Source organism: Chiloscyllium plagiosum, unplaced genomic scaffold (genome assembly GCF_037043375.1).
Source record: "Chiloscyllium plagiosum isolate Xiang-an unplaced genomic scaffold, Cpla_swu_hap1 HiC_scaffold_45, whole genome shotgun sequence".
Taxonomy (NCBI): domain Eukaryota; kingdom Metazoa; phylum Chordata; class Chondrichthyes; order Orectolobiformes; family Hemiscylliidae; genus Chiloscyllium; species Chiloscyllium plagiosum.
Genome location: NW_028270183.1, coordinates 84,932,778 through 85,221,135, shown reverse-complemented (window position 1 = coordinate 85,221,135; position 288,358 = coordinate 84,932,778). Strand labels below are relative to the sequence as shown.

At 43.9% G+C, this 288,358-nt stretch overlaps 1 non-coding gene across 1 annotated transcript; it reads left to right on the top strand.

The window, feature by feature from the left end:
- Positions 1 to 205,774: 205,774 nt before the first annotated feature.
- Positions 205,775 to 205,847, top strand: trnar-acg (transfer RNA arginine (anticodon ACG)). Its single transcript has one exon. It is a non-coding gene; the product is annotated as a tRNA-Arg (tRNA).
- The last annotated feature ends 82,511 nt before the right edge of the window (positions 205,848 to 288,358 follow it).

Here is a 288,358-nt window from a genome sequence, read left to right as displayed (position 1 = left end):
GATCGTGAATTTCACTCCCTTGACAATCCCCCCACACTCCCATCACAGTCTCCCTCTGTCAGTCTTATGCCCACACATACTCCCCTGCTGTCACGCTCACTCCCCCACACATTCCATACCGTCACACTTAATCCATTGAACACTACTCCAAATTCACACTCACTCTTGCGCTAACCCCTCCACTGTCATGTCATCACACATACCCGCGCCATCATGCACACTCCTCTGCATGCTCAGTCCCTCGCACACTCGGCTTACGTCTTCCTCACGCCCCCACAAAGGCCACCACTGTCAATGTCACTCCTTCGCATACTCCACCACTGTCACACACACTCCCACACACACTCTGCCACCATCATGGGCACTGAATGCAGCACACGCCCACGATCACTCTCACTCACCTGCACACTCCCACACCCTTTTGCTCAATGTCCCAGACACTCCCCTACCAAATTTCACTCCCCTTCCCACTCCGCAATGCCATGCTCACGCTCCCACAGCCTCCCCCACTGACATGCTTGAAACTCCATACACAGTCTCCCAGTTGCACACTCACTACCGAGCAAACTCCTCCACCGTCACTCCCACACTCCCACGTCAACCCCCACCGTCACTATCAGTCACCGACACTGTCTCCACCGTCATGCTCACTCAGCCACACACTCCTCCTGCCACACAATCACACGCCCTGTACACTCAACCACCGTCACTCTCGCTCTCCGAATACACCCCCGACTATTGCACTTACTCCCTCACACACACCACACATCACATCAATTTCCCGATTATTCCCCCACTAACATTCACTCCCCACGCATTCCCCAGTGTCACACTCACTCCCTCCCAAAGTCGCCCACCTTCACACTATCTCTCCCACGCACACTTACACACCATCCCGCTCACTCTCCCACATGCTCACCCACTGTCACGCTCACTCTCGTACACACTTTTCCACCGTCACGCCCACTCCCCAAACACTCCCACGCGCCACAACCACTTGCCCTTCACACTCAACCACCATCACTCTCACACGCCGTGCACACTAACCCAACATCACAATAACTCAGCCGCACACTGCCCCATCACCACGCTCCCTTCACTGCAACACCCCACCACCATTCTCACTCCCCCACGCACTGACCAGCGCCACCCTCACTCTTCAACATACTCCTGCACTGTCCAGATCACTCCCCCGCACACTCCCACACCATCAGCCTCAGTCACCCAATCTGCCCCCCACCGACACGCTCACTCGGACAGACGTTTCCCCGTGACACAGTCACTTGCCCTGTTCACTCAACCACTGTCACTCCAATTCACAGCACACTCTCCCACCAACACACTCACTCCCCCACGCAGCAACACTATCATTACTTTTACTCCTGCATACACTCCCCAAACATCATATTCACTCCCCTCCTCACCAACCACACCGTCATGCTCATTCTTTGCACACTCCCCATCACCACACTCACTCCCTCGCACACACCACACCATCAAGGTAACTTCCCTGAGCACACCAGCAACAACTCTCACTTTCCCACACATTCCTCCACTCTCACGCTAACCCCCTCACAAACTTCTCCAATGTCACTCTCACTCCCCCATACACTCACCCACCGTCGTGGTCACTCATCCACACACTCCCCCACCATCATGCTCACTCCCCCGCACACTCCTCCACCAACGTTCCCTCCTGGCCCACTCACCCACCATAACAGTCAGTCCCCCTCACACTCCCCCATGGCATGCTCACACCTCCACACACTACTCCAGAATCACACTCACTTCCCCACAAACTCCCCACCATCTCTCTTCCTCTCCACATAATCCACCACGATCGCACTCACTCACCCACACTGCCCCCTGCAACACACTCACTTTTCCCGCACATTCCCACACCATCACTCTCAATCGCAGCACATTCCTCCAACATCACCTTCACTCCCGCACACAACAACACCTTCATCACTCAAACCCACACACTCTCCTCCACTGTCATCCTCACTCGCCCAACATGCTAACCCCAACCTCAGTCTCACGCCGCTGCACAATGTCCCACCGTCATTCTCAAATTCACGCACACTCCCCACCATCATATTAACAGCCCCACAAACACCGGCACAGTCACACTCACTGCTGCGCAAACTTTCCCACCATCATGCTCACTCCCCCACAGTCAAGGTCACTCCTCTGCACATTACCCCACCGTGAACCTGCCCTACTCATTTCGCCACTGTTTCACTTACTTTCCAAAGGTTTCCCTGCCAATATACTCACTCCCCTGTACAATTGTCCACCAACAAATTCACACACGCACACAGTCTCCCACCTTCATGCTCACCCCCCGCACACTACTACACTGTCACGCTCCCCCCAAACCATTCCCCACCGTCACCCTTACACCCACGCTCACTCCCCCACCATCACGATCACTGCCACAAACACTTTGGCACCATCACGCTCAGTCCACCAACCCCACTCCACCTTCACGCTCACTCCACCATCACCCTCACTCCCCGCACTCTCACCCACCATTACGCTCGCTCCCCGGTACACACGCCCACTGACCTGCTTTCTCCCTCGTAGTCACCCCCACTGTCACACTCACTTCCTTGCCCACTCCTCCACCATTACGCTGGCTCCCCCGTGCACACCTCATCATCAAGCTTTCTCCTTGTCCACTCCCACCGTCATGGTCACTCCTCCGCTCAACCTGCAATGTCATGCTCACTCCCCCACAATGTCTTCCACCTAACTTCCCCTCCTCTGTACATTCCCCCACCGTTATACTCACTCCCCACACGCTCATCCATGTCACGCTCGCACCACGACACATTCCAATACAGTCACTCTCAATTGCTCTGATAGTCCCCCGCATTACTCACACACCTTGCACACTCGCCCACCCAAAGCTAACTCGCTCACACCCTTGCTGATCATCAAACTCCCACGCCACCAACAATTCTACCATAATGAACTCTGCCGCACACACAGAGAACATAGAATATAGAAAAGTACAGCGCAGTACTGGCCCTTTGGCCCTCGATGTTGGACCGATCCAATCCCACCTAACCTACACTTGCCCACTATTCTCCATATGCCTATCCAATGCCCGTTTAAACGCCCATAAAGAGGGAGAGTCCACCACTGATACTGGCAGGGCATTCCATGAACTCACGATTCACTGAGTAAAGAATCTAACCCTAACATCTGTCCTACACATACCACCCCTTACTTTAAAGCTATGCCCCCTCCTAATAGCTGACTCCATACGTGGGAAAAGGTTCTCATGGTCAACCCTATCTAAACGCCTAAACATCTTGTCCTCCTCGATCAAGTCACCGCTAAACCTTCTTTTCTCCAATGAAAACATCCCAAGTGCCCCAGCCTTTCCTCATACCATCTTCCTCCCATACCAGGTAACATCCTGGTAAACCTCCTCTGCACCTATTCCAGTGCCTCCACATCCTTCCTATAGTATGGCGACCAAAACTACACACAATACTCCAGATGCGGCCGCACCAGAGTCTTATACAACGGCAACATGACCTCAGGACTCCGGAACTCGATTTCTCAACCAATAAAAGCCAGTACACCATATGCTTTCTTCAACGCACTATTTACCTGGGTGGCAACTTTCAGAGATCTGTGTACATGGCCACCAAGATCCCTCTGCTCATCCACACTACCAAGTATCCGACCATTAGCCAGGTACCCCATTTTTTGGTACTCATACCAAAGTGAATCACCTCACACTTACCCACATTGAACTCCATTTGCCACCTTTCTGCCCAGCCCTGCATCTTACCTATATCCTGCTGTAACCTGCCACATCCTTCCTCACTGTCAACAACTCCACCGACTTTCGTATCATCCGCAAACTTGCTCACCCAAACTTCTAACCCCTCCTCCAGGTCATCTATACAAATGACAAACAGCAATGGTCCCAAAACAGGTCCTTGCGGAACACCGCTAGTAACTGCACTCCAAGATGAACCTTTACCATCAACTACTACTCTCTGTCATCTTCCAGCCAGGCAATTACTAATCCAAACCTCCAACTCACCCTCAATCCCATCCCTCCGTATTTTTTGCAGTAGCTTACCATGGGGAACCTTATCAAACGCCTTTCTAAAATCCATTTCCACCACATATACCGCTTTCCCCTCGTCCACCTCCTTAGTCACCTTCTCGAAGAATTCAATAAGGTTTGTGAGGCACGACCTGCCCTTCACAAAACCATGCTGACTATCCTTGATCACATTATTCCTATCCAGATGTTCATATATCCTATCCCTTACAATTCTCTCTAAGACTTTGCCCACAACTGAATTGAGACTCACCGGCCTATAGTTACTAGGGTTATCCCTACTCCCCTTCTTGAACAAGAGAACCACATTTGCTATCCTCCAGTCTTCTGGCAGTATTCCTGTAGACAACGAGGACATAAAAATCCAGGCCAATTGCTCTGCAATCTCCTACCTTGCTTCCCAGAGAATCCTAGGATAAGTGCCATCAGGCCCAGGGGACTTATCTATTTTCACCCTTTCCAGAATTTCCAACACCTCTTCCCTACATACCTCAAAGCCGTCCATTCTAATTAATTGTGACTCAGTATTCACATCGGCAACAATGTCCTGTTCCTGAATGAATAGTGACGAAAAGTATTCATTCAGTTTCTCCCCAATCTCTTCAGCCTCCACACGCAACTTCCCACTACTATCCTTGACCACCCTAGTCATTCTTTTATTCCTGACATACCTATAGAAAGCCTTTGGGTTTTCCCTAATCCTACAAACTAAGGACTTTTCATGTCCCCTCCTTGCTGCTCTTAGCTCTCTCTTCAGATTCTTCCTGGCTACCTTATAACTCTCAATCGCCCCAATTCACTCCTCATCTTTACAGAGGCCGCCCTCTTCCCTTTAACAAGGGATTCCAATTCCTCATTAAACCACGACTCCCTCACACAACCCTTTCCTCCCTGCCTGACAGGTACGTACTTATAGAACATAGAACATAGAACATCGAAGAATACAGCGCAGTATAGGCCCTTCGGCCCTCGATGTTGCGCCAATCCAAACCCACCTCACATACACTAGCCCACTATCCTCCATATGCCTATCCAATGCCCGCTTAAATGCCCATAATGAGGGAGAGTCCACCACTGCTACTGGCAGAGCATTCCATGAACTCACGACTCGCTGAGTAAAGAACCTACCCCTAACATCTGTCCTGTTCCTACCCCCCCCCCCCTTAATTTAAAGCTATGCCCCATTGTAATAGCCGAATCTATACGTGGAAAAAGATTCTCACTGTCGACCCTGTCTAAACCCCTAATCATCTTGTACACCTCTATCAAGTCACCCCTAAACCTTCTTTTCTCCAATGAAAACAACCCCAAGTGCCTCAGCCTTTCCTCATACGATCTTCCCACCATACCAGGCAACATCCTAGTAAACCTCCTCTGCACCCGTTCCAGTGCCTCCACATCCCTCCTATAGTATGGCGACCAAAACCGCACACAATACTCCAGATGTGGCCACACCCGAGTCTTCGACAACTGCAACATGACCTCAGGACTCCGGAACTCAATTCTCCTACCAATAAAAGCCAGTACCCCATATGCCTTCTTCACCGCACTATTTACCTGGGTGGCAACTTTCAAAGATCTGTGTACATGGACACCAAGATCCCTCTGCTCATCCACACTACCACGTATTCGACCATTAGCCCAGTAACCCCATCTTTTTGTTACTCTTACCAAAGTGAATCACCTTACACTCAGCTGCATTGAACTCCATTTGCCACCTTTCTGCCCAGTTCTGCAGCTTATCTATATCCCGCTGTCGCCTGCCACATCCTTCCTCACTGTCTACAACTCCTCCGACTTTCGTATCATCCGCAAACTTGCTCACCCAACCTTCTAACCCCTCCTCCAGGTCATTTATAAAAATGACAAACAGCAATGGTCCCAAAACAGATCCTTGCGGAACACCGCTAGTGACGGGACTCCAAGATGAACCTTTGCCATCAACTAATACCCTCTGTCTTCTTCCAGCCAGCCAACTCCTAATCCAAACCTCCAACTCACTCGTTGCTCCTTGAACAACCTCCACATATCAATTGCGTCCTTGCCTTGAGGCCTACTTTACCAAGCCACGCATCCTAAGTCGTGCCTCATCGCATCATACTTTCCCTGCCCCCAGCTATATCTCTTGCCCTGCAGTGCACACTTATCCCTCTCCATCACTCGAGTAAAAGTCACCGAATTGTGATCACTGTCCCCAAAGTGGTCACCTACCTCTAATTTTAACACCTGGCCTGGTTCGTTACCCAGAACCAAATCCAGTATGGCCTCACCTCTTGTTGGCCTGACTACATATTGTGTCATGAAACCCTCCTGCACACGCTGGACAAACACAGACCCATCTAACGAACTCGAGCTATAGCTTTCCCAGTCAATATCAGGAAAGTTAAAGTCCCCCATAACAGTCCCCACCCTATGACTTTCACTCTTTTCCCGAATCATCCTCGCAATCCTTTCTTCTACGTCTCTAAGACTATTAGGAGGCATGTAGGAAACTCCTAACAGGGTGATCTCATCTTTCCTATTCCTAACCTCAGCCCAAACTACCTCGGATGGCGAGTCTCCATCCATCGTCCTTTCCACCGCTGTAATACTATCTTTGACAAGCAATGCCACACCTCCCCCTCTTTTACCCCCACCTCTGACCCTATTAAAACATTTAAATTCTGGAACCTGCAACAGCCAATCCTGTCCCTGTTTTACCCATGTCTCCGTAACAGCCACAAAATCGAAATCCCAGGTACCAACCCACGCTGCAAGTTCACTCCTGCACCATCACACTCACTCCGCCGCAACTCGCCCACTTTCATGCTTATTTAATCACCGTAAGATTCACTCAACCGCACACACCTTGATCATAAAGCTCAATCTTCCCTTACTGTCATTTTCAATTCCTCACACACACTCGCCATCAAACTCACAACACTGCACATTGCCCACAAATCCTCCACCAAACTCTGACTCCTTCATCCACTACCACACCATCTTGCTCACTATCTCACTCAGTCCCCTCCCATCACACTCACTCCCACGGTCATATCCACACAATCACGCTCGCTCCTTCAGACACTACACCACTTTCACACTCAGTCCCCTAATCACTCCTCCACCATGATGCTCAATCTCCTGCACACTAACACACCCTCAGGCTCACTCAACCAGATTCTCCCATCATCACGCTAACTTCACCACCCACACTCCAATCATCACGCTCACTCACCTGCAGACGCCTACACCGTCACTTGCACTCACCTGCACACTACCACAGTGTCACAGTTACTCACAGACGCGCCCACCATCATGTCCACTATCCCACGCACTCCTGACCATAACGCTCACATCCCCACACACTTCCTGTCACCCAATCTCACACTCACTACTACAAACACTCCCCCACCGTCACATTCACTCCCCCACACAATTCCCTACTTTCACACTCATTCCCCGCACACGACCCACTTTCATACTCACTCCCATACACTCTGCCCCCCATCGTGCTCACTCCCCTGCACATCACACCGATGTCATACTCACTTTTCTGCACAGACTCCAAATTCATGCTCACTTCACCGAATAACCACCACCGTCATGCTCATTTCCCTGCACACTCCCCCACCCTCACGATCACTTTACCACAAACACCTCCACCATCACTCTCACTTCCCCACACAATCCCGCACAGTCACTCTCACTCTTCCACCACTACCAAACCGTCATTCTCACTCTCCCGCACACTCCCACATAATCACTCTCACTCTCCCCACACTCACACACCATCACTCTCACCCCGCCACACACTCCTGCACCACCTTGCTCACTCCGCTGCACGCTCCCATACCTTTATGCGCATGCTGCCACTCACTCCCCCGCTGTCATGCCCATTCTGCTGCACACTCCCCCACAGTGACAATCCCTCCCAATACACAGTAACTTCTCTGACATCATCATGCTCAGTTCTCTGCACACTCCCCCACCACTATGCTAACTCTGCTGCACACTCCCCCACTGTCGCACACACGCCCACACACAAGACTGCGATTACACACATGCTCCTGCACACTCCTCCGCTGTCATGATCACACCCCCGCTCACTGCCCTACTGTCAGGATCACTCCCCAGACACTCGTCCACCATCGTGCTCAATTTCCTGCACACTAACGTTCCCTCACGCTCACTCATCGCACATTCCCCCATGACCACGCTCACTTTCCCGCACACTCCCCCATTATCACGCGCACTCCCCTGCTCAACTATCCAAAGATACACTCACAGCCCCACACACTGCCCTACAATCACGCTCACTCCGCCAGACACTCGCCCACTATCACTCTCACTCTCATGAATACACGCCCCATCATCACACTCACTCCTATGCACAATCCCTCACTACCACGATCACTCTCTCTTACATTCCCTATTCTCATCCTCACTGCCCAGCACACTAGGCCACTGACATGTTCACTACCCCGTATGCTTCCCCTCTCTCACTCTCACTTTTGAAACTCACCAAAGTCACTGTATTGATGTGCCCACTCCCCCATCGTGATGATTCCTCTCCAGCAACACTGATTAATTGTCACGCTCACTCGCCAACATACAACCCTACTGTCACACGGACTCGCCCGCACGCACCTCCGTCGTCACGCTCACTGCCCTAAACACTGCATCATCATCATGCTCACTCCCCCAAACCCCACCCTAACTTACTCCCCACACACTCCGCGACCCACTGCCCCACCATCGTGGTCCCTGCACAACATACGCCTCAATAGTTGCACGTACTACCGCACAATCACACTCCACCAGCGTGACACTCCCTGCCGTCACGCCACCGTCACAGTCACAGGCCGACAAAACTACCGCACCATCACAGTCACTCTCCCACACCCACCCCACCATCACAATCACTTCGCTACACCTATTACACTGTTTCACCCACTGCCGTACACATTTCCACACCATCATGCTCACTCCCACACACGCTTACCAGCGTTTCACTCACTACACCGCACACTCCTCCACTGTCATGACCACTCCTCCACCCACCACCCCACTATCACATTCATTCCCTCGCACACATCACCCCATCACACTCACTCCTCCGGACACACCTTCCTCCGTCGCACTGACTACCTGTTCACTCCCTCACCATCACGGTTACCTCTCTGCATACTCTTCCACGGTCATGCTAACTCCATCCCTCACGCTCTGATATTAGTCTCACTCCACCACGCACTCCCTCACCATCCAGCTCACTCTCCACAAAAACTCCCACTGTCACATTCATTCCCCAACACTCTCACCCACCATCATGCACAGTGCCATGCACACACCCACCGTCGTGCTCACTCTCCTGCACTCACGCCAGCGTCATTGTCCCTCCCCACACATTTCCCCACCAGCACACGTGCTCCCCTGCAAAACTCTCCCACTCTCATGCTCACGCGGCCACAGACATCGCCAGTGTCGTGCCCACTCTTCCACACACACAACACCGACATGCTCACTCCCCCTCACACACACCCACCATTGAAGTCATCCCCCGCACAATCGCTCAATGTCACACTCACTCCCCCGCACACTGCCCCACTCTAACACTGACTTGCACAGATTCTCTCGCACCATCGTTTTCATTGCACCACACACTCCACTACCATCATGCTCAATCCCACACACACATCCCCACTGTCACACTGACCCCCCTCACACTCCACAATATCATAATCACTCCACACCCTCGCCCACGGTCACTCTCACTCCACCAGACACATCTCCATCATCGCACTGACTCCCCCGCAATCTCCCCTACCGTCACTCTCACAACCGTGCACAATCTCCCACTATTCAGCTCACTGCTCGCACAATTCCCCACTTTGACACCTACTCTCTGCAGACTCAAAACCTACTACGTTTCCCAAACTGCACCCACCTACCGTCGTGTTCACTCACCTGCACATCCTGGACCTTCAATCTCACTCACCCACGTGTTTCCCCACCGGCACAGTCACTCCCCTGCAAAAGTCCGTCTCGTAGTCACGCTCGCACAGACTCTGTAACCATCACGCAGTCTCCCCCACACCCCATCGAACGCATTCCCCTGCACACTCACCCACTCTCACACTCTTTTTCTCACACACTCGCACAATGTCACTTTCACTCCCCCACACTCTCCTCCACTCTGATGCGCACTTATGTGCATAATCCCCCACTGTTCAGCTCAGTCCCCGCAAACCAACACACCGTCATGAACTCTCCCCCACATACTTACCCACTGTCACACTCAGTCACCTACACAAAATTCAACTCACTCCATCAGACCCCTGCACACTTCCCCACCTGCACAATAAAACCACCATCATGTTCACTCCCCTGAACTGCACCCCACTGTCACACGCACTTTGCCCCCACAATCTTCCAGAGTCATGCTCACTCCACTGCACATGAACTGCACAATCACACACACTGCCTCACCTACTCCCCCACCATCACACTCATTCGCCTGCACACTCCACCACAGTCACTCTTCCTCCCCATAGACTCCCCCACGTCACGGTCATTCCTCCACACAATCCAATACAGTCAATCTTAATTCCCCCGACTTGTCCCCACCATCACTCTCACTGCCCGCATACTCACCCTACCTATTACTCACTCCCTCTCACACACGACCACTATCACACTCACTTCCCCACACGCACTTCCACCGTAACACTCACTGTGCTGCACGATTTCCGATTATCATGCGCACTCTGCCACATACTCTCCGAGCATCATGCTACTCCGCTACACGACCCCACTGTCACACTCAGTCACCCACGCACTCCTCACCTGTCGCACTCACTCTCCCACATACTCCCGCACTGTCACACCAACTTACCCACACACACCTAACTCCCACACTCACTCCCTGCACTCTCGCTCACTGTCACAAAAACACTCTTGTACAACTCCCACCATCACGCTCACTCCACGCACAAAAACCCAGTGTTGCACTCACTGTCCTGCACACACACCAACTGTCATGCTCACACCACCACACACCATTCCACCATCATGCTCATTCCACCACACATTTCCCATTGTCACTTTCACACCACAATGCTTACTTCCCGCACGCACCATACCATTGCCACACTCGCAGCCCTGCACACTCTCCCACTGTCACACTCAATGCGCTGCAGAAAGCCCCACCATCTTGCTGACACCACTGCACACTCCTCTACCATCATGCTTGCTCTCCCACACACTTCACCGCCATAACACAACTCCCTGTACACTCACAGAACGTCATCCGCCCTCCTATACTCACACCCCCACTGTCGTGTTCACTCTCCCACAGAGCGTCACAACCGTCACTCTCACTCCGCTGCACAGACGCCCACGTCACTCTCGCTCCAACGCAAAATCCATTGCAGTCACTCCCAATGCTCCAGACTTTTCCCCAGCATTACACTCATTCCCCCACACTCTTCCCCTCCTAAAGTTCACTCTATTGCACACCCACCCACTGTAACACGAACTCTCCTGCATACTCTCCACCCCATCACTCTCGTTCACCCATATCCTCCACCATAGCATGGTCACCCCTCTACACAATCCACTGCTGTCACTCTCAATACATCGACTTGTCCCTATAATCACTCTCACTCCCCCGCACATTTGCCCACTCTAACGCTCACTCCCTCACACACTTGACAACCATCACACTCATACCCCACACTCCCCACCCTCATGCTCACGGTGCCACATATTTTCCCACAGTCATGCTCGCACCTCTGCACACTCCGTTCCGTTACGCTCATTACCCATCACACTTGGCCACTGTCATGCTAACTCCCCCGCACTCTCCCCCATGGTCATTCTCTCTGCCCTGCACAATGCTCCACTGTTACACTCCTCTCATTGAGCACTCCTCCACCATCATGCTCAGTGCCCCACACATGCGTCCAGTGTTACACTCATTCTCCCACACACCTGACCACCATCTCGCTCACTTCCCCACACGCTCCACGATTGTCATACTCACCTCCCTACACACACCCCCACAGTCACATATGCTCCTCTGCATTCTCCCTTACCCTTCATGCTCAGTGCCCCGCACTCTGACCCACCTTCACACTCACTACCCCAGCATCACCCACCGTCACACTCACAGCCCTCACAATCTGCCACCGTCACACTGACTCTAAAGCACACTCCCCCACCAGCACACTCACTACCCCACGCACTCCTCAACCGTCACACTTACTCCCCTGCACAATGCCCCACCGTAATGCACACTACCCCGTGCACTTTCCCATCATCACACAGTCTCACGCACGGTCCCACACTGCCAAGCTAATCGCCCACACAGTCCCCCAGTCACCCTCACCCTCCCGCACAGTCCTCCACCAACACACTTACTTCCGGGCACACTCCACTACCATCAAACATATTCCCATCACATTCCCCCACCGTCACACTTACTCCCCGACACACCACCCCAGCATCACATATATTCCCATCACATTCCACAACCGTTACACTTACTCGGGGTGCACTCACCAACCGTCATGCACACTCCGCCGCACCCACCCCCACCGTCATGCTCATTCTGCTGCACACTCCCCCCCCCCCATCATACTCGAGGACAGAGGCACGTAAACCCAACTCTGAGTTCAGGACCCAGAGTCATCCCCTTCCCTGAGGATCAGGACTTGGGGCTGAGTATGTCTGTCTCCAGCTCAACGCCTTCAACAAAAAACAGACAACAATACCGTTCACTCTGCTGCGCTACACATTTTAATGAACACTTTGTTGTTTACAAATTGAAGTGACGGATACCGTCAGTGAGAACCTGCTTTTTCTCACTGGACCCTAAGTTGAGAGAAATATTGATATGTTGTCCTGTAACCAGCTGCGGATTGAGGGACAAACCACCGGTACGCTTGGTTCTGTTACCATATCGACAGCTGGCTCCATCGCTGAAACATTGATCTCAAACAAGTCAATACTGGATGGATTGATCGATTCATTGATGAATTTGGCAAAGGGCTATTTCAGCACATTCTTTTTGCTGTCTGAATCTAGTCTGAGTCACGGCATAAATTGGAGTGTTTGTGCAACAACTGAGGAGCTGCAGCATGAAGCCCAATTCCTGCACAAAGTTATGGAGAAGCATAGGGGTATCCAAAGTCCACCACATCCGGTACGATATGGAATACACCATTAATGTTGAACATAACAGGATGTAATTGGCTGAGATCACAAACAGTAAAACGATGGCTTGTTTTGGTTTTTTTTTTCATTTCTGTGTAAGACTGAGACATTGCTGTGAGCCCGGAGCCTCCTGCGGGCTCTGCTGGTCAACTAAAATGTATCTGACGGTGGAAACATTGAGCAGCAGAATCAGGAGAAATGGGAGAGCCGGTGTTAGAATGTTGTGGTGGATCTCGATTATGACCCAGACACCGAAGAAATCAAGACCTCCTGTTCCATAACAAAACCAGGGTGCGTTTCCCAGCCGATACCAAGCTGTGAGCACAAAAATACCAAAAAATGTTATTTAAACAGCTCAGCACAGTCACTGCTCCCAGAACCACACCCGCCGTTTTCACACTGCAATATATGCTTTTCAGCTTCTGACAACAAACGGCCACAAATCGATCAAAGGTGAAAGCGACGGTGAGCCAGACAGAATAGTCAGTGGCTGCATAAAGCAGGATGGCATGGATATTACACACGGGGATGTCCATCGGGAAATAAAACTCTTCCAAATAAATAATGGGAATTTCTCTGAGTGTCAGATCGAGGATAATTACCAATAGATCTGCTACAGCCATGACCCACAGGTAACGTCTGGCACACAAAGACAATCCACAATCATTATAAATCAGGACGTAGATCGTCACTACGTTAACTGTGAGGAAGTAAACCAAACATATTATACATCAGCCTGGAGGGAAAATAACCAGTTTGATTGAGGACAGGGTGAGATTTTCAAATGTGTCACTGCATTTAGAGATTTATTAAAATAATTGGAAATGGAATAGCAAATGGGAAGGTCTGAATTACTGTCAAAAATGTGTCATAAAACTCTTCCTCCCCAAACACACAGATACACACCCATAAGAACAGATGGATTCTACAGCATTCCCACACATTTCGTCGCTCAAAAGCAGACACTGGTCACTTCTTCCCAGTTCTAATACGGAGGGTGAAAATGTTGCTGTCCTTAAGGATTCTCTCCCAGTTCCTTGAAGACAACCCCGAGGTTTGAAATTTCTGTCTTTTAGACTAAATTGTGGCTCATCCTGTGTCATGAAGAATTGGAAACGCAGGGAAAACGTTTAACTGCCTGATGGAACTTTGGAACAGTATCTCCTTGCCCCTGCAACGAGATCACTTCCCTCGGGTTCTTATCTTTTGTTCAATTCACTGACGTCCCGCCCTTCACAAATAATTTCAGGGATAGGCTGTTCCAGGGAATGTCAGTTATTGAATCTCTGGTACAGAAAGCACCGAGGCATGTCAGTTGCAGAATGCTGAGTGCAGAATGTTCCAGTGAATGTCAGCTATGGAATGTCATATGCAGAATGTTCCAGGGAATATCTGTTATAAAATGTTGTAACATAATGTTCCAGGGAATGTCAGTTATAGAGTATCAGGCCCAAAATCTTCCAGAAAATATCGCTTACAGAATGTTGGGAAAAGAATATTCCGAGAAATCTTCTACAGTTCAAATGGCACCCCTCATCACCTTTTCGTCCATCACATCGACGTCTGTATTGGCGCCAGGCTGTGCTCACTTGAGGCGGTTGAACAGATCATCAACGTCACCAACACATTCCACTCCGACCTCAGGCTCGCTTGGACCATCTCGGACATTTCCCTCCCCTTTCTGGACCATCTCATATACTTCCCTTCCCTTGCTTGACCATCTCAGATACCACCCTCCCCTTCCAGGCCAATATAGGACACCTCCCTCCCTTTCCGGGACTGATGCTGACACCTCCTCCCCTTGTCAGACCATGGCAGATACCCCCCTCCCCTTCCCAGATGATCTCAGATGCTTACTTTCCCGGCCTGCACTATCTTGGAAAGCTCCTCCCATACGGGAACATCTTGGACACATCCCTTTCCTTCCTGGACCACCTCAGATACCTCCTCACCTTCTCAGACCATCTAAACCAACTACCTTTCCTACCCAGAACATCTCAGCCATTTACCTTCCCATCCTGGACCATCTTGGGCACCTCGCTCCCCTTCCTGGGCAATCTTGGACATTTCCCCTACTTTCAGGACCATTGCTGACATCTCCCACCCCTTCCCGGATAATCGTAGACTCATCCCTCACCTTTCTGGATCATCTCAGCAGCTCCCCCCTCTTCTTGGACCATTGTGGACACCTCCCTCACCTTCTCGTACCATCTTGGACACTTGCCTCCCCTTCCCAGACTATCTCGGACACCTCCCTCCCCTTCCTGGACCATCTCCAACAGCTCGCACCGTCCCCTGCACCATCTCGGTCACATCTCTCCCCTTACTGGACCATGTTGGATACTTCATTCCCCTTCCCAGGCCATCTCAGGAACCTCCCCCCTTTCTGAACAATTGCAGTTGCCTCCCTCCCATTCACAAACTATCTCAGGCATCTCCTTCACTTCCTGGATCATTGCAGACACCTTCTTCCCTAACCATAAATCTCAGACTCCTCCCTCCCTTTCTCAGACCATCCCTGTCAGCTCCGTTCTCTTCCTGGTGCATCTCGGACAGCTTCATCCATTTCCAGGACAAACTCAGACACCTCCGTACCATTCCTGGGGCATCTCTGACAACTCCTTCACTTGCAGGACCACGTTAGGCACATCTCTCCACTTCCGAGGCTACCTCAGAAACATCTACCCCTTCCTGGAACATTTTAGATACCTCCATCCCCTTCCTGGTCCATCTGGGACACCTTGTCCACCTCTAGTATTATCGCGGACACCTATCCTCCCCTTCCTGAACAATGTTAGACTCCTCCATACCCTTCGCCGACCAACCCAGACACCACCTTCACCTTCCTAGAGCACCTCCAATACACCCCTCCCCTTTCAGGACCATATTAGTTATATTACCACCCACCCCCGCTTCCCAGACCATCTCGCACACCTTCTGCACTTTCACGGACAATCTCAGACACCGCCCTTCCCTTTCTAGAACATTTTGTACTCCTCCATTCTCTTCCTGGACAATCTCAGATACCACCCTCGCCTTCCTGGACCATCTGTGACGCCTCCCTCCCCTTCCAGGAACATGTCTGACATCTCCCTTCTCTTCCTGGAGCCTCCCTGACACCTTCCTCTCCTTTAACCATTTCGGAAACGTCCTTCCCGTTCCTGGTCTTCTCCGTCTCCATTTCCGGAGACCACTGAACACGGAAACCACTTTCAAACCCACCGACCCCCACAGCTACTTCTTCCTACCTTGCCTCCTACAGAAGCGCCCTCCTTTATACCCAATTCCCATACCTCTGCTGCATCTGTTCCCAGGATGACCAATTCCACCGCAGAAAGACCCAGATGGCCTCCTTTTTCTAACACTGTAATGTTTATTCCCACTTGGCCCGCGATGGTCTCGAGCACATCTCCTCCACTTCCCGTACCTTTGCCCTCGATCCCCACCCTTCCAGCAACAACAAGACCAAAGTCCCCTGGTCCACACCTTGCTCCCCACGAACCTCCATATATGTTGCACCTTCGACTGCCACTTCCATTACCAACAAATAGAATCCACGAAAAGGGATTTCACTCCCCTCCCCTATCAGCGTTCCAGAGAGACCATTCCCTCCATGACTTCCGCCATGCCACCCCATCAGCACTCCCTACACTACCTGTACCTTCCCTTGCACTTTCGGCTCACCTCCGTCCAAGGACCCAAAGGGACCTTCCACACCCGATAGAAATTTACTGGTACCTCCACACACATCACCCAGTCTATCTGTTGCACTCGATGTGATCTCCTCTTCTTCAGGGACACCGGAAACCAGTTTGCGGATCGTTTTAGTGAAGATGTCTGAGACACCCGCACGAAACAATCCCACAGCCCATTGTTTGTACACTTTACCGCTCCCCCACACGCCGCTAACGACATGCAGGTCCTGGGACTACACCATCGCCAAACCCGAATCATCCGCCGCCTGGAGGAACACCGCATCATCTTCCGCCATGGAACGCTGCAACTACAAGGGGTCAATGTGGATTTCACCAGTTTTCTCAATTCCCTTCCCCCCACATTATACCAAGTGCTCCAGCTCCAGCCCCCTCTCATTTATCTATCACCCTCCCAGCTCACAAGGCCTGTTTAGAATCTCCCACCAATTGTGGCTGGAGGTACTCACAATCGCCTGCATGCCTGTGTATATTCTCAGATCCCTGGCAGTGGTGCCATCTTTAAATGGCCGATGGCACATGGTTGAGCTTTCTCAGTTCAGAGCTGCGCTGCAAAGTTTAACCCGACCATGGCACATAATGGGCAATTACAGCACGGATTTGTGGTCAGAGGCACGGAGATTCTGGTGCGTGGGCTCGTACAGAGGGGAACCATTCTTTTCGCGGAAGGGTCCACAACACCAGACTCGCCAAGCGTGTTCTGAATTCACCAATAAGCTCAGTGTAGTATCTGTGGTTTGAAGAAATGTCCCGCAATACAGGACAAGCATTAATAACTTTCCCAGCTCTGCCAGCATAAGGGTCAACATATGCTTTCTGCTTCCTCACACTCACTGTATATCTTTTACAGCACTGATCCCCGAACAAGGCTCATGCTCCTCAACTCTCACTGCTGCACACAACAACTTCCCTCTCTCCCTCTCTCTCTCCCCCTCCCCTCTACTATACCCCACACTTATAACACTGCACGGATACAACATTATGGACTTACACCCTCCTGGCTCCTCACCATGTCTACCCCACCAGCACGAACAGCATGGCCACCCACTCCCACCCTCACTCCCTCCCTCTCTTTCTCCCATTTCAGGAGAAAATTCCTGGAATAGGACAGGCAGGGTGAAGCCAGATGGTGGACTGCTCGTTCTCCGCATCAGGGCCTCCCGCTATAATATCGGGAGGACCCTGGTATGAGCCAAAGAGGATCGGTATGCCTCGTGTGGAGATTCTGAAACATTCACTTCCAACCAACCGAATAAGGAACAATGTTCAGTGAAGCGCAATTCTCACTTTAAACTCTCTGTCAATGCAGTTTCTCCACAGTAAAGCTTAGAAACCGTTGTCCTGATATAATTTCTCTTCTGCATAGAGCTGATAGAAAGTGAATCCCACGAGGGTGGGCAGGAGGGTGGGCTCACAATACACTGTCTCTTACACCTCTGAGGAAGGGAGCACGGACACTCCATTCTACACCTCCTCTTGTTAACAGCTCAGATACTGAAACTAATCTGTGATATTCACTGTTCTCTGCACTTGCCCTGACAACTTCAATAATCTGTGCTCATATTTTACTAGATTATGAAGCGACTTGAGCTTTTCTCTGCATTTAGTTTCCATTGGTAGAAGGGCTGAACGCCGTGTCCTAACAGTTCCTTTGTATGAAAATGTGTGTCTCTGTGTGGAGCAGGTCTGACAATCTCTGCAGTGTTTTAACTAATGCAATGACACTCACTGCTGGACTTCCCACGCCACTGGGCAGGCATTCGCAGAGGTTGAAAACAAACACGAATTCATTTACAGAGGGAGATGTGGAGACCAGGTGCTCACAGCACCATCCAGACTGATTTCCTATCCATGCACTGATCTAAACTACTTTTAATCGTTGGAACTGTACCTACTTCCTACACTCCCTTTGGAAGTTCATTCCACAAGCAATCTTCAGTTGAAAATAATTGCCTCTCACGAACTTTCTAAACCTTTCCCCTCTCAACTTAACGTATACCCCGGCTTTAATCCACCACTCAAGAGAAAAGACTACTGCTCTTCAACTCTCCTGTATCCTCATGAATTTACAAGCCTCTGTAATTTCACCCCTGAATCTCATCCTCTCCAGTGAAAAAATGTTTTAGCCTATCCAGCCTTTCCTGACAGCTCAATACCTCCATTCCCAGTAACATCAAGGTTAATATCTTCTGAATTCTCTTCAATATAATAATACCAAAATCATTAATGTAGACTTGAATGGTCAAGGTCTTTTCTAAGAGTAGGGAAGTCCAAAACTAGAGGGCATAAGTTTAAGGTGAGAAGACAAAAATTTCGATGTGACATAACGGGGAAAGTTTGCACCAGAGGGTGGTTGGTATGTGGGATGTGCTGGCAGGGCGACCGGAACTTGACAGTATTCCAGAAGAGAACCTCACCAATGTCCTGTACAACCTAAACATGACATCCCAATTCCGATACGAAAATGCTGACCAATGAAGAGAAGTGTAACGCCTTCTTAACTACGCTATCTAGATGTGGTGCAATGTTTAAAGCCTTATACCTGACGGCCGAGGTCTCTGCTGTACAACACTACCAAATGCACTAATTTCAATTGTACAAGTCATGCTCTTGTTTGATTTGATATATCCAATACCTTGCATTAATGCAAAAGAAATTCCATCTGCCCCTCCTCAGCCCCGTGTGTGATAATACCGCCTCCTCACTCTCCCCTTCAATATTAAAAATACCCACCCTCTTCAGGAGGCCTGCTCACTCCAGCCTTGATTTTCACAAAGACCCTCAGTCTGGTTTGCCTTGCGCGGTTGGGTGAGGAGGGACAGATTGCAGGCACAGTCAGTCAGGATGAGAAGCGGGATATGCAGAGTTCATGGTTTTGGGAAGAGTGAAGTCATATGCCAGCTGCTGGAAATAGTGAATCCGTGATTTGGGGCCAGAGGTTATTGTCTTTCTTCGTGTCTGGTGATCAGTAAAAATATCTAGTCAAGACCCTTGATTGTGCAGAGAGTGTCTGCAGGATTTTCCTTTAATATTTAAATTACAGATAATAGCTATTTACGATGGAAATCATAGCCAAGAAATTAAAGATGATCGTGGTTTATCTCGGTGGCACAGCACATGCAGTCAACATCCGGTCGTTGAGGGAAATACCTTACATTTCTTTAACAATTAAAAAAAAATAGGTTAGTTTAGTAATGTTAAACAGAGTTTAATAAATCCACACCGAGCTGAAAGTTGGCACGTAAATGGTGATCAATTTCTCTGCATGGTTAAAATCTTGATAAGTGGGTAGTGTCCTTGCCTCTGAGCCAGAACTCTGGATTTGGTATGAATTACTGAAAATATGTGGTATTCTGACTAGCTCCAATCCAGACGGTCTGGTGCTGCCTGTTGTAGAGGTGTGTCACAGCATGTCAGAACAGGCTGATGAACAAACACACAAGAGAATAATATTGCATCTTTAGGGGCTATTGCCGAGTAGTGGCAGTGTTCCTATCTCCGGGCACAAAGTACTGATTTCACATTCCACAGATGTTGTTTACTATGTCATAAACAAACTGATGGAGAAGTAAATGTTGTCAGTATTGAATTTCAGATTTTAGCCCCAGCGTGACTGAAAGCAAAGTCATTCGTATTGATTGGAGTCACATTTCGCAGCAGTAGAAGTTCATAAATTTAGAAAGTTCATGGATAGGGTAAGTCATAGTTTATCTTTCCCAGGATAGGGACGTCCAAAGCAAGAGGGCATTGGTTGAAAGTAAGACCAAAAAGATATGGCAGAGGCTTCACGGGGCAACTTTTTCATTCAGAGGGTGGTGTGTGAATGGAATGAGCTATCAGCGGAAATGATGGAGGCTGGTAAAATTACGGCATTTAAAAGACATCTGGATGCTGTCAGAGTTGTTGACCTTTTCCAGCATTTTCCGTTTTTGCTAAAAGAAATGCATCATTTTAATTCCGGTATTCTGAATATACTAAACATCTTATTTTTAATTCACGCAGGCACAAATAAACACATCTTCAAATCGAGTGGGGCCATTTTAAGCTAAGGAAATGGCGCTGTGTATATTAGCAGTAACGATGCACCTATATAGAGCAGGGAATGTGACGGAGTCATATTTCGGACAGTGTACATGGAGATGTCACATGGTCCACTTTGGGAGCCGATGACATTATTGTGTGTTTGCACTCAGAGAGGAAGAAAATGTAATCTGTCCGAGAAGGAATGACCTATTTTACTCTCTCTGCTTCCTTGTTCCTCTTCACAGCAAAGTGGGAGTGCTAGAAAAAAAAAACTCCTCAGTCATATTTACATTTTTTTTAATAGAGTCCCTACAATGTGGAAACAAGCCCTTCGGTTCAACAAATCTACACTAACCTTCCGAAGAGTAAAAATCCGAGACCAATTCCTCTGTTCTATATTTACCCTTAAAGCACCTAATCCAGAAATTCCTGAACGCTCTGGACAATTGGACATGACAAATCCACCTAACCTACGCTTCTTTCGACTGCAGGAGTTAACCGGAGCACCCATTAGAAACTCTCGCAGATAAGGGGAGAATGTACAAATTGCACACCGACAGTCGCCCGATGCATGAATTAGAACCAAGTCCCTAGCGCTGTGAAGCAGCAGTGCTCACGGCTGAGTCAACGCGCCGCCCTCGTCGAGGATTCCTGACCAGAATTCACTGGAATCTCTTCGCTGACTAAAGCAAATGGAATTCAGTCATATCCCGCTGTTTCAGGATTAAATCCCATTTGCTAGCACCTTGTGTGAGCAGAATATCTTCAGAAGTAGAATAGCATTTTGGACAATCTCTCAATTTTTCCTTTTGTCATGAGCTAATATTTGAACAATGTTCTTTGAAGTTAAATTTGCAGAGATTTTTTAATCGGTTTGTCTGTGAGCATGTGTGTGGTTTTGAGAAAGAGAAATATGATTATATATTTGCATAATCCAAACAATCTGCCATTCATGTGTTGTTTTCGGAGATTAAAGACACCAAACGAATTTGTTCCTAGATCTGAACCTGGCCCATTCTGAGACCTCTACCATTGGCCATATCACCAACCTGTTTACTTTTAACGTTTGTTGTGAGCTGTGTACTAGAAAAGGAAGCAGTAACCCAAAAAGCCGGGGGACAATAGACCGGTGAGCCTGATGACAGTGATGGGAACGTTGTTGGAGTTTCCCTGAGGGTGTGGTTTTACGTGCCTTTGAAGAGGCAAGGGCCGATCAGGGGTAGTCAACATGGCTTTCTGCATGTGAATACATGTCTCATTACTTTGAATGAGCTTTGTGAAGAGGTGACAAAGAAGATTGTTGAAGGCAGTTTGGCAGACTTTGACGATATGGACTTCAGCAAGGTTTTCATAACATTTCGGTTGGTCGACAGATTAGTATGGTTAGGTCACATGGCATACATAGGAAGCCAGTTAATTGGATTCACAATTGGCTTGAAGGAAGAGGGCTTTATTTTCAGATTGGAGGCTTGTGACCAACAGTGTGCTGCAAGAATCAGTCCTGAGTTCATGGGACTTCATCATTTAGAGAAAGAAGTTGGGTGTGAACATCGGAAGCATAGTTAGTAAGTTTACAGAAGACATTGGTATAGTGAATTATCTCAGAGCAGCACGAGACCACAATTATATGGGTTAAAGGGGCAAGGAGTGGCAGATAAATTTTAATTTCGTTAAACATGAGGTTATGCATTTTTAAAGTCAAATCAGTGAAGGAATAATACACTTAATGGTAAGGTCCTGGGGAGTGTTATGGAATCAAGAGACGGAAGGCAGCAGGCGCATAGTTACATGAAAATGGATCTTTGATAGAGAGTGTTTTGGATGGCCATTTAGCTCTCCTCCTCTCCAGCAATTGTTGTTGGGTGGCAGTTGGTCTCCGTCTAATGTTCAAAGTACTGGGTTTATATACTCCCCATGACACATTAAATTATTAAATCTGATTAGTTTCTAGATGTAAAAACAATTACATTCAAATTCCATTGGCTTCTGTTATCCTGATCATTGTTTAAATTATTGGGTTGTATTCAATTGTTGTCAAAACAGCAACCAACACTCAGGTATCCATTTTCAATCCACTTCTAAATTTGGTACAGACTGACCACTATCTGGATACTGCGGTTGTACTTTATCTTGAGCAAAGCACTTGCAGTTTTAACGCGGCCAGACATGCTTTCAGCTTTATGACATCTCCCCCGCTTCAGATAGAAAATAAATATCAGTGTGAAAACTAAGCTTTTCCCTCTCTAATTCTTAATCCCATTACAATGAATTAGACATGTCATTATTCTTCATTATAAATTTCCCATTAACTCTGCACAAGTACATAACATTGGGATAAGCCAAATCTCTCCAATACAGTTTCCTTTAATTCCATGGTAACTCATCTGCTTTCACATTATATGAACGCAACATGTACATTTCGCAATTTGAAAGTACGTAGCAGAAGATTCCAATGAAATATTGTTATATTTCAGTCTTCATTTCGTTCCAAAATTGCGAACGGATTGTTGTTATTGGACGCAACCAGCTCTGACACTGTGCTTGTTTCATGAACATTAAAATGTTGTCATGCAAGTCCCAAACTCAATCATTCTTTATCAATAGTGGATTTTTTTTTCTGGAGGATTTGAGTTTTTTATCAAGTCGCCAATGTGCCATTCCATTACATCATCATCTTCCTGTATCAATATATCTCCAACCTTTACATCACTAGCACCAAACGCAATATTGAAGGGTTTCAAAATATTTAGTGTAACTAAAACTGTTGCGGTGGTTTGTATTGATTTTAAGTTCTCAACTGCCTCTGGGCAGTGTTCTGTACATCAACACTTTGTGTTCTTCTTTAGTTAATACATCAGTGACGCCACAGCACTGTTGAAGTTTGGAACAATCTTCCGATAGAACGTCAATTCTGTCTTCGCAAATTCTGTTGTCTTGCTCTGCCAACCGTTCCATGTTATCTTTCAATCACTTGCTAAAAATCACTACATCATACAGATAAGCCGCACAATGTGTTCATCCGGGCATAACACTGTTCATGAGACTTTGAATGTGGCTGGTGTATTGTTCATTCAAAGGAGCGTCACTTTGGATTAATGCAGCCCATTTGGAGTTACAACAAGAACAACTTCTTTCACTTTCTCTGATAAAAATGTCTGCCAATAACCATGCCGTAAATTGACATTCGTAATGCGTGTAACTTGTCAAAATTTGTGTTTGCCGTCCTCCAATCTTGGTGTTGCATAGGAGTCCGCTTTTGTTATAGTGTTGACATTCCGATAGTCCACATAAAATTGTTGAGTTCTGTCAGGTTTGGGAACTTACACGATCAGCCAACTCTACTAGCTCTGACTTGGCGATGATATCTTTGTTGAGCACCACATTTCTGGACCTGTGTGGCTTTGAAAGGATTAAGCTTGTAGGATTGTTGCTTTATCAGAGCAGCACCCCTACTTCCACCTCATGCACAATAGTGACATTTTCTCCCATCTTTCTTGCTGGATATATCCTCATCTTATTGCAACAAACAAGAAATTGCCTTCTTTGCTCCTGCAACATATCGCTCACTATCTTCTCCCACTGCTCAAGATCTACCTTGTTATTTAAAGTATTTTGACGTACATCACACACATCTGATATTTATTCCTTACTCTGCGGGGCACTTCGCAAACACCTGTTTCTCCATTCCTCTCTCTCTATTAGAGTAAGGCTTCAACGTATCCTCATGACATATCAGACAATCTTTTGGTATTTACGAGATAATTTAACTGACTCAACTTGTTTTCAATTCGGAAGCGACCACTAAACCTTCCTTTGAAGGGATTTCCTTCCTGTGGTGGCAATGCTAATATGTCATCACCGCGAGAAAACGTCAAAATGACAGACTTTTTATCTGTCACATGCTTCATTCTATGCTGCACCCTCTTCATGCACTGTTCAGTTAACTAAACTACTCGATCTTATCTCTCTCTCAATTTCAAAGGACCTCTCACTACTGGTCCGATTATTAACTTGAAGGAAGGAAACAGAGTAGTTCCCTTTGGGCATCTCTAATGTCAAACAATTTTATGGGATACCTTTATCCCAATACTTCGGGCAATCTTGACAGTACGCTTTTAACATAGTCTTCAGAGTCTGATGCCAACTTTCCAATGCTCCCTGGGATTCAGGATGGTGCACACTTGGTTTGAAGTGCTGTATGACTAAGCTATCCATGATTGCGTTAAACAGCCGAGAGGTAAAATGAGACCCTTCGTCTAATTGAATCGCTCTGGGTAGTCCATACTGAGTAAAGAAAGCTACCACCCCTCCACCACCCTTTATGCCATAACACTCTGTAATGAAATTGTCTCTAGAAATCTGGTCGAAACATCCATTATGGTCAGCAAATAATGTTTTCCACTTTTATTTTAGAAAGAGGACCGACCGAAAGAGGACTTGTTTATAACCCGCGTGAACGGCTCTTCATATGAGGAATTTGCAAGGAAGGTGCTGGTTTTATTATTGCCTGTGGTTTACCTAACATTTGGCATGTGTGGCATGTTCGAAAGAAAGAAACACGTCTTTGTGCACTGCAGGTTGACAGAAATGCTTTTTTACCTTAGCCTGAGCCTTCCTCACACCGAGGTGACCTCGTGCAGATAGTTCATGTGCAAGCCGGACCACTTCCTGTCTGTATGCTACCGGCAAAACAATCTGGTGCACGTCTGCCAATTTCCTTTCTGCACTAAACTGACATGGTCTCGATTTTCATTTAGAATTCTATCTTCTGAGTAATAACGTTCGACAATATATTGTAATTCCTGACATACATTTCTGCTGTAAGGAATTTCACCTTTCAGGGCTAAACACATTTGCCTGACCCTCTGCCTGCTCAGTTTTTTTCCTCCACCGTTATATCAAACAGGATGTCAGCTAATTCCTTTTTCTTTTGTTTTAGTTTTTCCTTCTTGCTGTAAATTATTATAGTCGGTTTTGTCACTAGACAGTCTGGAAAAATTCCTGGGTATTCTTCTTTTATCACCTCAGTTATCTGGACTTCCTTTGAATTCATCACCACAAGGGACGTCAATGCAACTTGGGTCCTGCTAAATTGTTCTGAAGAAAAATCTTCATTCCTGGAACTGGCACTCTGTCACTAACTCTCGTTGTTACTTCCCCAGACTTGACTTAGATCTCCAATCTGATGTTACACAAGGAATGAAAAACTTCTTCCCCATTCCACAAATTATCACCCGCTCGGGTAACACGTCAGAAAGTGTTCAAATACTTTTGTTTCTTACTATTAGAGGCTGAGAGAAAGCGAGGACTGCAGATGTTGGAGATCAGAGTTGAAAAGTATGGTGCTGGAAAAGCACAGTCGGCCAGGCAGCATCGGAGGAGCAGCAGACTTGACATTTCGAACACAAGCGATTTATCAGGGTTGTAGGTGTGGAGGGGAAGGAGAAAGGGGCTGAGGGCTGAATAGATGGGTGAGGGTGGAGAAGGGTGAAAGGTAGCTTGGAAGACGATAGGTTGATGTAGGTGGGGGCGATAATGATGTGTCGGAGGGGAGGGTGAAGTGGATATATGCTAGGACAGCTGCGGGCCTCAAACCATACGGTGCCAATGTTGACTTCACCAGTTTCGAAATCTCCCATCCTGCTTCGAATACCGCAGTTAGTCTGAAGTAGCATTATTCATAATTGCCCAGCAAATTTTTCAAATTATTTAAAGAAGTCTTCGACAAATTTCTCATCAAACTTTGGAATAGTTTTAACATATTTCTGTACATCACTATCTTCTCTCTTCATCTCCGTCCTGTTCTCTTAACTTTCCTGACCAATTTGCATCTTCTGAAGTTCAAACTGTTTCTCCTTATCTCTTTCTACTCTTTTCCTCTCCCTTTCTGCTTTGTCTTTGCTCAGTTAAGAATCTCCCATCTCTTTTTCCTCTCTCTTTATCATCTAACTCCATTTATTTCAATTGCGATAAATTTTTCGATGTCTACTGCCCTTGTCTAATTCTGTGATACACCTACGTGCTTGTCAAAATCGATTAAAATTTCAAATTCCCTTTTGTTCCAGGTTAAACCCAACCTATCTGCTCATTCTACAAGTGTGCCCTTCCTCCGTCTTTCTAACATTTCTTGGCAAATCTTCAAACCCCAGAACTTCTTTCACAATCCACTTCTCTCAATTTTCAATTAATCATCCACAAGAGTCCAAAATTAAACATTTTCTTACCTAACCTTTATTCAAAGATCTAGGACAATAATTGCCAAGTGTTGGAATCTGCTGGGATCTTTTGCACCACAAGTCTGTTCACATCTGTCTAAATCACGATAAGCCTCTAAACTGTTATGACGTCAATGCCGAACCTCTCTGAGAGTTAGAACCAAACACCAAAAAAGCTCAGCTCGCCTTGTAAGCTAGTAAACAATGAGTGACAAAGAACTCCCAATTTCCACCATTAAAGAAAAATGGTGGATCAATTTACTTTCTGAACTCGAATAGTAACAATAAACGGCAACTATTCACAACTACAAGCCCCCTTTTCTGAACTGATTACTATCTGACTCCAACTGTATAAAATATGCTGTTCCAATAACCCATTTATAAAATATTACATTAAATTAATCTCAACACCACACAGACTCTGTCTTTCTCCCTGTCTTCAATATTCCAGCTGCTGGTATCCCTGGTAATCTTCTTACTCTTATTTTACTGCAAGTATGTTTGACATGAGAAAGTATCTTTGATAGACTTTTTAAAATTTTAGTTGAGACCAAGATGTTAGATGGCCAATTAACGTTTTGCTCTACAGCAGTTGCTCTTCCTCTAATTGTTCAAAAGATCGGGTTTACATTCTTCCCATGACACATTGAATTCTGATAATTCGACTGTTTTCCACGTGTTAAATCAATAAAGTTCAGCTTCCATTTGCCTTCTGATATCCTGGGCATGATAAAAACTAATTGGTTTAATTCGATTTTTTTTTTTGGCAAAGCAGCAACCAAAATTCAGGTATTCATATATCAGCCATTTTTTACATTCGGAACGGCATGATCTGTAGCTGCGGCTTCCCATGAAATTCAGCAAAACCCATTCTGTCTTCACGTGACCAGATACGCTTCAGCTTCATAAGAGTTGGGTATGCAGCAGTTTGCGTGCTCCAAGACTCGATGTCTCGAAGACCCCTGGATGTATTCTGTTTCGTGACTCATGACCAAGATCCCTTAATAACCTTGCACCATTTAATCAGTACAAAATGAGATTTATGCTATTTGTTGCCCACATCGAAATCATGTGTCTACTTTGCAAATTGCTGTGGTACGAGCAATGAACCGTGTGATAACCCGTGAGTAACGGCCTTCAGTCAAGAAACGAGAGCGCTCTCTTTAATATCTCTGCTAACAACTTCGCAATTCATGTAGTATATCCACATTTACTCATGGATTTTCGCTCATCTGTCAACAAGCACGTCGAAAGTATTCTGCTAATACAAATGCACCCCTTCACCGAGTTCTCATTTGTGGACGCCTGAATTGCACCGGTTTCCCAAAGATGATTTCCCTTTCCTGAAACTAAGCAGATTTTACCATGTCATATCTTGATTCCGCAAGTCTCTAATTACCACATTCCTTATTAAAGTTTACAATAATTTCGTCAGCACTGGCATCAAGTTGTCCAATATTTAGATTTGATTTGTTTACTCTGTCCCTACTGTTTTTAACATTTCGGGTTATTAAAGCTAGTTTGCAGTCGGCAAGAAGTAGAATTTTCAATATAAACAGTCTTGAAGGAGATTCAATAATGATTTCTTGTGGTTACAACATTTTAAAAAAACATGAAAATGAAAGGGTTGGACGTATATGGGCCAAGCGTCGGCAGGTGGGACAAGGTTCGTTTGGGATTATGGTAATCTAAGGAGAAAGTGAGAACTGCAGGTGCTGGAGATCAGAGCTGAAACATGTGTTGCTGGAAAAGCGCAGCAGGTCAGGCAGCATCCAAGAAACAGGAGAATCGACGTTTCGGGCATAAGCCCTTCCTCAGGAATGAGGGGGGTGTGCCAAGCAGGCTAAGATAAAAGGTAGGAAGGAGGGACTTTGGGGAGGAGCATTGAAAATGCGATAGGTGGAAGGAGGTTAAGGTGAGGGTGATAGGCTGAAGAGGCGGTGGGGTCAGAGAGGTCGGGAAGAAGATTGCAGGTCAAGAAGGCGGTGCTGAGTCCGAGGGTAGGGACTGAGATAAGGTGGGGAGGGGAAATGAGAAAGCTGGAGAAATCTGCATTCATCCCTTATGGTTGGAGGGTTCTGAAGCGGAAGATGAGGTGCTCTTCATCCAGGCGTCGTGTTGCCAAGGTCTGGCGATGGAGGAGGCCAAGGACCTGCATGTCCTTGGCGGAGTGGGTGGGGGAGTTAAAGTGTACAGCCGCGGGGTGGTTGTGTTAGGTGTTGCGGGTGTCCCAGAGGTGTTCGCTGATACATTCTGCAAGTAGGTGGCCTGTCTCCCCAATGTAGAGGAGGCCACATCGGATGCAGTGGATGCAGTATATGATGTGGTTGGAGGTGCAGGTGAATTGGTGACAGATATGGAATGATCCCTTGGGGTCTTGGAAGGAAGTGAGGGGGAGGTGTGGGCCCAAGTTTTGCATTTCTTGAGGTTGAGGGGAAAGTTCTGGGAATGGAGGTTGGGTTGGTGGGGTGTGTGGAACTGACGAGGGAGTCGCGGAGGTAATGGTCTTTTCGCAACGCACCCAGACCCACAACCCCATACCGCCCATTTCTACCTCCAGCCCAAAATCCACAAACCGGACTGCCCCGGCTGACCCATCGTCTCAGCCTGCTCCTGCCACACCAAACTCATCTGTACATACCTCGACACGGTCCTGTCCCCCTTAGTCCAAGAACTCCCCACCTACATTGGGGACATCACCCACGCCCTCCACCTCCTCCATGATTTTCGCTTCCCCGGCCCCCAACGCATTATATTCTCCATGGACATCCAGTCCCTATACAACTCCATCCCCCATCACGAAGGACTCAAAGCCCTCCGCTTCTTCCTTTCCCGCCGAACCAACCAGTACCCTTCCATGACACTCTCCTTCGACTGACTGAACTGGTCCATACTCTGAACAACTTCTCTTTCCAATCCGCCCACTTGCTCCAAACCAATGGAGTCGCCATGGGTTCTCGAATGGGCCTATGCCTGCCTCTTCATCGGATGTGTGAAACAGTCCATCTTCTGCAGCTACACTGGCACCATGCCCCACCTTTTCCTCCGCTATATCGATGACTGTATCAGAGCTTCCTTGTGCTCCCACGAGGAGGTTGAACAGAACATTCACTTTATAAACATCTTCCACACCGACCTCAAATTTACCTGGATGTCTCAGACTCCTCCCTCCCCTTCAAGGACCTCTCCATTTCTATCTCGGGTGACCGACTCAACACAGACATTTACTATAAACCGACCGACTCCCACAGCTTCCTAGATTACACCTCCTCCATCCCTGCCCCTTGGAAAAACGCTACCCCATATTCCCAATTCCTTCATCTCCGCCGCATCTGCTCCCAGGAGGACCAATTCCAATACCGAACAACCCAGATGGCCTCCTTCTTCAAAGACCGCAGTTTCCCCTCAGACGTGGTTGACGATGCTCTTCGCCGCATCTCCTCCACTTCCCGCTCCTCCGCAATAGAACCCCACCCCTCCAATCGCCACCAGGACAGAACCCCACTGGTCCAAAACCTACCACCCCACAAACCTCCAGAAACATCGTATCATCCTTCCTCATTTCCGCCACCTCCAAACAGACCCCACTACCAGGGATATCTTTCCCTCCCCTCCCCAATCAGCATTCCGGAAAGAGCACTCCCTTCGCGACTCCCTCGTCAGGTCCACACCCCCCACCAACCCAACCTCCACTCCCGGCACCTTCCCCTGCAACCGCAAGAAATGCAAAACTTGCGCACACACCTCCCCCTCACTTCCCTCCAAGTCCCCAAGGGATCCTTCCATATCCGTCACAAATTCACCTGCACCTCCACACAGATCATTTACTGCATCCGCTGCACCCGATGTGGCCCCTCTACATTGGGGAGAAAGGCCACCTACTTGCGGAACGTGTCAGTGAACACCTCTGGGGCATCCGCACCAACTACCCCAACTGCCCCTTGGCTGAACACTTTAACTTCCCCTCCCACTCCGCCAAGAACATGCAGGTCTTTGGCCTCCTCCATCGCCAGACCATGACAACACGACACTTGGAGGAAGAACACCTCATCTTCCGCCTCGGAACTCTCGAACCACAAGGGATGAATGCAGATTTCCCCAGCTTTCTCATTTCCCCTCCCCCCACCTTATCGCAGTCCCTACCCTCGGACTCAGGACCGCCTTCTTGGCCTGCAATCTTCTTCAAGACCTCTCCACCCCCACCCCCTCTCCGGCCTATCACCCTCACCTTAACCTCCTTCCACCTATCGCATTCCCAACGCCCCTCCCCCAAGTTCCACCTCCCTACCTTTTATCTTAGCCTGCTTGACATCGCCTCCTCATTCCTGAAGGAGGGCTTACGCCCGAAACGTCGGTTCTCCTGCTCCTTGGATGCTGCCTGACCTGCTGCGTTTTTCCAGTAACACATTTTTCAGCTTATAGTATCTAAGACTGGTTACACCGAAGGAGCTATTTCTCTGCTGAACGACTCTGTAACTCCATCACTAGCTCTATTGCCACATGCCTGAAGACTCTGGGATGGGGTTCATTCGATGCAACAACTTACCAACAGTCAGCTCAGTTAGTTTGATGAGTAACTTCCCTTTATTAATTCTTCTTCCCGCAGTTTCCCCAGTCACTCTGTTCCGTACTATTTCTTCATGATTTTCTGTATCTTCCTCTGTGGACTCCAGCTCGAAAAGTTCTCGAATCAAAATAGTTCGATGAAACTGTCGCTTCACGGTCACTGAGACCATTGTAGTTATCTGAGTGTGAGGTTACAGGTTATGCTGAAAGGATACATAAAGCTGTGACCTCCGAATTTTAGAATCAAACTGTGTGTACACTTCACACCTGGCATATATCCAGGGAGAGACAGGAATAAGATTGTGATCAAAATATGTTGTAACTGGAAGACAGGCCAGAAGAGAACTGCAACCAGAAAGACGTGAGTGATGGTTTATTCAGAAATTAAACTGAGGCAGAAGTGAAGACTGTGATTATTGTGGATTTGGTAGTAGCAAGGTTTGGTGATGGAGGGATTACTGACATATACCTCAGTTCAGATAAAATGTGGCAGTCTTGATTATGAACTCTTTTGGTCCTCCTCAGATATTTCTAAGCGAAGGTTATGAAATTGATGGAATAGGAATGGGGTCTGTGATTCTAAGTGAATACAATAGTTTATACATTTGCGAAATAGAGACAAAATGGCGTTCATAAAGGTTTACAGAATTAATAAAGTCGTGTTTATTGTTGGAACATTCTAATCTGATGGTCTCAGATTCTGATTCTTTGTTTGAACTTTCCAGTCTATTGTTCTCAGATCCTGACCCATTGCAGGAACAGACACGTCTATTGTTCTCAGATTCCCATCCATTTTTGGAACGTTCCAGTCTTATGCCCACAGATTCTGATCCGTTGTTCGACTATTCCATTCTAATGCTGTCAGATTCTTATCCATTGTTGGGCCATTTAAGTCTAATGTACTCAGGATCTGATCCATTTTTGGAACATTTCAGTGTGTTGTTCTCAGTTCTGATCCATTGTTGGCACATTTTCGTCCAATATTCTCAGATTGTGATCTCTCCGTCTCTCTGGTGCTGCTGATCTGAATCGTGTCCAGGATAATGCTGGTATTAATACAGTAGGATGCACACTGAAAGAAGACTCTCATTAAAAGAAGACGAACACCTTCCAGTGATACAGGTAGGGTCCAAGGAGACTGACATCAATCATGGTCACTGAACAAACAGCTCCAGTTAACCAGTTTCGTTACAACACTTTTAACATAACAACATTTCCTGGTCTGGGTGGAATGTTGACATCGCCTTCTATTGCTGTTATGGCTCATCTATGCTTGCTCTAACAATGTTAAAGTTAAAGGAGAAGGTGATGATTTCTCTTCACAGCTTAGATGATTCTGTTGTGTAATCCACGTAAACATTCTCTAGGTAACCACTCTCTAAGGAGAAAATAGCGAGGTTGTTACAGCACTGAAGTCTCCTCCACATCACCAAGTGTCCATCTAAAAACTGTCTCTGTACACAACTGCCCTGGGCATTGCTGTCACTCCTCAATAACTTGTTTCGAAAGATGGAAACAGCTTAGGGCGCAGTTTAAACGCCTTTTCTTGTTTCAGATTTTTTTTTGACTGAGCAGAAAAGTAAATGTTACGTATACAATTGCCTTATTTATTGGGATTAAGATGTAAAACACAATATATATGTGTCCTGAGATAAGAAACAGAATGGAATAGGAAACAGTGGCTGCAGAGACTGGAGAGGAATAAAGCGATATCCTCCCAGTCACCAATATCATTTTGATCAACATAACAAAATAAAATGCTGAGAAAGAAAGATAATAAATTTAGAAGAAGGATTGGCAAGTGATACTGTAAACGAAACATGACAATTTCAAATGGAGGAAAAATGATTTTATATACACTATCTAATCAGTGTGTGTAGATAGTGAAAATGGTTCGTATTTGGACAACAGATTTACATTGAAAATCGTGTCACAGTTAACAAAATATAATACATATGATATAGAAAATTTAAAGAACATTGAAATGATATTTTGTCCTAATCTGAGGTGTCACCTTCTCCTCCTCTCAACGTTCCCTTCATTTCTGGGATTCTCTGCTTTAGTCTCTCACATTTATCACGATGTATTGTATACATTCCTGCTTCTGGTGTCCCACCTTATTTCAGTACATCTACTTTCTATCAGCAAATAAATACATTATCCCGATGTGTTCTATAAACAGCTATTGTCTGTCATATTACTGTAGATAAAAAAAAGCTCGCACCAGACTCGGCATTTGAACATATGTCTCTGCTGTACATACGACGTACAAAGGACCACTGCACACAGGAATTGTGAACACAAATAGGGAAGTGCATCTACGTCTATCGATGACCTAGTTTTGTTTATTCTTATATCTCCTCATCTATATATGTTTTCTCTCTCTCCGTCTCCCTTTGTATCCAATTAATACATTCTCCAATTATTCACCGTGCCCCATTTCTCAATTTTCCTTCTTTCAGTTTATATTTGGGCAGCGCAGTAGTTAGCACTGCTGCCTCACAGCGCCACAGACCCGGGTTCAATTTCTGCCTTGGGACACAGTCTGTGTGGAGTTTGCACATTCCCCCTGTGTCTGCGTGGTCTTCCTCCGTGTGCGCCGGTTTCATCCCATAGTCCAAAGATGTGCAGGTCAGTTGAATTGGCAATGCTAAATTGCCCGTAGTGTTTGGTGTAGGGTTGGTTGCTCTTCGGTGGGTCGGTGTGGACTTGTTGGGCCGAAGGGACTGTTTCCATACTGTACATAATCTAATATCTATTGCTCTCTTCCTGAGTATTATTGAGTAGTGTAACTACAAAGACACGGGGGAGGAGCTGGCCTGAGTTAATCGAAATGGGAACCGGGCAGGGAAGTCCGTGGAGCATCAATGGCAGGGGTTTCTAGTGATAATTAAGAGGCACTTCAAAAATTCATCAGAAGGAAGAGAAAAATGTTCAGGGGAGGGCGAGGCATCCATAAGTGATAAGGGAAGTCAGGGACAGTATAAAATCAAAAGAGAAAGCATACAATGTAGTGAAGATTATTGGTAATCCACAGGATTAAGAAGTCTTTAAATATCATTGGAAAATAACTAATAGAAGCAATAGGTAGGAGAAGATTAAACACTATGATAAGCTTTTTCATAGTATGACAGAAGATTGCAAGCGATTTACAGATATATAAGAGGGAAGAGTGGGAGGCAAGAGAAATCATTTTACTGCGAAAAAATGAGGCTGAAGTAGTTATGGCAAACAATAAAATGTCACAGAAATTGATAAGATACTTTGCATCACTCTTCATGGTGGAAGGCACCACAACCTCATCAAAAGCAGGAAGCAGAGGGAAGTGTAGTGACCATCACTCAGGAGAAAGTACAGTGGAAGCTGAAAGCTCCAATGGAGATTAAATTACCCGGACCTGATGAACTCATCCCCATTGTTCTCAGGATATATCTGAAAAGATTGTGGAAGTATCGTTGGTGATCTTTCAGGAATCACTGGAATCAGGGAAGGTCCTACAGGACTGGCAAATGGAACCGCCCCCCATCCCAGCCCCGCTCCCAGTTTAAGGAGAGAGGGACAAAGAAGACAGGAACTCACGGTGTGCCAGGAAAGTTGAAATTGTTAGTAAGAATGCTTAATGAACCTTGCTCTGTTGAATAGACGTATAGAGTATAAAAACAAGGAAGTTATAGAGTCGTCTGAAAATCTCCAGCCTAGCAACAGTTAAAATACAGACGCAGACTTGAATATGCGGTAGAAACAAAGGAAATCAGTTCGAAGCAAGCAGCAACATACGTTACGACCATATTGTTGCTTAGACCCTGTGGTTACGATGGGGGGAACAATGTGTGACTGAATAGATTTTAAAAATACTATCAGGAAAGCAGGACGAAAGCTGTTGCTGCCGAGGTTCCAGTGTGCAATTATGTATTTATTTCGAAGAAGAAATAATGCTAGATATTGTCAATTCAGTCTCCTTTACATTGGAGAGACCAAACAGAAAGTCCTTTGAGGAACACTTCTATTATGACTCTAGGAATATACCTAATCTTCTCATTGTTTCTATTTCACTAACCTACCATGCTTTCCTGCTATACGTCAGTCCTGGGCTGTTGCAAGGTTACAGTGAAGCACGAGCCAAGCTCGAGTGAAACCTCACATTATACGTTAGCACGTTACAGCCTGTAGGATTTAATATGCAATTCCATAAATTCACAGCTTGACTCGATTATGGCTGTTCTCTATCTCTCACACATTTTCCCTCCTGTGGTCACTATGACCGTGTATTGTTAAGATTGTACTTAATGGATAGACTCAAGTGCCCCATTCCCCCCCCCCTCCATTCACACCTCAATTTACACGTATTTTGCATCTATTTCTCTTTCACCCAACTTGAAAAAGCCCGTTTGTCTTTTTGTACTGTACCTACACACCCCGTTTCCTGTCACCCCTCCTCCGATGCTATGCAGGAGATAGAAAGCACATTTCCCAATCCTTTCCAGTTCTGAAGAAGAGTAACATTGGACTTTAAACGTTTACTCTTTTACTCTGTCTCCGAAGACGATGTCAGATCTGTTGATCTGTTGAGTATCTCCAGAAATTAATAGGATAAATTTTCAATAAAACAAACAACTGTGGATACTGGAATTCTGAAGCAAAACAAAAAATTAGAAGCTTTGAAGAAGAGTCAATGTACCCGAAAGATTAACTCTGTCTTCACGCAATAGATGCTGTGTGACCTGCTTCGGTGCTCGACCGATTGCTGGTTTTGAACAAGTTTCAAAGAAATTGTCAAACCTGCTCAGACGCCCTGTCCAACACGGATCGTCATTGACTGGAAAGGGAACAATAACGGAAGGTTCTCAAATTCATTGGTACCGAAACTATACATCGCTGGCATCACTATTCCACAGAGCTCTTAATCATGGTCAGGGAGAAAAACAGAGGGAAACACATTCACATTAAACACAGAGGATGACACTACTCAAGGCAAAAGATTCAGATGGATTAATCCGTTGAATTATAATCAGTTAAATGGTTTTGAGGAATGTGTCAGACAGGAAGTGTGAAACCAGAGAGAGATTCTCAGCAGAATGAAAATATGAAGATGGAAGTGTCACCACATCAGAAACTACAGTGGGTCACTGTGTACAGGGCTGATTGGGGAATCGGTCTCGATGTGAACTGGGGGACCGGCAGTTGAATTGCATGACAGATATCGCAGCTCAGAACTGCGCATTCATATAAAGCTGTAGAACACATTCAACCACAACCTGTGACTCTTTGCCTTGGAAAATTACTCTGTGTTCCATTACCATCAACTCAATCTATTGGTTAGTGACGAGCTGAGTTAATATGCTAGAGTCAGAACTATCTGATGCCAATCTTGATGACAGGTTGACAAGCAGAGCAGATCAAAGCTCTGCAATCTTGCCACATTCAGTCATAAATTATGACAGACAAATCACTGGAAGAGAAGGCTCCACAAAGATCCTCATCATTAATAATGGAACAGCCCTGTACATCAGTGTGAAAAACAAGAATAGTAACTGCATCACCCTCAGGCCGAAGATTTAGACAGTGATTGACATTACCCTCATCATGATGCCAGCAGAATCACAGATGTCGGTTCAACCAAGTCGATTCGCTGCAGGTGACATGAAGAAGCAGCTGAACAGCGTAGATACAACAACGGCAATGGGCTCTAACACAATTCTTGCATAGGACTGAAGATTTGTACTGCATAAGAATCCGTGTCCCTGGAGAAGCTGTTTCATTCCACGTCCAACTCTGACATCTACCTGACAATATGGAAAATTACACAAATATGTCCAGTCACCTCAGAGGAGAATAATTACAATTTGACCAAATGCCACACCCTCAGTCCAGTCACAATAGTCAAACTGGTGGGAGATCTCTTTGACAGAGCTGTGAGGCAGCACAGAAATAAACTGCTCAGTGTGGTTTCCGAAAGTTCCCCATGTGAAGATGATACTACTTGTGGAAATGCCACTCAATTACTAATTCAGACAAGACTAATGCTCTGGCAGCTGGTGCAAGTTTGAAAAAAAGAGTAAAATATTGAGATCTAAAATCTGATGTCTGTAATAGTGACCCGGAAGCTAATGTCGTTTTTAACCACTGTTTGCCCGTTCGCCTGTTTTTCATGCATTATTGATATTGTATGATTTTAATAAGTTAATGCATGAACAATGTCGAATTGATTCAAGAATGCACTTTCAGGAAGTGAATCTCCTGTCATTTCCTGGTCTGGTCGAAAAGTGACTCCAAACACATAGACACGTGTAAACACTTCAATGGTGTCTGAAACGGCCAAGCAAGACATTCAATGAAATCAAATTGCTCCTGCATCAGCAAGGATAAAAGCAGACAGAACACCTGGAACCAGCCTTGGTGTGAGAAATTGAAACAGAAAACACAGTCCTGTTGACACTGCAGAGTACTCCTTCTGAACGTCTGAGAGCTTGTAACAACATTTACGGAGTGTTCCCACAGACTGCACAGAAAAATCAGAAAAGGTGTAGTTGACTCAAATCATTCAGCCACCCCAATTCAGGTTAATGGCTGAACATCTCCTCAACGCACCTCTCACACAAATCGTGTACAAACCTTAATGGGATAAATATCAACAAATATAAACTGCATTAGCCACTTCGCTCCTTTGACTTTGCTAGGCATAACCATTTTCTTGTAATGCGTGTTTATTAACCGTGATGTGGTTGTAATGCAATGAGTGAATTGTCGAACTTGCTTTTATAAAGCGAGCTCCTATTCACTATTACGCGATTCCATCACCGGCTCCAGCTGAAGAGCAAAACCCAGCCTCAGGATCCTTTGTCTGCAAAATGCACCCTCAGTGTGTTTAGCTAAAATAGAAATTAAACAATTGTGTAAGCAATGAAACTGAGCTTGAAACTGGGAATTGTAGTCTATATTTGGAAGGAAATTTATTTCAAACCGGATGGAGAATCTTGGGGAGAACTGGAAATCTGTTTCCGCATCACGTGTTCAGTCAGCTCGCTTGCTTTCTGGCGAAGCGCTTGGTGAAATGTACAAGGCTGGAGTCAGTGAAAGTACTGGAGAAGTGCTTCACTTACTGCATTATTTATTACAATATATATGAATTAAACATTTACTTAGACTGAGGTATCATTTTTGTTCAGCTAACTACAATTTTTGTTTTGATTTTTAGTTATATTTTTCACGGTTTGTCCATTCGCCTGTTGTTCACACATTATTCATATTGCATGATTTTTAGGAGCATAGTGTTCCTCAGAATTACAGCTCCAAATTAAGGGAGAACTTCCTGTCATGATGGCTGATCGTCTGTCCTTCACTGATCCTCTACCCTATGTATCTAATACTGTGGCAATTATTTAGTCATCTCAGCCAGGGGTGTATCATCCCTGCTTCCAGTCTGTCTCACCCGATAGAGTTTTATGTATTTTTCTGAGATTTCCATTCATTTTCCTAAACCCAATGGAATACAGGCTCAGTCGACACAAACTCTGCTCCCACCACAAGCCTAATCTGTTGTGGTTCTGTTCGCCGAGCTGGAAGTTTTTGTTGCAGGCTAGGCGACATCATCAATGCTTGGGAGCCTCCTGCGAAGCGCTTCTTTGATGTTTCCTCCGGTGTTTATAGTGGTCTGTCCCTGCCGCTTCCGGTTGTCAGTTTCAGCTGTCCGCTGTAATGGTTGGTATTTTGGGTCCATGTCGATGTGTTTGTTGATGGAGTTTGTGGATGAATGCCATGCCTGTAGGAATTCCCTGGCTGTTCTCTGTCTGGCTTGCCCTACGATAGTAGTGTTGTCCCAGTCGAATTCATGTTGCTTGTTGTCTGCGTGTGTGGCTACTAAGAATAGCTGGTCGTGTCGTTTCGTGGCTAGTTGATGTTCATGTATGCGGATTGTTAGCTGTCTTCCTGTTTGTCCTATATAATGTTTAGTGCAGTCCTTGCATGGTATTTTGTACACTACATTCGTCTTGCTCATGTTGGGTATCGGGTCCTTCGTTCTGGTGAGTTGTTGTCTGAGCGTGGCTGTTGGTTTGTGTGCCATTATGATTCCTAGGGGTCTCAGTAGTCTGGCAGTCAGTTCCGAGATGCTCCTGATGTATGGGAGTGTGGCTAGTCCTTTTGGTTGTGGTATGTCCTCGTTCCGTGGTCTTTCTCTTAGGCATCTGCTGATGAAGTTGCGTGGGTATCCGTTTTTGGCGAATACCTTGTGTAGGTGTTCCTCTCCACGGAAATAGAAAAAACACACCGGATCATCAACGCCACACTCACAGGAATCCGATTCACGAGAGAAGAAGAAAAGGATAGCCAACTCCCATTCCTAGACGTGATGGTACAGAGAACACCAGACGGAGAATTCACTACAAGAGTACACAGGAAAGCCACACACACAGACCAAGTCCGAAACTATGAATGTAACCACCCCAACACACACAAAGAAAGCTGCATCAGGACACTATTCAAAAGGGCCACAACACACTGCAGTACACCAGGACTGCAAAAAGAAGAAGAGGAACACCTATACAAGGTATTCGCCAAAAACTGATACCCGCGCAACTTCATCAGCAGATGCCTAAGAGAAAGACCACGGAACGAGAACATACCGCAACCTAAAGGACTAGCCACACTACCATACATCAGGAGCATCTCGGAACTGACTGCCAGACGACTGAATCCCCTAGGACTCATAATGGCACACAAACCAACAGCCACGCTCAGACAACAACTCACCAGAACGAAGGACCCGATACCCAACATGAGCAAGACGAATGTAGTGTACAAAATACCATGCAAGGACTGCACTAAACACTATATAGGACAAACAGGAAGACAGCTAAAAATCCGCATACATGAACATCAACTAGCCAAGAAACGACACGACCAGCTATCCTTAGTAGCCACACACGCAGACAACAAGCAACATGAATTCGACTGGGACAACACTACTATCGTAGGGCAAGCCAGACAGAGAACAGCCAGGGAATTCCTAGAGGCATGGCATTCATCCACAAACTCCATCAACAAACACATCGACCTGGACCCAATATACCAACCACTACAGCGGACAGCTGAAACTGACAACCGGAAGCGGCAGGGACAGACCACTATAAACACCGGAGGAAACATCAAAGAAGCGTTTCGCAGGAGGCTCCCAAGCATTGATGATGTCGCCTAGCCAGGGGACGAAACGTTTGCAACAAAAACTTCCAGCTCGGCGAACAGAACCACAACAACGAGCACCCGAGCTACAAATCTTCGCACAAACTTTGAACAAGCCTAATCTCCAAGAGAAGACTCTGGTCATCCTTCGCTCCTCTCCCCCATGTCCGGTTGGTCTTCTATGAGGCAAGGACATCAAAACTGCACATAACATTACACAATGTTCGAGATTTGGTCTCACCAAGGCCCTGTACAGGTGCAATAACTCACACTTCCTGCTGTACTGAAATCGCCTTGAAATGATGGTCAACACACCATTTATCTTTCTAACTGATTTATTTAACTGCAATTTTGCTTTCTGTTCCTGGTGTGCAGGAAGATCCAGATCGTCTTCAAAGTTGCAGTTCAAGCCAGCGTCTACAGGAAAACAATATATACGTACCAAATAATTAACTACAGAAGCAATCACCCAGACATCCACAAGCGAATCTGCATCAGAACAGTATTCCAACGAGTCACCACACAGTGCAGCACAGAGGAACAACGCAGAGTAGAGGAAAATCACCTATGCAGTGTATTAAAAAAGAATGTGTATCCATTGAGCACAGTCAGCCGATTCCTCAGCAACAACCCAAACAAGCAGACAAAACGCGTCCAGAAACCCTAGATCAAAGACAAATCTGAAATGACTACCATACTACTCTTGGCACCCACGAACACACTAAAACTGCAGTTAATGAACTTGAAAGGCCCTATACATACAAAAAGCAAAAATAATGTCATTTACAAAATACCGTGCAAGGACTGTAACAAAGATCATGTGTGACAAACAGGCAGAAAACCAGCCACCAGAATACATGAACATCAACTGGTCACGAAACGACATGGCGCTCTCTCACAAGTATTCTTACATACAGATGAGAAAGGGCACCACTTCGACTGGGACAACACATCCATCCATGACACGCCAAACAGACACATGAACGATAATTCCTAGAAGCATGGCATTCCATCCGGAAGTCTATCAACAAACCGACTGACTTGGACCCGATTTACCTCCCATGAGAACAGAAAAAAAACACTGGAAATGACATAACCAAAGGAAATGACATCAGCACAGGAAATGACATCATCAACACAAACATATACATAGAAAGTAGGAATCATCAGCAGTGCTTCGTCCGGAGGCGCACTGAAGGTGTTATCTAGTATGGTGATGAAACATCTCAAAATGTACCTTCCAGCTCAGTGAGCAAACCTACATCTAGAACATCAACCTGAGCTACAAATCTTCTCAAAACTCGCTAACTGTTTCAACATGTCTTAACATCTATAATCCGATTCCCTTAAATGAAGGCTAACCTAACTGCAACTTTCCACTTACATGTATTCTTCCAAATGGCCTTCACATTAATTGTATTTACGAACACACTGCCTGAGTGAGTTCTTACACAAAGCCTTTTGAAAATCCAAATATGCCATTTCTACTGGTTCTCCGTTGTCTGCGCTGCAAGAAATAAGTTCAAACAATTCCGAAGTTTATCAAGTATGATTCCTGTGTCAGAAATGCAAACTGATTATATCCAATATTGTTGGTAATTTCGTAATACCCAATAGCACATCCTATAAAGTAGATTCCAACAGCTTCCCTGAAGTTGTCAAGTTAATTGGACTGCAGTTCTCCACACTATCTCTTTTTCCCTTTGTAAATGTTTCAATCCTTTCTGTTCATGCATCATGCTTGAATCACGTTTACAACCTTCCATTTACCTATAATGGTTTCTGGCCTCTGCGGGATGTACAAGAAAAGGAGACACATTAATTGCCAATGCAATTAAGACTTCTATTGCTGCTTCATTTCTGACATTTTGAAACGAAATGCATGTGGTCCGTCAGACTTAGCAATGCTCAATCCAGCTATATTTTCAAATATGGCCTTGCGACCGATATGAATTGACTTTATGTGTTTAAATCCAGGAGTCTTACATGATCACTTGGTATTTCACAGGGATTTCCTGGATCTTCCTCCATGAAGACAGTTGCAAAGTAACTGATTATTTTCTGCGCCATTTTCTTGTTATCCAGGATAAATTCTGAGAAATCTCAGGTTTCCACAATGTCAGGAATTCTTCTAAAGTCTGTTCCTAGGAGAAATATGATCTTTAATTTGCTATGTTAACCATCATTAAGTCACATTCCCTTTCTCTGTTTTTTTGTGCCTGAAAGGAACATATGTCTTTTTCAGACATCACAGCATTTCAATATATCTCCTGATCCTGAACCTGCATATCAATGCACTTCTGCAAAAGGAGAGAGAAAAAAAATTGTGGGGACCCGAGGTGTTATTTTTGCATCATCGTTGGCCACTTGTGAGGTCCTGGATCGCTGGAGGGTATCGAATGCTGTGTCCTTATTTAAAAAGGTGCACAAAGTAAAACCTGGGAACTATAGATCAGTCAGCCCATCATCTGTATTAGGTAAGTTACTTGAGAAGATTCTGAGAGATAACATGTGGATGCATTTGGAAAGACAAGGTTTGATTAGCAGCAGTCAGCATGTCTTCGTGCAAGGGAGATCATGGTTCACAAATTTGTTAGAGATCTTTGATGAAGTTACCAGGACAGTTGACGAGAGCAGAGTGGCATAAACGGTTGATACTGATTTTAGTGAGGTCTTTGTTGAGGCTCCAAATAGTAGGCTGCTCTGGAAGGTGAGATCACATGGAATGCAAGAGAAGCCGACACGTTGGATAGGGATGTACAAGGCAAGATCTGTAAATTTGAAGATGACACTAAAATAGGCGGTATTGTGGACAGTGAGGATCGTTATCAGAAATTGCAGCGGTGCCTCGATCAGCTGGAGAAATTGGGCGAGATGCGGGAAATGGGGTTTAGCATGCATTTTCGAAAGTCAAATCAGGTTCGGAGTTTAATGGTGAACGGATTGGCCTTATGCAGTGTACTGGAAAAGAGGGAATTTAGAGTTCAGGTGCATGGTTCTCTTAAAGTGGAGTCACAAGTAGACAGCACACTGAAGAAGGCGTTTGGCCCACTAACCTTCATCAGTCAGGGAATTCAATATTGAAGTCGATCAGTTATGTTGCAGCTGTACAGTAAGCTGGTTAGGAATTTTGCTCGAAATGTCGATTTTCCTGCTTCTCAGATGGTGCCTGACTTGCCGTGTTTTTTCCAGCGCACACTCGTGACTCTAATGTCCAGCATGGGCAATCGTCACTTTCGCCTCGTACGCTGGTGAGGCCTCACCTGCAGCGTTACATTAAGTTTTGTTCACTTTGATGAAGGAAGGATGCTTGTAAACTGGAAAGGGTGCAAACGATATTGACAAAAAATTTGCCAAGGACTCAACAGGCTGAGTTATAGGGAGAAGTTGGACAAACTAGGACTTTTTAACTTGGGTTGTCGGAGACTGAGGTGGGGTGTGTGGTATCTTATACAAGAATATAATATCATGACAGGCAAGGATAGAGTGAATGCACCCAGTCTATTTTTCCCAGGTGTGTGGAACCACCGACCAGAGGGCATCAGTTTAAGGTTAGAAGGAAAAGGAAAAAGGGAACCTGAGGAGCAACGTTTTAACAGAGAGGGTGTTATGCATATGGAATGAGCTGCCAACGGTTGAGGCGGGTACACTCACAACATTTAAAGGGCATTTGGACAAATACATGGAAAGAAAAGGATTGGAAGGATGTAGGATTTTGGCAGGGAAAAGGGGATGAGCGTCGGTGGACATTATGGTAGGCATGGACCACTTTATGCTGAAGGGCCTGTCTCCGTGCATGAGGATTCTAGGACGAAAATAACCATTGGTTGTCTGTCACTAAATGCTATATTGTACTTTCCCAATTCACTGGAGCTAACTTGGTTCTTTAGCGTCCAGCTCCCATGACGATTGACCATAATTTTCAAAATTTCTTTGTTGTATGCAAACACAGTTTAAGATGGAACATATTATTGTCATTATTTCTCAAAAGCTGCTTCAGTGTAACGTTATTAATTAGCTTGCTGAGCACGCAACATCCAATCAGAAATAAATTGGTCTTTAGTTTCGTTTACAGCATCCTCTTCAACCCACCTCATGGAATTTATGACATTTATTTTTCACAGCATTAGGAATAGCTTCGTTAACGTAGTTTAGATGCAACTTGGGACCATCCAATATCACTGGAACACACACGAAATCTAATTACATAAAATTTCCAGAACATATGATGCACAAATTTTGTGTTACAATTTTGCTTTGGATAAATAACACACCACGGATTGTTTCTCCTTGCTCTTTGTAAGCTTTCCCTTAACTAATTCTGTGGAAGCTGAGGGCCATTGTCTTTACCGTTAGTAGTGATGGAATTGAACAATACATTCGGACAGAGTCACCTTGACGCTGGGGTGATTTGAAGAAATGTCCAGCAATACAGGACAAGTATCAATATCCTCCCCGCCCTGTCAGGATAAGTGTCACTGTATTATCTCTACTCGATCCCAGGTGCAAGGGTACGTGATGTCTCTGATCGTATTTTCCGGGTCCTGAAGGGGGAAGGGGAGCAGCCCAAAGTCGTGGTCCACATTGGCACCAATGACATAGGTAGGAGGAGGGCTGAGGATGTTAGGCAGGTTTTCAGGGAGCTAGGTTGGAAGCTCAGAGTGAGAACGAACAGAGTTGTTGTCTCTGGTTTGTTACCCGTGCCACATGATAGAGAGTCAAGGAATAGGGAGAGAGAACAGTTAAATGCGTGGCTAGAGGGATGGTGCAGGAGGGAGGGATTCCGGTATTTGGATAACTGGGGTTCTTTCTGGGGAAGGTGGGACCTCGATAAACAGGATGGTCTGCACCTGAACCTGAGGGGCACCAGTATCGTTGGTGGGAGGTTTGCTAGTGCTCTTGGTGGGGGGGAGGGGTTAATCTAACTCTGCAGGGGCATGGGAACCCAGACTGTAGCTTTAGGGTGCAGGACCTGGAGTGTAGGGAGGTTAGGAACATGGCATCAATTTCAAAGGAGGGTGCCTGTAAACAGGAAAGTGGCTTGAAGTGTGAATACTTCAATGCAAGAAGTATACGAAATAAGGTAGGTGAACTTGCAGCGTGGGTTGTTACCTGGGACTTCGATGTTGTGGCAATTACGGAGACATGGGTAGAACAGCGACAGGATTGGCTGTTGCAGGCCCCAGGGTTTAAATGTTTTAGTAGGGTCATAGGTGGGGGTAAAAGAGGGGGAGGTGTGGCATTACTTGTGAAATATAGTATTGGAGTGGTGGAACGGACGATGGATGAAGACACGCCACCTGAGGTAATTTGGGCTAAGGTTAGGAATAGGAAAGGTGAGCTCACCCTGTTACGAGTCTTTTACAGGCCTCCTAATAGTCCTAGAATCGTAGAAGAAAGTATTGCGAGGATGATTCAAGAGAAGAGTGAAAGTAATAAGGTGGTTGTTAGGGGGGACTTTAACTTTCCTGATATTGATTGGGAAAGCTATAGCTCAAGTTCTTTAGATGGGTCAGTGTTTGTCTAATGTGTGCAGGAGGGTTTCCTGACACAATATGCAGATAGGCCAACAAGAGGTGAGGCCATACTGGATTTGGTTCTGGGTAACGAATCAGGCCAGGTGTTAGAATTAGAGGTAGGTGAGCACTTTGGGGACAGTGACCACAATTCGGTGACTTTTACTCTCGTGATGGAGAGGGATAAGTGTGCACTACAGGGCAAGAGTTATAGCTGGGGGCAGGGAAATTATGATGCGGTGAGGCATGACTTAGGATGTGTGGCTTGGAAAAGTAAGAGGAGAAAGTGAGGACTGCAGATGCTGGAGATCAAAGTTGAAACTTCATTGCTGGAACAGCACAGCAGGTCAGGCAGCATCCAGGGAACAGGAGATTCGACGTTTCGGGCACAGGCCCTTCTTCAGGAAGGCCTGTGCCCGAAACGTCGAATCTCCTGTTCCCTGGATGCTGCCTGACCTGCTGTGCTGTTCCAGCAATAAAGTTTCAACTTGGAAAAGTAAGCTTCAAGGCAAGGGCGTAATTGATATGTGGAGCTTGTTCAAGGAGCAACTATTGAGTGTCCTTGATAAGCATGTGCCTGTCAGGCAGGGAGGAAAGGGTTTTGTGAGGGAGCCGTGGTTTAATAAGGAATTGGAATCCCTTGTTAAATGGAAGAGGGAGGCCTATGTAAAGATGAGGCGTGAAGGTTCAATTGGGGCGATTGAGAGTTATAAGGTAGCCAGGAAGGATCTGAAGAGAAAGCTAAGAGGAGCAAGGAGGGGACATGAAAAGTCCTTAGTTGGTAAGATTAGGGAAAACCCTAAGGCTTTCTATAGGTATGTCAGGAATAAAAGAATGACTAGGGTAGGAATAGGTCCAGTCAAAGATAGTCGTGGGAAGTTGCGTGTGGAGGCTGAAGAGATTGGGGAGACACTGAATGAATACTTTTCGTCAGTATTCACTCAGGAACAGGAAATTGTTGTCGATGTGAATACTGAGTCACAATTAAGTCGAATGGATGGCTTTGAGGTATGTAGAGAAGAAGTGTTGGAAATTCTGGAAAGGGTGAAAATAGATAAGTCCACTGGGCCTGATGGCCTTTATCCTAGGATTCTCTGGGAAGCAAGGGAGGAGATTGCAGAGCCATTGGCCTTGATTTTTATGTCCTCGTTGTCTACAGGAGTAGTGCCAGAAGATTGGAGGCAAGCAAATGTGGTTCCCTTGTTCAAGAAGGGGAGTAGGGATAACCCTAGTAACTATAGGCCGGTGAGTCTCACTTCTGTTGTAGGCAAATTCTTAGAGAGAATTTTAAGGGATAGGATTTATGAACATCTGGATTGGAATAATGTGATCAAGGATAGTCAGCATGGTTTTGTGAAGGGCAGATCCTGCCTCACAAACCTTATTGAATTCTTTGAGAAGGTGACTAAGGAGGTGGACGAGGGGAAAGCGGTAGATGTAGTGTATATGGATTTTAGTAAGGCGTTTGATAAGGTTCCCCATGGTAGACTACTGCAAAATATACGGAGGTATGGCATTGAGGTTGAGTTGGAGGTTTGGATTAGGAGTTGGCTGGCTGGAAGAAGACAGAGGGTAGTAGTTGATGGCAAAGGTTCTCCTTGGAGTGCCGTCACTAGCGGTGTTCCGCAAGGATCTGTTTTGGGACAATTCCTGTTTGTCATTTTTATAAATGACCTGGAGGAGGGGTTAGAAGTTTGGGTGAGCAAGTTTGCGGATGATACGAAAGTCGGAGGAGTTGTCGACAGTGAGGAAGGATGTGTCAGGTTACAGCGGGGTATAGATAAGCTGCAGAACTGGGCAGAAAGGTGGCAAATGGAGTTCATGGAGCTAAGTGTGAGGTGATTCACTTTGGTAAGAGTAACAAAAAGATGGGGTACTGGGCTAATGGTCGGATACTTGGTAGTATGGCTGAGCAGAGGGATCTTGGTGCCCTTGTACATAGATCTCTGAAAGTTGCCACCCAGGTAAATAGTGCGGTGAAGAAGGCATATGGTGTACTGGCTTTTATTGGTAGAGGAATTGAGTTCCGGAGTCCTGAGGTCATGTTGCAGTTGTATAAGACTCTGGTGCGGCCACATCTGTAGTAGTGTGTGCAGTTTTGGTCGCCATACTATAGGAAGGATGTGGAGGCGCTGGAACGGTTGCAGAGGAGGTTTACCAGGATGTTGCCTGGTATGATAGGTAGATCGTATGAGGAAAGGCTGAGGTACTTGGGTTGTTTTCATTGGAGTAAAGAAGGTTTAGGGGCATTACTCCCCTATCCAAAGCAGATTGCATGGTCCTCCACAAGTGATCTACGATCTCCAACATTTCTTCCCTCAGCCATCCTCACATATCCAATCCAAAACGTAGACATTTTAAACAATATTTTGCATTTTTTAAAGATAGTATTGAACGGAAATGGGTTCATTGGAACTATTTGTTCAGCGACTGTGATTGATGTCCGTCTCCGTGGATCCTAAACGTGTCACTAGAGGATTTGCTTCTTGCATTAATTAGAGTCTCGGTTCAATACGTTATTTCGTAGTTTGAGTTGGAACATTACTGACTGCACTAATAAGCATCAGCAGCTCCAGAGAGGAGAGGAGAGATCAGAATCTCGGAACGTTAGACTGGAATTTGTCAATATTGGATCAGAACTGAAGAACAATGGACAGGATTTTATCTGAGGGGCTTTACATGCTTTCTCAGCCTTGGATAGCATTAACACCGCGGATCTATTATGTACTTATCATTATTCAAGCTGGTTATTTTCCGATCCTCGCTATAATTGGTGTTCCTGGTAAGTAATTACCTCTGTCGACTAAACCAGGTGAAACTGAATTGCTGTTCATCTTAATTAACATTTTTAAACTTGGAAGTCAACTTTTCCAATTCGAAAGTAAGATTCCACTCTCTACGAATTATAAGGAGCAAAGTATTGATGACAAATTACTCATCAATGTGCGAAACGGAACTAGAATGTAGTAAAACTTTATAATCCCTTTTTGTCCTGAACAGATGTGCATTTCCATATCACCCCGACTCACTAATCATACCAGGTACCGCCATCAGTGCAACTTCTAAATCAACTGTAGTTTCTGCCTTTGTTAAATACGCATACAACTTTTCCAAGTCCCTTCTAACCAAGTGTCCATTATAGAATAATTGCATTTGAGGATTTCTAACTTGTTCTCTCTAATGATCTTTCCTACACGGTGCTTAAGTCATTGACACATGATCCAGAGCAAGAGAATAATAATCTGTTGATATCTGCTTGCCTCATGTCTTTTAGAGAAGTCAATGAATCATCTTTCCCTGATCAGGTCCCTGATTTACTGCAAACCCACAGCAATGTGTTTTATTCTTTACTGTCGTGAGGAACAACTGATCCAGTCACTCAGTTCAATATTGGCACAAGATTCCGGCCTGATCAGGGCTGCACATATCAAATGAGGGAGAACAAAAGGAACGATCGCTCCCTTGCTTTGCCTGTTTCCAAAATTCCTGAAGGTCATTTCCATTCAGGTAGGTGACCACTCCCTGTTTCAAGCGCACTCTTTCTGATTGAGTCTTTCCCGAAGTGTGATGTTTATCTCCACGGTACCTCTGGTACTAGCCTAACTGATGCTCAAATACAGATGTCAGGAACTTTCAAATCCATGTCGGTGGCAATGCACAGAGAAACAATTGGCTTTTATGTCTCAAGAAAGACACAGCGATGGGCAAGTGAGGGCATGTAATTATTGTGACCATTCGAGAGAGGGTTTTGAGGCAGTATTTGGGGTATCATGGACAGAGTTTCACTCCTTCAAAAAGAATGATCTCGTTGTGACAGAGGCATTGTAAACCAGACTAAGCCCTGCGATCATGGAGCCAGAAGGAATGAAGATTAATGTGAAGCGTTGTGAGAAATTCAAAAGGCAATTGCATTGATGGGTGGCATGGTGGCACAGTGGTTAGCACTGCTGCCTCACAGCACCAGACACCCGGGTTTAATTCTCACCTCGGGCAACTGTCTGCGTGGAGTTTGCACATTATTCCCGTGTCTACGTAGGTTTGCTCCGGGTGTTCCGGTTTCCTCTCACAGTCCAAAGATGTGCCGGTTAGTTGAATTGGCCATGCTAAATTTCCCGTAGTGTTAGGTGGAGGGGTAAACGTAGGAGAGAGGGTCTGGGTGGGCTGCTCATCAGTGTGTTCGTGTGGCATTGTTGGGCCGAAGGTGCCGTTTTCCACACTGTGAGTAATCCATTGAATCTTGACGGTGATGGACAATCATAGAACATAGAACATAGAAGAATACAGCGCAGTACAGGCCCTTCGGCCCTCGATCTTGCGCCGATCCAAGCCCACCTAACCTACACTAGCCCACTATCCTCCATATGCCTATCCAATGCCCGCTTAAATACCCATAATGAGGGAGAGTCCAACACTGCAACTGGCAGGGCATTCCATGAACTCACGACTCGCTAAGTAAAGAACCTACCCCTAACATCTGTCCTATACCTACCCCCCTTAATTTAAAGCTATGCCCCCTTGTAATAGCTGACTCCATACGTGCAAAAAGATTCTCACTGTCAACCCTATCTAAACCCCTAAGCATCTTGTACACCTCTATCAAGTCACCCTAAACCTTTTTTTCTCCAGTGAAATCAACCCCAATGAAAACTCATTGTTTTCGAAATATAAACTGTGAATGTGATAAATTCCATCGATTGTACTTTTTTTAAAGTACGGGATACTTTATTCTGGATTTTAAGTGCCTTTGAGGTTACAACCGTCATTTAAGTACTGGCTTAATATCAGGGTCATTCACTCTTATCAATGCAGTTGGGCTGACGTTCTACGTTAATATTAATAGGTTCGAGGAAACGCTTTCTTCTCACAGAGGGTAGAGAATGTTAGCAATTCTCTGGTTTAGCGAGTTAGGGGAAGGAGAACACTGAAAGCATTTAAAGAGGAGGTCGGTGGATATTTGATCTGTGCGGGTGTAAAGAACTGGACATTAAAGAGAGGTTGATGCCAACAATATGTCACCCATGATCTTATACAATGGTGTGAGTGTCCGAAGTACCCACCCCTGTTTCTTCTGTCCTCATAGTTTGTAATTGGAAAGTTGTTTGGTATGATTTTCCTCAAAGTGCCGGTATTAAATGTAGAGTTCAGTGAGAGAAAAGTATTTTGTGAGCCGCCTCTATGCGTGGTATGTGGCCGATGTTCATAGGAAATCTGGATCTACAACAGGACCCAACAATGAAACGCCAGTTGCAGAGATGAAAAACACTGTAAAGAGTTAGGAGGCCTCTTTCGTGCCCAGCCTGGATGAGCCAATCACATTTTCCAACGCATACCGAACCATGTGTAACAGTCTTGAGTGACGGAATGATATCCTGTGTTACTGTGGACTAGGTATTTGGAGGAAATCATCTCCATCTGCTTCTGTGCAGGTGGATCCATGGGACTGAATGGAACATGGGAACTGAGGAGCAGGAGTGGCTCATTAGACACGTTTTTAATGCTCCACGAAGAAGGAAGAGTGAATAAATAATTCGGTTGTAAGATTACAGAATGAATAAACAGAAGTTGTTCCTTTTAGTCAACATGTCAGCTTCCTTACGGTCACAAACCTGGGAATGTAGACTGGAGAGCAAGGCAATAAAAGAACTATGATACAGCAACTTGAGTCCTGTCTTCACAGAAAAAATACCTCAATATTAAAGCTTTCCCAGCAACAGGAGAAAACCTGATGAGAAAAGGAAATAGAATGAAATTAGTAAGTATGCCTATTTGGAAAATATTTTAGAAAAGAAAGGAATGGACATAGGAAACGTACATTTATGAAATGGGAAAAATATTTAAGAAACCGACTATTAGATATACTGGGGAGAAGCAATAGAGGTAAAAAAAATGATTTTCAGAAATAGTTTTGAGAGACTTCTAAGTCCAATGTGCAAAGTAAAGTTATATGGTTTTGCGGATGATATATGGACATAGTGTTAAAATGGGAGAGCTGACAGGAAACAGTGAGTAGGAAAAAATGGATGCTTGTTTGGAGTGCAAGGCATCACAATGCTCGATGCTTGGGCCCCAGATATTGTCAATACATATCAATCATTTGGTTGAGGGTATCAAATGCAATATTTCGAAAGCTGTTGATGGCTATTACCAATGTCGGATTGTCAGTGGGTAAGAATCCTGCGAAAAAGCTCAAGGTGACAGAGACAAGTGAAGTGAATGGGAAAATACATGGCAGATGAAGAGCATTGTGGATAGATGTGACATTGTGTATTTTGCTGGGAACAATAGGACAGCATCATCCAATTGAAAAGGGATTGATTGAGAAATGTTGACCTCTGAAGGACAGTATGTTCTGAAGGGCAGAAGTCAATACCGGGAATGGCATCGAATTACTGAACCGTGTACATAGTCTCAGCAAGTGGATATCTGTAACACTGAAAAGAACCTGGATTTGTTTGTACGCTAGTCACTGAAAGCAATGTTGCAGGAGCACAAAACACTTAGGAATATAAGTGTTGTATTGACCAGCATTTCATGGAGATTAGAGCACAGGAGTAAAGGTGTCTTACTGCAACTATACAAGGCCTTGGTGAAATCCCATAGCTGTAACACTGAAAAGAATCTGCATTGACCTTTACGCTAGTCACTGAAAGCAATGTTGCAGGAGCACAAAGCACTTAGGAATATAAGTGTTGTATTGACCAGCAGTTGATGGAGATTAGAGCACAGGAGTAAAGGTGTCTTACTGCAACTATACAAGGCCTTGTTGAAATCCCATTTCGAACATTGTGCAATATTGTGTGCAGTTTTGTTCTCCTTAATTAATAATGGACAAATTTGACATTGAGGGAGTGCACTGAAAGATGGCCACACTGGTCTCAGGGAGAAAAGGCTTGCTGTGGGAGCAAAATTTGGTTCGAATGCGTTTTTATTCTGTGGAGTTTATGAAAATGAGTGGACATACCTGTGAAATATGTAGAGCTATGAACGGGTGAAACAGATTGGAAGCAGGGATGACAATTCTGCTGGTTGGGACATTTAAAACAATGGTCCATAGTATTATGTGCAGGCAGGTCATTCTGCATTCAGATTAGTATAAATACCTGCACTTAGAGACTCGTGAATCTGGTGAATTCTCTACCACAGAAGTCTGTGGAAGTAAAGGCAATAAATATAAATAGACACGAAGCTAAGGGAGAGAGAGGAGGAGAATGCTTTGGGGACAGACGATCCACGATCACAGCAAGTAGTTCCCCACTGATGTGGTAACTGTGATCATGTGGACCACTGTGTTATTGAAAATCGTACAATATCAATAAATGGACTTCTGGGAAAAATAAGTTAAAGAGTTAGCCTCCCAAAAAATAACTAAAATCAAACCAAAATTAATAGTCAGTCGAATGTAATAATTAGCTCAGTCTACGTAAGTTTTTATATCGTATATATGGTGATGAAATACGACAACAAATGTAGCACTTTACCACTACAACCACTGACTGCAACACTATACTTTTATGATGCTCTTCACCAGAAATAGCGTAAGTTGATAGATCACGTGATGCCGACGCGAAATTCGACCTCTCCATCCAGTGGTTTGAAGTAAAGTTACTTCAAAATGAAGGCTTAAATTCCAATTTCAATCTCGGTTCCAAGGCTTTTATAACGGATTACATTGTTGTTTTAGCTGAACGCACTGAAGTTGAATTTTGCTAGTGGACGATCCTGAGCCTGGATTTTTCTGTTAACCTGGTGCCCGGTATGTATTTGGTAAAAACAATGACTGCAGATGCTGGAAACCAGTTTCTGGATCAGTGGTGCTGGAAGAGCACAGCAATTCAGGCAGCATCCGAGGACAGGCAAAATCGACGTTTCGGGCAAAAACCCTTCATCAGGATGAAGGGCTTTTGCCCGAAACGTCGATTTTGCCTGTCCTCGGATGCTGCCTGAATTGCTGTGCGCTTCCAGCACCACTGATCCAGAGCCCGGTATGTATTTGCCTACCACTGAACAGGGGCTCGCTTTAACAAAACAAATCTGCAATTCAGTAATCGCTTTTCAGCCACATCACGTTGAAGAAACACACGTTATAGGAGAATGGAATTCGAACAGTAAAGTCGAAGGAACGAATGGAGTAATGTAGTTTATGTTTCCTGATGATTATTGCAATAAGGGACATATTTTGTGGGAAAAGTATATGGAGGAGTTGTTCCGCCATAAAGTACAATGGAGAAGGGTCAATGTGTTTCTTTCTCAATGTTTCTGCGCAGTCTGTGAGAAAGCTCTATGAGTGTTCCCAGAAATGTTCAGATGTGAGCAAGGAGGTCTCTTCGGGGTCAACAGGACGATGTTTCCTGTTCCTTTTTCCAATACCGAGGCTGGTACCGGGTGTTCTTTCCAGATTTATCCTTTTAGACCTCGGAGCAGTTTGATACAATTGGTTGGGCGTTAGAGAGATCATTTCAGAGACGGCTTGTTGTGCAAGTCTTCAGTCCTAGTGCAGGAATGTTGACTGGCCGCATTGTCTTCCTAGTACCTATTGTGTTCCGTTGTTTCTTCAATTTGCGTGTGGAGTCATCTCCCCCAGTCAGCTGTTTATTCGTCCATGACATTTCATGTGGTGGGATGTGGTGGGACTGCAGACATGAGATCTGGTCTGTTAAGCTTGAAATCAGTTGACCCTCTCTATTAGATGTTAGTTCTGCTGTCTAGAACGTTATCTGTCAAGTCTGTTAGCTTGAACGGATTGTCATCAGGTTTCGGTTCACTTTGGCATGTTTACCTCCACTCGTCAATGATGGTAAAGGTAAACTGAGGGATTATCCCGTGCAAAAAAGTTACAGATGGCGTTTAAATGCAATTTGGCTTTGACTGCTACTTTAGTCTACAGCACCACATAAATGTTACGAATTCTATTCTCAAAGTAGCAGAAGCTCAATCTTTGAAGAATAATTTTGACGTAGAAATGAAATGAAGGCAACAAAGATTTTGTGATGAAAGAGGTCTTATACAGTTTTCGGCTCCTAAAATTATACAATGTGCAACCAGACCCGTCAGCCCAACCTGTCCATGCTCACCAGGCTCCCTAAACTGAACTAATTCTATTTGCCTGTATTTGACTCATCTCCCTCTAAAACATTCCTATTCATATAACCATCCACTTTTCTTTTAAATGCTGACATTGCATTTCGCTCTACAGCTTTCTCTGACAGCTCATTGCATATAATGAGCAGAGTCTGTGCAAAATATTTACCTCTTAGATGTCTTTCAAATCTCTTGTGTTCACCTTAAATCTGTGCCCTTAGGTTTTGGAAACCTCTTTCCGAAGGATACGACCTTGGTTATTCACTTTGTCCCTGTCCTTCATTATTTCATAACACTCTATAAGGCATTCTCAGCCTCTTACGCTAAAGTATAGATTCCCAGCCCATACAGGCTATCCTTATATCTCAAAGCCTCTCGTATCTGTCATGTCATGTTAAGTATTTTCTACCCTTTTCAGTTTATAACATCCTTCCTAAGGCAGGGCAACAAGATTTGTACTCAGTACTTCAAATGTGGAATTACCATTCTCTTAAAAAACTGCAGCAAAATGTCCCAATTCCTATACTTAACGCTCTGACTGATGGAGATAAGTGTGCCTCATGCTGTCTTCAATGCCTTGACTACCTGTGACTCCATTTTCAAGGAGCTATGTACCTGCATCTCCGGGTCTCTGTGTATGATACCACTCCCCAATGCCTTACGTTAAAGACGTAAACCTGCACTGATTTGCCTGACACAACGGAACACCTCACAGTTGTTTGAATTATGTACAACGCGCCAATCATCGGTACACTGGCCGAATTGATCATGACCTCGTTTTCCTTTTAAATGGTATTCCTCAGTGTCCATTACACCTGCGATGTTGGCATAGTCGACAAATTTACGATCAATGATGCAGAAATTCTTATCGAAATCATTTATAAAAATAACAAACAACAGTACATTGCTGGTTACAACAAATCTCACCAACCATCCTCTCTACCCTACTATCAAGCCAATTCTGCATCTTATAGGCTAGCTCTCCGTGATGTGTTGTGAAATTTCTTTATTACCATGTGTAACATGTCGAACCTTGTTGGGCCTCACTATGGTTCACATATAGAGCGTAATCGTCTTAATCTAGCTTCTTGATCATCTATTGGAAATTTATAATCTTTTTTTTCGGACGCAATTTCCCATTGAAAACGCCATACTGACTATCCAAGGTCAGTCCTTGCCTTTCCAAACAGATGAATATCCTGTCTCTCAGAATCTACTCCAAACACTGAACCACCCTTAATATCAGACTCACCGGTCTGTAGTTCACTGGCTTTGCTTTGCAGCCTTTATACAAATAATGTCACAACATTAAGAGTCTTCCAGTCCTCCAGAAACTCACCCGTGGCTGCCAATGACACAAATAAATTCTGAAACAAATCTGGATGATATAAATCATTAACAAGAAACAGAACGCACTGGAAAAGTTCAGCAGGTTTGGCAGCATTTGTGCAGAAAAATCAGAGTTGGCATTTCGGATCCCGTGACCCTTCCTCAGAACTTTGAGCAGAAGCACAAATAAATCAGCAAGGGGCCTCGCAATTTCTACCCTAGCTTCAGTAAGGATCTTGGGTGCACTTGAACAGATCCTGCGCTTTTGTTTACGTTTATATATTTTAAGGACTGCAGCACATCCTCTTCTATCATGTAGCCTCGTTTCAAAAAACGAGGATGTATTTCCACGAGGTCCCTTACTTCCAAGTCTTTCTCCAAAATAAATGATGACATGATATGCTTCTGTAGAGCATCACCCATCGAGAAAGAACAGGTGTAAAGCAGCGACATGTAGGAGGTCGAGTCTTTGTAAGGAGTGTGACACCAAGATGGTCAGGCACGTACGGGCTGTGTTGTTGAACTGTTAATTGTATTTCTGTGTTTTTGCATTTTTTCTACGAAGGGCTATAATGGTTTATAGTTTAACTTCGAAACCATTATTTTTCTGCTTTGTACCAAGATACCGTGCCTTGATGGGGGTGGAGGGGGAGGGTGGAGATGATTATTGTCAATGTACCTAAGCTATCGTAACATGTGGCGACTTGTAAAACTGAGGGCATGTGACAATATACCTAATAACCATATTTGATCTCCTATGGAACCACATATAGATGGCTCTTCAATTTTTAAGAGCCCTTTTTTCTCGTTAGTTATGTTTTTGCACTTCATACACTTGTAAGTTCGGTTACAATTGTCCTGACCTTATCAGTCAAAGTTATCTCATGCCCCCTTTATTCCCTCCTTATTTCCCACAGAAGTGGATTCTGCAACCCTTTATGGTCAAGGGATTCAACGAACCCCAGCTGTCTATTCCTGACACATTCCTCTATCTAGTTACTTGACCCGAGCCGTAATATCCCTTGTCATATATTTTTCCCTATTGCTACTCGCACAGCCCTTCACACAAACGGGATCATGCTGACGCTGAACTCTTATCATCTCGCTTTTGAAAGATTCACACTTGCCAGACGTTCCTTTACGTGTGTAAAGCTTTTCCCAATCATCTTTTGAAAGGTCCTGCCTAAGAACCTCACAAATAGCCTTGCCCCTATTTGGAACATTAAGTTGTGAACCATACCTGTGCTTTTCCTGTACGAATTTCAAATTCAAAAAATTAAGATCACTGGTCCCAAAGTGCTTTCACTCTAACAGTTCAGCCACATGCCCTGCTTTACTTCCCAAGAGGAAATTCGAGGCCGAGACCAGATCAGCCGTGGTCTTAATGAATGGCAGGACAAAGGCGTCGAATGTCTTTATGCTTTTGTGTGTTTCTGGTTGTGTGCACGTGTGTGTGTTTCTTTCTTTGCCTGTGTATGTTTGCGTGCGTTTTGATGTATTAATTTGTATTCTTCTGCACCTGCGTCTCAAAGCAGTGGAGTTTCTCTTGTTTCAGCAGTGAACACATTGAAATTCGGAAAGTCCCTCCTCAGTCTCTCACTCTCTCTCCGTCTGCCTCTACCTCTTGTTTATAAAAGGATCCAATACCACTTTCTGCTGGCAGCCCCTTGCAAGTCCAGAGGGAGCAGCTTTGCTTGAAAACGTAATCAAAGACAGTGACTCCCTCCCGTTTGAATTGAATTGGCTTCATTGTCACGTTCCCTTTAATGAAAGTTGTGCAAAGATTGCAATGTCTTTGCTTATGCCGCCATCTTAGGTACAACAAATCTCGGTACTGATTCTGACGTATTTGGAACAAATTTGAAGGATAATAAATTAATGTCCAGCAGAACAATAAAATGGAAAAAAAGAAAGGACACAAATTACAGTAAATTCACACCAGTCTCTGCAAGTACCACTCCTCCAATCCGCGCTGGGAACAGACTCCATGTCATCCCTGGCCCATTCTACAGATCACTCTGGGCCCAGTCTCCAGACCACGCTGGGCCCAGTCTCCAGATCTCTCCGGGCCGATTGTCCAGACTGCACCCGACCTTTTCTCCACAACTCATGGGGCCCAGTCACCAGACCGCACCATTCTCCAGGCAGCATTGTGTCCAGACTCCAGGTCGCAGCGGGACCAGTCTTCAGATCGTAAAGGGCCCAGTGTCCAGACCATGCTGGACTCAGTCTCTAGGCAGCACCAGAAGAAAATCTCACGCCGCATCTGAACGAGGTCCAGTCTCCAGACCACACCAGGCCCAGTTTCGAGGCCACACCTGGACCAGTCTCCAGATTGCACCAGGACCATTCTCAAATCCACACTGGGCGCAGTCCCCAAGCTGCACCCGTCCCAGTCTCCAGACCACACCTGATCCAGTCTCCAATCTGCACCAGGCCCAATCCCCAGACAGCATCAGGCGCAGTCTTCAGAACACACTCAATCCTGTCTCCAGACCACACTGGACACTTTTTTCACAATGCACTATGCATTAAATCTCGAGACATTGCCACCCCACGCCAGCCTCCTGTCTGGTACCCATCTCCTCCATTCGTATCGGAGTGTCTTTAAAAAGCTAAGCATCTGAGAAGAAAAATGCCTCCAGAAAACTTTATAGAAAAGAGAGACGAATAGAATGGGTGGTGCAGAAAGGGTTCCACCTGGAATTTTTCGACCCTTCTGCCATCTTTGGGATATTTCACATTTGTTTCCTTCTTCAAAGAATGGTTTTGGAGACTCAGAGTAGTTTTGTCAGATTCCATGTAATACTGTCCCTGAAGAATTAACAGAATGAGAAGAACATGCACATTGATGGCCCATATGCTGCCTTTGGGTTTATTTCAGCACGTTCTAATCCATTCTCAATTTAATTTGGAAGACTATATCGAAAAAAATAATTGAAGATTAGAGAAAGTGCCAGAAAAGTCATCTCAACCTCTTGCAAAGTGCTTCACTCATTGCAGCCTGGGTGCAATTGTACTACTGTGGTCATCATCGCTCCCGGTGCAGGACAGGACTGACATGGTCTACGCAATTTTCTGCATTCGGCAGATTTGCGTGTTGGACCAAGCAGAGCCTGAACCACGCAGTACTCTGTGCTCAACAGATATCTCCTCTGGGTTAATGGTTCTCTGTAATGGATTGAGAATTTGATATAACTAACCATTTCATCTGATCTGGCAATGCCTTTATTTCTCATTCTTCTGATTGGACCCTCTTTCACTCACTCCAATAATGTTGCAGTGTGAGCACACATCGTTCACCATGTTGGTGACAACACACTGTCCTGGTAGCAGTCATAGCCTCCTCATTCAGAGGCAGTCAGCCATTCCCATCGCGCTCGGGACTCCACATAGAAAGAAAGGATGCCCTCTCTGATAAAGGCCGTCCCCTTAGTAGTCATCTCACAACTTCCTCCCCCTTACTACTCTCCATGGCCAAACGACCACATCAAGTATCCCTTATGTACTGAGAACAATTGGGCCATTGGGAATTTCAGATAACAGATTGTCAGGGAGATGGAACCGCAATTCCCGGTCAGAGTGAACCTTCCACGACACACTGTATGACTAAGTCCTCGATTGCCTCGCCATATATGTAACGTACAACCTTCTATTCTTCCTGAAAAGTTCTCAGTTTCACGGTTACCTACGTTATATTCCAACTGCCAAATTGTCGCCAATGCTTACCCAACTGGATATTCTCTACCTCCTCTTGATAACTTAGTGAGAATATTTTTGTTCCATCTATCTAAAACGTTGGTATAGTCTGCAAATAATTGAGGGCCCAGCATTGCTTACCGTGTCAGTGCAGTCATTACTTTGTGTTGAACTGATGAAGACTGAATTATCGCTAATTTATACTTGCTCGCCGTTCGGTAACCAGTCCTCCCTATATTTCTTGCGCAGTATCTTTGAAAGGCGGAATATTCAAGCATGAGAGATTAAAAGTTCGACTCCAACGGCTCAGTAAATGTCTCAAATGGCTGAATTACCTCATGCTGTTCCTGTTGAAAAATCTTGTTGGGCTCCATGGCCTGCTTCAGTGCAGGTGTAGTCTTTGATGGTACTGAACATTTTGGAAGCATCAGTGAACAGCCCACTTCTGACTTTATTTTTCAGAGCAAGTCATTAATGCTGCAGATGCTGATAGCCCACAGTGCGTCATGAATGCCCAGTTTCCATTTGCTCGGTCTTTTGGAAGTATGTCCTACTTCACAGAAGTTAGTACCATATAACACAATGGGCACTGTCTTCGATCTGAGGCTGAGATCTTCCCTCCGCCAGGACTGTGCACTAGTACAGATACTGGTAGGGAGAAATCCATCTGTGACAAGTACTTTGAAAAGAATGTTTCCCTCCTGTTGGATCCCCAACCACCTCCCACAGTCTGTCTGCTGTTTTAGAGGCATTTTACTGCTCTGTCAGTGATGAGCCTGTGGAGACATTCTTGGTGAGGGGAATTAAATTCTCACGTCCAGAGTACATTCTGAATCTTTGTCACACACGGTCGTTTCTCAGATTTGTTTTCACACAGGGATGATGTGGAGGGCAGTAGATGTCTATCATCAGGAAATTATTTTGACCTTTTTTGACATGTTATCATGGGATTTCCCGGTTTCCAAGATCAATATTGGAAAATTCCAGTACAACATATTTTCTCAATGTATCCTATTGTGCCACCGCCACTGATGGGTCTGTCCTGCTGGTGGGATAGGGTATACCCAAGCGTGGTGATGGGGCTTCATATATCATTACCCATCAGGCGTGATTCTGTGAGTATAACGATGCCAGACTGTTTCCTGTCCGGGTCAATATGTGGAATAAGCATGACAATGGAACAGGCAATAATTTGTTATAAAGCTGCATGATATTTGACTGTGCTGTATAAACGAAACATAGTGAGGAAATCAATGCGTACGTTGAGCGAAATCGATGGGGTTTAATGACATTAGACAGACAGAGCGACAGGGTGATAAATAGGGAAATGAATATTCAGCACATTTTATATTTGGGATGCGAGACCGAAACGAAAAGGATGTGGGGGAGGTCTAGAAATAAAGGGTGGTCTCTGTATGATTATAAAACAGGGAAGTACATCAAATGATTGAGACATTGTCTAAACTGTATTGTTGTTGATGCAAAGTTCCAGTTGAGTTGAGTTTGGGTAGAGTTTACCACCGTGGGGCTGACTGAGTCTCAACAAACTCAATGAGCAGAAAAGCGTGTAGTGTGGGTCTTTATGACCCAATCGCAGTCTGTATCTGACATTCTCCAGAACATTTTATACCCGACGTTCTTTGGAACATTCTATATGCAACGTTCACTGGAACATTCTATACTCGCCATTTCCTGAAAAAGTTTGCATCCAACATTCTGTAACTGATCTTCACAGGAATACTTTATAACTGACATTTCCCGCAAAATTCTGAACCCACACTGTATAAAGGAGATTGCGCGGAACATTCTATCATTGACCTTATTTGTGAGGGGCCGGACATCAGTGAATTGAACAAAAGATAAGATCCCAATGGAAGTGGTCCTGTTCCAAGGAGAAGGAGTCATTGAACAGAAGTCCCACTCATTCAGTTAAAGGTATGAATACAATTTTTCTGCATTTACGTTCTTCACATCACACGATCGACCACAATTTAGACTGAAAAACAGAAATTTCGAAACACCACTTGTCGTCAAAAAAATGGGAGAGTATCCATCAGGACAGCAATGTTTTCGCGCTCAGCATTTGATTCGGAAAGAAGCGACCCGCGTCTGCTTTCTCGTGCTCAAGTATATGGTAATGTTCCAGTAATAATCTGTTTTGATGGATGTCACTCTGTATGTTTGAGGATGGAAGGATTCTTGTGTGTTATGACACATTTTTGTCAATAATTCAGACCTTCACATTTATTATTTCGACGCCAATTATTTTAATAAATTTCTGAATAACATAATATATTTGAAAATCTTACTAGGTTCTCAATTAAACTTCAACCCCAGGGCATCAATGTGAACTTCACCAGTTTCTTCATTTCCCTTCCCCCACCTCACCCCACTTCCAAATTTAAGCTCACCACTGTCCCCATGACTTGTCCTACCTGCCTAACTTCCTTTCCACCTATCCACTCCACCCGCCTCTGAACTATCACGTTCATCCCCACCCCATTTACACATTGTACTCTTTGCTACCTTCCCCACCCTCCTCTATGACCAATCACCACCCCATTCACCGATTGAAATCTATGCTGATTCTCCCTACCCCCAGCCTCCTCTCATTCATCTCTCCACCCTGCAGGCACTCTGCCTCTATTCCAGATGAAGGGTCTTTGCCCGAAACGTCAATATCCCTGCTCCTCGGAAGCTGCCTGAACTGCTGTACTTTTCCAGCACCAGTCTAATATAGAATCTGGTTTCCAGCATCTGCAATCCTTGTTTTTATCTTTAAATTGAACTGGCCACTTTACCTCTAGGCTGATTTATAATGTATTTTCCTTCTTGAAAGTCAACGGAGTGACGATATATATCCTGCTTTATAAAGATTGTGGATTATCTTCATGTGTTAGACGTTACCTGGCAGCCATGGCAGCGGCGGATCTACTGGTCATTATCCTCGACCTGATACTGAGACACATTCCCATTGTTTACCGGGAACAGTTTTATTTCCTGTACTCAATCCCAGTGTGTAACATCCACGCCGTCCTGGTTTATGCAGCCACTGACTGTTCCGTTTGGTTCACCGTCACGTTCACCTTCGATCGTTTTGTGGCCATTTGTTGAAAAAGCTGAAAAGTAAATATTGCAGCGAGAAAACTGCGGCTGTGGTTCTGGGAGCAGTGACGGTGCTTAGCTGTTTAAAGAACATTTTCTGGTATTTTATGCACACACCTTGGTATTGGCTATGGAACGGCCCCTGGTTTTGTTGGGTAACAAACGATGTTCAATCCTCCCATGTCTGGGTCATAATCGAGTTTATCCACCACATTCTAACACCAGCTCTCCCATTTCTCCTGATTGTGTTGCTCAATATTTTCACCGTCAGACATATTTTAGTGACCAGCAGAGCCCGGAGCAGACTCCGGACTCACACAAATGGAGATGCTCAGTTTGACACAGAAATGAGAAACCGACAAAAATCCATAATTTTACTGTTTGTAATCTCGGCTAATTTCATCCTGTTGTGGTCAATGTTAATGTTGTATACATTATGGTACCGCATGTGGTTAATTGGGTATGAGTCGTCGAATCCGTACCGGTTTGTGCGGGAATTGGGCTTCATGCTACAGCTCCTAAGTTCCTGCACAAACACCGCAATATATGCTGTGATCCAAACTAAGTTCAGACAACACCTGAAGAATATGCTGAAATTCCCCTTTAGCCCAATTCCTCAATCATGCCAATCCACTCAATAATCGGGATTTTGTCATTTGAGTTCAGTGTTTCAGCGATTAAGCCGCCTGTCACTATGGTTACAGACTACCGTTCGTGCAACTTCGTCTAACTTTCTCACACAAGGTGGTTGCAAGGGTACATTTCAATGTTTCTCTCAGCTCATAGGACAGTGAGGAAAGGCAACACACCAATGAATGTACCAATTACATCAATTTGTAATCAATAAAAATGTCAATTAAACTGTGCTGAGCAGCAGAGTGAAAGATATTGTTGTTTGTATTGACTTTGAAGAAGCTGAGACGAAGAGGCAGACTCATCGCCATGTTCTGGTCCTCTGGGAGGGGGTTGGTACAGGCCTTGAGCTCAGGAGTTGGATTTAAGTCACTCTGACCTTGCTTTAAGCTCTGGGTCCCCGAATCCAATCTGGCCTTTGGCAGAGTTTACCTCTCTTCCACGAGGCCACCATCTACATTCAAACGCACCCATCTCTCTCTGTCTCTCTTCCTCTATCTCTCTCTTCATTCTTCGCTCTCCCTCCTCCCATGAACCACCTCCCTTACATTCTCACACAATTTCGTCATTTCTCTCCCTCCCTTACATAGTCTATTTGTCTCCCAGTCTCCCTTTCACTGTCTGTCTTCCCCCAGCTGTCTCTGTCTAAACCCTTGTCGGACCACCTGCTTCCACTCGTATTCCTCATGCGACATTTCTCACTCACTCTTCTGTACTCTCCATCTATTTCCCACTTTAAAAACTCTCTCCTATTTTCTCACTTCCTCGAAACACCCTTCCACAACACTCTATCCTCTCTGCACCCCAGTGTCTCTAGCCACCTCCCGTCCCGGTGTCAGTAAGAGGAGAGGGTGAGACTAGGTAAGATGGAGAGTGAGTGAGGGAGGATAAGTGATTCAGTCAGACAGAAAGGGTGAGGTAAGAGAGCGGAGAGATATCGAGGATAACAGAGTGATAGAAGGATATATTAAGAGAGAGTGGGTGAGAGAGAGGGAGGAGGGTAGAGATAGAGAGTGGCAAGGAACAGAGAGAGAATATGGGTGGGCTGAGAGACAGAGAGAGTGGGAACGTTGCCGAGAGAGAGCAAGTTGAGAGAGGAAGGGGATAAAGAGAGAGTAAGCGGATGTCAAAAGAGGCAAGAGAGGGAAAGGGAAGAGAGCGTGTGGACAGTGGGGAGAGACAGCATAGAGTCATAATCACAGAAATGTACAGTATTGAAACATGCACTTTGGTTAAACACGTCCATGCAGACCAGATATCCCAACCCAAGGTATCCCTGCTCCTCGGAAGCTGCCTGAACTGCTGTACTTTTCCAGCACAAGTCTAATCTAGAATCTGGTTTCCAGCATCTGCAGTCCTTATTTTTATCTTTCAGTTGAACTGGCCACTTTACCTTTCAGCTGATTTATAATGTATTTCCCTTCTTGAACGTCAACTGAACGACGATATACATCCTGCTTTATAAAGATTGTGGATTGTCTTCATGTGTTAGACGTTACCTGGCAGCCATGGCAGCGGCCGATCTACTGGTCATTATCCTCGACCTGATACTGAGACACATTCCCATTGTTTACCGGGAACAGTTTTATTTCCTGTACTCAATCCCAGTGTGTAATATCCACGCCGTCCTGGTTTATGTAGCCACTGACTGTTCAGTCTGGTTCACCGTCACGTTCACCTTCGATCGTTTTGTGGCCATTTGTTGCAAAAAGCTGAAAAGTAAATATTGCAGCGAGAAAACTGCGGCTGTGGTTCTGGGAGCAGTGACGGTGCTTAGCTGTTTAAAGAACATTTTCTGGTATTTTATGCACACACTTTGGTATTGGCTGTGGAACGGCCCCTGGTTTTGATGGGTAACAAACAATGTTCAATCCTCCCATGTCTGGGTCATAATCGAGTTTATCCACCACATTCTAACTCCAGCTGTCCCATTTCTCCTGATTGTGTTGCTCAATGTTTTCACCGTCAGATATATTTCAGTGACCAGCAGAGCCCGGAGCAGACTCCCGACTCACACAAATGGAGATGCTCAGTTTGACACAGAAATGAGAAACCGACAAAAATCCATCATTTTACTGTTTGTGATCTCGGCTAATTTCATCCTGTTGTGGTCAATGTTCATGTTGTATGCAATATGGTACCGCATGTCGTTAATTGGGTATGCGTGTGCGTATCTGTACCGGTTTGTGCGGGAATTGGGCTTCATGTTACAGCTCCTCAGTTGCTGCACAAACAACGCAATATATGCCGTGACCCAAACTAAGTTCAGACAACAGCTGAAGAATATGCTGAAATTACCCTTCAACCGAATTCCTTAATCATGCAAATCCATTCAATAATCGGGATTTTGTCATTTGAATTCAGTGTTTCAGCGATTAAGCCGCCTGTCACTATGGTTACAGACTACCTTTCGTGCACCTTCGTCCAACTTTATCACACAAGGTGGTTGCAAGGGTACATTTCAATGTTTCTTGCAGCTCACAGGACAGTGAGAAAAGGCACCACACCAATGAATGTATCGATTAAATCAATTTGTAATCAATAAAAATGTTCACTAAACTGTGCTTAGCAGAAGAGTGAACGATATTGTTGTTTGTATTGACTTTGAAGAAGCTGAGACGAAGAGACAGACTCATCCCCATGTCCTGGTCCTCTGGGAGGGGTTTGGTACTGGCCTTGAGCTCAGGAGTTGGATTTAAGTCACTCTGTCCTTGCTTTAAGCTCTGGGTCCCCGAATCCAATCTGGCCTTTGGCAGAGTTTACCTCTCTTCCACGATGCCACCATCTCCACTCAAACGCACGCATCTCTCTCTGTCTCTCTTCCTCTATCTCTCTCTTCATTCTTCGCTCTCCCTCCTCCCATGAACCACCTCCCTTAAACTCTCACCCAATTTCCTCATTTCTCTCCCTCCCTTACATAATCTATTTCTCTCCCAGTCTCCTTTTCACTGTCTGTCTTTCCCCCAGCTGTCTCTGTCTAAACCCTTGTCGGTCCACCTGCTTCCACTCGTATTCGTCATGCGACTTTTCCAACTCACTCTCTGTACTCTCCATCTATCTCCCACTTTTAAATCTCTCCCCCATTTTCTCACTTCCTCTAAACACCTTTCCACAGCACTCTGTCCACTCCGCACCCCAGTCTCTCTAGCCACCTCCCGTCTCGGTGTCAGTACGAGGAAAAGGTGAGACGAGGTAAGTTGGAGAGTGAGTGAGGGAGGGTAAGCGATTCAGTCAGACAGAAAGGATGAGGTAAGAGAGCGGAGAGAAATCGAGGAGAACAGAGAGATAGGAGGCTATATTGAGAGAGAGTGGGCGAGAAAGAGAGTTGGAAGAGGGTAGGGAGACATGGAAATGGAGGTGGTTGAGAGAGAGGGAGGAGGGTAGAGAATGAGAGTGGCAAGGAACAGAGAGAGAGTGTGGGTGGGCTTAGAGACAGAGAGAGTGGGAACGTTGCCGAGAGAGTGCAAGTTGAGAGAGGAAGGGCGTAAGGAGAGAGTAGGTGGATGTCAAAAGAGGCAAGAGAGGGAAAGGGAAGAGAGTGTGTGGACAGTGGGGAGAGACAGCATAGAGTCATAGTCACAGAAATGTGTAGTATCGAAACAGACACTTCGGTTGAACACGTCCATGCAGACCAGATATCCCAACCCAAGGTTGCTCCACCTACGAGCACAGAGTGGTTGAGGAGGACAGAGAGAGTGGCAGGGGAAATGCCCAGAGACAGTGGCAAATGCCAGTGAGACAGAGAGAGACAGGGAGAGAGAGAGCAATTTAGATACAAAGTAAGAGAGGGAGTGGGGTAGAGAGAGAGGGGTAAAAGAGATTGTGAGTGTGAATAGTTACGGAGAGAGAGAGTGGGAGTCAGTAAAGAGAGACATTGGGAGAGTGCAGAGAGAGGTTGAGTGGGAGGCTGTAGAGAGAGAGAAACTCGGAGGAGGGTAGACGTGAAGCGAGGGAGGGAGGAAGGCATTTACAGAGAGAGTGGGAGGGGCGTAGAGAGAGAGTGCGAGGGAGTAGTGAGAGACAGACAGTGGGAAGGGGTTAGAGAAAGAGGGAGGAGTCTACAAGTGAGAGACGGAAGGTGTGTATAGAGAGGGAGTGGGAGTGGTGTGGAGCAAGAGTTGGACAGGGCAGAGAGAGACACACACAAAATGTGAGTGGGTAGAGAGAGAGTGATAGAAGGATACAGAGAGAAGGAGAGAGAGATGGACAGACAAAATGAGGAAGTGGGATGTAATTAGAGAGAGATTTGAAGGAGGAAACGGAGGTAGAGCGAAAATGACTGGCGGTTGGGGAGAGTGTGGGAAAGAGAAGAAAGAGACTATGAGGGTTTAGAGAGGGAGAGTGGGAGTGGGGAATGAGAGTTGGGCAGAGAGGGAGAGAGAGTTTAGGGGCAGGATAGATTCGCAGGGGTGTAGAGAGAGATAGTAGAAGTCGGTAGAGAGAATGGGAGGGTGTGCAGAGGGAGAGGGTGGGAGCGGGTAGAGAGAGAGGGGAGTTGCTAGAGAGACTGTGTTAGCGGGCAAGAAAGTGAGAGAGTAGGAGGGTGTAGTGAGAGTGTGATTTGGACTTCAAGGGAGAGAGTGGGAGGGGCACAGAACGATGATGGGAGGTGATAAAGAGAGAAAGAGGCAGGGGTGTAGAAACAAATACAGTGAGACGTGGGTGAAGAGAGTGTGGGCGACGGAGAGACAGTGGTGTGGAGAGAATGATGGAGGGGCATAGTCAGGGAGAGGGGAATGGGAGAGAGTATAGGGGAGGGAGAGAGTGGAGGGGTTCGAGAGTAAGTGGGAGGGGTCGAGAGAGAGAGGAACAGTGTAGAGAGAGAGTTGGATGTGAGGAGACAGAGAGAAGGGGAGGCGGGAGAGAGGCTCCGAGCGGATATAGAGAGAGTGGGAGGCATACAAAGAGAGACGTGGTGAGAGAGTAGCAGGGGTTCGAAAGAGAGTATGCAAGACGTGACAGAGAGACTAGGAGAGCGTAGAGAGAGAGTGAGATTGGGAGGACACAGCGAGAGCGAGAATGGGTGAAAGGTAGAAAGAGAGAGATAGAGAAATAGGAGAGATAGTTTGGGAGAACAGAGGGAGAGGGTGTATCGGCGTTAGAGCGAGAGAGTGGGAGGGTGTAGACAAAGTAAGAGGGAGGAGAGCTGGAGAGACGGAGAGCGGGAGTAGAATGGAGAGAGAGAAATTGGGATGGGTTAGAGAGAGTAAGGGGTGTGCAGCCAGACAGAGTCGGCTGAGAGTATTCAGAGAGCGTGAGGCGGCTAGAGAGAGTGAGTGGAGACAGAGTGGGAGAGCGAGACTGGTATTGTGTAGAGAGAGTGAGTGGGATGGGTGCAGAAAGAGAACCCCGGGGCAGAGAGAGTGTGAGAGTGGGAGGACGGATGAGAGAGATACAGGATGGTTGGTCGAGAGAGAGGGACACAGTGAGATGGATACAGAGAGAGAGAGAGAAAGAGGGGGGAAGGTGTTCCGAAAGTGAGTGAAGTATAGGTAAAGATAGAGTTGGAGGGAATTAGACCGAGTGAGAGATTGCTTGGAGGTGGAAAGAGAGAAGGAGTGCAAGCGAGTGGAGAGAGAGATAGAGACCAAGATTGTGGGCGGGGTGTAGAGAGAGAGAGTGGGATGGGGAAGAGAGGTAGTGAGAGAAAGCGTGAGGTTTGGAGAGAGTCAGGGAGTGAGAGGAGGACTGACTGACAGAAAGCAGTATAGTGGGGAAAGACAGAGGTAGAGAGGGAGTGACTTGGAGAGAGAGGAGAGTAGAATGAGACAGCAGGAGAGTGGTATAGAGAAATGCACATTGACAAGGAGTGAGGTAGAGAGAGGGGGAGGCATGTATAGTGAGAGAGAGTGGAAGAGGGGTAGAGAGAGAGGCAAGTAGGTATGTGGGTAGAACAAGAAAGAGTGGAATGGGGTTAGAGTGAGAGAATTTGAGGCTGAGAGAGAGTGCAAGGATGCAGAGAAATAGTGAGGGTAGAGGGAGTGTGGTAGGAGTGTTGAGATTGGGGAGGTTGACAGAAATAGACGTGGTGGAGAGAGAGTGTGGAGGGCAGTAAAGAAAGATCGAGTTCGAGGTAGGTAGGGAGAGGTTTGAGGTATTAGAGAATGCGAGAGAGGGTAAGTGGAAAGTGCTCAGAGAGAGAGAAATGGAGGTGGGAGACAGTGTGGGACGTGTTTGAAAGAGATAGTACTGCAGATCGAGAGAGAGAGAGTGGGAGTGGGTAGAGAGAGTGGGGGGACAAAGAGAGAATGTTGGGTCAGAGAAAGAGAGCAAAAGAGTAAGGGAAGGGTGAAAAATGTAAAGGGATGGAGAAGAGAAAAAGTGAGAGAACGAATGGCGTTTGGCTAGAGATGGAGAAAGCAGGATGAGAGTTTGGATAGAAAGTGGAAGATTGGTAGAGAGAGACCGAGAGACAGAGAGATGGAGAGAGAGAGTAGTTGGGTAGAGACACAGCATGAGACAGTGAAGCGTGTATAGGGGGACAGAGTGTGGAGTAGGGGTAGCGAGAGGAGGATTACCAGACATAGAGAATGGGATAGCCATAGACAGAAAGAGAGATGGGAAGTAATTACGAGAGAGAGTTGATGGTGGTAGAGACAGAGCACGAGGGTGGAGAAACAATGTGAGATGAGGCATAGAGAGAGTGGGAAGGGCAGTAGATGTAGTGAGTGAGGGGAGAGAGAAAGACAAGCAGGGGGAAGAGAGAGCGCGGGAGGGAAGCAGAGAAAGAGAGAGATAGACTGATTGGAAGGGGTAGAGAGAAAAAGACTGAGGGGTTAGAGAGAGAGTGTGAGCGGAGTAGATAGACATACACTTGAAGTTGGGTTGAGAGACAGAGAGAGAGAGTGGGAGGAGAACAATGAGTGAATGGAAGTCTCAAAGGAAGAGTGAAAGTGGGAGGAGTTGGAAAAGGAGGATGGTGGGAATAAAACGAGTGCAACGGGATTGTCAGCGAGAATGGGAGGGGGAGTGAGCAGCGGGACAGTGTGGAGGGGTGGCGCATAGAGGGGGAGCATGAGCGTGGGAGGGTTTTACAGTTAGAGCAAATGACAGTGGGGAGCGGAATTGAGCGACAGTTGGAGGAGTAAAGAGAGCAAGAGTGGCAGTGGGTTGAGAGAGCGAGAGTGAGATGGAAGTAGGGAGAGACAGAAAATTGGGTATGGTAGAGAGAGACAGACATAGAGAGATAGTGGGGTATAAGTAAAGGGACAGAGTGGGATAGGAGTAGACAGAGACAGTGCGAGGTGGTAGAGACAGAGAGTGAAAGGGGTAGAGAGAGAGTGTTGGAGGTGTTAGACAAAGCTAGAAAGGGAATTTCGGAGGGGGTAAGCGAGAGACAAGGAGTAGGAAACAGAGAGTACAGGAGGGGATTGAGAGATTGGTTTGGGGATGCAGAGATTGTGGGAGGGAGCAAAGAGAGAGAATGGGAGGATGGGGGAGAGAGAGACAAAGCGAGAGAGTCAATGGGCATAAAGTAGAGACACAGTGGGAGAGGTGGAGAGATAGAGAGTGGGAGAACGGTAGAAAGGGAGAGTGGAATGTGTTAGAGAACGCTAGAGAACGAAAGTGGAAGAGATTTTGTAACACAGATAAAGAGGCAGGAGACAGAGATTCGCAGGGCGAGAGAGAGGGATGGGGAAGAAAGATTGAAAGGAACTGAGGGAGTAGACAGAGTGAGAGTGGGAGTAGGGTAGACAGAGAGTGGGAGGGTGTTAGGGAGAGAGACAGATAAATAGAGAGGAAATGAGAGAGCCAGTGAGAGAGAGAGAGAGAGGTTTTGACAGAGGGGAGGTCAGAGAGAAAAAGAGGAACAAGGAATGGGGTGGGGAGAAGATGTTGGAGGGGTGTAATGAGAGAATGTAGGGGCAGAAAGAGCAGGAGCGTGCTATTGAAAAAGTGAGTGGAAGTGGGCAGAGAGTGAGCAAGAGAGGCAGGCGGAAGTGAATAGAGAGAGAACGATTGGGCTGGGATTACAGAGAGAGGAGAGGCAATGGGGACAGAGTGTGTGGCAGGATTGTAGAGAGAGTGTGATGGAGAGAGAGTAGGAGGGAGAAGAGAAAGCGGGAGGGTGTAAAGCGATAGTGGCAGGGGGAATAGATAGACAAAGTGGGCGAGGCATAGAGACAGAAATTGGGAGGGGTAAGAGAAAGAGTGAGAGTGTGTGGTGTAGAGAGGGAGAGTGAGTGACAGTGGAACTGGCGTAGAGAGAATGTGTAATGAGAAGAGAAAGAATTTGGGAGGCTGTAATGAGAGAGAATGCAAATGGGGTGGGTAGATGAACAGTGGGGGAGGATGGCAGAGAGAGAGAGAGATGAAGTAGAGAAGGAGAAATAGAGTGTGAGATGTTCACAGAGACATAGACTGGAAGCGGGGTAGCGAGAGAGTGTTGGAAGAGACGTTGTGACCAACGTGTAGTCAGAGAGAGTGGTAGGGAAGTAGAGAGAGAGAATGAAAGGGTGGCAGAGAGAGAGAGCGAGAGAGCTAGTAGTGTTTCGGTGGAGAGACAAAGAGAGAGTGTGGTTTCAGGTAGAGAGAGAGACAAAAAGAGAAGTGGAAGAGGGTAGAGGGAGAACTTGGAAGGGATGTAGAGAGAGACATTTTCGGATGGGGTAGTCAGAATGGGTGGAGGTATCAGAGAGAGTCGGAGGGATGTAGCGTTTGAGAGACAGTGGTAGGGTAGGGTGAGCGAGAGAGAGAATGGGCGGGTTGTAGAGAGAGAATTGGGGTAAGAATGAGAGTGAGAGTGGAAGGTGGTTCGACAGAGTGAGTGGGAGGGCGGTAGAGAGGGAGACAGGGAGCTGCATGCGTTAGAGAGAAGAGGTAGGGAGAGGGCGAGCGAGTGGGAGGTCTGCAGAGAGAGCGTTCGTCTGTGGGTACAGACAGCCGAGTAGGAAGCTGTAGAGAGAGAGAAAGAAAACGGGAAGGATTTGCAGAGAGAGTGGGAGGGGTCAGAGACAGAGTGGGATGGGTTAGAGAAAGGAGAGAGATTGGCATGGTAGAGAGAGAGTGAGAGGGAGAGTTGGAATGGGGTAGACACAGATAGAGTTGGGAGGAAGAGATACAGAGAATGGGGTAGCAAGGTAGATTAGGAGGGGGAACGTGTAGAGGGAGAGAGTTGGAGGAGTGTAGAGTTGCAGAGAGAGTGCAGGGAGTGGAGCGATAAAGAGAATGGGAGGGTGGCAGAAAGACACAGAGAGAGACAGATCAAGAGGTAGATCAAAAGAGAACAGCAGGGGCGAGAGAGAAAGACTGAGATGTTTAGTAGAGAGACAGAGAGAGGGCACAGATAGAGTGGGAGAGTATATAGAGAGAGAGTGGGGTGGGACAGAGAGAGAGGAAGTGGGATGGGGAAGAGAGAGGTTGAGAATACGTGGGGGTAGAGAAAGAGATTGAGAATGGGAGGAAGGATGAGAGAGAGAGTCGGAGTGGGGTGGAGAGGGAGCGAGAGAGAGAGGGTACAGAGAGAGAGAGTCGGAGGGTGGTAGAGAAGGAAAAGGCGGAGAGAGAGGGTATGAAATGAGAGAGGGAGAGGGTTGTAAAGAATGAGTGGAAGGACGGGAGAGAGACAAAGAGAAAGGAATTGTGTTAAAGAGGCATGGGGGGGTGGATAGAGAAAGGGAGAGGAAAAGCGGGAAGTGGGAGTTTCAAAGCGAGTGGGAATGGGACGGCGAGTGGATAAAGTGAAATTGGTGTATGTGGGTACGGAGAGAGTGGGGCGTAACAGAGAGAGGGGAGGGTAGAGTGAGAGACAGTGGGTAGGAGGGAAGTACAGACAGAGGAAATGGGTGTGGGGTAGAGAGAGAAAGTTGGAGGAGTGGGGGGAGTAAAGGGATAGAATGAGAGGGAGATATAGAGAGAAAGTGGGAGGGGATAGATAGACAGAGTGAGAGAGACATAAGGAGAGAATGAGTGCGACAGGAGAGGGGGACAGTGGGAGGGGGTGAGATGGAGAGAGAGGGAGGCGGCAGGGACAGTGGGTGAGGATAGGGAAAGGGGAAAGGGACAAGAGACAGTGGAATAGAGAGCGAGGGTGAAGAGAGAGTGAGATTGTGAGGGATAGGGAATGAGAAAGGGAAGATGAGGCGGTAGTGGGAAAGACTGTGGGAGGGGGTAGGAAGAGAGTGAGAGAGGACGAGCGAGCGAGAGTGCATGTGGAATGGAAAGAGAGTGGGAAGAGAGAGTGAGATTGTGAGGGATAGTGAATGAGAGTGGGAGGAGGAGTTAAAGGGAGGGAGGTGTACGTGGGTAGAGAAAGAGAGAGTGGGAGGGTGGAAGTAAGATACAGAGATGAAGAGAAATGACTGAGTGAAAGATGGTTGGCGGGAAGTATAGAGAGTTGGGGGTAGAGAGCGTGTGAGAGTAGGGAGAGTGGGAGGAGTTAGAGAAAGGGAGACAGTGGGTGGGAGGTAGAGAGAAAGAGTGAGCGATAGTGGTGGTGGGTTACAGAGAGGGTGCAAGAGAGCGAAAGAGTGTGAGCAGTAGCAAGAGAGCGCGGGAGGGCGAGCGCTTAGAGGGCAGCGTTGAAGGGGCGTAGAGAGAGGGTGGGAGCGTGGCAGAGAGATATATAGAGAGAGATGTTAGCAGGTCAATGTCGAGAGCGAGAGAGTCGGAGGTCGGTCGAGAGAGAGAGAGTGGGTCAAGTCTCGAGCGGATGAGTGTGGGAATGGTGCGGGTAAGAGAGAGAGGGAGGCGGGGGAGGCGTGGGGTGTTTGAGATAGTGCTGCAGGTTTAGAGAGAGACATTGGGACAGTGTAAAGAGAGAGATTTGGAAGGGTCTGTAGACAGTGCCTTACATTAAAAAAGACATGAAATTGTTGTGTCATGATGATATCGAATTACGTGGCGGGGCAGGATCGGTGTTAGGAATGACCTTCTTCTGCTCCTCTGTGTCTGTGCCATTTCTGGCCCAGGTTTTTAAACAATAACAATGAGAACAATGTGAATTAAACGCCAAGTAATATTTTGGTCTCACCTCCAACTCGCTTCCCTCCCAGGTGGAATAAACAGCTCTTGCTTCAGCTTGAGATCAGACAGTGGAGGATTCTCCCAAGTTCTCCTTCAGGCTGAACGTTCCGTCACATAGGTTTCCAAGTGGACACGTGGAGCAAGTAATTACATGGATGCTGGGGATTCAGGGGCAGATTTCCCCTTTGCTGGGCTGGAATTCTGGCCAAGGTAGTGAACGTGAATTTCTGACGTTTTTAATCTTACTCTGGATTCTTGCGGCTTTACTAATTAAACTAAATTTCAATTTGCCCTTGCATAACATTATTCAATCTTCACTGTGTATAACAACCATGCCACGTGCTCGTGCACGTAGTATGCTGAACATTGTTGATGTTGTGTGCAGTGTGGGTCGATGTGTCATATGAACATGCCAAAGGAAGTTGGTGAAATATCAGTGAATCGAATTCTCTGCCGAATTGAAGCCGATAGAAGGAAAATCCCAGTACAATGGCCATATAACTTTGCCTGTGATCAACGCAGAAAGCCACGGTAAACGTACGCAGCATTCAATAAAACCGATTTTCACCACACTTTTCTCTGTCATTTTCCTGAAGCTGATGCTTCATAATCGATTACCATTATCAGTATAACCACCTCTGCACTGCGTTTCATTTCAGATGCACAGAAAAAAATGAGTAATTGGGTTGAGCGGCCCAGTGGTAAGATCAGGAGCCGTTCGTCACCATTCGACGGCAGATCCAGTGGTGCAATTGGTTAGCTTGCTGTACTTGCATGACAGAATGGCAGTACATGAGCTGCCAAAGTTGCGCATTGGGTTCTCGCCAGGTGTTTGTTTTACTGATAGTGATCAGAGATGATTGCAACTTCAAGTTGAAGAACAGTTCAAACACGGAATATTACACGGCAAAAACGTGCCGTTGGCCCTAATGTTGCACCGACCTGTGATACCAATCTGAAGTCCATCTCACAGTATTTTGGCATTATAAGCCGTAAGTTTATGCAATTATCATTTAATTGCCCTGAAGGTTGGTGAGTCTACGACTGTTGAAGGCAAGGCGTTCTTTACCCCTACTACTCTCTGAGAAAGGAATCTACCTCAGCATCTATCACCCACAAATTACATCGATGTGCCCTTGTGCCAACCATTACCATTTGAAGAAAAAGGCCTTTACTGTCCACCTTACAGCAACCTCTGATCATCTTTTAAGTCTCTATTAATTCACTTCTCAAACTTCTTATCTCTACCAAAAACAGCCTCAAGTCCCTCAGCCTTTCCTCGTAAGACCTTCCCTTCACAGAAGACATCATCCTAGGAAATCTCGTCTGCAACCTTTCCATTGCTTTCACATCCATGCTATAATGTGGCAACCAGAACCGCACGGAACTCAACAAATTTGGCCACACCAGAGACATTTCTGGAGCTGCAAAGGGATGGTTTGGCCCTGAAACTCAATCCCTCTCCCAATAAAAACTAACACACTGTGCTCATTGCAAACAAATCTATCAACGTGTGTGTTAACTTTCAGAGTTTTATATACATGGACGCCGAGATCGCTCTTCCAAGAATATTACAATTAGCCCAGAACTTTTTATTCTTGTTGCTCATTCCAAAGTAAATCATCTCACACTTTTCCACATTAACCTCCATATGCAACCTCTGAGCCACGATCTGCAGATTATTCATGTCCCTCTGTAAGTGCAGCAGACTTCGGCACTGTTGACAACTCCATCAAACTTAGTGTGTTCTGTGAATTTACTCATCCATCATCCCACGCCCGAAACCAGGTCATTTATAAAGATGACAAACAGCAGTGGACCCAAAAACGAACTTTGTTGTACACCATGAGTAACTGAACTCCAGGAGGAATATTTTCCATTAACTACCACACTTTGTGTTCTTTCAGCGAGCCGATTACTGATCTAAACCGCTAAATCACCCTCAATCCCACGTCTCTGTATTTTATGCAACAGCCGACCGTGCCTTCATGAAGCTCATATCCACCACGTTAACCACTTCACTCTCATCCACCTGTTTGTTGACCTTTTCAAAGAGCTCAATAAAGTTTGTGAGGCACAACCTGCTATTCACAAAATCGTGTTAACTGTAGCGAATCAACTTCTTCCTTCTTAGATGATCATAAATCATATCTCTCATAATCTTTCCCAAAACTTTACCGACAAGGAAATACGGCTCACTGTTCTATAATTGCCAGCGTTCCCCCTACTCCTCTTCGTGAAGAAGTGGACAATATTTACTGAACTCGAGTCTTCTCGCACTAATCACATAGACACTGACGAAATAAAGTTGGAAGTCCAAAGTTCTGCAATCTCTTCCCACGATTCCCAGAGAATCCTAGTATACATCCCATCAAGCCCAGCCGACAATTCTATTTTCAGGCTTTCAAGAATTGCTAACAACTCGTCTTTACTAATATCAATTTCGTTTATTCTAACAGATTGCATCTCAAAATTCTCTTCGACAACATTGTCTTTTTCATTTGAGATATGCTGAAAAATATACATTCAGCGCGTCTCCTATCCTCGGACTCCGTTGACGACTTCCTACTGCTGTTGCTGACAGGCTCGAATCATATCCTAGACATTCTTTTATTCTTGAAATGACAAGAGAAAGCTTCAGGATTTTAAGTGACCCTGCCAGCTAAAGACTTCTCATGCCCCCTCTTCGCTCTCAGTAGCTCTCTCTTTTTGTCCTTCCTTGCTAGCGTTTAATTTTCAAGTGCCCTAACTCAGCCTTCATATCACGTGTTTACATGCACCTCCTTCTCCCTCTTGCCAAGGAATTCAACTTTTTGTGTAAAAATGGCTCCCTGTCTCGACCTCATATTCCCTGCATGACGCACACATACTTATCAAGGACATGCAGGAGCGCTTCCCTGAACACGCTCCATATTTCAGGTGTGCAAAACCCCTGCTGTTACTTTCCCATCTGGTGCATCTTAACTCTTGCCTGATCGCATCATACTGGCCTTTCTCCTAGTGGTATCTCATGCTCTGCGATATGTATGTATATATATATATATATATATATATATATATATATATATATCCATCACGAAATAAACATACCAAATTGTGGTCATTATCACCAAAGTGCTCACTTACCTCCAAATCGAATAGTTGACTTGCTTGATTACGCAGTACCAAATCCAATATCTTTTTAATTCTTGTTGGCCTGTCTACATGCTGCGTCACGAAACCCTCCTGCATACATTGGACAACGACTGGCCAACCAGAGCTCCTCAAACAATAAAATTTCCAATCAATATGTGGAAAGTTAAAATTCCCCTCTACAACTACCCTGTTACTTCCGTTCCTATCCAGAATCATCTTTGCAATCCTTTCCTCCCTAACTCTAGAACATTTTGGTGGTGACCTCTACTTGCCTGATTTTAATCTCAGCCCATTCTAGTTCAGCAGATTGAGTCGGGTCCTCACCAAATATCCTTTCTCCTACCATAGTACTGTCTTTGACTAAAAATGCCACATCTCCCCATCTGTAACGACTTTCCTGTTCTTACCGAAAAATCGAAACTGAACAACCATTCCTTTCAGTTCTCTATTCATGTCTTTGAAATGGCCACAATATTGAAGTCCCAGTAATCAACCCATGGCACCTGCTTTATCCCAGATGCTCCAGGCGGTGAAGTAGACACACTTCAAACCACCTTCATCCTTGCCAGCATACACTCGCAAACCCGAAAACCTATTTATGTCCTAACCACTCAAAACTTCCTGCAAACTGCAGCTAAAATTCAGGTTCGCACTCCGCTGCTGAATTCGTTTAAACCCTCCTGAAGAGCGTTGGAAGATTATCCACTCAGAATATTGGTACCCTTCCAGTGCAGGTGAAGACAATCCTGTTTGTAGAGGTCCAACCGACTCCAGAATGAGCCCCAACTATCCAGATATCCAAATACCAATCCCCTGCACCATCCTTAGAACCACGTGTTCATCTGCTCTCTCCCTATTCTTTCCCTCACTATAACGTGGCATGTGTAACCAATCAGAGAGAACAACTCTGTTTAATCTAGATCTAAGATGTCACCCTGGATCCCTGAATTTCTACCATACATCCACATCACTTTTATTACATATGTTGTTAGTGCATATGAGAACCATGACCTCGGGATGCTCCCCCTCCCCCTCCCCCTTAAAGATCCTGAAAACACGCTGCGACACAAACTTGGAGTTACAGGGAGTTGACACCTCCAACTGGTAACTTGGAGGTATCACATCAATCATGAGCCTGCCTTGTTCCCACAGAAACTGCAATCTGTACCCCTCACTATGTAGTCCCCAATAAATATTGCTCTCCTCCCCTCTCCCCTACCCTTCTGATCACAGGGACAAACACTGTGCCAGGGACCTGTACCCCATGGCTTACCACTCGTAGGTCATCCCCCCAAAAAGTAACAAATACGGTAAGCTTGTTACAGATGGGCACAGCCAAAGTGGATGCCTGCACTGGCTGCCTGTTCCCTTTTCGTCTCCCGACTGTATCCCATCGACCTTTTTCTTGTACCTGAAGTGTAACTGCCTCCGTATAACCCCTCTCAATTCACCTCAGACTCCCGAATGATCCAATGTTCAGCTCCAGTTCCCTAAAGCTCTTGCCATAGAGATGGTGTTGCGTGCACTTTCCGCAGATTCAAATGTCAGGGACATTACTGAAAACTCTTAGCTCTTACATTCTACAGGAAGGTCATTCAAATGGCCGACCATCCATTTCTAATATTCTAAATTCACACACACACACATATATGTGTGTGTTTGAATTCAGAATATTTGGAATAGATGGTCGGCCATTTGAATGTTCTTCCTGTCGAATGTTCGAGCTATATGTATGTACGTATGTGTAAATGCATAATGTGTGTGCACATGCATGTATGTGTGTGTGTGTGCAAAAATATTTAGAAGTTGCAAAAGAACATTGAGTAAAACAGCATTTATTCAAAAAAATATGTTTTTTTTGGAGTGTTCTGTCCTTGAGAAATACCTCAGTTAATGAAGGCCAGCCATAAAGACTCCCTGAGTGAATATCCATCACTCAATAGAGATACAGAGGTGATTTTTGAAGTCGATGACGTTCTCATGTCGCTGATCCTGCGCTGTGTTAAATTCTGGAAAGGATATTTAGCTCGTTCCATATTACTGATTTTGCTGCAAACTCGCACAGTCCATTAAAACAATCCAAAAATTATTAGATTTGTCTCATTGGACATTCTGCCTGTTATCAGAAAAACTGGATTAGAAATGACGAAGATGTTTTTATGTACTGCTATGAAGATTACAGAATTCAAACAGGAATTTTTTCGTGTCTTGTCACTAGATATGTTTGGGGGAGATGAGTGAGCAGCAAATAAACTCACTCCCTTCTCTGTGATTGCAGCCAAATTTTCCAATGCAACAGATGAAAGAAAAAAGGCGCATTACATCGGCAAGTCAGTTCCAACACACGATAGTATAGTTTCACTTTGATTGTCGCCATCTTTTGAAGTATTAGCTGAGTGGGGAGATCAGGATCCTGACGGTATACTGAGACATTGCGAGAATTATTCCCACACTGTTGGCATCAATTTATAGCATAAACCAGTTATGCAGCGGACTGAGCTAGCTGGCTTCCCTTTAATGTTTAGCTAACACAAAGAGCTTTTACAATTTATAGAAGTTCACGTAGAATAAGCTGCTAAACCTTTCCTCACAATCAGCTCATTCTATACTTAGTCGTGCTCAGTTGCAGGTGTTATGAAGTTTCTTTCCAATTAACGTTAACCAACTAGAGAGTGTGCACCTAACGCGTACCCATCCTGGCCGCCCAGACTCCCTGTCCTGGTGAAATTCACTCCTTGTGTGTCTGCACGTGTCTTTACAAATATTTTAGAATCAGCTTCTGAATATTTTTTTCTGAGAAAAAGTAATCATTTTCGAGTTCAATAACTGCAGAAAGAAAAAGAATACGAGCTCCAAACTTCTCTTTATCATTCATCGCTAGTTTTCAAGTTCTATATTCTAGATACAGATCCATGCGAATGAGGGAATTTCCCTCCTGTTTACTCTCACCAAATTCACATCGCCTAGAAACCTTCTATACGGACACAACTCAGTTTTGCCTGGTGTCACGTCTCATGATCTATTCAACTTTTCCACCATCCCATGAAACCCCTCCTTGTCTTTTCAAATGGCATTATCCCTCACTACATCGTTGGCTTCCTTTCCATTTTTCTGTTTACAAGTAAACACAGTCCATTCTTCCTGACATCTTTTCATTCCAGTCATCGCCATCCATGTCTTTTATCATATCTTTATGTCCCACTATAGTCCATGTTGAGAAAGGATGCTGGCGCCAAAACAACACATGAAAACCTGCTCCAATGCTGTATCCTGCCATTACCAATGTAGGGAAAATGGGAACTCGTTCAGTCAAACGTATATCTGTTGGTTGTCGCACAATTGGTCAATCACTGATTGGGTCGTGACTGTTTTTCCTCACTTTTCTCCCCTGCCTGATCATGTGCCAAAGCAACACAATAAGGTAACATGGAATGCCTACAGTTCAGAAACTGGCTATTCGATGCAACAAATGCACACCAATCCTCCAGGCATTAACACTACAGAACAATTCCTTACCCTTTTTCTCTTCATTTGCTCCTGAATAAGGCACCTTACTGACAGTCGACCCAGTTGTAGGCAAATCATATCTCTGGCGCTGTGAGGCAGCAGTGATAACTAGTGAGCCACCTTGCGGCCCTGTACAATTATGCAAGGCACATGCGGACGCGTTTGAAATGCGATTCCTGTCAAAGATTGTCTACTTTTGTTGTTGCCCTTATTAGGAACAATAAATCCAGATTCCCTGACCAAGAAATGAACTCAAACCACGGCGGTGAAAGCGCTACATCGTAACCACTAGTCGACCAGGAAGGACAGCTTGTGCAATTGTGTCTTCACTAGACAGCATAGCTTTCTTTTCCTGCGATGAGAAATACCTTCCAAAAAAGAGTGATCGTGACACCGTGCTTTTACAGCACAGAATAATACATTATGTCAGTGCCAGTCATCAAACATCCAAATATTCTCGTTTCTAGTTCCCACTAATTGGCCCACAGCCTGAAGTCTGAAGTGTTCATCTGAACGAGACTTACGCTGCAAAGTTTTAATCTCAAATGAGCCGGTGAATGAGACTGATGTCAGATACCGTCAAATTTGTTCATGTACTGCGGGAGATCTGAACCACATTTTGACCCATATAGGGAACTATACAGACACATCTTTTGAAAGTGACAAAGGCCTCAGGAGAGCCCAACGTCCATAAAATGAGGAATTGTCCCTTTTGGCCTCTGCTTTCTTCACTACTAGCTTTAAAATCCGATTGTGTTTACATTATCAGAGGGGTAAACAGGCAGGAGTCTGTCCTTCGAGGACTGCCCCAATCGTGAATAATTGGTACCCACTAAACGTTGACTTCTCCACCTCTGAGGCAGCCTGGGTAGCTGTGCTCTTCAAGCCTTCTACTTGTTTATTTTGAATTCCAGCAGATTCCCGTCTCTACATAAGGAACAGAAGCATTCAGCCGTATCCCTGTACGTATTCGTCCCGCACTGTTTCACTGTAACTTTACTGTTTCTCCTGAGTCACGTTGTTCTTCCTGCCAAACGAAGGCATTCTTCGCATCAGAAGCTTGTCATCCTCATGTTCTGCGAAGGAAAAACACGGATGTGGACTTCCAAACTGAAACAGATGCGGCCTGGTCTGCGTAAAAAATAACTTCCAGCTGTTCCTTCAAAAATAATTCCGAACAACATAGAGAATGCACCTTCGGATGCCCGCTGCAATAGTTGCAAGAAAATTCAGTAAGGCCGCAGTGAAATTCGAGGTTACAACCCCCGGTTTACATAACCAGTGCTTGAATCACTGAGCTATGGAAGCACTAACCCAGGCGCCATTTTGAGACTGACAAAAGACGATGACCTCGAGCAGAAAAACTTCGGTCATCTCAATTTTGTGATACAAGCTTCATTTTGTGTGACAAAATACGACTTGAAATCCACTTCTTTGATCACTTGTTTGTCAGCTTCCCAATATCTCATATTGTGATCAACATTTGTTTAAACTCCCTCAGAGTAAAAGCTTTGAATTTTCTATTATATAAAAGACACGATGTCGTAATGATACCAATAAATTGCCCTGATTTTAGCAGATATTAGAGCTTTTTATTAATTAGATTAGATTACTTACAGTGTGGAAACAGGCCCTTCAGCCCAACAAGTCCACACTGACCCGCCGAAGCGCAACCCACACAGACCCATTCCCCGACATTTACCTCTTCACCTAACACTACGGGCAATTTAGCATAACCAATTCACCTAACCTGCACATTTTTGGATTGTGGGAGGAAACCAGAGCACCCAGAGGAGAATGTGCAAACTCCACACAGAGAGTCGCCAGAGGCGGGAATTGAACCCGGGTCTCTGGCGCTGTGTGGCAGCAGTGCAAAGCACTGTGCCACCATGCCGCCCACTAATTACTTGATGAATAATTCCTTTCCTATAGCCTGGTGCGATTTACATATCTACGAGATTTCATAATTTCTTGCCTTGGCAGATGACGTTTCGACACCAAACATGAGACAGTCCAAATCGAACATGCTCCGGAGTTTGGAATTCGCGGGAATGCAGATATCTGAGAGAGCACTTTAAACATAATCTTGGGTGCCGTGTCCGCTGGCTGGGTTGGCATACTATTGACAAGCTGTATTTGCTCTTGAGTGGCCTGGAATACATGACAGTGATAGACAGAGGGAAGACAGTCAAGAGATTTGTAGACGATGATGAAAACTTTGAAATTTAGCTGCCCTGTGATGGGTGAGCAACACTTATTGTGAGTACTCCCACATGCAGGAGAGGTATTGGAAGAACCCAGGATTACATCATTGGGTGGATAACCTGCAACTCCTTCCCTTCCACCATGTGGGAGCCCTTGTGGAAAGATAAAGCTGCGATGGCCGCAGTGCACGTTTGGGAAAATGGGCGTTCGTAAAAATGTCATTCAGGTAATGCACAATGAAACAGTGAACAGAACTGAATAGAAGCAAAGGGAGTTAGACCATAAAACATAGAACATAGAACATTACAGCGCTGTACAGGCCCTTCGGCACTCGATTTTGCGCCGACCTGTCATACCAATCTGAATCCCATCTAACCAACACTATTCCATGTTCGTCCATATGCTTGTCCAATGACGACTTAAATGTACTTAAAGTTGGCGAATCTACTATCATTGCAGGCAAAGCATTTCGCACCGTTACTACTCTCTGAGTAAAGAAACTACCTCTGACATCTGTCCTATATCTATCACCCTTCAATTTAAAGCTATGCCCCCTCGTGCTCGCTGTCACCATTCTTGGAAGAAGGCTCTCCCTGTCCACCCTATCTAACGCTCTGATTATATTATATGTCCTATTAAGTCACTTCTCATCCTTCTTCTCTCCAACGAAAACAACCACAAGTCCCTCAGCCTTTCCTCGTAAGACCTTCCCTCCATACCAGGCAACATCCGAGTAAATCTCCTCTGCACCTTTTCCAAAGCTTCAACATGCTTCTTTTAATGCGGTGACTAGAACTGTACACAATACTCCAAATGCGGCCGCACTAGAGTTTTGTACAGCTGCAGCATAACCTCATGGTTCCGAAACTCGATTCCTCTATTACTAAAAGTTAAAACACTGTATGCCTTCTTAACAACCCTGTCCACATGGGTGGCAAATTTCAAGGATCTCTGTACCTGAACACCGAGATCTCTCTGCTCATCTACACTACCATTAGCCCAATACTTTGTAGTCCGGTTACTCCGACCAAAATGAATCACCTCACACTTGTCCACATTAAACTCTGTTTGCCACCTCGCAGCCCAGCTCTGTAGCTTACCAGTCTCTCTGTAAACTACAACATCCTGCATCACTATCCACAAATCCACTGACCTTAGTGTCCTCTGCAAATTTACTAACCCACCCTTCTACGCCCTCATATATAAAAATGACGAAAAGCAGTGGACCCAAAACCGACCCTTGCGGTACACCACTGGTAACTGGACCGCAGCATGAACATTTCCCATCAACCACCACCCTCTGTCTTCTTTCACCAAGCCAATAACTGATACAAACTGCTATATCTCCCACAATCCCACTCCTCCGCATTTTGTACAATAGCCTACTGTGGGGAACCTTATCGAATGCCTTTCTGAAATCCATATACACAACATCAACCGGTTTACTCTCATCTACCTGCTTAGTCACCTTCTCAAAGAACTCAGTAAGCTTTGTGAGGCACGACCTACCCTTCATAAAACCATGCTTACTATCCCTAATCAAATTATTCCTTTCTAGATGGTTATAAATCCTATCTCTTATAATCTTTTCCAACACTTTATCAACAACTGAAGTGAGGCTCACTGATCTAAAATTAACAGGGTTGTCCCTACTCCCTTTCTTGAACATGGGAACCATATTTGCTATCCTCCAGTCTTATGGCACTATTCCTGTAAACAATGAAGATTTAAAGTTCAATGCCAAAGGCTGGGCCATCTCCCCCCGGCTTTGCAGAGGATCGTAGGATAAGCTCATCCGGCCCAGGGGGTTTATCTATTTTCACACACTGCAGGATTTCTAATACCACCTCCTTGTGAACCTCAATCCTACCAAGTCTAGTAGCCTGTATCTCAGTATTCTCCTCGACAGCATTGTCGTTTTCTAGACTGAATACTGTTGAAAAGTGTTCATTTAGTGCTTCCCCTGTGTCCTCTGACTCCACACAAAACTTCCCACTACTATCCTTGGTTGGCCCAAAACTTACTCTCGTCATTCTTTTATTCCTTAAATACCTATCGAAAGCCTTAGGGTTTACCCTGATCCTATCCGCCAACAACTTCTCATGTCTCCTCCTGGCTCTTCTGAGCTCTCTCTTTAGGTCTTTCCTGTCTACCTTGTAACGCTCAAGCGCCCTAACTGAGCCTTCGCATCTCATCGCAACATAAGACTTCTTCTTCCTCTTGACCAGAGAATCTACTTCCTTCGTAAACCACGGCTCCCGCGCTCTACAGCTTTGTCCCTGTCTGACAGGTACATAGTTATCTAAGACGCACAGTAGCTTTTCTTTGAATAAGCTCGACAGTTCTAATGTGCCTATCCACTGCAGTTTCCTATCCATCCGATGCTTCCTAAATCTTGCCTAATCGCATCATAATTCCCTTTCCCCCAGCTGTAACTCTTGCCCAGTGGTATGCACCTATCCATTTCTATGACAAACGTAAACATTACAGAATTGTGATCTCTATCACCAAAGTGCTCACCTACTTCCAAGTCTAACAACTGGCCTGGTCATTGCCCAGTACCAAATATAATCTGGCCACCCCCCTTGTTGGCCTGTCTACATAGTGCGTCAGGAAGCCTTCCTTCACACATGGACAAAAACTGACCCATCCATAGTACTCGCACTATAGTGTTCCCAGTCAATATTTGGAAAGTTGAAGTCCCCATGACAACTACCCTGTCTCTCTCACTGCTATCGAAAATTATCTTTGCTAACCTTTCATCTACATCACTGGAACTATTCAGAGGCCTATAGAAAACTCCCAACCGATTAACATCTCATTTCCGGTTTCTAACTTCAGCCCATATTACCTCAGTTGACGAGTTCCCAAAAATCGTTTCTGCAACTGTCATACTGTCCTTGACCAACAATGCCACACCTCCACCCCCCCCCCCCCTCTTTTACATTCTTCTCTGTTCTTACTGAAACATCTAAATCCTGGAACCTGCAACTCCCATTCCTGTCCCTGCTCGATTCATGTCTACGAAATGGCCATAAAAACGAATTCCCAGGTACCAACCCATGCTGCAAGTGCAACCACCTTATTCCGGATGCTCCTGACGTTGAAGTAGACACACTCCAAACCAACTTCTTGCTTGCCAGTGCCTTCTTTTGTTCCTGAAACTTGATTTTGTACCTCCCTACTCTCAACCTTTTCTATACTTTAACTACTATTTTGGTTCCCATCACCCCTGCTGGACTAGTTTAAACACACCTGAATAGCCTTAGCGAATATCCCACCAGGATATTGGTAACCCTCTGGTTCAGATGAAGACCATCCTGTTTTTAGAGGTCCCACCTACCCCTGAAAGAGCCCCAATTATCCAAGAATCCAAAACCCTCCCTCCTGCACCATCCCTGTGGCCACGTATTCAACTGCTCTCTCTCCCGATTCCTTGCCTCACTAGCACCACAGCAGAGTGGGAATTTGAAAGGACGGATGGATGTGTATTACGACTGTGTCGCCCAAATGAATGGATTTGAGACTGAGCTGCAGAAGAGTAGACACGTGGAAGAGTTAGTGATGTTAATGAAGTGTAAGTAGGCTGACATGGTGATTATAGGGATATGTGGTTAATAACACATCACGAGGTGAATAATGTCACCATAGTTATGACGTGTCTTTTCAGACTTTGGCAATTGCCAGGGAGGAGATTGAATCAGTGGCGAGGCATTTTCTCCCAGCACTTGGTCGATGATGCCTTCCAGCTCATCTCATCTATTTTCCTCAACTCCGCTCCAAAAACCCATCCCTCAAACTATGACGACGACGGAACTCCCTTCCAAATCACTTTAAAATCCAGCAACCTCGGTAGACATTATGTCATCCTCCCATATTTCCGTCAGCTGCAAATGAACCCCACCAACTAAGATGTGTTTCCCTCCCCACCCCTATACACTTTCTCTAAAGATCATTCCTTCTTTGACTCCTTGCCAAGTGCACGCCCCCACCAAACCACGATCCCCTCCCAGCAACCTTCTCATTCCAACACGGGATTTGAAAAACATCCACCCACACCTCCGCCCTCAACTCTTTCCAAGACCCCAAAGGACCCTTCCATGTCCATCAGTGTTTCACCTGCATTTCCACGCATGGCATTTACTGTATCTATTGCTCCCTTTGCAGTCTCCTCGACATTGAGGAAATTGGATGCATAAGTATAGACCGCTTCAGAAAAAAACCCCGTAGCACCCGCACCAAACAACACCTTGTCGAACACGTCAACTCTCCCTCCCACACAGCCAAATTCATTCAGGTCCAGGCCTTCCGCCGCCCTCATGAACTGTCCTATTTGTCCATCTTCCTTCCGACTTATCTGCTCCAACCTGCGCTCCGAAATATCATCATCACCCCCACCTCCATCCACCTAACAGACTCTCAGCTACGTTGTCCCAGCCACAATCGCTCCCATTTGTCTCTCTACTCCTCGTTTCACAAGCCTTTTTCCTGATGAAGGCTCGTGACCGAAACGTCGATTGTCCTGCTCATTGGACGCTGCCAGTCCTGCTGTGCGTTTCTCGTATCACACTTTCGACTCAGTGGCGAGGCAGTGGATTTTGAGGTTGGGACTGAAGTCAGAGGCTTCAGTTTTGCAATGATTCAATTGTAAGGAATGTCTGCTCCATCAGGACTGGATGTCATGAGCAAGTGAGACGAACTCAAGCCTGCGGAGGTGACCAGCTTGAAATTCCACAGACATATAACAAGGTGCAGTATGGCAAACTGCTGAATAAGTGGCCATGGATTGAGGCTTGGCTGACTGGCAGAGGCAGACAGTTGGGTAAAGAGGTCTCTTCCAGAATGGCAGCCCGTGACTAGTGGAGTACAAATGAGTCAGGGTTTGCACCACAGCTATTCACATTATGTATGAATGATCCATTCAAAGGAACTGAGGGTGTTGTTGCTCCATTTGAAGTAGGTGGAAAGGCAGATCTTATTGATGATGCGGGCATGCTGCAGAATGACTTGAACGGACTGAGTGCTTCGAAACAAAAGTTGCAATTGGCATACTTTGTGGAAAATATGAGGTCATATGTTTGGTGGAAAGAGTAGAGGCATAGACAATTTCCTGAAAGCAGAAAGATTTCAAAGTTCAATTTTCTCTTATGTTCAGCGTGCAGTTTCAGTTGATGTTTAGGAAGGCAAATACAATGTAGGCTTCAGTTCAAGCTAATGAGAAAGTACGGGCAGAGGTTTACACCTCAGTCAATAGGAGGCTCTGGACAGATGCAGTTGTAGCATTGGGAGTAGGTTTTGGCCCCATATCTAAGTGATGATATATTTTGAGTGGTGGATAGGAGGTTTATAATGGCTGACTCAGTGGTGAGTACTAATGCCTTGCAGCCTCAGCGATGTTGGTTCAATATCTACATTGGACGACTGTGAATTTGGAGTTGGAACATCCTCTCCGTTTCAGCTTGGATTTCCTCCACAGACTAAAGATGTGTCGCTGACGTTCTTTGTTCATGGGAAATGCAGAGTTACAGGAATTGGGTAAAGGTGTGAGTTGGGTGCGATTCTCTTCGCAGGATTAATGGGGGTTTCTTGTTCCGAATGGCCTGTTTCCACATTGTAGGTATTCCGTTAGAACAACGTTGATCGCAGGGAGTTAGGCCTTGTCAAAAGAAATTTTTAAAGGCTGTGACAGCTTCCATATAAGCACAGCGTTTCAAGTGAATCTTTTGAACGCTATATGGAGTGGAAGGGCATTCTTAAGGAGGACATCATAAAGGTTAGCCGAGAATGAGATAGCCTCAGGCCATAAAGTTAAGTAAAATCTAAAGAGATTCTACAAGTACATTAAGAACTTGAGACCAAATATGACCATTTTAAGATGAAAAAAGCTCACCTTTGTCTTTCATTCTCAGCAGATGGAGAGACATATAATGTTCACTTCGCGTCAGTTTACACCTTGGAGAATGAAATGGCGGGAACAACGAAATATTGATGGTTTGAAAGAAGTTCACATTGAAAAGGGAATGTGGTGGAGGGCCTGGAAAATATAAAGTTGGATAATTCTCTGGGATCTGATCTCCTGTATCTCGGAAACGTTTGGGAAGTTAGGGAAAGAAGCTGTTGGGCAATTCGTAGAAATATTTTTATCATCTATTATTACGAGTGAGGCGCTGAATTACTGGGGGATGGCTAATGTTATGCCTTTATTTAGAAAGGAATTCATGAAGAAACCTGGGGTCGATAGACCTGTGTGTCTGGTTATGGTCGTGGGTAAGTTGTTGGATGCAATTCTGAACGATAGGTTTTATTTGAATTTTTAGATATAAGGAATGAATTGCGATAATCAGCATGGTTTTGCACAAAATTGATTGAGTTTTTTGAGGGCGTAACCAAGAAGAGCAATGAGGACATAGTGGTCGACTTTCTCTCACCTGGACTTTAATAAAAGCTTTTACACGGTTCAACACGGTTCACTAATTCATAAAGTTAGATCACATAGGGCTCAACGTAAGATTTCTAATTAGATATAAAATTAGTTTAATAGCAGGATGCTAAGAATGGTGGTGGATGGTAGTTTTCAGATTGGAAGTCTGTTACCAGTGGTGTACCATTGGCTGAGCGCACATTCATTTGTTTCGTTTAAATAAATGATGTAGGTCGGAAGATAGAAAGCATGGTAAGTAAGTTTGCAAAATTGCTAGTAGAATGGACAGTAAAAAGGTTATGTAAGGTTGTGAAGCGATTTTCTCGTCAGGTCAGTTGCTCTCTGGCCTCGAGTTTAAAAAGCGTGAGGGGGAGGAGTAGTGAAGGGCCATTCGTCCATCGTGAAGCGTACGTTATCAGACATCCATCTATTCTCGTCCCAGTTTGCAACAATAAGATTCTCTCTTTGATCTTAAATGACAGAACAATGGTACTGAAGGTTGACCTGGTCACACTGTTGTAACTCCTTTGAGGAATGTATTCTCATGTTCAAATACAGAGGCAGTCACACAGGCACATCCCCGACAGTGACAGAGTCCTCAGGATTATTCCCACTCCATTTGCTTTATGACTGCAAGTTTCCCTGGAGAAAGGTGGCTTTAAGTGGATTACAAGGCACTTCGCCAGAAAATGTGCACCGTTGCGCTGAGCCGCGATATGAAATGGATACTGAGCTAAAATAGTCCCACACACTTCTCATGTGTAACTTTCAATAACACAAATCCCACCAGAACAATTCCTCCGCCTCCTGGGACCTGACAGGATAGCTCCCGGCAGACATTCCTCACTAAAAACAACGACCGTCGGCAAAATCTAAACACTTGCACTTCTCGTCTTGTTCTGTTTCTATTCCTGTCACACCTCCAGATTCCTCTGAACGTCATATAGACTGATTCCACAAATATGCACCGTAACAGTTATTACCAATTGAGATGTCCTAATTAATACCATGACTGACAGAAAGATCAGGGGAGAGTGGCTTCGACCCCTTCCTCGCCGAGGGACATACTGCAAAGAATGTCCTGTAACTTCACAAACTGAGATCCTCGAAGCTGGCCATGGAAGTGTCTTGCACAACAATACCCTCTGGCCCACTAGGTCTGCACCAGTCCAACACAATCCCCTGAACTGTTCTTATCCCATCTGGCGTACTTGGTTCAGAGGGGCTAACGTATTCAGTAATGGAAGTGTACAACTAAGTGGGTCTTACCTGCTCTGGAGTTTTCTGCCTTTTCCATCCTGACAGGCGGTTCGTTGCAGATTCCTAATGTTCCTTATCTGAGTTGTATGCATTTCACCTAATCCTGCGATTTGAATTTCAAACGAATGCAGAGAACAAACACTCTTCAAGTTCCCTCTTGGCTTTCAATCATAGTAAGCAAAATGCTGAACTGCGTGAGGAATCCACAGTAGATTTAATACCAATCGTTCAACCAATTGGCCACAACTGCCGAAGCGTGCTACTAAACTGGTTTCATGTTCTCCCTGCCTGTGGAGCTGAGGGATAGGCAATCATTGTTCGGTTTGTTTGAATTAAATCACCACAGTTTCGACAGTGTTAAATGACAGGACATGTTTGGTCTGTACAAACAATCTCGATGGTTGAAATGGTCATTCAGTTAAAAAGAAATGGAGAGATTTCAGGAGAAACTAAACACTTCTGGCAGCATCTGGGGAGAGACAAATAGAGACAACGATTCAGAGCTTCTTCAGGAGTTTCTCAGAACGCTATCCTCTCTCACAGGGACTGCCAAACCTGCCGAGTTCCTTGAGCAGTTTCTGTTTTTGTTTGAGATTCCGAGTGTCCACATCCCTTCACTTGCCATTCAACAATACAAAAACGCATTTGTGGTTCCTCACTGGATTTGGTTTCCGTTTGGATACATATCCCTGACCCGATTAAAAGCCCGAAAGTGCACAGCAAAGGAGTCGGATGGATACGAACAGCGACCGCTCCATGCGTGGGTACACCCTCTAAGTTAACAGCCAAACGAGAGGACTAATTGCTCCACAGAGATTGGGGAGCCCCTTGTTGTAGGCCCCTTGTAGGATCTCCAAAAGCAGACTGTCAATGAACTAAAGCTTTCGCCTGCCCTTCGCAGAATGAAAATTGCTATAAATTGATTTGAGGTTTCCTAAATGAATCCTGGGGCATTCATGTTGGACCATGGGAACAGACTGATCTCACGCTTTGCAGACACATACATGTCACCAAGATACAACTCTCTGAAAACTGGGAGCTTCTCCCTTCGCGCCTTATGAGGAACATTTTCCTGACCTCGGTAAAAACTCGGAACTGTTCGGCCAAAGAAAAAACAGATGGTGTGCGAGCAACTGTCGCTCTGTTCGTGAGTCATGGGATAACAGCAACCTCTCAGTGATGAGCTGAATGCACTGACGAACGTCGCCGCAGAGACTGATAAGCCAACGGCGTTAATGATCCCCGAATGCAAGCTGCAGCCTGCTCCTCCCATATTGACAATCATCCTTAATTAGCATTACTTTTCCGAAATAAATCCCGTGAATTTCACGGTGAAGACATGGGAATAGTCTGATCCCACACTCTATAGACACACCCATCACACCGGAAACCAATTATCCTCCTACAGGAATCGTCTCACTTCCAGCCTTTCAGTGTCCTATCTGTTCCCGCGTTTACTAATTGCCCCGGAGCTGCGATGAGATTTGACATCCTGACGTGCAGGAACGTGAATCCTTCACTATCACAGATCATTTCATGTCCGGAGACAATCAGAGTCAAAGTACCGGCCTCCGAAAGAACGGAAAGATTTCTAAACTGTCTCTGCCTGTCGGCCAGTTCACTCTTCATTTTCCTCTGAATCCGCGTCCCAAGGAATAGCTAAAGATTCACAAAGCTCGAGTCTGCGATTTCTGTTTTGCTTGTTGACAGTTTTCCCACTTGACAAGTGGCAACATTTTCCCAGAATCTTTTCACAATCCTCTGCTTTGCACCATGTACAGAGATATATAAACCTCCTTTTTGGAGAGATTCCAGACTCTGGGAATGTTTTGTTTGGAGCTCATTGGATGCTGCCTGACCTGCTGCGCTTTTCCAGCAACATATTTTCAAACTACTCAGGACACCTGGCAGTGGTCATTCGTGTCAAGTTGATCTTCATGAATGGGTATCGTGAGTTGTCTGTCCTTCATAATATTTCCTGCAGTCACTACGTGCAACATTGTTTGCCCAAATTTGTCCTGCATACGTTCGGTATTGGGTCGATTTTGTTTTTGGTGAGTTGTTGTCAAACGTGGCTTTCGGTTTATGTTATCTCAGAACTCCGAGTGGTCAGAGGAGTCTGGCTGTACATGCCGAGTCATTTTTTTTTTTACCTATAATGTACTTGGTGTGTTGGATAATGACATGTCCTCCTTGCGTTGTTTTTGGTAATGAATCTGCGGGAATATCTATTGTTTTAAAATATTTCTGGAAGATCCAGTAAACAACACAACCAGCTGTCCCGAGTAGCAATGCACAGCGATGACGAGTTAAACAAATTCGACTGTGACAACACAAAAACAATTGGACCAGCTAAACAGAGTGCAGCCAGAGAATTTCTAGAATGACGAGACTCATCCAATGACTCCATCCAAAAACATGTTGATCTGGACCCAACATACTGGGACATGCAAAGAACGACAAGAACCAGCAACTGAAAGCTGTGGGAAGGAAATCAAACCAATTCAAAACGCCGCAGGACAACAGCGAGTTTCATCTGCCTTGAGGATATCACCAAGAAAGGGGAGGAAACGGCTGCAAAACCAACTTCCCAAAACCACTGAAATTCCCCACACTATCTGCACCCTTCACCGGAACTACAGATCTTTACACAAACCTTGAAACCCTGAAACAGTCAGAACCGCCCCAGCGGGAATATGAACCCTGACCTCCCACGTGACAACTAAGGTTACTAAATGCCACACGATGGATGTCAGAGCTAACTGAGCCTGCAAGCTACTTGAGCATGCTCTTGTCAATAACACCTGCTTGATTATCCTTATCCCATTTTCCATCATTTAACGTTGTATGCCTAAAGCATTACAAATTCACAGTTAAATATCTCTGAAGGTTATTAGAATTTCTGCCGCTCTGACACATAGAGACAGTGATGTCCAGATTCCAACCACTTGCTGGCTGATAATTTTTTTTTTATTTACAGCTACTCGAACTTTTATGACTCTTATTTTAAATCTATGGCTACCTTTTGATTGATCCCTCCATCATAGAGAAATCTTTCGTTAAATTTACCCAATCCATGCCGCTCATTATTTCCTACATCTCAATACAGTCTCCTCTCTATGTCTCCTGCTCTCACAAAAACAAGGCCAGTCTGTCTGAACTCTATCGTAGCTGAAATTCTTCAATCCAGACAATATATTGGCAAATCACTTCTGCACCGTTTCCACAGCTGTCATATCGCTTTTTTAGGTGAATTGCAGAATTGTACATAATACTCTAGCGAGAGACGAATAAAGACTTGAAATAAATGTTGGGAATTCACAAACATTGGTCTATTCCAAGAACGTCTCGCTCCCTCGAAACCGTTCTGTGTCCTTTTCATGATCCCAGTGCTCCAATGAACTCTGCTCCATGCAAATCAAACACTATCCATGAGGATTGAAAACTCAACCACATTATCTGATTGCATTAAGTGGCTTAAAGGTCCTCATGATGGTATTGGGGCACGTTCACCTAACAAGAGTTACAGCTGCAACACTAACTTCATGGTGTCAATGTGAAAGCGAATGTTAATTTGAGCAATGTCCCAGTGACATGGGAGGGGGGATGAAAAGGAAGAATAGTGATTGTGAAAGGGAGAAAATCTCCGAGAGTGGGTGCAAATAAAGTTTGAAGCAATAAAATCATCACCTTAGAGAGTATTTACACCTTAAAAATTTATTACTTCCTTTCTGCGTTTGTTTTGCACAGATTATATGGAGTAACATGGAACAAATGCGCTTTGCCAATACTCGGATTTGAATGGAGCTTGCTTCGGCCACAATGCAAAGGACAAACCACTATACAATCAATGGAAAAACCCAACAGTAAAAGCAAGAAATGCAATGGCTGAGATTGGCGATGAACAGCTCCACATGTACAAGAGCATAACCCACTGAGATTGGGTTGAATCGTCATCTTCGATGTCCTCAGTGGCTGTGGATATTTCATTATTGACAAAGTTGAAGAATGAGATCGATAGATTTCTCGAAAAGATTCAATGTGCAGGCAATAGTTCACAAATTGGTGAAATGTAGGTTTCAATAACAACGAAGTTTCACATCGTTACTTTACCAGTGCCGCGAGACAAGGTCGTATCTACTGTTGCACACTCACATCACACTGGTTCCCAGGTCTGGAATCAGAGAAATTTAGTGACGCAGTGGCAAAGATCTGATCGGAAATTGGGAGTGGAATGAACGCGTGGATCTCTACTCTATCTGCCAGTGACAAAGTCCGTGAGCATGCAGTCCTTCTATGAAGGCAGAGAGGCGCTTGAAACGCCCAGGCTAGGAGCTCCAAACTCGGCTCTAACAATTTCTGTTGACATGGAATAGGGAGCATTGGGAGAAGAGGCTGGGAGTTCTAACCACATCTAGAGACACTTCAATTGACATGGCGCAGGAAACATTGGGTTGAGGGAAAGTATCCTGAGCCATTTTAATCTGAACTGAAATAGTTTTCAAAAGCATACATTTTTGTGGGTTGAGGGAATGTCTGCCCCAGGGAATTATCACAGTTATAAATAAACATTTTGCTAAGACTAAGCTCGTCTAGGAGTATCTGTGCATTGTGAAATGGATTAAATATCAGTGCACTCTGACATTTCTCATATTCTGACTCTGCAGTCAGTTAACTTGCTTGAAGGGTATTTCAAAAATCTGTTTTTTTGTGTGTGTTGTCCAATTTCCTGCAAGCTTGTTCTGGTCTGGTCATTGATGTAACATAAACAACCGAAAATTAATATGATGTTGGGATTCGGTTCGAGGTTCCCTCGCATGACAGAGGAACAACAGGAGAGTAGAGGTGAAATTTATCAGAACAGCAGTGACCAAATTGAATGGATGGACAGACAGAGGGTAAAAGGAAGCTTCATGGTGATAAATGTGTTTTCTTTGACAATGAAACTTACCGCGCCACAAAGTGGTGACTATTGAAGTCAAGCAATGTGGGTGATAATATTTGCTGGTTTTGTGAATGTCTCACCTGGACTGACAGGAATGGAGTTTATAAGTCCTTCTACATAGAGTGAGGCGGGGAGAATGTAAACACAGCAAGCTCCAAAAAGAAACAGAAATATTTGTTCTTTTCTGAACCTCAGTCCCGGACTGACTAAGAAGACTTTGGAAAACTATTTTGCACCATGTCAGAAGAGGAGTTACAGATTCGAACACAGAAACCAAATTACATATCAAGATAAAATCATGCCACTTTATTCACTAAGACAAAAGCAACATAGAAGTTCTACCTTCTGACTCCCAATAATTCTTGCACAATATCATAAATTTGCTTCCCATGAAAATGGAACACCTGCTCTTCCTCTAACTTTCTAAACGTATTTTAAAAATCGGTACCTTGAACAAATCACACCACAATCTTTTTTGATCTGTGTAGAACAACTTCAACTTCTCCACCTTGAACTTAGATGTAACATTCGCATTTCTTTGACTGTTCTGATAAATCTCCTTTTCGATTTCTCCACAGACACTCACATTCTTTGTCGCGATCAGCTGTTTGCGCAAACCCCAATGCTGTGTATTCATGTGGGTGATGTCATCACACACAGGCAATTGCTCAGTGACATCACCCTGATTCCTGGGTATTTCCTCAACTGTGAGCGTTTGCTCTGACCACAGTGCTTCTGATTTCGTTCGAGCTGCCGGGTCCAGCATTTGGTTACCAAGGTGAAATTAAATAAATCAAATAACTTACCTCAGTAGTTTTTACTGATAATCTACCCACTTCTAGTGCTATTCTTTCCTATCTGCAAAATGTTTTACATTTATTTTGGCGGATGTGACCATTTAGTACCAACTGAAGCAAAGTTTATCCATTGATCTGTTTGATACTTCTCTCCTGAATGAAGTTTCTGTCATTGTTTAACTACCTCTTTCTCCAATGTCAGTATTGTTTTGATTGTTTCTTTTTTAATTCTTACTTCTGTTGACTCTCTGAATTAGGTTTTTAGAGCTGAACGTTTCCTAACTATGTGCTGCTGGAAATTTTCTTCGCTTAGTAACTCCCAACAGGCCATTAGTTTAGGAGATATTGGTAAGTGAGAGTGAAGTGCTTGTGATGCGTGTCAAAAACAATGACAATTAATTTACATAAATCTATTGTTATGATCCAACAAATGGGTGGAAACTGTTGCAAGCCAACTTCCCAGACCGGCCGAAGACACCCACAATAACTGCACCCGGTACCGGGGGCCAACTCTTTCCAGAAACCTTGAAGCTCCGAGGGGGACATCAACGGGAGAGAATTGAAACACTAACTCTCGCGGAACAGGCGAGGATAGTCACCAGGAAAGACACGAGAACATCAGGTAGGGCGTCTGTCTCAAGTTCATTGTGCGAGATGTTGTCAAATACAACTGCTTGGCTATCCTCATTCCATTTTCCATCATTTGGCCCTGTGTGCCTTATTTTCAAATACTCACACCTGAAGGTTATGAGGGTTACTGCCTCTCCCGCCCCTGCAGATATTGACTTCCAGATTCAACCACTCGCTGGCTGTTTAAATTTATCCCCACATTGCCTCAAACCATTTTGACTCTAATCTGAAATCTATGGCTCCCTGTTAATTGAAACCCTCCACCAATGGAAAACGTTTCTTTCCGTCTACAGTATCCATGCCCCTCATTATTTTGTATTTCTTAATAGTGTCTCCTCATAATCTCCCTCTCTCTGAGAGAAGAAAAAACAAGGCGTCTTATCTCTCCTCATAACTGAAGCGCTTCAGCACACAAACTATCCCCGTAGATCACTTCTGTGCTCTCCGTGAATTTCGTGAATTTCGGAACTCCAAATAACAATCTGCAGCTGAAGGAAAAAAATTACATAAATGTCACAGAAAGCCACAGAATTTGCTCTTTTCCAAAATAAAAAGGCCCCTTTTCGTCGCTACTGCTCTGAGTTCCTTTCTTGCGACAATTGATCCAACACTGCCTGGTCAATGTCATTTAAAACTGCTACATGAGGATGATCTCTCAACCATGGTGTCTGAATGATCCAAATGGTTTGAAGGTTCAACTGTTTCGGAGAGACTGGGGCAAGTCCACTCAGCAACAGTGACAGAAACACAGATTGAACGGTGTCCATGCAGAAGTCAGTATTACAGTGAGCAGTACATTTTTGAAATAAGACGAGGGAACATATTCACAACAGGAGTCGGAGAGATGTCAGACAGCGGCAGTTAGAAGGAACAGAATCATCACTTCAGAGAAAATTTTCACGTAAAAATAAATAATGTTCAAAATGCCAAATCAGTGACAATTTATTATATAAATATAGTGTTACAACCCAACGTTTTGACCCCATTCATAGAACGTTTTATAATGAAGGTAACAATGCGTATAATGTTCAAATACGTCGTTTTAAAGAGGTATTTTAAAGTGAAAATCTGAGTTCAAGAGAATGAGTTTAGTGAAGAGGCTACACAGATTATGGCCTTGGCAGCATTAGTATGTGGGCCGCCTTTGTGAACATGTGGAAAAGTTAAAAGCGTGAATGCTTAGATGCATGCTTTTGAGGTAATGCAGATATCATGAAGGGTGTTTTTTTTTTAAAAAAAATAATTCTTCGGATATAGGCATCGTTGGCTGTGTTGGCATTTATTGACCAGCCCTAATGTCCCCGGAGAGGGCTGGAGGATATTAAAGACCGAGGCAGAGAGGAGGCTACCAAGAGTTATGAATAGAATTGCATCAGTTTTAAAATTTATGTCGGGTTTCTGGGTGCGTCGGATGTGGTGAGAATATTAGTTTGCCTTTGGAACTTGATCGTGGAGGTGGCAATGCCCGTGACTGTGGGACTTTCACAGTCAGCCACAAGACGGGTGACCAATGTCGACAAAATCACGGCTTCATTAATATCTATAGCAACGAGACAGCTGACGTGGTAGCGGAGTATGGCAGCAGAATCGGCCGAGCATGTGCTACTGACAGCGAAGGATGATTGTACTGCTGAGGTGTAGTGTAACCATTGAGGTTCGGTAGCAGAAGTCAGCAGTGAGGTCAGCTGGTAAAAAACAGGTACGTCTTTGCCCAACGTGGGAACGCATGATTACGGAGGGGAAGTTCGAATAATTTTGCTCAAAGTCCAACTTGTAGAATCTGTAGGCTGATGGACTGCATAAAAATAGACTGTAATGTCTGTTTCTTCTTCAAATCTATTTCTTTCTTCAACTTTTTTTTGTGGTGAAAGCATTTGTTTCTTCTCCAACTTCTACAACAAAGATTTGGTAATGGACACATTGTTCAAAAGATGCTGCTGTGTGTGGGGACATTGCCCACTTCTCTCTCATAGCCTATACCAAAGAATATGTGAAAATTCCATCTTAAAGAATCCCAGCAGTATGCAAACAGGCCCTTTGCTCCCAAGCATAAACCAGACAGAGCAATCCTCATATCCTAATATTCTCTATTTACTTCAGACTATTGCACCTAACCCACAACAACCTGAACACTCAGGACAATTTCTCTTCGCCAATTCACCTACCCTGCACATCTTTGGACTGTCTGAGGACCCTGGAGCACCCTGGAAAAAAAAATCCATGCAGCATGGTGCGAATGTGCAAACTCCATACAGACAGTTGCCAGAGGCTAAAATTGAATCTGGGTCCTCAGCGCAGTGACAAAGCAGTAATGATCAATGACTCAGCAAGCCTGACATCACCCCCACGCCCTCACACACTCACGGAGAGTAAGGCTCGTCCTGCCTTTATTTCCTGTTTAGTCAGCGACACTTCTCCGTCCCTGTACCACTAGCCCTGCCCTTTGGTTACTGATGACAGTGCCAAATCATCATGCCGGTGGGCAGCATGCAGGAGCAGGAAAACAATGTAGATTATGAGCATGCGCACCACAAGTTATCTCCAGATACAAATGTTGGTCTCTCCCGTCACAGGTGGTGAGTGAAGGTTGAAGGGGAGGGTTGCGTATGGAGCTCTATAGGTTTCATGACTGGTCTGAGCAGGACTCTAACCCCAAACACATGGTTTTACGGGCCTTGATTGAAGACGCAGAGAGCATCAGGCTTCTTTGCACTGACACGCCCCGTTCAACGGCCGTTATCCTTGGATCAGTTTGTTTGTTTTCGTTTAAGCTATCGCTTCACTATTTGTTAATCTGTCTTTGGTGTGCATGGGGCTGAAATCAAAGGTTATTGAGTTAAATCACTATTGTCGAGTTTGGTGCTGCAAAAGTACATCTGGTCAGGCAGAATCCGATGAGCAGGAGAATTGACGTTTTGAGCAAAACGCCTTCACCAGGAATGAGTGCAGTGAGCCAAGACAGTGGTAAGATATTTGAAAGGGGCTGGTTCGGGGGCATGGGAGCTGACACTGCAATAGCGAAATGAAGGTGGGGGTGATGGGACAGGTCAGAGAGGATGGTGGAGTGGATAGGTGAGAAGGAAGTTCGACGTTGTAGGACGGGTCATGAGGGAGTTGCTGAGTTCGAAGCTTGGATTTGGGATAAGGTGGGGGGGCGAAGGGGTAATGAGGAAATTTTTGCAATTCACATTAATCCCGTGAGGTTGGATGGCCCTGAGGTGGAAGATGAGGCGTTCTCCAGACAGGCATTCGGTAGTTAGGACTTGGCAGTGGGGGAGGCCCAGAACCTTCATGTCCTTGGTCGAGTGGGAGCGGGTTGTTTAAGTGTTCGGCCACAAGGTGGTGAGGTTGATTTGTGCGGGCGTCGCACACATGTTCTCTGAAGCGTTCTTCGCAGGTGGTCTGTCTCCACAGTGTAGAGGAGATCGTATTGGGAGAAACGAATACAGTAATTCATATGTGTGGAAATGCAGGTAAATCTCTGCCGAATGTAGAAGGCTTCATTTGGGCCTTGGACATAGGAGATCGGGAAGTATGGGCGCAGGATTTCCAATTCCTGTTGTTTCTGGGGAAAGTGCTGTTAGAGGTGGGTAGGTTGGTGGTGGGCAGTGATTGAGTTTTTGAGTGGGGAAGCTTGCGCCGGTCTCGACTTTGCCATGTGATGCCACATTCGACTTCGATATCCAGCATCAGCAGTTCTCACTTTCTCCTCCTTAAATAGTTTGTGTATTCAGTTACCAATTAACAGGTAATGTGATTTTTTTCACTGTAAATGCCACCAATTTCCCAGAGATCACTTTTCTGCCATTACGGGTTTCCTTCAGTTCCTCCCTCTTGTATATTCCCGAACATGTTAGTGATATCATTTTGTCTTCATTTGTGCGGACATTACCAGATATAAAATTAATTCTTGTGCCATCTCCTCATTCCACATTATAACTTCGCCTATTTGACTGTCAGGAATTTGTTTTAATTACATTTTTTTCTCTTCAAATACTTTTTGAAGCTTTGAAAATTAGTTTGCGTGTTCAGTTCAAGCTTCCTTTCAAGGTTTATTTTTCCATCTTCAGTAATCCTTCAGTCTTCTTTTGTTGCAGTCTGAACCGCTTTCAGTTAACTTGTATGCTGCTCTTTTTAGCCGGTGGGTACGCCTCTTACTTGGATTCACTTCTATCCATCATATTCTTTGTGAACCATGGCAGGGCCACCTTTCCAGTTTTATGTTGTGCCTGACAGGAATGAACAACAGTCACAGTTCCTCCAAGAGCTTTTCCATTTTTTTTTCATCGTATTATGTGATCTTGCCAAATTATTGTGTCTCATGCCATCATAATTTTCTCCATTTAGTTTGTAACCCACAGTCTCAGAATCATCTTTGTCACTGTACACCATTCAGAGTGCTTCACTCTCACACAAGGTGCTTCACACAGTTAGATTCCCTGCAATTCCTTTCTCATTACAAAACAGAAATTTTAATACGAAACTTGTCGTTGTCCCAGAAGATCATAGGACTACAAACTCACGAGCAAGAGAGAGAGAGAGAGATGACTGATGGTGCTTTAAACTGAGCGTCCCCATGCTCAGGCCAGGGGTAATGTTGAGAAACTGGAACTTTCATGGCAGCCTCAACAGGTGCAGGGATCGAGCATGTGATTTTGCTGTCACTTTGCATCACGAACCAGCCATCTGTTCAACAATTTTTCCATTCTGGACTGTGCGAGAAAACCGCAGCACCCGTAGTAAACCCAAACAGATAGGGGAAGAACGTGCAAACGCCACACAGACAGTGTTGAACCTGGGATCCTGAAGATATTGAGCAGCCGTGCTATCCAACGAGACACCGTGCCACACGTTTGCTCACTGACTTGGCGCCCACAGCCCTCTATGGCAACTATCTCCACAGAATCACGACTCTCTGGCTGAAAGATTTTCCTCCTTGTCTCATTTTCAATTTGTTATCGCTTCAATTTGACTCTGTGCCCTCCGTTTCTGGTGTGTCATATTGGCGGAAACGTCTTCTCCACATTGGCTCGATGCAGGCCTCCCAGCATTCTGAAAATTTCAATCGCATCGAGTCATTGACTCAAGCATCACTGAAACAGACCTCTGTTCCAACCAATCCATGCTACTCTATACGGAACCTAACGGAGTACTAACTGCGTGTACTGGGCCCATAACTCTCTTAACATTTCCTATTCATGCACCTATCCAAATGTCTTTTTTAAAAGTTTCAATGTTATCCACATTCACTAATTCCTCTGGAACATTGCACAGATAACATACCATGTAAAGTAAAACAGATTGCACCTCATATCTTTTTATACCCTTGCCCCGTCACCTTAAAAATATGTCCACTAGTCCTGAAATCCACCAACGAAGGAAAGCACGTTCGCAGTTGTGCTAGTCTCTATCCCTCCGGATTTTCAAAGCTTTTATAGGATAAACGTCAACGTCCTAAGCTCCTTTGAAAGAAATCCCAGTCTATCCGGCCTTCCCTTTCACCTCAATCCCTTCATTCTGAGCAAATTTCTGTTGAATCTCTCTCTAGCTTACTAGTCTTCTTTGTCTAACAGAGCAACCAGAACTTGACGCAGTACTTCAGAAAAGGCCTCACCTACGTCCTGTACAACCTCAGCATGATGTCCCAACTCCAACACAAAAAAAACTGAGGAACGAATGAAAACATTCTCACAGCATTTTTAACGGAACTGTCGATACGTGAACGGAACACGACTTTCAAATTCCATTCCGTGACCTATTCACGTGTCGATTATGCAGCACTATTCAAGGCAGTACTTGTAATTGTACAAGTGCTACATCAGCACCTTACATTTATCCAAGTTACACTCTCTCTGTCATTCCTTTGATCATATACCTGAATGATCACAGTCTCTTTTAATCTTAGATAACCTGAGATAACTTTCTTTTCTGTTTACTGTACCACCATGGAGAGTTATAGAGTCCTTCATCACAGAAACAGGCCGTTTGGCACAAACTGGTTCATACGGATCATAATGCCGGTTCACATTAACCGCATGTCTCTGCACTTGGCCCATATCATTCTAATCATTTGCTGTACATGTATTTGTCTAAACGCCTTTTTAATGTTCTCAATGTACACACAAAAACTTCTGCTCTCATCTCATTATATGCATACCGCTAATTTTGGTGCCAACCACAAACTGACGATGCCTTCGTTTAATTTTGTCATCTAAAACATTTGAATAAGCCACATTTAAAGGAACCAGCACGGATCCCTGTGGAACACTGCTGATCACGAGCCTCGAGTCTGACAATCAACCCTCCAAAATCTCATCCTTTCTCTTATTGTTAACTGAATTTTCTATCCAAATGGCAAGCTCACTGTTAAACCGTGTGATCTAAATTTACTCATTAGTCTTCCATGCGGAATCTTGTGAAACGCTTTCTTAAAGCCTAAGATAAACAATGTCTATTGTTCTTGCCTCATCAATCCTTTTGTGTACTTGATCAAAAACTCAATCAAATTTGTGAGACACAGTTTCCACCTCACGAATCCATGCTGATGATCCCCTATATTTCCTGATCTCTGCAAATTATCTCTTCCAAAACCACCTCTAAAAACCTGCGAAACACCAATTTCAAACTCACAAGTCTGTAGTTCCAAGTCTTTTCCCTATATCGTTCTTCAACAATGTTCGTCACTGTCGAATCATTTGGAATCTCACCCATATTTAGATATGACACAATTATTTCAGCAAGGAGTCCTGCAATTTCCACGCTTACTTCACACAATGCCTTTGGATTTATTTTCGACAAAGGGTAAGCCTCTATGCTAATTTAAACCAGCAACACAGAAAAACAATATTTACCCCGTGCTGTAATCTGTGAAATTACGAGAGGCCAGGCGCATCTCAAAGGTCACGATTTAAAGGGAAAATTAAGAACTTTATTCTTTACGTCAAACAGAGAATATTAAAACTGAAAACTATTTACAGCTACCTTCTCTGAAACCCATCTTTTACCTACCACTCCACAATAGTATTGCAATTTGACAATTCCTCAATGATATTTCTTTTTAAAAAATCACGGTTCAAAACCAATCAGCATTGCCATGTATTCTTTTGTGGATTATTCTGTGTAGTTTCTCTCCAGATCGTCATCGATGTTCTGCCATGCAAACACATTCCCAGGCTGGTACATTTGTGAGATATCTTGAAGTTTCACACACAGTCCTCTCACTAGCTGTTCAAAATGTCCTGTTTTATACACCAAAACATCAGATTATTTCATTGGCTTTAATATTATCAAAATGCTAAATTTCCACCTGATTTTTGTTTGGGATTGTGATGAATGATTTAACCTGATGGCAATACAGCTCTGCTGGTTATTTCGATGAAATGTCACATTGTTCCCTTGTTCAGCATTGGTTGTGTTGTGTCCTTGCAATTTTTCAAATCTTTTCTTCACAACATCTTCATAACAATACAATAGTCCAAGGTCTGGAGATTTATCCGCCTTTTTACATTTTCTGAGGCATTCAGCAATTAATTTCCTGAAATATGAAGTATTTATTTCCATGATTTCTGCAGTCTCCTTAAGTGCAACATATCTCAAACTTACATTTGGTCTGTATCCCTCTAATAATTCCTTCTTCATCTAAATGTCCAAATGTCTTTCAAATAATGTAACAGTATCTCGACGTACCAATTACTCCAGCAATTGATTCCATATAGAAACCATCCTCTGTATGAAAAGATTATCTTGTCATTCCGTGTAAGTCTTATGGGTTCTGGACTCCCGTATCCAAGCGAAAGAGACCTTTGCTGTTCACCTTATCGAAAGCACTCATGATTTTATGAATCTCTATAAAGTCATCCTTCGACATCCGATGCTGCACTCCGACAAGTCAAAGCCTACACAGTCTCTCCTCGTTATATTACAATCGAGTCCTGGGAACATGTAAACGCTTTGTTGCATGAAGCAGCACAGAGTCGAATGCAATCCAGCCGCTAGAAATATCACCTAATGTCAAATTCTTTGATGCTTGGACAAATAGTTTAAGAAAATGAATCGTCCTCTTCATACATGGAGAGTGAACATTCGGTCTTGATTTCTCCACAGTTAAAACTGACGTGAAAAATTCGTTTAATGTCTGTTCTATCTGCTGAGTTCAAACGCAAACTTAACCTCTTTAATATTTATGGTCCTATTTCTCGAGTTGTTCGCTTGCCAGATATGTACTTGTAGACCCTCTTCGGATTATCTTCAGCCCTGGCCGATTCGATAATTTCATATCACCACATTGCCTTCCTGGTCTGCATCTTATTGAAGTCCCTACAAGAAAGTCATTTGAACCCTGTGACAAACAGATTTTAATCAGCAAGGGATTCGAATGATAGCTGATATTGCATGAAACTGTATCCGTAGATTACCAGATCAGCCGTAATCTCACTGGAGAGTGAGAGCAGACTCTATAGGTTGAATTGCTGACTTCTGCTCTTGCATCTTATTCTTTTTTTTCTGGACTTCAAAATGCTTCTGGTTTTCCTTTGTCAATAAATTTCCCGGGCATTAGAAGAAGAAGATTTACAGTGCAAAGGCTTAAAACCAAATATAATTGCAGCAACGGGTGATGTTGTCCAATTGATTCTTGCTTGAATATGATTCGCTTTTAAACATGGAAGGGAAAAGCATCATTCACAGTGTGGAGAAACTGTGTATTTTATGTGTGGACAGGGATTCAACAGAAACTCTGCCTTGTCAGAACATAAACACAGTCAGACGAGGTCGAGGCCATTCGTCTGTTTCGAGTGTGGGATAGAATTCACTTGATCCACCACATTGTTTGAACAACAGCAAGTCCACACATAGGAAAAGATTATTTAAATGCCCTGAACGTGAGAATCGCCTTAAAATCTCTGAGGATCTGTTGACACGAATGAGAAACAGTCAGTTGCTCTCAAAATGGGCCTGGATGTAAGTGGTTAATTAGACTCACTGTGTACCCGCCATCTCACTGTGGGAGAGGCTGTTCATCTGCACTAGTGTGGGAAGATATTTGATTTGAAATCCAAACGACTGAAACAACAGCAAGTTCATAAGTGAAGGAAGTGCCTGGTTTTCACTGTGCTTCATCGTGTGCCTAAGTCTCAACTAGAAGTTTTGGTTTCAATTCCAGCTTATTGTGGAGCTGTACCAAGGAGTTTAACTGTTTCTTAATTGGTGATTGAATGATGCCCATTGTGTCTTCTTTCCGATGAATCCTGAAGAAACGAAATGTGTTCCAGTTTTCTCCTGTTCTACAGCAGCTAATTAATTCAAAATAAATTGTTCAAACATCAGAGATGTGCCTTATTTTCTCCACATTTTCCGGACAGGAATTGCTTGTGTGACTGAGAAGTCTCAAATTGTGCTAAACAATATGCAGTCAGGTGTGGCATGTTGGCGCAATAGTCACCACTGTTTTCTTACAGGGCCAGGGCCCTTGCTTCATTTGCAGCCTTGGGTGATATTCTGTGTGGAGTTTGCACAATCTCCCCATGTTTGTATTGTTTCTATTACACGGCCCAAAGGTGTGCAGGTTAGATAGATTTACAATTGCTAAATTAACCAAGGAAGTCTGGGTTAGATACTTAGCGATGGGAAATGCAGGGTTACTGAAGGAGGGAGGGGGATTATTCTGGGTGGGATGGTGTTTGGAAGGCAGGTATGAACTTGTTGGGTAAATTAGCCCTTTTCGGGGATTCCATGTTTCTGTGAGTCAAATAACCAACTCTTATTTTTTGGTTGAACAATAGTCTTTGAAACAGCTCAGAACGATTGGGACTGAGACAATAACCTGCGAGACCCCTGCAGTGATGTGCTGGGCTGGGATCATTGACATTCAGAAATTGCAACCATTTGGGATGGATGATTACACCAAGTGGAGAGAGTTACCTTGTTGAAAGCACACATGTTCACTTTAAAATAGTGTATTTTCTGAATGTTGAAGGAAATTAAGACTGCATGCTTTGCTCCCTGAATGAAAAGGCTGGGGCACGGGCTGTTCCAAAATAGATACAGGTAATACTTCTCGGTGAAAGCCTCATTTTTTTATGCTGTTTCGACAACAACTCCCCTTGAACCAATTACATTAAATTATGTCCAGGGTCCCAGAAGCTAATAAATTTTCAATTTCTGTTTTGCTTTGGCATCTGCAATCGAATCAATTTATACAAATTAATGTGTCATTGGAGTGTATATAAAACCAATATTTTGAAAACTAGAGTGAGAGCTATTGCTGGAGAGTTACCTGCCCATCTTACACTTCCCTCTCTTAGAAATTAGAAAGCGCTCTCTATCAAAAGATACCTTTTTCTGCAAAACGTACTCTGTAAAAATGAAAGAAATTGAAACAATTAAGATGAGCAGATAGAAGTTGGAAACAGCGGAGCACATACAAACTGTGTCGACTTGAGATGAAGTTAATGTAATGTTTAACAACTGTGTTATTGAAACAGCATGTTAATAGATTGCGTTCAGTTAAAGGAAAGAATATTTAGTTTCTTGATTGTTTGGCATAGTATTCGCAACAGACTGAAATAAAAAGTCGTTTTTTCTTTAAGTATTGGAAATTAGAATTTCTGTGTTACTCACTCACGTTGGAATACATTACGAGGTGAGGAGAGGTTTCCCGAATGTTTGCTATTAATTTACGAGGGATTCCACGTCCTCATTGTAACAATGGTTTCCTTTGATTCCAATTGACTCCAGTTTTGCAAAATGTCTTCAATGTCTTAGTCATTCGGACGCACCCTTAATTTCAAAGGCAGTCAGTCTCAGCTTGCCTTGTGAGTGCAGTATTCTATCTATTTTGGACTAAATATGTAATGAGGACAAAAGCTAAGTGCCTCTGATGGAACACGCAGTATCAGAGAGCTGCTTATTCTTGACTGAGTACAACCTGAAAGCACAGTTCTTACTCACTGCCATCACTTTGCTGATGGTTGAGCATTGATTGACCGGAGTAAGGGTTGGATTTGTCCTGCTTTTGTGGACTCGTCACAACTGGGCATTTTTAATAAACCTTTATCGATATGAATGTCGTGGTTACAATGCGCTGTTGTGAAAGCTGGAGCAGGGCATTGCGTATGATGACCATCAATCATTATATCGAAGGGAAAGACAGACTTGATGGCCCAAATGTCCTCCGGCTGTACCGATATATCAATGCTGGGGACATTTGGGGTGGGGGAACTGATATAGAATCGTCAAGGATCTCCATGATTTCACACTTCTGCCTCGAGATTACTAAAATGTTTCAGCCTTACCTTGTGCACGGATTGTGCTGGACGCGCCCGTCTGCCCCATGAATGAGACAACATTTGAGATACGTAGCACATTTCCAGGCTGGCTTATTAATAGTGAGGACAGAGTGAATTTCTCCCTAACCTGTCTGCGCCGGCACTAGCCTCATCCTCGTTCAGTCTACTTTTGGTGGATTAATCTTTCCGCCCCCTATTCATATTGGACAGGCACCGCTGTTGATCACCTGTTAAGCATACATGTGCAATATTATGTGAAGTGTTGGTGCAGACACAAACCACGGGATGGAGCCATACTGGCTGGAACCGGAGGTTTGCTAACACTGGGAGTGACAGAAATACCCAATGTTCGCCTAAAAGTCCAAATAAGAGTGTTTATTGCTTTGAGTTAGCGTCAGCTGCATAGTTTCTTACGGTAACAGGCACAGCGTGAACATTCCGAGCTGAATCTCGTAGAGTTACAAGGGAGAGGGACTGTGGACAGTATTGAAGATTAGAAACACTGCCTTAAATCATCCCAGTATTTATTAGAGTTAACTAATCAGCATGAAGTGGAGCAGAAAGCAAGATGGCTCACGAGATGGATTCCAGATGCAATTGAGTATAAGCAGGAGAACAGGAACGAAGGGAAAACTGGTAGGTTTAGAGAAATCACATTGAAACAACAGTCTCCGGTAGTTACACATTTCAGCCATGACGTTAAATTGGAGAAACCACAATGAAACGACAGTCTTCTGCAGTTGAACATTTCAGCCATGACGTTAAATTGGAAAGGCCGACAGGAAATTCAAAACAATTTTTCAATATCATGAGGGTACAGTACAGAATTGATGGTGAGAACGTGTTCCCACTCGGAAAAGCTTTGAGAGTAAGAGTGGAGAATTCCAAAAAATTACAACAGAAGAAAATGTGACGCAAGAAATAAACTTCACACAGCGAGTAGTTGGATCTGGATTTTTTTTTATTGATCTGTGGTTTGGCTTTTTTTCAGTCAAGGGTATTAAAATACTACTTTAAAAGGAAAAAAATACAGGATTACCATGGGAGAAGTCAGGGAAATGACACAAAACCAGAAAGCATATTTGTAGAATCGTGTTAACACAAAGGGTTGAATGACCTCCTCTGTACCTTGGTAAAAACAATGATTGCAGATGCTGGAAACCAGATTCAGGATCAATGGTGCTGGAAGAGCACAGCAGTTCAGGCAGCATCGAGGAGCTTCAGCAAAATCGACGTTTCGGGCAAAAGCCCTTCATCAGGAATAAAGGCAGTGAGCCTGAAGCGTGGAGAAATAAGCTAAGGAGGGTGGGGGTGGGGAGAGAGTAGCATAAAGTACAATGGGTGAGTGGGGGAGGAGATGAAGGTGATAGGTCAGGGAGGAGAGGGTGGAGTGGATAGGTGGAAAAGGAGCTACGCAGGTCAGACAAGTCCGGACAAGTCAAGAGGACTGGAAGTTTGAAACGAGGATGAGGTGGGGGAAGGGGAAATGAGGAAACTGTTGAAGTCCACGTTGATGCCCTGGGGTTGAAGTGTTCCGAGGCGGAAGATGAGGCGTTCTTCCTCCAGGCGTCTGGCGGTGAGGGAGCGGCGGTATAGAGGCCCTGGACCTCCATGTCCTCGGCACAGTGGGAGGGGGAGTTGAAATGTTGGGCCACGGGGCGGTGTGTTTCATTGGTGCGGGTGTCCCGGATATGTTCCCTAAAGCGCTCTGCTAGGAGGCGCCCAGTCTCCCCAATGGAGAGGAGACCACATCGGGAGCAACGGATACAATAAATGATGTTAGTGGATGTGCAGGTAAAATTTTGATGGATATGGAAGGCTCCTTTAGGGCCTTGGGTAGAGGTGAGGGAGGAGGTGTGGGCACAGGTTTTACAGTTCCTGCGGTGGCAGGGGAAAGTGCCAGGCTGTGAGGGTGAGTCGTAGGGGGGCGTGGACCTGACCAGGTAGTCACGGAGGGAACGTTCTTTGCGGAAGGCAGAAAGGGGTGGGGAGGGAAATATATCCCTGGCGGTGTGGTCTTTTTGGAGGTGGCTGAAATGTCGGCGGATGATTTGGTTTACGCGGAGATTTGTAGGGTGGAAGGTGAGCACCAGGGGCGTTCTGTCCTTGTTGCGGTTGGAGGGGTGGGGTCTGAGAGTGGAGGTGCGGGATGTGGACGAGATGCGTTGGAGGGCATCTTTAACCACGTGGGAAGGGAAATTGCGGTCTCCAAAGAAGCAGGCCATCTGGTGTGTTCTGTGTGTTCCGCTACATTGATGACTGCATTGGCGCCACCTCATGCTCCCGCGAGGAGGTTGAGCAATTCATCAACTTCACCAACACATTCCACCCTGACCTTAAATTTACCTGGACCATCTCTGACACCTCCCTCCCCTTCTTGGACCTCTCCATCTTCATTAGTGACGACTGACGTGACACTGACATTTTTTACAAACCCACCGACTCCCACAGCTACCTGGATTACACCTCTTCCTACCCTATCTCTTGCAAAAATGCCATTCCCTATTCCCAATTCCTCCGCCCCCGCCGTATCTGCTCCCAGGAGGACCAGTTCCACCACAGAACACACCAGATGGCCTCCTTCTTTCGAGACCGCAATTTCCCTTCTCACGTGGTAAAAGATGCCCTCCAACGCATCTCGTCCACATCCCGCACCTCAGCCCTCAGACCCCACCCCTCGAACTGTAACCAGGACAGAACGCCCCTGGTGCTCACCTTCCACCCTAAAACTCTCCGCATAAACCAAATCATCCGCCGACATTTCAGCCACCTCCAAAAAGACCCCACCACCAGGTATATATTTCCCTCCCCACCCCTTTCTGCCTTCCGCAAAGACCGTTCCCTCCGTGACTACCTGGTCAGGTCCACGCCCCCCTACGACTCACCCTCACATCCTGGCACTTGCCCGTGCCACCGCAGGAACTGTAAAACCTGTGCCCACACCTCCTCCCTCACCTCTATCCAAGGCCCTCAAGGAGCCTTCCATATCCATCAAAATTTTACCTGCACATCCACTAATATCATTTATTGTATCCGTAGCTCCCGATGCGGTCTCCTCTACATTGGGGAGACTGGGCGCCCCCCAGCAGAGCGCTTTAGGGAACATCTCCAAGACGCCCGCACCAAACAACCAAACCGCCACGTGGCCCAATATTTCAACTCCCCCTCCCACTCTGCCGAAGATATTGAGGTCCTGGGCCTCTATACCGCCGCTCCCTCACCGCCAGATGCCTGGAGGAAGAACGCCTCATCTTCCGCCTCGGAACACTTCAACCCCAGGGCATCAATGTGGACTTCAACAGTTTCCTCATTTCCCCTTCCCCCACCTCATCCTAGTTTCAAACTGCCAGTCCTCTTGACTTGTCCGGACTTGTTCGACCTGCGTAGCTCCTTTCCCACCTATCCACTCCACCCTCTCCTCCCTGACCTATCACCTTCATCTCCTCCCCCACTCACCCATTGTACTTTATGCTACTCTCTCCCCACCCCCACCCTCCTTAGCTTATTTCTCCACGCTTCAGGCTCACTGCCTTTATTCCTGATGAAGGGCTTTTGCCCGAAACGTCGATTTTGCTAAAGCTCCTCGATGCTGCCTGAACTGCTGTGCTCTTCCAGCACCATTGATCCAGAATCCTCCTCTGTACCTTAACAATTCTATGATTCAAAATTACTCATTGCATCTTCACACAGTCAGTCAAGAACATGGCCCTGATATCTCAAAATCAATCTGGTTGTTCAACTATACTGTGATTAAATATTTGAGAGAATCATTGAATAAATTGAATTATCAAGGACATCACGGTTTCCAGATGCAATTTTGTTTTTTAAATAAAGCTTCATAAATAAATTATCCACACCAGAATTTCGATTTTGTCGAAGTACGAGGAAGAATTTGGGAAACAGGTTTATAACTTTGATGTTAACAGAAAGGAAACATTTTTAACACGAACTGGTTTCCCTGGCAAAATTCCTGTTCTATATTTGGCAGAGCTGAATTTTGTGCATTTTTTTTTCTAATTGATGAGAAAGAGAGTATTTGCTGATTGGAAAATTAAACAAGACACTATACTGAGATCTGAAAGAGCCACGCGACTCATCAGCAACTGAACGCTACCTCTCAATGTGTTCATCTGCCAAGCTTACAAACATTAGCATTATAGATTCCCGGTGTGGGAAAATAGGCCATTTGGCTTAACATGTCCACAGCAAATTACTGCACGGCATCCATTTGAGATGCACTTCCTGAATGAAGGTTTAAGAAATCAGGAACTGCCAAAATGTCTCCAATATAAACCGTCGATAAAAAACACCTCAATCCAGAAGTTTACCAGAACAAAACGACCGCAGAATGCTCCGAGAACTAATCAATGACACCCACCATAGACTCCGAAAATACAACCGGGAAATTGCGCGCCAAAAACCGTTATTCAAACAAGCAACAAATCAAGAATGGACAGACGCGGGAGAACGAGCCATAAACACCAAACAACGACAAACACAGATAAAGAAAAATCGGGACCTGAAGTAAAAACTTGACAAACTCACAAAAAAAGACAAAACCGATAACTCAGGGGCATGGGTAAAGAACTTATCAGACTGGACCCTGTCAGACATAAAAAAGGCGGTACTAGTTAAAGGATTAAATTTCAGTTACCAAGTCGCTGACAAGAAGGATTTCCTAGCGGCATTAGAAACCACATTGAAGGACAATAATCTCATGGAAAAAACACAACGAATGATCAGACAGACATTTGCACCTACTCTGAGCCGAAAGACTGAAGGAAACAAATTGAACACACACGAAAAGAAAGCCCTAGAAATTCACAAAAAAGACAAAAAGCATCGTTATATTACCTGCAGACAAAAGTCGGCTTCCAGTCATCCTGAACAGAAGGGATGACAGAGAGAAAGCCAATGCACTACTCGCAGACACACCACACCAACCAACAGGTGGCGCTAGACCCGACCACACAACTTGGAAACAAAATTACATATCTCCGAAGAAATTACACAATTCCGGACAATTAAACAAGACGGAATTCCAGAAAATGAAACCCGACGGGACCAACATCCCACGATTCTCTGGACTACCAAAAATCCATGAACCAGGAGTTCCCCTCAGACCTACAGTCTCACCACCCGGAACACCAACTGACAGACTGGCAAAAGAACTACACGAAAGACTGAAATACCTCGTGGAAGAGTCACAGCACTCCATCCACTCCACCCAGGAATTCCTAAAATCATCAAAAACACCAAAATAGAGGAAGGCGAAGCAATGATCTTATTCGACGTAACAACACTGTTCACCTCCATCAACATCGACCTGGCAATGGAAACACTTCCCACACTTTTAGAAGAGACCACCACACACACACTAACCACCATCACTCACATTACCAACGAAAACATCATGAAGCTAGTGGACCTGTGCCTCACCATCCACTTCACTTTCAACAATATAGTCTACAAACAAACCAACGGCACACCCATGGGATTTCCACTATCAGGATTCATAGCAGAAGCAGCAATGCAAAGACTTGAACAAACAGCCCTACCTACGATCAAACCAAAAATCTGGGTCCGCTTTGTCATCACAAACGAAACAAGATAGAAGAAACTTTTAACATCATCAACAACACCCTCACAGGCAAAAGTTAACAAGGAGGAAGAAACCGACAACAAACTCGCATTCCTGGACGTCACAGTCGAAAGAAAGGACAACGGAGAACGACAAACCTGCATATACAGAAAACCGACAAACACTGACCAAATACTAAACTACACCAGCAACCATCCCAACACACAAACAAAGCTGTATCAGAACACTACTCCAAAGAGCCACCACACACTGCAGCACAGGCGAACTTCGGAAAACAGAGGAGAACCACCTATACAATGTATTCAAGAAGGACGGATACTCAAAAAATACAGTGCGCAGATTCCTCAAGAACAAACCACGACAAGCAGACCAAACACAGCCAGAAACCTTAACCACCTTAACATTCATCAAAGAAGTTTCAGAAATTACAGCCAGACTACGAAGGCCGCTCGGAATCCTAGTAGCACACAAACCCACCAACGCTCTCAAACAAAAACTAACAAAGTTAAAAGACCCAGTACAACCCATGGATAAAACCAACTTCATCTACAAAATTCCATGCAAGGACAGACACTACGTAGGACAAACAGGAAGAAAGTTAGCCGCCAGGATACACCAACACCAGCTAGCCACAAAAAGACATGACCCTCTCTCCATCGTAGCACTACACACGGATGAAAAGAAAAAAAACATTTCGAGTGGAACAACACATCTATCCTGGGACAGGGTAAGCAAAGTCATGCCAGAGAATTCCTAGAGACCTGGCGCTCCAACCTCAACGCCATAAACAAACACACAGATCTATATGCCATCTATCAACTCGTCAGAAAACGAACAGGAAATGGCACCACCACAAACCCCAGGAACCCCATCCAGGAGAAAGATATAAATAGAAAGCAGGAGACAACAGCTTCGCTTCACTTGGACGTCGCCATTGATGATGTTACCTAGCCAGATAATGAAACGTCTGGATATCAAACCATCAACTCAGCGAGAAAACCTACACCCTAAATCCACACGAGAGACACCCCTCTACCCTCCAACAGTGCACTTCCCATGACCAGCCAATATAAATTTGTATGCTTTCCCTGAAAACAATTTTGTGATTATTTGATGTTTCCATAGACCAGCCTGCCAGAGCAGCTAATTGATTCAAATATTACGAAATTTCTCACCATTGACCAGGGCCTCCTTCTTTCAGTTCGGGTAAGGATCGTGGATGTTACTGATGGAGAGGTCGGAGTAAACTCATATTATTTTCGGGTGAGCTCCATCACTATCATTCTCACTTTCCTCCTCTTAGGTCTCACAGTAAAATCTATGACCGTTGTCTGTTCAGACATTTACGTTTTTCATGGGAGCACTTTGATTTTTCACATAGTCCTAATTCTCATTAATGTTCTCTGCCTCCAGCGATTCAATGTTAGTTGGACAGGAACATGGGAGAGGTAGTGAGCTCCTCTCTGACAATGATGGAAAGATATCCACCATTCCTTGAAATCCCGAATTGTGTCTGTTCTCTGCCCTGATCACCAGTGATCGCACCCATGGGCACTCTATTCTCACATTCGGGAGGCAGATTAGATACGAATCCAATCCGTCTCAATTGAGTAGTCGTTGATATGGATCAGTTTCTTTTGATTCATGCAGCATTTGGCCATTCCAATTCTGTGATTGAGTCACTTATTGGTGTCAGGACATGAGCAGAAGCGGTAAAAGTTAAAGTGCCCCCGCTCAGTCAACTTTAAGCCACATCTACAAACGTGTCTCTCATTCACTTCTAAATGTCACTTTGTACCAGCAACTAAGGCATTAATATTCGGAACAGCAGATAAACTCGCTTCGAATGTGTTTACACTGACAGTGGAATGAAAAGTCAATGTTCAGCTCAAAAAACAGATATTGAATGGAACATTATGCAATGAGGGTGTCAAACCTATGACCTGATATTTAAATTCGCTTATTCTCCTAACATTGGCAAGTGGACAACACTAACAAGCTACAATCACATCTCTTATCAAGGCCAGGTAACTGTTTAAAAGCCATTCACTGAATTAAATTAACCATCAGAGGCCAACGACATTAATGCTTCCTCATTAAAAAGTCAGTGGAATCTTTAAGATATATAATAAGGAAACAGTAAAGATTGGAGGAACTTTGTAACAGGAGTAGACCATTGAGCCCTTCGATGCCGTTCCAACATTTAAAGAAACCATGTCAGGAGGAATCATCCCTGTGTGCGGATACATGCAAAGTAATTCTGCAGTTTGTCTGCCATTGTCTTCCTTTCAATTACGGCGTCACCTGTGTCACTCTTTAGAAACATGAACAGACCAAACCGAATGCAATCTTTCTCTATGTAAAGACACCGTGGTAAACCTTTCTGCTAACGAAACCAAACACACAGATAATCTCACCTCGTCTCATAACCTGTTCATGTAAAAGTTACAAAGAGCGACTCACATTCCACTATTTAACAAAGGTATATTAATTAATCCTGTAACACTAAAATTGAACATTAAACAACAAATATTGAAAATTCTAAGTTTCTTTCGATTGGGTTATAATTATCGGGACATAATTATATCTAATTGGTTAAATTGGAACTGATGTGAAATAGTCATTCTGGATTGTTATTAGACAGAGGGAGAACTGGTGGTGATCGACACAGAGGGAAATCACACAACAGATGAACAGAGGTTTCGTAAAGGAGAGCCTTTCCTCATAAGCTGACGGATTTAAACCCACACTTTTGGCGGCAGGGAGAAAAAAGGCAATCGTCTCTGAGGAAGTGTTTGGTTTTCAGAAACTTCTTCAAAGAGGAAAACTGAGAGTTCATGTCCCAACAAACAATATCGCTCAATGTTATTGGTTAAAGGAGCTGTTTTTTGTTCCTCTGCAGCCTTCAAGACATGGAATTACTTTTTGGATGAACATTTAAAACGCGTTTGAACACACAAGGTCAAGTTTTGTAATCTTGTTAGAGAAGTACCATGTGTGACGACTGTCATTGATGTAATAGGACGAAGGGACTGTGCCATTGCTTTGAAAATTCAGTGATTGTCTCTCATTTTGCAACTGATTGCAACATCACAAGCAATGTTAAGAAGTAAAATTTCAAGTATAGAGTGCGCCTTCTCTGGTGCTCTTATTGTTGGGTATCAGCACTCGCACTGTTATATCCTGAGTTAAATTCTCAGAGAGGAATGCGGACTGAGCATTCTTGTAAAAAGTGTGAAAAATGAACATGAATTCCTGACATTAAAAACAGCAAATGGCGCAGCTCTGAAAGACTCAATGAGCCTTTTACTGCAGAGATAAAATTAAATGGGAGGAAGCGGTGACACCCATTGACTAGGCCTGCTCAGACTCAGTACTTCAACAAAAAAAAAAGTACTCCTTACTTCAACATACATGTTCGGAAATATTTGACTTCTTGCATGCAGAAAGTTTGGTTTCCTTCTTGGACAACCTAGGATCAGAGTGCCTCATATCAGAATGGAGTTTGCAGGTTTACCACAGACATGAGAAAGAATTTCGGAGCAAATGACTGCACATGCTGGAATCTGTACTGATAACAAAAAAAAAAACACCTGGAAATTACCGCGGATCAGGAAGCATTCATGCTGAGAATGGACGTCAGGTTTTCCAGATTGGAGTCATCGTTATCAGAGCTGATGTGAAGTGTGGAGGTGGCAGTGGTTATGCAATAGTCGGGAGAGGGGGTGGCCTGCTGTTTGAGTAACGATGTTAATCGTTCGGTTAAGTGATTGGAATTTGAGAATGGCAGAACAATGGAGTATTGGTGAAACCACACCCACTCCTTCGCTTTCCTTTAGTTTTAACTGTTACATTCTCTCTCACCATGACTTCGCCATTCTCCCACTTCAATGGGACTGACTGTTATTTCCTATTTGGCAAGTTTACTCACTATTGTTCTGTATTTCGTGGAATTCTGTACAGCATAGGCTGTCGGGTCTGGCTCATTAAGTATATTCAAGTCTGAGAGAGACAAAGTTGGAATCAATAAAGTTATGAAGAGTTATGAAGAAAGGCTAGTTATGCAATTCGGATTATCAAATCAGACATGAGCTCAGTTCATGGTGGAACAGACTTGTGTTGAACCGTCTCTTTCTGCTTCTAAAAATAGCTGTGTTAATATGAATCTGCAAAGATGATCTGAGTAAAGTTCGCCATGTTAAAAATGCGTGGACCCACTTGGGGCACTGAACCGATGTGAGACCTGCAAATGTCAACACACGAAGTAGAGTCAATTAAACTAACCTTCAGGGCACATATTGATCCTGGCTCCAGTTAGCCTATAGTCGGTTCTAACAAACCACCATCAGTCTTCCTTATCCGGTGGCCTCCTCTGTTCTTGTTTTGAGCCAAATGCACGTCTGGCAATAGTAGCTGACATTACGGATGTGGATCTGTGACATGGAGGGAAGTGATTCTGACAGTTTCACGCATAATTCTGCTTCTAAAAATCAGTTAGCATTTCCTAGTGATTAGTATAATTGGTAACAATTAACAGAACATGACAAATAGAATTCGTGAATCCTAATCACCGACGACAATGGAAGAACTCTGTTTATATCACCCTGAACACTGTACGTTTTAGCATTACATCCTGCTATCTTTTCGTACATGCACCCTTCGGCTCTGTCTGGGTTGTGTTACACTGGCCTGCTATATGTTACACAGTATATCAGTGCATCTATTAGTTTGCAGTTTCGAATACATGGGACCTTCTCTCTCACATGGCAATACTTTGGTCCTGTAACTCAGTAGTTAGACAGTTGGCCTTGTAAAGTAAAATGCTCATAAAATACCCCATTCCTCTTTGTCTTTTCAGGAACATGAGGTAGACCACTCGGAATGACAGTAAGCTGCTGACGAAGGCAATATTCCAGTGAGGCAGGAAGAGCCAGGTGAGGCTGCATAAACTGCAGAGTTAAAGGGAATTAATGTGGGATGTGCACGGACAGGGAGTGACCATTTGCTTCCTTTCACTACGGAAAACAGAGTCTGGTGTTGACGTCTGACATGGGACAATATAAGCCAAGTGGGTGAAATCCAAATTTGTTGGGGTTCGTCTCTCACCTTACATCTGTCACTCTCGGTTGAATAGGTTTTCATGTTTCGCTCTGTGGGTCAAAATGAGGTTCAATTCCTCAAGGAGAAAGTGAGGTCTGCAGATGCTGGAGATCAAAGTTGAAACTTTATTGCTGGAACAGCACAGCAGGTCAGACAACATCCAGGGAACAGGAGATTCGACGTTTCGGGCACAGGCCCTTCTTCAGGAATGAGCAGAGAGTGTTGAGCAGGAGAAGATAAAAGGTAGGGAGGAGGGACTTGAAGGAGGGGCGTTGGAAATGTGATAGGTGGAAAGAGGTCAAGGTGAGTATGATAGGTCGGAGTAGGATGGAGGCGGAGAGATCAAGAAGAAGACTGCAGGTCAGGAAGGCGGTGCCGGGCTGGAGGGATTCGGCTGAGACAAGGTGGGGAGAGGGGGGATGAAGAAACTGGTGAAGTCCAAGTTCATCCCCTGTGGTTGGAGGGTTCCCAGTCGGAAGATAAGATGCTCCTCCTCCGACCGTCGCGTTGTTGTGGTTTGGCGGTGGATGAGTCCAATGACCTGCATATCCTCGGTGGAGTGGGAGGGGGAGTTGAAATGCTGTGCTACAGGGTGGTTGGGTTGGTTCGTCCGGGTGGCCCAGAGGTGCTCTCTGAATCGCTCCGCAAGTAGGCGGCCTGTCTCCCCAATATAGAGGAGGCCACACCCGCTGCAGCGGATGCAGTAGATGATGTGGGTGGAGGTGCAGGTAAATCTGTGGCGGATATGGAAGCTCCATATCCGCCACAGATTCACCTGCACCTCCACCCACATCATCTACTGCATCCGCTGCAGCGGGTGTGGCCTCCTCTATATTGGGGAGACAGGCCGCCTACTTGCGGAGCGATTCAGAGAGCACCTCTGGGCCACCCGGACGAACCAACCCAACCACCCTGTAGCACAGCATTTCAACTCCCCCTCCCACTCCACCGAGGATATGCAGGTCATTGGACTCATCCACCGCCAAACCACAACAACGCGACGGTCGGAGGAGGAGCGTCTTATCTTCCTACTGGGAACCCTCCAACCACAGGGGATGAACTTGGACTTCACCAGTTTCTTCATCCCCCCCTCCCCCCACCTTGCCTCAGCCGAATCCCTCCAGCCCGGCACCGCCTTCCTGACCTGCAGTCTTCTTCTTGACCTCTCCGCCTCCATCCTACTCCGATCTATCACCCTCACCTTGACCTCTTTCCACCTATCACATTTCCAACGCCCCTCCTCCAAGTCCCTCCTCCCTACCTTTTATCTTCTCCTGCTGAACACTCTCTGCTCATTCCTGAAGAAGGGCCTGTGCCCGAAACGTCGAATCTCCTGTTCCCTGGATGCTGCCTGACCTGCTGTGCTTTTCCAGCAATAAAGTTTCAATTCCTCAAGGTAACGTTAACAACATTGATCCATCTCAAACTTCACCCCATTATTTGTGTCGTTTAGTTGGAAATGGTAGAGAGAAAACATCATTGACTTGAAACTTGGGAACATCAGTGCACATAAGGCTAGAGTCCAGGATTGAAAAAATTGGATGATGTGCTTGGTTACTTGCTGATTACCCTTGGTGACTCAATAATTTTGGAGGAGAAACTTATCTCCGGTGAAATGAAGGCAAAAACTGTATCATTAAGAAAAGATGCAACGATGTCTGTTGTCATCCCTAGTGATGCATTGGTTGTGATTCAGTACTTTCAGCGCCACAGTCCGAGCTCAATTCCTGCTCAAAACCCTGAGCGAACTTGGATCCTGACATGCAGTAGGTATAACAAAAATATTTATCAATGATCGGGTGGTTGAATCGGGAACTCACTGTCAGGGTTCGCAGAGGCAGGAAACCACATAACCTACAAAGAGATTCAGATGTGAACTTTTGATGTAAAGGCAAAACAAAGTGCTGGAGAATGGGATGAGGATCGGCAAGCCGTTGTTTCTGACAAGAGCACGAAGAGCAGATTGATGGCTGATGACCCACCAGCACATCCCCGTTCTACAGGCATGCTTGGTGGTCTATTGGTTCGGAGTTTGCACATTTACCACCGCGTCCCGGCTTTGATTCCCTGCCAGTGAATGAAAATTTTATTATTCCCAACAACGGCAACAGCAAACGCACAGCATCTGTGACAGAATTCCTTGCAAAGCCTCGGATCAATTAATCGCCCCGAGAACATCAGAGTCAAGAGATTGACCTCTGACAGAAGGGGCAGATGCCTGGATAATCCCTGCTCCGTGGGTCAGATCAACCATAATTCTCCTCAGATTCGACTTCCCAGTGAATTTCTGAGGATTCTAAAACCCAAGATTGGGTGTTCGTTTCGTTTCATTGCCATTCCTTGCAGCCAGAGCAATTGGTGGCTGGGATTGGAAGGTTGTGCGTGAGCAGCGTATGGGACTAATCCAGCTTCCACCTCTGTGATGGCCCGAGGACATTGAATCGGATATCCTCAGGGACATTTATGGAAGGGATCTTGCTCTTGCCTATCTAGAATTGAATTCTTATCTCAGCTTCACAACAACATTTCATAAGATTGTGAAAGCCGAAATCCCTTGCTGTCGAGACCAGCAGTATTCGAACCAACAATTGCCCAATCTGTAGGTAGGCGCATTACCCATTGCGCCACTGGAAACGGCTTGGAAAAAGCCTACAAGCCTTGCTGTTGATTCGTAGTCATGCCCGTTATCCATTGTGCCACTGGCCCCGAGCATACCTTGGGCGTGCACGCTGCAAATTAGTGTTGTCAACACGGATATGAACAAGAGCATTCATGATCACAAGTTAAACTACTAGCAAAGATAATCACCGTCAATGCTTCACGCCAATGTCCCCAACGTTTTGAAGCAGCGAGTTTCGCAAAGAATACGCATCTGTCGTAATGATGCTGGCATTCACTCTATGTCAGATCAAACATTCAATGGGATCACTGCTGCTCTGATAAATGTAAACTCCTGTTTCCTCCTTTTCGTCGTTAATTCAAGAAAAACTCAAGTGTAATCACAACAATGGATGTTCCTCTTAATTGTCGGAGCTTCAGATTACTTTAACAACCTGTGAAATTTCGCAGGAAATTGATTAACATGAAACGAGCTAAAAATTCCCTTCTGTAAATTTAGCTCAGTGCAGAGTCAACCATGTGAGAAAGGTCACAGGGAGAAAACATTGCCTCCTTTTCTCTCTGCACATATTAGATTTCCAACAGAGTGGAAACAGACCATTTGGCCTAACAAGTGCCCAGCGACAGTTCAAAGAGTAACCCAGAAGACCCAACCCCCTCTGATTAATGCACCGAACAGTATCAATAATGTTGCATGGCCAATACGACTGACAACATTTGAATTGTAAGAGAAAATCATTGGACCCGGAGGAAAGCAATGCGTATTCAACGAGTATGCACAAACTCCACAGAGACAGACGTTCGGTGCTTGAATCAAACCCGATCCATGGCTCTGGGAGGGTGCAGTGATAACCACTGAACACTTCCACGAGTTAAAACTTCGCAGTATTTCTCTTTATGGAGGAAGTGAGGACTGCAGATGCTGGAGATCAGAGCTGAAAATGTGTTGCTGGAAAAGCGCAGCAGGTCAGGCAGCATCCAAGGAGCAGGAGAATCGACGTTTCCGGCATTAGACCTTCATTCAGCAAGATATTTTCAGCTCTGATCTCCAGCATCTGCAGTCCTCACTTTCTCGTCATGCCCGAAACGTCGCTTTTCCTGCTCCTTGAATGCTGCCTGACTTGCTGCGCTTTTCCAGCAACACATTTTCAGCTCAGTATTTCTCTTTATAACAGATACATATACCTTGGGAAACATATTCCATCAATCTTTAAATATGTGCACTGCTAAGGTCTATTTCACTTCAGATTAAAATAGCTGAGCATCCTTTCCCTCAGCCAGATGTCAAAATGCTCCCTGCTCCATGTCAACCGGAGCTGAACCCGGTGCGGTTGGACCTCGCAGCCTGATGTCTCAATGTTCCCTTCTCAATGTCAATAGAAACTGCTGCAGGTGAGGTTGGAGCTCCCAGCCTGAAATTACCATAATTCCTGCTGCTCCATGTCAAAAGAAATTGCTCCACGTGAAGCTCAAACTCCCAGCCAGATGTCACAGCGCTCCATGCTGCACAACAATAAAAGGTGCTCCAAGTGACGTTAGAGCTTCCAGGCTCGGCATTTCACACACCTCTGTTCAGTCAGAGATGGACCTCGCCTTCATCGATTACATCACTGCTGCAACAGGTGCGTGCTCTTCCCCATCACAATTTTCAATTGGATCTTAGGGTCTGGATCACTCAGTTTCTCTGATTCTGGGCCTATGAACTTGGATTACATGATATTTCTCAGCAGTGTTTACTTGATTTTGAGAGCAATTTGGTGAAGAAAACCGATGTTAAACCACATTCCTATTTGGAAATACATTTCAACAATACCCTGCAGTATCCCCTAAGCCTTTGAAGTTTTGTAGAAATCCATCAATCTCAGCATTCAACATCTCCAAGTTACAAATTCAGCCCACTCTGAGTACCCACATCTCAGACACTGTTTGGCAAAAATATCTGTTGTGCCTGTGGAGCTGTTCCTGATATATCCTCTGTAACTATTCCTACTGCTTTTGAATAGTATTTTTCCATATGGCACCCGGAACGTGCTTTGCCTTGTGGCCCCCGCAAGTTCAGCTCCAGCCTGAATTATGGTTAAATACATCTTTCCTGTTGTATTTCACGTAATGCCTGATGTCCCAATGTTCCCTTCCCAATGTCAATAAAAACTGCTGTAGGTGAGGTTGGAGCTCCCAGCCTGATATTGCAATAATTCCTGCTGCTCCGTGCTTAGCAAACGCGGGGAGGAATCAGTAACATACGCCATGAAAATACTCTTCGAGGCAATGATTTCGCGCCTTCAAACACGCGTTTTTTCCATCTCACAGTTTCAGATATCAGGATTCAATCCCACCCTTCCTCGGAGATTTCTCTCCCTCTACGATCACTAACCAACCTTTAAGCTACCCCTGCGATTTCACTGAGGTATTCCACAATCTAACACTCACATTGCACCATGCAGTCTGTGCTGCTGGTGTGCTGTAGCTGGGTGAACATGCCCCTAACCAGCATCGGGACCTTCAAACCAGTCGATATATTCAGCTTCCGCGGTTGTGAGGTTAATCGTCATATAGCAGCATTTACTGACGTAGACCAGAATGTATTGCAGCATCAGGCTCAGGAAGATGATGCAGCGCATTATTGAGCAAAAGAGAATTTATTGCAAAAGAACATTTTTTGTAGCTTTCTGCGTAATTTATTCCATTTGTTCATTCCACTGTCATCTGAGTATTGTGTGCAGTTATGCAATTCACATTAGATCAGGGATAATGTAGCACTGGAAACGGTGCAGAAGAGATTCAACAGGATATTCGCTGATTGAAGATTTTGAGTTATGAAGAGAGAATGGACAAACTGGGGTTGTTTTTTCTGACAGAAGAGTAGATTTTGTAAAGGCATGATTGAGATACAAAATAATTAGGGACATGGGTGGGGTAGACTGAAAGAAATGTTTCCTTTTGATCAATCACCGCAGGAGATAGATTTAAGGTAAAAGGCGTAAAGCGTTGTGGAGATATGCAGTAAAGCCGAAACAGCCAACGAGTGTTTCAATCTGGATCTCACTCTGTGGAAGGGTCAGAGAAGCAGAAACCCGCATAATCTTCACGGGTATTTCGATGTGATTTTGTGATGCATACAAGTCCTAGTCATGGAAAGTGAGATGAGGATAATCAAATTGTTGTTTCTGACAAGAGCGCTTACAAGGGGCTTAAGAGTTGTCACGCCAGCCATGCGCTTGATTCTTGAAGTCATGCTTGCTGGTGTAATGGGCAAGATTCAGTGCTTTCACCACTTTGGTCGGGCTTCGATTCCTAGCCCGGGAGACCGGAATTCATTTTTCTCCTAACAGCGCCAACAACAAAAGCGGAGCATCTGTCATGTTAGTCGGTTCAATGCCTCGGATCAATTAATGTCCCCGAGAACATCAGAGACAATCTTCCATCCTGTTTAAGAAGGGGAAGGTGCCTCGGAAATCCCTGATCAATCGGACAGTTCATTCTTCATTCACCTTTGAAACCGCTTCACAAAGAGTTTCTAAAGATTCACAAAGCTGCAACTTGGCTACACATTTTATTTCCTTGCCATTTCAAGGAGGCGCAGTGATTGGGTCAGTGCGTTATGGAAATGGAAAATTGTCCATGAGCAGCGTGTTTAACTATTTCAGCTTTCACTCCTCTGATAATGTTGGGGCATTGAATGAAAATTCCTGCATATCAGGAATTCAAACGTCGACTCGGCTTCAGTTCAAAAGGCACGATAGGTTTGTCAGTGTAATAGAAACCTACATTGCTCTCGAGCCAGGTAGGAGTCGAACCTGTATTCTCATGACACGTAGTCAGGCGCGTTATCCATTGCTGGTTGAGACATGAATGACAAAAGGATCAGTATGTGGGAGACAGCATCACCACACAGACACATTTCCTCAATGTTAGGACATATGAAACCGATTGTGAATAATCTCAGAGAGATATAAGTGGCAAAGATTCGCCATGGACTGGATGGACTGTCCAGCTTCTGTGTGCGTGGGAATGACGCCACGTGTTTAAGCCGTCCCTTGCCGTATCACTGGGACAGCGGGCGAAACAATGGATCATTTTTAACCCTACATTCCGCGTTGGGCTGTCAGCAGCAACGCAGCTCCGGGCCGCTGAGTGCGCATTTCTCTTGGATCCTCTTCATTTGCGATTCGTGGTGGCTCAAATATCGCAGCAAAGAAACGCTCGCCCGTTTTGCATTGGACATTCTGCAAGATTGCTGTGAGAAGAATTCTGAACACCACACAGGCTGCACTCGAGAGAACTCATATTATTTACCTGAAGGAAGAATACCCAGTGTCAATTTGTTCCTTCCCCGCCAGCTCAGCAACTTTCTATTTCTCGGTTAAGAGACCTTTGGAGAAAATCCACAAATAAAGTTGCTAACTTCCTGTCGTGTCATTGACTACTTCCACCGCAAGTGATTGACACTGAGCAGAAGAGAGAATGGACTCTGCCCTCACCCAGCACAGCTTACACATAGAAACAAAGTTGTCCACCAGTGGAGACAGCCCGGTCCCTTTTTACGGGACAAACAGCAGCATCAGGGAGCAGGGAGTCAGAATGGGAAGCAGATACTCTGGAAACACGTTGATGCTTGGAATTCTGGAGCAATGTGGAATGGAATTTAAACTGAGAAAAAGTGAGTTGCTGGCAGAGTTGGGCACTGCATCCAGGCTGTGGCTCATTGCTCAAGGAATATATTTTTCTTTTGAGCTTTCAGTGGTTTAGATATACCATTCAAATTCCGGAGGGACCCATATGTCCTGTCTACACTTCCGCAAAACTATTTGATCAATAACCTCAAAAAGTAGATTATCTAAATGACGTCAGACTGCCTGAAGTCAGGATTGGCAAGACCGAGCATTGCAGTAAATGCGACAAAGGGAAGCACATTGAAAGTTAAAACATGGGTTTCGGATTGTTCTCTGTGTCAATCCGATTCTAAGTGAATCTTTCAGCTGCATTATTGTTCAGTTCTGCACGTGAAACTTCAGTAAGTGGGGAAGTGAAGTGATTGGCGACAGCGCTGAACAGAGTGAAGTGAATGGTGTAGTGTATGTGCAATGTCAGTTGTGAATGTAGATTGGAAAATTGGGTCAGGTCCTGGAGAACAGAAAGCTGAAAGCTGGGCTTCCCTTACCACCGCAAGAGGTGAAAAACTTGCACCCTCACCAGCTCCCTCACCTCTGTTGATTGCCCCATTGGTACCTTCCACATCCGGCAGTTTACTGCATATGCCAACATCTCTTCTACTGTGTGCGTTGTTCTTGTCGTGGTCTCCTTGCCTTTGGGGATACAGGATGCTATTACGCAGAGCGTTGCAGAGGATATCTCTGGAAAACACGTTCCAAACAGTCCACCGTACTGTAGTCGACTGTTTCATCTTCCGCTCCCATTCCATCAAGGGCATGCATGTCTTGGGCCTCCTCCAACATCAACTACAAGTTGTACAATGAGTGGAGGAAGACCACCTCATCTTCCTCTTTGGGACCATCCAACAACTCGGCATCAACATTAACTTCGCCTGTTTCCTAATCTCCTCTCCCCTCCCCCAATCTCAGATCAAAACCTCCAACTGGTACCACCCTCTTGAACTGTCCTACCTGTCCATCTTCATTCCCACCTATCATCTCTACACTCTTCTCCGACCTGACACTGTCCCCCTCCAACCTGCATCCACTGATTGACTTCCCAGTTCCTTGATCCCAACACCTCTCTCACTCTAGCCCCACGCTCCTTCCTATTTGTCTCTCAGTCCCCTTCCACCTCCCCATTCGTGACGAAGGGCTAATGTCTGAAAAGTCGATTTTACTGCTCCCGACGTTGCCTGACCAGCTGTACTTTTCCAGCTCTCCACTATTTTAATCTGCTTAACCTTTTCCATGTCATGAATGGTCTAGATAGAGAAAAAAAAAAGATGTGAAAATTCTCCAACGCCTGAAACGATCCAGATCGCCTGGGCAGAAATTGAAAATCACGATGAAAATAATTAGCAATGACACGAGGAAAAATGTGTTTGCACAGGGAGTGGTATATGTCCGTAAATCACTGTCTGAGAGTGACAAAGAGTAAGATTCCATGTATGCAAAAGGGAATTCAATGTCAACCTGAAAAGGAACAATGTTCAGAGTTACGTGGAGAGAGCAATAAAATGACAGCAGATAGAAGGTTGGCTGCCCAGCTTCCTTGTGTGCCGTTACACACTTTGTGATTCTAAATGAAATCGCATTTGGTCCAACAGAATGTGGGACATTTGACAACGCGTATATTCTGCCCAAAAGCAATGAAGGAATTATGACTTCATTCTCAAAGTTACATGCTACATGGAAAACTAAGTATTTCTGTGAATGACTGAGAGCTTTCTTTACAGTTATTAACTCAGGTAAGCGGAGTGGCACATTTGGAGCTTAAAGGTGTGCAACCCCGCGGTCAATGTATCAAAGCCTTCTCCTCCTTTGTGGCAGTTCCGCGAACAATACAATTTGTTGTGCTTCCAGTCAGTAGATGCAATGTCCACAGGGGAGTTGATACGCCTGTGAATGCCTTAATACCATTCTTTTGTTCTACATTGGTCTGCTATGATCTAAATTTTGCAACCTCTCTTCACTGAGATGGGAATAATGTCGTGAAATTGTTAAAAAAATCAGTTGTGATGTGTTTTAATCCCTGCTATAATTTCCGACCTCTGTTTCACACAGGGACGTCCTCCCAGCCGATTAAATTTAATAAATATAGGACTGAACCAGATCAATGTCCACAATTGGATTTTACCAGCACAGTGTGACATTCAGTCTCACCGTTAATATGGAGAAATCCTTTTTGGCTTTAGGTTTCCTCGCTGAGCTCAAAGTTCATTTCCAGACATTTCGTTACCTTACAAGGTAACATCTTCAATGGACCTCAGGCGAAGAATGCAGAAAATTCCTGCTTTCTATTTATATGTTTGGTTTCTTTGGGAGAAAGCCCTCAGACCAGTGAACATTCCGTTGAATAAAGATCACTTTTAATGTGTCCAGTGAGTGGAAAGAATTGCTGTTGCTGGGAAACATTGCTTTCTGAAACATAAAATTGGGTGTCCATAAATTATGTAATTAAATATCAGTATATAAAACTAAACATTACACTGTCACCAACTGAATGCAGCGGCTATCCAGAGGGAGGCGGTTGTGTGTTTATACCCCATGCTGAACAGTTTGTTTTTTAATTCTCACACTGGGTGAAGTGAGCATTTACCAAAACGATGGGCACTCCAAATCCGTGAAATAGTGTTGACAAATAAAACTGACAGCAGCACTTCTCGTGTGATCCAAAGGAGCTGGAAAGAACATTTTGACCAATGAATATCCGAACACAGCATGTTTGTTGACATGGAAATCTCAGGGAGGGAAACATCCACAACACACCACGAGCCTGATGTGATTTGAACAAGCAGCTTTCCGATCTGCAGTCAGATGCGGCACAAGCGCACAGCCACACACGTATTACTGTGCTCCATAACGTGACGCTATTTTACTGCGACAATTTTACGTTATGACTAGCAACAGAGGCCAATGATTAATGCCTGCATTGTCTCGGTCGATCTCTACCCCTCTTCCTCTCGATAAAACGGCTCCTTCTGTTTGTCTTTTTTTTCCCATTCCCACACTCCCATATTTCCCCCCTTCTGCAATTAATTGATTCAACTATTCTCTCCTCGACCATGCCCCTCCTGCCTCATTGATTCGGCTATAAACTTGTCTCTGGGGAGACTGATTCGAGACTGTACCTCACAGGGTGGATTCACGACAGAGACAACAGCCGAGACAACGAGAGACAAATAATGTGTGAGAGGTGAAACAGATGCGGACTAGGTTTCATTCACATTTTCCCGATAGTGACCAGTACATTCGGCCATTTATGCACAATAGTTCTTGAAATTCACCAAGGAAATCCATCATGTATATCAAAAATAAAAATATACCATCATAATAGTTGATGAACCGTAAGTCAGTCCCGGAATCACGCATGAATGACATGTACAACTTTACATTCCTGTCGTTCGAAAAACATTCCATTGAATGGTTCAGTACCACGTGACCCGTTTCCAACTATATTCATGTCCCAGAGGCCAGCTCATGCCCTATGAGGTCACGTTGCTGCTGGAAGCCCTGGGGACAGTTTATGAAATAAACTTCCCTGAGGTTCAGGGAGGCCTGCAACGGGAAGCATGCATTGTTCATCCCAACATCAGCTCACATGGGGACATATTTCTACATTAAACAGACTGGAGGCAAACTTGTCTTCCTTCTACTTTAAATGGAAAACCATCACCCGAAATCCCTCAGGTAGGTTTGGGAGCATTTATTCCAGACGGTGGCTAATGATTTCTGTGGACACTTGCATAAAGTTTAACATGGTGAGAAACACTGCTGGCAAGATGGATCCCATTGGAAGTTCAGCCCAGAGCCTGAAATGCTCGACCAATACTGAAAGCAGTGCTTTAAATCTAGCCTGATTACAGTAGAGAAAGACTCCATAAGGCTAGGGTTGTCCGTGTTTCTAATAAGGACAGAAGTGCGATGACAGTTGAAACTAAGGAAATGACAGACAGATTGCAGGTTTGTTTTGAATGTAATAACAGAAAAGACCGTTTCCTGTTGACATGAATGAGTTTACTGGGACTGGGATCAAGCTGTCGCCATCTCTCCACAATGAAAGTCTTAGCCTGTATTTTGGTACAGTAAAGCTGATAGAGGAGAATTGCTAATTCAGTAACTGCAGTCTGAAGCTGAAAATTGCTGATACCCAGGTTTCAGAATTTTAGAGAACATTTTTACACCTCAGACTCTATGGTGCAATTCGTTAGCACATTAAGCTGTACACCAAAATATTAGTAACTTATTATGATTCCTTATCTAAGAATTAGGATTAGACCACTCAAGGTGCTTGTTCAGAATGACTTCGACACACTGAGTTTGTCAGATGTTTGGAGCTCTTTTGGACATTCAGCAGTGTAAAGTGAATGATTTGTTATCCTTAAATCTGAGATAGACAGTTTGTATTGCAGAGGAGACAGTCACACTCTGTAGATTAACTATTTCAAATCAGCCAGTGTTCAGGGACAGAAGGGTGTGACTGTGAGTGTGGCAGATAGAGGGAACCAGAGGGTAGTACTAACGGTGTCTCAGCCCTTCAGCTGAACAGGTTTGAGGTACTTGCACCCTGTGTGATTAACATAGCAAATAGAACAGTGCAGTGAAGAACAAGCTCTTCGGCCTTCAATGTTGCACATACTTGCGAACTGATCTAAGCTCACCCGCCTACACTATCCCAGCATCATCGATATGCTGAGCCAAGGATTGCGTAAATGCCCCTAATGTGGCTGTTTTGACTACATTAGCAGGTGGTTCATTCCACGCACTTACCACTCTCTGAGTAATGAACTTGCGGATGACAACTGCCTGAATTCTATCACCGGTCAATTTGCAACTTTGCCCTCTCGTACTAGCTGACGTCATCATCCTTGTAAAAAAGTCTATCACTTTCTTTCCTACTTAATCCTGAGGTCATCTTCTATGCATCTAACAAATTCCCTCTGAGCCTTCTTCTCTCCAGTGAGAATACAATCAAGTCTCTCAGCCTTTCCCCATAAGACCTTCCCTCCAGATCAGGCAACATCCTGGGAAATCTCCTCTGCACATTTTCCAATGCTTCCACATTCTTCCTGTAGTGGGGTTTCAGAAGTATACGCAATATCCAAGTGTGGCCACATTAGCGTTTTGTAGAATTGCCGAATGACATTATGGCTCCGGATCTCAATCCTTCTACCAATAAAACCTGACACACTGTATGCCTTCTTATCAGCACTATCGTCCTGTATGCCAAGTTTCAGGGATCTATGTCCATGGACTCCAGGATTACTCTGAACATCAACACGACCAAGAATCTTTGCATTGACCCAATATTCTGCCTTCCTATTATTCTTCCCAAAGTGGGTAACTCCGATTTATCTGCAATGAACTCCAGTTTCCATCCTTAAGTCCAAACCTGCAATTTATCCAAGTCCCCCTGCAACCTGCAACATTCTTCCACACTGTCCACGACTCCACCAACTTGCGTGTCATCAAACATAGATCACAATGCAGCGCAGAACACACGCTTCGGCCCACAATGTTGCGCCGACCTGTGAACAAATCTATCCTCATCCCCCTACACAGTCTCATCATCATCAATGTGCTTACACAAGGATTATTTAAATTTCCGTCATGTGTCTGAGTTAACTACCGTGGCACGCAGGGCATTCCAGGTCCTCACTCTCTGAGGGCGTCTAACATCTGTCTTAAATCTATCAACTCTCAATTTGTAGTTATTCACCCTCATACAGTCTGACGTAATCATCCTAGGAAAACTATTTTCACTGTCGACCCTACATCATCCTCTGATCATCTTTTATGTCTCTATCGAATCCATTTTAGCCTTATTCTTTCCCATGAGAACATAACTCAATCTCTCAGCCTTTCCTCATGAGACCTTCCCTTCAAACCACGCAATACCGTGGTAAACTTCCTCTGCACATTTTCCAATGCTTCCACGTCGTTCTGGTAATGGGGCGAACAGAATTGTACACAATGTTCCAAGTGCAGCTGCACAAGCGTTTTGTATAGTTGTAGCACGACATTATGGCTCTGGAAATCAATCCCTCCAGTAATAAAACCGAACACAATATATGCCATCTTAACAGTACTATCAACCTGGCAACTGTCAGGAATCTATGTACATGGACTCCAAGATCACCGTGCCCATCCTCACTGCCAAGAATATTTCCATTGATCCAGTTTTCAACCTTCTTGTTAGTTTTCCCAAAGTGAATCACCTCAAATTTAGCTGCATTGAACTCGAATTGCACCTCTCAGACTAAACCTGCAGTTTATCCAAGTCCCCCTGCAACTGTCCACTACTCCACTGAATTTACCGTCATCTGCAATCCTACTAACCCATCCACCTATGCCTGCATCCAAGTCATTATAAAAATGACAAACAGCAGTGGTCCCAAAAGCGATCCTGTATTTACTGCAACAGCCTACAATGTGGAACGTTATCAAAAGCTTTACTGAAGTCCATGCACACTACTTCAACTGCTTACCCTCATCCACATGCTTCGTCACATTCTCCAAATACTCAATGAGTTTTGTGAGAAATGACTTTCCCTTGACAATACCATGTTGACTATCTGCAATCAACTTATTGCTTGCAAGATTATTATAAATCCTACCTCTTACAATCTTTTCCATTTTTTTTCCGACAACAGCTGTAAGGCTCACTGTTCTATAATTACCTGGGTCATCTCTACTGCCTTTTTTAACAAGGGCACAATGCTGGCAATTCTCCACTAATCTCGTACTAAAAATATAAACAATGACTGCTCAAAGAGCAACGCTAAAGGCTATAAATTCTCTCAGAATCCTCGGATCAATCCCATTGGGCCCAGACGACTTGTCTACTTCCACTACTTCGAGAACACCTCCTCCTAATTCACCTAGTTCCTTTCTAGTCTAATATCCAACATCACACTTTTCTCCACTACAATATTCTCCTTTTTTCGGAGTGTAATCTGTTGGGGAATATTCGTATAGCACGTCTCCAGTCTCAAAAGTGTACACACAAAACTTCTAAATTCTGTCTTTGACTGGCCCTAACCCTACCCTAGTCATCCTTTTATTACTCAAATACCTATAGAAAGCTGGCGGGATCTCCGTTATTGTACCTGACAAAGACTGCTCACCTGATCTCATTATTCCTCTTATGTCTGTCTTTAAATACTTAAAGGCCAATCTGTAACTCTCCATCGCCTCATCTGAACCATCTCGTCTCAAAGTCACATAAGCCTCCTTCTTCCGCTAAACAAGAGATGCAATTTATTTAGTAAGCAACGGTTCCCATACTTTATCACTGCCTTATAGAGGCATAACTATCAAGGACACACAATACATGTTTCTTGAACCTGTGCCACATTTCCATTGTCCCATCCCCTTCATTTTGTTACCCCATTCTATGCATCCGAAGTCCTACCTAATTGCATTATAGTTGCCTTTCCCTCATCTATTACTCTTGCCCTGTGGTATGTATCTATCGCTTTCTATTGCTAAACTAACCGCAATTGAATTATGGTCACCTTCTCCAAATTGCACGCGTAACACTAACTCAAACATCTGGTCTGGTACATTATTAAGCACCAGATGCAGTGTAGCCGCCCTCCTCAACACATGAAACGAAAACCGATCTTTCCGACGTACCAGAGGCATAGCGTTTCCATTCAATCTGAGGACGTTAGAGTCCACAGAATGACCAAACTGTTCTTTTCACTCCTACCCAGAATCGTTTGGCCAAACCTCTCCTCCGCATCCCTGGAAGTCAGTGGAGGTCTGAAGAAAACTTGCAGCGGTGTCGCCTCGTCTGTCCTGTTCCTTTCCTTATCCCTTACCACCTCAGTAGACTTATCCTTGTCAAGATTACTTTCAGCCACCGTTATGCTGTCCTTGACTAACAAAGCCACACCTCCCCATATTTAAAATCCTCCCCTGTTCTCAATGAAGATTCTAAATCCTGGAAATTGTCACTCCCATTCCTGACCCTGTCTATCCATGTACCCAAAATGGCCACAACATCGAAGTCCTTGTTACCTAACCATGCTGCAAGTTTACACACTCGATTTCGGATTGTTCTGTTTTTGAAGCAAGCACACTTTTAACCAGCTTGCTGTCAATCAGCACATTATTGTCACTGTGAATTCCTCTCAATGCCCTGCCTACTCTCATCCTCGTTTGCCTCAGGAGCCCATTCCCCTGCTGAGCTAGTTCATCCGAAAACCACCAGCAAAGTTCCCACTCAGGAGAATCATACCACTCTGGTTCAACTGATGTCTGTCCTGCTTGTGGAGTTCCCACCTTCCACAGAATGAACCCCAATTAACCGTGTTCCTGAAGCATTCTCTCCTGCACCATCCCTTTAGCAACGTTTTCAATTTATATATCTCCCTATTCCTTCCCTCACGATCACGTGGCGTGGGTAACAATCCAAAGATAACAACACTGCTTATTCAAGCTCCGAGCTTCCAACCGAGCTCCCAGAAATTCTGTCTTACATTCATATCCCTCCTGCAAACTATCTTTCGTACTTACATCGAACCGATTTGGAGCTGGTCACTCTCACCCCTGAGGACCGCAAAGACACGATCTGAGACAACACGGACCATTGCACCAGACACAACACACAAAGCATAAGTCTCGTTCCTTCCGCACAAACATACTAACTGGCCCGCTCAATATTGTGTGCTCAATGACGAAAACACTCCTCCTTTCCCACCTTCGTTTAGAGGCAATAGGCGCAGTTTCTGCGCCAGAGCCCTGCGACTTACTGCATATCCCTGATAAGTCATCCCCGAATACTAACCAAAACGGTATTCTTGTTTTTGTTTCCAGCGGAAAGACCACAGGAGATCCATGCACTGACTCTTTCCCGCCCTTCGAACAGTTACCCAGATTACTTCGTGGCTGTGAGAAGGTTGGATGAAGGGAGAATGAAAAAAATGCAGACACAAATGTGGTGAGTGGGCGATTCAAGAGGATGGATTGAAGAAAAATATCGGTATAGCCGAGGATAGCAGATGCCAGGAAACAGACTCTTCCCCATTGCCTAAATCAAATATCCCGATGTCTGTGTTGCCTGCCTGGTGTCCGGTTTCAGGATATTTTTCTGGGCTGCAGAGGTACTTGGTTTGGGTGAGGAACGATACCGTTGTAGACATTGGTAGAAAGAGTAACGAGTTTCTGCTGATGGAATTTAGTTTGTGCGAAATAAGAAAACAGATACAAATCAGTATAATCTCTGGATCCATAAATAAATCCGCACAAGATCAGTAAGATTAGCGAGGTAAATGTATGATTGAAAGACTGGTGTGGGAGAAATACATGTTATTTCTTTGGATATTGTGGTCAGAACTGAGGACGGATGGAACTGTTGGAATGGGACAGTTTCCACCTGCATGATGTAGCGACCAACGTCCTTGAGAATCTGATAACTGGGGTCGGTTTATAGCACTGTAAACTATGGGTATTGGTTTCAGTTGCATCGAAAATTATGTGAAAAACTTCAAGAAGTGGAGGGTTTTGCACGGGTTAAGGTTTCCACAACAAGTAATAGGACAGAAGTTATGGAAAGGATTAGCAATCTATTTCCAAAACAATTATTCAGGGTACAATTCTGAGAACAGCAGTCACGGCATGCGTGAGGGTGTTGTACCGAAACAGACACAGTATATGAAAAAAAGATAAACGAGTTTGAAGCACAGTTTGAAATTGGCAGGTATGTTATTTTTGTGTGTATCACAGAGACGTGGTTGCAAGGGGATCATCTAGGAGAAAATGAGGACTGCAGATGCTGGAGATGCTGCAAGGGGATCAGCCCTGGGAGACCACTACCAGTGCAACGGATAGAGTAGATAACATTTGTGGCTCACGATATGGCCTCCCTTACATCGGCAAACAGAACACCAAATTGTGGATCGTTACAACCAAAACTCTAGGACACCTGCACCAACCACACCACCCCGTTAGTGAACAATTCAAATCCCCTTTCCACTCCACCAAGCACATGCATATTCTGGGCCTACTCCATCGCCAAACACTAACTACCTGACACTTGGACGAAAGAAGCCTTATCTTCCGCTGCTCCACCCTGCAATCCCACGGGATTTATGTGGATTTCACATGTTTTCTCAATTACACTCCCTGCAACTTATCCCAAGCCTCCAACTCGACACCGCCTTTTTCACCTGTTCATCATCTTCCACATCTATCCGCTCCACCCTCCTCTACACCCATCACCTTCTCCCGCACCTTCATCTACTTTCTGCATTCTCAGCTATCTTGCTCCCAGCCCCACTAGTCTCCCAATTATCTCTCAGCTCCGCTGCCCACAAACTTTATTTGTGATGTAGGGCTTATGACTGAAAAGTCGATTCTCCTGATACCCGGATGCTGCCTGACCTGCTGCACTTTTTCAGAACCACACTTTTGATTTTGATCTCTGGGATCTGCAGTCCCCACTGTCCTCCTGAGATTTGCAAAGTGTAACACACAAAGGACAGTCATTGTAGCTGATCTATTTGAAGTGATGAGTGTACTAATTTAAACAGGAACACCCGTCTTCAGCACCAACATTGAGCTTGTCTGTTGTGTAAATCTCAATGTCTCTGTGACTAATCCACTGCGTCATTCTTCTTCAAAAGATCAGGCAGTATTTCACATTGATTACTGTAATATCTTAGCCATTAACATTCCATGGCACAGATAGCGCTAAATCTTAATTACTAGACAACCAGGGAAGTTCTCTGTTGATATCAGACTGGGCAATATCTGATTCAAAACTACATTCCCCCATCTTTCAGTACATGATTCATTCAGCTCTGTTACATCTTGTTTTAAATACACAGACTAATCAGTCATCTATTAAACTGCAGTATTTAGGCCATGACACCCCAACTGACAGCTATGCTGCTGTATCACAGTGGTTGACTAATTGCTTTTGTTAGCCTGCGTTTGTGAGTTTGTGCCACCCTGAGCCACGGGTGAAATTTGACAAACCTGCCGCATCCAACATCCAAAGGAGCACTTTGCAGCAAACGGATTCTGTTGTTCAAGCCTGAAAAGGGACAAGGATGCCAAGCCGGTCATATCCTACTTCCTAGATTTAGTCAGTTCTGAGGCCGATGTCACTTTTGGGGGGATGTCACTGCATGGTTCTCTCTGTCGGTGAAAATGAGTCTCAGTTCCACGAGGGAGCAAGAACACATTTTTTCAATCTCAGGCAAAAGCAGACGTTGCTGAAAGACCTGGTTCGGAGGAATTGCCACCGAACCCGTAAATTTATCTCTGATGTAACCTCACAAATACTACCAGAACTGGTGAACTTTTTCAGCAACTTGTAGTTTTGTTTCCATCTCAAATTTCAGTCCTAATTGTTGTGTCATTAAAGTGCAAAATATTCCAGTGAAAATGTCATTGAGATGACCAGTTGAAAATTCAGTGCAAGTAAGGCGAAAAGCCAAAGGTTGAAAACTGGGATGATGGGCCCCGAATGGTGAAGGAAAATACTTGATGACTCCATCAGATTGGACGAGAAAGTTATCTCCAAAGACCATAATCAACGACTAAAGCTGTTTTGAAACAAATGAGAAACGTGCTCTTGCTTATATTCCTGGTGGCAGAGTGAGTAGGACTCGATGCTTCTACCACTGTTGCCCGGCTTTCGGTTCCTGATCTGAAAATTCGAATTTATTGTTGTAGACTGTTGCAACAGCAAAGTCAGAGCAGGTATGACGGGAATCAATTAATGACGTCGAGAACATGAAAGCTCTATCTGAAAGAAGGGGAAATTTCCAGACTGACTCTGTTCAGTTGGACATTTCACTCTTCATTCTCCTGATTTCGCTTCGGAAAGAGTTCTGAAAGGTTCACAAAGCTGAGATTAAGTTTTGGTGTTTGCTTCATTTCCGTTCCCAGGAGCTGCAGTGATTCAGTCGGTGGGTTTGGGTAACAAAAGGAAATGAAAGGTGGGGCTATTTCAGCTTCCTCTCCACTGACAGCGCTGTCAGATTGCTTCGACTGTATTCGGGGAAATTTGTGATTTGAGGCATTGAAAGGATTCTCCTTCATGCAGATCAGCAATCACAACCTCACCTCGGCTTCAGTGCAATAAGGAAGATATGTTTGGAAGTAGAACAGAGCATTGAACTGCACTCACAACAATCAAGTGCATGGCCTGTTCCATCTCTGCCCTGTGCATACAAAAAGGCCCCATGCTGCAGTGTTCTGAAGTTCACACGAACATGAGCAGCAATGGGAATTCTCACAAAGTGAAAATCCAGGAAAAACAATCAGAGTCACTGCTGCACTTCGGAAGTCTCCATATTCTGAACCAATGCCTTTCTGTGGCAAAGGTAAGTTATTTGCCCTCAAGTCCCGGCTTCTGTGTCACTCTCTTCTCTGTTAGAACTTGCCACTCTCTTCTGGGTTGGAACATTTATTCACAGTCACTGCGCTGTTTCAAGACTTTGAGTAATGGATTCTTGGAATCTGCGAGAAACCTCTGCTCATTTCTAGTCCTGAGTTGAATGATAGATACTCCCTTCACCGCAGCTCAGCGTCTCAAAACGATCCGCTGTTAGCATCAGCCTGTTCTGTACCTTTCTGCAGTATGTTTGCTGAAAAATATCAGATCATCACAGCTCGGCTTTCCTTACAAAGTAATGTTGGGTATGGATAGGGTAGACGAAAACAAATGTTTGCTCTTGATGTGTCATCGCGGGCATCGATTTAAAGGTAGAGGCAGACACAGTTGAGGAGATATGCAGTAAAACCTAATCAGCCAGCAGCTGTTTGAATCTGTGAGCCCACTGTGAGTCAGAGTCGGAGAAACAGAAGCCTACATTAGCTTCAGAGGTATTCAGATGTGATTTTGTAATGCTAAACTATACAAGGCCAAGGGACGGAATATGGGATGAGGATAATAAAGCGGTTGTTTCTGACAAAAGCATTAAAAGGAGTTTGGGGGTTAACATTTCATCCAAGCAACCGGCAGTGGAAGTCATTCCTGGTGGTCAAGTGGTCATGATTCACCGCTTTGACTGACGGGGTACGGGGTCGATTCGCGGCCAAGGAATGAAAATTGCTCATTTTTCCGTTAAAAGCGGTATCAACAAAGGAAAGCATCAGTGACGAGAGTGAGTTCAATTCCTTGGTTCAATTAATGTCCTTGAGAAAATCAGAGGCAATGTTCCACCCTGTTAAATAAGCCGAACTTGCTTTGATAATCCCTGCTCAGTCAACCAGTTCACCCTTCATTCTCCTTTGATACCGCTTGCCAAAAAGTTTCGAAAGATTTTCAAATCTGCGACTTAGCTATTCATATTGTAACCTTGCCATTCCCTGGAATCGCAGTGATTGGGAAAGTGAGTTATGGAAATGGAAATGTGTGGGACAATTTCAGTTACCCTCCTGTGACGGAGTAGGGATGTTGTCTCTGATGTTCTCGGGTACATTGACAGAAGATCCCTGCAGATCAGAAATTCAAACGTCGATTCGACTTCAGAACAAAGAGAACGATTGGTTTGTAAGTGAAATAAAATCCTGCATTGCTCTCGAGCCAGGTAGGAGTCGAAACTCCGCTATCCTGACACGTAATCCGGCGAATTCTTCATTACTGGTTCACACATGAATGGCAGGAGAATCAGCATAAGCGAGACAGCATCACCTCACCGACACATTTCCTCAATGTTTGGACATGTGTCACCGATTGTGAATAATCTCAGAGAGATACAAGTGACAAAGAATCGCCGTGGAGTGGATGGGTTGTTTGGTGTCTGTCTCCGTGGGAATGACGCTACGTGTGTCTGCCATCCCTGTCCCTCTCTCTGGGATGAGGGAGAAACAATGACTCATTTTTAATCCCTTCCTTTCGCGTTGGACTGTCAGCAGCGGATCAGCTCAGGGCCGTGGTGATGACTGTCACTGAGTGAGCGTTTCTCTTCGATTCTCTCCAGCGGGGTAAGTTGGGGCTCAGATGTCAACTGCTGCCCACTCGCGGGAAAGAAATGTACGCCCGTGTTGCATTAGACTTCCTGCAGGAATTGTGTGTGAAGACGAACTCGGAACACCAAACAGGCTGCACACAATCGAACACATATTAGTTTACCTGTAGGAAGAATCTCCAGTGTCTATTTCATCCTCTCCTGCCAGTTCAGAATCGTTCTATTTCTCGGATAAACAAACGTTCAGAGAAAATCCACAATCAAAATTGCTCGTTTTCTGCTGTGTAATTGCTTCTACTCACAGCAAGTGATTGACACTGAGCAGAAAAGCGAACGGGCTCTGTCCTCTCCCCGCACAGCTTGCAAGTAGAAATAAAATAGTTACATTGTCTGCCAGTGGTTCCTTGATACGGGTCAGTGAGCAGGGAGACAGAACTGGAAAAAGACATTCTGGAAACGCTTCGCTGCTTGGAATTCCAGGAGCGTTGTGGAATGTATTTCAGGCGGCGAAAAGGTCCGCTGCTCGCGCAGAGTGCTATGCCACCTGGCTATCACACATTGCTCATCGGGTGTCATGGCATTCAAGGGTTAAATACGTGGTTCAAATCCCGGACAGGTGCATATGTCCTGTCTGCACCAGACAAAATTAATTGATCTAGTTTCTCAAAAACTTGTCTCTGTAAATGACGTTGAACAGCCTGAAGTCGAGATGGAGAAGAGCTGCTATTGCAGCAAATACAAAAAAGGGAAACACTTTGCCAAAGTGAAAACCTGTGTTTCAGATTGTTCACTGAGTCAATCCGACTCTGAATGAAACTACCAGCTACATTATTGCAAAATTCAGCTCGTGAAACTTCAGGATATGTGGAAATTAATTGATTCAAGACGAAGGTGAACAGGATGATGTGATGTGCAATTTCAGCTGTGAAGGTAGATTGGAACGTTGGGGCAGTTTACCTGAGAGAACAGAATGCTGAAAGCTGGTCTTCCCTTGCCAGCGCAAGAGATGAAGAACCTGCACCCTCAGCACTCACCTCACCTCTGTCCGTCGCACCAAAGGATACTTGCACATCCAGCAGAGATTTCCTTGCAAATGCAAACACCTAATCTACAGTGTCCGTTGTTCTTGACGTGGTCTCCTTGACACTGGTTAGACAGGACACTAATACCTAGAGCGTTGCAGAGAACATCTCTGGGATACAAGCACTAAACTAACCCATCGTACTGTAGCTGACTACTTCATCTCCCCCTCCCATCCCAAAGACATGCAAGTCCCGTGCCTCCTCCACATTCAAATACAAGCTTCTCGATGAGTGTGGGAAGAACACCTCAACTTCCTGTATGGGACCATCCAACCACTCAACATCAATGTTAACTTCACCAGTTTCCTCATCTGCCTTACCTAAAACCCCATCGCAGGTCTAATGCTCCACCTCGATATCTATCTCTTGACTTTCCTATCTGCCCATCTTCCAGCCCACCAGCAGCTCCATACTCCGCTCTGACCTATCACCGTCAACCTGCAGTATGCATCGACTGATTAACTTCCCAGTTCCATTCTCACTCTTGTCCCCCACACACCTATTTATCTCTCAGCACTTTAAACCTCCCCTCATTCCTAATGAAGAGAGAACGTCTGCAACGTAGATTTTCCTGCTCCCGATGTTGCCTTACCAGCTGTGCTTTTCCAGACCCAAACATTTAGCATCTGCTTGACCTTTCCAAAGTCATGAAGGTTCTAGTCAGGAGAAGCAAGGGAGTGAAAATGCTCCAACGCCTGAAAGTATCTAGAATGACTCGGCAGAGACTGAAGGTCATCAGGAAAAGAAATACAACTGACATGAGGAATAATACATTCGCACAGGGAGTGACACATGTCCGTAAATCACTGTCTGACAATGACAAAGATTCAGATTCGATGGACAAAAAGGGAAATCGATGTTTACATGAAAAGGACCAATGTTCAGAATTACATGGAGAGAGCAAAAAAGTGGCACTGGAGAGCCAGCAGAGAGAAGGTGGGCTCTCTGGCCTCCAACTGCACTATGACACACGTTGTGATTCTGAGTGAAATAGGCTTTGGTACAACAGAATGTGGGACGTTTGACAATGTGTATATTTGCCCAAGAGCACATCACACGACAGCAATGAAGGAGTTATAACATCATTATCAACGTTACATGCTACATGCCAGATGGCAAACTGAGTATTTCTCTCCATCACTGAGAATTGTTTTTACAGATATTGACCTCAGGTGTGTGGTATGGAGCATTCGGAGCTAAAGGTGTGAAACCCAGTGATTATTGAATCAACGCCATCTCCTCCTGTGTGGCAGTTCCACGAGCACTGCAATTTGCTGTGTTTCCTGTAAATAGACGCAAACATGTATTCCGTAAAACATTGGTGAAGTTGGCACAGATGAGTTGATACGCTTATGAAGGTCTGAATGGACTTATTCTGTTCTCAGTCGGTCTGCTATGATCTACATCATGCAGCCTCTCTTCTGTGAGATGGGAGTAAGCTCGTGAATTTGTAAAAAATAAAAGATCAGTTGTGATGTTTTTCATGCACAGGTCTCCGCACACTATTTCCCCATGCTGCTTCACACAGCCACGTCCTGGCGGACAATTAAATTTAACACATTGAGGACTGAACCAAGTAAATGTCCGTAATTGGATTTTACCAACACGGTGTAAATTTCAGAATTATCGTTAATGTGGAGAGAGTCCGTTAGACTTCGGTTTTCGCTCCTGTTGTTGAGATAAACATCACTTTAACTGTGCCCAGTGAGAAGAAATAATTGCTGTTGCTTCGAAACATTTCTTTGTGAAACCTCTGTCACTCTGCTGTAACCGGAGAAGGTCGAATTTCCTGATGGATTGAAGCATAAAATTGGGCAGATTAAGTAATAAAATATCATTACATGTTGTTAACACAACGCTGTCTCCAACTGAAAGTGACGGCTGAACAGAGGGATGTGGCTGCGTGTTACCCAATGATGAACACATTGTGCTTGATATATCACACTGGGGGAACTGAGCATTTAGCCAAACAATGGGTAATCCACTTCCCTGAACCATTGTTCACAGATACAACTGCCAGGAAAACATCTCGTCTGATTGAAAGGAGCTAGAAAAAAATACTTTGCTCAGTGAATATCGCATACAGCAAAATCTGTTGCCAGGTAAAACTTACGGAGGGAAACCCTCAAAACGCACTGCGAGCCTGAGGTGGTTTGAACACGCAACTTTCTGATCTGGAGTCAGACGCTCCACAAGCCAACAGCCACACTCTTGCTATTACATTCGATTTAGGTAAGTTATCGTACTGTGATAATCTTACATTATGACCAGCAGTAGAGGTCAATAACGAATGCCTGTTCTATATCATTCGCGCTCTGTCCCTTTGTCCCTCGATCACCGTATCCTTCTGTCTGTCTGTTTCTTTTTTACTTTGCCTACCCCATTCCTCGCTTCAACAATTCATTGTCTCAACTCCGCTCAACTTGGCCATTCCCCTCCTGTTTCATAGATTCGGCTCTAAACTTATCTCTGGGAAGCCTGGTTCGAGTCTGCACGTCACAGGGTGGATTCAGGACAGAGACAACGAGAGACAAAGAATCTGCGTGGAGTTCAAAAAAAGATGGACTGGGTTCCATTCTGATTTTCCTGTTATTGTCCAGGCTGCACAATTACGTTTTGTGTATCCACATGCAAAATCGTTTCCTGGTGACATGCATGAAGTTGCAGTGACTGGGATCAGGCTGGCCTCGACGCTGCACAATGAAAGCCTCAGCATGTATTTTGGTAAAGTAAAACTGGTCGAGGACAATTGCAGTTTCAGTAACTGCAATCTGAAGTTCCAACTCGCTGACACCCAGGTTTCAGAATCTAGCCTATTTCTTTACACCTCAGATTCTGTGGTGCATTTAGTCAGCACGTTCGGCTGTTCACCAAAATATTTGTGAGTTACTATGGCTCATTCTCGAAGTTTTCGAGGTGCATCTTCCAAAGCATGCAACACACTGTGTTTGTCAGAAGTTTGGAATAAACGTGTGCAAGCAGCATCAGATACAGGATTATTTGTTTATTATAAATCTGAGACAGCCATTTTGGTATTGCAGAGGAGACAGTCACACCCCTTAGATTAACTACCTCATATCGGTCAGTGATCAGTGACAGAAGGGTGTGACTGGGAATGAGGCAGGTAGAGGGAAACAGAGGGTAGTACTGAAGGACTCTCAGCCCGTCAGCTACTCCAACAGGTTTGAGTTACTTCCTCCCTGTGTGGATGAAAATACTGCCTGTAGGGAGGATGAGCAAAGAGAGGACAGAAATGTGGTTGAGGTGGTAATAGAAGAGGAGGGAGAAAAGAGAAATATCGGTATAATCGGGGACAGTAACTGCCAGGAAATAGAGACTGTTCCCTATTGCCCGACTCAAGGGTCCCGAAAGGTCTATTGTCTGCTTGGTGCGCATTTTTAGGTTACTCATCTGGGCTGCAGATGAACTTGGAGTGGGAGAGGAATGATCCAGATTTTGATGTACTTGGAAAGAGGAAAGAGTTTCTGTTGATGGAATTTAGGTTGGTGCTAAATTAGAAAATATGCACAAAACGTAATAATCTCTTGATTACTACCTGGTCCACAAACACATCGGCACAAGATCAGCAAAACTAACGAGGTAACTGTGTGGTTGAAAGACTGGTGTGGGAGAAATGCATGCTATTTCATTGTATTTTGGGGTGAGAACTGGCGAAGGATTGAACTGTCCCGTGGGACAGTCTCCACCTGAATGATGCTGGAGCCAAAGTCCTTGGAAAAGCTGAAAGCTTTGGTCTGTCGGTAGAACTTTAAAGTAAATAATATGTTTGTTTTAGTTGCACAGAAAATTGTGGAAAATGTCAAAGAAGTGACAGTTTAAAATTTCCGCAACAAGTAATTGGACTGAACGTATGTAAAGCAAAAGGAATCTACTTCAGGCACAGCAGGGAAGGGGACATCTCTGAGAAGAGGTGAAGTCTTTGCAGGAGTGAGAGTGTTGAACCTAAATAGAAGCAGTGTACGAACAAAGGTAAACGAGCTTGAAATTGGTAGGTACTTTATTGTGGGTATCACGAAGACGTGCCTGCAAGTGGATCAGGGTTGGGAGACCACAATCGATCGAACAGATACTGTGATCACATTTGTGCATTCTTTGCACTTTTGCAAAAGTCACCTACTGTGTCCGTTGCATCTGATGATGTCTCCTCCATATCGGCAGATAGGACGCCAACTTGCGAATCATTTCAGCGAAAAATAACTGGGTCACCAAACCAATCCCACTGCCGGTTAGCTGAACACTTTAAATCCTCTACGCCCTCCAATGTAGGTTTTGGGTCCTCCGTTGCCAAACCTTTGCTGGCTGAATCCTGGAGGATTGAAGCCTTATCATCCGCTTTGGCACCCTGCAAACCCACGGGATTAACGTGGATTTCACCTTTGGCCAAGAATCCCTTGACCTACCTCATGCCAGTCCCAAGCCTCAAGTGGAGACCGCCTTCTTTCCATGCTCAACATCTTTCCCATCTATCCGCTCAAACCTCCTCTCCAATCTAACATCTTCTCCCCGTTTTTATCTACCTATTGTATTCTCAGCAATCTTGCACCCAGTCCCAAACTGCCGCTATTTATCTCTCAGCTCCCCAGGCCACCAGCTTCATTCCTGATTAAGGGCTTACGTCCAAAACGTCAATCATCCTGTTTCTCAGATGTTGCCTGGCCTGCTGCGATTTTCTAGCACCACACTCTTGACTCTGATCTCCAGGATCTGTGGTCCTCACTTTCCCCTGAGCTTTGAAATGGTCAACACAGAATAGGCAGTCATTGTGGTTGATACATCTGGAGTGATGTGTACACCAACATAAACAGGAAGGCACGTCTTCAGCACCAACATGGAGCCTGGCACCAACGGGCTCACCGTCATCTCTCACAAACAATGAATGTCTTTCTTGTTCCCTGATGCCTCTTCTGTTCTCGTTTCACCCTGATTTCACATCAGGAAATTGCATCTGACATTGCTGATGTCGGACTTTAACATGCAGGGAAGACATTCTGATGCTTTCATTTTTTGGTCATAGCATTCAGTATCGGATTTGGGTGGTCATGTTGCGGCTGTGCAGGAAATAGGTTCAGTCAGTTGTTGGAATATTGTGTGCAATTCTGGTCTCCCTCTTCTGGAATGGATGTTGTAAAACAAGAAAATTATCAGAAAAGATTTACAAGGTGTTGACAGAATTAGAGGATTCGAGCTACAGGGAGTGGACAAAGAGAATGTGACTGTTTTCCCTGGAGCCTCAGGGGCTGAGGGATGAACTTATAGATATTTATAAAGTCATGAGGAGCGTGGATAGTGTAAATAGATAGGCTCTTATTCCTGGGTTGGAGGTAGTCCAGAACTAGAGCCCACAGATTTACTTCTCTCGCTGTCGCTGAAAATAAGGATCAGTTCCCCACGGGCGTATGACTCCTTTTATTTTCGATATTAGACAAAAGCAGATGTTGATGGACGACCTGGTTCTGAGGAAGGGTCACCGAACCCATGACGTTAGCTCTGATTTCTCCACACAGATGAAGCCAGAACTAATGAGTTTTTCAGCAACTTCCCTGCTTTGTTTCCCAACTCAAAGTTCCATCCAATTTGTTGTGTCGTGTGAGTTTAAAATGTTCCAGGGAAAATAGTATTGAAATTACCACTCGGAACTGCAGAGCACTCAAGTATACAGGCCAAGTGCTGGAAACCGGGATGATGGGTTGCTGTCAGTATTTTATAACCTCGATGACTCTAAAACATTGGAGGAGAAAAATGTCGTCATTGAATATAATAAAAGTCGAACGCTGTTTCCTTATCTAACGATGGAGACTGTATTGCCTCCATCCCTGGTCATACAGTCTGTACGATTCGGCGCTTCTACCAGGACTTCCCGGGTTCCGAATTATTTCTTATTCCTGACTGTCACAACTGCAAAAACGGAGTAGGTCTGATGGGAATCAATATCTGGGAACAATATCAATATCAACTACGAGGAGAGGCAGAAGAGGTTGTGACTGTTTTCCCTGGAGCGTCAGAGACTGAGGGATGAAATTATTGATGTTTATAAAGTCATGAGGGGCGTGGATAGGGGAAATAGATCGGTAAATATCCCTGGGGGTGGACTTAGTCCGGAATTAGAGGCCACAGATCAAGAGTGAGAAGGGAAAAAAATAAAATGGATCGAAGTGGCAATATTTCACGCAGAGGGTAGTGTGTGTGTGCAATGAGCTGTTAAAGGAAATGGTGCTGGCAGGTACAATAACTCCATTTAAAAAGTTAAAAATCGCACAATACCAGGTTATAGTCCACAAGTCCATTGGATGCATTCGCGTTTGTAGCTCTGTGCCTTCATCAGGTGATTTTGGAGAGTAAGGTTGTAAGACGCAGCTCGTGAATCCAAATATAACTGTTGGACTATAACCTGCTGTTGTGTGTTTTTGAACTTTGTACACTCCAGTTCAACATTGGCATCTCCAAACCATTCAAAAGGTCATCTGAATGTGTATATGAACAGGAAGTGTTCAGAGGAATATGGGCCAAGTTCTTGCAATTGAGGTTATCTGCTCGGCATGGGCAAGTACATCCGAAGGATACGTTTCCGTTGTGTAAAACTTACGATTGATACACTGCTGCATTCTACTTCGAAAGATCAGATAATATGTCATATTGATTACTGTAACTCTTAACCATTAACAGGCCATGTCACTAAATCATAATGATTAAACAACCAGGGAAGCTCTCTGTTGATATCACACTGGACACGACCTGACTCAGCATTGCATTCGTCCATCTTTAAAACCATGATTCCTTCAGCTCTGTTACAACCTATTTCAAATACATAGGCTATTCGCTGCAGTATATAGTTCATGACAACCCCACCTTACTGGTGTCCTGCTGTGGCACAGTCGTTATAATATTGCTCTTGTAAGCGTGGGATTGCGAGTTTGCGCCTCCCTGAGTCACGTGTGAACTTTTGTGCAACTGCCGCATCCAACATCCAAAGGTGAACTTTGCTGCAAACAGATTCTACTGATGCAGCTTGAAATAGGACCGAAAAAGCCAAGCAGGTGAAATACTACTTTCTGAATTTGGTCACCCCTGAGCCCTCTGTCACTCTCGGGGGGACTTGATTGAATGACTCTCTATGTCAGTGAAAATAAGGCTCAGTTCCTCGAGGGCGAATGAGCACTTTTATTTTTCAATCTCAGATAACACCAGATGTTGATGGACGACCTGGTTCTGAGGAAGGATCACCGAACCCATTAAGTAAGCTCTGATTTCTCCTCACAGATGCAGCCGGAACTGCTGAACTTTTCAGCAAATCCTGCTTTGTTTTCCAACTCAAAGTTCAGTCCAACTTATTGTATCATTTGGGTATAAAATGTTCCAGGGAAAATATTATTGAGATGACCACTCGGAACTGCAGAGCACTCAAGTATACAGGCCAAGTGCTGGAAACCAGGACGATGGGTTGCTGTCAGTATTTTATAACCTCGATGACTCTAAAATATTAGAGGAGAAACTTATCGCCATTGAATATTATAAAAACCTAACGCTGTTTCCTTACCTAACGATGGAGGCTGTCTTGCCTCCATCCCTAGTCATACACTGTGTCGGTTTCGGCGCTTTTAACATCACTTCGCAGGTTCCGAATGCAGATGCGAAAATTCATATTTATTATTCCTGACTGTCGCAACTGCAAAATCTGAGTCGATCTGACGGGAATCAATATCTCGGAACAGTTAATGTCGCCGAGAATATCAGAGCGCCTCCGGAAAAAGGAGCAAGTTTGCAAACTGTCTTTCATCAATGGCAGGAAACATTGCTGTTTGTTGGAACATGAACGCTACATTTTCCTCTTTGAAGACATTTCTGAAACGCAAACTCTTTCTCGGAGCAGTTTTCCACTTTTCCTCATGATTAAATCGGCCAGGTTACCACTAATGACTCGTCTTTGCATCCCCTCTGCTCAAATGCAGTGTACTGTCCCTCAGAGTAAACCACCGCTAGTTGTCTCTCTCCAAGAACAGTCCAGAATTAAGATGGAGACATTGCCGTTAAATATGTGGCTCACTGGAGCGCACAAGGGGCATTTTGTTATCTATTACATGCATTGTATAGATTAATTATGCTTGTAGGAGATAAACAGAAATACTCTTTGTATGTGTAATACAAAATAAATTGAGTATCTAAAATGGCGGCCTCGTAACCCATCACAGTGACTCAGTGAGTATCACGAAATAAAAATCAAACGAAGAGCGAATGCTACAAAATTTGAAATAAAACGACAAGTTGTGGTAAAGACACAACACGTATGGAAGCATTTATAAAGAGAAATCAGGCTTAATGTTTCCGTTTCGCTGAACTGTGGAAGCAAAACGTTAGCTCTGAGTTTTCTTCACAGATGCAACCAGACCTGATGTGTAATCGACGCAGTTCAGCTTCTAGTGCTGTGCTCTGCTATCTGTGAAAGATTTATATGTCTCGTTGGCTGTTGTGGCACATTTAATGTGAATCTGAATCAATATCCATCCATTGCTCCGTTTCAACTCTGCTGTCTTTGATCAACTCTCTGTCAAGATCTTTCTTCCGTTATCTCCAAGAATGCGTTCAACTGTCTTAGATATATTATTATTCAATCCATTGACTTTCCAGATTAGGCTTTTTTTTTTACAGCTGAACGTTGTAGCCATAATGTAAGTAGTTATTCACCAAGTAATTATGAAGGGCCTGCGATTTGTGTTCAAATCAATAACAATTAAATTACATCATTATGGTGCTGTAAACCTACTTTGCGGAGCAGTTAAGTAATGAGGTATTATCGGGGTTGCAAAATATTTTCTGACCAAATATGTAGTTTATACTGAGTATTTTTAAGTGCAAAACTGAGGTTGAGACAGAGGGAGGTTTAGTGAACATTTGTCACAATTCATGGCCTTCACAGCTGAAAGTTTAGGCAACAAAGGTGTAATAGTTAAAATCTAGAATGCTCAGGAGGTTAGAATTACATGCAACACAGATAAATGGAAGGGCATTTGTAAAAAACTATTCTCGGAATGTGAGCAACGCTGGCTGGGCTAGCAATTATTGACCTGGCCTCATTGCACTTCAGAGGGCTGGTGGCTCGAGGATATTACACGTCAGCATCGAGAGCAGCCGACCAAGAGATGTGATTGGAAGGAGGTGGAGTTTAAAATGTATCTGTCCGAATACGAGTTGGTGAGTGAATCAGACTTGATGCAAATACTGGAGCAGAGTTTTGGATAATGTGTTAGTTTTGGATGAGTAAATAACCTGTGTTCCCTTCCATTCCAGCATTGTTGGAGCTCGTGTGAACAGATAAAGCTGCTAAAAGTGAGAATGGACAGTGGTTAAAACATCAATTAGATGCAGGCAATGGAAGAAAGCTCAAAACATTAAACTGAATCATGCAAACTCATTTAAATAGGCAGCGAAAATTAGACAAGTGCCGAGAGGGAATCTGGGAGGACGGTTCTCAGTGTATTAAGAGTTAGGTCAGCAGTGAACAAAGGAATTCATGAGAGTTTCAGCAGCAGATGAGCAGAAACTAAGTGGATTCGGGTTGTGTAACTTTGGTGGGCAGTCTTGGTGACAGTGGTGATATATGGTTGAACACGCATCTCGCGATAAAGTATTTCACCATGGTTATGACGCGTTTGTTTCACACTCAGACAATTGCCAGGGAGACGGATGGAGACAATAGCGAGGCATTGGAGTTTCTGTTGGAGTGTGAAGAAAAGGCCACAATTTTGCCAAGATTTAGCTGAGGAATGTTTTGGTCGATCTGAACTGGATGTCAGACAAGTCAGGATGGTGTACACACTAGAGAGAAATCTGCAGACCCCTGAGCGGCATGGTTGCTCAGTGGTTAATACTGCTGCGTAACAGCAGTAGAAGCCCAGATGCGATTCCAGCCTCAAATGTGTGTCTGCGTGGAGTTGCAGATTCTTCCCCTTTCTGTGTGACGTTTCTCCAGGTGTTCTGGTTTGCTCCCACAGTGCAGAAATGTGCAAGCCCAGTAAATTGCTCATCGTTTTTTGTGCATTAGTCAGAGGCAAATGGGCCTGGGTGGGTTACTCTTTGGACGGTCGATGCGTATTTGTTGTGCTGAAGTGCGTGTTTCGACACTTCAGGGAATCTCACCTTTTCGAATCAAACTCAGAAGTTACGGTGTTCACATCAACCTGCTACGCTGCTGTTACTGTTTCTCGGTGGTGGAGACTGAGTGTTTGGAAGCTTCTGACAACGCTCTGGTCAAGTTGTTGGTGTCTGTATTCCGTCTACTCCAGTCGCAACCTTCACATAGAAGACAGAGTCTTGTGAGACATTATCTCTCAGTCCCTTGTTATTTTGTTTGACATGAATTTCACGGGATATCAGTGGGAAAGACTTACAAAACATGATATGAGGAGGTTGTCAATTTCATCACAAATGATACGTGATCAGATATTGAACTTCGAAGGACACATCCCATTTACAGTGTGAGAGAAACTGTATGCGTGTTGTGTGTTTGGGCAAAACTTCAACGAATCATCAGAGCTCACTTACCACAAATGCAGTTACACTCGGGAGGAAACTGTGCAAATGCAGGGATTGTGGGAAAAAATTCATTTCCTCAAACAAGCTGGAACCGAATTGACGGAGTTTAACCAGTCCAGTGTGTGGGAAGGGCTCCACTCAGACATCTCATATGCCGCATCAGCAGCTCGGTCACGCTGACACAGACCAGTCCATTACCCAGAGTGCGGAAAATGCTGTAAAACCTCCAGGGACTTGACGTCCCATCAAAATGCTCATACTAAAGAGAGATGTTTTATATGCCAAAAGTGCGCAAAGTACTATAAGATGCCTGTGGACATGATGTCCCTATTGTTAAGCTTTGATGTTGGAAGTGCGAGAAAAGTCCCAGGGATCTGATGCCTCATAGATGTGCTCACATTAGTGAGTTTGTTTAATGCCCCATCAGTGGGAAATGCTACAACACCTCCAGGGACCTTTTCTATCACCAGCATGTTCCCCCTGAGGAGAGAGCATACAGGTGCTCTCTTTTTGGAAATGGGTTCAGGTGACTATCTGATGTCATGGAGCACCAGATGGTTCACACTGGGAAGAGACCGTTCAGCTGCTCCCAGAGTCGGACGGGGTTAATGGTTTGTCCAGTCTGTTTAGTCAGCTGGAAGTGCACACTGTGGAGAGATCTTTTCTATGCATAAATTGCAGGAAGTGCTGCATAAGCTGCCGTGCACTGAATTGTCATCAACGTGTGCACGCTGAGAAGAGACCTGCCAATTGTTAAGACAGCGGGAATTCCTGTAGAAAGTCTATGTAGCTGAAGTCCCATCAACGTGTTCACACTGACGAGAGATATTCACAAGGCTCTTACTATGGGAATCACGATAAAAGTTACTGGGGACTGTTTTGTCATTAACGTGTTCACAGGGCTTCATCAAATCTGGTAGAATACTTTGAGGAGTCGAAGAGCAAGTGAGACAAAACAGAGCCAGTGGATGTGATTTGTTTGCATTTCCAAAGGGCATTTGACAATGTGCATTTTGGGAAGGTGTTAAATAAGAATGCACTGTGTTACAGGAAAGGTACTGGCATGGATTGAAGAGTGGCTGAGTGGCAGAAAACATGGAGTTGGGATAGCGAGGTTTTTTCATGATGGCAGGTGGTGACTCGTGGAGTTCATCAGGTGTTTGTGTTGAAACTATAACTTTTCACGTTATACACGAATTATCTTTTCAAAGGAATAGAGGGCGTTATTATTACGTTTTCTGATGAGACAGTGATAGGGGCAGGTGAGTCGCATTTAGAAGTGGGAAGTCTGCAGAATGACTTCGACAATCTCGGAGAGTGTATAATGATTTGGCAAGTGGAATACTGTATGAAACCGTGTGTGGTAAGAATTATTGGGAAGCAGCGTAAAGATATAACCTATTTTCTGAAAGGGAAAAGGCTTCTGAAATGCGAAATGCAAAAGCATTTGGAAGATCTAGTTCAGTATTGTCTTAATGTTGACATGTAGGTTATTTGACAGTTGATGTGAGATACATTTGCTCAATCGCGATAACCGAAAGAGATCCTACAAGGGCATTTCAGCAAAAGAATATTTAGTGCCTTTTAGAGATGAAAATAATTATCTTTATGTCGAATCGCAGTAGATGAGAGAGATACTAAAATGACAGTCTCACAGGTTTTACTTTCGATGTTTGAGAACACAAATTGATGTTTTAAAAACAGTTAACAATTCTAAAGTGGAAGTGTTGGAGATCTTTGAAAATAAATATTGGATATATTTCTGGGATCAGATTTAGTGTATCCCACGACTCTGCAGGTGGCTGTAAGAAAATATGGGGCCCCTTTCAGTCATAATTTTATTATCTGTAACCACAGGTGAAGTGCCAAATACCTGAGGATTACCGAATGTTGTGCATTTATTTAAGAAATGAAGCACCTAGAAACCTGTGAACTTTTGGACTGTGAGTCTGGCTTTGGTGATGGGTAAGTTATTGGAAGCGATTCTAAAAGATAGGACTTGTATGCATTCTGGGTTAAGGAAAAATTAGTTATATTCAGCATGGTTTTGAGTGAGGGAAATTGTGTCTCACAAACATGATTGTATTTATGAGAAAATACCTGAGAAGATTGATGGGGGCAGAGCAGTAGACAGTGTTCACTTGGACACTGGTAATTCCTTTAACAAGGTTCCACATGGTCGATTTATTCTTACAGTTCGGTCACACGTGAATCAGGGTGAACTTCCCCTTTAGATATAAAATTGTTCTGATAGCATGAGACAGACACACAATGTGACGGTTGCTTCTTTTTCAGAATGAAGGACTGTTCGCAACAGTCTATGACAGGGATCTGTTCTGGGTCCACTTCTGTTTCTCATTTTTATATAAGCTATTTAAATGAAAATATGCAAAACATGTAAAGTAATTTTGTAGTTTCCAGCCAAATTGGTGGCAGAGTCGATTGTGAAGAAAGTTATCTGAGATTACAAAGATCAATATGTGACTCGATGAAGGATTAACAGGCTGTGATTAATTAAATGAGAGGATCAACACTGAGACAATTAGTAGTGCGCGTTTGGGTGATGTTGTAGAATAGAAGACCAAGGAGTTCCGGCGCCTAATTATTTGAAGTATGCATGACATGTAGATCGGGTGGTAAAGGAGATGTTTATGATGCTCATTCCGTTAAGTATAGAAGTTGGGACGTCATCTTTTGGGAGCACAAGACGTTGGTGAGGCATTGTCAGGAGTAGTGTGCGCAGTCGTGATTTAGGAAGAATACTGTTAAGCTGAGAAAGGTGCAGTAAAGATATGACAGGCTTTTGTTCGGAATGGAGGTTTTGTATTTGATGGAGAAGCTGAAAGGTCTGAGACTCGTTTTCAGTGGAGTGTAGGAGACTGAGCGGTGACCTAACAGAAGATCATAAAGTTTTAAATGGTATAGATAACGTGAATGGCAGGTTCATTTTTATCTTGTATGAGGGATTTCAAAATTAGTGAACAGATTTTTAAGGTGAGAGGAGGAAGATTTAAAAAGACATAAGAGAAATTTTAAAAAGACTACTTTATAAAGAGAGTGTTTCGTGAGTGGAATGAACTTCCTGAGGGTGTGGTGGATGCGAGTACGGTTACAGCATTTGAAAATTAGTTGAGTAATAGAAAAAAGCTATCATATGGCCTTTATTAAGGTACATGAATAAGATTTTTTCGAGTGATAAGGACAAAGCAAAGACAGATGGGACTAGTTCAATTTTCGAATCTGGTTGCATAGACTCGTTGGGAGGAAGTGTTCCTTTCAATGTTGCATAACTGCATAGCTCTATCTGACCCTGCATGCAATGAAACAGATTATTTGAAGATCTGCACTCCTGTGCAGAAAATTGGCAATAATAAAATTGGCCGAATTGCTTCTTTCTGTGCCATAGTGAATTTAAGCCTGGTTTCTGCAATCTCTGTTCGCCGTAGTGAAAGTCAATGACTGGGATTGATGGAAAAGTCTCTCCGTGAATATATGTGCACCTGAGTTGGTTGTCAGTGTGAAATAAGCTGAGAGAATCGAGTAGGAATAGAGCTGAGAAAGATGTGGCGTTGAGTTTGGAAATTGATTGTGTTCTTCACACACCAACACACTGCAAACCTCAACTCATTGTTTCTCTCACTGCTCCTCTTCACACACTTGCTCCATCCTATCCCAACAACCTTTGCCTTACAAAATTTCCAAAGATGTTTACTTATTTCCGACATACTACGTTTATTTCTCAGAATATTCAACAGTTTGAGAACTGAATCGAAAACAAGAGATAGAGCAGTCATACCAAAAGCTTTGAAAATGATTCTGCATCCTTTTCAACCCTTCATGAAGTGATGCAGTCCGTGTGGTGAAGCTTATCACAGATGGCCATTCATAAAGCTGGTATAGGATTTTTATCCAATGATATCTGATATCTGTGATGATATATGTGTCAAGTATTTTTGCATATCAACTTTAAAGGTATATAAACATCGAAAATTGAAACAGGAGTAGATTGTTGTTGTGTTTGATCCTGCTGCAATGTTCACTGTTATCAAGTCTGGTTATAGCATTCAGTAGTTTGTTATTACTTTATACCCGTAGTATTTGATCTCTTCAGAAAACAGAACGATATTTCCTGCATGGAAACATTCCGTGGTTTGATTTTGACACCTTTCTGTGGCAGAACATTCCACAGGGTCACCTGCCTGAGGGAACTAAATGGCCTGCCCAATATCTTAAAACTGTGAACCCCACACCTCTGGGTACGGACTCCGTTGTCATGAGGGAATCCTTCCTACATTTAACATGCTAATCATGTTAGAATTATATTAGTTTTGTTGTGACGTCCTACTTCTTTCTTCTAAAGATCAGTGGACTTCATTCGAACCAATTCAAGTTGTTCCCAAAGTTCAGTCCTGCCATCTGAAGAATCGCTTTGTTAAATATTTGTTGTGCAGTCTCCACAAGCCATACGTGCAAATAATACTCCACGTATAGCCTCAAAAAGACACTGTTCAATTTCAACAAGACATCCCTGTTCCTGCACTCAAGTCCTCTTGCTGCAAAGGCCAACATGCTATTTGCCTCCTTTACCTCCTGCTGCACCTGCATCCATACTTTCAGTAATTTGCGTACACAGGCACCATGAGTGGTTTCTCATTTCCCCTTCGTAAATCCATGCTGACTGACTGTCCAATCCTACGATTGGTTTCCAGTTTTAGGCTAACTGGTCTATAATTCCATGTTTCATGGGAATTCACCGTTTTTTTAAAAAAAATATGTACTCTCATCAGCTATCTTCCAATTCATTTAAAATTGTTCCAGATTCTATAGAATCTTGAAACTTGAGATTACTCTATTTAGGTTGAAGCTCCTTGTTTCATATTACATCCCCTAACTCTTGCGCCACTTTGTTACGTATGCTTCGGTGGAGAGTAGCATTCCTGTGATATCTTTGCTTTTAATCCTATAAACTTTCCCAACCCCATTCCCCAACATACACTGATGTTTTCTTCAGTTCTCCCTCCACAGCAATTTAGGGATATTATTGACATCCTTTGTGATGACAGAAGCAAAATACAGTAGATAGTTAATTGATCTGCCATGACTTGAACCCACATTATAACTTTCCCATTAATCTTTTATTCTTTGTCTTCCTCTAATGTCAGGAGAATCTACCATTGCCTTGTATTTCACTGGCTTTCTTATATACGTTCTTTTCCGTCTTAATCACTCCCTTAATCGTGCTGAAGTCTGAAATGCACTCAGTCTTAAGGTCTTTTGTTCTTTTCAGACACTTTATATGCCTCTCCCTTGGATCAAGTACAATCCCTAATCTCCCTTCTTCGACATGGTAGCGTCACCTTTCCCATTTTATTTTGTTACAGATAGGAAAGACGAACTGCTGCAATTCCTCCAAGGGATCGATAGATATTTGTCATGCAGTTACGTTATGTTCCCCAATTTATTATAACCTTCTCCTCCTTGTACCATCGTGATTTCCTATTTTCAGATTTTATCCTCTCGATTCAGTGCATCTCCATCTTAATGATTGTTTCTATCATTGCATTCTTCAAGCTCCCACAAGGGACCTCACACAGCTAGATTGCCAATTATTCCCTTCTCATTACACAAATAAAGTTAAGTAATTAAAGTTGGCGTAGCCCCGGAGACTATAGGACCACGACCTCACTTTTCAGAGAGAGAGAGACGACTGATGGTGCTTTACCCTAAAAGTCACTGACCCTCAAGCAAGGGACCAGGTTAAGAAGGTGAGAACTTCAGGGCGACATTAGCTGATACGGGGACTCAATGCGTGGTGTTCGTGGCACTCTGGATCACAAATCAACCGTCCACCCAATTGAGCTAACTGATTTCCAAACAGTATGTATTACTGCCTGGAGAAGTCGGTTGGGGAGCAGGAAGTGCCGAAAGTTAAGTGATACTGAAATACTAGTCATGACAAGTTTGGCGTGCTTCTTTCGTGGGGTGGCGTGGCAAAGCGGTCTGTGGCGCTGAATTTAAGCGCCAGTCTCTATCGATATGTTGCTGCCGATATCACAACTCCACTGCGGTCAGCACGTGTATACGAAAAGGCTACGCGTGTTCTGACGGTTTTGATTTGAGTATTTGCGACTGTTGATCTCTGGGTCGTGGACATGCACTGCACAATGAGTGCTTTCATTTTCTTACTGGATCTCAGCTCTCCATTCCACTTCCACTGTGGGCAGCCTCACTCTTTCGTTGATGCATTTGTTTCCGAGGGAAAAGTCTCTTCACTTCACTGCAATTAGCCGAGACAAGTCGATCAGTGTAGGCGAATGTACGATGCATGATGTCCATTTCAGAGATGCAGGTTCCACTCCAAACGTGCATTAAAATGGCCACTTGCTGGGGGAGACTGTAAGTGACGGTTCCATTTCAAATGGTGCTGAACCGAAATTAACTGATTCAGAGGGTTCGGATGGAAACCTTCGAGAAATCTCCCAGAATGCCATCAATTCAATTTGATAATGATCTTCTTGTGTGTCCATGCGGGGTGACGCAAAAAACAGCTTAGTCTCGGCAACTGGCATGGGGGTGGGGTTGGGCAGGGTTGTGAGTTTTCAGTGCTGGACGAAAGTGATCTGAGGGAACGGGGCAGTCCAAGAGCAGTTAGAGCTGATTGGCCGAGAATAACACTTCCATGTTCTGTTTCAGTAACAAAGATAGAATTTGCCTGAAAATATCAGCAGGTCCGGCGGAATCTTGAAAATGGAAAGCAGATTTAACATTGCAGGGCCAGTGACGCTTCTTTTTTAATCTCCCTCTGCCTTTCCGCACCCTCCCTTTCAATTGACTATCTCCTGACTTCCACCTTTATCCTGAGCTTCTCTTTTATTATTTCCTCTCCGGCCATTTGGACAGTCACAAGGTTTGTTTCAGCCATATCCCATCTCAGCATTTTTAGCAGCTCTGACGGGGGGTCATCGAACTGAATAAATAACTCTGTTTCTGTCTCGTTACGTAACTGATGGCCAGAGACCAGAAGGTTAGGCCTTTCAGTCCATCTAGTCTGCTCCGCCATGTGATCGTGGCAGATGTGTGTTTCGACACAATTCTCCAGCATTCTCCCTGCAAAGCTTACTCTATCTGATTTCAGGATGCAGTGTGTTTTCCAATGTGGATCTGAACCCGGCCCCCTCCGTACATATTGGCAGCTTGTTGCAATGACCCTGTGTGTGACCGAATTTGGTATGATGCCAGTGCAGCAAGCACGATCTCCCGTGAGCAAGGCAATCACCGCTTGTGTTGGGGGGGGGGGGGGGGGGAAGGGTGGGGTCAGTTCGATCAAGTCACTGGCCCCGCTGTGTTTCTGTGGGGGAGCGGTTATCACGTTCACCTCCAGCATGAAGTATCCCCGCTTCCAATTGTCCTGCGCAAAGAACGATAGGCTTGTTTCTGAATATGGGTCGATCTTATTGCTTGCTGGTCTTGCAAGTAAACTTTCCTTTTATTGACCCAACCCATTCCAGCCGCTGTGGTGAAAGGGAATACAAGTCCAATTAATTGTTGTGTACGATTTTCTTCATCATCTATTCTTCCTTGTTTTGAATATGCAAGGATTTTTCCACCACGGACGGGAACTATTTTTAAAAGAGCAGTCGGCGAGCCCTGATTCTTTCTGTAGAGAAAAAGGATCAGCTTCTGTGAAAGTGGCCGTGTTCAGAGACGGGCAGAAACATTGTTGTTCCTTTCTTATGGGCGACAGGCTTCCAGATTGTGGTGGATGGGGAATTTTTTGCAGTCTCTTTAGCAAACCTCGTTTTGAATTTAGTCGCCCATCATTAGTTTAATGGCGAAAAGGAATATAATTGTAAGTAATTGTTGCATGAATTCCGTTTTTTCAAATTTGTTTCTGCAGCGATCCTGAAAATGCACTGATGTCTGCACTACTTGTGGCTATCCTGTTTAAGAGGGAAGGTACGAGCTCATTTTCGCCTCAGTGCCGCAGAGAATATTTTTCCAGTCGAAATTCAGATCAGACACGAGACGTCCACGGTTCAAAACGTGGCAGAAACATCCTTGTTCCATTTTTACAGACGGTAGCCTTTTGGGTTGACGTGAACAGAACATCCGTTTTTGATATTCTCATCAGCAAAACTGTCTTGGAATTTGCACGCTCATATCTGATGCTGTGGTGTAGAGGAATATAATTAATTCGGATTAATTCCTGTGTGAAACTTTGTTATGTTTTATTCTCCTCGGGGAAAGAGGATTGGAGATGATGAAGGGCTTCAGTCAGAATCGTCGATTCTCCTGCTGCTCCGACCTGCTGTGCTTTTCCAGCATCACTTTTTGTTCGAAGTTTCTGTCCTCCCTATTCCGAAATATAAGTCGAATTGTACACCTTGGATGGCCGTTCTGTGTAAGGCCAGTTACCAGGCATTGATCACTTCTGCACCAGTCATACCGCATTTGCTTTACATGCGAAGGTGGCATGGTTCAGTGTCACGGGGAAATCTCATTTGCTGGGGTCACAACGAACACTGGATTCTGATGTATGGTCTCTGTCAACTGCATCCAAATCTAGAGTGTGAAATGCTTGATATGGATGTTGTCTGCCGTTTATCAACCTTTGTGAAACAAAACCAGAAATCCTTAATTATGATTGGCAGCAATTCACATTTTGGCGATTTTAAGCACAGGGCACATTTACCGTTTATTCGGTCAGCAACGGGAATGAAAAGGTTTACTTCCTCAGATGAACTGCTTAACTCACGCTCTCATGTGGTCGCTCTGAAATCTAAGCCATGTCGGAACTGAAACTGAGGAAATGGTAGACTTTCTGACGAATGACTTCGTATCAATTTTATTTCCTTCATATCAGAAATGTCTAAACAAGGAGGAATAGGAGGAAGGAACATGCAGTTCCGGTAAAACACCTCTTTGATTCAGTCATCAACAGGAGGCGTTCAAAAGACTCAGGAGAGAGAGAGAGAGAGCAAAGAACCAAAAATAAATCACGTTTTGTCACCACGAGCAAAGAAACTTATAAATACAAAGCAGGAATAAGCGGCAGCGCTTTGCCCGAAGGCCCACTGAAGATTTTAGTAGATTGACGAAACGAATGGAAATGAACATTCCAAATCAGCGAGCAAGCCGACATCCAGATAAATAGTGTGGGGGGTGAGGCTGTAGGGAGTGGTGCAACCTCGAAGGTCCAGTTGGAAATGGGGATGGAGAAAGCCACCAGTGATGTCCTTCTCTGGCGATACAGAGGTGCGTGAAATGCCGAGACTGGGATCTCCAAACCCACCCGGAGCACCTTCTATTGTCGTGGAGCAGCGAGCATTGTGACATTAGGCTAGGGGTTTGAGCCTCACGTGGACCAATTTGTTTTGACATGGAGCAGCAGGACTTATTGGAATATCAGTTTGGGAATTCCAATCTCACTTGTTGCCGTTTTTATTGACATTGAGAAAGAAGCACTGGGACGTCAGGCTGTAAGGTCCAACCTCACCAAGTGCAGTTCTTATTGGCATGGAGCAAGGACCATTTGAACATTAGGTTTAGAGATTGAAACACACCATATGCAGCTTCTATTGACATGTAGCAGGGGGCATTGGGATGTCTGAGGGAAAGGATGCTCAACAATTTTAATCTGAAGTGAAATAGTTTTTACCAGGTCACATATTGAGGATTGAGGGAATATGTTTCCCAAGGTAAATGTCTCAATTATAAAGAGAAATCCAGCAAAGGTTCAACTCGTGGCGGAGTTCAGTGGTTATCTCTGCAAACTCGCAGCACCATTGATCGGGTTCGATTCCAGCATTGGACGACTGTCTCTGTGGAGTTTGAACATTCTCCATGAATATGTGTGGGCTTTTTCCGGGTTCTCTGGTTTCGTCTCACAATATAAAAATGATCAGTTGCATTGACCATGCAAAATTGCCGATACTGTTACTCATATGGGAAAGGATCTTATGGGTGACTCTTTCAACCGTCAGTGTGCAGTTGTTTGGCCAAATGGCCTGTTTCCAGTTTGTAGGGAACCTAATCTGTGCAGAGAGAAACAGAAGCAATTTGTTCGCTCTGTGACCTTTCTCATAGGCTGGCTCTGCACTGAGTTAAATTTACAGAAGCGAGTTTTAGCTTGTTTCATATTATTGATTTTCCTGCGAACTCGCAGAGATTGTTAAAGTAATCTGAAGATCGGGAAATTAACAGGAAAATCCACTGTTGTGATTACACTCTAGTTTACCTCGATTCATGGAGGAAAATTAGGGAATTCGAATTGAAATTTATCAGTTTAGCAGTAAGCATATTGAATGGTCGCGCGGATATAGGGTGAATGTCAGCTTGAGGACAGACGTGTTTTCTTTGCGTTTGTTGCTTCAAAAAGTGGGGGCCATTTGCGTGAAGCAGTGACGGTGATTATCTTTGCTGGTTATTCAACATGTGAACATGAACGTTGTTGTTCATATTCCTGTTAACAGCACTGCTTTGCAGCATGATTGCATGCTGTAAGATCCTGGCCAGTGGTTCAATGGGTAACGCAGCTGTCTACGAATCAGGAGATTGTAGATTGGAATCCTGTTTGGCTCGACAGCAAGACCTGTCCACTTCAACAAACTGATGACGATTTGCTGTGAGACTAAAATGTGGATTTAATTCCTGATATGCAAGTGCAAGGATTCCTTCCATAAATGCCTTGAGTATATCATCGTTTCCACAAAAGTGGAAGTTGAAATAGTTTGTTCTTCCTACTTTCTATTTAGCAAACCCAGCTGCTCAATTGCTGCGGATCTAGGGGCTGGCAAGGAAATGAAACAAATACACAATCTCAATCTTCAAAATCCTCAGAAACTCCTCAGCTATTAAAGAGTTTCGACAGATTGGAGTTGTTTTCTTGAGAGTAGGGAAGATTGAGAGGCGACATGATTGAGAAGTCCAAAATAATGAGGGGTTTGAATTTGGCAGATTGTGACATTAGGCTGGGGGTTTGAACCTCACGTGGACCAATTTCTTTTGACATGGAGCAGTAGGACTTATTGGAATATCAGGTTGGGAATTCCATGCAAAATTGCACTGTTGGGTGCTTTGCTCATATGGGAATGGATCTTGTGGGTTACTCTTTGAACGGTCAGTGTACAGTTGTTTGGCCAAATGGCCTGTTTCCCGTTTGTAGAGAACCGAATCTGTGCAGAGAGAAACAGAAGCAATTTGTACGCTCTGTGACCTTTTTCATAGGCAGAAGTGAGTTATAGCTTGTTTCAAATTATTGATTTTCCTGCGAACTCGCACAGTTCGTTAAAGTACTCTAAAGTTCCGAAAATTAACAGGAACATCCAATGTTGTGATTACACTCGAGTTTACCTCGATTTATGGATGAAAAGTAGGGAACTGGAATTGAAATTTATCAGTTTAGCATTAATCACATTGAATGGTCGCGCAGATACATGGTGAATGTCAGCTTCATGGGGACAGACGTGATTTCTTTGCGTCTGTTGCTTCAAAAAGTGGGGGCCAGTGGTGCAATGGGTAACGCAGCTGTCTACGGATCAGGAGATTTAAGGTTGGAATCTTCTTTGGCTCGACAGCAAGGCCTGTCAGCTTTAACAAACTGATGACGATTTGCTGTGAGGCTAAAATATGCATTTAATTCCTGATATGCAAGTGCAAGGATCCCTTCCATAAATGCCTTGCGTATACCATGGTCACCACAGGAGTGGAAGCTGAAATAGTTTGTTCTTACTACTTTCTATTTACCACACCAAGCTGCTCAATTGCTGCGGCTGCAGGGACTAGCAAGGAAGCGCAACAAGTATCAATCTCAATTTTCAAAATCCTCAGAAACTTCTTGGGAAGCGGAATTAGAGGAGAATAAAGGCTGAAATGAGGTAGAGATCAGGGACTATCCAGGTATCTTCCCCTTCTGTCAGAATCCAACAGATTGACACTGATGTTCTCGGGGTGATTAATTGATCCGAGCCTTTTAAAGGAATCCGATCACAGATGCCGTCACCACATTGTGACATGATCAGCTTCATTGGCGGCAAAGAAAACACATTTGTCCTTCTGAAGATTCCTTTCACCCACTGCCTTCCTAGATAATTTTCACCTCCTCTCCCCTGTTCTTCCTCCATAATTCGAGGGAAACTCAAGCCAAATCCCAGCATCATATATCTCCTTTAATGTTCAGATGTTTTAGATTAATTTAATGGACGGAACAAGCTTGCAAGAAATTGAATAGTATGAAAAAAAGATGTCTAAAAACCCTTCCAGAAAGTTAACCGACTGTTGAGCCAGACATACGAGAAATATCAGAGAGCAATGCAATTAAATAATTTTCTCACTGTAGAGACACTCCTACACTAGCTCAATATTTGCAAAATATTTATTTACAATTGAGACAATTCCCTGGGGCAGATCCTTCCTCAATCCACAATCATGTGTGCTGCCAGGAACTATTTCATTTTTGATTAAAATAGCTCAAGATCTTTTTCCCCAGACCACTACTCCGTGCGCCATGTCAATTGAAGCGTCTCCAGGTGAGGTTCGACCTCCCAGCCCGATGTCCCAATGCTCCCTTCTCCATGTGAACAGTAGTTGCTCCAGCTGTGGTTGGAGCTTCTAGCCTCAGCGTTTCACGCGCGTCTATGCTTTCATAGAAGGACAGCGTGCTCATGGATTTCGTCACCAAACAACAGAGTAGATACTAACATTCATTCTACTCCCCATTTCCGATTAGATCTTTGCCTCTGCGCCACTCAGTTTCTCTGATTCCAGAACTGGGAACCGGTGTGATGTGAGCGTGCAACAATATTTATTTCCTTGTCTCCTGGTTCTGGTAAAGTAACGATGTGAAACTGCGGTGTTCCTGAACACTGCATTTCGACAATACCATGCACTATCGCCTGTCTTTTGTAGGAACTTATCGGATTCAGTCTTCGACATTATCAATGATGGAAGCTCCACAGTCTCTGGGGGCATCGAAGAAGAAGATTCAACCCAATCTCAGTCCAGTATGTGGTAACTTTTCTTGTTGTGCATGTGCTGCTGTTCCACACCTATCTCTGCCATTGCATTTTTTCTTTTTATGTCGTGTTTTTTTCACGTGATCATATCGTGGTTCGTACTCTGCGTTGTGTCCGCAGCAAATTCCGCTCCTTTACGAGTAATGACAATGCACATTTGTTCCATTTTATGCCACATCACCTGTGCGAAACAAACACCGAAAAGAATCAACCCATTTTTAACCGGACTTAAGTACTTTTCAGTCTGCTCTCTGACATCATTGTGTTTCATATGTCAGGATTCAAATTCACCCAATATCGGAGATTTTCCTCCCTTTCACGATCACTATCCCCCCTTTCCGTCACTCCTCCCATGTCACAGATGCATTGCACTGTCTAACACTCACTGTCATGTTGACACCATTAAGGCTGTGCTGCAGCTGTCACTGTTGCTCGGTGAACGTGTCCCAATATCACCATCAGGTTCTTCGAGCCACTCAATGCAATCAGATAAGGTGGCCGCATGACCAATCCTCCTGTATAGTGTTGTATTTGCATGGACCAGAGATTATTGGAGCATCAGGTTCACGAAAAAGGCACTGAACAGTATTGAAGGGATGAGATTTATTGGAAAAGCCCAATTTCGGTGGTTTATACACATTTGTTTCATATCATCATTCGGCTCTCCCTAGGGTGTGTATACAATTCTGCAATTCACATTAAAAAAGCGATATGACAGTAATCAAAACGGTGCAGAAGTGATTTGTCAAGATGTTGTCTGGATTGAAGAAGTGCAGCTATTAAAGAGTTTCGACAGACTGGAGTTGTTTTCTTGAGAGCAGGGAAAATTGAGAGGAGACATGATTGAGAAGTCGAAAATAATGAGGGGTTTGAATTTGGCAGATTGAAGGAAACGTTTCCCTTTGATGGAGACCTCAATCACCAGGGAACCATAGATTTAAGTTCAGAGGCAAGAATGTTTGAATAGATGCAAATAAAAACTTAATCAGTCAGCGAGTGTTTGGAATCTTTAACTCACTGTCTCTCAGTGTCGAAGTAGCAGAAACCCGAATAACCTGAGGTGTTCACATGTGAATTTGTAATGCTTACGGTATACAAGGCTAAAGGATGGAAAATGGGATGTGGAGAGTCAAGCTGTTATTTTTAACAAGGACACGCACAAGGAGCTGGAAGCTTGGCTAGCGCTGACCTCCTCAGTCGCGTGGTATTTAGTATCCTCACATGTCACGTGGATTCCAGAGTTCATTTCCTTGCTGGCGCAGCTCGGCCTGATTTGGAGATTCAAGGTTTGTTTAAAGATTTGTAATTCAAGTGCAGGTTGCAGTTTTGGGAATTTTTGGCGGTTTTGGGAAGTTGATTTGTAGCCGTTTCCTCCGCATTCTCGGCGACATCTTCAGGGCTGCTGAGACTCCTCTGAAGCGTGGCTGTCTTGTGGCGTTTGGAATTGATTTGAGTTCATTCCCACCGCTTCCGTTTGTTGCAGGTCCCGGTATGTTGGGTTTAGCTCAACGAGCTTGTTGATGGAGTTGATGGATGGGTGTTTTCCTTCTAGAAATTTTCTGGCCTCCCTCTATTTGGCTTGTCCTATTATTTTTCTGTTGCCCCAGTCGAACTTGTTTTTCTCGTCGACTGTGTGTTTTGCGACGATGGGAAACAAGCTGTGGTGCTCACTGGCTCCTCCAGAAATGCTTTGCCAACAAAAGATATTTCCGCAGAATCCTTGCAGACAAACAACGCTGGGAGGACATGCCATGACCCAGCACACTAAGCACTCTACTTGATATATGAAAAAAATCTCAGAACTGACAGCCACTCTACTCTGACCATTCAGATTTATGAGAGAGCATAAATCCAAAGCCAGGTTCAGCCAACAACTCCAAAGAACAAATGCCCACTACCCTGCATGTGCAGTGCACATGTAGACAAACAATACTCCACGCAAGGAGTGCAGGAAACATTGTAAAGGACCAAGAGGCAGGCAAATCGAGAGCCGCATTCATGAAGAACAACTTGCTCATAAATGCCAACGCGAGGTGTCCCCAAGAAGTGTACTCAGGGAACTGAGTGTCTCTGATTCCGGGCCTGGGAGCTCGGATTATATGACAGTCTGTGGGAGTGGAGAGTTTGTAGCTGGAAAAGGACAGCATGTAAGGCTGGATGCAGGAAGCAGAAAAATCGACGTTTTGAGCATGAATAGCTTATCAGGCTTATACCCAAAACCACGATTCTCCTGCTCCTTGGTTGCTGCCTGACCAGCTATTCTTTCCACTCACTTCTCTGATCTCCAGCACAGAGTCCTTACTATCACTTCCGTCTGCAGCAGTGGTTTGTTCTTTGTTTGATGGAACTATTGATGTCACCAGTGTAAAATTCGATTGCTGATTGAGAAGTGAAACCAGGTCCGTCGCCCTAAAGAGCATTTCTATTGTTTATCAGGTTCTATGCCTCTCACGGCTTCTGGCAGTGTACTTATATGGAGTTTTCTGGCGGTTCGGTATGAGCGTTTGTGATCGTACAGTTGTCACTACTCTGAGATGTGGCTGCAGTCAACTGCGTTCGTAACCCTGTGTCGATTGCTACTGCTTTGCCTTGGTCTTCATGTGTTTATTACTAACATAGTGATGGATCAATTGACATTGTAGGAAGGCAGACAGACGTGGGAAATGTCGAGGTTTTTGTGACATTTGTACAATGTTTAGAGGTTACCTAGAAACAGTAGATAAGAACGTTGAATTCTTTTGGGGAGTGACGAGGAACAGTGAGGGAAATAAGTTGTTGTGGTCCTGTTCGCCGAGCTGAAAGTTTTTGTTGCAAACGTTTCGTCCCCTGGCTAGGCGACATCATCAGTGCTTGGGAGCCTCCTGCGAAGCGCTTCTTTGATGTTTCCTCCGGTGTTTATAGTGGTCTGTCCCTGCCGCTTCCGGTTGTCAGTTTCAGCTGTCCGCTGTAGTGGTTGGTATATTGGGTCCAGGTCGATGTGTTTGTTGAAGGAGTTTGTGGATGAATGCCATGCCTCTAGTAATTCCCTGGCTGTTCTCTGTCTGGCTTGCCATATGATAGTAGTGTTGTCCCAGTCGAATTCATGTTGCTTGTTGTCTGCGTGCGTGGCTACTAAGGATAGCTGGTCGTGTCGTTTCATGACTAGTTGATATTCATGTATGCGGATTGTTAGCTGTCTTCCTGTTTGTCCTATATAGTGTTTTGTGCAGTCCTTGCATTGTATTTTGTACACTACATTAGTTTTGCTCATGTTGGGTATCGGGGAAATAAGTCACCTGATATTATTACCACAATGCGAAATAAAACGTACTAAAAGTGAGGAAGACAGATAAATGTTGCGATCTCCTGACTTCCACTCCCGAACTCCCACAATTCCAACTCCCGAGACCATTGTAAACAAATTTTACAGAACCATACACATCAAGGTTGTCCAATAGAACAGCACAAGTCTTTTGTTGGTCTTCGTTTTATAGTTTCGATTTATAGTTTTTTTTTTCAGGAAACCATCTCTTTCATTGCAAACTTTCGGAAAGAAGGCCATACAGTTGGTCACAAAAAAAAGACATTAAACTTTGTTTGTGTTAGGCACAAGAACGCCCAGATTCCTCTGTCCTACACGTTTTTTCTACTTCCCCTATATTTTCGTAATGCTCTACCTTTTGACTCTTCCAACCTGACACTCCCGACATGAAACTTCATCTGCAAAGTTTTCCCCCCACTCACTCAAACTATCAATACGCCTTCGCAGATTCCCACGTCCTCATCACAACATGCTCTCCCATTATTGTCTATCGTCAGCAAACTTGGACATCTTTCACAATGCCACTTGCTGCATTCGATGAACAGATAGATAAATAATTGAAGCCTTGAATATACCCCATCTTGGCAGATCTCTCTGTTGTAAATAAGTACCACCTCCTCATCTCTGTCTTAATTGGGTAAAGCCTTCTCCTGATATTTGGACCACCAGTCCTATACTATCCCGGAGAGCAATCAGAGCTGACCAAACGCCAAATGAATGGGATAAACTCACTGCTGTTTCCTGCATCAGTTCTGAGTGTTTGTAGTATTTGCTTTTTGACCTCTGATTGAACAAACTGCCCGGATTTGCACAGCAGATTTGACAACGCCACATCTGCTTCAAATTTCCTTCAGTGCCTGTGACGTAGGTAGTGCTGAAAGGCGCTATACAAATACTATGACATCTTCATTTCTCGATCCATTTCATTAGTACTAATCTCTCTGCTCATGAAAATGAATCCTTCTCAAGCACTCTGTCTCTCATCAATATGTGTCGTTCAATCCAATTTCCTATCAGCCTCCTCCATTCTAATCAATTACAGGGGGACCCCAAGTTTTGGAATCATTGTGCAGACAGAACAAACCGAATAGTGTCCTCGCGTTTTCTGCTGGAAGCCCCAATTTCACGAGAAATATTAAGCAGTATCTCAGGTTATAGTTATGGCTGAGTGGTTAAGGCGATGTATTAGATATCCATTAGTGGTCCCCGGCGCAGGTTTTAACCATACGACTACGTTTCCTTCACTGTTTCTTTTAAATGACTTTCTGGTGGATGAGTTATCCCTCAAACTACAGAAAGTCCATCTCAATAACCACACGTTTTGTCAGGTCTGCTCATTTGTTGACATGTAGGAAACGTGGGTTCTGAACCAGAAATGGACCTGACTCAAAACGTTCGCTCTGTTCCTCCAACCACAGATAACATTAGACCTGTGGAGTTAATTTAGAATTCGCAAAATTTATTCAACACAAATGTTCTTTTTCATTAAATTCCAGTGGTGAGTTGCACTGGTCAGTGGCACATTTCCTCCTGATCTTCAACCCTCCCATCCCCACTGCTCCCTCCAACATCATTTTAAATTTCCCTAGGAAATCTCTCGTTAACCTTATTTACTTCGAAAAGATCGTTCCCGAAGTCGGGAATTTCTCCACTAAAGATGATTTCCTCACCTCTGGACCTGGTGCAAAGCAAAAGATTGTGAAAAAGATGCTGGGAAAATGTTGCTTGGTGGAAAGTGCAAAAATTATCAAGTAGCAAAACAGAAGTTCCAGTCTCCAGCTTTGTGAATCCTTAGACATTACTTGGGAAGTGGATTCAGAGGAGAATGAAGGGTGAACTGTCCGACTGAGCAGAGACAAGCCCGACAACTTCCCATGATTTTAGAGGCCGATACATTGAGTCTGATATTCTTGGGAAAAGAAACAATGTGAAACATTGAAAGGACTCCCGTTCTTGCACGTCAGGAATTCAAACCTCATCTCAGCTCCGGCACAATGAGAAAACATGGGAACAGAAAACGCACTGAAATTTTCGAAGGGAGTCGTTTCCAGTTGTAGGAGAGCTGGTTCCCAGTGACATGGAGGTGCCTGCAGAGAGTGGGATCAGACTGTTCTCTAGTTTCCACAATGAATGTTCCAGACTTTAGAATGGAAAATAAAACTGATTAACGGCAATTGTTATTCTGTCAAGGCCATGCAACAGCTTGGATCCACTAACCGCCTGCTTTATGAGATGCTATACGAAGATTGTTCCCCACTCTCAGTGGTGCTTTGGGTCAGCGCGGTCGGCTGTTAATCGAGAGGCTGGTTGGTCTCACCCACTCATGGATGGAGTGGTCGCTGTACTTACTCCATTTGTTTCCTTTGCTGCGTAGTTTTGGGTTTTTAATCAGATCAGGGATATATTCCCCAAACGGAAACCTTACCCTGTGAGGAACCATAACAGCGTTTCTGTATTGCTTTTGTGACTAACAAGGGGCTGTGGATGCCGTAAATCAGAAATAAAAACAGAAACTGCTGCAGAAGCTCAGCAGGTTTTGCAATACTCTTGGGGGAAAACAGAGTTCTAACAAACTTCTGAAGAAGCTCTGAATCGTTGTCTCTGTTTCTCTTTCCACAGATGCTGCCAGACGTGTTTAGTTTCTCCTGATGCATCTGCTTTTGATTTTTACTGAGTATCTATTCCAACTATCGGGATTGATCACACAGACCATACATTCCCCGACGTTTAACACTGTAGAAGCTATAGTGAATGAATTGAAACAAAGCTAAGAATGATGCACTGTATCTCAGCTCCAAAGGGAGAGATGACTGGCAAACCCCAGTTCAGCTTCTGCAGTTGCTGACAAGTGGGTAAGGTGATGGGTTTTAAATCCACTACGTTTTTCTCGTGCAGTTTCACATCTTGCTGACTGTTATTGAGAGCCGAGAGTAAACTGGAAAATAGCTTGGTCTCTGCTTCCTTGTTTGGGATTCAAGTCACTGATTAGGGAAAAACGCATATAACCCAGATTAGGAATGTTGGGAATCTGGAACGCATCACAGGTCAGGGTTGAACAAGCAGAAACCTCTAGAAGAGGTGAGACCAATTTAATTTACACATCCATTACTGACTTCATTTGCACCTCCTAAGTGAGTGCTGCAAAATGAGATAAGAACAGTTAGGGGATTAACTGAAACTGGTGCCGACCTGGTGGGCCAAAGCGCATTTTCTGTGCTAGTGATCTCCATGACCAGCGGTGGGGAGCTCAGTTTGTGAAGTAACAGGAAATCTTTAGCAACTCAGTTTCCATTTCATACACCGGCTCACCGCAACAGTTGCCATTTTCTGGAGAATTGGCTAGTGTTCCGCGTGAAGTTTCCTTTTTCCAGAGAAACTTGCAGACGTGAAGCACATAACGCTGAGGCCTCAGTCACTGTCGGGGATGTGCTGGTGTGTCTGCCTTTGTGAGTGAACATGAGAATAAGTTTCCTCAACGGGATTACAACGTAGCATGATCATGTTAAATTTCAGTCCCATTGATGTGTCATTTAAAATTACAGAGAGATTATCATTGACATTTGCCCTGGAAACATCAAAACACGTCAGCTTATGGGCCAAATGCTGCAAACTGGGACTAGAATACGTGGATGTCTGATGACCTGCGCTGCACGATGGACGAATGATGCTTTTCTCCCACGCTTTCAATGTCGAGGACAGAGAGAAACTGATCTGACGAGAAAACCTTATTACAATCTGACATAACATTTTGTACTGTCCACTCTACTACAAATCTTGATGTCATCTGCAAACTCACTGACCATGCTTGCAATATTTTAATCTAAATCATGTGTACGAATGAAAAACGAAAGTGGGCTCAGCATTGATCCCTGTGGAACATAGCAGGTAACAGTCCTCCAGTCTGAAAACTACCCTCCACCACCGTTCCCAGCCTCCTACCATTAAACTAATTTTGTATCTAATTGGAAAGCTCACCTTGAATTCTATGTGATCTAACTTTAAAAAATAATCGACCAAGTGGAAACTTTTGAAAGGATTAATTAAAGTCCAAGTGAACAATGCCGACCACATAGTCCTCATCAATATTCTTGGTTAAGTCCTCAAAAAACCCAACCATGTTTGTGAGACACAAATGACGTCGCACAAAACCATACCGATAATCCCTATTCATTACACCTCTCTCAAAATGCTTATAATCCTATCGTTCAGAATTGCTTCCAACAACTTACCCACGACCTTAGCCAGCCTCACAGGTCTATGGTTTTTAGTTTACTCCATTTATCCCTTCCTCAACAAAACCACCCCCCATTTATTCTGCACATCACTCAAAGTAATAGATGATGCAAATATTTCTACCAAGGGCCCAACAGTTTAGTTCCCTAATTTCCCACGAAGCCCTGGGTGCACGAGATCAGATCCCAGAGAAATATCTAACTTTATATTTACCAATTCCTCTGTAACTTGCAAAATTCAATGTGAACTACTTTCAAAACATCAATACTTGTAGCCGCCATTTCGTTCTCCATGGTATAAACTAATGCGAAATGAACAGTTAATATCTCTCCCATCCTCTGAGGTTCAAGACAAATGTGAATTCTTACATCTTTCAGGGATCCTATTTGGTGTCAAGCTCTGAATGTACTTATAACATCTCTTTAGATTATCCTTAACTTCATGTGCTAAGGCTATCAAATACGCTCGCTTTGCCTTCATGATTTCCTTTGAAGAATGCCCCTTCACGCCTTATATTGATCAAGAGATTGACTTGAGACCGCATGTTTACATAGAAACTGCGATTTTTAAAAAATAAATTCTAAGCCGACGAGTCCTTCACCCCTGCGATCAACGTGTTCTAGTAGAATCCCGACAAAGTGGGAACAGGCAATTCAGCCCAAGAAGAACCCATGATGCATGCGAAGATCACTGCACTCAAACTCACACCTCTACTCGATTCCTGTAACTCTGCAATTCCCATAGCCAAATGACTTCAACTACACATCTTTCCTCTGTGGAGGAAACCCAGGCAGACACGGAAAGAATGTGCAAAGTGCAGACGGTCGCCCGTGAAGAAATTGAACCAGCGTCGCAGAGGTTGGAAGACAGCAGTGCTCTCCACTGAGTCAGCTATTTTAAACCTCCTATCAACCACTCACAACATATCTTCCCTTAGACATGTGGCCAGAAGTTATTCCCGATGATACAAATGCGTGTGACGAGAGCCTCTTATCGCGTCAGTTGCAAACCTTTGTGGTTAGTTTTGAACTCGCTTGAATGAATGCCGACATTGCGTTTACCTTCCGAACAGACAACAGAACCTGCATGTTAAACATAAGAGAGACCTTAACTAGATCTCTCAAGTGCATTTAAACGATAGATCTCTGAAGCCATTTCCCGTCACAAAATACTCTACGCCTCTAATAATTCCATCACTTGATGACCTCACACTTTTCCAAACAGTGTTCTAACTGCAACCTTTTTTATCCAAGCACTCAACCCGGCCACGTAAATCTGCAGCCTGCCCGCTTCCTCAACACGATCTGTCCTTCCACCTGTCATTGTGTTTCTGCAACTGGAGCAACAACACTCTCAGTTCCTTTGACCCGATCATTCATGCATAACGGGAATAGTTGTGGTGCCACAACTGACTCCTGCTGAACTCCACACGTCACGCGCTGCCATCCTGGAAAAGACCCCACTCACCCAACTGTCTGCTTTCTTGCCAGTCAGCCAGAACTCAAGCCATACCAGGACTTTGTCCCTAACACCATAGCCTATCATTTTGCAGCTTCCGATACAGCACCTTGACAAATGTCTGCTGGAAATTCAAGCTGATCACATTCTCAAAATAGATTTTTTTCTCATTTCCTCATTACCTCCTCATAGAATTCTAACACATTTGTCCTTGCGAAACTGTGCTGATGCTTCAAGTAATATGTAATCCCATTCTTACACTGACCTCTCATATGGTATTTAATACAAAATTGATTTGTTTGACATTTATTTAAAATATTAAAACTTTGCTTTCAATCCTGAATGTCATGAACAACAAAGTCCAATCACAGTAGAGATATGTAATATCTGCGCTGTCTCAGCAGGCTCAGTGAGTGAGCGAATTCCTTTCCCCAGTGGATCTCTCTGCTGTCTCAGCAGGGTCGATGAGTGAGCTAACTTTTTTCAAAAAATGAAGCAGGTAAATACGTTCTGCCCACTGCAAACTCGCTGGTGTATTGAGAGTTCAGATGATCGCCTGAACCTAGTCTAACAATGAAAACAATTGAAATGTCTCTCATCTTGTGAAAATGTCGATGGAACATCAGTCCTGCAGAGACTGGATAGCACATCCCACACACTAGATATTTGAAAGGTCTCTCTTCAATGTGAAGGGGTTCATGATAAAACGATCACTAGGATCTTGTGCAGTGATTCCAACAGTCTGAGTATTTAGAAGCTGTCTTCTTTGTGAACATGTTGATGTTATTTCAGTACACAGGAACATTTGCAGCACTTCCCTCGGTCTGGGCGTTGAAAAGACGTATTCATAATATTGTTGGGACTTTATGTCGCTCGGACATTTGCAGCACGTCCGTCAGTTGTAGAGTTGAAGATGTCTGTCCTCCGGGTGAGCACGTGGATCGGACGTCAGGTCCCCAGAAGTTTTAAAGGACTCTCATTCGTGTGAGCACATTTCCTATGCATCAACTATACAGTGGAATGATGACATTTTCAAACGTCTGGACGGATAAAATGTTTCTCATTAGTATGAGCATAGTGTCGGATAATCCAATCATTGGACGTGACAAAGCACTTTCCGCATTCCAGACATTGAAAAGGTTTCTCCTCATTGTGATCGAGCAGGTTTCACAGAAGGTCCGAGAAGGAGTGTATCCCTTCCCACACACTGAGCTTGTTCCAGGTGTCATTGCTGTCATGAGTTCCAGCTCAGATGGAGAAATGAATCCTCACATGGCTACAGTCTCACCTAAATATGACTGCAATTGTAGTTTGTGAGCTCTGATGATAGCAGAAGCCGTGTCCACACACACAACAAGTGAACGATTCTCTTCCACTATAAACAGAGCATTTTCCTTCCATGTTCAAACTCTGATCAAAGTTCAATTTGGGCTAAAATGCGTGACTTCGTCAGATCATGGTGGAGTGATTTTTTAAAAAGTCTTTCCCTTCTAATATGCTGCGAAATTGATGTCATATATATGTTTAAAAATCAAGAGAATGAGAAAGAGTCTATCACAGACTCTGGCTGTGCCTGAAGATAGGGATTGAAATTAAGGGATTTAGAGACCAACAATTTGACCGGAATTTTGCAAGAATTTTTCATACAGACAGCCTCCACTACTGAGAAGGAGCAGGTCAACAGGTGGATGTTAACACCATCAACTCCCGGATCGCTTGAGGTCAAACACTTTCCGGACTTGTCTGACATCCTGTCCTGTTGGAGCAAACATTTCCTACAATTGAATCATGCAAAACTGAGGCCTCTTCCTTCAGTCCCCAACACAAATCCACTGCCTCGCCACTGAGTAGAGTATGGTCTTGGAAAAGCACAGCAGGGCAGCCAGCATCAGAGGAGCAGGAGAATCGACGTTGCAGGCAAGAGCCCTTCATTTGGAATGAGGCTTGTGAACCGAGGCGGTACAGAGACAAATAGGAAGAGGCAAGATATCTGTGAGTGTTATAGGTGGGTTGAGGTGGGGGTAATGGTGATAGGTCGGAGAGCAGGGTGGAGAGGATCAGCGAGAAGGAAGATGGACATATAGGAAAGTTCATGAGAGTGGTGCCAACTTGGAACGATCGAACATGGATAAGATGGCGGAGGGGAAATGAGAAATATGTTGAAGTCCACATTGATGCCGTATGGTTGGAGGGTCCCAATGTGAAAGTTGAGGCCCTCTTCCTCCTGGCGTCGGGTGATAAAGCTATAGAGATGGCGGATGCCCAGGACCTGCATGTACTTGGCTGAGTGAGAGGGAGATTTGAAGTGCTCGTCCACAGGGCAGTGATGTCGTTTCGTGTGGGTGTCCCGGAGATGTTCTCTGAAGGGCTCTGCAATTAGGAATCCTATCTCTCCAATGTAAAGGAAACAGCATTGGGAGCAACGGATAGAGTAATTGTCATGTGTGGAAATGCAGGTAAAACTCTGATGGATGTGGAAGAATCCTTTGAGTCTTTGGACGGAGTTGAAGGCGAAGGTGTGGGTGGATTTTGCAAATCCTATGATGGAATGGGAAGGCGCCTGGAGGGCAGGGTGGTTTGGTGGGTGGCGTGGACCTGACAAGGGATTTACGGAGGGAATGATCTTCACAGAAAGCGGCTAGAGTTGGGGAGGGAAATACCTGTCTGCTTCTGGCGTCGGTTTGCACGCGGAAATGGCGGAGGATGATACGATGTCAACGGAGGTTGGTGGGGTGGAAGGTGATTACCAGGAGAATTCTGCCTTTGTCATAGTTGGAGGATTGGATCTTGAGTGTGGAGTTGCTGGAATTGGATGAGATTCCCTGGAAGGCCGCATTGACCACGTTGGTGGAGAAATTGCCTCACCACTGACTCAATTTCTCTTTTGCAGTTGTCTGAGTCTAAACCAGTCACGTCATAACCATGGTGAGATACTTCACCACGTCTGCACACTTGCACCTCATTAACATCATACGTCTCTTCGACGTCTCTGCTCTTCTGCAGCTCAACCTCTCTTCCATTGCTTTGGACTAAACTATCCGAATGCAATTCCATCCGTCCTCTCATATTCCCTTTCTACTCTGGTCAGACGTCCTCTGCCTGTATGCATGCGTGTACTTGATCTCTGTACAGTGTTTTATTGTAACTTATTTGAATGACGTTTTTAGCACCGCCTATTTTCCCAACCCTGTGCTGCTGCCTTCGCAGCTTTACCTTCCCACATGGTGGAAGGGAAGGAGTTGCGGGTTGTTCAGCCAATGATGCAATCCTGAGGTCTTCGAACAACTATGATGCACGTAGGAGTATTCACAACAGGGGATGTTCACCCATCACAGCTCAGCTAATTCTCAAAGTATTTGTCATTTTATTCAAATCTTTTCACTTTCTCCGCTCCATTTATCGTTGTAATGGCCTACACCCAACTCAAGAACAATTAGAGATGGTCACTAAATGCCAACCCAGCCAGCGAATCCGACATCCAAGCCTTTTTTTTATAAATAAAGCTGTCTTAGATATCTGCATTCCCTCGAATTCCAACCTTTTGATCATGCTCGATTTTAACTGTTTTATGTCTGGCGCCCGAAATTTCATACATCAAGGCCATAAAGCATGAGATCCCTTCATTAAGGAGATCTCATAATGCCGTTACGAAACGGGTTACTCACCAAGTGATGAAGAAGAACTGTGATACGTGTTCAAATCAACGCCAGTAATTTGTATCAATACTGCATCGTGCCTTTCATACACTGGAAATTTCAACGTTTTTCCTCTGAAGGGAGTTTAAGCAAATTCTGATCGCAGTCGCATAACGAGATATTGGGAAGCTGACAAAGTGTTATGTCAAACTAGTGATCAAACAAGTAGGTTTCAAGTAGTATTTTACACCACAAAACTTAGGTTGCATCACAAACGTCGGTTGATGGAGTTTGTTCTGCAAGAGGTCATCATTGTGATGTCAGTATAAAGGCACCACTTTCGCTCGTGCCTCCGCAGCTCAGTGATCAGAGCTCTAGCCTCGTTTGCCAGTGGCCATGAGCTCGAGTCCCACTGGGGCTTTGCTGCGTTTTGTCACATACACTGCAGCAAACATCCGAAGGTGCTTTCTCACTGTTGTTCGGAATTCTTTCTGATGAAAAACCGTGAAGCCAGTCTCTCCAGGGCTAATCTGTTTGAGTTTGCAATTCCACTTCTGTGTTCCACTTCGATAAACATGAGAATAACAAGCAGCTGACGCGAAGAATGCTCCAGTTTGGCAGTGAGACTGTAGATGCTGTTGAGAAACGGGGAAACAGTTGGGGAGGAAGCGTACAGGGAAGCGGCTTTATGTTTCTGTTTCGTTAAACGACGAAATCCAAAGTAAACAGGCAGGAGGCTGCAAGATCACAGGAAGCCAGGCTGCCTCAGGAGCTCAACTTTCAGCATGTATCAATTCTTCATGGCTGGGCCTGTCCTCGAATGGCAGGCTGCTGCCTGTTTACCACTTTGCTTACTTTTTAAAGGCTCGGGTTTTAAAGTCTAAAGTAAAGGAAGAAGAAGCCAAATGGTGAAATTCGTCATAAAGTCGGTCTCTACTGAGGCCTTTGTCACGCTCGCGAGATATGTCTGTACATTTCCCTCTATGGGTAAAAATGAGGTCCAGTTCTTTTTTGTGTCACGAACAAATTTAACCGATTCTGACTTCACTCTCATACGTTGTTTCATTTGAGGTTAATGGTTTGCAGGGAAAGTCTCATTCAGATGATCACTTCAGACGCCAGACTGCGGGCCAAGCACTGCAAACTGGAAATGAGAACGTATGGATGTTTGATGACTGGAACTGACATCGTGCATTATTCTATGCTGTAAAACCACGTGTGTCACGAAATTTTTTTTGGAAAAACTTCTCATCTCAGGAAAACAAAGCTATTATGTGAAAAGAAGATGCATTTGCACAAGCCGTACAAACTGGTCGATTAGCGGTTATGATTCAGCACTTCCACCATTGTGGTTTGGGTTCATTTCCTGGTCAGGGAATCAGGATTTATTATTCCTGACAGGGAAAACAACAGAAGCAGAGCATCTCTGATAGGAATCGCATTTCACGCGTGTTTGCATGTGACTTGCAATTTTGCTGCAGGTCCGCACGGTGGTTCACTGGTGAGCGCTGCTGCCGAACAGCACCAGAGACCTATTTTGACTTCAACTGCATCGACTGCAGGGAAGTTGACTTAAATGTTAAATGTTGCAATTGTACCAGCTTCCACCACTTCCTCCGGCTGCTCATTCCATAAACTACCGCCCTCTGTGTGAAAAAGGTTCCCCTTAGGCCTCTTTTATATCCTTCCCCCCCTCACCCTAAACCTATGCCCTCGAGTTCCGGACTCCCCCACCTCTGGGAAAAGACTTTGCCTATTTACCCTATCCATACCCCTCATAATTTTCAGAGAAGGGAGAAAAGTGAAGAATAACAGTCATTTCCCCGTTAAGAATTGATCCATTATGCGACAACCAACCGAATCACCTGTGACTGAAATAGCTCCCATCCTCCCTACACTGGTAATGGCATTATACAGTATTAGAGTGGGTTTGCCAGTGTTGAATTGGACACAGCACCCTTTCTGAAGACGGACTTTACTGGGATATGAAGACCTGACAAAAGACGTGGAGTGGTATGCCTGGAATCAGAAGACATCAGGAGGAATGAACAGCGTTTACTTGAAAACAAAAACATTGCAAAGGAAGCCACTGAGGTTCTGGGGGATAAATCCGTTAGAAAAGACAAGGCGGGATTTCATGGGGAGGTGGAACAGACCAGTGGATCACGTGACGTGAAACCAGGGAAAACTGAGTGGTGTCCATATGGACGTTTTCCAGTTTATGTGAATTTGGTGAGAGTAAACAGGAAGGAAATTCTCTCAGACAGATGGATCTGTAAGTGGAGTTTAGAACTTCGAAACCAGTGATGAATGATAAAGAAAAGTTTGGAGTACGGCTTGTTTGTTTTTCATTCTACAGTTATTGAAATCGGGAATGATATTTTTCAGATGAAAGTAATTTCAGAAGCTAACTCTAAAATATTGGTAAAGGTGCGTACAGGCAAACAAAGAATGAATTTAACCTGGACAGAGAGTCTGCACAGTAGGAATGGAGTTGTGTTAAGTGCACACTCTCTAATTGGTTAACGTTAATTGGAAAGAAATTGCATAACCCCTGAATACGACTAAGTGTGAAAATTATTATGAACGGTATCGCAGCTCGATCTAAGTGAACTTCTATAAATTTTAGAACAACTGAGCTGTTTGCATTAGCTCAGCATTAAAGGGAAGCCGGTTAGCTCAGTCCACTGCATAGCTGTTTTACGATACAAAGTGATACCAACAGTGTGGAATTAATTCTTGCAACGTCTCAGTTTGCCATTAGGATCCTGATATCCCCATTCACCTAATCTATTAGACGATGGCGAGAATCAAAGGGAAATTATACGATGGTGAGTTGGAACTGCCCTGTTGAGAAACGCACTTTTTTTTCATCTGTTGTATTGGACATTTGGCTGCAATCACAGAGAAGGGGTTGAGTGAATTTGCTGATCACTTATGTCCCCCCAAAATATCCAGTGACAAGCCTCAAAACATATTCCTGTTTAAATTCTCGAAACTTCACAGCAGTTATTTAAAGAAAATTTTATCATTTCGATTCGGAATATTTCCAACAACATTGAAAATGGCCAACGAGATAAATATCATTATTTTTGCATTGTTTTAATAACCTGTATGAGTTTACAGCAATTGCAATAACATGAAACGAGTTACGAGCCGTTTCCACAGTTTAACACAGCGTAGGATCAGCGTTATGAGAAAGCGAATCCATCTCAAACGTCACCTCTGTAACTCTATTGAGAATTGGATATTCTCCTGGGAGTATTTCTGTGTGGTCGTAAGTAAGGAGGCATTTCCCAAGGACAGAGCACTCCACAAAATCAGAAGTTGGTTCTTTAGAGTAAATGCTGTTTTATTCAACGTTTTTTTGCACACACATGCACACACTCATTTATATTTATATATGTGTATGTGTGTGTGGGTATGTGTAAGAATTCAGACGGTTGGGAATTGATTGTCGGCCAAATGAATGTTCTTCCTGTAGAATGTGGGAAATAAGTGTCAGCAATAATTTCCCAGATATCCGCATCTGTGGGAAGTGCATCCAACTCTAGTTTCTTGGCAAGAATCGAAGGATAGTGGAGCTGGACGTTGGATCATTCGGAGATTGAGGAGATAATTGAGAGGAGTTATAGGCAGGCCGTAACACCTCAGGTACAAGAAAAAGATCAATGGGTTTCAGTCGGTAAACGAAGAGGGAACTGGCAGACAGTGCATGCATCCATTGTGGCCGTGGTCCTCGGTTACAAGCATAGCATACCGTTATTGATACTTTTGAGGGGGAATGACTTAGGAGTGGTAAAACATGGGGTATAGGTCTCTCGTACAGAGTTTGTTCCTGTTGCTCAGAAGGGTAGGGGAGAGAGGAAGAGAATATTATTTTTGGAGACTTCAGAGTGAGGGAAAAAGAGTGTAGATTCAGTGGGTAGGGGACACACTTATGATTGGTGTGTTGCCTCCCATCTCCCAGGGTTTGTGATGTCTCACATCGTGTTTTTGCGATTTTTAAGGTGGGTGGGGGGGGGGGGGGGGGACGTAATCCCAAGTCATGGTCCACACATGCAACAACAACATAGGTAAGAACATGCATGTGGATATAAGGCAGAAATTCAGTGATCTAGAGTGACATCTTCGATCTCGATCAAACAGAGTTGTTCTCTCTGATTTATTATCCATGACACGTCATACAGAGATGAAGAACAGGTAGAGAGCTTTTGAAAATGTGGCTACAGGGATGGTAGAGGGGGGGGGGAGGGATTGGGATACAAGGACAATTAGGTCTTATTCTTAAGTAGGCGGTAACTCTATAAATAGAATGGTTTTCACCTGAACCACAGGAGAACCAATATCCTGAGGTGGTGGTGGGGAGGATAATTTGCTAATGCTCTTCAGGAGGGTTTTAACGAACTCAGCAGCGCAATGTGAACCTGAATTGCACCTCAAGCTAACAGGAGATTTTGAGTAGTGAGGACATAAATAGGTTTTCGGGTTTGCAAGAGTGTACTGGCAAGGATGAAGATGGTTTGAAGTGTGTTTACTTCATCGCCAGGAGCATCTGGAATAAGGTAGGTTTTCTTAAAGCATGGACTGTTACATGGGACTTCGAAGTTGTGGCCATTTCAGAGACATTTATGGAGCAATGAAAGGACTGGGTGTTCCTGGCGCTGCAGTTTCGACTTTTCAGTAAGAACAAGGAAGGTGGTTAAGGAGGGCGAGGTGTGGCATGATTAGCCAAGGACAGAATTACGGGAGCGAAAAGGATGTTTGATTATAATTTGAGTAAATCTGATCGGTAAGTTTTTGTCCAACAGTTAGGATGCATAAATTAACTGCAGCGGTTGGGAACAAATGAAATTAGATTCGATTACTTACAGTGTGGAAACAGACCCTTCGGCCCAACAAGTCCACACCGCCCAGCCACAGCGAAACGCACCCGTACCCCTACATCTACGCCTTATCTGACACTAGGGGGAAATTTCGCATGGCCAATTCACCGGACCTGCACATCTTTCTGACGCTGGCAGGAAACCGGCGTACCCACGCAGACAGGGGGAGAATGTGCAAACTCCATACAGTCAGTCGCCTGAGGCAGGAATTGAACCCGGGTCTCTGGCGCTGGGGGGCAGCAGTGCTAACTGCTGTGCCACCGTGCCGTAATCTGGAGCGTGTTCAGGGAGGCGTTACTACGTGGCCTTGATAAATATGTATGCGTCGTGCAGGGAATATGTGGTCGAGTCAGGGAGCCATGCCTACTTAGGAACTTGAATCTATTGTCAAGAGGGAGAAGGAGGTTTATGTAAAGATGAGATGTTCAAGCTCAAGTCGTGTGCTTGAGAATTAAAAACCAGCCAGGAAGGACCGAAATAGAGAGCTACGTCGAGCGAAAAGGGGACATGAGAAGTCTTTGGCTGGCAGGATGAAGAAAAACCCTGAAGCTTTTAATTGGCATTTCAGGAACAAATGAATGACTAGGCTACGATTAGAACCTGTCAAGAACCGTCGTGGGAAGTTGTCCGTGGAGTCCGAGGAAAGGAAAGGCGCTGAATGAATATCTTTCATCTGTGTCACAAATGAAATAAGACAATGCTGTCGAGAAGAATTCTCAGATGCAACCTATTAGAGTACACGAAATTGATGTTCATAAGTAATGTGTGTTGGCAATTCTTGAAAGTGAGAAAATAGATCTGTCCTTTGGGCTTGATGGTATTTATCCTAGGATTCTCTGGTAATCGTGGGTGGAGATTGCTGAACTTTTAACTGTGAACTTTGTGTCGTCTGTGTCTATGTGATTAGTGTGAGAAGACTCAAACTTCGCAAATATTGACCCCTTCTCCAAGAAGAGGAGCAGAGAAAACTTTGGTAATTACAGAACAATGAGCCTTAGTTCCATTGTAGGTAAAGTTTTGGAAAAAGTTATGAGAGATAGGATTTATGATCATCGAATAAGGAAAAGGTTGATTCGGAATAGTCAATTTGATTTTGTGAAGAGTAATTTTTGCTTCACAAACCTTATTGAGCTCTTTGAGAATGTGAGTAAATAGGTGGATGAGGGTGAAGCGTTTGAAATGGTGGATATGGTTTCACTAAGGCATTGATAATATTCCCCACGGTAGGCTATTGCATAAAATACGTAGGCATAGGATTAATTTTTGCTGCTGTGCATAAAACTCTGAAAGTTACCACCCGTGTTGACAGGTTTGTTTGGACGGAGCACGGTGTGTTACATTTATTGGGAGAGAGATTGGGTTTCAGAGCCATGAGGTCATGCTACACTTCAGTTCGGAACATATGTATCAAATGGCTTGCATTCCAACACGGGCACAGCGTACGGCTTACAGAACAAACGTATTTGCACTTTCACTGATACTGTGTCTCTTCAGGGTTACTGTGAAGAAAAGAAGCCCCTCAGCCTCTATGCCGGAACTGGACAATAACAACTATTTCACTATCCTAATTCCTTTAAAACCATTGACCCCAAAGCTATGTGATGGCATCAAAAATTCACATCTGAGTAGTTCTTCAAGTGATGAGTGTTTCTGACCCTTACTGTGAGTTCAAGATTCCGTACAACCGATGGCTGAGAAGGGTTTTTTTTTCCAAAACACGTACTCAAACCTTTCTGCCTCTTAAATCTCTGCTTCCCTGGTGATTGATCTCTTCATCAAGCGGAAACGTTTCTTTTAGTTTACTCTTTCCATATCCCCCGTTACCTTTACATCCCAATGGTGTCTCCTTTCAATTCCCTCTGCTTTCAGAAAAATATCAGACCAAACTCTCTTTATAACTGAAACTCCTCAGCCCAGAAAATATCCTGAAACGTCTCTTCCAAACCGTTTCCAGCGCTATCACATCTCCTTTGTAAAATCACTTGCAGACTGCACTATAGATCATCTGGAGCCGAATGAGCAAATTAAATAAATGATCAAAAAGTCACAACATTTTTACAACAAACTCTATTTTGCTCAGTACTATCCTGTGTCCTTTTCATAGAAACATGGGACTCCTACAGTGTGGAAATAGGCCATTCAGTTCAACAAGTCCACACTGACCCTACGAAGAATAACAACTTAAACCTATTCTCCTAACCATTTATTTTGTTTTTACCCCTAACTCATGCGCCTAACTTACACATCCCTGAACACAATGCGAAATTTAGCATGGCCAATTCACCCAACTCTTCTCATTTCCTGATACTGGTGCTCCAAGAACCTCTGCTTCATGTCAGTTGAAGTTGCTCCGTGAGCTTTGATCACGCAACCGCGTCATCGAACGGGATCGATTGGTTTGAAGTTGCCAATGCTGAGATTGGAGCACGTGCACCCAGCAACAATGACTGTAGCTGCACAGATTCAATGAGGTCAATGTGAAAGTAAGTGTTAGATTGCGTAGTGCCTGAGGGAACGTGTAGAGGAGATCAATGGGAGGGTCAGTAAGTGCGGGAGAAAGACAAAAACTATTCGACAATGGGTGGTTTCGAATCCTTATATATACAACACGCTGAGATGTGAGAGATCAGGTTCTGAAGGAAGAAAATCGTCATTTTGGAAAATATTTTCATGTGAAAACAACTGATTTTATGCTGTGTTGATTCAGTACATGTCACACAGCATAAATTGGGGAAAATATTCCACACCATGACTCGAATTCTAAACGTACTCATGCAGCCATAAAGCAAAGTATTAACCACTGAATACTAACGCGGCATCACGCAAACCAATGCAACAAAAAATACTTACAGTGGCAGAGGATATGTCAGAAACAGCAACACAAACAGAAGAAGACCACTTGGCGAAGTCTGGAATGCGATGTAGGAATTCAGAATGGGCTTAAACTTTAACTTCGATATTTCTAGAGGCTGTGTAGTTTCCACCATTTGGGTATGTTGACGACAGAGATGAATTGTTTTCTACAGAATATCAAAGGGTGAGAGTATAGTCTGAGATATTGTTGAAATGCATGTTTGAATAGTCATGTAGTTTAACAACATTTACTTCACGAGTTACCTCACATGTGGAAGTAACCACTGCTGACAACGATTACATATTTTCAGTTGCCATTCAGAGAAAATGAGTGGTACAGCCGCGAAACTCCCAAATTATTGAGAATACACGACTTTTTTATTCAGCTCAAGTTTACCTCGAGCTATCGAGGAAAAGCACGGAAGTAGAGATAAATTTATCAGATCAGTGGTAATCCCATTGAATGGCTGCGCAGACACAGGGGGAATGAAAGTTTCATGAGAACAAGTGTGTTTTCTTTGCGACATTGTCTGCTTCACAACGTGGGGTCTATTGGAGTGAAGTGGTGAAGGTGATTATATTTACTAGTTATACACCCTGTGAACGGTTACAATTGTTTCTCCTATCCCTGATATCATCAGAGATCTGCACCGAGCGCACTTGAATCAGTGGTTTAATGATTTGCTTGTTTACAAATCAGGGGGTTGTTCATTCGACTCTTCACTGTCTCTAAAACGCTGCCGATTTTTATTACACTTACAAACTCATTGTCCCAAAGCCAAGATGTGCTTTGAATTCCTTATCTGCAGGAAGAATAATCTTTGAAATGCTGGGATGTCTGAACTATTGAAATGAGAGCATGTTTACCTTCAATATGTTTGTCTACTTATAAGTATTGTCGATTACACCACAATTCTTTGTTTAACAAATTCGTTTTAAACAGTAGTTCGGTGGGGTAATAGAAAGTACAAAAATGATCAACACAATTTCACCGAATCGTTCAAAAGAATTGACGTCTTCATTAGAAGCATCTTGCAACGCAAGTTGTTTATCTTCTTAAGCTTGGTTTTCCTAAATACCTCTCAAAAATGAGCAGTTTCTGAGAACTTTGTAGCCAGAAAATTTGAAAGAACTTCATTCTGTTTGGAATTATTTGTGGCACTTCTTAATATACCGATTAATGTCTCCGATCGATGAATGCAACCGAGAACATCAGAGTCAACCACACAGCGCTGTCAGAGGAGGGGAAGATAGCATCACCTCGCATGCTGCTCTTGTGCACATGAGCAGTTTCAAACCAACGCAATACCTACAACCCGTGGGAGTGCAAAGGAAACAATTAAACAGAGCCCCGCTTCAACTCTGTGAATCTTTAGAAACTCTGTGGGAGGGGAATGAAGGGTGAACTGACCGACTGAGCAGAGACTGTCAAGGTACCTTCTCCTTCTTGAAGGAGCAGGGACATGAGCTCTGATGCTCTCGTGGCACGAGCTGATCTGAGATGTTGAAAGCATTCCCATCAGAGCTGCTCCACTCTCGCTGTTGTCACTGTCACTGACCAGGCACCCAACTCTGACCGTGGTGAAGAAAACACCGACTCCTACAACACAAGAGTGTGGTTACAGCAAAGAAAGGAAGCATTCAGCCATTCCCCTGTCCGTGTTCTTCCCCTTTCTAATCTTTGAGCTACGGAGGCAGTGTGCTCTGAGAGAAGGATTCTCACTCTTTAGAAACTGCAACATAATAGATGATTGGATAGCCTGTGTATTAGAAACCAGTCGTAACAAAACCAAGACAGGACTGAAGGCATCATGTGCAGAAGGATGGGAGACTGTAATGCCGCATCAGACAGTGTCCAGGGTGAGAGAAACAGAGTCTGTCCCTGGAGGTCTAGTAATTTGGATTCTGTGCTCTCACAGCCATGGCCTGCATATCATTACCATTTATTGTTTCCGATATGAAATGCTGCCTTCTCCTTAAAAGTTCAATTCTGTCCGGGACATGCACATATAAATTGTGAAATTGATATAAATTGATGTATTTTTTCATTTCGTATTTGAGCAGAAAGAGTGACATGTAAACAGTTAGATTATCATTAAAATCCAGATAGTGTTTTCACAAAACAAAAAACCAGAGGAAAGCTGGGAGTTGCATGACTGAAAGAGGTGACTGCTCCTGCTTTCGACCCAGAACGTTTCATCCCGTTTGTCCCAAGAACAAGTGCAGAAGCGAAATACTGCCAATCTGATATATATTTAAAAAAAACAGAAAATGCTGCAAGTATTCAGCTTGTCTGGCAGCTTCTGAAAATGTGGTAGAGGTCAACGCCATCACAAACTGATTGTCTTTACTTTGTATTCACGATAACTAATGTCCAAGTCACAATTCATTCAGACACATTTTCTCATCTTTAAGGTTTGCACGCTTTCAGTTCACTGATAAACGTTTTGTCAATTAATTTTGTACTGACAGGATAACCGTTTAAAGTTGTATGCAACATGTTGCAAACGGTCATATCAGACAAAATGAGGTGTCACGTGAAGAAATATGTGTTTTATTCAGGAAGGCTAAAATAGAATTGTTCGTAGAAAATTGTGGGGAACTGACTGCCGATTATTTTGATGAGGTAAGAAGACGTCTTGGTGATGCTAATCCAAAACGATTAGATAAATGTAGATTGGCAAAACAAAAGACAAAAGTTCTGTGAGACCGCTGTGTATGAAACCTGGGCATGAAAGAATATAAGGGATAGTAGCAATATTGATCATAAATTGGCTGCATGAAAGGTTACTGATGAAGGGTGCCTGGCTGAAACTTCAATTTTCATGCTCCTCGGATGCTGCGTGACCTGCTGTGTTTTTTGAGAACCACTCTAATGCTGACTCTGATCTCTAGCATGTGCAGTCCTCACTTTAGCCTGCGGGAAAGGGAACAGAGTTATCATTAACAATTGTGTTTTGAACTGGAAGAAGTTTTCATCGAATTTTGGGTGTGGACGTTCTGGATAGATTAGTTTAACCGAACTGCATTTTCTGATTTATCAGATCCCCCAGCACGCCCATGGGTTTCTATGATTGGTTGGAGGACCAGTGCCTCCAGCTTGGTCCTGTCGGTCCGCTTCTTCTTCGCTGTTGGACATTATACATCATCAGTTGGGATGGGTCCTGCAGCATGCATAGGGTTAACATGAACTGTGAACATGCTTGCGGTGAGCGATTATTGGAACGAAATGTTGTTGTCTCCAATCAACAGTCGGTGAGTGAGGGCTAAAGGGGAGGGAAGCACCAGGTGCTATAGCTCAGTTAAAATTTCATGTTTGGTCATTATATGATTCTGGACCCAAACGTAGTGTATCTGGGGTCGCGAATTAAGCCACAGAGAGCCTGAGTCTTCTTCCCAGAAGCAGGCCCCAGTCAGCGATCGCTATTCCTGGTTCAGTTTTATTTTGTTTTTTTTTTAAATTTACCAGGCCACTGTTGGTTTATCTATCTTTAGTGTGAATATAGCTGAAAATAAATGATATCGTTTGAAATCATTGCTGTGGTGCGTGAGGATATGATGTTGTTGGGAGACGCTTGAGTGTGTATTAGTTACTGGGATTGATGGGAAAGTGTACCCCATGAACACCTCTGTCCCTTACCTTACTGTAAATGTGTCAGAGACGGGAAGAATGGAGCAGGAAGTGGAGGGACTGGAATCCTGAGCAGGATAGCGGGTCGTGGGAGTTTTGGAATTTGGGGTCATTCGTTGCCAATCCCTCAATAAAAATCCGATCCTTTGTTTTTCTCACTGCTTCCCTTCCCCACCATTTCCTACTACTCCTTCCACCCAATATCAGCAACATTTTAAAGCCGTTTACTTATTTCATACATACCATGTCGCTTTTGTCAGAACATTCAGTAATTTGAGAACTGGAATGAAATTGAGATACAGAACAGTCAGTGTACGAAGCTCAAAAATTACTTTACACCTCCTCGAACTGCTGAAGTTCATATGCTAAAATTGCTCCCCGATTGCTGTTTGGTAAGTATTTACAGGATTATTTTTAAAATCTAGATAATGTGTTACTGATATCTGTGTCAGTTAAAATCAATTGGTTTTTATATCCCATATTTAACAGAATGGAGGAATGAAAACTTAGAACAGGACTGGCTTGTTGTGATGTTTGATCCTTCGCCCTAATTCAGTCTGATCTTGGCTGATCATTCCGCGCAGTAACCTGCTAACTCTTTAGGCCTACACCTTTTGATCCCTCTTGTCCTCAAAACTATAGATATCTTCATCTTGTCAACATTCCACGTTCTGGATTTAATTACTTTCTGTGGCATCAAATTTCACTGAGTAACCAGTCTTCGATTAAAAAACTAAAATCCTCATCTCTGTCTTAAATGGACTACTCCATGTTATTAGGAGTGACGCCACCTCCCCACCCTCTATGGTTTGGACGCCCTGGTCATTGAATGCATTCTTCCTGCATTTACCTTATTCGTACCTTTTAGAATTTTATTCGTTTCTGTGACATCCTACTTCATCATTCTAAACTTGAGTGATTTCCATCCTAACGAATCATCATACGTCAGTCCTGCCATCCCAAGAATCAGTCTGGTAAATCTTTGTTGTGCATTCTCCGCATGGAGAATATTCTTCATCAGATACGTGCTAACAACACTCTAGGTTGTGTGTCAACAAGGCCCTGTACAATTTCAGCAAGTCTTCACTGCTCGTGTGTTCAAATCCTCTCAGTACAAAGGCTAACACACCGTTTGTCTTCCTCGCCTGCTGCTGCGCCTGTGTGCTTACGTTCAGCGATTTGTGTGCAAGAAGACGAAATCTCCTTTCCTAGTTTCCTTTCGTAAATTTATGCTGCTTCTGTCCAATTCAGTTACTGGTTTCTAGTGGTAGGCTAACTTTTCTGTCATTCCATATTTTCTCGCTACTTCCTCTTCTGAATATTGGGGTCACATTAACTGACCTCCAATCCATAGATATCGTTTCAGATTCGAAAGAATATTGAAATATGACAATTAATTTACTCTAGTTAGACTCCACACTCTAGTTACAGAAAGCATTCACTGCATTTAGGGTGACTTTAAGTACACTGGTGTTTGATTCGCAGTTGGTGGAAATTATTGTCTTTTAACCTCATCAATTTCCACAATACCAACTCGCTGATAATACTTTTTTCCTCCAGTTCCTCCCTCTCCTTTTCTTCCCAGCATTTTAGGAATATTACTTGTGTCATCATTTGTGTTGATGTAACCAATATACATATTTATTTGGTATGCCATATATTTATCCCACATTATAACATCATCTGTTTCTCATTGATTTGTTTTCAATAATCGTTTTTTTCTCCCTTCATATACCTTCAGGACCTTGAACAATTCATTAAATGCTTCTCTCAAGCTTACTGTTAAACGAAATTTTCGGGCTGCATTAATTCTTTCTTCATCTTGTGCTGATATCTGAACGGCTCCCAGTCTGAATGTCTGCTGCTATTTTCAGCCGATTTGTAAGCCTCCTCCTTGAGTACAGTACGATGCCTTCATATCCCTTGTTAGCCATGACATGGCCACGTATCCCGTTTTCTTTGTGTCAGACAGGAGTGAGAAGCAGTTGCAGTTCCTGCAAAATGCTTTTTAAGTGCTCGTCCTCCCTTTAAGTTCTGTTCCCCACTTCGTTGTACCCTGCTCACGCTTCATATCAGTGTCATTTCTTCTATTTAGATTTCGGCTCATAATCTCAGTCAGCTCAATCACTCTCCACCTTAATGAAGAGTTCGCTGACTGACTTCTTCACTCTTCCATAAGGGACAGCATAGAGATAGATTGTCAATTATTCCTTGTCATATATACAAATAAAGCTTTGAAATCAAAGTTGACATCTTCCCATGCCTGATTTCTCATTAGAGAGAGAGAGAGATCGCACGAGTTGACTGATGGGGCTTTAACTTGAGAGTCGTTGTGCCTCAGGCAAGGCGCAGGATTGAGAATGTGGGTACTTCATGAGGCCAGTAAAACAGCTGTGCACATGCTGTTGCTGTCATTCTTCATCGTAATCTCGTCGACCAGCCAACGAAGTGAGCTCACCAATGGCCAGTAAACAGCACGTAATCGAGGGTGCTCTGTCCTTCATTTGTGCCCTTAATATAGCGACCCAGAAAACCATCTAATACATACACCAAGTTCGTCTCCTCCATAGTATTGTTACTGATCTGACTTACTCACTCTATGGGCAGATTGAAGTCACATATAATAGTGAGAAGGCCACCAGTTCAAGGAGCAGAATTAGGCCATTCAACCCATCGCGACCTCTCCATTATTTGGTCATGATTGATATGTTTCTCAACCTCGTTCTTCTGCTTTCTGCCATCTCCTGCAACTGTTGATCCCCTCAACAATCAGGGGCTTATCTATGTCTTTCTTGAATATTCGCAATGTCTTGGCAAAGAGCTCCAAAGAATGACTACCCTCTTGATGAAGAAACTCCTCCGCATCTCACTTCACTAATTTACATCAGATGGTATGTTTTTCTTTTGATTCTGTGCTCTCCCTGTCTTCTCTTGTCAGTCATGTTTGCTTTATCCGCTCTTAAGCATGTTTAGGTGGCGTGAGCAATGGATCCGGTGTTACTAGGCGCTGACGGAGTGCCATTTGAGCTTGGGATAAGGTCTGCCAACTTTACAGGATAGCAGAGTACATGAAACAAGACTTTGACCAGGACACAATGATTGTGGGTTTCTCTCCTGGACTGGTTTACGAAATTGCATTTACAGAGAGTTCAGAGGAGAGTATTTACACACACCAAACCCAAACCAAGGTATATTTGATGAGAACGTGAGGACTGCAGATGCTGGAGATCAGAGCTGAAAATGTGTTGCTGGAAAAGCGCAGCAGGTCAGGCAGCATCCATGGAACAGGAGAATCGACGATTCGGGCTCATGCCGGAAACGTCGATTCTCATGCCCCTTGGATGCTGCCTGACCTGCTGCGCTTTTGCAGCAACACATTTTCAGCAAGGTATATTTGTGTCTTCAGAATTTCTCAACTGGATTGATAGTGATGAATTTTATATACCCCTTTTTGTTATTTTACCATAACTCTTGCCGACTGTGTCATTATGAGTTTTATACCAATTGCTATCCCTAGAGCCTGTGACTGTCACAGCTCAACTCCATTCTTTTTCTGATTCTCAGATCATAAGGATCAAGAAAATCTCTTTCATTTTTATTTCCTGATGTCTGACTGCACACGATAAAACATTCATCTACTTTCTTTCCCTGCACATACAAACCGACCAGCTAATTTATTCCTGCATATCCTGTTTTTTTTTTATATATTTCAGCTGCTGCAGTAGTTTGCTATTATTTTCTTGCAGGTGTTTCTCGCAGCACTGAGTCCTGAAGAACAGATGCCCCAACGATTAGCTGCTTTCTTTCTGAGTGGTGGATACAGAAACAGATCCATGGACTCCGGTGTGAGTCTTTTTTTCTTTAATTTTAGTCACAATTACCGAATGATTACAACACAAGATAATTTGGCACATCGTGCCCATGCTCGTTCCCTGAGCAGATTAGTTCACCCCACTTTCCAGCGCTTTCATGAGCTAGACTGGCAGATATTGTCAATCTCCAATTGCCGATGTAGAAATCGATGAATGATCTTCCTGAACTGCTGCAGTCCAGTAGTGCACGTGGTCCCAGATCACTAGCAGGTGAGGAGTTACAGGTTAAACACCTGGAAATGATGAAGGAATTGCAATGGATATCCAAATCAACAGCATCAGATTGTAATTCTATCCCGTCTTCCATCTATCAAAATGTACAAGATGATTCTCAGGAATGTGAAAAGGCAACACTTGACACTGAGCCACATAAAGAGTTGTTTAGGCATTTGACCGAGCATGTATGAATGGGTTCTCTCTCAATTATATGCTTCAAATCAATTTTACATGGTATTAGAAGGATTGATTTGCAATCAGCAAATTTGAATCAAAGATCACAGCAGAGTCTGACGGAGCCACATCATTTATCCTAACCTGAATAATATGGAGTTCTGAATAGAAAGGTACAAACTTCGTTGAAAGTCGGGAGAAACAGAACACGTGTGTGTGAGCGAGGCTTCAGCTGATCATCTGCCTGGCAAGACGCAAAGCGAATCAACACAGTGAGAAACTTTGTAAATGTCAGGATTGTGGAAAAGGAGCAAGTGAGGATCGCAAATGCTTGCAATCAGTGTCGAAGAATGTGGTACTGGAAAAACACAGGCCGTCAGTCAACATTCAATCAGAAGCTCTTCATCAGGAGATTAAATGTCCCAAAATATGAAACAAGGGGCAAAACAAATAAGAACAGTAAAGAGGTCGTACTTCAAAAGTTAACTGGACTAAACTTTGAGTCAAATAGACCAGACAGGCTTTATCCTAGAATTTTGAAGAAAGAGGAAGACAATGAGAGAATGTGGATGCGCTGGGAGTCATCTTTCAAGTTATGTGATCTCTGCAAAGTCTCCTGTGGAGTGGAATTCACGTTGGAACCCCACTAATGTGCTTGTTCAGGAGGCGTTTTATCAGGTTCCACACAACATCACGAAATACAATGTGGTTGTTGAAACCGTACCAGCATTCATTAAGGATTTTTTTACCAGCTGGAAAGCATAGAGTAGAATAAGCGCACTTTTCTCAGGTTGGTGTTCTGTTACTGGTGGAGTACCACAAGGATCAGTGACAGCACTGCTGCCTCACAGTGCTGGAGACCGGGGTTCAATTCCAGCCTCACACGATTGCCTACATGAAGTGTACATATTCTCAGTGTCTGCGTGGGATTCCTGCGGATGCTGCTGTTTCTGCACACAGTACAAACATTCACGGTTCAGGTGAATTGCCCATTATATCCAGGAATGTACAGGCTAGGTGGATTGGGCATGCGACATGCAGCATTATAGGGAGAGAGTGGGGCCTCATTGCAACGACTGCATTGCAAGGATACTATGATCCAATGCTTGAACCAAATTGTTCCCAAATATTATACATGATTTGGACATTTGAACCTCTTGTAATTTTTCCAAACTTGTTGATGACACCAACTGGATCGGAATGTACATTGTGAGGAGGATGGAGGGAGCCTTCAAGAGAAGTTTGACAGGCTCACGAATGGATCAGGACATGGCAGTTTATCCATAGCACACGATAGCTCCACAAATAACTTCAATAATCTGTTTAAATCTAACTACCCATTCACAAAGTATCTTGAATTTGCATCATACCCTTGATTTTCTTTCTCTAAGTGCCTTACTCAACAAATATAATAAAAAAATTGAGAAGCTTTCATGTAACAGATGTTAGGCTAACTGCCTGTCATTTCCTCCTTGACTTCCCTTCTGTTCTGACTAAATAAAACTCACTGATCTGCATTGGTTCCCTGGATGCCTCTCCACTGAATTTGTAATTCTCAGATTTGCTTTCAAATCCATCCATGGTCTTACACCCCATTAATCCACCACTGCTTCCAGCCTAACATTCCTCTGTGCTCTTCCCACTCCTCTAATTCTTCTCTTGTATTCGAACGTTCCTTACTCCCCCACTGACAGATGTGGATTTCACACTGAATGAAAGTATCTGAAGTAGGGTTGTAATTCATTAAACAATAAAGGCTACTGCTCTTGGCGTTAATATGTAGTTCTACCACATCACCATGTTATCTAAAAAAAAATAGATCAATTCATTCTCATGCCTATGATGTAGTTTCCTGCAAAATACTGGACTACTTTCTGTGTGCTGGCAAGTACAGTATCTTTCTCTATCCCCAGTTTCATTTTGACTGTGACATGGCACATTTTACTGCTGAAAATGTGTTGCTGGAAAAGCGCAGCCGGTCAGGCAGCATCCAAGGAGCAGGAGAAACGACGTTTCGGGCAGGAGCCCTTCTTCAGGAATGGCCCATGTCCGAAAATTCGATTCTCCTGCACCTTGGATGCTGCCTGAACTGCTGCGCTTTTCCAGCAACACATTTTCAGCTCTGATCTCCTGCATCTGCAGTCCTCACTTTCTCCACATTTTACTGCTCCCTCACTCACTTATAACTATCCTTTATTTGACGTCTTTATTTCTGGTTTTGTGTGTAGTGGGCCAGTGACAGCCTTATGTGGAATTCCAGATTGTTATGTAGATGAAAGTGTACACTGCACCTTTAAGAGAGGTGGAATGTTGTTCTGCACTGTAAGCTTATGAGAGCAGTGTCAGGGTTTACTGGAATATTGAAAATATATAACATTTGCCTGTGAAATAGGTACCTGAGAAGGTTGCTATTTTGACGACAATTCAAATTTAACCAACGAGTTTCAATTACGTCTCAGTAAAATAAAAGCCAATCGATTTCGAATTTATTATTCTGCCAACATCGAACCAATGAGATAATCCGATTTTGGGGAGAAGAAAGGCAAAAATGTTGAACGTCAGAGAGAGTTACTGTCATCCAGAGATAACTATAGGAGAAAAAGACAAGCCAAAAACAAAAAGACAGATTGTTAAATGAAGTGGAATGATGCTGGCATTTTGTGTAGCTAACACAAAATAAATGTTAGCATGAAAGCTGTTGGATCTTATCATTACCTCGATCACATGTGCCCCACACGCTGACAAATAATAACTCCGCTGAATCTCAGTTCATCTGCTGCTGAAACTCTCATTTTTTGCCCCTTTTATATCAATGGAGGAGACTTTAAATGAAAAGGCTGGCGATTTTGGTCGAATGACAAATTGTAGTTCTGAGGAATGATGCTTTAAAATGAACATCAAACGCGGCTGTAAAAATTCAGCGAAGGAACAAAAAATGCAGTGACACTGCTTGAAGAGTGCCACAGAGCCCCGAACAACTTAGTGGTATAGTGGAGCTAATGGCAGTTAATCTCTCAATAATGATCAAATAAAAGGGTTGGAATAATGGGGTTTTTTACAACTACAATGTCGTGTGTCATTGTAATGCGAAATGATTTTTGAAGTGATTTCAAGAGCACTGTTTGCAAGACAAACAAGAGAGGCACAATAGGAGGAATGGCGTCAGGAGGGCATCTTGGTAATAGAGATCACAAACCAGTCAGCTTAACGTCAGACTGAAAGCCACCTTGCACAAGAATTAGACGAGTATGGTTGACAAAGTGTGTGTTTATTTCACCATGGCAAACTGGTTAAAAGATAAACGTCTGTGACATTAATGGAAACGTAGCAAGTGAGGTGCCATACTGGCTTAGTGGCAGGAAATCAAGACGAATTGTTAACAGGCAATCTCTGGTCCATGCCAGTAAAGGCTCCGACATGATGATTGAAATGGATCGAGTGGTTTCAAGTTCCCGATGATGGGATGGGACACGTTTACCCATCAAGAGTGACAGCAGCACAGACAGAATGGTGCCGATGTGTGCGTTAGATTATGGAATGCCTCAGTGAAATGGCAGGAGCGATGTAAAGGAGGGTGAGTGACCATGCAAGGGAGGGAAATCTCTGAACGTGCATTGGTTTGAAAATTTATTTATGAAATGGAGAAGTGTGCTATTCCGCAGAAGTAACCAGTGTTGCGGAATATCATATAATCTCGTGTTCCCAGGGCGAAACTAAGAGAGACTGAGTGGCGCAGCAGCAAAGATCAAACTGGAAATGGGCATGAGGATGAGCCCGCTGTGACGGTATAAAGGTGCATGAAATGCCGGGGCTGGGACTCCAACCTCACCTGTAGTACCTTCTATTGACATGGAGAAAGGAGCATTGTAATATCAGATTGGGACCTCCAACTTATATGGAGCAGCTTCTGTTGGCATAAAGCAGGGGGCATTGTGGCAGCAGGCTGGACGTTCCAACCGCACCTGGAGCAGATTGTATTGATAAGGAGCACGGAGCAATGAGACATCAAGTTGGAGAAAGGATACTCAGTTATTTTAATCTGAATTAAAGTAGTATTTAGCAGGACCCATGTCTGTAGATTGAGTGAATATCTATCCCAGGGAAATCTCGCAAATATAAGGGAAAATGTGGCAAAGATTCAGCTCGTGGAGGAGAATCTGTGCAGAAAGAAACGTAGGTTATATTTTCTTTTTCTGCCTTTTATCCTAAGACTGACTGCGTATTTGGTTAAATTGCAGCAAGTAATTTTCAGCTCATGTCATGATATTAAATTACCGGAAAACCCATACAAGTTATTAAAGCAAACTAAATTTCCAAAAATTAACGGTATGTAACTACCTCAAAGGGAGAGGACAGAGGGTGGTGCTGGAGGGTTGTTTTTCAGACTGTAGTCCCGTGACCAGTGGAGTGCTACAAGGATCAGTGCTGGTTCCTCTACTTTTTGTCATTTAATAGGAGGTGTAGTGGACAGCGAAAAGAGTTACCACAGATTAGAAAAAGATCTTGACCAGTTCGGCCAATCAGCTGAGAAGGGGTAGATGGAGTTTAATTCAGATAAATGTGAGGTGCTGCTTTTTGGAAAAGCAAATCATAACAGGACTACCACACTTAATGGTAATGTCTGAGGGAGTGTTGCTGAACAAAGAGTCCTTGGAGTGCAGGTTCATAAAATTCTGATATTTGAAATTTAACTTAAAAGTGGAGTCGCAGGTAGATAGGATAGTGAAGAAGGCGTTTGGTATGCTTGCCTTTATTGGTCAGAGTATTGAGTACATGAGTTGGGAGGTCATGTTGCGGCTGTACTAGACATTGGTTAGGCCACTGTTGGAATATTGCGTGCATATCTGCTCTCCTTCCTATCGGAAAGAAGTTACGAAACTTGAAAGGGTTCAGAAAAAAAGAGGATTTTGCCAAGTTTGGAGGATTTGCAATATAGGGAGAGACTTAACAGTCTGGGGCTGTTTTCACTGGCGCTTCGGAGGCTGAGGCGTGACTTGTTAGAGGATTTCAAAGTTATGAGCGTCAAAGATATGGTAAACAGAAAAAGTCTTTTTCCTGTGGTCTGTGAGTCCAAAATTAGAGGGCATAGTTTTAGAGAGAAAGGGGAAAGATATACATGAGACCGACTTGGCAATGTTTTCACACAGAGTGTGATAAGTGTATGGAATGTGCTGCCAGAGGAAGTGGTGGAGGCTGGTACAATTGCAATATTTAAGAGGCATTTGGATGGATATACGAATAGAAAGGGTTTGGAGGGATATGGACGGGGTGATGGCAGGTGGGACTAGATTGGGTTCGGATATCTGGTCAGCATAGACGAGTAGGACCAAAGGGTCTGTTTCCATGCTGTGCATCTCTCTGACTCTATGACTCTATTTGATGTTGACATTATGCTCGAGTTTATCTTGATTTATGGAGGAAGAGCAGGAAACTAATGTTGAAATTTACAGGATCAACGATGATCCCGTTCAATGACTTAACAGACAAGAGGCTGAATGGAAGTTTCATCATGACAGATATGTTTTCATGATGAAAGGGGCTGAAACACGAAGTGGGGAGGATTGGACTGAAGCAGTGGTGGTGATTTTCTTCCCTGGTTAAATTTTTGAATATGACTGCTATTTCTCCTGTCCATGTTAACATCACAACTCTGAAGCATGAAAGCGTGAAGAACAATTGGGGCAAGTGGCGCAAAGTCTAACGTGCCTGACTCAAGATCAGAACATTGTAGTTTTCACTCCTCTCCAGCTCGAGGTTAACGCAGGTATTTATTACACTCACAACCTAATCTTCCTCATTGTTCTGAAGCTGAGATGAAGTTTGAGCTCCTGATATGCAGACACGAGAATCTCTTTCAGTACACATCCCGGAGAACATCACAGTCAATGTCGCAGCGTCATCACAAGTGAGGAAGACCAAATAGTCCCACACACTGCAAATCGGCACTTTTCAATTTCACAGAGCCAAGGACCCAATCGCTGCGGCTCCTCGAAATGGCAAGGAAACAAAATAAATATCTCAGTCTCATGTTGGCTCATGGAGTGCCGAAGCACCTTCTCCTCCTTTAAGAGGCTGGAACATTGACTCTGATGTTCATGGAGACATTGATTGATTCGAAGCATTGAAAGGAATCCTATCACTGATGCCCATGCTTTTGATGCTGAACAAAACAGCCCTTACTGGGAATTGAACCCGGGCTGCAGTGGTAAAAGTGCCAATTCAGAACCACGACACGACCAGGGACCAGTACAGCGGTTTGACGCACGGAGAGTGACAGCCCTCAAACGTGTTGGACGCGTTCTTTGCAGAAACAACCGCTTCACTATCCTCATTCCATTTTCCATCCCTTGCCTTGTATGCATTAGCATCACAAATACAGATTCAATACCTCTGAAGGTTGTGTTGATTTCATCACAATGAGTTGCAGATTTATCCACCACCACTGGTGGATAAAGATTTTACTGCTTATCTACTGAAAACCTTCTGCCTCGTACATTTAATCTACACCACTTTGCGTTTGTCCGAGAGGAAACATTTCTTTCAGCCGAACATGCCTTTATCTCTCATTCTTTTGCTCATTTCAATCATGTTTCCTCACAATCTCCTCTTCTCGATTGAAATTAAAACAGAAAAACTGATCGTTTCCAAAAAAAAACACCCTTTGCTGAATATGCATTGTGTCATTTTCCTGAGCCTGATGTTCCAGTGATCTCCAGAACATGTCAGCGAAAATTGCTACATAAGCACTGATCTCACAACAGCAGTATGTAAATGGATCGACTAGTTTTAAGGTCCTAATTGTGGGATTTGATCATCTTTGCCCAACAAAATTGACTGCAGCTGCACAGACTGAACAATGTCAATGCGAGTACTTGATTGTCAAATGCCTCAGTGAAATTGGAGGAGGGACCTAAAGCAGGTTTACTGATCGTGTGATGGGGAGAAATCTCCGAGAATTGGTAGGTTTGAATCAAGATACATAGACAGCAGAGATGTGAAAGGGCGAGGGTTTGAAGGAGCAAAATCATCACCTCGACGGATATTTTCATGTCAAAAAAGATTGATTCGCTCCTGCTTTTGTGAAGCATGTCTTACTCTACATAAAACGGTAACAAGTGACAATACTGGATGTCAAATTGCAGATGATCTTTCTGCTGCCACAACGCAAAGCGCTAACCACTGCACGATTCTGGCACCGCATGGAATAGCATGATGCAAAAAGCAGTAAAGATAGTGGCAGAGGATATGTTAGGATCAGGTTTACATGAACAGCAGGAATACTTGACAAACACTGACTGAGACATGCAAACTCGTGGTTGGCTGAATGGTTAACTTCAGTATCTCTAGAGCCGATGGATGTTTCATCACTTAGTTTGTTGAAGGCGAAGATTGATATAGTCCTCCAGAAAATGAAAGCGTCAGGGAATAGCGCAGGGAATTGCTGGAATTTATTTCTGCAAAAGAAATGTAGTTTACCATCGGTTACTTTACCAATTTCGTCATACAAGGAAGTGACCACTGCTGTGGAATATCATATAGTACCAGGTTTCAGGCCTGGAATACGAGAAACTGTATGGTGCAGCAGCGAAGATCAAACTGGATATGCGGATGAGGATGAGGCAGCGGATATGAAGTCAGTAATGAAATCATTGAGTGTGAAGTATTTCACTGAAAGTATAGAGTGAATTGAAATGCCGGGGACTGGGAGTTCCAACATTGCGTGGAGCTGTTTCTGTTGACGTGGATTACGTCACATCAGGCTGGGAGCTCCAACCTGAACTGCAGCAGCTTCCATTGACACGAGTAGGGAGTATTGGGATATCAAGCTGGAAGTTCCAACTGTATCTGGAGCAGCTTCTATTGACATCTGCACTGAGAGAAATGGAGGCAATGTTTTCGCTCTCTGAGCTATCTCATATGGCTAACTCTGCTCTGGGCAGAAAGGAATTTTTTTTGCTCATTTCATTTTATTCAATTTCTTGTAAACTCGCACAGGTCGTTAAAATACTTTCAGACTTCGAAAATTAGCTTGAATACGATGTTGTGATTAGGCATTCGTTTATCAAAAGTGATGGAACAAAATCAGTAAAGTGAATTTGAAATTCATCAGATGAGCGGAGATCCCATTGAATGGCTGAGTAGACACAAAGTTAATGCAAGCTTCATGAGGATGAATGTCTTTTCGTTACAAAACCTCCCACTGCACAAAAAAATGGATCATTGGAACGAATCGGTAACGTGGTTATCTTTCCTGGGTTATTCAACTTGTGAACATGAGTACAATTGGTCATATCCATGTTTCGATCACAACTCTGCAGAGTACCAAACTCAAGGACGCGCAAGCGCAGTGTCACAATGGATAATGCGCTTGGTTACGGTCCAGAGATTGTAGTTAAGGTTTCGACTTGGTTCAAGAGCAAGACTGCCAGGCTTCAAATTCACATACAAGCTAATTTACCCCACAATGTAGCACATACAACGGGTCAGTGGTACATGGATAACATGCCTAACTACAGGTCTGCTGATTGGAGCTTCGATTCCAACCTGGGTTGCGGGCAGCGCTGACTTTATTGCACATATAACTGACTGTTCTGAAGCCGAAATGAGGTTTGCACCTTGAACTGCAGGGACAAGAGTCCCTTCATTATATGCCCCTGCGACCGTTGGAGTCAATATCCCAGAGTCATCACTGGAGGGGAAGCTGAATTCGTCGCTCACACTGCCCTCTCCAACTGTCAACTTTCCGAGATTCACTGTGGCACCTGCGATTGGCAAGGAAACAAGACACAGAGCCAAGTCTCAGCTTTGACAATTTTGGGAAAACATTTAGGAAGTGGAATCAGAGGAGAATGGCGAGAGAACTGTCTGAATGAGCAGAGACAGCCGAGGCACCGTTCCCCTTCTTTCAGTGGCTGGGACATCGTCTCTCATTTCTCGACGTCATTAATTGATCTGAGGTACGAAAAGCACTCCACTTGCAGGGGGTCTGCTTTTGCTGATGTCATTGTCAGGATCGAAACAAACCCCAACTCCCGGACTGAGGATCAAAGCCGGGTTAGAGCGAAGGAAGCGAAAAATATGTAACTGCCAGCCCACCATGGACAGCTACACGAATACCACGTATGTGAAGAATGACAGCCCTCAAGGTCGTTGTACATGCTTTCGTCAGATGCAATCGCTTGACTATCTTAGTTCATTTTCATCACTTGGCATTGTATGCATGAACAACTCAAGTTCAGATCCGTGAATTTCTGAAGGTTATGTGGGTTCGCCTCTGTGCATCCCTTCAGACAGTGAATCCAGATTCAACCATCCGCTTGCTGATGAGATTTTTCTGCATATCTCCTCAATCCTTTCCACTTCTTAACTTCAGTCTACGCCCCGTTGATCGGTCAAGAGGAAACGTTTCTTTTAGTCTGCATTGTCCATGTCGCTCATTACTTAATTCATATCAAACATGTATCCGCACAGTTTCCTCTGCCTGAAGAAAACAACCCCAGTCAAAACAATCTGTCTTCATAACCTAAACTTTTCAGCTTGGTAAATTTCTGCACGGTTTCCAGTGCGATCACATGACTCCTGAAATGTGAATTGCAGAACTGCACGCAATATTTCGGGGGAACCGAATGAACAAATGAAATAAATGACTGGAGAAAGCCACAGAAACTTGTCTTTTCCAATAAGACATCTTTTGCTCAATCCTGCGCTGTGTACTTATCCTGAGCCCGATGCTCCAGTAATCTCCTGTCCGTGTCAGTAAAAGCTGCTCCACGAGGATTAATCACAGAATAGCTGCATCTAAATGGATTGAATTGCTTGAAGATGCCGACCAAGAGATTGAGCATTTTCACCCAAAACAGTGACCGCAGTAGTACAGAATGAACAGTGTAAATGTGAGTATTATATTGCATACCTCAATGAAATGGGAGGGTGGACGTTTAGGCGAATTAGTTCTTGCGGGAGGGAGAGATTTCTCCGATAAAGGGTGGTTATGATATGTGAAACGCAAAGATGTGAGATAGCGGGTGTTTGAAGAAGGAAACTTATCACCACGTAGAGTATTTTCATGTAAAACAAAGATTGATTTTCTCAGCGTTTGCTAAGCACATATTACATGGAGTAAAACGGGTAAAATGCCGATTGCTGTCACTGTGATTCGAGCAGAACTTGCTGTGTTGACAATGCCAAGGAAGAACCATTTCATGATCCTGGCGCCACATGGAAAAGCACGATGCAAAAAGCAATAAGGATCGTGGCAGAGGTTATGCCCAGAACAGAAACACACGCACAAAGGAATACTTGTCAAACAGTGACTGAGATGTGGGAACTCAGATTCGGTTGAATATATAGCTTCTATGTCCGGAGAGTCTGTACAGATTGCAACACTGAGATTGTAGGATGTTACGTTTGCGAGATATCTACAAAACCTCAAAAGGTCATGGGATACTGCAGGGTATTGCTGAAATGTATTTCTCAATAACAATGTATTTTAACATCGGTTACTTCACCAATTTCCTCACTTATTGACGTAATCCTATAATGGCATGTCATATAATCCCAGTTCAAGGGCGTGGAATCAGAGAAATTGATTTGCAGTGCACCCAAAACTAATTGGAAATGGTAATGGCGTTCAGCGCGAGCATGTGGCTGCGAAAATGTAATCGGTGAGCATAATGCCATTCTCTGATGATACAGAGGCGCGTGAAATATCGAGGCTAAATGCTCTCGCCTTAAAGAGAGCGGCTTCAATTCCCACGCATCAAGAAGCAGTGGGACATCAGGCTGGGAACTCCAATTTCACCTGCAAGAACTTGTATTGACATGGAACACGGAACTTTGGGACAGCAGCTGGTCGAATAGATAGTGGTCGAATAGATAGTCAACTATTTTAATCTTAAGTAAGTAGTTTTCAGCAGGATACTTGTTTGTGGATGCAAAGAATATCTACAACTGGGACAGTCTAAATTACAAAGAAGAATTCTGCAAAGAGTCAATTTTTGGAGAAGCATCTGTGCAGAGTGATGCAGAGGAATGTTTACGTCATCTGCCGTTCTTATATGTTTGACTTTGCACTGGATTAATTTCCATGAAGGGATTTTTTTGCTCGGTTCACAGTATTCACTTTCCTGCATACTCGCAAAAGTCGTTACTGTACTCGAAATCTCTGCAAGTTAACTGGTATATACAATGTGGTGATTAGGCTCACATTCACATCAGTTATGCTGAAGAAGTGGATTCGAAATTCATCACTTCAGCAGTGATTCCATTAAATGACTGAGCAGACAGAGTGTGAATGGAAGCTTCATGAGGACATATGTGTTTTTTTTTGAAAATTCGATGCTTTGAGAGGCGATCACGATGAGACTGAAGCAGTGACAGTGATTATCTTTATTGCTTGTTCAACTGGTGAACATGACTGCTATTAACCGTGTCCGTATTAACATCACGGCTCTTAAGGCTATGCCTATGCATCGGGCCAGTGGCGCAAAGGGTAACGCACCTGACTACGGTTCAGGACACTGTAGGTTCGAGTCCTACCTGGTTCGCAGGCAGGGCAGACTTTAATCGCGCTTTAAAACTGATTTTACGAAGGCCAAAATAAGGTGTGAGCTCCTCATCTGCAGCAACGAGAATGCCTTCATTAAATGTCCCCGAGAACATGAGAGTCAGTGTTCCAGCGTCATCACAGGAGGGAAGCCGAAGAGTCGCGCAGGTGACTTATGGGCACCTTTCCATTTCATGAAGCCACCGATAGAATAACTGTTGCTCCCGTTGATGCTCTGCTTTGAGCATTTTTCGAAACTCTTTGGCCAGTGGAATTAGAGAAGAATGAAGGGTTAACTGTCCAACTGATCTTTATGGAGTGTGAGTTCCAGAGTCTACCACCTGCTGACTGATAAAGTTTTCCTACCAGTCTATTCAAAGCTTTCTGCATCTTATCTGAAATCTACAAACCCTGGTGATCGATCAAGAGCAAATGCTTCCTTCAATCTATAATTCCTTGCTCCTCATTATTTCGTACACGTCAATCATGTCTCCTCACCATCGGCTCTGCTCTGAGAAAAACAACATTTTGAAAGTCTTATGTTCACTGAAATTTCTTGCCTGTTTTTAACAGTTCGGTGAAGGGAGTAGTCCCACTGCTAACATTCAGCACAAACTTTCAGTCAAAGCCACTCAATGCGGGGAACCGAGTACTGCTCTTTTCGTTAACAATGTGTAAACGTCCCCTGTAACTTTCGATTTCGCATCCCGTGGGGCTATTTGTCCGTGTTCAACGACGTTTCCCAGGAAGGTGACTTTGGCTTTGGCAGATTCACTTTCAGCGAGGTTTACAAACCAGTTTGACTTCCGAATTCGATCAAAAAAGCCCGATAAATGCTGTAAATATTCAATTCACGAGAGACTGAAAGTTACCAGGCACAATATACACCAATCTGTTGCGTATTCGGCAATTACCCTGTCAGTTAACCTCTGAAATGTGGCTGAAGTGTTTTTCGTACAAACGGCATTACTTTAAATTTCTGCAGGCCAGTTGGCGTTACAAAATTGCCTTTGATCTTTCTGGCAAAGTTCACTACCAGTAACCTTTGAGGAAGTCCAACTAAGAAATGCAAGTTGCTCCTCCAATCTTTTCCACACAGTCCTCCAAGTGCAGATATGTATACGCATCAGTCTTTCTAACAACATTGATTTTGAGATAGTCCACACATAACTGTTGGGTCTTATCTGGCTTTGGCACCATGATGATGGGTGAACTCTATTCATTGAAACTCACTTCGGTTATGCCATTTTGGTGCATACGTGACATCTCCTTATGAACTTGTACAACTTTCAAGGGTTATGCCTGCAAGGATGTTACAGAGTCAGAACAGCATCTCCTACATTTACATCATCTACAAATAGGTTATAAATTCCCAGTATATTTCAGCAGATCTCCCCATGCAAGAGTAATAACTCTTTCGGTTTTTTTCTGGAAGATAACTGAATAACTTTACCAATTTTGGACAACTTTTGCATTGTCCAATTTTATTTCAGGAACGCCCAACGCAGAATTCACTGACATTGGTTCTTCCCAGTGTGTCGTAGTCAATAACACATTCTCCTCTTGCGTTCGTTCTCTGCCAAAATACCGTTAGAGCATATTCCCATCACATTCTGTGAGATTCCTTCATGACTGGAGTCCCTATCAAGTAACTAACCTCACTCAATTTCCTCTCAATTTGATAAGGTCTTTTAAACCTTACTTTAAAGTTTCACCGACTAACGAATTTTAAATAGTTGCATTATTCCCAGCGGCAAAATTGTGATTTTTTGATTTCTCATACACTTCCTGCTTCACCATTTGCTGTGATACTTTTAAATACTGTCTCGACAACTCCCCAACATTATTTCGTTCAACTCTAAAAGTTGACACATCATTCAAATGCGTGGTCTCTGTAATCTGACTTATTAAGTTTTCCTTAATAAATTTTAATGGTCCTCTTACGTTATACCCAAAATTGGTTTCAGATGGACTTAGTTTGGTGGATTCTTTTGGTACATCTCAGATCGCAAACAGCACTGACGCAACTCCCTTATGGAAATAATCTGGCTACTCCGAACCATAAAACCTCAATATAGTCTTTAATAATTGACGTCACCTTTCCAGTGCACTCTGTGATTTTGGATTGTACACAGTAGATTTGAATCGATTTATTTCCAAGCTATCTATACACTCCTTTAAAAGTTTGGACGTGAAGTTTGACCCTTGAGCTAATTGTATCTCTGATGGTAGTCTTAATCTAGATTTTTTTAAAAACCGTAATTCGTCCACTATCCTTTTAGCTTTCATATTGCACGATTGAACAGCATTTGGAAATCTCGTCAAGACATCGTTTTTCTGTTAATTAATACTTATTCCCATCATTTATTGGATGTAGGGAACCTACACAATGAATGAAGACACTTAAGAAAGATTCCTCGAACGCTGGGGTAGATATTAAAGGTGCAGGCTTTATTATTTCCAATGGTTTTCCTATTGAAATGTATGACACGTCTGGCAAAATTCAAATGCATTCCCCTGCAATCCAGGCCGTAAAAATGTCTTTGTATTTTAGCCTCCGTTTTCATCATGCCTACGGACCCTCCAATTTGTGGCACATGCGGCACTCGCAGCACCACTTTTCTGTACCCTACTGGAAAAATAAATTCTGCCCATTTCTCACTTGCTTGAATATGTGTTGCTCTCCATTTCCTCCTTAACATATCATTCGCAAAGTAATATCACACGGGGATGCATTCACTCTCCTTCCAAGTACATGTCTTCTGATCCAACTGCTTTAATTTTTCATCTTTCTGCTGTAAATCAGTAGCATAGCAGAGCTGAATATACTTGCATTATTAACGCTTGTCCTCTGCTGTGTCCCACTTACCTGACAAAAAAAATATATTTTGTAATCATATTTCAGCTTGCTTATCCGTGCCTTTTGAGTTGACCTGCTTCAGCTTGTGACTCTGTGATCGCGTTAAGACACAATCTGGGAAAATTTATTGATAAACGTCCTGCATTGCTGCACTTGCCTGCATCTCGACTGGCTTTTCAACTGGAGTAGGCAGCACGCTTAACGGCGATTGAGCTATATCATTTGCAAGCACAAATTGTATTCTTGGAGTTGAGAGTTTGTCCAGACCTCTCACCTGAAATTCCCCACTCTTTCTGCCCACTCTAGCCTCACTGTACATAACTGAGCAAATTTTCGTCCCACCATGAATTCCCGTATACATAGTTCTTCAGGAGTACATGTTTCTCCCTCCTTCTGCATCATAGACAGGCACGATCCTGTGTCCCTCAATATTGTTAACTGTCTATCTGCTACTCCTGGCCAAGGTAAATAAACTTTAACTTTGCAGGTATATTATTAAAGCAGATCTGGCACTTCCCCCTTATCAACCTCTGATCGGCTTGTGCACTCTGATGCAATTTTCCACCCTCCACTGTGCTTTCTATTGCCATGCCAACAAAACACCCAGGCTTGTTTTGTTTTCCTGCATCTGACTTTCCAGTGCTTTCCCTAGTTCTCTAACACTGATTTCATGTGGCCTACTTTATTGCAATGAAAACCTCAGATCTTGTTCCCTTCAAGAGTTTCCTATTTACCCTGTGATAAGTTATCCTAATGATTTTCACAGAGATTTAACTTTTCCTTTCCACGTGAGGATTTCTCTTTGCCCCAATTTCGATCCCTCAGACTTAAAATGATTCTGGAAGTCCATCCTTGTTTTATGGACCACTTCATAACAATCAGCCATTTCAGCTGCTAACCTTGTCGTTTTAACAATATGCTCTTCCAGAGTATGCTTATCTTCAGCCTTTATCTCCAGCCTTTTAAGGTGAATTCCTTTAATAATTGCCAATTTCTGAAGTTCAAATCCTGTCTCCCTTTCTCTCTGCTCTGCTGCTCTCTCTATTCTTCCCCCTTTCAACTTCGAATCGTATCTCAAACTGCTTCAAATCTGGTGTCCTTTCCTTACTTCTCGAGTCTAACTCAAGCTGCTTCATTTTCAAATAACTTTGAACCATCTCTACAGATTCTCATGGATACTTCAGCTTAGTTAAATGCTGAGCTACTGCGAGAATGATCTCTCCTTTCCTCACAGAAAGAGGCAAATACAACCCCAATATGTCTGCTAATTCCAGAAGCCCGGCCTGAATTATTTATTGTAAAACTACCAACTTTACATCGTCCATAGCAAGACAACTCTTTGTACCTAAATGAGACATTGCTTTCCCAAGCATTGACTACCCCAATCCAAATCAACACCCGAAATAAAGACGCAAGCACCTATCAGTTGCTCTTTTAATCCATCAACTACCTCCCGATTTGTTATGGACGAGGCTAAACCATTCAAAACGTTATTAAGCAGACAACCCAGACCGTAACGTTGTATTGTTTTCGTTAAGCCTACAGTGAAAATTACCCGAGGAAGCTAGTTACAAAAATTATTCACAAAATGACGGATTGAAAAACAAAAAACAGAATAAAGAATACCCACAGAACTTAGTCTATCCAAAGCAGACTTACTTATGCTGTTCTGAAAATACACAACAATCCTAAAAACAATGCACCTTAAAAACAGTAAAAATGAAGCAGAAGCTTACAGTTAAAAATTAGAAGGGCAGAAGGAGAGAGGTTATTAGTTAGTGCACCACTGCTGCAGGATCAAAAATCTGGAATTCAGCTTTCCAGAATGACCACTCTTTTTCCATTATACAGTTCATTTCTGAAACATTAAATCTATGGCCTTAAGCCTCAGCTGTTTACGGAGAAACGAAAGACCTCACAGTGAACACTTTCATCTCTGTAACACTTCATCCGATTCGGAGCCCGAACTGTTTTAAAATGCCTTTGATAAAAAAGATATCAAGAGACATTATCCTTGAGAAAAAGTACAGCTCCGTTTCTTTTTAAAAAAGAGAACATCTTTGTGAGAGCCCAGTCCGTCCAAACTATCTTCATTAGTGAAACTCTTCAAACAGACAATATCCTGGTAAATCTGTTCTGCACCGTTTCCAATGCTATCACATCCCTGCTATAATGACAATTGCAGAATTGCTAGAGCCGATTGAGCAAATGAAATTAACAACTTAGAAAGCCACAGGAACTGCACTTTTCCACTGATGTGACTTTTACACTATACTGCACCGTAGTGACAGTGAGAACTGCAGATGCAAGAACTCAGAGCCGACAGTGTGGTGATAGAAAAAGCTGTAGGTCAGGCAGCATGGGAGGAGCGGGAGAGTTGATGATTCGGGCATAGACACTTCATCAGGAATGAGGTTTGTGGCCGTGGGGGCTGAGAGATAAATGGGAGGTTCGGGGGTTTGGGGGCGTGATAGCTGTGAATGCGATGACTAGATAAAGGTGGAGAACAAGATATTAGTTCTGACAGGAGGTGGAGCGGGTAGGTTGGAAAAGTGATGTGCAGGTCATGAAGGTAATGCTGAGTTGGAATCATGAAACTAGAATAATGTGAGGGAAGGCGAATGAGGAAACTGTTGATCCCATGAAGCATCAAGGGCCCAAGGGGAAGATGAGGCCTTCTTCTTTCAGGCGACAGGTGTACAGGGAATGTCAATGAAGGAGGCGCAGGACCTGCATGTGCTTGGCAGATTGGGAGGGGGAGAATGAATTTAATCAATGATGAGCTTCTAACTGCATATCCAAACTATCTCTATGAACATGTTGTTACATCTTAGGAACAATATCTAACATTACCCCGTCTGAGGATTGCAAATGCGAAAGATTAGAGTCAGGAAGGATGGCACCAGATATCACAGTGGTTAGGCAACATCTGAGGACCAGGAGTGTCAATGTTTCCAACATTCCTGACGAAGAATTTATGCTCGAAACATCGACTTTCCTACTCCAAAGATGCTGCCTGACCTGGCGTACTTTTCCGGATCCACACTTTTAACTCGACACCACCTCAGCTCAACTGCATAGGAACATTAAGATGCACTTGTCACCACTCAGTTGGTTCTTCTATCGCATGCGAGACAAACTGCAACATTCATTTCCCCATAAATATCAGGTCATTCAGATCACTAAAGAAAAGAAAAATGCAGAGGCTGTATATCTGAGAGAAAAGAAATAATTGTTGCAGAATTCAGCATCCTGTCAGTTCAACTGAATGTTTGGATATTAAAATTGGTAAAGGAAAAGAGAAAGCTGCAGTTCAATAACTGTTACGTTCTGTTTCTCAAAAGAAAAAAAAGAGTTTCATGAACTGGAATGTTTCGATCAGGCAATGCATGCTCACCTTGTCTTGTGCTGATAGGAATGGAGGAATATATATTTGCTTCGCCACTGCTGAACAGATGAAAAATATCATTTTGCCTTCCGAATCAGTTGATGCTCCTGCAGAAAAGTCAATGTGACTCATATCCCAGCACAGCCAGTTCGGTGTGTATTTCAGAGTCCTGCAACATCACATTTTAATTAAAAGATTTTTATTGATTGTTCCTTATAAATATGGCATTCTCCATTTCATTGTGCATTGGACAATATTGTACCCACTCACTTACTCATTGGTACCTCACTCAATTTTAGCACCCCTAACGTTCCATTCACGACTTAACTACCAAACTATTTTCACGAAAAAAATGCTTATTTTTAAAATCGAAGACTGAGCTGAAGCAATGCCTCTTGGAAATCAACCATAATTCTCTCACTCTCTATACCTTACTTAGTGTATCTCAGTACCTGTCACCTTAAACCTGTGCCCTCCAGTTCTGAACTTCACCATCCTGCGCAAACGATTTAGTCCAGTTGCCTATCCATGCCCCTCATGATTTTATAAACCGTGAGAACGTTATGCGCTGCCTGGAACATTCCAGCGAAAAAGCCCCTGCCTACCTCACCTCCACGCTTATCTCAAGCCCTCAGGTCCCCACAACATCCTTGTAACTCATTTGTGCACAGTTTCAATTTTCACAAAATCCTTCCTGTAGAAGTTGACCATCACTGCAAGCAGTATTCTAAATGCGATCTCGCCAATGCTCTATATCGCCACAACATGACATTCCAACTTGGATAATTGACTTTGTGACTAATGACAAAATGCGTGCCAAGTCCTTTCTTCACCATCTTGTCCACTTGTGACACTAGTTTATCTGCTTTTCTAAATTTTGCCTTGACTGGTAGAGTTGTGATTGTCACGATGTTCTGCTGCCTTCACGGATATGTGGCCCAACATGCAAAGTCTCTCTGTTCCTCTGGGTTTCTTCGTGTCCTGCCATTAATTGAGTAATCCATTGACGTGTTACTTCTAATGTTTTTCATGGTTAATTTCAACATCCCCTATCTGAATTTGACATTTGACAAATCCATCTCTGAGCTCCTCCATACTAAGACCTTCTTCCTCACTATTAACCATTTTGCTAATCTTCGCATCATCGACAACTCTGTTTCTCATTTCCCCCGAATATGCTCTATATTCTTTACACACACCCACAAACGACATGGGACCCAGCATTCATCCTTGTGTTACACCATTGGAAACCAGTTCCAATCACACAAACAACCTTCTATCACCATCCTGTGTCTCCTACCACCACCAAATTAAGTTTGGATACAACTTGCCAGGGGACCTTAAATCCCTTTTCACTTTTATCGTCTTACCAGTCTCCAGTGTGGTGTCGTGTTAAAGGCTATGTTGAAATCCACACAAACAACATCAACTTCACGACCCTCGTTAAAAAAAACCCGATCATTTGCCAATAAAATATATTTAATGCAATCTGTTAGGCATGACATTCTGTAACAAAGCCGTGATGACTCTTCCTGATGAAACCTTGACTGGACAAGTGCCAGTTAACACTCTCCTACAGGGTTTGCTCCAAAAGGTTCCCTTTAACTGATGTGAGACTCACTGCTGTGTGATTCTCTGGTTAATCTCTCCCAATCTTGCTAAAAAGTGGAACAGCGTTAGTTCAGTCCACTACAAACCCAAAGAGGAAAGTAAAACATTTCCTCTATTGAGACAGAGAGGAACATAAGATACAAGTCCGTCCTGAATTGGGAACATGCCCACTTCAAGCCGCTCAGAACCACGAACACTTCATCAGGCCCTATGTCAAACTTCTTTAGAACCTTTTCATCCCACGTCCTGCATTCTGTCCCTATATCTTAGCACAAGAGGACTGTTCGCTTGCTGAACAAGTAAAGTGATTCACTCAGTTATCCCATTTGCTGACACAACTGTACTGTCACACTGGAAGGAGATCATTCAGATATTTCAATACGAAAATGCTGTATTAAACCTTTGTGGTTATAAAATAATTTGCTTTGATAGCCACAGTCTTACAGTGAGAAATGGCGTGAATTTTCTCTAACTGAAGTACATTCACTTAATACCACCTCTTGTGGAGATTCCTATCTGTTCCCATCTGACATGACGGAGATTTAGCTCTCTGTTGTTTACCATATCCAGAACAGAACTGCGGCACAAATCCAAGCACATGATTTCTTTAATTATTGACCTACGAAGTCGATGCTAATGCCTCACATTGCAATGGGATTCATCAACAAGATAACTTTTCAGGATTAACACAGTTGTGTCTTATGTGCAGGGGGTCATGACACAAGCACAGTATCAAGCTTCCTCAGGGGCAAGACCAAAAGATGCTGAAAAGAGAAATCGGAGTGAACATGTTCGGTCCAGTAACGCCGTCCTTAGCATTGATGGTTTCCAGGAAAATTTTGGTCTATATGCAGAAGATATGTGGGGGCGCAGTAATTAGGAGTGAATGAGATGTCGGGACAGTGCCGAAAGAGAGAGGCTAACAGTTGGACATAGGAATTGATAATGATTTGTTTGGAGTGCTAACAACTGTTCACGGAGACTGTTTATGACGAACCATAGGGATTGTGTAATGGCTGCTATGCTATAACTAGGCCTGATGGGTGTGTCGGGGGCCAGGACATGGGAGACTTCAGGCCTCTAAAATGATTGAAATTGGTATGGATGGTTGCGGGGTGCTCAAGCAGGAAATGGTCTGTTACATTTTCAGCATGTGCTGAGCTATGGTGGAACACTGCAGTAAGCCTGAGATAGAGACGTTGGCTAGGAAACATGGTTCTGTGCTAAAGGAGCAGACAACTGGAAGCTCAGGGACATTTTTGGTAATAGAACTTTGTATTCTGCAAAACGGTCATTCAATCCAGACTTCATTTCTCAAGGTAGTGGCGACCACAATATGAGCAGTGAATCTATTAGGCTGGATTGTGTGAAGTGTAGGGGAAGTGTTGCTTCACCTGGAAAATGTATTTGAGCACTTGTGTACTAAGCAAGGAGTTCAGAAATGGACAAGTGAGGAGAAGCAAGACGCAAGAAGAAAGGATAGCTCATAAGATATTATTAGAGATGTTGTTAATCAATGGGTAAGAAAGCTACCATAAAGGCACTATACCTGAATGCTCGTACTTTTCGGAAGAAGGTTGGGGATATAACGGCATAAATTATCACGAACGAATACAATTTAGTAGACATTGCAGAGACATGGAGACAGCATAGTCAAGACTGGGAGCGAAATGTTCACGGGCATGAGACAATTTGGAAGGACAGAAATGGTGGTAAGGAAGGTGGTGTAACTCAAACATTCAAGGACAACCTCAGACCGATGCTGACAGATGATATACTTTCTATGGAAAATGAGTTTGAATCCATTTGGGAGGAAATTAAAAGTTCTAAGAAGAAAATGTCATTGATTGTCGGAGTGCACCAGCTCCACATTTTAAGATCACATTGGGGAGGGCAGGAAACAAAGACATAAATAACACCTGAAAAATAGTATGGCAATTATCATGCGAGATTTTAATCAAACTGTCGATCGGTCGAAGCAGCTCAGTCAGGGTAGCCTTGATGAGGAGAGTATTGAATATCTGAGATAGATTCCTTAACTACTGTTTAATGGAACAGGCCAACAAGGGGAGAGGCCAAATTAGATTTGGTACCGGGTAATGAACACGGCAAGGTGATAGATTTGGCGGTAGGTGAGCACTTTGGTGATAGTTACCGAAATTCAATTATGTCTACTTGAGCTTTTCAAAGGATAGGTATACACCGGAAGTCAAGCGCTACTGCTCGGGGAAGGAAAATTGTAATGCGATTAGATAAGATCACACATGCACAGGTTGGGCAAGGAAACGGCAGGAAATGGGCAGAATAGAAGTGAGGAGCTTATTCAAGGAGCAGGTTCTGTGTGTCTTTGATAAGTATGTACCTGTCAGAGAGGGAGGAAATTGTCAAGTGCAGGAGTCATGATTACTGAGGAAGTTCAGGAAAGACCTGAAGACAGACTGAAGATGAGCCAGGATGGTAGCTGAGAATTTGTTGGCAGATTGGATAAGGGAAAATCCTATATCTTTCCATAGTTACGTAAGGACTAAAAGAATGAATGGAATAAAATATGGCGAATGAAGGACAGTCGTGGTAAGTAGTGCATGGAGTCTGAAGTGATGTGGAAGCGCAAAAGCAATATCTTTCGTCAGGATTCGCTCTGGAAAAACAAAATGTTGTCGAGGACAATACTGAGAAACAGTCTACCAGACGAGATCGGATTGAGGTTCCCAAGGACGAGGTGTTACAAACTCTGAAAATGTGAAAATATATAAATTCCCGTGGGCCGGATGGGATTTATCCTAGGATTCTCTTGGAAACCAAGAATCGGATTTCCGAGCCTTCGACTTTGATCTTTATGTCGTCATTGTCCAAAGGCATAGTACCAGAACACTGCAGGATAGTAAAAGTTGTTCCCTCATTCAAGAAGTAGAGAAAAGCCTGGAACTTATAGACCATTGACCCTTCCGTCGGTTGTGAGTAAAGTGTTGGAAAATGTTCTAAGCGATAAAATTTGTAATTATCTCGATTGGAATAAGTTTATGAGGGAAGGTCAAGCCGGTTTTGTGAATGGGAGGTCGAGACTCACAAACATTATTGAGTTCTTTGAGTAGGGCATTAAACTGGATGTCGGTTTGCTCACTGAATTGGAAAGTTCATTTCCATACATTTCATCACACTACGAGGTAACAATTTCAGTGGGTCTCCAGGCGAAGCACTGTTCATGATTCCTGTTTAAAATTTATATGTTTGGGGTTCTTTGGGTTTGTGATGTAATTTCCGGTGGTGGTGGAATTAGGAAAATATTTCGTTGATGACTTGGAGTACCACAGCGCTTAAGGATCCAGACCAAGTTCTCAAAAACACAGGATGAGAATGGATCGTTGCTTCATGACGGACATTTGCAAGATGGGCCGAAAGTCCTTCTTGGGTGCAGTGAAAGTTACAATGTCTTTGAGAAGCTAACTTTAGCAGCCATATAGCATTGTGGCCACAAGAGCGAGACATAGTCAGAGATTTTCTTGACTCCCTAAAGCATGTCTAACACATAGCCTGCGACGACACGCGACCTATGATTTGTCACCGGCAGTCTCCATTAACAGCTGTTCACTCTCCGATCGAGAGCGTTATTCACCTCATTGACCAAATGTTCTTCTCTTTCTTTTGTTCTTTCCCGACCAACTGTTTACTCCTTTACAATACAGAATGAGGCATGATGGCATAATTCCTGTTCGCCTGGATGATTGCAGTGTTAAAGAAACAATGCACAGGAGAAGCACAGCAGATTCACATCTGAGTTGCAAGAGACATTTAAATCACAACCTTCTTGAGGATTCCTTAGTGCAGTTGCAACAATACTGAAAAGCTCAACACCGTCCAGAACAGAGCAACTGAATTGAGCAGCAACACACAACTAATAAACCATCGACAAACATCCATTCCCACCACAGCCAAACACGCAGACATGCAGTTAGCACCATCCACAACATGCACTGCAGATATTCACCACGGGTCCTTAAACAGTACATTACAAACTCACAACTACTCCCATCTAAAAGGAAAAGGGTAGTACAGAGATAGGAAAGACCCACAACCCACTTACCATCCTGCCCTGGAAATATATTGGCGTTCCTCCAGAATCAGTGGGTCAAAATTGTGGATTTCACTCCCCTATGATTTGGGTCTACCAACAGCACACGGAAACGATGGTTCAAGAAAGCAACTCATCACCACCTTGTCCAGTCAAATCAGGAATGAACAATAAATGCTGACCTGTTCTGGAATACCTGCACCCGACGAAGAATGAAAATCATACGCTTTTGTGTTTTGAGGAGTTCTCTCTTACTGAGATATATCTGGTTTTATTTGAGGGGTATCAAAGATGAGGATTTGCTGTTGGGAAACTGAAACGAAGCATCACATCAGAATTTTTATGGAGTTGCTTTGTTCCTTGTAGCCTGAACTTCACCAGCCTTTGAAAATGAAAGCAGAATGTTACATTCAGAGTCGAGTGAAAGCATTCACTATCTGAACTATCGAGACATAATTGGGGGGGCGCTGAGAGAAACTGCGGAAATGTGGTGACGATTCAATTACTTGTCTGTACTGAAAATTCATCAGTGCAACCACACCGGGGAAAAGCCATTCAACTGTTCTGAGAGTGAAAAGGGATTTACTCAGTTTTCTAACTTGCTGACTCACCAGTGGGTTCACACGGAGAAGAAACCATTTAATTGTCCAGAGTATGGAAAAGGCTTCAAAAGTTCTCACGATCTGCTGTACCATCAATGTGTTCACGTTGATGAGAAACCATTCAAGTATTCTCACAGAGGGAATGGGTTCAGGCCGTCATTTGATCTCACTTTACATCTGCGAACCCAGTGGACAGAGGCCGTTCGCCTGTTCTAAGAATGGGACGGCATTCAGTCAGTCATTCAGTCTGCTGAGACACCAGTGAGTTCATACCATTCGTATGAGACCATTCGTCCCCTGCGATTTGAAGTAATTAATTGATTCAGACAATCTGCTGAAATACAAGAGAGTTCAACTAGAAAGAGACCATTCACCTGCTCTGACGTTTCTCAAACTTACTGAAAGACGAGTGAATTCATATTGGCGAGAAGCCATTCATATGTTCTGAATTGGGGAAAGGATGCACTTAAGCCATCCATCCTCCTGATACACCAACGGGTTCACTGTGACAATAATTTGTTTTAATGACCCAGTGTGGGAAATGCTTTATAAGTTTCCAGTAATTGAGGTCCCATAAACATGGTCACGCTGATGAGAACACAATCTTGTGCTCTCACTGTAGGATTGTTGTTTCTCTTATATAAGTGAATACATTCACAAGGTCTTCATTTCGATGTGAAGAGCATTCAGAAATGCCGATTGCATTGAAATATTTTTTAGTACAAATCCACACTTAACAATGAAGAAGAGGATCAAGAACAGGGCTGTCAATGGATATCGACCAGTCTCCTCGAATTGGACAGAAATCCGGGGATAAGAATCTTTGAATTTGATGTGATTGAAAACTGAACAATTAAACACCAGGTCAATTGAAGAGATTAAACACATCCAATGAAGTAAACCCCGGCTGACAAGATGAATACAGTTCAATTCTCGATGCAAATCTCTATATCGCATTCACATGCGACCTCACTGGATTTTTTGCACTCTTACCATCTTTCCAGACCGGAGAGGCTACTGCCTTCATTTGAGAAAGAAGGGGCTGTTCGGTGATTTAACCAGGTCAGAGAAGATTTCGAGAAGGACAACCTTTAATTTAACCTCAAACCACTGATAGGAATTCTAACCAAGCTGCGAGCATCACGTTGCTTTATAAGCCAACAAAGCAGCCAACTGAGCGAAACAGATTCCACCTGACTGGGCTGTGACACGTGCGAATGAGTAATTGAATCCCATGCTACGCACAGTGCAAATTAACTGCTTCTCCACGCACGGTGGCTCGGTGTTTAGCACTACTGCCTCAGAGCATGAGGGGCTGGTTTCGATTCCAGCCTCGGAGGCCTGTCTGTGTGGCGTCTGCACGTTCTCCACGTGTCTGCGTGAGTTTCCTCCAGGTCCTCAAATTTCATCCCATAAGATAAAATGGTGCGCCGGTTGGGTGAATTGGCCATGATATATTACCCATACCGTCGGTTAATAGTTGGGGTAAATATAAGGGAGGGGAATGGGTTTGAGTGCTTTTTGGAGGGTTTGTGAGGACTTGTTGGGCCGAAGGGCCTGTTGCTGCACTGCAGGGATTCTCATGTGTTTTCTGGTGTTTCGTCACATCATTGCTACTCCTTAAGCTCTTTTCAAAGTCAGACCATTAAAATTTTCTCTCATTTGTGGGAACAAGTCCATATCTGCTGAGATTGAAGACCCGAGTTAATCACTTCCCAGGCAAGGAGCAAGTAAATATTTCTCGCTCGTGTGAATATGCTCGTGCTCACTGAATAGCGATGACCAGGTGAATCTCTTTCCACACTCAGTGCAGGCCTCTCTATAGTGTGCCCATTCATGTTTATTTGAACATTTGCTGATTTAATAAATTCCTTCTCATACACAGAACAGACGAATGGTGTCTCTCCAGTGTCATGTCGATCGGATGACATGAGGCGGTGAAGATAATCGCTTCCCAAACAGAGAAGACAAATCTTCTCTCCCTTCCTTGAAGTCGTTTGCGTGCCATGAGGATTGATCCCCGAGTGAATACCTTCCCGTCATGGAACAGCTGAGTGGCTTGTCCCCATGTGAACAGGTTGATGTTGAATTAAGATTTTGAATTTACAACCTTTGCAGATCTGAAAGTTTATTTTTCAACAGTATGGGAAATGACATGCAAACCTGCCTACACACAGCATGGCCAATAAGAACACAGAAAATCAAGCCTGTCCAAGCCATACAAGGAACACCCAAAATGCCTCAGCATTGACCAAACAGGCTGACAAGGGAAACCATACATGATCAGATTTATTCACAAACCAGGGAATACACTTCCCAAGACAACCTACCAATAAGCTTCCTCGACCCGATAAACACAGCTGAACCAAAGGCCGAAGGGTAATCTAGTACCCCAGTGATATCAAAGCCACATGAAGCTCAGGTCAGCCAGGGATGCACCAGAATACCTTACTCATCTCTGGAGAGCAACAATGGTATCACCTTACTGCCAAGGAGAGGGACATTCTCACATACCCACGAAGAGAGCTGGAACCCCCGATCCCATTCTTGAACTGATTAATGCCGCTGGATGCTTGATTGAGTCCAGATTGTATCAATCACGTCCAGAGCTTGTGCCGTAACCCGAATCCAGCCAGGGGAGAGCCGGATGGGCAAGGGAAGCCTGAAAAAATAGAATGAGAGACTGCTGATTAATTTTTTTGCATCAATCCTAAGAGATTCCTCAGTTCGAAGGAAATTGACCGGGGCTCCACCAGTTCACTTTTTTTCTGTCTTGTGGTTTCTGAGCATTTGCTTTGGATGTGTCTGCTTGTTTTGCGGTTGCTGACTGCATGTATTGTCAGTTTCAGTTGTCTCGTCTAAGTGTGTTTATCCATCAGACAAGTGTTTGTTTACAATGCGGTGCGCGATACTCCTTTATTGCTTGACCTGTCAATCACTCACTCCTTGTGCGTTCTGTGAGGAGTCCCTTTGTCTTTCCTCGAAGACTGAAGTGCAATGCTTAGCAGTCAGCGCAGGACTTCCAGTACGCCATGGGGACAGGGAATTCCACCCACTGCTGGGATGTGATAGCTGGGCAACCCCAACCATGTGGTGAGAACGGCCCAGGACCGATGTTTCACAAGACGATATTGAGGAGGCATGTAAGTTTAGATTCCCTATAGTGTAGAAACAGGCCCGTCGACCCAAACAGTCCACACCGACCCTCGGAAGAGTAAGCCGTGCAGACCCATTTCCCTCCCGCCAATGCACCTGACACTATGGGCAATTTAGCACGGCGATTTCACCGAACTTGCACACCTTTCTGATTGTGTGAGGAAACCGGAGCACACGGAGGAGTCCCACGCTGACATGGGGAGAATGTGCAAACTGCACACAGACAGTCGCTGAAGGCTGAAATCGAGCCTGGGACCCTGGCGCTGTGAGGTAGCAGTGCTAACCACGCCCCCCTGTAAATACGTGAAAATCAAAGTAAAGATAGGAGATTCTCTTGTTATACCTGTTTCACTAGCAGACACTGTGCTGAAAGAGACAGGGGATGGTGGTTACTTTACCCACTTCACAGGTGATCTTTACACATGTCCACAAGGAAATTGGCCATATGGGAGGTCCTTTAAATCCGATAAGCTTGATTATTGGACCACGCCAATACGGGAGGGCACGTTGACCCCTCCTGGGACACTGTATACATGCTGCAGTGTCTTGCAAAGTTTCGGCAGGTTTCCCAGCAGTATCAGCTGCGAAGGTGGAAGACTGCTGCAATAACAAGCGACACTATGATCAAAATAATTCCAGATAGAGCCGCACCGCCCTTTGCCCCACAGTACCCGAAATTTCCAATACTGGCTTCAAAGTGGCTGCATTTTTTTTTTACCATGCATTACACAGCAAGCCCGCGATGGGACACATTAGCCGCCGGGCAGTATGAATCACCACTGCTGCCCAACACAAACGATAACTCCAGACTCACAAGATGCCTGAGTGCTTGCCGAAATTACCAGGCCACCAACTGTCAGTTTCCCCGCATCATGATTGGGTGCACTCCCCTGTATAAGATCTGGATCCACGCAGAGGTCCGGGCCATGCTACAAGATGCCCCAGACCCGTTCTACATTTGGGTCCTCGAAATTTCCTGTATTTTCAACTGTCGGTCCCAAGATGTGCAGACCGTATTACAGCTTGTGCATATAACCCACTGGGAGACCATTAGCCCTGTTAGTGACATCCCACTGGGACACCGCTTCAGACTGGGAAAAAGTGGCTGGAGAGCACTGTGAAGGATGCAATAAAGGCCAGTGCAAGACGGCATGCCGAATTTGGGCTGTTTTCCGGTGTCTTCAGCGCAGCCAAGCAGTTGCTCGATGTCTTTGTCCGCTTTGGGGAAGTCTGTGAATCCTCGTCGGGCCTTCCATTCGCAGAGAATGAATAGCTTGCTCTGCAGACCTCACATATGCTCACGTTTTCACGTTGCACAATCGAACGACGAGCAGGACGGACAATTTAATTGTACTTAATAACTTGGACGGGAATGGGCTGTTCACTACACCAAAACCGACGGGGGCGTTCGACTGGCTCGCGCAAACCGACAACCACAAGGACATCACTAGGCCAGTACAGCAAACTAGGGCAATTTAAAGAAGGCAGTGCTGGAACAGTGTGAAATTGGAACACTGAGTGACACAGGGCTGGTTCAGGCAATGTCGCCCAGGGCCATCTAACCTCTCTGTCTCCCCTCAGGCACGACAGCAGTCCACCACACAACAGAGGCAGCTTCAACAGGCTGCCTACACTGTGGCTGATCCCTTCCCCCGTGCTCCAGAAACTAACTAGGGCTATCGTGAGAGTGAGTTTTCACAGGCAATCTCAATATGTCTCTCAAACGCCCCGTCTTAAATTCCGATGATGGATGTGGAGGTGGTGGGGAGCTGCTAATTTCTTTTGTGGTGGATTCTGGGTCTGTCCAACCGTCTGCGGCTTCCGACTCGGAAAATTACCTGAGTTGCAATACCCTCTGCACTATACGGTTTTTGAGAATACCCATAACAGAGCCACTCTCCTAACCCATTAACTCCAGTATTGGCCCTGGCACTGCGACTGATGCCGCTATTATTTCAGACTCTTGCCCAGACGCCCTCCTGAGCCGGCAGACCTTATGTAAATTGAATGCCAGTATCCACTGTTCCTCTGAGGATCTCACATTAGAGAACCTGGACGTCCATTATTCCATTCTGCGGGCAGTAATTTCACACAGCCCTGAACCATCTGACCAGGTAAGCTCCTGATGCTCTTGGTCATGCTCCAATTCACCTATCTGCGCTCTTCTCGACCCCTACTTGCCCTGTTGTCAATGGTCCCTTTCTGTAGACAGTTCCCTGACTCCCTGCTCCCAGTGGGGTGCGCAATTGACGGTATTGACTTGTCATGCATCCCACCAGAATTAATTGAATATAGCGACACACCACGGTGATATGTAATAACAAAGTAGATAATTGTGAAATCTAAGGACTTCAAGGTGACCTTCTTAGCAAATGCGGGTCCTATGATGTTGTTGTACCTCTGCACTGACAACTGAAGTGACGTCAAGCTGCTATCTGTTTTCTCCGTTGGTTTTGATCATTCTGGCTCTCGTCTAATTGCCTGAAGACGAGAGGTGCCGACAACCTAGGAGCTTGCTGCGTGGTTTCTGGTGTAATTTTCAGAGGGGATGAGGAGCTGCTGTTGGTCACGGGAAGTGAGTGTGAGGCCCCCAACCCCCACTCCCCCGAAACCCCACAACTCCCCATAATCCAGTTACTGCAGTCAGCAGCTGATCTACCCTGTCAGGGCACACTGCATCCTCTTTACCCTGACCTTTTGGAAGGACAGTCTGCTGCCATGAATTTGCCAATGGCTGGATATGATGTGTTTTGCTTTCAATTTCACTTTCATCTCTGGCCACATGTAAGTTCTTCAGTTTAACCATGTAACCCTTCCAGAAAATGTTCGCTCGCTGATCCCTTTTTGTCAACTTAACCAGGTTCCCCACACGTACTCACAACCTCAGCAATCTTGAACTTGCCCACATTGACTTATTGATCTTCTCCAGCCTTGATAGAACAGGGACTGTTCCTGTGCCCAAGCACCCTGCAGGAAATTTAATGATTCAGGGAGCAATCTGAATCTCATTGATGTTAAATGTTTGTTAGTAGCCAATGTCTCTCCAGAGCTGTTGTTTGAAAGTATAGATAACAGCCTTTAAATATGATTGCTGCATTCTCTGAACTGGAACATCCTCTGCCCACATTGATTGAACGACGCCCCCTGCTGACCGACCGTTAATTGACCAGTTCTGACAATGTTGCATTCTCGACTTTTCCTACCTTACCCACGTGGCCACACCTCCTGATTCCAATCCTCGTCCCAGCATTTCCTAGCTTCCAGTAATATTTTGGCACTTATGCTCAATTCCACCACAAACCCCATTCCCGACCTATTACTTTCTGCTTCCAAGCAACTTTGGGCAAGAAAGTTGGGATGCAGCGGATCTGTTTTGCACCCTTATCATTTTGTTATCTCATCATTCCTGCACTTCTATTTTGTTTTCGTTCCCTCCGGTTCCCCTCTTTGTTCTTTGTCACTAAATCCTTTTAATTGCTGCATTTTTAATTTCTGACGAAAGCGGATGTAACTCAGACAAAATAATTGTCTACAGCAGATTGTGAGCATTTGTTAATTTGCAATATAATAAGTAATGTATGATTAGGATTCATTTAAAATTACGCTTAACACTTATTGATGTTGGAGTATAAAGTCCACTTTTCCCCTTATTGACACGAAGTATTTTCCTCGATTTAATTTTCATATTTCAGAATCAGTTCAGTTCAAATGGCAAAACACAGTGAGAGTCGCTGAAGTCACTGCACTCCAACCTGATTTTGGACACGTGAAAACTTCAGTTTCTCTCCCTACTGCTCTCTCTATCCGAGCAACTTTCTCTGATTTCCTTTCCTTCACTTTTAAGTGGCCGTGCTCCAGGGGGAAATACTATTGGCTGTTGTTGAATCTCGAGCTCGAGCTGAGAGAGGGTTATCTCCCATTGTGAGGTCAGAGACCCAGCCGCAGGTTGATTGGACTCAGGGGTCAAGCCCCAATGCGTAGCCTCTGTAGAATCTCCATGTGTCAGTGTTCCCCAAGGGCAAAGACACATCCAGGAAGGAGTCACTGCGGGCCTCACTATAGGCTGCACAATTACACACGGAGCTTGGACAGCTAGTTCCAAGGGAACCGATGTGACACCTGTGCCCTCTGACTTTGCTTGGGAATTGAACCTGCGTGTGTTTAGGGCAGGAATTCTTCCACTAGGTTAAATCCAGCCATTCAAAAGGATCGGATATCTACTGTACGAATACCTGATATACTTCCGAACACCTCATGGAGACTATCATTTACAGCAGATTCTAGTCGATTGTACACCAGAGAATTACACTGAAAAGTATAAATATTTCTCTGCATTAACTCATTCATAAAGGAATCATTCCATTGGTCAGGTATTTGTTGGAGAAGCACAGGCTGGCGTTGCATGTCAGGCCCCTGCAAAAACCTGGACATAGACTCTGTTCTAATCAACTGGGGACCTGAAAACTCTGATGGGGTGACCCTCCTAAAGAATGTGGCCTTCACTGTCTGTGCTGTCACTTATTCCTCCCGAGAAGGTGGTGGGGAGTGAGCTCACTTCGGAAATCACTACAGATTACTGGAATATTGTGTGCATTTGTTCCGGGGTCCGCACCTTCAATCATGGGGATGGATTGGAAAGAATGGAACTTTTCAGATTGGGAATCTGATGGGACTTTCAAAAACCTCTGGAAGAAACAGTTCCCCGAATATAAGGTTCAAGAATGAGACAACACAGGTTGAAATTATCTGCAAAAGTAACAGGTGTGTAGTAAGATGTTTTTTTGTTGACACAACGCTTGTTGTTTGTGTGGAGGGCCCTGCTGGAGTTCTAATGGAGGCGGATCCAACTGACGCTTTTCACAGGGAACTCGGTCATTATTTGAATTTCACTGAGGGGTGGAGAGTCAATGGATAGAACAGAGTGTCACAGTTATTTCGTTTCTGAATCTCAAACTCCCACTTTATCAATGAGGACTTGTGCACTGACATCAAGAGATGTCAGCATGCTGACGCTTGGCTTGGGAGTCTGTGTTGTGGACATCGAGCTTTACTCACTGTCAACCTCCAGACAACAGGACATGTCTTCAGAATTTGCAAATGACACAAATTGAAAATGCAGGAAACAGGGAAGAGAAGAGTAGCAGAATTTAGGAGGACACATGCAGAAGTTATTTCTAGTCGGTCTGAGGATGAACGTGGTCCACAGGATTCCTGATATCCTCACAATGAACTAGTCACGGCCAGACCTCCTTATTGTTCGTGGCCAATTAATATGAAGCACGGAGTATCAGTGAAACAGACACGAGAGAGGCGAGAGCTTTCTGTTTGTCATAAAGAGCAAAAGAGTCACGCAATGACCGTGGGGGAGAGACATTTCCTTTATTTAATCAAAATCACAGTCTGACATGGCGATCCCTCCAACTGCCTGAGGGATTGTGATTTGTAAAGCATATTCCACGTGAAACTTGTTCAGAATCAGTTACAGATTTTTTAAAATCTGCAATCTGACTAGATTGATCCTGAAGGCAGCAGTTTTAGAGACGCTGCAGAAAAGATTTACCACCATGCTTCCTGAACTGGAGGGCATTTCTTATGAAATAATATTGATGGGCTGAGGGCTTTTCTCATTGGAATGAAGAAGGGTGCGGGGTAAATTGATAAGGGTGTATATGATGTTAAGAACCACAGATAGAATAAATAGCCAGAGACTTCTTCCCAGTACAGAAATGTCTTCATAAGGGGGCATAATTTAAAAGTGATTGGAGGAAGGTTTCGGGGAGATGAGAGGTAAATTCTTTCTGTGCACCGACCAGATTCTGTGGCGGTGGTAGTTCAATCAGATGCATTATGGATGTTTACGCGACTCTTGGATAGGCACATGGAAGATAGGTTATGCAGATTAGTTTGATCTTAAAGTAGATTAACCGATCAGCACATCATCGAGGGCTGAAGAGCACTGTACTCTTCTGTATCAATTGTCCTCCACATTATTGACTCCACTGTCAGTTAAAGTTCTGATACCATATATCCCCCTGAACGATAATGTTTAAGAACTTCTCACCATTTTCAACGGGATCATTCAGTTTCTGTTCGATTCCTCCGACAAACGTGAACCAATTGTTGTAATTGTAACATTCTCTACCACGACCTCTGGAGAGCAAGTGAGAATATAGCGTTGACATAGGGAATTAGGTATGATCACATTGAATGGAGAGCAGGTTGTAGGGGCTGAATGGCTTCGTCCTGCTCCTGGTTTCATTCAGCTAAATGTCCTCCTGAAAATCTCATCCTAAAAAGTATCAGTGAAACATTGGGAAGCACATCAGCAGTTGTTTTCGTTGAGTTTTTCCTGCATCTTTAAAATTTGATTTTTCTTTGCAGTGACGATGAACAGTCAGTCTGAGAATCAACTTAGTCCTCAGGACTCCTGATGGCGTCTCAGTGAAAAAAGTTCATAGGAACGCTTCCTTACTGTTAATGACCAATCGCATGCAATAAAGACAGACACTTCATGGAACTTCCGGATTGTTCACGGACCCTGGATGTTAATTTGCTTTGTGGATTACGGACTTTCTAAATGTAGAGGAATTACACTGGATATCCGCAAGTAACGTGAGGATGGATATTTATAAACCCTGCAAAAAAATCTTCAGGGTATCCGAAAATGTTTTAAACGTAATTGAGCGGTTTTGAAATTTATTCAACATTGTCGAGGGAATGGGAGGTAATCTCAGAAACCGAGAGAGACTTAGAGACACAGATAGAGAGCCACAGCTACAGGTACAGTATAAGATTGGCCTGGAGGTGTTTCGGAGCTCACTCTGTGACCCACAATAAGCAAGGCAGCAACAGATGGAATGCAGTCATTTTCTGGTTATATGGACGATGTTTTGTTTACTATCTGGCACAGTATTTTCCCTGTCCTGGGTAGGTTTGATGTGGAAAATGTAAAGGGAGATTTATTCTTTATCTAACTCAGTGCTGTTCCTGTCCTGGGAGTGTTTGATGGGAACAGTGTAATTGGGTTTTCATCTGTACTGAACCCTATGCCTGCGTTAGATATTGATGGGGACAGTGTTGGGTGATTAAAACAAAATCTAACCTCATGCTGAACATGTCCTGAGATTTCAAAGGGTTCCAGTCTATTGTTAGATTACTCGACACTGAACCTATTTATAGATTCCAGAAGCAACAACGATATTTTCTCCCAATCTTATCCTGCAGTTCCTGTCATTGACTCTCAAACTTTCATCATTTTAGACTATTCAAAATTCCAGGGATACAGTCCTGGGCTTGTGTCATTTCCCTGGCCATTGAACCCGTGCCGTTCAACTATAGTTCTGTGAATCTACGCTGCATTCATTTGCACATGGACTCCCAAGTCCCCAACCAGTTCTTGCCTTTCCCTGTTTATAAAGTCGCTGTCAGCGCTGTGCTGACATGAAATGGCTACCTGAAACAAACCTATAATGGCTACTGGCACTTTTGGAATCATTTGTCCTGGTTTAGCAGATTAAAACACATCGTACACTTTATACATTTTCATCTCTCGGCCTCCTGCAGATGAAATAAACTGGGATGTGAATCGATGCAATTTCGATGTTAGAGGAGGGATAGTCTAAACCAAATGGTACAATAGTAAACTGGATGCAGGACCAGAGAAGCTTCAGTTTGAGTCTGAATTCTGTCAGCACAGGTGAGGGGCAAATGTGTGAAAAGCTTTTTTTCCATTCATACATTCCTATATTGTAGAAATGTTAATTTACAAATTAAACTGTAAATGCAGGATATGGAGAACTCTGTTACAAAGTTTCCATTGATTAAGTTGCAGATTCCAGAATCCTTTTAAAGTCCGTGCCCTGAGATTTTTAAAAGTCTGTCTTACTTTCCAAACTTCAAGACGAAAATACGATAGTAATATGACAGGTCAGCTACTGAATTGTAGGTGCGTGGTCTTGTTCAGAATCTGTCAGAGATTTAGCATGGAGTAAGATGTATTTTATCCAGATAACAGGCATTTATGAAAGACCAGCCTGAGGTAATTTGCCTTCAAATTTTGTGTTCTCTAAAAATAAAGAAATTGATTTACCATTAAGCAAGCCTCTCGGATTGTGCATCATTAGTACACATTTGTGAAAGAGTAACTGTGTATGTGAATGAGCGAGTGTGGCTTTGAGGTGTCTGTGACTGATTGACTGAGAGTTGGTGGCTGAGATTGGCTGAGTGAGAGGTTGTGTTCGAGTGTGAGATTCTGAGATCGGGAGTTTGCAATGCTCTACTGTGCGTGTGACTGAACATGTGTGACCGCATGACAGTGTGTCTGTGCGTATGAGCTATGTGCGAGTTTGTGATAGACACTGTAGAGGCAGCTTTACTCTGTAATCTAACACAGAGCTTCCCCTGACACGGGAGTGTTTGTGGACATATCTGTACATTGTATGTAACCCTATTTTTCCCCGACCCTGGGAGGTTTAGTTGGAGAAAGTGTACAGGGAAATGTACTCTGCCGATAAGCCAGTGATATAACTGTGCTAAGTGCATTTGATCGGGACAGTGTGGGGATAGGGGTTGACTTCGTCATTATCTAATTCCACGGTGAACATGGTCTGGGAGTTAGAAAAGCTGAAGTGCAGAAACAGCTTTACTCTGAACTGAACCCCATTCACTACCTAAATACAATCTGAAAGAAATGCTGATTCTGTCAATCAGAAACAAAACCTCAGCAGGCTTGGCAGCATCTTTGAAGAGAAATTAGCGTTAAAGTTTCAGGTCTGGCTCAGATAAACGGTGACCGGATACGACGTGGCAACTCTGGATTCTCTGTTCGGATGTTGCCAAAACTGCTGAGCTTTTATCAGCAATTTGTTTTTTTCCCTGTTCTCTCCCTGTTCTACGAATTGCTCCCCTCAATTAGCTTAGAGACTTTGTTCTACTGTACATCAACTTGCTGACAACACATGGAATTCCAGTCTCTCACTGAGACTAGAGTAAATGAATATATAATCCCAGCGGTGTGAAATGCCCCTGCCCTATCACTGTACATTTCCCTGACTAATGCACCTAACCTTCACATGTCTGATCACTATGGGCAATTTAGCATGGCCAATATTACTGATCCGCACATGTCGAAGCAAACCAGACCATCCGAAAGAACCCCACGCAAACACGGGGAGAACTTACAAACTCCATTTACAGTTGCACGACACTGGAATCAAACAGGAGTCCCTGGAACTCTGAGGCAGCAATCTAACCACTGAGTCACTGTGCCAGCCAAACAGTTAAGTTTAAAATTGGGACTGGGAATATAAAAAGCTGCAGTTTAATTTCTGCGACATTCAGTTTCTCCACAAATAAAGTTATGGAGTACATCAGTTCGATAAGCCAGTTCACTACCATCTTCTCAAGGGCTGATGGGAATGAGGGATAAATGCTGAGCCCAGCCAGTGATGCTCACGTCCGATGAACAAACGAAAACTTCATCCCTTTGCCTTGTTAATACCTTGCTGCCCCTGCAGATTAATTCAATGTGTTTTAATATCCCAGTACACACAGATCCCTCTCTACGTCAGAGTCCTATAACATCTCCCCATATAAACTGAAGTCTCTGTCGATTCTCCCTGACACTCTCCACTTTGTATTGTAATGGACAGGGCTTTGCCCATTGACTGATCATCGCTACATCAATCTGTTTGACAGCAGCTTACTTCCACTTCACAATTTACTTATAAACTAGTTTCACCAATAATATACTCAGTTTTTAGATCAAGACTGACTTGAGCAGATGCCTTTTGGAAATCTCAAAATCCTTCTGTCACTCTCTGTTCCTTACTCAGTGTGTCTGCCTGTTTCGCTCTGCTCGCCCAGAATATCTGTGAATTGCCACATTTATCCGTTATCATTTTGGAGATGCTTCATGGTGTCCATACCTCCTGTACGATCACAGTAAAACGTCTTCACCTCCATAGGCCCACGTCCTGGTCATAATTGCCAAACTGTCCAAATATTTGGTGACGCCATCACTTTAACTCTCCCGATTTGTGTCCAAGGTTGCGGACAATGATGTTGAATCAATTAATAAGATCCAGAGTAAAGGAGTGAAAATAAATACAGTTCTACTAAAGGACTGTAAAATGTACAGATCGGGATTTCCAAACATCAAAGCTTCATTAAACAATCCTGGATGTCAGACAAACAGGACATTCACACACCTGGGTCAGACTCAAGACTCAATGCCCCCGACACAGAAAGGTTCCTGTATCAAACAACATACGGTATTGGAATCAAATGCAGTTTTTGTGAGCAGGGCATAGCACATGGGTTGAGGAAAATTGTCCATGTGGATGTTACGAATCATGAATCTAATTTAGAATCCAAACTGAACAGAAACAATCCAGTAAAGAACTCTGTGAGTAAGTTCTGGAATACATCTATTTTCGTTGAAAATGGGAACCCTCTTGGATAACAATCGAGAATTACTGCTTGTGTGCGTGTGCGTGTGTGTGTGCGTGCGTGCGCGCGTGTGTGTGCGCGCCCGCGCGCGCGTATGCATGTGTGTTTCTGTGGTGATAGTTGAGATTGAGTTAAATTTCTAGCACTTCTCAGATTATACATATCTTCAAAATGTTTGGCTAGGCATCATCGAGGGAACTTTACTCTGTATTTAACCCTGTGTTGTCAATTGATCTCACAGCTTCCTATATACTGTTTTCAAGTCTCCATCCGTTGCCACATCTTATATTTGCTAGTATCCTTTTCAGAGTGTCCTTCAGCCACTCAGTGACATCTCAGACTCAGGGAGGCAGCTGGTGTCACATCTGCACTGTCACAGACATCTGCCTGATGCCCGAACAATGCAATCCCCTTATCACTATTGCTCTCCCACTTTGTTTGTTTTCTCCATTAATTAAATTCAGAGAAGGTTCATTTCAACTCGGAAGCAACAGTAACTTTTCGATTTGAAAATGGAGGGAGGCAGAAAACTGGGCCACTGCTGAATTCTGTCCAAGCAACAATGTTAAACATTTTCATCGTTCTGTGGTTCCTAACATTTATACATTTCCTGTCCTATAGTATTGAAGTATTTCAGGGGGTGGGTGCTGCCTCGTTACGGAATGATGAAATGTGAATAAATGACCTATTTCTCCAAAAATATCTCGTTGCTTTCATTCAGAAAGTGGTTGCTGGTTCCTCTCGTGGCGGCCAGAGGGGATCGCTCTCCCTCACCTCACGGCCCTGGCACGAGTCACCTGTTGCCTCCTCTCGCTTCCTCGGTGTCAGACTTTCCCCACTGGATGTGGCCAATCTTTTTGTGACGTCACTGCGCAGCCGCTTGCGCCTTTGCGTCATTCAGGGCATTGTGAGACTGTCAGAAATAATAGAATGTACAGGGACAGGAGCAAAGTGTCCCAGAGAAAAAAGAATCTGCTGCTTGTACAGTGACTCTGCGAAGCCAGCAGAGGGCGGTATTTTATCACTTTAAACAAAAGAGGGACAGACAGTGACACAGAGAGTCAGATACATTTCTTCATCAAATTTTAAGTAATTCATTGATTGATCAACTCACGTTAACACTTCTGGTAATATTGTATCGACACCCTCACTCCCAGGACCCCCTCCCCTGTCTTAGTTAGTTCTTGTGCAGGTGGCCCTCTTCCTAACAACATTTGCAGCTCTTGGACTGCTTATGCTCCTTACTCTGATACCCTCCTCTTTCCAGTTCCTGCTGAGTTTCATTTTACAGTCGGCTGCCATACACCCAGAAGAACGTAAAGTTTCACACACTCTCATTACTAGGATGAATGTTTGAATCATAAGCATTCATATTACCTGTGTGGTATTTCAATAATCCCATGCATTGCTGAAACCTTCAGGACGATGGACTTGTAGCCGAGAAATGGGGTTTGTGTATGCGGATCTTCATTGTCTGCCAGGACCATTCGTTAATATGTTTCCCTCTGAGCTATAAAGAACAAATGAACACAAGAAATAGGAGCATGAGTCTGGAATTCGGCTCCTCGAACCTGCTCCGATTTTTAATACAATCATGGCCGATCTCATTTATGAAGTGCTTTAAGAGGTTAGGAATGGCAAACATTAACTCCCAGATTGCTCAGGTCCTCGAGAATTCGCCACGATCGTAATCGATCCATGCAGACCCCATCTCTCTGGCACTTCACTCATCTCTGGAACATCTGGATAACATGGACACCTACATCAGACTTCTGTATATTGGCTTCAGCTCTGCCTTGAAGACCCTAATGCCAACAAGACTCATCGACATTTCTGAGTCCTAGGACTTTCCTCACATCGAGAACTGAATCTTTAACTTTCTGACCTGCAGATCACAATGAATGAGGAGAGTTGGAAACTCCTCCTCTTCAATAATACGAAATACTGCTGCCCTTCAAGGCTGTGGACTCAGCCCCCTTCAATATTTCTTACCCTATCGTGACTGTACCGCCAAATTCAGCTCTAACTCCATTTACAGATTTACTAATGACACCATGATAGTGGGTAGGTCTCAAACCCGGCCTAGATTACACCTCCTCCCACCATGCCCCCTGTAAAAACGCCATCCCATATTCTCAATTCCTTCACTTCCTCCGCATCTGCTCCCAGGAGGACCAATTCCAATACCGAACAACCCAGATGGCCTCCTTTTTCAAAGACCGCAATTTCCCCTCAGACGTGTTTGTCGATGCTCTCCACCACATCTCCTCCACTTCCCGCTCCTCCGCCCTTGAACTCCGCCCCTCCAATCGCCACGAGGACAGAACCCCACTGGTCCTCACCTACCACCCCACCAACCTCCAGATATCGTATCATCCTTCGTCATTTCTGCCACCTCCAAACAGACCCCACCACCAAGGATATGTTTCCCTCCCCTCCCCTGGAAAGACTCCCTCCGCGACTCCCTTGTCAGTTTCTCAACCCCCACGAACTCAAACTCCACTCCCAGCACATTCCCCTGCAACCGCAAGAAATGCCCCTTGCGCCCAAAACTCCCCCTCACTTCCCTCCAAGGCCCCAGGGGATCCTCCCATATCCGTCACAAATTCACCTGCACCTCAATACACAACATTTAGTGTATCCACTGCACCTGATGTGGCCTCCTCTACATTGCGGAGACAGGCCGCTTACTGGCGGAACATTTCAGAGAACCCCTCTGGGACACCCGCACCAAACAACCCAGCCGCCCTTTGGCTGAACACTTTAACTCCCCCTCCCACTCCGCCAAGGACATGCAGGTCCTTGGCCTTCTCCATCGCCAGACCATGGCAAGAGATGCCTGGAGGAAGAGCACCTCATCTTCCACCTCGGAACCCTCCAACCACAAGAGATGGATGCAGATATCTCCAGCTTCCACATTTCCCCTCCCCCCACCTTATCTCAGTGCCAACCCTCGGACTCAACACCGCCTTCTTGACCTGCAATCTTCTTTCTGACCTCTCCGCGCCCTCACTCTCTCCGACCTATCATCCTCACCGTAACCTCCTTCCACCTACGCATTCCCAACGCCCCTCCCCAAGTCCCTCCTTCCTACCTTTTATCTTAGCCTGCTTGGCACACCCTCCTCATTCATGAAGAAGGGTTTATGCTCGAAACGTCGATTCCCCTGCTCCTTGGATGCTGCCTGACCTGTTGCGCTTTTCCAGCAACACATTTTCCAGCTCTGATCTCCAGCATCTGCAGACCTCACTTTCTCCTACAGGAAATAGAGCTTAGTACCATGGTGTAAAGACAACACTCTTTCCCTCAATGTCAGCAAAACAAGGGAACTGGACATTGACTTCATGAATTGGACTGAAGGACACACACTGGTCTCTGTCATTGGTGCTGATGTGGAGGTGATGGACAGCTTCAAGTTCCGATTAATAAATATCACAAACAATCAGTCTATCCATGTCAACTCTCCAGCCAAGAAAGCACATCAATGCATCTACCACCTAAGACGGGGAAGAAAATTTAGCATTTTGGCAATGACTCTGATCAATTTTAATATTGCACTGCAGAAAACATTCTATCCAGATGCTTCGTATGGTAACTGCTCTGGCCGTACTGCAAGAAATTGCAGAGATGCATGTACCTAACACAATCCATCAGGCAAATCATATATCCTGCCATTGACTCAGTCTTGAATTCCCACTGCTTCAGGAATGCAGCCAACACAATCAAAGGCCCCTCCCACCACCGCAATGCTGTTTCCCAACCTCTTCCATCGGACAGAAGATGCAAATCTTTGAAAATACGCACCAATGGATTCAGGAACAATTTCTTCAGTGCTGTTATCAAACTTATGAATGGACCTGTCATATATAGAGTTGATCCTTTTCTGCACCTGTTTAAAAGCTGTGAAACTATATTAAACTGATGTCCTTATGTAAGGTATGATTTGTACTGGAGATAATGCAACACAATATGCTCCACTGTTTCTCAGAATGTATGACTATCATAAAACAAGCAAAATCAATCTGCATATCACACATCTGGGTCTGGTCTGCTCGATAACACTTTAAATCTATGTCTTCTGTGGTTTGTGTAAAAGACTTCCATTATCCATTACTTCCATGCCTGTCATAATTTCGAAAGTATCTATTTCGTATCCCTCAGCCTCGATGTTCATGTGAAAGAAATGATTTATTATATTGTCCCGCATCATTTATGATGGGAGCTGGCAGGACTGCAGATATTATGTCTGATCCGTGAGTGATAAAGTCAATTAGCCTTGTCTATCCGTTGCTTCTTATGGTTTCTGGCATGCAACTATTTCTGTGTCATAGCTTCACTAGGTTGACACCTTACGTTTAGGTATACTAAGTGTACGCACTCACCGAACATAGAACATAGAAAAGTACAACACAGAACAGGCCCTTTGGCCCACGAGATTTAATCCTAATGTCAATTATACTAACTTAACCTACGCACCCCTCAACTCACTGCTATCCAGGAGTCGCACCAATGTCCCCAATGATTCTGCTTCCATGACCACAGCTGGCAACCGATTCCATGCATTCACAACTCTCTGCGTAAAGAACCTACCTCTGACATCTCCTTTATACCTTCCTTCTAATCTCTTCAAACTATGACTTCTCATACCAGTCAATCCTGTCCGGGGGAAACGTCTCTTCCTATTGATTGTATCTATTCCACACATTATTTTCTATCCCTCGATCAGGTCTCCACTCTTCCTCCTTCTCTCCAGAGAGAAAAGTCCGAGCTTATTCCAACTTTCTTCATAAGGCAAGCCCTCCAGTCCAGGCAGCATCCTGGTAAACCTTCTTCGCGATTTCTCCGAAGCCTCGGCATTTTCCTACAGTAGGGCGACCAGAACTGGACACAATATTCAAAGAGTGGTTTCATCAGGGACTTGTAGAGCTGCAGCAAAACCTCGCAGCTCTTAACCTCAATCCCCCTTATTGAAAACCAATACTCCATATGCTTTCTTAATAACCCTATCCACTTGGGTGGCAACTTTGAGGGATCTATGTACTTGCATACCCAGATCCCTCTGCTCATCCACACTGCCAAGCAACCTGTCTTTCAGCTTATATTCAGCATTCGTATTCCTCCTTCCAAAATGCATCACTTCGCGTTTATCCAGGTTGAATTCCATCTGCCATGCCCAGATCTGCATCCTATCTATGTTGCGCTGCAGCCTGAAGTAGCCGTCTCTATGTTCTCCATAATTAGGTTGAATTAACTTGCAGTGCAGCTTGCTCAGCACCACAGTCACAAACATTCTCTGTCTCCACCATCCACACTCAGTAGCAGTGGAATACACCACTGACAAGATGCACTGTTGAAATTCCCCAATGTTCCTCACAGAGCACCTTCCAGAACCACGGCATTATCGCGTGGAACACTGAGCACAGCAAATACATGGGACACCAGTTGACAATTCCACACCAAGCCACTCGCCACCCTGGCTCGGAAAAACGTCTCAGTTCCACAAGTGCCATTCGTTGGAAATCCTGGAACTCCCTCCCTTACATCATTATGGGTTTATCAAGATAAAATGAATGGCAGCAGTTCAAGACGCTAACTCATCGTCAATTTCGCCAGCACAATTATATCTGAGTAATACGTGGTAACCCAGCGGCAATGAGCCACAAACACGTTAATGAACCACAAAATAAAGGTCACTGTTTGAAACCCACGTGCTCCAATGCTGAGCTTTTGAATAAATTGTGTCCATATTCGAGAAAATTGAAATACGATTTCATTTGAATGCATCAAATTCTGAACAGGCTTCAGAGGGTAGATGGTGAGAAACTGATCCTGTGGGTCTGGGTATCTAAAACACGATAACACAGTCTCAGGAGTTGCAGAAAAGCTCAGCAGGTCTGACAGAATCTGCGAAGAGAAGTCAGTGTTAAAGTTACACCATTTACAGATCTTTTGCTTATTATTGACACACCCTCAGGGTAAGGGCACGTTATTTGGGAATGAGATGAGGAGAGAGCGATTAACTCTAAGGCTTCTGAGTCTTTAATATTCTCTGTCCCTGTCGATTGTTGATGCACCCTCATTGAGTGCATTTCAGATTGGAAGGCACAGATTGCTGGTTTCTCAGGGAGTCACGGGATATGTGGATTGCACAGAAACTGGATATGAAATCTAAGTTTAGCTTTGATTGGATTGACTACTAGAACAGACTGAACATGTTAAACAGGCTCTCATTTTTTCTTCAGCGTTAACCCCATTCCAATTGTTCAGTAATTATTACTTTTCTAACTTCCTACCGCTCTGCTGAATTCCCCTACTCTCATAACACATGAGCTAACCTTTCCCTTCTCTCGGCAGATGTTGCATGACCTTATCAGATTCCTCTGAATGGTCTGTGTTTATTTCAGAGAGAATTATAACTCTTTTGTGAGAGAAAACATTCTCCAAACCGACTCCTTTAATTCTGTTTGTTCACAGAGAAAGGAGGCATTGTTCTGTCCAAATGCATTACATGCTCATCAACATATTGTGATGATTTTTAAAATAAAATATATTAAACATAATGAAATTCATGATGAAAACACTAGACCCAATTCGATCTGTAAGGGGCAGGAATTCAGTCATGCGATGTGAAAGTGAGGACTGCAGATGCTGTAGATCAGTGTCAAGATTAGACTAATACAGGAAAAGCACAGCAGGTCAGGTAGCATCCGAGGAGCAGGAGAGTCGACATTTCGGGCAAAACACCATCATGGGGAATGAGGCTGGGAGTGTCCATCGTGGACAGATAAATGGGAGGGAGTGGAGCTGCGGAGAAGGGAGCGGAGAGCGCAATTGATGGATGGAGGTGGGTGTAAAGGAGATTGGTCGGAGAGGACGGTGAAGCGGATAGGTGGGAAGGAAGATTGCAGGTAGGACAGGCCATGAGGATGGTGCCGAGCTGGCAGGATGGAACTCGGATAAGGTGGTCGGAGGAGGAAATCAGGCAAATGGTAAAGGCCACATTGATACCCTGGGGTTGGATGTTCCTGAGGAGGAAAATCAGGCGTTCTTCCACCAGGCGCCGGGTGGTGAGTGAGTGGTGATAGAGAAGTTCCTGGTCCTGCATGTCCTCGGCAGATTCGGAGGGGGAATTCAATTCTCCCTCCGCCAGTTGTTATTCTGTATGTTGCTCCTGACCCATCCAAACACAGATCTGAGTGAATGTGCAAACAACCTCTCTCTATACATTTCACTCAGAATAATGTCAATAACAGGACGGATTAAAACAAAATGCAAACTGTGTTGAATGCTGGATGTAGGGATTCATGTAACTGCAGAGCCTTTACAGCACTGAGATCAGGCTTTCGGCCCATCATTCACAAACCAGTCTGCACTCCCTCTTGAAACCTCTCCAATTACCCAGATCCCTGTCTGATGGAAGACTGTGTGTGTGGAGTTTGCACATTCTCCCCGTGTCTGCGTGAGTTTCCTCCGGGTGCTCTAGTTTCCTCGCACAGTCCAAAGATGCACAGGTCAGGGTGGATTTGCAACACTCAATAGTCAATAGTGTCCAGGTGAGCGTTGGTTATATGGTTAGCCATGAGAAATGTGGGGTTACAGGCACAGTGTAGAGGGTGAGACTTGGTGGGATGCATGATGAGCCGAATAGCCTGTTTCTACACTGTAAGAATTTTATGATCCTATACTCCATCCCATCTATATCTGTGGATGAAGAGGACTATCACCTGATCAAATATCCCCTTCAATGTGTCAACGTTTGTTTTCTATCTGACAAAGAACTGCAGATGTTGCAGATCTGAGAGACAGCACAAAAATTGCTGGGAAACTGAGCAGGTCCGGCAGCATTTGTGTGGAGTGAACCTTTTGGATCCAGTGATTGTTCTTAAGGGCTGAAGGCTTCTGATTCTGGTGTTTTCAGACCTGTTGATGTTTTACAAGCAATTTCTTGTTTTGCTTTCAGCCCCAGTTCAGTTGGTGACTATCACAGCCTTGTTATGTGTGTTTGGGAAAAGGGGCAGTTTCGCTGCTAGTGCGGTGGTGGTGTAATGGTGAGCATAGCTGCCTTCCAAGTAGTTGACCTGCGTTCGATTCCCGGCCATCGCAGTGTTGTGGCTTTTCCTGTGGTCTTGCAAGGAAAAGTCTTGAGCACCAACGTTGCATTCTGTGGCGAAATGGATTTGCCAGGTTGCTTTCGGGTTTTCATGGCGATGGTTTCTGTTAATTGCCGTGACAATCCGGGCAGCGTTGCTTGAAAGCTTTCCTCTCTGCTGCCCATTGCTTATCTGAATATTGTTCACAATCTAAGGTTCGTTTTGTTTTGTTGGAAAAGTGACAGATTGCTATCGTCAGAAACTTTAAATAATTACAGAAGCCGCTGGAAATTCGGAACAGATCCAACAGCTTCTATCGTGGACAGAAAGGAGGTTTAAATGCGTCAAATTTCTTCAAGGTTAAAATACATTCGCCCCTCAAAACCATTTGGAAGCTTAAGAATTACAAACATCACATTATACCTTTTCCTAATCCATTCAAGTTTCACAATATCATTCCGGTAGCAGGGAGACCAGTTTTGTGTGGTTTATGCAATGTTACTTTATTCGAACATTGACTGTTTCGTAGTTAAATGATGTTTCATTTCGTTCAGTTTTCCAATAGAGTTGGGTTAGTCCACACTTTGTTTTTTGTTTGTGTTACAGCGATAGTGCGAAGTAAATTGTGTTTCAGTTCAAGCCTGGAAATTTCACCAATTGAATTGCATTGCCGTACATTTACCTTCAGGAGAAAAGAAAAAGGGATCTAGACAATCTTCTTAACTCATAGGAGTTTGATCTGGTTCAAAACCTCCTCAATTTCGGTCAATAAATGTTCCTACAGTCCGCAACAATGATTTTCACAGATTAGAGGAGGATGCACAGGCATCGTTATTAATTATTATTACCTCGAACATGAGACTTTTGGGAATGATACTCCTCAGACCATCGACTGTCTGCTCAGCCAAGGTTAAAGGACTGGAATCCGGCAAAATTGGGAACAATGCAATTCCCAGGAGACTGAGAGGGTACTAACAGAGCTGGAGGTGGTGAGTCGGGAACAGAACTACAGGGACAGTCCGCTCTGATCACTGACCCTTCACCGTCAGTACATCCAGTGCCAGGAATGACTGCCATTGGTCAGAATGACAAAATGTTATTATGGAAAATAAAGAGCATGAAAGTAAGGGAAGGTTAAAAGCATGAAAGCAAGGGAAGGCTTAAAGCATGAACCCCACTGGCGATCTGTTGCAAGGGGTGTGTAGAATGCAGGATGAGATAAGAATAGTGATATTCTCTCACACCAATTAGCAAAGAAAGGTTGACGCTGAAAGGTCTCGATGGTGAGATTAGATTACAGTTAGTAAAGTTAGGCTTCCTGTTCAGTGTCATTATGACTCGATTGGGAACATAAATATTTGGGACATGACATTAAGTATCAAATTAATAGTTAATAGAGTCAGCCTGATTGAGATTATTGACAATAAATGACTAATTATGACATCGGGAAAATATGAAGTAGTATCTGGAATGAAAGGCCATTGTTGCGAAAGCTGACATTAAATATCTAACCGTTCACATGAGAATAACGTTAAGTAGAATGAACAATTAAAGAGATGATGGGAACTAACATCACTGGTTTATTGTGTAGCGAGTGTGAGGTGCTTTGATTAATATATTTAAACATGCTGATAAGCAAACAAAGCATGGGAAAAATTTATAAAAAACCATGGACAATGACGTTCGAGAGCATTCGAGAATCTGCTTTCTCGGTGTCACGGTTTTTCGTTTGCAAATAACAGACCGACTTCTTGAAGAACTCTCTACGTCTCCTTGTGATTCTCTATACTTTTTCCACGACAAAACCCAGCAGGTCTGGCAGCATCCATGCAGAGAGAATCGTGGACAATATTTAACAACTTCATCAGAACTCAATAATCTCCCACAGGTCCTGCCAAACCAAATAGTATTGTCAGCAGTTTCTGATATTGTTTCAGATTCCCAGAGGCCACAGTTCATTACATTAACTTTTAAACCATTGCAGAAAGTTCTTTGTGGTTCTTCACACGGAAATTTTCCGTTTGAGGAACATTTTCCTGCCCCCATTAGAAACAAGAAACCCTGCAGCAGAGAAAACCGATGCTTTAACAACAACGATCGCTGTCGCCTTTGGAGGTCTTGAACCACCAGCCTTTCATTTAACGGTCTAATACGCTGAAACTTCCAACTTAAAACCTTGCCCGGACTTCAGTCTGTCCTTCCCAGACCGAGAAGTGTCCTCTTATCAGTTTTATTTTTCCAGAATAACGTCTGGAACACTCATTATGGAGGCATGGGGACAGTCTTATCCCATCCACGACAGACACACCCATGTCACTGAGCACCAGCTCTCCTCCAACTGAGACAACCTCCCTTCAAGCCTCCTAGTCCCTTGTGTGGTCCCAAGTTTTTCCATTGTCCCGGACTCTAGATGAGGTTTGTATTTGTCATGTAGGGGAACGAGAATTATTTCAATGTCTCAGATCAGTTAATGCCCCGAGAACATCAAAGTTAATGGTCTGTTCTCTTAAAGAAGGGGAAGCTCTCTTGGCTGTCTCTGCTCATTCGGGCAGTTCACACTTCTTCATTCTCCTTGGATTTCACTTCTTACGGAGTTTCTGAGGATTCAAAATGTTGGAGACTGGGTTATATGTTTTGCCTCATTAACATTTTTTCCACCTGCCAATTGATAATATTTTCCCAAAATCTCTTTAACCCTCCTCTGCCTTGCACCATGTCCAGGGTCGAGATTTCCTGGCATTTGGAGAGATTCCCGAGGTTTTCTTTGGAGCCAAGAGAGTTAACTGAAAATGTTCTCCAGCTGGTTATCTTGATGGGGGAGGGAGCGGTGGGGATTGGTACATTGACGAGCAGGAGGAAATATTGTCACTGAACAGGGTCAGTGTCCAGAGGACAGTGATTGAAGGGATTTAATAAAATGCAGCACTCTTGTACAGTAAATTCGCAGAATACTGCAGAAAACCGGCGGATCTAGCGGTACTTGTGGAAAGAGAAACAGAGATAACATTTTGAGAGTGATGTATTTGTGATCAAGCACTCGACTTTCTAGCGCACCATACTGCCAGCGAAATTACAGCCAATGAAGTGTTTTTGAAGAAGATTCAGGTCTATTTGTTCATTCAAAGGTCAAAAAAGACAATGCTGCAAACACTCAGAGCTGGCACTGAACAGTGCAGACCGAGCTTGAGGATATTTTTTCTGCTCTGATATACACCTGGGAAAATGTGGCACCAGAAGACCTCCTCACAGCGGAAGGGGCCAATTATGTAAGACTTAAGTATGGAGGATATTTTTTCTTGCAGAGGGTAGCAAATCTGTGAAGTTTTTTGCAACAGAGGGTTGTCAAGGCTGCATGCATGCAAGGCTGAGAAAGATAGACATTTTTTTCACTTCGGGAATCTAGGGCCATAGAAATGAGGCCGAAAGGGGATTTGCGGATTAACCAAATCAGCCGTGATCTCATTGAAACTTGTCGCTGACTTGATGGGTTAAATTGCTTCCATCTGCTCTAATGTATTTGTTGTCATTTCGAAAATGTGAACCACCATTGCAAATTAAGAAAAGCAGAAAGTTTAGAAGAGATGAGTACAGTCAAACTGAGTCAACATCATTTTTGAAAGGAAAATCACACGATGACAATCTGACAGATTTCTTTGGTAGCATGACCTGCAGAGTTGGTGAAGGACGATGCACAGTAAAGTTCATTTGGATTTTAGCAAGCAATCAATAACGGGCTATATAAAAGTCCGTTGCACAAGAAAAGGAGTTCTTGGTGTTGGGTAATAAAGCAGCATTGTCTGTCCGTTGTCTATTTAATAGAAATCACCGAATCGAGATTAATGAGCAGTTTTCAAGTTGGAAAGATATATTTAGTGAAATCCAGATTGTTCAGTCATCGGATTTAATGTTTTATCTGACCGAATGACTTGGAGGAAGTGGCAGAGTGAAATGCAGCGATACACAATATATTGTGAGCATATTGTGATAAGGATGTGGAATTTTACAAACAGATATCGATAGTATGAATGAGTGGAGAAGTCTTGGCAAATGCAGTTTCATGTAGCGACACTTTTATCTGTTAATAGGTTCACAGCTCTCCATTCAATTTGCAATGTTGCAACCCCACACAAGAGCGCATTCGCTCGCTGTTGCAGATTTTGTTGACACATTGTTACCACTGTTTTTGATCATGTGTTGGTTTCTGAGTGAAAATTATTTCCACTGTACCGGAGATGCCAGAGACACGTTTATCAATTCAGCCAAATATACGATAAACATTGTCCCTCTCAAAACGTGAGGTTCCATTCCAACCATGCACCAACCAAAATATCCAGAGACGTGGAATGCAAATGGCCACATGCTCGGGGGATTGACAATAACGTCTCCATGTCAAATAGTGCTGAAACAAAAGTAACTGATTTAGAATGCTCTGAATGAAACCGAATGGAACTCTCCCTAAACTTTTCCCAATTCACTCGGAAAATGATGCTGTTGCGTGCACGTAGGTTTACATAATGAACAGTTTATTGTTAGTAACAGGGGTAGGGTGGGGCAGGATAATGAGGTTTTCGTGTGGCTGAGATGTGATCTGGTCGAACGGGGAATTCAAACGCCCACAGAACAGAGAGAGCTGGTTGATCCAGGAACTCACTCCCATCTTCTGTTTCAGTACCAACAAAAGAAATTGCCGGAAAATCTCAGCAGGTCTGGTAGAATCTTGGAAAGGAAAATAGAGTTAAGACTTCAAGACCAGTGACATTTCTTTCTCCATGTCCATCTCCCTCTGCCTTACACACCCTTCCTTTTTATTGAATATCTCCTGACTTCCAACTTTATACTCAGATCCTCTTTTATTACTTCATCTCCAAACATTTTCCCAGTCTCTAAACTTATATCAGACGTGTTCCATCTCTCACCTCACCCAGTTATGACCGGAGGACTTCGAACTGAAAAACAAACTCTGTTTCTATTTCCTTAGATTCCGGATGGCCAGGGACCAGAAGGCATCAGTGAACAGTTAGAGTTTTCAGCCCATCTAGTCTGCCCGACCATTCGATCATGGCTGATATCTTTCCCAATCCAATTCTCCAGCCTTCTGTCTGTGACACTAAGCTCCCCTGAATTCCGTATCCAGTATATTTCCCAGAATGGGAATCCGCCCCAACCTTCTCCACATCTGCTGGCAGCTGTTACACCGCGTCTGTGTGTGATCGAACACAGTTTCAGTCCAACACAGCAAACCCGGTCTGTTCGGAGCAAAGCATTACCCGCTGTGGGACAGATATATGGGTCTCTGGCCCCAATTGTATTTCTGCGAGGGAGTAGTTAGCTCCTTCACCTCTCACGGCAAGGACTGGTGCTTCAAAATGTGGGGAGAAAGAAAATAGGTACAAAAGTTTGGACAGGTTAGGTCAAGGGTTATTGTCAGCATCAGTGGAGTCCCTGCTTCAGAGCCTGAGTTTGAATTGCACAGACTTGGATCCAATTCGCATTCAGGAAATAAAGATTTATTTCTCTTCTTTTGGTTTATCTGAATGAAAACTATTTCCTGCTTCCACACAGAGCACAGACGCGGATCTGCCAGAATCAATCCAGTGATTGATCACATCCAACTAGAAGGATCATTGCGGCAGATACACGAGACACCTCTCACCGCAAATCGCCTCTAAGAATCTCGCCTTTCTCAGCTGAAACTATCTCACTGTTCCTTCAATGTCGTTTGTTTTAATTCTTGGAATTCCCTAGCGACATCATGGATGCATCTCTGTGCTGAGTACTTCCACGATTCTGTAAAGTAACTTACTATCGCAAGCTCTGGAGTAATTATGGATGGGCAGTGAAGCTGATCCCAAAGAGTGACGTGCATATTCCAGAAATTCGTTTCAAACGGCTGCAATTTCGAAATGGAAAACCGAAAGTATTTGGGAACAAGTGAGAAGTTTCGAAGGGGGAGTAGGATAAACTGAAAGTCAATGATGACTGGGAGACGTGAGGCAAGAAGTGAATGAGATGCTGTTGATGCAAGGTTCAATGTCAGTGCTAATGGGTTAGCCCTTACTACCCACTGTCAACACCGACTCACACACCACTCCTGGTAAATGCACCACAATTACCCTGATCTTTTGGTATGAGATTCCCTCTGTGCATATTCAGGCGTTTTATCAGCTCCGAGAGGATGAACGCATCCCCTTTATCCTGTCAGATTACAGACGGGAAGGCAATAGTTTGAAAGCAAAGCAAGAAGAGATTGCCCCTTTCGGTGCATTTTCAGTGAAGGAAGACCAGCTGTGAACTGTTCTCTCCTGCAGGTTGATATATATTCTCATCGAGCAGGTTTATTACTGCAAGGAAGTCCGAGTTACTGTGATCAAATAGTTAATTAAATGCACAAACGGATTTGAAGAACACCATATGTGGCTTTGTCAGTTAAAGCATCTGGTAATAACCAGGCGAGTATGGTGTCAAATGCTCTGACCTGTTCCGTACATTGAAAGTCCATTGCATAAACTTATTGTAAAAGCCGTATTGTTGATCCAATATCGCGACAGTGACGGCTCAGCATGCTTCTTGTGTTTGAGCTCAGTCCGTTGTTATTTGGTGAGACCAAGCCCTGCCGCTGCTGTGGACCCATGAGTCAATGTTCTATCCTGCTCATCCAACGGCGAGATTCTGTACTCTGTTCACCAATAATTTCTCCATCTCATCTACTTTTAGTCTCTCTGTCACAGCAAGTCTTTTTTTAAATAATGAAGTGAGGCAGGAGACACTGCAGACTTGCCAGGAAATGTTGTGATAATAACGCATCCATTGCGAGATGACAGCACTCATTGTCTGCTGTCACCATTCATTAATTTTAGGCAAACTGCAATGACGTCATTGAAATCCTATAATTGGAGAGAAACTGCTTTTCTTCTGGTCGGTTAGGAATTCTAATTACAATTGTAAATGATCATATTTTGAGTGAAGAAATGTCACCTGACCTCAGACCTAAGTGACAGAGATATTACCTGGAGACTGTGAGCCCAGTTCTACACACTCTGGCCGGGGCGGGGGGGGGGGGGGAGGGGTGGCGGGTTGGGGGGGAGGCGGAGAAAGCCACGAAACAGGTATACTCTCAAACTGTCACCGAATTTCAGACTTTTCCAAGAGTAGGAATAGAAATTGAGGGATATTGACAGACAGAGAGTGGGAGAATGTAGAAGAGAGCGAGATGGTACAGAGAAAAAAAGGGAGACAAATAGATAAGCATACGAAGGTAGACACTGAAAACAGAAACTCTCCACTCAACGTTGTTGCTCATGGACAGAAAGGAGAAGATTAAGGTAATGAGTAAGGCCAGCCTTTCACCAACTCAGGAGAACAGCAACAGCATTACAGCCGATATGACAGTTTTCATTTTACAGATGACGTATGTCAGCTAATGAGAGATTCTGATATGTATGCTGATTCGTGAAGTGAAAATGGCAATTACCCAGGAATTAAAACAATAAAATGCACAAGTAACCTGATTCTGTCGATATGAAACATTAAATCTCTTTGTATCCATGGATGCTGTCAAGCCGGCAGAATTTGTTTGTCAATTCCTGTTCTGGATTCAGATTTCCAGGATTCGCACTTATTTGTTTTACACTAGTCTAAATCGTGTTTGTGACAAACCTCCATCAATTGCCAGCACCATACAACATTCCCTGCTTTGGGAAGGCTGTCAACAAGATAACCAGTCAGAGGAAATGTCCCATTGCCACAGCAGTAAGAGTACTGAATTCTTACCACGAGACTTACAGAGAAATTGAAATATGGCGCTGTATGTTTCCTTAATGAATCCACTTTTATTTTTTCATTTGTGATCATTTTAGCTGCACATCAATTTCGTTCTTTCTCCCATTCCTTTCAGCGTGGAAAAGGCCTTTCCGCCTATCTGCAGCGCAGGAGACCGGATATTCATCTACTCTAGTCCCAGTTTCCAGCATGAGGCACTTACCCTTACATGTTCTGATGTTTCCAGGGTAAATTCCAATGAGATACTCCCTGTGTTTTAAATGACACAATCATAGGACTGAACTTTGACGTGGTCACACTATATGGTAATCCCCCTGAGGAAATCATCCTCATTTTCATCCACACCGGTGGACAGACAAATCCCCCGAGAGCAGGAGAGATGTCAAGATGAGACCAGTTTAGCGTGCTTTACATCTGCCAGTTTCTCCGACCACCTCACCGCAGCCGGTCAAAGATTTCTGTGGCACAAAAAATGCACTTCAGCTGAACAAGTTTGCACCAGTCGAACGCAAGTCCCTGACTGTTCTCGTCTCATTTTCCAACAGTTGGCTCACAGCTTCAAACGCAGTTGGTGGTCGAAGTGTACACCTCAATGCGTCTCAAATTTCTCTAGAAATTTCTGCTTGCTGCACCCTGACAGGCAGTGGGTTGCAGATTCCCACCATGCCCAATTTGCCCATTTTTGTTTTTAAGCTGACTCTTCCAGTCGAAGCCAGGAAGCAATTTCCCTTCGCAATTATTGGCATTTCTCCATCACCATCAGTAGGATTCGAGGCTGCATGAGTAAATCCATTTGAATTTCAATTCCATTGCCTTAACCTCTCATCCAGGACGACAGGACGACACTGTACAATTCACTTCCCAGGTCTCTTTCCTTGTGGAGCTGAGGAAGAGTAAATCATTATTGGGTTTGTTAGAATTCATCATTTCGCAGCTTCCAAACGTGTAAAATTTCGGTGCCTGGTGAGGCTGGCCGCATCATCCTGATGGATGGAATGGGCATTCAGTTAAAATAAAAACAGAACTTGCAAGAGAACTACAGCAGGTCTAGCAGCATTTCTGGAGAGACATTAAGAGGCAATGTTTCAGAACGTCATCAGCGCTGTGTTTTCTCCCACAGGTACTCCCAAATTGGCTTGTTTCTGCAGCAGTTTCTTTTTGGTTTCAGAGTCCCACAAGTCACAGTTCTTGACATTAATCTTGACAGCAATGCGGAAATGTCATTGTGGTTAGTCACACGATATTGTTTCCATTTGGAGAATATCTGTTGACCTCATTAGAAACCGAAACAGTGCAGCAAAGTAAACAGATGCATTAAGGGCAGCAATCGCTGTCGCCCTGGGGGCTCTCGAATCAGCTATCTTTCATTCAGCAGACGAATGCGCTGACACGAACAATCCAGCACATCACACGATCCTCCAAAGTAGGTGGTTACTGAAACTCAACATCAGTCTGCCCTTCCCAGAATGACAACTGTTCTCTATCAGATGTATTTTTCCAAAATAAAGCCTGGGACGCTCATTATGGAGACGTAGTAACAGTCGGATCCCACTCACTGCAGGCGTACCCATGTCACTGGGAAGCCTCTCTCCCACAACCGGGACAGTCTGGGTTCCAGCCTCTCAGTTTTTGTCTGGCCCAAGCTTTTTCAATGTTCTGGAGTCCTCATATACAAAAACGAGAAATCTTTCGATGCCTCATATCAGTTCATGTCCCGAGAACATCAGAGTTAATGTCCCGTCCCCTTAAAGAGGGAGAAGCTGTCTTGACAGTTTCTGCTCAGTCCGACAGTTCACCCTTGCTCATTCCCCTCCGATTCCACTTCCCAAAAGGTTTCTGAAGATCCACAAAGCTGGAGACTGGTTTCCATGTTTTGCCTCCTTAACATTGTTCCGCTCTCAAATGTCAATATTTCCCCAAAATCTCTTCACTATTCTCTGTCTTGCACCATGTCCGGGGATGAGAATTCCCTTTATGAGGAGAGAGTCCAGAGGCTGGTAAGTTTCACTTTGGAGCGAAGAAGGTGAACCAGAGATTTTCTGCGGCTGTTGATAATGATGTGGGAGGGAGCGGTGGGGATGGGCGCTTTGACGAACAGGAAGAAAACTTGCCACCGTCCAGGGTCAGTACATAGAGGACTGTGATTAACGGAATCGAATGTAAAGTTGCACTTTTGCACAGTACATTCAGAGGATACTGCAGAAACTCGATGTGTCCAACAGTATCCGTGGAAAGAGAAACGGTCAAGGTTTTGATAGTGGCACAGTTCTGATTAAGAACTCGAGGTTACAAAATCAAATCGAACATTTCCATTTTCATGTAGGTAGAATAGTGAACAAGGCGTATGGTATGCTTTCCTTTATTGTTCAGAGTACTGAGTACAGGTGTTGGGAGGTCATGTTGCGGCTATAAAGGACATTGTTTGTTGAGATTGTTCTTTTTTCAAGTTTGAGCCCGAAATCGTCCTTTTGGAAATCATTGAAAACGTATTCGGCAGAATTCGAAACTGCGTGGGGTAGTCCAAATGGATATCTAACCCATCACCTTTCCCACTCGGACCTGTCTACACATTTAACTCCTGTGCTTAATACATCTTATGAAATGAATGTTTCCAACCTGAAACACCAGTATTTGGCTTGCCCTGTCCGCAGCCTGACCCCAGCATTCGCTGTCCCCCTCTCTTGGTTCAGAACGGAGTAGGATGCTGGGAGATCAAGTTGAGTTACACGCCTTGATGAGAGATAATTGTGGCTCAACAGTTAGCACTGCTGCCTCGCATCACCATGGTCCCAAGTTTGCTTCCAACGTCGGGCCACTGTCTGTGTGCTGTTTGCATATTCGCCCCCTGTCTGCCTGGGTTTCCTTCCACAGTCCAAACATGTGTTCGTCAGGTGAATTTGCCGTGGTAAATTGCCCATTGTGTTTGGTGCATTACTCACAGGGAAATCAGTCTGGGTGGGTTACTCTTCAGAGGGTCATTGTGGACTGGTAGGGCCGAGGGGCCACACTGGAGGGAATTTAATCCATTAAAGTGTACAGGAAGGATCCATTTTCATGTGCAGAGAGATTAATAAACATAGCAATGGATCGAGAACATAAAAACGTTGTTGTATTGGTCCAGTGCTTTCATCGCCAGCTGAGTTACAGAGGGTTACCTCAGATCCCAACAGGATCTGTACCAGATGGGTCAATTGGCTGAGAAGTGGCAGCAGGTATTTAATTGAGATAAATGCGAGGTGCTGTATTTTGGGAAACCAAATCTTTGCAGGACTTATGCCATTAATGGTAAGATCCTTGGGAGTGTTGCTGAACAAAGAGACCTTCGAATTCAGATTCCTAGCTCCTTGAAAGTGGAGTCGTATGTAGGTAGAATAGTGAACAAGGCGTCTGGTCTGCTTTCCTTTATTGGTCAGAGTCCTGAGTACAGGTGTTGGGAGGTCATGTCGCGGCTATAAAGGACTTTGTTTAAGCCAATATTGGAATATTGCGTGCAATTTTGTTCACCTTCCTATCGGAAAGATGTTGTGAATATTGAAAGGGTTCAGAATAGATTTGCAAGGATGTTACCAGGGTTGGAGGATCTGAGCTGCAGGGAGAGGCTGATCAGGCTGGGGCTATTTTCCCAGCTGCGTCGGAGGCTGAGGGGTGACCTTCTCGAGGTTTACAAAATTATGAGGGGCATGGATAGGATTAATAGACAAAGTCTTTTTCCTGGGATCGGGGAGTCCAGAACTAGAGGGCATAGGTTTAGGGTTAGAGGTGAAAGATATAAAAGAGACCTATGGAGCAATGTTTTCACGCAGAGGATGGTACGTGTATGGAATGAGCTGCCAGAGAATGTGGTGGAGGCCGGTACAATTGCAACATTTAACATGTATTTTGATGGGCAAATGAATGGAAAGGGTTTGGAGGGAAATGGGCGGGGTGCTGGCAGGTGTGACTAGATTGGGTTGGGATATCTGGTCGGCATGGACGGGTTGGACCGAAGTGTCTGTTTCCATGCTGTGCATCTCTATGACTCTATGATTCTATGTGATCTTGAAGAATATTCGCTTTTGGCAAATCTAATGTGCATTTCATGTCTGTTTGTGTCATCTGAGGTCAAGATATGAAAATGTTTCAAATACTCACAGCTGGTTCTGCATAGTGAAGACCGACCTTCGGGTGTTTATTCTGCTCTGATTTACATCTGGGAAGATGTGGGGCCTTATCACAGCGGATGGGGTCAAACATGGAAAACTGACGTGAGGAAAATATTCTCTCTTTAGGAGGATAGCAAGTCTGTGGAAATGCATCCAAAAGAGGTTTGTCAAGAATGGGTACATTCAAGGCTGAGATAGACAGTTATTTAGTCAGTCCGCAATCAAGGGCCACGGAGATAAGGCTGAAAAGTAGTGTTGAGGATTATACAAATAAGCCGAGATATCATTGAAAGCTGTCGCTGACCTGATGGACTAAATTGCTGCTATCTGCTCTAATGTCTTTGCTGTCATTTGGAAAATGCTAGACACCATTGAAAATGAGTAAAAACTCAACGTTAGGAAGAGATGTTTGCACTCAACATGAATCAACATTATTTATTGAAAGGAAAATCACACTTGCCAATTTGCCAGATTTCTTTGCTAACATGACCAGCGGAGCTGATCAAGGGAGCTGTTCGGTATAGTCCTTTCCAATTTCTGTCAAATACTCAATTAGGAGCCATATAATAGATCATTGCACACTGAGAGAGTTCACGGTGTTGGGTAATACATCAGCATTAACTGTCCACTGTCTACTCACAAGAAGTCACTGAATCGGGATTATTGAACAGTTTTCAAGTTGAAAACATATAATTAGTGAAATCCAGAATGGTCAGTCATTGGGCTTCAATGATTTATCTGTCTGAATGACTTGAAGGAAGTGGCAGAGTGAAATGTGTCCAGTTCTGCTGCCGATACGCAATCAGTGAGCGGGCTTATTTTGATGAGTACGTGCAAAACTGCAAAATGATATCGATAGTATGAGTGAGTGGCGAAATCTTGCAGTTTCATGTTGTGAGTGTGAGGTCATGCACTTTGTTAGGAATAATCAAAAGACAGACTAATATGAATATGGAAAGAAACCCAATAAAAGTGTGGTTCAGATGGTTTCCAAGAAAAGACGGAAACTAAGTCGCCTGTTAAGTAATCGATGACCAAGATATGGCTTGTCTTGTTCTATGGGCCATACGTATTTTATTGATTATTTTTCTCCAAACATTCTTTACAATAGAACCGGGAGTGGGAGAGGGGAAATTAAGATCACCCATGATTACTGCCATCTTTTAGCACTCACACACAGTACTTTTTCTTGTCCGTCTTATTTCTCACTCTGGTTACTGCGAATGGGCGTGTCAACTACACCTGCTGCTGACTTCTTTTCTCACTGTTCCTTATCTCGGCACAAAACACATTTTACATCCTTATTTCCTGAATCAAGGCAATCTCTAATCATTGCATAAATATCACTAAAATCTCGGCATTTCGCACGCCTCTGAATGTCATTTTCCAATATTAATTGATTCTTTACTGTGTTGTAATTGCACATGATAAGAGAAAGACAAAAAAGACATTGGTGGACCTGGGCTTCATACGCGCGTTATTGTAGTTAAAGCGCACATTACTGCCCACAATACGATCATAGAAGCACTCAGTCAATCTTCAGGAAGCACAGAATAAGTACAGTGTTGTAGGGCATGTCAAGAGCAGCACCAGAAACACAACAGAAATACTGCTCTGGGCTACTATTTTGTATGTATTTCTCAATGAGCAATAGACTTTTACATGTGTTCCATCAGGAGGTACTTCACACAAGGAAGTAACCAGTGCTGCAGACGGTCATATAATCCCAGTTCCAACTCCCGGGATCAGAGATACTCAGTGTCCTGCATATCGATATGAGGAACAGCTGCCTGTGGCATTTACGGGCTAGGTGAACTTTATGAATGCAGCTCGCACGCTGGCAGCCTCTTTCTCCTATATATTGTTTCGTGCAGTCCCTTGGTGGAATCTCGTCAAATACTTTGTCCTGCACTTGAAGGGTCTTGGGTCTTGTGTTCTCAAACCCCAACAATCAGAAGTGAAAACTATTGATTGAAACTAATTCAATTCATAACACTCACAGGACCGCAGCGTTTCACATGAGCTTCAGCAGCGCTGAGAATGTCATCGAGAAAGGGGAGGAAGAGGCTGGAAACCTTCTTCACAGCTCCGCTGAAAATTCCAACAACAACTCCGAGGACTGGAGCTTATAGAACATAGAACATAGAAGAATACAGCGCAGTACAGGTCCTTCGGCCCTCGATGTTGCGCCGATCCAAGCCCACCTAACCTACACTAGCCCACTATCCTCCATATGCCTATCCAATGCCCGCTTAAATGCCCATAATGAGGGAGAGACCACCACTGCTACTGGCAGGGCATTCCATGAACTCACGACTCGCTGAGTAAAGAACATACCCCTAACATCTGTCCTATACCTACCTCCCCTTAATTTAAAGCTATGCCCCCTTGTAATAGCTGACTCCATACATGGAAAAAGATTCTCACTGTCAACCCTATCTAAACCCCTAATCATCTTATACACTTTTATCAAGTCACCCCTAAACCTTCTTTTCTCCAATGAAAACAACCCCAAGTGCCTCAGCCTTTCCTCATACGATCTTTCTACCATACCAGGCAACATCCTGGTAAACCTCCTCTGCACCCGTTCCAGTGCCTCCACATCCTTCCTCTAGTATGGCGACCAAAACTGCACACAATACTCCAGATGCGGCCGCACCAGAGTCTTATACAACTGCAACATGATCTCAGTACTCCGGAACTCAATTCCTCTACCAATAAAAGCCAGTACGCCATATGCCTTCTTCACCGCTCTATTTACCTAGGTGGCAACCTTCAAAGATTTGTGTACATGGACACCAAGATCCCTCTGCTCATCCACACTACCAAGTATCCGACCGTTAGCCCAGTACCCCATCTTTTTATTACTCTTACCAAAGTGAATCACCTCTCACTTAGCTACATTGAACTCCATTTGCCACCTTTCTGCCCAGTTCTGCAGCTTATCTATATCCCGCTGTAACCTGCCACATCCTTCCTCACTGTCTACAACTCCTCCGACTTTCGTATCATCCGCAAACTTGCTCACCCAACCTTCTAACCCCTCCTCCAGGTCATTTATAAAAATGACAAACAGCAATGGTCCCAAAACAGATCCTTGCGGAACACCGCTAGTGACGGCACTCCAAGATGAACCTTTGCCATCAACTACTACCCTCTGTCTTCTTCCAGCCAGCCAACTCCTAATCCAAACCTCCAACTCACCCTCAATGCCATACCTCCGTATTTTTTGCAGTAGTCTACCATGGGGAACCTTATCAAACGCCTTACTAAAATCCATATGCACCACATCTACTGCTTTCCCCTCGTCCACCTCCTTAGTCACCTTCTCAAAGAATTCAATAAGGTTTGTGAGGCACGACCTGCCCTTCACAAAACCATGCTGACTATCCTTGATCACATTATTCCTATCCAGATGTTCATAAATCCTATCCCTTACAATCCTCTCTAAGATTTTGCCCACATCAGAAGTGAGACTCACCGGCCTATAGTTACTAGGGTTATCCCTACTCCCCTTCTTGAACAAGGGAACCACATTTGCTAGCCTCCAATCTTCTGGCACTACTCCTGTAGACAACGAGGACATAAAAATCAAGGCCAATGGCTCTGCAATCTCCTCCCTTGCTTCCCAGAGAATCCTAGGATAAATGCCATCAGGCCCAGGGGACCTATCTCTTTTCACCCTTTCCAGAATTTCCAACACCTCTTCTCTGCATACCTCAAAGTCATCCATTCTACTTAATTGTGACTCAGTACTCACATTAACAACAATGTCCTGTTTCTGATTGAATACTGACGAAAAGTATTCATTCAGTGTCTCCCCAATCTCTTCAGCCTCCACACGCAACTTCCCACTACTATCCTTGACTGGACCTATTCCTACCCTAGTCATTCTTTTATTCCTAACATACCTATAGAAAGCCTTAGGGTTTTCCCTAATCCTACCAACTAAGGACCTTTCATGTCCCCTCCTTGCTGCTCTTAGCTCTCTCTTCAGGTCCTTCCTGGCTACCTTATAACTCTCAATCGCCCCAATTGAACCTTCACGCCTCATCTTTACATAGGCCGCCCTCTTCCATTTAACAGGGGATTCCAATTCCTTATTAAACTACGGCTCCCTCACACGACCCTTTCCTCCCTGCCTGACGGGTACATACTTATCAAGGACACTCAATAGTTGCTCCTTGAACAAGCTCCACATATCAATTACACCCTTGCCTTGAAGCTTACTTTTCCAGGCCACACATCCTAAGTCATGCCTCACAGCATCATAATTTCCCTGCCCCCAGCTATAACTCTTGCCCTGTAGTGCACACTTATCCCTCTCCATCACTAGAGTAAAAGTCACCAAATTGTGGTCACTGTCCCCAAAGTGCTCACCTACCTCTAATTCTAACACCTGGCCTGGTTCATTACCCAGAACCAAATCCAGTATGGCCTCACCTCTTGTTGGCCTATCTACATATTGTGTCAGGAAACCCTCCTGCACACATTGGACAAACACTGACCCATCTAACGAACTTGAGCTATAGCTTTCCCAATCAATATCAGGAAAGTTAAAGTCCCCCATAACAACCACCCGATTACTTTCACTCTTCTCTTGAATCATCCTCGCAATCCTTTCTTCTACGTTTCTAGGACTGTTAGGAGGCCTGTAAAAAACTCCTAAAAGGGTGAACTCACCTTTCCTATTCCTAACCTCAGCCCAAACTACCTCAGATGGCGAGTCTTCATCCATCGTCCTTTCCACAGCTGTAATACTATCTTTGACAAGCAATGCCACACCTCCCCCTCTTTTACCCCCACCTCTGAACCTACTAAAACATTTAAACCCTTTAACCTGCAACAGCCAATCCTGTCCCTGTTCTACCCATGTCTCCGTAATAGCCACAACATCGAAGTCCCAGGTACCAACCCACGCTGCAAGTTCACATACCTTATTTCGTATACTTCTTGCATTGAAGTATACACACTTCAAGCCACTTTCCTGTTTACAGGCACCCTCCTTTGAGATTGATGCCATGTTCCTAACCTCCCTACACTCCAGGTCCTGCACCCTAAAGCTACAGTCTGGGTTCCCATGCCCCTGCAGAGTTAGTTTAAACCCCCCCCCCCCCCCCCACAAGAGCACTAGCAAACCTCCCACCAAGGATACTGGTGCCCCTCAGGTTCAGGTGCAGACCATCCTGTTTATAGAGGTCCCACCTTCCCCAGAAAGATCCCCAGTTATCCAAATACCGGAATCCCTTCCTCCTGCACCATCCCTGTAGCCACGCATTTAACTGTTCTCTCTCCCTATTCCTCGACTCTCTATCACGTGGCACGGGTAACAAACCAGAGACAACAACTCTGTTCGTTCTAACTTTGAGCTTCCAACCGAGCTCCCTGAAAGTCTGCCTAACATCCTCAGCGCTCCTCCTACCTATGTCATTGGTGCCAATGTGGACCACGACTTCGGGCTGCTCCCCCTCCCCCTCAAGGACCCGGAAAACACGATCAGAGACATCACGTACCCTTGCACCTGGGAGGCAACATACCAAACGTGAGTCTCTCTCGTTCCCACAAAACCGCCTATCTGTGCCCCGAACTATCGAGTCCCCAATTACTATTGCTCTGCTCTTCTCCACCCTTCCCTTCTGAGTAACGGGGACAGGCTCCGTGCCAGAGGCCTGAGCCCCGTTACTTGCCCCTGGTAAGTCGTCCCCCCCACAAGTATCCAAAACGGTATACTTGTTCTTGAGGGGAACGGCCGCAGGGGGTCCCTGCACTGGCTGCTTCCTCCCAGTCCCCCTCACTGTCACCCATCTATCTGCCATCTTTCTGCTCCAAAACTCGATGGTTTTCTGCCGCAGAGAATTGCACCCTCAACTCCCGCGTGCAAGGTGAGGATACCAAGCCCTACACTATCAAGGATGGTAGTTAGAGCGAGGGCAACACCGGTCACTATCATATGGACAGCCACAAACACACTCTCTTCATATGGAATTCCATTCCTTCACACTCTCTTCATTTTACCATCATCCCAGAGATTATTCTGATAAAACAGCTTTGCACTGCCTCTGTGACAAGGAGACCATTGATTTATAAAGGTCAGAAAGTCTGTCCACAATAGCCGAAATACTGCCTCAACAACACTCCACAACTCCTACACATGCTTCATTTTGTAATGAAGGCTGACATTTCATTTCCTGTCCTGGTTAATGGATGCCCTGCATGAATTCTGTTTGTGATGTGTGACCAAGGACATTCCGGTCCTTTTTGGCAAAAGCACTTCCCAACCTCTCACCTTCTAATAAATACAACATGAAAAGGAATGTATAAGTTAACGAAAAAGAACAAAGGAAATTTACAGCCCAGGAACAGGCCCTTCGGCCTCCAAGTCTGGGCAGATCCAAATGTACTGTCTAAACCTGTCGGTCAATTCCGAAGCATCTGTATCCCTCTGCTCTCCATCTACGACATCTGTCCACACGCATCTTAAATGAATCTACCGTGCCTGCCTCTACCACCTCTGCTGGCAACGCCTTCCAAACGGCCACCACCCTCTGTGTGAAATACTTGCTGCGTGTATCCCCCTTAAACTTTCCACCTCTCACCTTGAAAGCGTGACCTCTCGTTATTGAATCCTTCACCCTGGGAAAAAGCTTGTCTCTATCCACCCTGTCTATACCCTTCACGATTTTGTAAACCTCAATCAGGTCCCCCCTCAATCTCCTTTTTATTATTGAAAATAAACCTAACCTACTCAATCTTTCTTCATAGTCAGCACTTCCATCCTCGTAAACCTTCTTTGCACCCTCCAAAAGGCGTCTATATCCTTTTGATAATGTGGCGACCAGAACTGTATACAGAATTCTAAGTGCGGCTGAACCAATGTCTTGTACAATGTTAACATGACTTGCCAGTTCGTACACTCAATACGCCGTCCAATGAAGGCAAGCAAACCATATGCCTTCTTGACTACTCTATCCACCTGTGCAGCAACCTTCAGGGTACAATGGATCTGCACTCCCAGATCTCTCTGCCCAACAACTTTTCTCAAGGCTCTTCTGTTCATTGTATAGTTCGCTCGAGAATTAGTCTTGCCTACATGCATTACCTCACACTTGTCTGGATTGAAAACCATCTGCCACTTTCTGCCCAAATCTCCAGTCCCTCTATATCCTCTTGCATTCTCTGTCAGTCCCTTATGCTTTCGGCTACTCCAACAATCTTCGTGTCATCTGCAATCTTGCTGATTATACCAACAGTGTCTTCTTCCAGATAATTTATTTATATCACAAACAGCAGTTGCCCCAACACTGACCCCTGTGGATCACCACTGGTCACCTTTCACCATTTCGAGAAACTCCCTTCAAATACTCCTCTCTGTCTCCTGTTTCTCAACCTGTTCTTTATCCACCTAGCTAGAATACCCTGCACACCATATGACTTCAATTTCTCCATTAGTCTACCATGGGGAATATTATCAAACGCCTTACTAAAGTCCATGTATATGACATGTACAGCCCTTCTTTCAGCTAGCAAATTGCTCACTTCCTCAAAGAGCTCAATTAAGTTGGTAAGGCACGATCTACCCTGCACAAAACCATTTTGCCTATCACTGTAAACCCATTCTTTTCAAAACATAAGTAGATCCTATCCCTCAGTACCTTCTCCAGCAACTTTCCCACCACTGACGTCATGCACACTCGTCTTTGGTTACCCAGAATATTCCTACTACCCTTCTTGTAAAGGGGGACAACATAAGCTACCCTCCAATCCTCCGGCACCTCACCTGTATTTAAGGATTCCACAAAGATATCTGGCAGGGCCACAGCTATTTCCCCTCTCGCCTCCCTCAGCCACTTGGGATAGATCCCACCCGGTCCTGGGGATTTGTCCACCTTAATAACCTCTAGCCTACCCAACACATCTTCGCTACTTATGTCAGCATGATCAAGACTAATCAAACTTCTATCTCTAATCTCAACATTCATCATTTTCCTCTCCTCAGTGAACACTGATGCAAAGTAATCATTCAGAATCTCACCCATTCTCTCAGGTTCGACACACAGCCTTCCTTCGTTATCCTTTAGTGGACCGATCCTTTCTCTAGTTACCCTCCTGCTTCTTGTATAAGAATAAAATGCTTAGTGATTCTCTTTAATTATGGTCGCTGAAGTTATTTCATAACCCGTTTGAGCCCGCTTGAGTCATCGTTTAAGACTTGTCCTACTTTTCCGATATTTTTCCAGAGCCCGTTCTGTTCTTAGCTGCCTTGACCTTATGTATGCTTCCCTTTTCCTCTTGGTTAGTCGCAGAATTTCTCCTGTCATCCACGGTTCACGAATGTTGCACTTCCTATACTTTGCCTTCAACGGGACATGCCTATCCTGCACTATCCTTAACCTACCTTTCAAAGCATCCCACGTCTCAAATGTGGACTTCCCTTCAAATAGCTGTGTCCATTCCACATTTCCGAGCTTCTGCCGAATTTTGATATAATTGGTCTTGGTTCCGTTTAGTACTCTTCCCTTAGGACCACGCTCTTCTTTATCCATGAGTATTCTAAAACTTACAGAATTGAGGTCACTGTTACCAAAGAAATTCCCCACCGCAACCTCTACCACCTGTCTTGGCTTGTTCCCCAGTACCAGGTCCAATATGACCCTTCCCTTGTCGGACTATTGACATACTGCAGTAGAAAACTCTCCTGGACATTTCTTACAAAGTCCACCCCATCCAGACCTCTGACGCTAAGCATATCCCAGTCAATGTTGGGAAAATTAAAATCTCTCATCACCACTACCCTGTTGCCTCGACATATTTCCAAAATCTGTTTACCTATTTGTTCTTCTACCACATGCTCACTGTTGGGAGGCCTGTAATACAGCCCCAACAGTGTAACTGCACTCTTCTAATTTCTCTGCTCCACCCATAATGCCTCACTAACCAAGACCTCCATAGTGTGCTCCTATAGCACAGCTGTGATATCATCCTTGACCAGCAATGCAACTGCACCCCTCCCTTTTACTTCCCTCCCTGTCTTGTCTGAAGCGTCTATATCCAGGGATGTTTAATTGCCAATCTTCATGCCCTTCCTTCAACCAAGCCTCTGTGATTGCAATGACATGATACTCCCAGGCACCAATCCAAGCCCTAAGTTCATCTGCCTTTCACACTATACTCCTTGAATTAAAATAGTCGCATTTTAGGCTCCCAGTTTTTTGTGTTCATCTGCTCTCTGTCTACCTTTCCCTTTATGAATGCAATCTTCATAATTCTTACAGTCTCCGGTCTCCACATCACTGCCTACTTGTTTTCTCTTCTGGTTCCCCGTCTCCTGCCACATTAGTTTAAATATTCCCAAATGCAGTAGCAAAAAACCCACTAAGGACATTGGTTCCAGTCTGGTTCAGATGTAGACCGTCCATTTTGTAATAGTCCCACCTGCCCCAGAACCGGTCCCAATGTCGAACAAATTGAGCCCCTCCCTTCTACACCATCTCTCAAGCCATGCGTTCAACCTGTCTTTTTTTAAATTTCTACGCTGGCTAGCACGTGGCACTGGTAGTAATCCTGAGATCACTACCTTTGAGGTCCTCCTCTTTAACTTCTCTCCTACTTCCCTGAATTCTTCTTTGAGGACCTCATCTCATTTTCTAATTATATCCTTGGTGTCCATAAGCACCAAGACAACTGGCTGTTCACCCTCCCCTTTTAGAACGCTCTGCAGCTGATCGATGGCATACCTGACCTGAGCACCTGCGAGGCAACATACCATCCAGAAGTCCCATTCCGGACACAGAACCGCCTATCTACTCCCTTCACAAGATAATTCCCTGTGACAATGGTCCTACGAGTCTTTTTACCGCCCTTCTGAACAGCAGTGCCTGCCACGATGCCATGAACCATGCAACTGCTGCCCTCCGCTGGTAAGTAATCTCCCCCAACAGCATGCAAAACGGTATACCTGTTTTGGAGCGAGATGACGGCAGGGGACACCTGCACTGTCTTCTTAATCTTTTTCTGTCTTTAGGTCACCCATTCAATGTCTCCCTCAGCAATTCTAAACTGTGTTGTGACCAGCTCACTAAACGTGCTATCCACGGCATCCTCAGCATTGCAGATGCTCCACAGTGAGTCCATCCACAGCTCCAGAGTCATCATGCGGTCAAACAAGAGCTGCAGCTGGACACACTTCTTGCAAGTGTAAGAGTCTGGAGCGTCAGCCATGTTCCTAAGCTCCCACAACAAGCAAGAGGCACAGGCCATGGGTCTGAGTCAACCATTGTTGTTTTGTTAAAAGGTTGACATAATACAGTAGAAGTTTATAGTATCCATTTGCCTTACAGACATCTTACATTTCATGATTTTCCGTGATCCATGGTGTATGTGTGTGTGCGCATGTGTGTGTGAGAGAGATTGACAGAGAGAAAGGGGTGCTGACTAGAATCCTATTGTTATTTTGGTATACTCTAATTATATTCAGGGGTTCAGCCTTTTTTACATGAATGTTCATTACTTCGGTGTTTGTTTGGAACTGAGAATTAACCGGAGTTCAGAATGGTTAGGATAATATAACTTGAGCAGCTATTTAATACTAATCTGTATCTGCTCAAATCTTCCAAGTATTGACTCAGTCCATGACTCATGAAGGAATTAATATAAAGCTGACATGACAAAGAAAGGCTAAAAAATAACTTCAGAGGACATTGGGGCGCTATAGAGAAATATAGTTTCAGTGAGTAGTCAAAGGCCTGACAAATAGAGCTTTACGTGGATCAAAGTGAAGTTGTCCATTTTGACTGGAAGAAAAGCATTTTGTTTTGTTAGAGGGAGATTCCATAGCTCTGAGATGCAGTGGGATCAGAGTGTAACATTACCTGAATCACAAAGTGCTAGCAGTACGTAATTAGGACAGTGAATAAATGTTTTCCTTTTATCATGGGGCAATTTAAACACAAAAGCAGAGAGCACTGTTGAGCTTGTATCTTGAATGCTCTCATTCTTTTCGGTCACCCTGTTTATGGAAGGAAGTAAAAACGTTGGAGGCAATTCGCAGAATGCTTACCAGAATAATACTTACAGAATGACTTGTCATACAAAGGGAATTCGGATAGTCTCGGCTTTTTGTCAGTTTGTGGTTAGGAGAGGAAGAGGCAAATTAATCGAAACCAGATGTTTCCTCTGACAGAAGAGACGGGAATGAAGGATTGCTGTCTAAATGTCAGTGGTTGCCCATTTAAAACACATCCAGATGATCTGTTTTCTCTCAAAATGTGGAAACTCTGGCACGCTATTAAAGCAGATTTATGGAATATTTTAAAGGCAAACATAAACAGTTTATTGTTGAGAGAGAGATGGCGAAAGGTTTTCAGGGTAGGCAGGAAGGTGGATTTAAAGTTACAATTAATGAGACATATTCATGTTGAATATCTAACTCATCCCTGTTTGTATGGGATGTGGCAGGTTGATTAAACTGATAAATTGGAGTTTCAATGTAAAGATCCAACAAACAAGTTTATAATGCTGAAATCCTCCATCTTCAGCGCTTTTTCAATGGTTGAAGTTTTCAAGTGTTTGTTTAAAATCACTTAATTTGCGCTGTAACACTAATTGCCGATATGGAAACTGGGACACTTCCAAGGCAGAAGAGATTCCAGTAATGAATGCAGTGATCACAAAGAAAGTTTTAGTCCAATGTGTGACTTAATTAAGATTCATCTAGAACACAACAATGTGAAAGAAAATGAGTGCCACTTCCTGTAAGTTCTATGGAGGGGCTTCTGACTGAGTAATGCCACAGTCATGCAACAAACACCGACCTACGGCAGTCACATTAACAAATTTGCTTTAATATGTCTATAATGTTTGCATTTTTCTGAGAGATTAGAGATTTTGTTTGCTTAACAAATAGTTGCATCAATACAAAACCTTCAAAAGTGGTCAGTGGAAAATTGCTTGCCCATTCAATATTCAGATCTCAATTTGTATTCGAACATTTAGATAGCTGAACTCTGAAGAAAGAATAAATATATTGAACAATTAGGATTCCTATATCCTCTGCTCCCCTCATTCTGCCTGTGATGTCTTTCAAAGCCCCTATGAAAGTTTTAAGGAAAAAACCTACAGTTTTCCATTATCCCACTACCTCTGGAAGTTGATCTACTTAATAAATACAGTTGATCAAAGAATATAATTCTGAATCCCTGAGCATTCAGCAATTTTATACCAGTCATCAGCCAATTGCGCATACAAGACCTAGCTTAAAATGTTATCTTTCATGACTAATTTCAGCTGGGTATACTGTGAAGAACCGGGAAATCGAATTTCTCCAGGGACAGTTGCAGAAAATAAGTTTGCTCCAGTTTGTGTATAAATGATCCTTGATTCAGAATTCAAAGACGTGAAAGTAAATTGCTGGAGAGCTGTTGTTTAGATTGTTCAGGGGCTTCCTCTTGAAAGCATGTGACAGCAGTGCAACAAACACCTTTGTAGACCAGACCACAGCAATCGCTCTAAATCTCCAACCCTCATGCTTGCTTTGTTCCTACTGATTGAAGCTCTTATTTAACTAGAACAACAGAAAGCATCCAAATAAAACCCGAAAGAACTGCGAATGCTGTAAATCAGAAAGAAAAACAGAGTTGCTGGAAAAGCCATTGCTTTAAAACATCCCAATCTCTTCAGTGAAAGTTTCCCCTTCATCAGCCCGGTCCTGAACGTTTTACCTCCCATTGACCTCTCTGGTCTATACTGCAAGGAAAAATTCCATCTCCCCGAGATTCTCTGCCTCTCCCCCTACCTGTGCTCTGACTTCTTGCAAACCAGTTATGTAAGTTTGACCAAAAAAATCACCAACTCATGCAGTCATCCTTCTGCAGTGTGAGCAGTTTTTTAAAAAAACAGCTGAATAAGTGCTGTAATACTGAATCAAGATCCTTCAGCCATTCCAGCAGCTGGCACACAATTGTATATGCAGACAAATGCTGATTTCAGTGACTAAACTTGCCTGTTCAATTGCAAGCCTGGTAAACGTGACAGCCTAAACTGTGATGGAGATGGGAAACCATGACTTCCAAATCTAAGGCAGTCTCGAAAAAGTATGTTTGATACGATATGTGACCATGATTTTGCTTCATTCAGAGTACAAGAAAGTGAAAGTAAGTTGCTGGTGGGCAGGCAGTTATGGTAAGATAACGTACAGACCCCTCATGAAAACACCACACAGCAGTGCAGAGATTGCCATTCCAGACCATAGCAATCACATACTGCCTCTCCATTATCCACATTGTTCTTTGGGTCGGAGAGTTCTTTTCAAAACAAACAGTTTTAGGGGAGGACATCAAGGAAGCTTGAATTCAAAATTGCTTGCAAATTTGGGTCACTTATTCCTGATCAGTTTAGTCTCTTAAAATGAATATATTCAAGAAATATGTATCCCATCACATACTCACCCTTATCACCAGCTGTAGTGTCCGAAAAAAGGGGTTGAAGAATAAAATCAGTATTGATTGCAGTATCCGTCTGGATTGTAAGAAGTTTAACAAAAGCAGCTGAACTCAAGCTGCATGACTGAATCCAGAGTCTTCAGCCATTCAAGCAGCTAGATTAGTGTGGAAACAGGCCCTTCGGCCCAACAAGTCCACACCGCCCCACCGAAGCACAACCCACCCACACCCCTAACCTAACACTACGGGCAATTTAGCATGGCCAATTCACCTGACCTGCACATCTCCACGCAGACACGGGGAGAACGTGCAAACTCCACACAGTCAGTCGCCTGAGGTGGGATTTGAACCTGGGTCTTTGGCGCTGTGAGGCAGCGGTGCTCACCACTGTGCCACGTTCCACACATCAATAATACTCAATAGCTGGCACTTAATAGTAGCTGGAGGCAAATGCTAACATAAGGACTTAATTTATCTTGCCTGACCAGTTACAGGCATGGCAAGTTTGACAATCCAAACTGCTTGAGATATGGAAAATATAGTTCTCCAGGATTGTTTGCAAAAACTACAAAATATGTTTGATATTTTATGTAATTCGTGCTTCATTTGATATTATATTCTCCAAGGCAATTACTGGAGAACAATCAGTTCCTGTGAAGTTATGTATATATTTCCTTCTGCATCCAGGAACCATGTAGCAGGCCCTAGTTACCACACTCAGCTTAACCCGCAAAATATGTATTACATCCGGAAGTTGGAAGATGGTGTTCTTTCTTACACAAGACCTTTGCAGTCATAATTTTATGAATTCTGGTGAAGCTGCTGGTTGAACTGAGAGCTGGATTATAACGCGATGGTTGGCAGTGCCAAGGGTGGCATGGTACTGACAGTGGCTAATACAGAAGTTGCTGCCTTTTCACAAACCATTATTGAAATGGCATGATCCCAGGAGCTAACGGCAATAACAGAGTGAAGGCAGGGCAACGACGTATCCTTTGCTGCCATTAGTGATGGGTATTGCTGAGCCTGTACTAAAGAAATTTGCAGGCAAAAGCTCACTGTGGGAGTTGAGGAGCTCTATTGTTCACAACACAGACAGACATGAGTGGCTCTCAAATGGTGCCTTCATTTGCCCACCACTGACAAGATAATATAATGGTGCAGAAGGGATTGGGCTTTGCTCCTGAACTCCCCTCTACTTGGCCTGACTCATCCGAATCTTGTCAAGAGCAAGTTGACGTGGAAAATTCAGCCCTACATGTCGAGACAGTACCAAAGGTCCTCATTGGAGACATTGGAAAATTGGTTGCCTCGTCTCCATTTGGGCCTGGCGCTCTTTAGTTGAGATATTTTGAGACGTTTCAACAAGTATAAAGTATTGAAGAAATGAATTGGTTGCATCGTATCTCCCTTTCTTTGCTCCCAGACTCCAGCCTCATTACCTTGTCTTACAAACAGCCAATGAGGGTTTTGGGGTAATAAATCACCATCTACTGTAATTGTGCCTTGAACTAGTTTTACAAAACCAGCTGTCCATGGCTTGAAATACTTACTCAATGTTTCAGGTTAATAATGATGATTTTATTGTGGATGTAGATGTACGCTTAAAATGACTGAATAGCACTTTTCTGACAATTAGCAGACCCACTGACAGTCCATAGTACAAGGTCGATGGAAAACTGTACACTCCAAAATCTATCATGAAAAAAGTAAGTTTGAAAACAATATGTGATTAATGTTTTGTTTCATTCAGAGTACACAAACTAGAAAGGAAATTACTTTCTAGGTACTTTTCAGGAAACATCACACAGCAGCGCAGGGAACACCACTCCAGGCAAGAGCATTTGCATTACTGTCTCTCTGTTATCTGCATTAGAATTAGGGCTTCAGAATTTTGGTTCAAAAATATTGTATTAGGAGAGGACATCAAAGACACTTCATTGTAAGTTTGCTTGCATTTTGTTATTGAAGTTTCTAAACTCTGAATATGAATACATTCAAGAACTTGCCATCCCCTTTCTGTCGCTAATCGTTATCACCAGCAACAAAGGTTTTGAAGAACAAATTCACCATCTATTGCAGTCACCCATCTGGAGTGTGACCAGTTTCACTCAAACGGCTGAATGCAGGCTGCAGTCCTGAATCCAGAATCTTCAGTCTTTCAAACAGCTGGCACACAATTGTGGGATGGAGCCAAATGCTTATTTAAATAACTTCATTTATCTTTTATGACCAATTACAGGCATGGTAAGTGCGACAATCCAAACTGCGCTGGAACTGAAACCAATAGTCCGTCAGGAACAACTGAAGAAATTAAAGAGTCAGTTTGATCCAAAGTGCAATTTAATTCCTGATTAATATTGCATTTGGAATAAAGGTTATTGCTGGAGAACCAGCAATTCCCGTGAAGTTATGTAGATATTTCCTTTTGCATACATGCGAGAACAATGTCAAATACGCTATTCCAGGCCATAGTTAGCACATGACGGAAACTGCTGGGCTCTGCCTCCCAAGTGTGTATTTTTTCTAGAAGTTAGATTGTGGTGGTCTTTCTAAAAAACAAGCCATTTGCAGTAATAATGTTGTGAATTGTGGTGGAGCCCTGCTGCTTGGACTGAGAGCTGGACCCAGCGCTGCTGTGAATGATGGTACCACTAATGTTGACATGCTGCTGATGTGGCCTGATCAAGAAGCTGTTGCGGGGTCACTATCCCAAGAAGGAACCGGCCAAAACTAAAGAGCTGATGGATCAATTGGAGCAATAGCAGAGTGGCAAACCTTTCTGTGTCACTATTAATGTTTGCAATTGCTGAGTCAATACCCTTTGATGAGGAAAAGTCAATCCTGTATGTAGAACCAGAATCCAAAGCTCTTAAGTGGAGAAATTGGACAGTTAGTTGCCCTTCTCTAATTGCCCTAAGCTCTTTATTTGAGACTTTTCTAGACTGTGCAACACGTGTAAAGTATTGAAGAAATGGGTTTGTCACATCCTTCATTTCCATGTTCCAGCCTGACTGTCAGTGGCTTGAAATCCTGACACTCCTATTCAAGTTTCTAAAAATGTTTTTATTCTGAACGTAAATGTTTGATTCAATTGACTTAATGGCACTTGATGACCATTTGCAGCTCTGAAAACATCAACTGCTGAAAGTGCGAGGGAGCTGGTGTTCTGCTTCTCCAGAAACTAAGAAGTTCATTGAAAAGTAAGCTGAATACAATGTGTGACTGTTTACTAACAGCTAGCAGATCTGGCTGCATTTGTGGAGTGAAAGCAGAGTTAATGTTTTTCGTTGAATGACTCATTTTCACAACTTCAGATCTCTCTGAAGAAGGGTCACTTGACTCCAGGTGAACTCTGCTTTCTCTCCACAGATGCTGCAAAATATGTTGAGTTTCTCCAGCAACTTCTGTATTTCTTTCAGATTGTCATCCTCCAAAGTTTGTTATTTTACATTAAATAAATTATTGACTGGCATGTAATCTTTGCTCTATCGTTAGTCTTGTAAAAAAACATTTTAGGTGAAGCTTGCAGTGAATGCTGCAGACCTGATGCTGGGACTGAAACCTGGAGGTTTTGGCGTATGCTAAGGATGGTATATTGCCAGCAGTGACCAATGAAGAGATTCTTCATTGATGAAGGGCTTTTGCCCGAAACGGCGAGTTTCCGGCTCCTCAGATGCTGCCGGACCTGCTGTGCTTTTCCAGCACCATTCTAATCTAAAATGAAGAGATTCTTGCCAGGGTTACTCATCAGTTGACAGCGCAGCTTAGTTTCAAGAGTTGCTACTCCAGTAAGAAGGAGGACAGTTCAACACATTTCTGAGCCCTACTGTTCATACTGATCATTGCTGAGGCTGCAAAGGTGGGCACAATCAGGGAATTGAGGGAGGCAGGCCTGAGAGATCATGGAGAGTCAAGATGTCAAAGAGAACTGGTCTATGTCAGCATGGCTGAGCAATGAGAAGGTGCCAGAGTCCCGAACTGCCATTTTCTAAATCTTCCCACCTCCCAGTTAAAAGCCAGTGAATAATTGAGCATGCATTAACACAAAGTCGTTCAATAATCATTTCCAGCCCTTCAATGTTCAGGCCTTCAGTTGTTCACTTCAAAGCACTGGACTGTGCAATGAGGATAAACATATTGAAAACACATTGACTACCTAACTCTCTGCTTCCCAATACTATTACATCGACCACCTCCCCTCACCCCATCTCTTCAAAAAGAACTGACCATGGTGTCCTGCAAACCTCTGTGCAAGTTGAAAAAAACGCAACATATATTGCAGTCATAGCTTTTGAAAGTGGCCTTTTTTAACAGAATGTAATGTGAACAGGAATTTCTGGAAAGCAGGAATTTCTGTAAGATTCCTCTTGACAACATCTCCCAGTGCTATAGCAAACACCACCATTCCAGACCACCGTCCCTCCCAATATTTGCATTACTCCTGGTGAGTAGAGTGATTCCTCTTTTTTTTAAAAAAAATGTTGTATCAGCTCAATAGAGCCTTTTGATCTTCAGGGTTTATTTCCAAATGTTTGCAAGTTGTTTATAGGTGTGAGCCTTTTGCTTAATTTGTGCTTCATGATGACTTGTGACTGGGAACTTTTTGACAGACCAGATTGTCAGGAGGATGGGAATCAAAGTTTGCCAGACGTGAGGGCAACCATGAGGAAGCAAGTTTGATTTGATCTGATTTTGATGTGGTTTAATTATGCTTCATTTGGAATACAACAAGGTGAAAAGGGAATGTTGGAGAACCACTGATTCCTTTAAAATATTTTGTGCAATGCGACAAATGCCAGTTCAGACAACAGCAGCTACATTAAAGAGGCTGCTAGACTGCCTCCCAAGGAATTTAATATTAGTGACAGAGTTGTCTTAAACAGTAGTACCACCACCCTAAATGCTGAGACGTGAAATTACTTGCTGATCAATATTGAGGTTCTGTTTCTGGCCATTGGAGCTATAGTCAAAATACTGAAGAATTGGGTTCCTCTCCTTCACCCCACCTCATCACTTCTCTTTGTTTCTCTTTCCTGCTCATCCTCACTCCCCCACCCAGCATTCCACACTCCCTCCAAAATCATTGCATGGTCTCCAGACTTTGGTGACATTTGATGAAATATGGCTATGGATTGGGACCAGCTCCTGGTCTCCACGCCTTGTCTATCTCCCATACAATGTCGCCATTGAATGCTTCGCACTTTTTATAATTTAAGTTGACTAGAGCCCATGTGTATCCACGGAGTCAGGCATATTCCCTAGTAATAGTTATTTGTTTGAATCAAACTTATAAAGTGCTTTCATGGTGAATTCAATACAAGCAGCATCACATCCACACCGTTTCACTGATGTCATCAATTAATCAAAGCCTAAATACTGAGGTCATTACACTGCTCTGGGTCAGAGGCCTGTAATTACTTCTGGGTTTATTATGGTCAGATCTTGCAGTAAACTCCGAATGGATGAAGGAGCATGAAAGGAAAAGGATTTTTTTTTTCAACAATACAGCCAATACTGACTAATATGACATGAACCTTCAGTGAATTTGCAAAATGAGGAATTACTATATTCGGATTCTGAATCAAACATTGAGTTACAAATTGTGCTTGTAAGGGTTAAATTAGCAATAGTATGTGAAGAGCTTGAGTTTCTTTTTCTAAGATCAGGAAGTTAAACTTAAATCCTTGCATTTGGGATGTTTTCCCTCTGTCCCAGTGCAGGAAGTCTTTATTTGACCTCTTTACTCCCCAACCACCAGCTCCTGCCCTCACAGCCAAAACTCTCGATGTTGATAAGAAGTGCCAAATATTAACTTGGTGATCATGCACATATTTAAAATGATCTAACTGGTACTTTATGATGAGTTGCAGCTGGGAAAATGTTGACACCTCACTGTGAATGAGGTGGGAACCTAAGTTTGTCAGAAACAAAAGGAAACAGATTGGCAAGTAAGTCTGGTATAATGTCAGATTTAAATCTGCTATGTTAGGGATCCAATATTGTGAAAGGGAAGTGCTGGCAGTTGTTGTAAGATTATGTCAGGGTTGCCTCACGAAGGTATCCAATGGCAGTGTGGTGAATACCACCACAGATGAGAACAATCACAGAAAACAACTGCTTGACTGGTTCAGAAATGCTTGGCTTATTTTGAGAGACCAATCTTGAATCAGCATAAAACATCCAAAGTTTTTCAATGGTCGGTTGAATTTTGCTTGTTTTTTAGTATGAAGGTCTTGCATAGGCCAGAAATGGCTATAAACAATGGTGACATACTAAATAAATGGTTTTCTCTTCTTTTCACCCTGTACTGTCTCTTCCACTCCCCAACCCCAGCATTCCCTCAGTGTGGTGTACTGGAGACATCCTGTGGAAGTCAAAAGAACCACATACCAACACGACCACGATGGTTCATGATGCATCTTGAAAACAAATAAAGTCCCAGCAACATTTTCCAGACCATAGGACAGCATTGCCAATACACTCCAGGGGGATGAGTGGTGATGGCAGCAAAACTAATAACATTAGCAAGATTACAAGACTGGGATTCGAGGTATACTGCTTTGTCATTACCCCCTCATTAACTTCACCATTTCAAGGGTAAAATCGGGAGCATTGGAATCTTCACTGCTCTCCTGGTGATTGGTTTAATTGCAACAATAGTCAAGAAGCTCAATATGATCAAAGGGAGAGCAGTTTGATTGACTGGCAAAAGAACTAACGTACCTAATTTCCACTCCCTTCACCGTCACTGAGCTACGATGTTGGGTTACCTAGCACTTACACTCTACGGAATGGACGACAGGAACTCATTAGACTTACACGGAAAGGATCTTTCCTGTCTATAATCTCTATTTCTGAAGAGAACAACGATCAGCTAAAGGCCTGTTACACCTGATTCTGACTTTGCATGGATATCTCTGTTCTTTTATTATCACTATGGCAAAATAATGCGATTTATTAAAATTGCACAGTCATTGACTAACTTAAGAAAACTAGACGATCAGGCTTAGAATATTGAATCTCAAGTCTGCGATTATTTTTTGTTGTAAAATTGCTTTGGACTTAATTCTGGATAAGGTTACTGATGTTAAATGACTGAATTTGTGCTCTTTGATGAATTGCAGTTCTGGAAACATTGTCAGTGCAACAGTGAGGGAAATCGGAATGCAGGTTCTCCTGGATCAAAGTAAGTTTAGTTGCAGGCATGACTAAGTTAGTCATTATATCAGAATATGACGAACCATTAGAAAATAACTGGTGAGCTGGTAGTTTGTGCAATGTTATACAACGATCAATGGTAACAGATCGGATGCAATGAATTGATCAGCTCTCAAAGAGGAACTTGCCTATGTCCACTCCCAAGTCCTTTTACTATGTGATACTGCAAAACCTCTCCTTATGAAAATTGTAGATTCCTTTTGAAGACCTCAGTTGAAGCTGCCTCCTCCACTATACCATTAGGCAGAACATTCCAGTTTCTGAACTATGCTGTTTTGTTAAAAGGATTCCTTGTCACCATTGATTTATTTTGCTGATCATCTTAAATCAGTGTCCTTTTCTTCTCAAGCCTTTTTTTAAATAGAATCCGCACAGTATGGAAACAGGCCACTTGGCCCAATAAGTCCACACCAACCCTCCACAGAGTAACCAATCCAGATGCATTCTCCTACCCTTTACGCTACTCTATGCAAATCCCTCATGATTTTGAACACTTGTAAAATGTCTTATTTATCTTCAGTTCTCCAAAAAGAGCAGCCCGAGCTTCTTGAAACTATCCAAATAGTTGTCTAGTTACTCAACTCTGATACCAATTTTGTGTACCTTTTGTGCACCATCTCAAATCCTTTCCTGAAGCGTACTGCATAAATACTAGACATGAGGGAAAAGCAGGACTGTTTATAACCATTTGTCATAATTTCCTTATTTTGCATGTCACAGTCCTATTTATAATGTTCAGAATTCTAATGATATCTTCAATCTGCACTGCCAACTTCATAATTTGTGCGCATATACAGAATATGTATAAAATGTATTAAATATTAGACTGGGATCATTTAATGAAGCATTGATACTTGTATCGAAAGAATTTAGCTTGTGTATAAAATGAACAAGGAACAATCCAGAAACGTTCTGAGTTGGAGGAGGGCTGAATTCAATGGGCCAAGAGGGCATTTGAACACAAATCTGGGCAATGTTCAGCTTCAGCTGTACAGTAGAGCTTAACATTTCCACAAGCAGGAAATGGTGGCAAAAACAATACTCTAATTCCCTGCATGATGTTGCAAAGGATATGGATTATTGTTAACCCCAGTGAGAACCATACTAAATAAAGACAGTTCAGAGGGGAAATAAAGATTAAGGGAGACTGACAGCTAACTTTAAAACGGAATCTAAAAGTCATCATTAGTCACAAACAGTGAAAGAGTGGCAAAAGAATGAGTGGGGCCAATGATCATGAATCCCCTGTTTAAAATTCACAGGAGCAGGGACCTGGCTGTGATATTATGAAGAGGAAGTTCATGCCCAGTTCATGGTGAAAAAAGAGTAGTTGAGACTTGGATGAGATGAAGTTTGACAGAATTTTAGAAAGGCTAAAATAAATCAAAATTGCAAATGCTGGAAATCTGAAACAAAAATGAAACTGCTGGAGAATCTCAGCAGGTTTGGCAGCATCTGTGGCGGGAAAGCAGATTTAATGTTTTTGAGTCCTGTGACACTTGAGCATCTCCAGCTATTTCTGCTTCATTTAGAAAGGCTGATTGTCATTGAGTGTTGGTAACTGACAACAACTGAATTGGAGACATCTGAGGATACAGAGAAGAGGAGCATTGAAGCTGCCGGGGTAATATCCACAACAACCTAATCCTGTTCAAATAGAGGCATGGAATCAGAGACTGGAGAATCACAACATTTAAAATACTTTTGTTCAAAATTGTCTGGATAAATCCAGCAACCAGATTCATCTTAGTGCTGGGAAATCTTCTAATGAACTGTAATCTCAGCCTCAAGCAACAATACTGGGAAATCATATGGACTAACTTTATATTCTGACTAGAAAATCTAATGTGTAACCTGTTTACCTAAATCATCTGATGACGGCTTATAAATCTGAATCTTCAGTTTTCTTGGGTATTTAAGCCGGTTTAGAAATGTAGAAAATAGGAGCAGGAGGAGGCCATGCAATCTTTCGAGTTTGCTCTGCCATTCATCACGATCATGGCTGATTGTCCAACTCAATAGCCTAATCATGCTTTCTCCCCATAACATTCGATCCCATTTGCCCCAAGTGCTATATCAAGCTGCCTCTTTAATTGTAGTTGAAAGTGCTTGCTTGAAGTATCTTAATTTGCCCTTACGTTCAATTGAAGCTGAGAAACAAACATGGAGTCCAAACTCTGTCCAAATTCTGAGGAAGTTGACAATTTAAGTTCACGAGAAAAGACAGTGACAGTCAAAAAGTAAGTTTGATCCAATGTACGACCATGTTATGCTTCAGCATGTGTTCAGTCTCTTTCTGAACCTGTGCCAAGCTTCAAAGTTTAAGTCTGTAGGATGTTGCTTGATTGGAACAGCATTTCCTCAATCAATATTATGTGTAGTGAGATTAGTAATTCCCAGGTTATTCCCATATATCTCCCCATGTGATTATACCAACTCTTTCAGGTCATTTCGATTTTCATCTGGAAGGTAACTCATCAGTTTATTCCAGTTTTCCAGAACTTCCTCATTGTTCAATTTAATTTGAGGAATGTCTAATTCACAATCATCTTGATGAGCTTTTGAACAAAATCCATCTCTTCAAGCCACAGAACGGTCACAGAAATAGGTGGAGCAGTAAGCCATTCAGCCCCTTAAGCATGCGCTGCTGTTCAAAATGATGATGGCTGATTATCCAACTCAGTACTCTGTTCCATCATTCTTTGATCCCTTTAGTCTGAAAAAAAATCTATGTTTTGGACTCAATCAATTTCTATGACAGTGAATTCCAAAGAGTCACCACTGTCAGGGTGAAGAAAAGTTTCCTCATCTCAGTCCAAAATGCCCAAGCCAGTCTCCTCAGACCGTGAGGCTTGGTTCGGGACTCCCCAGTCATGGAGAACATCCTTCCTGGTTATCTCATTCTGGACATAAACACTGATTTGTGTTGCATCTTGTGATCTTCGCTTGGGTCATGTATGGGGAGGGTTGTTCTCTGTATTGCCACACTTTGACAGTGCAAGTTAACCTCTTGCGGATAGCAGGCTGGAAGCAAGGTAGCCATTTGTTGCTAATAAAGAGATAGGACTGAGTGCTCACTACCCATATTCAAAAGGGAAGAATGACCTACTGAGGAGAGATATTAGAGAACTTTTTGTAGCTTTAACGGTGGACACTGACAGGAATTACTGACTCCCGTAGAACACACAGGGAATCAGCAAAGGTGACCCAAAGTGCTAATTCCTAATTACACATATTGCACTTTCCAAATGACAACAGCCCATTGGTTGAGAGGTTTTCCTTTTTTAAAAATTAAAATGTTCAGCGATGTATGACGCACCTCTGGAGTAGGTGGGACAGGAATCCACGTCTACTAAATCTAATTTAGGACCTTACGCCTACTGACCAAGGGTAGGGAGACTATCATTCTATCATCAGAGGTCTGTTTTGCATCTCATACAGAATTGGTGCAATTGCCCTTAATTGCTTCATTAATCCCTGGGGATGTAAATAATAAGCCACTTGTCAGAGCTTTGTGTGTTGCTCAGGTGCCACTGAGTACAATGCTGGTCTTTGAGTCGGAGGGTTCAAGATCTACCCTCGGGGTTAGAATACACTAATTGATACTGCTACTGCATTGCAGTCCTGAGATAATCCTGCACATCAGACGTGTATGAGGCATTAAACCAAAGCAACTCTGCCCTCTAATGGGACCCTTATTATTTTGAATTAAAGTGATATTATATCTGGTGTCCCAGCCAATATTTATCGCTCAATCCCGATGAGCAGACCATCTGGTCATCATCTCCTTCCTGTTTTTCTCACGGTACACAAATTAGATATCACATTTCTGACATGTGACTACATGATCAAAAGTACTTCGGTTGTTGTATAGAACATCTCTGATTGAAAATTGGCTTTGTCAGAACCTGCATGTATTATTACTCAACTTGGCCGTTCATTTTTCACTCTCTTGACCCTCTGTTGTAAGAAAGCGCTCCTTTCCAACTTCCACCAAAGGAGAATGAGACAAAGCTCAGTGCTGCAACATTTCACTTTATACTAACATCTGGATCAAACTGAAATACCATTCAATGCAAATATAAAACGAACTGAACCGGTTTTCAAGGATTAAAACAAATCATATTTGGCACCAAAGGAGTGTATTGAAATATTTCAATAGTTCTCATTGTGTCAAGTACAAGCAAACAGTGGAGTCTGTTGCAATCTATTTTATCTTGTCTAAAGAATAGGCTGAGGAAAAGCATTGCACGCTCTTTAAATTCGAGAATGAGGAAAGGAGTACAGTGTGGAACAGTGACTAACAGCAGGAAAATTATTCTTCAGATTAGAATAGATGTGTAGTAGAATATACTAAAATGATAGAATGAGAGAAGCTAAAGTGGGATATTGTCAGCGGAATGTTTTATAAGCTTGTTAATATCGGGTCAGTCAGGATCTTATTGAATGGTGGAACAGGCTCGAAGCGCCAAGTGATATATTCTCATTTACTGTTCATACCTCGAAAAAAATTTGCTAGTTACTCGAGCGGAGGTGTTAAACACATTTTAAACTGTTACTTGGGCACATGCTGATATTTCCGTCTATGATTCCCTGGGTTTGATAGTATGTAGCTGACAGTGGCCCCAGGAGTTCTGCACTTGTTTCAGAGATCTGGAAAGAGATGTTTAGGATACTCTGAGGTGGCATTAAGATGTTATATAAATGCGCAACTTTTCTACTCTGCGAGGGTAGAGAGGATTTTGCTCTCTATCAAACCTGTGCATCATTTGACTTCAATCTGCTTTTCTTTGTTGCATTATTGTATGGAGTTTATTCTCTTAAGTCAATAGCCTGGGATTTGCCAAAGTTTAAGAGGTTTTTACTCACATTGGTGAGTTTCTGTATCCCATGAGGTAGATTCAGTGCAATCAGTAATGGGAAATATAGCAGATCAAATATAATGTTGTTAATTGTTATTACATCTTTTAACATGGATAACTATGAACCTCAAGATTTAAAAGCCTTTTCAGTGGAGCCACTGCTGATTTACCCAGTGCGCTATACTGGTGAACTCACTGATACTGAAACCTCTATAATCTGGGACAATGATGAAATTGAAACTGACTGGAACTGCAACTTATCAAGAAAACTAGGGATCAGCAAGAGGTTGAGGCCGAAGCTCAGAATACAGAGGCACTGCAAACCCAAACACCCACTGACACAGTTTCTCAAGATAAATTATGATGTGGTTCTGCATTAATCGGTTCTGATCTCTGTGGTTTGTGGAAAAATATGATATCTGCTAGAAGACAACTACAAAGCTCTCTTGCGATAATGTGACACAGAATCAAGTGAAATTTGGAGTTCTCCTTATGGGGCTTCTTTCATCCTTTCAAGTGGCAGCTGAATTTGGTGATCAGGTATCAGTTACTATCAAATTGGATGAAATCTTGATAGTGATTCCTTGATTTACATTTCCCTATCTCTGAGCTTTGCCCCATTTCTTTATTAAAGGGCCAATGTGTGTGAGATCTCTTTAGTGCTGTCCATAGGATAGCCGTGCTCCTGCCACTGTGCAACTTCATATTGATATCTGCCTTTAAAAACAATCTGAATCTATGGTCACATACTGGTGTCGTAATAGAATGACTAATTCTTCAACTGCTGCAAACCAATATGGGCTAGATTTTCAAACTGTCATTATCACAAAGGTGCTTTTGGTGCCACATTCAGCATTCAGAATGAAAATTAGGTTTTCTGTTAGTGCAGAATTTCTCTCTATTACTTTAAATAATAGTGTGCTGTGTGTATGTGCATGTGGTTTGTTTCTATTTATTTCTGTTCCTCAATGACTTTGAAATTGTTGTTGTATAGGATCAAAGGCAAAGTATTGTCTCCACAAGGACATTGTTGCTGGTTTTCCTCTGAGACCAGTGCCGAACTTTACCAGTTCATTGTAGGCCTGATACATTATAGTTAAGTTTCACCTCTGCCAGCTGGTACAACATGGAAATTTGAGTACTGATGAAAATAAAGTTTTTTTTTATTTAAGTCTTTAATATTGTACTTATCGGGACACTCTCAAGAATTCCAATGGAAAGGGAGAAAGCATTTAATCTGTCTGGGTAATGAGTGCTGATTGGTAAAGGTATGGAGAGTGGACCAGGTGATGGTCGGCAGTTAACTGCCAATGCTTGTTGTGATTGACTAAATTGGTGATGGCCATTCTCTGCCTCATTTGGCATGACAATACCTTGACCACTCAGGTAACCTGCCAATTGAAAACATAACAAAGTTCAGTTGTCAACTGTCCATCACCATCTGACCAGTCCATTTTTCCATTGGGAACGTCTCGATCAATCATTGTGCACTTTCCAAAGCATCAGAACTCTTTTCTTGTTCAGTATAAAATGTTGTTTCCCATTATGTCAAAATATTTCTGTATTTGCAAAAATCGTTTGAATTTGGGAACCTTTTGTTAATGGAGTATCCAACATCCAGCTGATATGATTAAAATGGAATCTAGTTTTCGAATTGAAATGATTTAACCCCCTGACAAGCCCACTTTGTTCATGAAGATCCTCTTTGAATATTGTATCAGTCTGGCTGTTGAAAGACAGCTTTGGAAAGTTGTTTACTTTGGTCAATGTCTATTTAATGAATTGCTGAAATTGTGCAAAATGCATTCTATTGCATTTACAAAACTAAGATATCTTGTGAAATCAGGAGATGTGCACAGTGCAAATAAAAATCCCATTTACTGCTGGCCTGGACAAGACTGGTAAACTTAAACTTGTGCTTATAGAGAAAGGACTGAGATCTTAACTGGCTCATTATCATCTAATGTATTGAGTTTAAACTTATGTCTATCTCTAAATTCTTCAAAGCCTTGATCCACGCTGTCTTATGTACCCCTTATATACACCCTCTGTTCGTTGGTTCTCTGATTGCTTTATATCTTTTTGTTCATGAATATGGCCAAGCCCCCTTAAGTAGCTGTACTTTACTGATAAACTTCCTCAGATGCCCTCTGGTACTCATTCTCTCTTTGAAAACTTGCTTAAAAGCCGGTTTCATGTTTTTGGTATTGGTCCTAACTCTTCTGATACATGCCAATAAACTTCTCCTGTTTGGCATTTGGTGCATCCTTTTCTAGTTTGGAAGGTCGGACTCGAATAAATATAGGGTTAAAGACAGGAATCTTGGAAGTGTGGAGGAACAGAGGGATCTGGGTGTGGAGTACATAGATCCCTCAAAGTTACCACCCAAATGGATAGGGTTGTTAAGAAATCATTTGGTGTTTTGGCTTTCATTAACAGGTTAATCGAGTTTGAGAGCCGTGAGGTTTTGCGACAGCTCTACAAATCCCTGATGAGACCACACTTGGAATATTGTGTCCAGTTCTGGTCGCCCTACTGTAAGAAAGATGTAGAGGCTTTGGAGAGCATTCAAAGAAGGTTTACCAGAATGCTGCCTGGACTGGAGGGCTTGCCTTACGAAGAAAAGTTGAATAAGCTCAGACGTTTCTCTCTGGAGAGAAGGAGAAAAAGAGGAGACCTGATTGAGGTATACAAGATAATGAGAGGAATAGATAAAGTCAATAGCTAGACACTTTTCCCCAGGGCAGGATTTTCTGGTGCTAGGGGGGTAATATTTTTAAGATATTAGGAGAAAGGTATAGAGGAGACGTCAGAGGTAGGTTCTTTGCGTAGAGAGTTGTGAATGTATGGAATGTATTGCCAGTGGTGGTGGTGGAAGCAGAGTCATTAGGGACTTTTAAGCGACTGCTGGACATGCACATGTTTAGCAGTGAGTTGAGGGGTGTGTAGGTTGTTATTATATTTTACATTAGGATTAAATCTCGGCCCACTGTCGTGGGCCAAAGGGCCTGTTCTGTGCTGTACTTTTCTATGTTCTATGTTAAAGCATCTCATAAATGTGAGTATTTAATATCCACTTTGGCAGATTTAATTGATTCTAATTGGAATGTATCTGCCAAAGCTTTAGCAAACCTGAATCAGCAAACAGCTTCAAACTGTGCACACATCCATCATATAACATTGCTGCTCCACATTAACTTTCCAAATGCATTGCTCCATTGCAAATAGCGGACCACCCGTTCCCATTCATAGAAATCTGTTTCTAATGGATGGAAGTGGTTGTTTCGGTACTTCTGCCATTTTTAATTGAACTCATCTCAAGTTACACTTTAGAATTTAACACTCAGGACAAGACTGTTTGTGTTAAGCTTTATCAATTTTGACCAGTTTGCCAGCTCTTCATGTTCTTGAATATTGGAATGGGACTGGGTTCTGTCAGCCCTCTAGGGACAGGCTGCAAGGTCATTAGGTGGATAATAATAAGGGAAGGAAGGAGTTTCAGTGGCTCTAATATTTCCACCTCCATAGTATTTTATTGATCCTAAATTAGGGAAAGGATGGCCATTCAGGTGGTCAATGTAGAGTCTGTTCCCACCAATGCTGGCAGTTTGTTAGCAGTAGGTGGGCCCTCCATTGTGTGGGAGACCTCCTCCTGCATCCTAGAGACACGCCTGCAGGATGTCCCTCCTAATGAAGTACCTTATGGCTCACAACAGGGTATCCCATCTGCATACTGGAACAGTCTCCTGTCCATGGTGGCGATCATTACGGGAACTGGAAATCAGAGTAAGTGAGTGAAAGGAGCCGTGAGGGCTAGAGTGGTCACATCCCCAGGACTAGGTTGGCAGGTCCTACTGAGACCATTAATAAGTCATTACGATCCCCCAAATGGTGCATGGACACTGGGTTGCTCATACTCCTAGTAAGAGTACTGTGATTACTGCTGTTTCAGTGCTAGCAAGCAAATAGTGAAGTGTGGCCATGTGATAATTTCATTTACATTCAGTGCTGAATACTTGAGACTTTTTTTGAGAGAAACTTTATAATTCTTCTCGATGTTCTTAATACACTTTTTGTTTCATACAATGGTGATTTTCTACATAGGATTACAGAGGAAATACAGACCATTTGGCACAATCATTCATAGAACATAGAACATAGAAGAATACAGCGCAGTACAGGCCCTTTGGCCCTCGATGTTGCGACGATCCAAGCCCACCTAACCTGTACTAACCCACTATCCTCCATATACCTATCCAATGCCCGCTTAAATGCCCATAAAGAGGGAGAGTCCACCACTGCTACTGGCAGGGCATTCCATGAACTTACGACTCGCTGAGTGAAGAACCTACCCCTAACTTCAGTCCTATATCTACCCCCCCTTAATTTAAAGTTATGCCCTCTTGTAATACCCGACTCCATACGCGGGAAAAGGTTCACACTGTCAACCCTATCTAACCCCCCTAATCATCTTGTACACCTCAATCAAGTCACCCCTAAACCGTCTTTTCTCTAATGAAAACAGCCCCAAGTGTCTCAGTCTTTCCTCATACGATCTTCCTTCCATACCAGGCAACATCCTGGTAAACCTCTTCTGCACCCGTTCCAGTGCCTCCACGTCCTTCCTATAGTATGGCGACCAAAACTGCACACAATATTCCAGATGCGGCCGCACCAGAGTCTTATACAACTGCATCATGACCTCAGGACTCCGGAACTCAATTCCTCTACCAATAAAAGCCAGTACGCCATATGCCTTCCTCACCGCACTATTTACCTGGGTGGCAACTTTCAGAGATCTGTGTACATGGACACCAAGATCCCTCTGCTCATCCACACTACCAAGTATCCGACCATTAGCCCAGTACCCCATCTTTTTGATATTCTTCCCAAAGTGAATCACCTCACACTTAGCTACATTGAATTCCATTTGCCACCTTTCTGCCCAGCTCTGCAGCTTCTCTATATCCTGCTGTAACCTGCCACATCCTTCCTCACTGTCAACAACTCCTCCGACTTTCGTATCATCCACAAACTTGCTCACCCAACCTTCTAACCCCTCTTCCAGGTCATTTATAAAAATGACAAACAGCAATCGTCCCAAAACAGATCCTTGCGGAACACCGCTAGTGACGGCACTCCATGAAGAAACTTTGCCATCAACTACTACCCTCTGTCTTCTTCCATCCAGCTAATTCCTAATCCAAACCTCCAACTCACCCTCAATGCCATATCTCCGTATTTTCTGCAGTAGACTACCATGGGGAACCTTATCAAACGCCTTACTAAAATCCATATATACCACATCTACCGCTTTCCCCTCATAAACCTCCTTCGTCACATTTTCAAAAAATTCAATAAGGTTTGTGAGGCACGACCTGTCCTTCACAAATCCATGCTGACTATCCTTGATCACATTATTCCTATCCAGATGTGCATAAATCCTATCCCTTACAATTCTCTCTAAGACTTTGCCCACAACAGAAGTGAGACTCACCGGCCTATAGTTACTAGGGTTATCCCTACTCCCCTTTTTGAACAAGGGAACCACATTTGCTATCCTCCAGTCTTCTGGCACTACTCCTGTAGACAAAGAGGACATAAAAATCAAGGCCAATGGCTCTGCAATCTCCTCCCTTGCTTCCCAGAGAATCCTAGGATAAATGCCATCAGGCCCAGGGGACTTATCTATTTTCACCTTTTCCAGGATTTCCAACACCTCTTCTCTACATACCTCAAAGCCAACCATTCTACTTATTTGTGACTCAGTATTCACATCGACGACAATGCCCTGTTCCTGAGTGAATACTGAAGAAAAGTATTCATTCAGTGTCTCCCCAATCTCTTCCGCCTCCACACGCAACTTCCCACTACTATCCTTGACTGGAACTATTCCTACCCTAGTCATTCTTTTATTCCTAACATACCTCTAGAAAGCTTTAGGGTTTTCCCTAATCCTACCGACTAAGGACCTTTCATGTCCCCTCCTTGCTGCTCTTAGCTCTCTCTTCAGGTCCTTCCTGGCTACCCTATAACTCTCAATCGCCCCAATTGAACCTTCACGTCTCATCTTGAGATAGGCCGCCCTCTTCCATTTAACAAGGGATTCCAATTCCTTATTAAACCACGGCTCCCTCGCACGACCCTTTCCTCCCTGCCTGACAGGTACATAATTATCAAGGACACTCAATAGTTGCTCCTTGAACAAGCTCCACATATCATTTACACTCTTGCCTTGGAGTCTACTTTTCCAAGCCACACATCCTAAGTCATGCCTCACCGCATCATAATTTCCCTGACCCCAGCTATAACTCTTGCCCTGTAGTACACACTTATCCCTCTCCATCACGAGAGTAAAAATCACCGAATTATGGTCACTATCCCCAAAGTGCTCACCTACCTCTAATTGTAACACCTGGCCTGGTTCGTTACCCAGAACCAAATCCAGTATGGCCTCACCTCTTGTTGGCCTGTCTACATACTGTGTCAGGAAACTCTCCTACACACATTGAACAAACACTGACCCATCTAACGAACTTGAGCTATAGTTTTCCCAATCAATATCAGGAAAGTTAAAGTCCCCCATAACAACCACCCTATTACTGTCACTCATCTCCTGAATCACCTTCCCTATCCTTTCTTCAATGATTCTAGGACTATTAGGAGGCCTGTAAAAGACTCCTAACAGGGTGACCTCACCTTTCCTATTCCTAACCTCAGCCCAAACTACCTCAGATGGCAAGTCCTCATCCATCGTCCTTTCCAAAACTGTAATACTATCTTTGACAAGCAATGCCACACCTCCCCCTCTTTTACCCCCACCTCTGACCCTACTAAAACATTTAAATCTTGGAACCTGCAACAGCCAATCCTGTCCCTGTTCTAGCCATGTCTCCGTAATAGCCACAACATCGAAGTCCCAGGTACCAACCCACGCTGCAAGTTCACCTACCTTATTTCGTATACTTCTTGCATTGAGGTATACACACTTCAAGCCACTTTCCTGTTTACAGGCACCCTCCTTGGAAATTGATGCCATGTTCCTAACCTCCCTACACTCCAGGCCCTGCACCCTGAAGCTACAATCTGGGTTCCCATGCCCCTGCAGAGTTAGTTTAAACCCCCCCCCCCCCCAAGAGCACTAGCAAACCTCCTCCCAAGGATACTGGTGCCCCTCAGGTTCAGGTGTAGACCATCCTGTTTATAGAGGTCCCACCGTCCCCAGAAAGAACCCCAGTTATCCAAAAACCGGAATGCCTCCCTCCTGCACCATCCCTGTAGCCACGCATTTAAGTGTTCTCTTTCCCTATTCCTCGAATCTCTATCACGTGGCACGGGTAACAAACCAGAGACAACAACTCTGTTCGTTCTAACTCTGAGCTTCCAACCTAGCTCCCTGAAAGCCTGTCTAACATCCTCGGCACTCCTCCTACCTATGTCGTTGGTGCCAATATGGACCACGACTTCGGGCTGCTCCCCCTCCCCCTCCAGGACCCGGAAAATACGATCAGAGACATCACGTACCCTTGCACCTGGGAGGCAACATACCAAACGTGAGTCTCTCTCGTTCCCACAAAACCGCCTATCTGTGCCCCGAACTATCGAGTCCCCAATTACTACTGCTCTGCTCTTCTTCACCCTTCCCTTCTGAGTAACGGGGACAGGCTCCGTGCCAGAGACCTGAGCCCCGTTACTTACCCCTGGTAAGTCGTCCCCCCCACAAGTAACAAAACGGTATACTTGTTCTTGAGTGGAACGGCCGCAGGCGGTCCCTGCACTGGCTGCTTCCTCCCAGTCCCCCTCACTGTCACCCATCTATCTGCCATCTTTGGAGTTACTACTTCCCTATAACTCTGATTTATGACCCCCTCTGCCTCCCGAATGATCCGAAGTTCTCTCCTTCACGCTTTTAAAGGGGGAAAAACCTACCCAGGTAAGCTTACACTAAGTGCTTCCGGGTCTCGGCTGCCCCTCTGGTCGTCGTCACTTCCCCCTGGTGCTCCCGCTCTTTCTGTGAAGAGAGAGTGAAAGAGAAAAAAAAAACACCGCTGCCCGCTACCGGTAAGCACTTTTAAAACCAAACGGTCTTACCTTCGCTGCTGCTCGCACTGGAATCAGCGTTTTTTTTCCACTCAAGGTGTTTCTCATCTTTTCTCATCTAAATCACCCATTGTAATTCTCTATTCCCATCCCTTCCGAGTGCTCGCCTTGTTTCCTTGACATACATCTAAACTATTGATTTCTACTATTCCGTCTGGTCACATATTCCCCGTTCTCATCATTATTTCAGTGAAGAGGTTTCTTCTGAATTCCCTTTTGGATTTCTTGAGGTACCGTTTTGTATTGACAGTCTCTAGTTACGTTATACCCCGTAGTGAAATGTTTTCTCTGTACCTTCTCTTTTCAAAACCTTTCATAATTTTAGAACTGTCATCCTTCTTTACAAGCGAGAAGTGAACAGCGCAACAATTCTTCCTTGATATACACAGCCAGAAACTTGTGTAGCATTCTTATAAATCTTCTCTTCACTCTCTCTCATCCATTCTATAATATGTCAACTCGAACTGCAGGCAATACTCTTAATTATAGTCAACCAAATTTCTATAGTGAACCTACTTTCAAATCTATCCCTTTAGAGATAAAGCTTAGAGCTTTGTTTGCATTTTTATTGCCTTTGGAACCTGTGGTAAAATTGTTAGTGACGGATGTAATTGTCTGAAATCCCTTTGATTGTCTCCCTCACTTAGACTGCATCTTTGAATAAGTGACCTGCACATTATTCCTACCAAGATGTAACACCTTACGTTTATCTGTGTGGATCTTCATTTGCTAATTATTTGAACTTGCCGTAAATTAATTAATGATCTCTTGCAACTTCTTGTAGTCCTCAGAATTGGCTCCGTTTCAACATTCCTTTCCAATTTGGTGTCATTGAATTGATAATTATTTTTCTCGTAATTAGATACAGTATTAATTTGCAGTTTTACTTTATTTTGTTTTGAATTTTTAGAGAGGTGCAGTAATCCACACGGTAACTATAACAGCTAAATGTAGAATGACAGATAGATGAAAATTATTACACACACAGGACTAATTAATAGACTCTATGAACTTCAAGGTCAAAACAGGGAATTATTTTTTACACGAATGATATGGTGAGATTATCCGTAGTGCAATCACTTTTGTCCATTTCTTTTCTGTTGCAGTTTATTTCCCCCGGTCTTTCTGTGCTACTGGTATGAAATTGAAAAAGCACCCATCCTCCATTTTAAACTAAATGAAAATAAAAAAACAGCGTTTATATAAAATGTAACATGATTTATGAAACCATCCCTCTCGGCTTTTTCATATTCACAGCCATGTAGAGTTATATAGGGAGAGGCTGAATGAGCTGGGGCAGATTTCCCTGGAGCGTTGGAGGCTGAGGGGTGACTTTATAAAGGTTTATTAAATCATCAGAGGCATGAATACAGTGAATAGATAAGTTCTTTTTTCCCTGGGGTGGGTGGAGTCTCATCTAAACCTATACTCGTGAGTATAGATTTAGAGTGAGAGGGGGAAAAGTTGAAAGTATCTAAGGAGTAACTTTTTCATGCAGGGGATGGTGTGTATGGAATGAACTGCCACAGGAAGCAGTGGAGGCTGGTGCAATTTCAACATTTAAAAGGCATCTGAGTGTATAGACGAATAGGAGGGTTTAGAGGGATATGGGCCAAGTACTGGCAAATGGGACTAGATTAGTTTAGGATATCTGGTCAGCATGGGCGAGTGAGACTGTTTCTAAGTTGTACATCTCTATGACTCTATGATCTACCCATTTGCTCTTAATGTACTAGTCAAATCTCTTTGGATTATCTTTAACATTATCTCCCAAGGTTATCTCATTTTCCTTTCTTGCCCTCCTCATTTCCCTCTTTACAATGTCCCTGCACCTCTTGTACTCTTCGGGATTCACTTGATCTCATTTCTCTATATCTAATATACGATTCATTCTTAATCTGAACCAGAGCCTCAATATCTTTATTCCTCCAAGGTTCCTCCTCTAACCAGCCTTATCTTCACACCAACAGGAACATCACGCCTCCGAACTCACGTTATCTCACTTCTGAAAGCCTCAATCTTGCCGGCCGTCCCTTGAGCTGCAAACAGTCTACTGCAATCAACCCTTGAAAGTTTTTGTCTCATACTATCAAAATTTGTCCTCGTTCAATTAAGAACTATAACTTATATATAATGCCAATCCTTTCCATAAATATTGTACAACTAATCGAATTATGACCCCGGCCCCAAAAAGCTCCCCTACTAACCATTCAGTCACTTGCCCTGCCTTATATCACAACAGTAGGTCAGGTTTGCTCCTTCTGTGATAGTTACATCTGCATATTAATGAAGAAAATTGACTTTAGCACTTACCAAATTCCTCACCAAACAAGCTCCTAAGACCATGGCTGTCCCATTTTATGTTTGGAAGGTTAAAATTTGCTATTATTCCAATCTTATTATTCTCACATATAAATAATATCTTTCGACATATTTGCTACTCAATTTCACTCTGACTACTGGGGGGACTATTACAATCGCATCAAAATAATCATGCTTTTCTTATTTCTGAGTTCCATCCACATAGCTTCACTAGACCATCCCTCAGAAATACCTTGTGTTAGAACAGTAGTAACGTTTCACCACAAGAAAAATTGACTCCAATCTCCTTCTAGCTCTTCCTACCTCTGCCGTACCTTTGATGATGGGAGAGACTTTGAACATAAATTATTCAATTTACTGGTGTTGGTTAGTAGCTGAAAATAAAGATACTATGGGTGACTTGGATGATGGGAAATAAAAGGTTA